This window comes from Mytilus edulis, chromosome 1 (assembly GCF_963676685.1).
Source record: "Mytilus edulis chromosome 1, xbMytEdul2.2, whole genome shotgun sequence".
Classification (NCBI taxonomy): Eukaryota; Metazoa; Mollusca; class Bivalvia; order Mytilida; family Mytilidae; genus Mytilus; species Mytilus edulis.
This window is the reverse complement of record NC_092344.1, coordinates 120,640,692-120,929,049: the sequence shown is the minus strand read 5'-3', so window position 1 is coordinate 120,929,049 and position 288,358 is coordinate 120,640,692. Positions and strand designations below refer to the sequence as shown.

General features: G+C 32.7%; 7 protein-coding genes across 58 annotated transcripts in view; 5 read left to right on the top strand and 2 right to left on the bottom strand.

Annotated features, from left to right (window-relative positions):
• The window catches only part of LOC139504099 (uncharacterized), a 10,827-nt gene extending 9,638 nt beyond the window's left edge, over nt 1-1,189 (top strand). For both annotated transcript variants that reach the window (XM_071294166.1, XM_071294161.1), the window contains one exon: nt 476-1,189. In XM_071294166.1, the coding sequence (XP_071150267.1) occupies nt 476-1,029 (554 nt within the window). In that variant the 3' untranslated portion in view covers nt 1,030-1,189. The remainder of the gene's footprint in view (nt 1-475) is intronic.
• A 17,202-nt stretch (nt 1,190-18,391) lies between these two features.
• Nucleotides 18,392-22,432, top strand: LOC139504088 (mucin-4-like). 2 transcript variants are annotated; one of them, XM_071294153.1, is made up of 2 exons: nt 18,392-18,569; nt 20,287-22,432. In XM_071294153.1, exon 2 carries the CDS (start codon nt 20,310-20,312, stop codon nt 22,107-22,109), a length of 1,800 nt encoding a protein of 599 aa, XP_071150254.1. In that variant the 5' UTR covers nt 18,392-18,569; nt 20,287-20,309; the 3' UTR covers nt 22,110-22,432. The 2 variants fall into 2 exon arrangements, with proteins under 2 accessions (XP_071150254.1, XP_071150250.1); XM_071294149.1 differs by having other exon boundaries at nt 18,395-18,569; nt 20,282-22,432.
• Nucleotides 22,433-73,295: 50,863 nt separating this feature from the next.
• LOC139504080 (S-phase kinase-associated protein 2-like) lies at nt 73,296-90,542 on the bottom strand. Its single transcript, XM_071294141.1, has 11 exons — nt 90,437-90,542; nt 88,611-88,800; nt 86,789-86,948; nt 86,352-86,460; nt 82,670-82,784; nt 82,193-82,242; nt 81,392-81,526; nt 79,614-79,712; nt 78,322-78,449; nt 77,630-77,792; nt 73,296-76,711 (listed from the first exon to the last, which is right to left on the bottom strand). Exons 1-11 carry the CDS (start codon nt 90,505-90,507, stop codon nt 76,519-76,521), a joined length of 1,413 nt encoding a protein of 470 aa, XP_071150242.1. The 5' UTR covers nt 90,508-90,542; the 3' UTR covers nt 73,296-76,518.
• A 3,662-nt stretch (nt 90,543-94,204) lies between these two features.
• Nucleotides 94,205-110,145, top strand: LOC139504065 (holocytochrome c-type synthase-like). 2 transcript variants are annotated; one of them, XM_071294126.1, is made up of 6 exons: nt 94,205-94,377; nt 97,132-97,328; nt 98,147-98,294; nt 98,744-98,864; nt 109,145-109,228; nt 109,794-110,145. In XM_071294126.1, the coding sequence occupies exons 2-6, from the start codon at nt 97,134-97,136 to the stop codon at nt 110,071-110,073; spliced, it is 828 nt and encodes a 275-aa protein (XP_071150227.1). In that variant the 5' UTR covers nt 94,205-94,377; nt 97,132-97,133; the 3' UTR covers nt 110,074-110,145. The 2 variants fall into 2 exon arrangements, with proteins under 2 accessions (XP_071150227.1, XP_071150235.1); XM_071294134.1 differs by lacking the exon at nt 94,205-94,377 and adding an exon at nt 96,045-96,407.
• A 4,670-nt stretch (nt 110,146-114,815) lies between these two features.
• Nucleotides 114,816-120,314, bottom strand: LOC139504054 (uncharacterized). The gene is made up of 3 exons (XM_071294116.1): nt 119,899-120,314; nt 117,015-117,240; nt 114,816-115,893 (listed from the first exon to the last, which is right to left on the bottom strand). Exons 1-3 carry the CDS (start codon nt 120,208-120,210, stop codon nt 115,397-115,399), a joined length of 1,035 nt encoding a protein of 344 aa, XP_071150217.1. The 5' UTR covers nt 120,211-120,314; the 3' UTR covers nt 114,816-115,396.
• Nucleotides 120,256-208,479, top strand: LOC139503822 (polypyrimidine tract-binding protein 1-like). 48 transcript variants are annotated; one of them, XM_071293800.1, is made up of 21 exons: nt 120,347-120,364; nt 134,794-134,818; nt 158,312-158,377; nt 176,715-176,816; nt 193,076-193,225; nt 194,535-194,681; nt 195,893-196,024; nt 196,617-196,668; nt 197,263-197,321; nt 198,008-198,173; nt 198,306-198,326; nt 199,531-199,635; nt 200,206-200,265; nt 201,778-201,977; nt 203,480-203,513; nt 203,806-203,898; nt 204,569-204,666; nt 205,106-205,224; nt 205,631-205,705; nt 206,196-206,259; nt 206,873-208,479. In XM_071293800.1, the coding sequence occupies exons 2-21, from the start codon at nt 134,804-134,806 to the stop codon at nt 206,939-206,941; spliced, it is 1,827 nt and encodes a 608-aa protein (XP_071149901.1). In that variant the 5' UTR covers nt 120,347-120,364; nt 134,794-134,803; the 3' UTR covers nt 206,942-208,479. The 48 variants fall into 48 exon arrangements, with proteins under 48 accessions (XP_071150025.1, XP_071150078.1, XP_071149958.1 ...); XM_071293790.1 differs by lacking the exon at nt 120,347-120,364 and adding an exon at nt 120,468-120,558; XM_071293808.1 differs by lacking the exon at nt 120,347-120,364 and adding an exon at nt 134,616-134,648.
• A 16,954-nt stretch (nt 208,480-225,433) lies between these two features.
• Nucleotides 225,434-285,782, top strand: LOC139503807 (dedicator of cytokinesis protein 7-like). Of its 2 annotated transcripts, XM_071293739.1 has the most exons (48): nt 225,434-225,530; nt 228,729-228,819; nt 231,478-231,656; nt 231,895-231,966; nt 233,364-233,478; nt 235,034-235,249; nt 235,574-235,659; nt 236,105-236,171; nt 236,680-236,829; nt 238,595-238,660; nt 239,877-240,057; nt 240,613-240,812; nt 242,890-242,983; nt 243,725-243,887; nt 244,226-244,343; nt 244,544-244,614; nt 246,230-246,374; nt 246,806-246,907; nt 247,884-247,970; nt 248,348-248,564; nt 249,799-249,957; nt 252,454-252,621; nt 252,854-252,936; nt 255,164-255,259; nt 255,598-255,738; nt 256,430-256,543; nt 257,235-257,545; nt 258,059-258,362; nt 258,658-258,834; nt 262,009-262,233; nt 264,246-264,393; nt 265,226-265,343; nt 265,625-265,724; nt 266,912-267,043; nt 271,255-271,407; nt 272,806-272,964; nt 274,226-274,402; nt 275,120-275,236; nt 276,443-276,586; nt 277,732-277,863; nt 278,147-278,281; nt 278,585-278,674; nt 279,209-279,299; nt 280,046-280,191; nt 280,420-280,557; nt 281,921-282,030; nt 283,642-283,800; nt 284,368-285,782. In XM_071293739.1, exons 1-48 carry the CDS (start codon nt 225,487-225,489, stop codon nt 284,408-284,410), a joined length of 6,534 nt encoding a protein of 2,177 aa, XP_071149840.1. In that variant the 5' UTR covers nt 225,434-225,486; the 3' UTR covers nt 284,411-285,782. The 2 variants fall into 2 exon arrangements, with proteins under 2 accessions (XP_071149840.1, XP_071149848.1); XM_071293747.1 differs by lacking the exon at nt 262,009-262,233.
• The last annotated feature ends 2,576 nt before the right edge of the window (nt 285,783-288,358 follow it).

Below are 288,358 nucleotides of genomic sequence, written 5' to 3'. Positions count from 1 at the left end.
TGAAATATACGAAGAGGCTATAAACTTTACTTAATATATAAATAAGGAGATGTAGTATGATTGACCATGAGACAGCTCTACACCAGAGACCAAATGCCGTGGTGAATATACTGAACTATTGATCACCGGACGATCTTCAGCAATGACTAAACTGCAATAAGGGGCCCATAACAAAATGTGAAACATTTAATCTGATGACAAATCCAACAGCCTGGTTTATGACAAAACAAGAAAAGAAAATCTCTTTCTGTTATTTTTTGAATCACTTTAAAGAAAACACACTTTTATAACAGCACGAGCTATTCATTCGAGCGGTGACCTTTTTAACTTAAATTGTGTGACATGATTCTTAATTCTAAGCGAACCTAAAAGTACAAAGAGTCCCGAAATGAAGAATTCATTTGTATGCCTTAGTTTTATTCTATACTATTCATATTTGAGTACTTTTTGTTAATACTTTATACTTTTGTTGTAGCAATAGCCAATAACATACTACAGTCTGTTACTAAAAGCAGACGAGTTATTTTGTTGTTAACGCCCAGATTTATAGAGAGCGAATGGACCAGGTTTGAATATCAAAAAGCTCAATATGAGATGATTCACGGAAGACAAACGATCATTCCTATAATACTGGAAGACATTTCATCCTTCAAAAAGACAATGGATATCAATTTACAACAAATCCTAAAATCAGTTACCTATTTAGAATGGCCAGGGGGAGATAACCCGTCGAAAGAAAAGAAGTTCTGGACAAGGTTAATGTTAGCGTTGCCAAAAAGAAAAGAAGTTGAAGAACGCCTTCAAACTTCTTCTAACCCTGCTAGTCAATATAGTGTTCAACATGATCTACCGGAATCAATTATTTATACAAAGGAAGAAAAAAACTTAAATCAAAACAACAAAACGATACAACCAGTGGTTACACTTAAAAAAGAAGAAAAGATTCTTAGTGATATAATTGCTGGGGAAACTCATAAAACCAAAAATGGTAAAATTTTACTGGACTCCTACTATTCAATTCACTTATAATTAATTGATTAGGACCTTGTCAATCTTTATAAAATTATAGTATAGAGGAGGGCTTTGATTTTGATATGTTTTAGCAATCGGATAATTGGAATTAATGTTCTTATTTTTTATTTGTAAAATGCTATTGATTTTGTAACAAAAAATGAATCCTTGTCGCGAATATGAACTTTTCACTGCCTATAAGGATATTATAAGGTGTTATGTGCTCTACTTATTTAGGATGGTACTGTAGCGATTTCTTAAGTAGTTAATGCAGACACTACAGACAGTTTATTCGTATATAGGTACAAGAAGATGTGGTATGAGTACTAGTGAGACAACTCTTCATCAATATTAAAATTAGTAAAAGTAAACCATTATAGGTCACAGACTTATGGTATGCAACACGAAGCCTTGGCTCACACCGAACAGCAAGCTATAAAGGGCCCCACACATGACTAGTGTAAAACCATTCAAACGGGTAAACCTACGGTCTAATCTATATGAAAAGCGAGAAACATTTAGAACCACATCAACAAATGACAACCTGCATACATGCACTATTCCATAATTTCGTTTGAGTTATCTCCGTTTGTTCGAAAAACCTCTTGAATGATTAAATGTCCCTTACACATAGATGTCAAGCGATTCGCGCGTTACCTTTACATTTGTCTATAATCGATTTTAGTCAACAGAATCCCATTTTTCATCAAGAATATAATGTACTAAGAATTGGGCTTGGATTTAATTTAAAAAAATTCTCTTGTGAAAATGTTTTAAATTGTCCCGCGTTTTTTAAAACTATTATATCGAAATACAAAAACAAACAAAGATATTTCGTCAACACCAAGCTCTTCCTGAAATATTGAAAATAAAGATTTAAAAAACACTCTCGAGCATTATAATAGGTGTGTTCTTCTTTTACATCTATACTTCAAAATTGAGCGATCTCGATTGTTTGGTCGCAATCACGTTCTACTACAATTTGGATAAGTAAGACCCCTTCATTTCCTATTCGAAAAAAAAGATAAAAAAAAAAACTGTTGAGAAGACAAATTGCGACAAAAAATATAAGTATATTTTATTAATTGGCTTCGTCAGCTCGAATATGAACTTGATCTAGCGACGTCGCTAAATATTCTTGTTAAAGAACTTCGTATCAAAACTTGTGACAAATTGCCACGTATTAAAATTGAAAATGCCTTTATTTCACATCTATTTATCTTAAATTAACGTTTTAATTTTTCTATTTCTTTAGTGATCTGTTTAATTAATTGCTGTTTTTAAATTTAAAAATAAGCAATTGCATTATTTCCTTGTTTGCTCGGTACAGTTTGAGGTTTACATATAAATTAGGAGATATGGGTAAACTCCACATATATGTTCCTAACAAGTCATGTGATTTATCTACATGTAACCTTGTGATGTGGTTTGAACAAAATACTTGTATTACCTGATTCAAACTCGTATTAATTGCTATATGCTTGTGTCATTATTTACTAAGTGAACATCTTGCATTCTCTACATTCAAAAAATGAACTATATGACTTGTTTTAATATTGCCCGATTTTCGATGACGAACCCTGACTGGCTCGTGTGGGTTTCATGGAATTCCTTCAAGTTCAGGGGGCCGCTCAAGTCATGCTTCAGTGATTCTCTATATAATCAACAAACATTTTCCCATAAAAGGGGGGCCCGAACCCCCACCCCCTGGATCCGCCTATGAGTTTTGCCTAATACGACCTTATACTTTGATTACTGAATTATAAATAAATTTAAGATCTCTTATTGACATCAGAAAATGCAAAAACATTGATTTACACTATTGTTCATATAAAAAAATCCTGATTCGATAGCTTTACTCCGAGTTCTTATAAAAAGTGTATGTATGTGTCCGTTATAGCCAAGAGGCTCAACATGTTTATTTTTTTAGCATAACATTTGATACGTATTTTTATATCGTTATCCTTGTTAAGTTTTTTAGGTGTTTTTTTTTTTTCATTGTTAATTTTACCAGTCCATCCTATACTTACAAGGATGTTTATGATAAAGCCTATTTCCTGGTAAATGATGAATTATAGCCGCGTGCTCTGTCAAAGGTGGTATTGTTGGGAGGTGAAAAAAAACATGTTTTCCTCCCCTATTTATCAGTTTACCAATTCAGACTGGAAACTGAAAAATAAGAATGATTGTAAATTATTCTAAATAAGGGTTTGCAAAATATTGTTTTTATATTCTTTATGAGCACTCTGTCTTGAAGCATAATGTTTCTCATTAAAATGTAATATTCGACTTTTTCTCACCTTTTACCTTCAATATCGTAATGCATTTTATAGAACCAAAACATAATAAAATGATATATGATAATATGACCCATGTATGAAAAAGTTATTGCATTTTACAACAGCATACGGGATATGCTAACTTATGGTTCTTGAAAGATTGAAAAATGGAGTTTCCAGTCGTGTCCGTGCATTTACGCATGAACTGTTCTACCAAAGCTTCCCAAATTTTAATATGTTGTTACTGATGACAAAATGGAGGTCAAGTTCAATAATGGCGATTTTGACTTTTACCGTTCATGAGTTATGGTTCTTGAAAGATTGAAAAATGGTGTTTCCAGTCGTGTCCGTGCATTTTCTCATGAACCATTCAACCAAAGCTTTTGAAATTTTTATATGTTGTTACTGATGACAAAATAGAGGTCAAATTAAATAATGACGATTTTGACTTTTACCGTTCAGGAGTTATGGTTCTTGAAAGATCGTAAAATGGCGTTTCCATTCACGTTGTTGCATTTACTCATGAACCATTCAATCTAAGCTTTTCAAATTTTAATATGTTGATACTGATGACAAAATGGAGGTCAAATTTGATATTGACGATTTTCACTTTCACCATTCATCAGTCAATGGTTCTTGTGATATTGCCAGGACACAAATAAATGTTAATAAATCCGGTTTGCTGTCGTTGTGACAGCCTCTTGTTATTTTAGTGTTTTACTGTCCATTGACGTTTTATATATTGCCGTCTCTTCAGTTACTGGAAAATATTCTCATACAAAAGATTGTCTCGTTTTCAATACAAGGTGAGTATGTAGACAAAAGCATCACAGATAAACAAAAAGATAATACAATCCTATATCTGTGATGATGATATTTATAGTAAATAATAATGACTGGGGGTAAGTGTATTCCTTGTATGGGCATGGAGGGGCAATCCATTCCATACTATAAGATTAAGTGTATCCCTTGTATGGGCATCATATGATGAAATCATAATCTTTCAATCAGTTTAATTGAAGTCTGGAGCTGGCATGTCAGTTAACTGCTAGTAGTCTGTTGTTATTTATGTATTATTGTCATTTTGTTTATTTTCTTTGGTTACATCTTCTGACATCAGACTCGGACTTCTCTTGAATTGAATTTTAAATGTGCGTATTGTTATGCATTTACTTTTCTACATTGGCTAGAGGTATAGGGGGAGGGTTGAGATCTCATAAACATGTTTAACCCCGCCGCATTTTTGCGCCTGTCCCAAGTCAGGAGCCTCTGGCCTTTGTTAGTCTTGTATTATTTTAATTTTAGTTTCTTGTGTACAATTCGGAAATTAGTATGGCGTTCATTATCACTGAACTAGTATATATTTGTTTAGGGGCCAGCTGAAGGACGCCTCCGGGTGCGGGAATGTCTCGCTACATTGAAGACCTGTTAGTGACCTTCTGCTGTTGTTTTTTCTATGGTCGGGTTGTGGTCTCTTGGACACATTCCCCATTTCCATTCTCAATTTTATGGAGGGGCAATCTATTCCATACTATAAGATCAAGTGTATTCCTTGTATAAGCATGGAGGGGCAGTATATTCCATACTATAAGATTAAGTGTATCCCTTGTATGGGCATGGAGGGGCAATCTATTCCATACTATAAGATCAAGTGTATTCCTTGTATGGGCATGGAGGGGCAGTATATTCCATACTATAAGATTAAGTGTATTCCTTGTATGGGCATGGAGGGGCATTCCATTCCATACTATAAGATTAAGTGTATTCCTTGTATGGGCATTGAGGGGCAATCTATTCCATACTATATAAAGATTAAGTGTATTCCTTGTATGGACATGGAGGGGCAATCCATTCCATACTATAAGATCAAGTGTATTCCTTGTATGGGCATGGAGGGGCAATCCATTCCATACTATAAGATTTAGTGTATTCCTTGTATGGGCATGGAGGGGCAATCCATTCCATACTATAAGATCAAGTGTATTCCTTGTATGGGCATGGAGGGCCAGTACATTCCATACTATAAGATTAAGTGTATTCCTTGTATGGGCATGGAGGGGCAGTACATTCCATACTATAAGATCAAGTGTATTCCTTGTATGGGCATGGAGGGGCAATCTATTCCATACTATAAGATTAAGCATATTCCTTGTATGGGCATGGACGGGCAGTATATTCCATACTATAAGATCAAGTGTATTTCTTGTATGGGCATGGAGGGGCAGTACATTCCATACTATAAGATTAAGTGTATTCCTTATATGGGCATGGAGGGGCAGTACATTCCATACTATAAGATTAAGTGTATACCTTGTATGGGCATGGAGGGGCAGTACATTCCATACTATAATTCAAGTGTATTCCTTGGATGGGCATGGAGGGGTCATACATTCCATACTATAAGATCAAGTGTATTCCTTGGACAGACATGAAGGGGCAATCCATTCCATACATTCCATAGTACAGGACAATGACAGATGTATAATAGGTTTTATTTAAATAAACCAATATAATAAAGTGATTGATAAACCTTTCTAATTAAATTTAATTTTATTGAAAAAACATCAAAGTAAAGAAAAAAAGACTGATTTATGGAAATGAAATTAAATATGACAGTTCTGTAATTGTCACAAATGATATATTAGTCGAGATAATGCACGAATTATTTGAAGTTCATTGTATCTTATGCATTTTATATCTATTTTAAAACACAAAAAAAAGAGAATCAGGTGGTATTCGTCTTTACTTGACTTGCTATTATTGCACCAAAACCACAGGATCACCGAATACAAACAAAAGCAAGCAGTCGCTTAATAAAATACAGATATTCTAAAAGTGGTTTCTCTGAAGGATAAAGAAGTATATTTGTCGCTAGCCTATAGCCATAATGTCACATTCCCTTAAAAAGATAATGCCGTTTATTTAATCGGGATGACTATAATTTTTCTATTGCAAACTTTTCATATTTGTGATGTAACATAAATGCAGTACATTCTCATGAAGTAAAGATCTCTCAGATGATTCTTTATTTTACAAGCTAACAATGTTATAAGCAAAACGACATATTCTACATGTAGAGCACCTCCTGACGAATTTGAGTTAAGATCTGTTGTTTTGTTTTTTCTTTCTAGCTTATTTTACTCAGAATAAAGCTATTTGTGTGGTGTTTTTTTATAGTTATTTTGGCTTTGAAATAGCTGCCAGTAACTGTGAGTACTCTCTAATCTGTAATTGGTGTTTTGTTTGTTGTTGGGATGAACAAGTACCCAGCCACGTTCACTCTGTGTTTTTGTTAAATGTATTTCTATTTGTATCCATATGACGAGTTTAGCCTTTTTCAATTGATTTTTAAAGTTCGTTCTTATGTTGTTCTGTTACACCACTGTTCCAGGTTAGATTTTCATTTATTTTTTTTGTACATAAATAAAGGCGTTAGTGATTTCGGGGCCTTTTATAGCAGACTATGTGGTATGGGGTTTGCTCAATGTTGGATGCAGTACAGTGACTTATAGTGGTTAATCTGTTTCATTTGGTCTCTTGTAAAGAGTTGTCTCATTAGCATTCATACTGCATTTTATTTTTATAGGGTTTTTCCGTCTTTTTATTTCTTTGGTAATACTCTTAGTGTTATTTCGTATTCGATTTGTTATTATCTTTTGTGTTTTGTACGAATGCCATCTTGTCACTTGAATACAGTATTTTTAATGATCAAGATTCCGATTTATAATTTGTATAGACTTTATTGTGTTTAGATATCAAAAGATATAAAACGAAGACTCTTAAATAAAGCCCATGTATTGACTAGCTTGATTTAGAAGGCACCCTAGACGCTCTATTCTATTCCATTTATTTTCGGGAAAACATATTACGGCGAGGTTAAACATGTTAGTGGGCACCCAGCCCTCTACTAACTTGGAACAGTGGTGTTTGTTGTGCAATATATATATATAGAACACCACAGGATCACAATATACTAAACAATAAACAAAAACAAATATGATAAATAGCAACAAAGGAAACCCACTCAATTATAGGTTTCTGACTTCGGGCATGCTCATACAAATGCGGCTTTTTTTTTTACAAAAATAAGATGTGGTATGATTGCCTATAAGACAATACTCTACCAGAGACCAAACGACATAGAAGTAAACAAATATAGGTCAACGTATGGCCTTCAACAATGAATAAAACCCATCACAGCATAGTAAGCTGTAAAAGTTCCTCAAATGACAAATCATGACGGTAAAACAATTCAAAGTAGAAAACAAACGGTCTAATAAATGTACAAAACAATAAACAAAAACAACAAATATGATATAAAGCAACACATTACAGCCCTTGAATTACAGGCTCCTGACTTTTGACAGGCACATACAAAATGAGGCAGGGTCAAACATGTTTGCTGGAGCCGAACCTTCCCTCACAATCTGGGACAGTGGTCTAACAGTACGACATAAGAACAAACTATAAAAACCCTAATAAAATAGAAAAGATACAAAGTACAGATCTAAAGCTACTCGCATTTACTAAAAGCTAGTTCGAAGCCTATAAAGACCAACAAATAATCATGTTTGTGGACACTTTACATATATGCGCGAATACTAGTAAGTCAGGAGCAGCTGAGCGGAACTGTCAAAACTAAACCAAGAAGGAAATACTTTCATTCGGTTCATACGTTTGTTGGCTACCAAAAGTAGAGGATGTTTTAAGACGTATTGTGTTGATTAAATACCTTTCTTTCTATTGTATCTGCCTAGCTTTAACATGTTATTAAGACGTATTGTGTTGATTGTAAAAATACCTTTCTTTCTATTGTATCTGCCTAGTGACAATAGCAATATTACACATATACAGCCATGTTCAGTTCTCCTTAAAGACATTTTGGTTTTTGATGACACAGTACAACACTGTCGCATTTCAAAATGTGAGACCAAAGGCTGCAAAACATGTGCTATTTTAATTACAGATGCTGAATTCACTAGCAATTTGACCAAGAAGTCATATTTTACCAGAAGTTACGATGATCTGAATTGTAAATCGATAAATGTCGTCTACGGATTAGAGTGCAACCTTTGCGGATTGGTATACGTCGGTGAAACGAAAGGAAGGCTAAAAAAACGTATATGCGGTCATAGATCAGACATTAACCTCAATGCTAACGACATTCTATACCAGCATTTCAATCAGCCCGATCATTCCATCGTTTCTATGACAGTTCGCATTATCGAAAAGATATACCATAGCTCTAACAATCCTAATCTTTCAACGACTCTCCGTAGACAAAAAGAAGACTTCTGGGTTAGACAATTGGGAACTGCAACACCGTATGGCTGCAATGACAAAATTGATGGTATAGGTATTCTATCTAGTCCTTCGTGTAACTCGGTGAATGTGATGAATATTTTCAACTCGACTCCTCGACGTAGACGCAGTCATGGTCATCGTCATTATACATCACCTTCTCTGCATGATGTCTCTATTAATGACTTGCTGTCATTCATACAAAAGCCGTTAGGTATTCATCACATTCGCACGAAACTTTATTCATTACCCCTTACAAAACTTCATTCTCTGTTCAATTTATGTTTGGAATCCACTGTTACAAACCCTCATTCAAACCAATACAAACTTCAAGCTATAATTTCGGATATTGCAAGTCACAGACTTTTCAAGCCAGTTCGCATTGGAAAAGATGAAAAAGAGAAAAGATCTTTTCTAAATCTTTCCTTTGCCAACAAAGGTCTCGATGGCGTCAACCTAGGCAATATCCTTCATCATAAATTAGTTCAATCGAAAATACCTCCTTATTTCAAAAACCAGTCTGTACCAATAATTTCTTATACCTATACCAAACCTATTGCAACTAAAATTTTCAATTACAAACGCGTTTTGCAGAATCTCGATATTGACGACTTCAAGTCTAAACCTCCTGATTGCACTTGTGCTAGTTCCCAATTCATATATAATCCTGCTGGCCACGTTATTACCGGTGACCTTAACATTGTTAATAACACTTCTCTACGAAATATGTTATCGAAAGGTCCGAAATATCGTGAGCCTAAATCCATCAATTGGTAATACAACTTTAAAATTTTGATGGACTCAGTCGAGGATTATGCCAGGCAATGGGCTAAACGTGAAAAGGAAGACGTAGACACTCTATCCGAATGGATTAAGGCAGTGAGGTCGTTAATACAAATCAGAATCAAGAAACTGAATGGGTCCATCAATGCCCATGCTACGTCAATCTTTAAAGACCCAAATGTTGCTAAACACTTATCCGACCTCCATGATAAATATGTTGTTGTCCCCGCAGACAAAGCCCCAAATAACATCGTTTTTGTCTGTAAAAGTCACTACATTAATTGCTTGATAAACGAATTAGGTATAGACAATTCACTTGGAAACTCAACATATACCCTCACGACACTTACCAAAGAGGAAATCCTGGATAATCATAGGTCTGTTCTTTGTTCCTTTGGTATTTCAACCAAAGATGAAGAACTGGATCTTCCATCACTGTATTGGATACCTAAACTACATAAGTGTCCTTACAAACAACGGTATATTGCTGGGTCTTCCAAGTGCTCCACGAAACCTCTTTCTAAATTATTAACTTCTATTTTATCAGCAATCAAAGACGGGCTTCAAAGTTATTGTGAAACTGCCTATTCTAGAGGTGGCGTGAATCAGATGTGGATACTTAAAAATTCCAAAAATCTTTTAGAGTACATACAATCTAACTCTCTTTCATCTTGTAACAGTATTAAAACATTTGACTTTTCTACTCTTTATACAAGTATTCCACATTCCAAACTAAAAGACAAATTGAAAGAGTTGGTATTACTTTGCTTCATAAAAAAGAATGGCCAACGTAGATACAAGTATCTTGTCTTAGGGAGGGATAAATCATACTTTGTAAAGAATCACTCTGATTCAAACAAAAAATTCTCTGAAACCGATATTATCAAGATGCTTGATTTCTTGATTGACAACATATTTGTAACGTTCGGAGGACGTGTTTTTCAACAGACTGTCGGCATCCCAATGGGAACAAACTGTGCCCCTCTACTTGCCGACTTGTTTCTTTATTATTATGAGGCTGACTTCATGCAGGAACTTCTTAGGAAGAAAGATAAGAAGTTAGCAATATCCTTTAACTCTACTTTCCGTTATATAGATGACGTTCTTTCACTAAACAATTCAAAATTTGGTGACTATGTGGAACTTATCTATCCCATCGAATTGGAGATAAAGGATACTACAGATACAGTTAAGTCGGCTTCATATCTTGACTTACATCTAGAAATTGACAATGAGGGTCGGTTGAAAACAAAACTTTACGACAAAAGAGATGATTTCAGCTTTCCAATTGTGAACTTTCCATTTCTAAGTAGCAACATTCCAGCAGCACCTGCATACGGGGTATATATCTCCCAATTGATTCGCTATTCCCGTGCTTGCGTTTCCTATCATGATTTTCTTGATAGAGGGTTACTGCTCACAAGGAAGCTATTAAACCAAGAGTTCCAAATGGTGAAGTTGAAATCATCCCTTCGTAAATTTTACGGACGCCATCACGAGTTGGTTGACCGTTATGGAATAACCGTTTCACAAATGATATCGGATATGTTCCTTACGTCGTAACTACAATCCCCTTCCCTTTCATGAATGTGACCTACCGAATTAAGACTATTTACCGACTTTGTAATCACATAAGCAACACGACGGGTGCCACATGTGGAGCAGGATCTGCTTACCCTTCCGGAGCACCTGAGATCACCCCTAGTTTTTGATGGGGTTCGTGTTGTTTATTCTTTAGTTTTCTATGTTGTGTCATGTGTACTATTGTTTTTCTGTTTGTCTTTTTCATTTTTAGCCATGGCGTTGTCAGTTTGTTTTAGATTGATGAGTTTGACTGTCCCTTTGGTATCTTTCGTCCCTCTTTTTTTAACCTTTCTTTCTATTGTATCTGCCTAGCTTTAACCTTTCTTTCTATTGTATCTGCCTAGCTTTAACATGTTAGCTTTGGATAGGTATGTTCTTTGTTGTTTTGTAATTTGCTGGCTGTGTCTAGTACTTTATTTGTAATTTGCTGGCTGTATCTAGTACTTTATTTGTAATTTGCTGGCTGTATCTAGTACTTTATTTGTAATTTGCTGGCTGTATCTAGTACTTTATTTGTAATTTGCTGGCTGTATCTAGTACTTTATTTGTAATTTGCTGGCTGAGTACTTTATTTGTAATTTGCTGGCTGAGTACTTTATTTGTAATTTGCTGGCTGAGTACTTTATTTGTAATTTGCTGGCTGTATCTAGTACTTTATTTGTAATTTGCTGGCTGTATCTAGTACTTTATTTGTAATTTGCTGGCTGAGTACTTTATTTGTAATTTGCTGGCTGTATCTAGTACTTTATTTGTAATTTGCTGGCTGTATCTAGTACTTTATTTGTAATTTGCTGGCTGTATTTAGTACTTTATTTGTAATTTGCTGGCTGTATCTAGTACTTTATTTGTAATTTGCTGGTTGTATCTAGTACTTTATTTGTAATTTGCTGGTTGTATCTACTACTTTATTTGTAATTTGCTGGCTGTATCTAGTACTTTATTTCTAATTTTTTGTATCTTTTCTAAACTCTTTAATACATTATTTACACAGTTATAGTACCAATCTGATACAGAATAGTGTGTTAATTGTTCTTACAGGTTTTAACCTTTCTAGAAGACTTCGCATAATTTACGTCAATGTCCATCGTGTCTTGCCTATTTAATATCATCTCCGGTTCGGGAAGTGTTCCCATTTTTTTTATCTTGTTCAAGCCAATCAAATTTCAGCAACAACATACGGCAACCAATTAAAACCGATATTTGTTGAGTATCAATTTCAAGATGGCATGAATAACGAATGAAACTTTAGCTTTGCATCGTGTACATATGCATTTCTAAATAATGAGACTAATCAATTAACATATTAAATCAATTTCAAATAGTTATTCCCCTAAAATCTGATACAAAACTGAAATACGAGTGAAAGTGTAAGGTCTTACCGAGAAAAATTCTCCAAAATTTATTTCCAGTTATTCCCTAAGACGCCAAGCTTTGGACACGTATGCCGCGAATTCTTTTGGTGTAGAGTTCTTGATCAGGTCACAGCTAGCAAAATAAACAAAGTCTGTTTATGTATAAAAAAGAAGATGTGGTATGATTGCCAAAGAGACAACTATCAACTCAAAACCAAAATGATACAGAAATTAACAACTATAGGTCGCCGTACGGCCTTCAACAAGGAGCAAAGCCCATACCGCATAGTCAGCTATAAAAGGCCCCGAAATGACAATGTAAAACAATTCAAACGAGAAAACTAACGGCCTTATCTATATAAAAAAAAAACGAAAAACAAATATGTAACCCATAAACAAACGACAACCACTGAATTACAGGCTCCTGACTTGGAACAGGCACATACTAGTACATACATAATGTGGGGAGGGGGGTAAACATGTTAGCGGGATCCCAACCCTCCCCTATCCTGGGACAGTGGTATAACAATACAACATAAGAACGAACTATAAAAATCAGTTAAAAAGGCTTAACTCTTCAGATGGACAAAAATACAAGTGGACGTGGCCGGGTTTCATACGTTTCTCTCGTTTCTCGTTTTTAAATAGATTAGACCGTTGGTTTTCCCGTTTGAATGGTTTAACACTTAACTGGTAATTTTTGGGGCCCTTTATAGCTTGTTGTTCGGTGTGAGCGAGGGCTCCATGTTGAAGGCCTTACCTTGACCTATAATGGTTTACTTTTATAAATTGTTATTTGGATGGAAAGTTGTCTCATTGGCACTCATACCACATCTTCCTATATCTATATTAAGAGTGTACACGCTTAACTGATTATGATTGAATTGTATGTTAAAAGTCTTAGAGAAGTTCTAGTAAGGTCTTACTACAGGAATCACATTGAAATATGGTAAAGTCAAATCTGGCAGGCGGACGTGAACACCATATATGTAGACAGGTACTTGAATCTGTTGTAACCAGTTACCTCGAAACCAAGTTCAAGGTTCGATCATTTCTGTTAGACGGACATGATAATCATTCTAATCACAAACTTAAACTTACCTTATGGTATTTAAAAAACAAAACTTAACGTGGACCGATGAACAATTAGTCTGTTCAAGTTAAAAAGAACAATGAAAGACGTCTATGTAAACTTACAATCATGCTATATATATAAAAAAAGAAGAAGATGTGGTATGATTGGCAATGATACAACTGTCCACAAGAGACCAAAATGACACAGAAATTAACAACTATAGGTCACCGTACGACCTCAAACAGTGAGCAAATCCCATACCGCATAGTCTGCTATAAAAGGCCCCGAAATGACAATGTAAACCGAGATAACTAACGGCCTTATTTATATAAAAAAATTGAACGAAAAAAAAAAATATGTAACACATAAACAAACGACAACCACTGAATTACAGACTCCTGACTTGGGACAAGCATATACATACATAATGTGGCGGGGTTAAACATATTAGCGGAATCCCATCCTCCCTCTAACCTGGGACAGTGGTATACCAGTACAACATAAGAACGAACTGTAAAAATCAGTTGAAACATTAACTATAGCTGGACTATTACTCAGCCAGACAGACATGTTACACGCCTACTATAATAGTTGACCGATTACTAGTTGTATCTAAAAAAAACTTTCTCGATCAATTAACAATAGGTAAATATAAATACAAAGGTAAGCAAAAAAGAAACAACACTGTAATAACCCTTTGGCTCCGAATCTCATCTCAAGACCTACCTGCACCAGAAATGTCAAAAGCTGAAAAGCTAAAAAAAAAAACAACGATGGCGAGATGCATAAACACCGAGTCACGTCAAAAGTCATAAAAACAAGAAACATATAAAAGCACGATGACTAAATAACGGGGTATCTGAAGTTTTCTATTGGTGGGGTTCGTGTTGTTTATTCTTTAGTTTTCTATGTTGTGTCATTTGTACTATTGTTTTTCTGTTTGTCTTTTTCATTTTTAGCCATGGCGTTGTCAGTTTGTTTTAGATTTATGAGTTTGACTGTCCCTTTGGTATCTTTCGTCCCTCTTTTCTAAAGTCTTAATACAATATTTCATACAGTACCAAAATGAAACGGAATAATGTGATGATTGTTCTTACAAGTTTAACCTTATAACAGACTTCGCACAATAAATATACGTCAACACGAAACGATACTTGTCCATCGTGTCTTGCATATTTCGTATCTTCTCCTGTCCGGGAAGTGTTCCCATTTTTTTTATCTTGTTTAAGCCAATCGAATACGGCAACCAATCAAAACCGATAATTGTTTAAGACAAATTTCAAGATGGCATGAATATCGAATAAAACTAAAGCTTCGCGTCGTGTGCATAATGTATAAACGTGTCTTCAAATTAACGAGACGACTGATGTCACTAAAGGTGGAAATCAATTAACATATACTTTATCAATTTTACATACTTACTCCCCTAAAATCTGATACAAAACTGAAATCTGAGTAAGAGTGTAAAGTCTTAGCGAGAGAAAATTCTCCAAAATTCATTTCCAGTGAATCTTTTAGACGCCGAGCTTTGGACACGTATGCACAGAATGTTCGTGTATAGTGCGCATGATCAGGTTATAATTGCTTGATCAGGTTCTATATTATATTTAACAGTATAAACAAGACTGTACACACTTAACTGATTATAATTGAATTGTATGTTAAAACTAAAAGTCTGAGAGAATTACAAGTAAGGTCTAAGGCAAGGAAAAGTCTAGATGAACCCTATCAGATGGTGAAAACCATGCATAGGTTCTTTACATCAGAAACAGTAATTTTAAATCTGTTGTAACAAGTGACCTCGAAACCATGAGATGAATTCAAGGTTCGATCGTTTCTGTCAGAGGGCAGGACAATTATTCTAATCACAAACTTAAATTTACCATATGGTATTTGAGAAACTTGGCTATCCATACATATATGTTGTGCCGCAACGCCAGAAACCTGAACAAAATTATCTTCTAATGTTAGTGTTCGGTCATCAGTGAACGGGGCAACATTTTATCTTGTTTTTCCTACGACGTTTCTTGAAGAAAAAAATCACTTAATATTTCCTTTTAGCTAAAAATAAATAAATAAAGTATAACAAAAGTTCCGAATTCCAAGGCATATTCAAAAGGGTAAGTCGATAGAATATTAAGCTGACAAAGTTAAACGCTATCAATCAACGTTTTAGTGCATGCAATTTCCGAAGAAACTGGTCGATTAAACCTGGTTTTATAGCTAGTTTCACCTCCCACTTGTCTAACAGTAGTTTTAAGTTCCGTTATATTTGACATAATAAGGTGTGCAACCCAAACAGACATACTATGTTACTGTGAAAATAGTTGGGATCCAGCAGCCAAGACTGGGAAAACATACATTACAGACATGTAACACAACTGATTAAACGACTCAAATAATCATACAGATAAATTTCACAAAGATAATTTTACGATGACGTCAACAAAAAAAGTTTTGTTGTTATTAGTACACACCGAATACAGTATACACTTTCTCGACCAATTAACAATGAGTAAATATAAATACAACTGTAAAGGGTAAACAAAAAGAAACAACACTGTAAAACCCTTTGTCTCCGAATCTCATCTCAAGACCCACCTGCACCACAAATGTGAAAAGCTGAAAAGCTCAAAATTAAATTTAAAAAAAAGATGGCGGGATGCATAAATACCGATTCACGTTAAAAAGTCATACGACATAAAAAAAAAAAAACCCAACATAATAGCACGCTGACTAAATAACGGGTTACCTGAAGTAAAATTAAAGTGTATTTAACTTCAGCACCTATAACCTATAACTCAAGACCATCTTGTATTATTTGTTGACACTGAATATTTAACTTCTATATCTTGCAACGTTTCGATTAACTTTTTGAAAAAAGGACGTGTGATCGAGACGTTTTCTGACAAAACCCTGGCTCATTATTTTTTTGTTGATCAGGCACCGATGATGCTTATTAAAGTCTGAGTAGTCATTGCTTGGTCACTGCATACTTGTCATACTAATATAAACGCGAGGGACATAGTGCCGTTTGCTGTGGCGGTATATATTGCTTAGTGTTATAAATCTATTTAAAAATTTATATGTTGCAGTTTTCAATTTATTATACTTCTACAAGATTTCCAGTTCTCACCAATGCGTTAAAACTCCTGTACAGCAATCATTTTTATATTAATTAAACACTTTTTTTTAATTTGCAAATATCTTTAACCACTAAGTTACCACTGCGTGGTTTATAATGCGTGTGATTTAACAGCTTTAAACCACATATCAGTTTAAATATTTAATGACACCTACGGACTAGAAAAAATATATGCACTAATATTGTGTCTGAAATCGATATAAATGGATAAAAGTGAATACATTTTGAAACATGAATTTAAATGTGATTATTTAAATATAGGTATATAACCATATGGTAATCTCGTGACAAAACAACTTCACAAACATTTATAATTTTGAAATATATATACTTTATTATTCAGCTGTTTTAGGAATTGACACCAATGTATTATGTAAATTGAAGTTGTATGTTTAATAGTGAGTAATAAATGCATTATTGAACAATAAATTAGATAGCTTTACAACTTCAAAACAAATATGATGTATTATTCACGATGTTTAATAAATCATATAAACTCCTACACTTTAATATTAATTTTTATTTTAAATAAATATACTGATTGTTTGATAAAAAATGTCATACACAAATTATTTGTAACTGCTACGCCTTTAATAGTATCTGTGTAGGTTAATTGGTATTACAAGTTATAACAGACAATATACAAGACTATTATAAGTAATTGATTACTGTCCTTGTTTTTATCCTCCCCTTGTTAATTTGGTGATTTGTTTTACTTCAATATGTTTGTTTCTTGTCAGCATATATTTTTTGAATAAATGTACAATAATTAATTCATCAATTTAGAAAAAGGTTAAGGTTTAACAAATACTGTAACACCTAACTTAAAAGAATCAACTGTCAGACACACTGCCAAAGAAAAATAAACAGCGTAAACAAATGACAATTTGTCAGCTTTAAATCTAACATGGTGCATAGTAGCAACAGTCCTTTGTTATTGGGAACATAATGTATGCAGAGAAAATAACAAGTAAAATTGAATATAGCGCAGAGTAATAGTGCATAAAAAAATTATATAAAATATGGAAGAAACCGATAGCGGCAAAAAGTACGGAAATATAAAAAGCCAAAGTTCAGTATTACTGAAAACAGAAACACAAGAAATGTCAGTAAACACAAATGATCCCAAAATAAACAAACCAAATGAAATCTTTCATATACGGTGTATGTTCATTCCACTAGCATTTTATGCGACTGTTATACAAGTGAGAGGTTTAGCTAGCTATAAAAACCAGGTTTCATCCACTATTTTCTACATAAGAAAATGCATGTACCAAGTCAGGAATATGACTGTTGTTGTCGCTTCGTTTGATGATTTTTTACATTTGATTAGGGACTCTCCGTTTTGAATTTGCCTCGGAGTTCAGTATTTTTGTAATTTTACTATTTACGAAATATCTCCGCTGTATGATATTAAGTTACGGTTGGATCTCTTAAAACTAGAAACATAACATAAATAAGTATAACTAGCCTCCATATAGTTATCAAAGGTATCAGGCTTATAATTTGTTTATAAAGATTTCGTCGGTATTAGTTTTAAGCCGAAACATCGAATGTGACAAATAAAAAAAATATTGGTAACACTCGGCTAATTAAAAAAGGAAATCACAACACTTGAACAAGATTTTGTCTAATTTAGTTATTCTTTTAACTTCGTGCCTGCAGCATAAAATCCCGAACATACTTAAACAAGCAGGTTCATTTTTTCTATTGTATTCAGTTATGTAACAGCAGTGGCGTAGACATAACATTTCCCATTGCGGCGCTGCAATACACTCACAACTGGGACAACATCCTGTCTCCAGAACGAGGCTAATCCGGATCTGTAAGCTAGCAGTTGCGACTTCATTGCCTGAATATTAACATACGCAACAAACGAAAAAGGAAATAACACGGATATTTGTTGAAGCGTAAATAAAAGTGAACATACCTGTAAACTTACCGGCGAATGAACGATGATCTTAGTATATTAATTTTATAAATGACCTCAATAACATTAAAACAGAATAATTAACGTGCTGAATTTATAATGATAAAGGGTAAGTCAAATATTTATTTTTATTTTGATATTTTCTTTATATTCATTAATTATCTTTTAATGCCTTCGTTCTTGTTGATATATTTAAGTCATTTTTTATTGTGTCTTTGACATAAATGTTGCTTTTATATTCAGTTTAATATATATGTATCTATATAATGCATTTAAGCTATTAAATGATTCATATAAAAGAAAACAAATTAAAAAAATATTACTTTAAAATTGAGAGAGAAAGGAAATATATAAATAGACGTGAAAATGTGAACATAATCTACATGTAAAAATGACAACATACATGTTTTGTGTGATATGTTTATAGGTACATTCTGCATGATATGACAAGCTAACGCAGTCAATCGGATGTACGTTATATTCACAAAATAAATCCAAGTTAGAAAAAAAATAGTCAATTTTAAAGCAATTTGATCGAGTGCTAATTAAGGCTGTAGTTCTACTATACTCATTCATATACACGTTCAGTCCGACAGTTTTAACAAATGATATTGTATTAACTTGTTAAACAATCACTAACGAATAAAGCAAGAAAAATGGCAGCGCCCTTTATATTCCTTAAATAGAAATGAAGGTCAACAGGTTATGTACATGACACTATTAATTATACCTTTACAGAAAATAATAGTAAGTCGGTCTCGACATATTTCTTTCATATCTGTCCTTTGTCCTCCTTTTCTTCTTCAGTTTGAAAGCGTTGTCTACGGTTTAGTTATTATAATGTTTATGCTTTTTGAAAAGTAAATTCTGAATTAAGTATTAAAATAAACCAAGGCTTCAGGTCACATCTCATCTGTCTACGCACAAAACAGATAGATATGATAGAGTGTAGATATTATCTATTTCAAATGAAATTATTGATGATATAATAATATTTTATAATGACAACAATAACAAAAAAGTGTTATTATAATTATTATTATTATTTTTCATTATTATTATTATTTATCATTATTATTGTTATCATTAATATTATTATTATTTAATTATTATTATTATTATTATTATTATTATTATTATTATTATTATTATTATTATTATTATTATTATCAATTACGGAAAATCTTACTTTCTTAATGATAAGCATTTTTCTCATTCCAGTGCTTGAAGGTTAATATTGATGTTACCCATGTCAATAATGACATATTTTATTTTCTACTTTATGTGTTTTCTTACATTCTGATATAGTCAGCCAACACCTACTAATTTTCATTGTAGATATTATGTCTAAAAATAGACATATTAAATTACCGCCTTTGTTTTTATCAAAAAAGCATTTCGTCCAAAACAAGCCCCCCCCCCCCCCCTGTGTTAACAAACAATATGCGTAACCGAGGATTTTTTTTAAATCATAAGAAGACAGAAAAATATTTCCTATTATTACTTTTTTTTATAACTTGAGATGAGAATGGACTTCCTTGACGAATACCTTTCATGTAAAGAAATTAATTTTATAATAAAAATTGTGAGTACTATGAAGTCAAGGTTATAATTTCATCACATATAGGATGTTTTCTTTCGTTTTCTTGATTGTTAATACAAATCTTTGTTTGATTAAATATTATTCAGTCTGTACAAGAAAAAAACCTTCTTCTGATTGACAAGTAGTAGACAAAATTCATGTAGATATGTCAAAATCTGAATATAATTATACCACGTGATACCAAATATTACCTTTTATATTGTTATGGTGTCTTTCAGAATAGAAGAACAGAATAGATAATTAAGAATGATAGACGTACGTGTAATTGTGATCCTTTTTCTCCTTACCTGTCCGCTAGTTATTATGTCACCCTTAAGAGGAGAAGGTGAAAATGGTGAACAGTGTCCGGGTAATTATTGCTCAATGTTTGAAGGAATTTGTAAAAATGGTGGCACTTGTATAAGTATTGGATGTAAAGGTGAATGTGAATGTACAAAAGACTTTACTGGACATAATTGTGAAGTTCCAATCACCGCTTTAACAACATTACCTCCAGAAAAGAAGACTGAAGCTCCTAAAAAGAAGGAAACAAAACCGACTACTGACAATACAAATGAGAAAATGAGTGTCATATTATCGTTATTCCGTATGATGTCTCATCCAAGACCAAAAGTTACAAATCATATCGTCAAGAAAGAAAATGTCATAAAAGTCAGCAACAAAAAAGATAGTGATAAGGATTCACAATCATATGATCGCACACGAGAAAATTTCCCATCCAGGTTTGAGCCCCTATCAGAGAAGAAGCAAGACGAGTCATCAAACGACAAAGAGTCTTCAGATCGTCCAAAGGAAAGTCAAAGGATTAAACAAATAAACAACGAGTCTTCTGATCGTTCAATGGAAAGCCCAAAAACAAAACAAATAAACAAAAGTAACACCCAGGATAATGGAGGTGAATCCAAAAGCAAATCGCTTATTACAGAAAAGGTCGACAAAAAAATAGTTTCTACAAGTGAATCTGTTGAAAAGAATGAGATTTCTACGGTAGCAAAGAAAACATCCGTAAAACATACAACAGAATTATCTTTAACGACGTCGGATACACTAAAAATTATAAACACGACTCCAACAACAACGACGCACGTAACTGTTGCTGCAATACAAGAAAAAACTGCCAGTCCGCTTTTATCAACAACAAATTCAGGCTCGATAACAACCATTCAAAGTACCCCTTCATCAATAAGTACAACTCCTGATAAGGTAGAAAAACGTTTTAATGAAGACGCACTGACATTTAGTGGAAAAACAAGAAAAGTTGTGCCAAAAGTGTTCCATGCACCGCAATGGCGATCTCTCCCTCAGGAAACAACAACAGTTAAAACAAATGTTCTAATAGATGGAAAAATAGATGAACAACAAAACCATTCGTCTTTAAATAATTCAGACATTCTGGCACACATGGCAAATGCTGGAGATAAAGTTTTGAGCTCGACAACCTTATCAAATATGTATCTTACTCATAAACTTCTGAGTAAATCACGAATTTTTGTTTCGACTGTTCCAAATAAGACAATAAGACCGGAAAGCACTAAGAAACCTCCAGTGACTTTAGACAATGCAAGTACACAAAGTCAAGTTCAAAATAATGGTGGGAAAAATAAACAATCAGCAGTAAAGGAGAGAAGTACTTCTATTGATCTGGCTAAAGAAGAAATTGCATTGGCTGCTAAAAGAATTGTAATTGCTAATAGTTTTGTGGTGACAACAACGTCATTACCAACAAAATCGATAAAAGCGGGAAATGTGGGAAATTTAGTCACTATAACACAACCCCCTTACGTCAAATTCACGTCACATATGTTAAAACAAGGCACACAAAATATGGCAACAAAAACCAGTACAATATTACCAATAACGAACAATTTATCGACATCGTCTTTAAAAAACCTTGAAACAACAACGACAAGTATTGGTATTTTAGGCAACTCGCCAACAACAGTCATGATGTCCACAACGAAATCTCCGTCAAAACCAAGATTAAGAAAATCTCTTCTTTCGCACAATTCTGGGGACATTCAAAATCATAAACGGACAAACTACTAGAAATATGTGATTTAATGGATCAAAGAAATCGATTTCCATATGAATGACTGGTTGAAGGAGACCAGAACAATAAAAGTTATTTGTAATCTGTGATATAATTAAATGACAAATGTGACGGAAATCATTTAGTATGCAGCTAACTTTATGCTCGTTTATCTCTTACATGTCTAGCGGGCCTAGACTTCGTAGATATATACATCTTTTTTCCATCACATTCCACATTTATGAATCCAAATATGTTTTGTGCAATCATATTAGTATTGTAATTGAGTTTTAAGACTTTTTTGCCAGGTATGTAATCATATTAAAACAGAAAACATTTATTATGCTTATGGTATTTGTTACACCACTTTTTTTTAATATAGTAGTAATCAGTAATCCAAAATGTGTCTTCTTTATTGTATATTAGGTTAAGTAAGTAGCGGTTCCTCTAACTGCGAATTAATTTTCATTATCTTTTTAACATGTTAGCTTATTCTTATTCAGGAATTGCAGATGTTACTCTAACAAGTTTTCTTAATCTACAAAAAGACACAAATGTAGCTTTGGACTAGATAATTAGGAGTGGTATTTGTTTTTACCGAATAACTGGAGTCTTTTCCTCGAATCATTTGATAAGATTAACTAATGACGAAAGCCTTAATTCTTTTGGTAATGTGTATTGTAGATTATTATGATAAACAACTGTCATACACGTTTTGCAAGCTATGAAACCAGGTTTTACCTTTTTAAAACCAAGCTGCACAATTATAGTTAAAATTGTACAAGTTTGTTAAATAGTAAAACATCTTTACCAATTTAGTAATATGACTGTAGTTTTCCTGTCGTTGTGTTAGTTGATAATGTCGAGCGTATGATTTTGTCGGGATAATGGACTCCCCCCTTTTTATTTACCTTGGACTTCGTATAGTTCGGTCTGTTTATTTCGTGAACACATTGTTGTCATTATAATGGAATTTTATGCGACTGGCATACAACTGAGAGGTTTGGCTATCGATAGAACCAGGTATAAGTCACCATTTTCTACAAAAGGAAATGCCTGTACCAAGTCAGGAGTATGACAGTTGATTTCCATTCGTAAGAGGAATTTGTCTTCCCGATTTAAATTTACCCTGAAGTTCTTTTTTACATTTAGGAGATTGTACATTTTGTGAATTAATTTTTTAAATGATTTCCAATTTAATTTTATAAAAGATCACTCAGTAGCATGTTGGCAGTGAATTACGATTCCTATATAAATATTCCCAACATACAGTATCCTTGTAAATTACAAGACTGCATTAGCATTTTGCTAACAAAAGATGTGTGATTATAAATGAGTGTAGCATTCATATATTTATATAAACATATATATTGTAAGACATACATACAGTGCTATTTAGACGTAAATGGGATTGTTACTATTTGTTCATTGTTGCTGGCAGCAATATAAATACATTTCATAAAATTTGTCATTATTTCTGATGTTAGTTATTTTTACTTGGTTATTTCAAAGTGTTGTAGTTTTTTCATGGTACATCCACTGATTGTTTATATGTAGATGATAGTTAAGATCAGTTTGGTGTATGTGACCTACCGAATTAGACTATTTACCGGATTTGTTTTAACATAAGCAACACGACGGGTGCTACATGTGGAGCAGGATCTGCTTACCCTTCCGGAGCACCTGAGGTCACCCCTAGTTTTTGTTTGGGTTCGTGTTGCTTATAGTTTAGTTTTCTATGTTGTGTCATGTGTTCTATTGTTTGCCTGTTTGTCTTCTTTCATTTTTAGCCAGGCGTTGTCAGTTTATTTTCGATTTATGAGTTTGACTGTCCCTCTGGTATCTTTCGTCCCTCCTGTGTAACTAAATGGGCCATGGAAACTATTATTAAGACCAACAAACATCATCAAAATAGACCTCATTACAAAACAAGAAAAATCACTAACACAAACATTTTTATTTTAACCATAAACAAATATCACCTCATATCAGAAGTGTATATCTCTACAGAAGGGTGAACACCCAGAAATGCTCTTCACGTGAAAATACTTCAGTTATGATCATGATTTAAAACTTAAAAATCATTATGTACCATGTCAATAATCCAGGGTTGACGTTGAATACTATAAAAAAAAATAGATATCATATTATAATATATAACGATAATGAAGTGCGTCTGAAGGACAACCTTGTCGCAGTCAGTCTTCTTTTAAAAATTGGTTGAGGCTAATCCAGGTAACATACCAAAAATGAGGAAAATGCACAATAAAAAAATAATTCAAAAACAATCTAAAGAATAAACAATTTAGTATGTAAAACATATAAATAAGAACCTGAACACAATATTCAATTTTACACGTAACCAGACGTCATGAAATTTGAGGACAATAGTTAGTAAGTTTCGGTCAATATACTTTTGAATCAAAAAAAGGCAACAATAGTAAACCCTCCGCTTTATGATAATGATAACAAATCGTTAAAACACTACATGACAGAAATACAGCATAAACACATGCAAGAACATTCATAACAGCGAAACGTACAAACAAATATTAAAATAGTCAACAATACCAAAACACCGAATGCCTGGTGTATAACAGTTGAACTAAATGATAGCACAAATGTATTGATGTTTATATCATGAGAGGTGAACATTAATTGGTATAATACCAATTCAGCTTCATAAAACAATAGTGTTTTACGCATAAACATACTAAAAGTTTGCAAAAATTTAAAGCTGGAAAACCAAGGGCATCTATAACAACTATATGAAATTATGCTCAAAAAGTACAAGTTAGATCAAAATTAATCAAAGTAAACAACAAGGTTCACAGTTTCTATAAATATTTGGCGATGATATGGACTCATTGATATTTTTGGAATTACTATATGATGACCACAAGATATAGACAATGATATTATACTCCACATCGCGTATATTCAGATACAGAATATCTATGAGAATAGCTCAATACTGACCGAGTCATATCTTTTACATAATCTGAAGATTGAAAAGAACAAAAGAAAAGACGTATGTTTTAGAAGTTGAAAAATCAAACTAAAAAACAAGAGTGGTCAACACAATTTCATTCAGCAGGCTCTCATTGAAACCAAACAGTATTTGATTTCATAACTTACAACCAACATGCTATTTACACAATAGTTTAATTACAATGATACATGTATGTCAAAGGTAATTTTTTTTTCATCTATCCCGTTTTAAACTATACAGTCGTTTGTGCCTGTTTTAGGGGAATTAATGATAACTTGGTTTACCTCGCACGATGTTTTGACAGTTAGGCCACGAACAAAGATGATTACCATTCTGAGATGCATTTGTCATTGCATGATTTAGCATTAAGCTGTCAATTGAAACTTGCATTGATCGACTACTAATCAGTTTTATCTTTGATCTTAGTTTATTAAATCTAAATTAACGAGAATGTGTTAATAAATAATTGATTTATATTACTGTATATGTTTATTAATATATTCTGTATATTTAAGGGAGAAAAAGCTGCATATGATATTATCGTTTTGTAATTTTCTTAAATGAAACACTGAAATTGATGAAATATATGATTGAATGCTTTTCCCATGAATAGATTTTTACATAAAATTACAAAAGCTTTGTTCAGTAACAAGTTATCCTGGTTGTTTTACTCGACTACGGCTAAATCAGAATAAGCGAAAGACTTTACTTTACTTTAGAATTACTTGAACAATTTCATTTTATATTCCGCAGGATTTCTTAAATATTTATTCAATTCTTTATTGTATGTTTTAAAACACCACAGTAAGCTAGGGTAACCTATTTTTAGAATGCAAATTTTCTTCAGTATAAGTGTGTACCCTAAAAGACCAGAACAATACAGACCCATGTGATTAAATATAATTTCTTTATATCGTGTTCTACAAGTTGATATTTTATATTACAACCATACAGTTTTTAACTACCTTTGCTGTTCGAAAAAGAGAGGCGGAAGATAAAGCATGGTGATTCAAACTCATACCATGAAAATAAACCGACAACGCCATGGAAAAGAAAAAAAGAAAACACAACAGTCTCAAACAATATAGAATACTTAATATGATCAACAAGAACCCTAACAAAAAAAGGGTGATCTCAGAATCTCCGGAAGAGTAATCAGATCCTGCTCTACATTTTACACCCGTCGTGTTGCTCATGTCAGTACAAAACTAGTTATAAGTTTAAATCGAGGGAAAATGGATAGGATGGTGGTTACGACAAATTGAACATTTCTGTAGTCATCTTTGCAACAGATATTCTATATCAGTCAACCAACTCGTGATGGTGTTCTTTGAAGTTAAAAATTATGTATCCCAAAACAAATTACATATTTAGGCGTAAGAAAAGAGATGAATGCAAAATATATATATATATATATATTGAAACAAAGTTATTTGAATTAGACGTCAAATTGACACTTAATCTTACTCCTTTGGTGGAAAAGGGGGATGGATTTCAAAATTCCTCAGATATTGGGATTTGAGTAGAATTTTTTAGATACATCATCAAATATTCTTAAATAACTACCAGAGTTCTTCAAGGATAAAGTTAAAAGATTGTATACTAGAATTTTGGAACGATGAACTCCGTAAGCCGTTACCAAAATTTTAAAAACTCCTTAAAAAATGGAGTCTGTTTTCAAGTTATCCGAAGGTATACGCGGTCTGTATTTGTACAGTTATCTTTGTACTTCAGTTGGACACCTGTCTACATAAGATTGTAAAGTATGTTTTATTTCCTCACGATACTAATCTATTATAGTATGTACATGAATATTAATAAAATATAGTGTAAGAAGGTGTTTTGTCTGTACTTTAAGATATTTGCCAGTATCTGCTCAAACTCTTTTATATGATAGCATATAACATTCTGTTCTTGTATCTGTGTTTTGTAGTATGTCTTATTGTTATAACTGACAGAAGTCGTTTATGCTAATTTTTCTCTTTTGTAAACAACAAATTGAGATAAAAAGGGGGGTAGTTGAATACATACAAAACTCGCCTATGTTAATGTATTGAGAATCTTTTTATTAGTTATTGTAGGTTTTGGGATGTTTCTTTTTACTTTTGGAAAACAGAGGTAGGTCCATACTAAGGCGGCAATTACAAATCATATATTGAAACACGCAGTCAAACAATGCCACGGCAAAAGGAACACGAAAAGAGACAAATAACAATCTATAAAACCCAACAAGGTATATTTAATATAGAGCATTGAACATCCAGCAAAAGTGGGGAATAAATTCCAGAGGTATAAAAAGGTTCTGATTCTTATTGACCCTCTGCGTGTAGTTCACATCTAAGAAAGTTTGTGGTGTAAAGTTGCATTAAGGAAATCTCGTTAACGAGGAAATAGTTAAATAAACAAAATACTGAACTCCGAGGAAAATGCAAAACGGAAAGTCCTTAATCAAATGCGAAAATCAAATGCTCAAACACATAAAACGAATGGATAACAAATGTAATCGCGAAAGGCGAATTCAACATTAAAAATTACAAGGATACAGTTTGTTGGGAATATTCATCTTGGGATCATAATTCACTGCCAACATTTTACTGAAAGATCTTTGATTTTTGTTTGTATCACATATAAAAGAAAAATTAATTAGCAAAATATACAATAATAAAAATACCAACCTCCAATGTAAATTTAAATCGGGAAGTCAAATTTACCAATCGAATCTGTCATATTCCTGACTTGGTATAGGCATTTTCCTATGTAGAAAATGGTGGATTAAACCTGGGTTTATAGCTAGCTAAACCTCCCACTTGTATCACGGTCGCATAAAATTCCATTATATTGAATGTGTGAACAAAACAAACAGATATAAAAAGTAAAAATGTCAAAAATAGGGGTATATTGTCAACATTGTGTTATAATCTTTATCACTATAGAAACGAACAAGAATGTTAACAAAGCAAAACAAAAAGACAAATCAAATAAGAAAAAAAATAAAATTAGCACAGTAACACAATGACGGGATCTATAGTACCGAGCCACGTCAAAGAGATATTTACAAAAATAGACTAGCAGAAAAAAGTCATTTTTTACAAAGACCAAGAAAAGAACATTATATATATATTCACCAGCTCAGTGGTCAGCACTTCTGTGTTGAACTGAGTTATCATTGATATGTTCATAATAATAAATAAATTGTTAACAAAACTTTGAAATTTTGAAATACTAAGGCTTTTCTACCTCAGGAATAGATTACCATAGCTGTATTTGGCAGTACTTTTACCAATTTTTGGTCCTCAATACTCTTCAACTTCGTACTTTATTTGGCCTTTTAAACATTTTTTTATTAGAGCGTCACTGATGAGTCTTTTGTAAACGAAACGCGCGTCTGTCGTATATATAAAATTTTAATCCTGGTATCTATAATGAGTTTATTTATAGCACGTTATTAAGATGAAACACAACCTAGAATTTATACTTCAATACCATCGTGTTTATTTTTGAGGTTTATACGAAATTTTTATTCACAAAGTCTTGGTATCTTCCGATGATCGTTTTAGAAAAATGACGAGACTTCCTTTGACATAACACGGCTGGTTCATCAACTATCTGCTCTGACACTGGTGACGTTTAACAAAGTCTGAGTAGCAGCTGCAATCTCTTGAATATCGAATTGGTTAGGAAACTTATTTCCCATATGCAGGTTAAATTGGTGTTTTGCTAATAAGGATGTTTGAAAATAAGTTCCAAATGACGAATACTTGTATAAATGACAGGCATTTTAAACAGGTTTAAATCATTTATGGATATCCATTAAAACGGTACGCTATTCGGTTCAAGGTCTTCTTTGGTCTATTTTTTATATGTAGCCAAATTTATGACTGGCATGCTTTTTTATGTTTTGATTTAAACAATTCATTAAATATGGTTTATCAATTTTAATGTGTATAGTCTTCATTAATCATATAATTATATTCAAGCGAACAATTGTCTTCATTTTCATGGAAACAGTCAAATTGATGAAAAAAGTGTCAAACAGTAAAACAGCAAAAATACTGAACTCCAAAGAAATTTCAAATCGGAAAGTCTTTTATCAATTAGCAAAATCAAAAGTCCAAACACATCAAACTATTCCTGATTTGTTACCGGCATTTCCTCGTGTAGTAAATGTTGGATTAAACCTAGTTTTATAGCTTGCTAAACCTCTCACTTGTATAACAGTCGCATATACTTCCATTATATTGACTACAATATCTCAAGTATTTTTTCCTCATTACGAGACAGAGATGAGTTTATCACATCGGGTGAGTCCAGATTTTATATTTATATCATGTTTTCCATTTCTTAAATGCCAAAACATGGCTTTGAATACGAAGTTAAACTTTTGATAGGATAACAGAATGAGATATCTGACTATAACAAATAGAAATGACTGAATCAACCAATTTTAAACAAGAAGCAGGTGTTCAAAATTGGAACCATATGAAATATTTGGGCCTAGTTTAAAATTAATCAATGGCACGCGAATAAAAAATTTGAAGGCCATATAATATACTAGTACTTATTGTAAGACCATTGCAACCCAAAATATCAGTGGGAGCGAATTTGATCCTTCTTCACTGAACTAGATACTAAAACTAGATGAGTGTCATTGCAAACAACGTTATTTTGATGGGTATACCAAGTACCCCTAAAAATATATTTCCAAACTATTAACAATAGTTTCATCAGCAATCAAGCAAGGCTACAGATAAATTCATCATAGATACCAGGATTTAATTTGTATTTACGCCAGACGCGCGTTTCGTCTACAAAAGACTCATCAGTGACGCTCGAATCAAAAAGTGTAAAAAGGCCAAACAAAGTACGAAGTTGAAGAGCATTGAGGACCAAAATTCCTAAATGTGTTGTCGAATACAGCTAAGGTAATCCAATTCCTGAGGTAGAGTTATCGTAAAATTACCTACTTTAAAGGCTTCTTAGTCCGAATTGGATACTAACAATTCATAAGGTCTTTGAAAGTACAAACAATCTTAGTCTCTTTTTCTCTGGCAATAGTATCAACATTTGGCTTATCTACCCTTTACACCTGAATAGCCCTTTTGTAAACTAAAAGACAGATTGAAAGGACTAGCCCCGTTTTGCTTCACAAAATAGAATACCAAAGGTAGATGGAAACATCTTGTTTTATAAATGGATTAAACATCTTGTGTAAGAGAAAACACTCTGATTCGAGAAAAACATTCTCTGAAACTGACATAATCAAGATGGTTACTAACAACAATTGTTAATGTTTGGAGGACGTGTTTTCAACCAAAATCATTATTGTCACTTTATGTATTATGTTAGTATGCTATAACAGTATGTATACTTCTTCAATTATAGTTTTCATTTATTGATTTAAAAAAAACAATCAACACTCCAATCGGAACCAATTGTGTTCTTCTTTATTTCGACTTCATTCACTTCAAGAAAATGTACAACGCTAGGAATGTGACAGTTGTTTTTCACCTGCTCTGTTTGATTTTGTCAGGTTTTTTTGGACTGTCCCTATTATAATTTGCCTTGGAGTATATTGTTTTCACATACTTCATACAGGAGAGTCTCATGAAGTATATTGTTTTCACATACTTCATACAGGAGAGTCTCATGAAGTATGTTTTCACATACTTCATACAGGAGAGTCTCATGAAGTATATTGTTTTCACATACTTCATACAGGAGAGTCTCATGAAGTATATTGTTTTCACATACTTCATACAGGAGAGTCTCATGAAGTATCTTGTTTTCACATACTTCATACAGGAGAGTCTCATGAAGTATATTGTTTTCACATACTTCATACAGGAGAGTCTCATGAAGTATTTTGTTTTCACATACTTCATACAGGAGAGTCTCATGAAGTATATTGTTTTCACATACTTCATACAGGAGAGTCTCATGAAGTATATTGTTTTATCATACTTCATACAGGAGAGTCTCATGAAGAATAATAAAAGCTAGCTCTAACTTCGCTTTCCGCAGTTTTTAAAAAGTTCTGAATAGTTCAAAGTTCGTTGACTATTTTGAATGCATCCATCCTTTAAACTTGAAATAAAGAATCTGTGTCACAGATAACCATGGACATATTCCAATTATCATAACCAAACCTTGTTCTCTTTTCCTCATTTGTGACATACCGAATGAGACGACTTATTATCAGATTTATACTTTCAACAACGTTTGCAAATTATAAATCGTTTATCAATGTCTCAAAACTCGGAAGGTCTCGATTTAATTTACTGCCACTTATTATTATCAGTAACTTACGATATGTATAATCAATATAAATCATTTAAAGCAAATTAAAAAAAAAAACGTTCAATGTCAACAGTTCATTTTTTGCGAAAAAAGTCAGATCACATTCAATAATGAAAAAAGTAAAATCACAAAAATACTGAACTCCTACGAAAAATCAAAACGGAAAGTCCCTAATGAAATAGCATAACCAAAAGCTCAAACACAGTAAACAAATGGAGATACACTCCTGTTCAGTATTTCCGCATTGCTGACCGACCAAGAATGAGTGTAAATGGCCTACTTTATATTTATCTTGAGGACACATTGTCATCTTTAACTTTAAAATGTTTACTTATAGTCACGTTCTAGTTATATAGTACATATGTTCAGAGTAAATGCAAATACACTTAATTCAAGATCGGTGCATGATCAAACACTTTAATGCAAAATTATAATTGCGAATTTGCGAATTTACGCGTTGTATTTTAAACATATAAACACAAATTGTGAAAAAAATGCAATGTTATATAATTACAATTGAAGCGCCATCTCTCAGTCGCCTGTGCGTGAGTCATCTGGGTTTCCGGATGATAACTATGTGTTTTTATATCCGATTGTAAACTAATTTAGAAATTATCCTTGTGAACTTATCGCTCCTTTAAATAAACTTATTCTAAAAGGTTACCAATTCAACACTGTAATAAGATCATTGAATATTGTTTTTATTGGTATAAATATTGATTTTGTTATTAGTAAATTAAAAGCAAACTAAATATTACTAGTTTGTTATATACATATACACATTCATGGATCTACAATCTGTCGATACCTGTAACTTGGCATTGCACAAGGTCATGTTTTTCTCTGACTGTTTATGACGTCTTTACACTAAATCCATTGGATGTTGGATGTGTACTTAGATGCATGATTTTTTTTTATTAGTTGTTAGTGGCTTTGAACTAGTGTCAGATAACTGCGAGTACTCTCAGATCTGTTCCTAGTGTCTTTTTGTTGTCGGGATGTACAAGTACTCGGCCACGTCCACTTGTATTTTTGTCCATCTGATGAGTTAAGCCTTTTCCAACTGAACTCTACATTTCGTTCTTAGTTTAAACATTTTTATTTATAGTGGATTGGGAAACAAGTTTTGCAACAAATAATAATCCCTTTCTTCTTTGCGGGTGCGAATGCTGCCTTGTAGCGGCATTAACTTGCTCTTTTTCGAAATCTACAAGGGTGTCTTTAACGTGCAAGAGATATGCCGCTCTCTTAACACGGTCTGCCATTTATCGTCCCCTTCCAACGGACTATCATCGTTTCCTCAAGACCATACTCGCAAAAGATATCAAGGGAGAGCCGAAAATTCAGAAATTTTCATTCCAGACGGGAATCGAACCAGGAACCTTTGTGTTAGTAGTCCGATGCACTAACCACTACACCACGGCTCTCTAGTTGTTATGGTGTACTGTTAAACCATTGTCCCAGGTTAGGGGAGGGTTTGGATCCCGCTAACATGTTTAACCCTGCCACATTATTTATGTCTGTGCCTGTCCCAAGTCAGGAACCTGTAATTCAGAGGTTGTCGTTTGTTTATGTGTTACATATTTATTTTTCGTTCATTTTTTATATAAAAAGGCCGTTAGTTTTCTCGTTTGAATTGTTTTACATTGTCATATCGGGGCCTTTTATAGCTGACTATACGGCATGGGCTTTGCTCATTGTTGAAGGCCGTACGGTGACCTATAGTTGTTAATGTCTGTGTCATTTTGGTCTCTTGTGGACAGTTGTCTCATTGGCAATCATACCACATCTTTTTTTAATGTTTACTCAAAACGAGGTCAAGATTATTGTAACTAAAATAAGCCAAAAAAATACAGGACATGACGTAATGGGTCCTAATTCTAGAACTAGGTACATCAAAACAAAATAAAATGAGTGGAACAACAATATATATCTCAAGATAACCGCACACGAGGTCAAGGTCATAGTTATCTATGTTGAACGCATCTACCCCATCGAACTTTAGATAAAGGATACAACAGATACATTTAAGTCTGCCTCATATCTTGACTAACACCTAGAAATTGACAACGACGTTTGGTTGAAAACAAAACTTTACGTCTTAAGAGACGATTTCAGCTTCCCAAGTGTGAACTTTCCATTTCTATGTAGCAACAATTGAGCAGCCCCTGCATACGGAGTATATATCTCCCATTGATACGATATACCCGGGCTAGTATTTCCTATCATAATTTCCTCGATAGAGGGTTGCTGCTTATAAGGAAGTTATTAAACCAAGAATTCCAAATGGTGAAATCGAAAGCGTTCCTTCCTAAATTTTACGGACGCCATATCGAGTTACGACGGGTGCCACATAAGGAGCAGGATCTTCTTACCCTTCTGAAGCATTTTATAGCCCACCAGGTTTTGGTGGGGTTCTTGTTGCTCAAAGACTTTCTATGTTGTGTTTTGTGTATAAATGTTTGTCTGTTTGTCTTGTTTTTTGGGTCTTTTTTAGCCATAGCGTTATCAGTCATTTCGACTTATGAGTTTGAATGTCCCTCTGTTATCTTTCGCCTCTCTCTGATTTGAAATAGACTTAAATAAGTGCAGAGCAAGGATCTTTTGATGATTTATCCCATTAAATTGCTGCCCAACGGAACATACACACGTCGATATGAGGAATGTAATCCCTTTTCAACTGTTTATCATTATTCCAGGTAAGGGAACGAATTATGCGCTTCAAAACATACATAACCCAACCGTGTTAATGAAGTGTATGTCCCAAGCTAAGAGCCTGTTATCCAGTTGATGTAGTAGGTTAATGTATACATTAACTTTTTTATTAATTGTTTCTATCATATGTTAGGCCGTTTGTTTTCTCTTTCGGTTCTTGTCTTATGTTGTTATCCCAGGGTCATTGTAACTGTTATATGGAAAGCTGAACTAAATTCTCGGATCATGTCGATGTTAAAGGCATTTTAAAATCCCTTCCAAGACGAGAAATAGTTATAGTCTACCTTCTGTATAGGGTTTGAACTTCTCAAATTTATATACGAATAATGTTTTCTTTTGCATTTACTAACATTCACTTATAAAAAAAATAGTGGTTTGATATAACTTATAATTAATTAATATAACATTTCAGGTACACAATATTAAAGACTGCTCCCTAATCCATAAATCTTTTCAGTGAGATAAACATATACTATAAAGTATACATGTACCTAATTTAAAAATTAAGTAAGCATGTTCTTTTGGTATTGAAACTTTATGTTCATTTTGAATATCAGTTATATCACATGACTCGATTAAAGTCTCTTTTGATTGTTTATGTGTATATTACGCAAATACAACAATCATTGGTATAAAAACCGTATGAACGTTTTGCAAATTTGCATTTACATACGTAGGCAAATTGTCAAATGTGCACATAAACATGCAAGTATACATTATCACCATATGAACGGGTCTTAAAATTTATTTGTTTTCATCTGAATCTTCAATTTTGTAAGTTTGATACTTTTATGTTGCTACAAAATATGTTTTTCTAGTTTAAGAAAACTGTATAGTAGTGAATACATATGACAACCTTGCAGTACACATCTTTTTTCCTTTTGTCATGGAGAGTTGATGCATTGACAATCGTTCTCTCATTTTTCTTAATTTTAGATAAGACCTTGTACTACTTTGTTAAGGTTTATGACCCACTCTGTTGCCTAGAGGGTGTACTTGAATTGATCCATATTTGTATTTGTTTTAACTTTAACCAATTTCTAAATTTCTAAATTTGTTTTAAGGAAACCATTGCTAGCCCTGCATGAATTATCCTCTATCTATCAAGCAATGCATTGCCAAATATAAGAATACAAGGGAAAAGGCTACATGGATTTTCTTTTAAATTCCATATTTATCAAGGTTTATGACTTCCAATACGAGAAATAGTTATAGTCTACCTTCTGTATAGAGTTTGAATTTCTCAAATTATACGAATAATGTTTTCTTTTGCATTTACTAACATTTCTTTTATAAAAAAAAAATTAGTGGTTTGATATGACTTATGATTACTAGTAATAGAAATAACATTTCAGGTACACAATATAAAGACTTCTCCCTAATTCATAAATCTTTTCTGTGAGATAAACATATAACTATAAAGTATACATGTACCTAATTTAAAAATTAAGTAAGCATGTTCTTTTGGTATTGAAACTTTCTGTACATTTTGAATATCAGATATCACATGACTCGATTAAAGTCTCTTTTGATGGCTTATGTGTATATTACGCAAATACAACAATCACTGGTATAAAAACCGTATGAACATTTTATAAATTTGCATTTACATACGTAGGCAAATTGTCAAATGTGCACATAAACATGCAAGTATACATTATCACCATATGAACGTGGCTTAAGAATTTATTTGTTTTCATCTGAATCTTCAATTTTGTAAGTTTGATACTTTTATGTTGCTACAAAATATGTTTTTTTTTTTCTAGTTTAAGAAAAATGTATAGTAGTGTATACATATGACAACCTTGCAGTACACATTTTTTTCCTTTTGTCTTGGATAGTTGATTCATCGACAATCGTACTCTCATTTTTCTTTATCTAAGATGAGACCTTGTATTACTTTATTAAGGATTATGACCCATTCTTTGGCCTAGAGGGTGTACTTGACATGGTCCATATTTGTATTTGTTTTAACTTTTATCCAATTTCTAAATTTAAAAACTTGTTTTAAGGAAACCATTGCTAGCCCTGCATGAATTATCCTCTATCTATCAAGCAATGCATTGCCAAATATAAGAGTATACAAGGGGAAAGGCTGTGAATTTTCTATAACATTTCCATATATTAAGCATTGGTTCAACACAAGGGTACATAATCCTTAATGTTCTTACTTCTTTGTAAAAGAAAAGTTTGTGTCAAAAGATAAGATGTATTATCTTTATGACGAGTAACGGTGTACGTGTGGGGGTTTTGATAACTTAAAAGATTGTGTTATCACTTGTACATATTCAATATACAAAGCATTGCGTGTAAGAATGTTTCAAAAAATGACAAATGACAAAATTATATTATTAAATAATAGCAAATGTCTATCAATTTAGTCATTTACCACAAAGAGATATTACAACAATCGCCCTGACTTATTCTGATTGACATTCGGTGACAGGCGATTATGTCTGAATTATCAAAACGAAAATCTTCTCACCGTTCAAAATAAGATTCACACATTAAATTATACTCCTACATATACATGTTTGTCTTATGGTTTATGGTAATGGTATTTTCTAGAACTTATTGCCGATAAATATGAATTTTTACAACTATTTTAAGTATGCAAAAAATATGCATACGTCTTTTGAATTTCAATACAAAAAATAAGGTTTTTGAATATTTTAGTTGGATGTTGAGACAGATCAATGTTCTATGGATGTTTTAGGAAGAGACACAACGTTTTGTGCTCGAAGAACTGCATTTTTCCATATATAAAGCATAATCGTTTCAAAATAATCTCACTTTACTGTGCGTTTTACTATGAGTTTATTTATTTTACATTGGCTAGAGGTATAATGGGATGATTGAGATCTCACAAACCATAATTGTCGCCGCCGCATGTTTGCGGCTGTTTCAAATCAGGAACCTCTGGCTTTTGTTAGTCTTGTATGTTTTGTATATTTGCTTCATCAATGTGTTTCGGAGTTTAGTATGACGTCTATTTTCTCTGACCTTATTCACATTTGTGTTTTGAGGCCACCTGAATCCGACTCTGGGTGCGGGATTTTCTCGCTGTGTTGAAGACCCATTGTTGGCCTTGAGTTGTTTCTGCTCTTTGGTCGGGTTGTTGCCTCTTTGACATATTCCTGGAATCCCCGTTTCTATTCTCAATATAACACTGCTTCACCACTGGTCCATGTTAGGGGCTGGTTTGGCAACAGCAAACATTTTTACTTTATTGTGCAAGTGCTCGCCTGAAACGAGTCAGGAGCGTGCAATTCATGGGTCCTGTACAGAACAATTAATATAGTTAGAATATATTCAGAAGGTGGAAAATTAAATGCTTATTTTTATGTACTTGAACATTTGAAAGGTTTGAATCTTAGTCTAATATCATTTTCGCAGTGTAGGGAAACTTATAAAAAGAAAAACATGTGTATCCTGCCCTACACAAATGCATTGCGGATTGGCTTGATTTTGGTCCGTTTTGGTTTTATCAGCACTTCAACGTTTGTATAAAGTGTTGGATTTTTAAACATTTTTGTCCTCGATCATCACTGAAGGGACATTAAATGTTGAAATACGAATACGTTACAGTTAAATTTCTACCGTTAATGGTATTGCATATAAATGACTTGATTTAAAAGGAATTTCTTAACGGTCAGTGGAAAATATTTCATCCACGTTCTAAACGATACAGATTATGAATAAGCACATCATTTTTAGATTATAAATAGGGGATAAAAGAGGGACGAAAGATACCAGATAAAGCGTATGCGGACTATTACAGATATCTTAAATAAAGCGTACATTTATCTAAATCATTTATTTATTATTTATCTATTCATTTGTTATTGACAAAATATAATCCATCAACATTTTTTTTTCCATCCTTCGTTTGACTATGGCCCAATAGAAACAGGGACACTAACCATGGATATGGTCGTCATACGTCATAATCTAGTTCTCTCGTTTTACTTGGAATTAATTGTTTTTTGATCAATTAAATTATTCTATTTCCGGTAATTGTATTTACAAGATAATTTGTTTATTTTAAATCGCCCAAAGACATGATTAATTGCAAAAAAATAATAAACTACCGCCCTCAAGCCGCAAATTGACACACGCCATCTATATAAGGGCATTTAGCGACTAGAGTGATTATATATAAATAACATTGTAACACAATTGTTGTAATTTGCGTAAATTTCTTGTAAAACGACAAGTGAATGATTATAAAGTCGTATTTTGTTCGAATACACAATACTATTTACGTCAATAGTAAACAAAGCTATTGTGCTTAACTTGTGAAAGGACTGGTTAATATAAACACTAGGATAAGTTTTATACTATCATACTATGGAATCTCTTGGAATCATATCGTGCTATTTTACTCTATGTTGTTTAATATGCTGTATTTATTGTGGACCTGTAATTCCAGAACAAACTCCAGAATCTACAATTTCAAGCAGTAGCCTTTCAAATACAGAAAAGTCTACTAAAGAACAAACTACACCGCTACACATTTCTACAACTGGGCAGACTACACCGCTTCCAATTACTTCAACAGAGCAGTTTAAATCATCCTCTCCGCATTCGACAAAACTTTTCTCAACTACGCTTGAGCCACAGAAATGTAACGTAGATGGTTGTAGGTTGTTGCCGTGTGCCAACGGTGGCATTTGTCATAAAACCTATGGTAACAATTGTCAGTGGTATTGTGAATGTACACGAGGCTGGACTGGTGTTCATTGTGATAGAGCCAATACACGAACATTAAGAAATTCAGTGGATCCCGTCAATGTCATAGAACAATCTAAGTCTCCGAACCGTCTTCTTAATATGTTGTTTGAAAAGTTTACTTAGTTTTCATCATATTATTTCTGTGAAACAACGAAATCCAGCATGAGTGTGCCAAAGGACAGAATGACAAAAAAAATGCCATTTAATATAAGTATATATTTTACTGTTGTTATTTTTGTATTTATTTATTGATAATTTATATTTTGTTATGATTTGTAAGTAAAAATTTTGAAAAGACAAAACTAAGAAATGGTCTGAAATAAAAGAATGAAAACATATATTTTCTTCTTTTTTTTCCATTTTTATTATGTATTACGAATTAAAAAACAAGAGTGCACACGCTGAAATGTCTCGCCTTCTATACTAATCATTGATATTATGTTGATAGTCCTAAGTATAAAGCTAAGCTTTAATACAACTGTCACATAAACTTAACATTAACCAAGATAACTAAACAAAGACCAATGAATCTTGAAAATGAGGTCACGGTCAGATGAACCATGCCAGGCAGACATGTACAGCTAACAATGCTTCTATACAACATATATAGTTGACCTATTACTTACAGTTTAAGAAAAATAGACCAAAACACAAAAACTTAACACTGTGCAATGAACCGTGAAAATGAGGTCACGGTCAAATAAAACCTGCGCGACTGACATAAAGATCATAAAATATTTCCATACACCAAATATAGATGACCTATGGCATATAGTTTTAGATAAAAAGACCAAAACTCAAAAACTTAACTTTGACCATTGAACCATGAAAATGAGGTCAAGGTCACATGACATCTGCCCGCTAGATAGGAACACCTTACAATCATTCCATACAACAAATATAGTAGACCTATTGCATATAGTATGAGAAAAACAGACCAAAACACAAAAATTTAACTATAACAACTGAACCATGAAAATGAGGTCAAGGTCAGATGACACCTGCCAGTTGGACATGTACACCTTACAGTCCTTCCATACACCGAATATACTAGCCCTATTGCTTGTAGTATCTGAGATATGGACTTGACCACCAAAACTTAACCTTGTTCACTGATCCATGAAATGAGGTCGAGGTCAAGTGAAAACTGTCTGACAGACATGAGGACCTTTCAAGGTACACACATATCAAATATAGTTATCCTATTACTTATAATAAGAGAATTCAACATTACAAAAAATCTGAACTTTTTTTTCAAGTGGTCACTGAACCATGAAAATGAGGTCAAGGACATTGGACATGTGACTGACGGAAACTTCGTAACATGAGGCATCTATATACAAAGTATGAAGCATCCAGGCCTTCCACCTTCTAAAATATAAAGCTTTTAAGAAGTTAGCTAACACCGCCGCCGTAGCCGCCGCCGCCGCCGCCGCCGGATCACTATCCCTATGTCGAGCTTTCTGCAACAAAAGTTGCAGGCTCGACAAAAAACCATCCATTTCGACATTATGGGAGAAAAAATATTTAACCTAAAATGAAAACGATATGTAGAGGGCAATGAACTCCGAGATAAGTTTTTATACGTTATCTTGAACTCTTAATAGATGGGTTACATTTGACAGACTGCAAATGAACTACTATGAACACCAATTGTTTAAAGAATAAAAAAAAACTATAAGCAGGAGAACTAACGCTGAATGTCGTGCATGCTTTACCTATCATGATTTAATTGATGTTGAAGGTCTTTTTTCACTGAACTAGTACACATTTTTATTTAGGGGCCAGCTGAGGTCCACCTCCGGGTGCGGTATTTTCTCGTTGCGTTGAAGACTAATTGGTTAGTGGCCTTCTGCTGTTATCTGCTCTTTGGTCGGGTTGTTGTCTCTTTGATATAATCCCCATTTTCATTCTCAATTTCATTTGTTATGAAGGTTTTGCTACAAGCAGCACATACAATTAGCCAATGAACTATAACAATGAGATGAAGGTCAGATATCACACGACAGCCAGACATATACGCCTAACAATTATTCCATACACCGAATAAACTAGAAGTTGACCTATATCTTTTAGTATTTGAGATCCGGAGTTGACCCCGAAAAAATAACCTAGATTAAAAATCTACGAAATAAGGTCGAGGGCAGCTTAAGTCCCATTGAATCTAGACTGGCACATAAACACCTTGCGGGGTAAAAGAAGATAATTTATACACGCGTTTTGTCTCTATCAACCAAATTACAAATGGTTCATAAAAGAAATTACAGAAAATATCAGCGCACAAAAGGCACACCCCATTTCAGATATTGGTACGCCATAACATACAACAAAAACACAAGCACTAGTACTATAGGTAACGGTGGGCCATAGCATACGACAAAATCACAATTTCTGGTACTACAGGCATAAGTGGGCCATACCCTACGACAAAAATACAAGTTCTGGTACTTTAAAGGTATGAGTAGACCATATCATACAACGAAAACACAAGTTCTGGTACTTTTAAGGTATGAATAGACCATACCATACGACAAAAACACAAGTTCTGGTACTTTTAAGGTATGAGTAGACCATACCATACGACAAAAACACAAGTTCTGGTACTGTTAAGGTATGAGTAGACCATACCATACGACAAAAACACAAGTTCTGGTACTTTTAAGGTATGAGTAGACCATACCATACGACAAAAACACAAGTTCTGGTACTTTTAAGGTTAAGTAGACCATACCATAAGACAATAACACAAGTTCTGGTACTTTTGAGGTATGAGTAGACCATACCATACGACAAAAACACAGATACTAGTACTATAGGTATTGGTTGGACATAACATACGAAAATAACAAATTACTAGTACAATGTGTATCGATAGGCTTTAGCATACGAAAAACCACACAGGCACTTATATTATAGAGGTCGATAGTCTCATGCATACGACAAAAACCTGGACACTAGTACAATAAGTCTTATATCAGCCATTGCAATACTGGGTATATTTTATCATCTACAACAAAACATAACTAGAGGCTCTAAAGAGCCTGTGTCGCTCACCTTGGTCTATGTGCATATTAAACAAAGGACACAGATGGATTCATGACAAAATTGTGTTTTACTGATAGTGATGTGTTTGTAGATCTTACTTTACTGAACATTCTTGGTACTTAGAATTTTCTCTATCTATAATAAACTTGGACCTTTAGATACAGTGAAAAATATTTTTGTAAAAATTTACAAAAATTTACCAAATTAGTAAAAATTGTTAAAAATTGAATAAAATGGGCAACAACTCCTTAAGGGGTCAACTGACGATTTTGGTCATGTTGACTGATTTCTAGATCTTATTTAGCTGAACATTATTGCTGTTTACAAGTTATCTCTATCTATAACAATATTCAAGATAATAACCAAAAACAGCAAAATTTCCTTAAAATTACTAATTCAGGGGCAGCAACCCAACAACAGGTTATCCGATTTATCTGAAAATTTCAAGGCAGATAGATCTTGACCTGTTACACAATTTTACCCCTTTCAGATTTGCTCTAAATGCTTTGGTTTTTGAGTTATAAGCCCAAAACTGCATTTTACCCCTATGTTCTATTTTTAGCCATGGCGGCCATCATGGATGGTTGGCCGGGTCACCGGACACATTTTTTAAACAAGATACCCCAATGATGATTTTGGCCAAGTTTGGTGTAATTTGGCCCAGTAGTTTCAGAGGAGAAGATGTAAAAGATTACTAAGATTTACGAAAAATGGTTAAAAATTGACTATTAAGGGCAATAACTCCTAAAGGGGTCAACTGACCATTTCGGTCATGTTGACTTATTTGTAAATCTTTTTTTGCTGAACATTATTGCTGTTTACAGTTTATCTCTATTTATAATAATATTCAAGATAATAACCAAAAACAGCAAAATTTCATTAAAATTACTTATTCTGGGGCAGCAACCCAAAACCGGGTTGTCCAATTCATCTGAAAATTTCAGGGCAGGTAGATCTTGACCTGATAAACAAATTAACCTCATGTCAGATTTACTCTAAATGCTTTGGTTTTTGAGTTATAAGCCAAAAACTGCATTTTACCCAAGGTTCTATTTTTAGCCATGGCGGCCATCTTGATTGGATGGCTAGGTCACTGGACACATTTTTCAAACTACATACCCCAAAGATGGTTGTGGCCAAGTTTGGATTGATTTGGCCAAGGAGTTTCAGAGGAGAAGATTTTTGTAAAAGATTAATAAGATTTACGAAAAATGGTTAAAAATTGACTATAAAGGGCAATAACTCCTAAAGGGGTCAACTGACCATTTCGGTCATGTTGACTTATTTGTAAATATTACTTTGCTGAACATTATTGCTGGTTACAGTTTATCTCTATCTATAATAATATTCAAGATAATAACCAAAAACAGCAAAATTTCCTTAAAATTACTAATTCAGGGGCAGCAACCCAACAACAGGTACTCCGATTTATCTGAAAATTTCAGGGCAGATAGATCTTGACCTGTTACACAAGTTTACCCCTTGTCAGATTTGCTCTAAATGCTTTGGTTTTTGAGTTATAAGCCAAAAACTGCATTTTACCCCTATGTTCTATTTTTAGCCATGGCGGCCATCTTGGATGGTTGACCGGGTCACCGGACACATTTTTTAAACTAGATACCCCAATGATGATTTTGGCCAAGTTTGGTGTAATTTGGCCCAGTAGTTTCAGAGGAGAAGATTTTTGTAAAAGTTAACGACGCTGGACGACGACGGACGACAGACGACGGACGACGGACGACGGACGCCAAGTGATGGGAAAAGCTCACTTGGCCCTTTGGGCCAGGTGAGCTAAAAAGGTCAATCGTAATGCCAAGAGTATAATTATTTACAGAATATATCAAGAAGATAGAAGAAGATATTTTTATTTCTAATTATGGGCCCCAAAGGGCATAAACATTACAACATCAATAATTTTCATAATACAATACAAACAATGATATAAAAAAAGATTAATGAGAACTATTTCAGTTCTTTTAAAAAGACTATTTAGATAAAGAATCCATAATATGTGGATTTTTTTTAAATACTAATATATTTTAATGCAAGTGTGGTTGATATAAATAATAAACAAGCAGCACAAAAAGAAAAATAGATATACATATATGTATAGTACACAATAAGTCTGATCAATTACACATATAATAACTATAAAATAGCCAAAAAGAAAGTAGAAGTTAAGCATGTCTATGACTCATCCTGTGTCAGCAGCAAATAGGACAGTATTATGGTTTCCTAAAGGCAGCTGACACCAGGGGCGATACCTTATGGACCATTATAAGCATGTAAAATGTTTGTAAATATATATAGAGTAAAAAGAATAAAAAGGATTAACTGAAAAAAACAAGAATGTACACTCTGAAATGTCTCGCCTGCTTTACTGACCATAGTTGATTTTATGTTAAAAGTATGATTTTTTACTACATGTATCACTCACATAGGTTTAGCATTGTTATCGATAAATGATAATGAGGTCAAAGTCAGATAAATCTTGCCAGACAGACATGTTCACCTTACAATTATCCATACACCAAATAGAGCTGACATATGTCTTATAGTATCTGAGAATGAAAACTTAACATTGACAAATGAACAGTGAAAATGAGACCAATGTCAGAAGATACATGCCAGGCAGACATGTACAATTTCCAATCATTCTGTGTATCAGATGTAGTTGACCAATTGCTTACAGTATCTACGAAAAAGATTTAACTAGGAAACTTAACTGTTACTAATAAACCATTAAAACGAGGTCAACATCAGATACTAAATGCCAGATAAAATGCCAATGACAGATGATATCTTCTAAACAGACACGTTCACCTGACAATCAATCAATATACCAAATTCAGTTGAACTACTGCTTTAAGTATTCAAGAAACAAACCATCACACGAAAACATTAACACTGATCAATTAACCATGAAAATGAGGTCAAGGTTAGATGATACATTCCAGACAGCCATATACATTTTACATTCATTTATGACTGACCTAGATTGTCGCACACACAAAAATGAAAAAATATATAGATAAATCTGACAGGGGCTTTTGTGATTTTTGATTGATTAGATCGCCAGTTAATCGAACTAGTACAAATATTTCAGTTGGCTAAAACAACTGAAAAAAGGAGCAATATTAAAAACAAAATCAACTGAACAATCATCAAACTTGTTTACGGTCCAGCGACAAGAATTTCATAAATATTTAGGACGAAAAAGAAAAAGAAAAAGCAAAAAATAAAAGAGTAAAAAAGCAAAATAATAGAAAAATAAACAAATACAGAACAATAATAAAATGCGTTTTTTAATGGACATTGCTATCATTTGACCAACACCTCAGTGTAAACGATTAAAACTCAGAAACATAGAAATACGTATTAGAAAGTTGTTGTTGTTTACTTTAAAAACCAATACAACGGCGTTAAGAATAAAAAATTAACAACAACAGATCAAGCTATTTACATCAGAGCAATATACGTAGGTTATGATGAATAAGATTTGCAATATTTTTACTTTTTAAAACCTAACGTTTGTTCTAAGTCTTCATTGTTTTATATAGTTTTCACTTTAAACGTTCGATTTATGTATATTGGTGTTGATTTGGACAAGCCGACAACATTCTTAAAGCAGTTGTGTTATTTTTTATGAGTATTAACTTCGTATTGTTCGCGATATTGATCATCCCCAGTCATTAGGAATGATGATAAACAAGTAGTAATATAATTGATGATTCTTTGGTGCAAGATTTCAATCATAATTACAAGTACAAAAAATATTAATGTTAATGTCAAATAATATCCAAAATACCAAAATACCACGAATATGAATAAGCACAACAATACAAAAACGCTAAACTACATAACACACATTGGGAAGGACGCACAAACAGCAGACGATGTTCAAAACAACCGGCAGTACATGCAAACAAACAAATATGAAACTAAACATTGATAATCTAATTCCATTGAGTTGTAAAACGTTTTTGAAGGTCAATATATATTCTGATTATAATACCGCGATATCGTGCTGCGTTCAATCTCAGTAAAAGGACAATCTCCTTGAAGTTACTAGTGAATGATACTTAAAAAATGTTTGAAATGATTTAGATTCTTGAACTACTACTAAAAACGTGTACATAGACTTTCTAATTTAAAAAAAAAAATGTGTGTGTTTTATCCAAATCGGCGTCAGAACTGTAAGTCGGAATCACGAACAAGTAGGCAAGCCAACATTCAATCTACTAACACACAAGCTAGTTTCGTATATTCTTATTCTTGAAAAGCCTGCATAGGCGGATCCAGGGGGCCCCAGCCTTTTGTGGAAAATTTGGTTAATTATATAGGGAATCACTGAAGCATGACTGGAGCCCCCCCCCCCCCCCCCCCCCCCCCTTTTTATGTCAGTCAGTGGGCCCTCTTATGAAAAGTTCTGGATCCACCACTGGTCTGTTACGTGGTGCTAGACGCTATTCAACTCCCATCGATAAAACATATAGGTATACCGTATCCTGGCAAATTCATGCGCGAAGTTTACATATAAGACATATAGATGTACAGAAAAATTGACAGACTGTAATGGCAGATCTAAATTTATACTTCGTGGTTTATACTTGTTTGAGTGACAATCAACAAATTTTCTTTTTTTCATATTTACACTGAAATATCTGGTAATTCAAAACGGACGACTAGTGCTGTTCCTCGTGAGATTAAAAATATCATGTATACTTTTTACATTATTTAAGATATATTAAGTGTGGTTTGACTTTTTGTTATTCTAAAGGAAATACTTTTCATTAAAAAAAAACCCAGTTGTGGTAACCTTTCAACACCGATATCCAAGTACTACACAGTACCTATTCAAATAATCCATATAAAGTATAGTTTAAATGTATACAAGTCTTTGGCATTATTCAAATACATACGTGACATTTTCTGTAACACGACGGTATGAATGTTTCAATTGTGCACTCTAACCAAATTAACCAGAAAAATGACAAACTTCGTTGATATCCTGACTTTCCGGTGCAAACAATCTGAATCACACGATGAACAACACACGAGAAACATGAAATTAATATAATATTGTTACACCGATTTTTGGTGCGAGTCGTGTCGCTCAGTCTTTTTTTTATTTTTGGTGAGAGTCGTGTCACTTAGTCTTTTTATTTTTGGTGCGAGTCGTGTCGCTCAGTCTTTTTATATTGTGTTTTGTATACTCTTGTTTGTCATACGATCTTTTCATATTTTTTTGCAATCGCGTCGTCGGTTTATTTTCTATTTATGAGTTTCGCCTGCTCCTTTGGTATATTTCACTCTCGTTTACCATGTTCTAGGCTTAAGAAGGTTAAAAGTATTCATTTACCGACCAACATGTACCTGACTTATGAAAAACAATAAAAACAAAAATATTGAATAGTTTGTGATTATTTATAACTGTCAATTAGCCATTCAATTCAGCAACGTTTACGTCTATGGTACAGTATATGAATACACATGCTACATTGCTTCAATTACCACCCTCTAATTATGTGTAAGGGAAACATGGGGTTAGTTTAATTCGCTTTAACTGTTCATTATCTTTATTAGGTAATTAAGTTCTAAAAAAATTAGTAATGTCACAAAGTAGTCATGTCTTTACATCTATTAATAAGTATATGTTTTAAATGAATTATAATATAGTAAGTAAGTAAGTAAGTAATTTGTTTATTATAGTGACTTGTGAACATAAATATAATACAATTACAAAGTTTATAGTCAAAGTTACACCCGGCCCATTGGACCTATAAGTCACCTTTTTAAAATATCAGTAAGGTTAAACATAATCACGTTATACATGTATATATACACAATTTCTCAAATCATTTGAAATTAAAGTTCAAAAAGTTAGAATAAATATACACAAAAATTAAATGTTCATAGATTATATAGCACCTGACGTCGGATATGAAATGCACGAACGATATATTTTGCTAATTTTCTTGTGTGAAGAGACATTAAAATGTTCAGTTTTTGTTCATGATTCAGATCTAAGAAGAGTTCTGTAGTTAAAAGTTCACCAAAAATGTTATTTCGACAATTCAAATAAAGCGGACAATTAAAGATAAAGTGTAGTTCAGTTTCGGCTTCTTGAAGATTACAAAAAATACAAAGTCTTTCTTCAGGTTTTTCACTTGAATATCTGCCTGTTTCAACTCTTAATGGTAAAATTCCACATCTTAACTGTGCCAAGTACGACCGTTCAATTTTACTTAAATTTAATTCAATATAGTGTTCAGTTTCGAAAATAGTTTTGAATGTCTTATAGGTACGTAATTTTGAGACGCTTTCGATAGAATTACTCCAAATGTCTGAATAAAAACGAGAAATGTTAAGTTCCACCAATGACATATCAACCTGTAATTTCAGTTCGTAATAATGTCCTAATTCAAGCTTGTAGAAAATATCCTTTAAATCGCTACACCAATTATTTTCACATCGTTCATAATCAAAGTCGAATGCTATTCTTGTAATGCGGTTTCTGTCAAATCGAATTAGTCTATTCCAATATCTAACCATATTTTTCCAGTGTCTATATTGACTCGGGATCCAACCAATATCTCCGTGTATAGCAAGATTTGGTGCGTACCTATGAACTCCCAAATAGTACCGAATAGCTCGATTCTGAATGTTGTCTATTGATTGATATTTCCGATACCCCCATACACCAGACGAGTAATCAAGTATAGGAACAATGCAAGAATTAAACAATTTCTCATACGATTTATATCCAAAGTCTTTGAATCCGTGTATTTTACCAATTATGTGTCCAAGTCCTCGGCCAGCACTTTTAGCAAGTATTTCCGCATTTAATAAAAAACTGCCATTATAGCTAAATGTTACACCTAAGTACTTATACTGATTCACTATTTCTAAAGAATTTCTACCAACACTAAAATTATATTCTGTTTGTTTGGATTTCCCATTTCGAAAGTGGATACATTTCGATTTGTCAGTATTAATCAAGACTCGCCATTGTTTACACCACCGATGAAGTTTATCCAACATACACTGCAGGTCCAATTCTGATTTAGCTATCAGTGCAATATCATCAGCGTACAATAAAACTGACAAGTTCTTATCAGCTAAATCGATTCCTACACCTAGATCGTTCAGTTCATTAACCAAATCATTAATAAATATAGAGAAAAGTGTTGGTGATAAATTGTCCCCTTGTTTTACACCGGATTTACAGTCAAACCAACTTGTAAGCTTGCCATTTAATCGGACGCAGGATTCGGAATTCTGATAAATGCTTTTGATAGAGTTATACAGTTTGCCATCAATGTTGTTTTTAAGTAGCTTATATAGCATCATATCCCTGTCTATGAAGTCAAAACATTTTCTGAGGTCAATAAACGCCACAAAGAGTGATTTATTGTTGCGGACGATAGAATTGAGTGTGTAAATGTGATCCTCACAAGATCGATCTTTCCTAAAGCCGTTCTGTTCGTCTGCCAGTATGTCCTCGTTTTCTAAGTAGAATGTTATCCTTTTATTCATAAAAGCACTATATAATTTGCTTATGCAAGACAACAGGCTTACACCTCTGTAGTTCATAGGCATTCGTGCATCCGATGAAGGATCTTTAAGTATCGGACATATCACAGATTTTCTCCAAATTGACGGTATAAGGCTAGTGTCCAAAATGAGTTGAAATAGTTTTAATATAGTCTCTATCACAATCGGAAACTTCAGTACAATGTACGGGATTTCGTCGAAACCACTGGCCGACTTTGATTTTGAGTGCATAACGATATCGTGGATTTCATCTAATGTAATGTTTCGGTTCAAGTATTCATTCTGTATAAATAAAGGATCCTCCATGTTAGTCTCTAGTAGATATTTGTGTGACATGACAGTTCTATAGTGTTCATAATCAAATTCGTCACTATTGCTTCCGGTGTACAAATTTTCAAAGTCAATCCGCCATTTATCCAACACTAATTGCTCATCTGTTTCTATATTCCCACTTTCGTCGACAATTTCTATTGGTATAGACTTGTGATTTCTCGGTCCGAGGTTGCGAATTTTTTCCCAAAAGTCGTTCGGTTTTTTCGTAGTCATAGCTTCAATATCTACCGCTTTCATTTTTCTATATGTTCTTTCGGTTCGTCGCAGTGTTTTATCGAAAATATCTCTGGCTTGTATATAACTGTTCCGTAATGACGCTCTTGTATTACGATTTCCTTTACAGTGGGTGAATTCCTTTTCCTTAATCGACATCTTGTTCCAAAGACTCATCAAATTGTCATTCCAATACGGTTTTCTGTGTTTGTAACGTTTCTTAGAGCTATTGTCCTCGAATTTTGGAATTTTATCGTTCATCTCTGAAAAAATTATTTCGCACAATTCATTGTAGATTTTATCAATATTATCCTGAGTTTCTCTACAACGCTCGATGTTTTCTATTAAAGTAAGTAAGGCAGACCGTTGAATATCACTAGTCATAAAATCTAACGGTATCTGATTAAGTTTATAACGAAGATTTGAGTTGCGTTTTTCTTTTGTTTGCGTTGCGATGCAGTGACGCATGATATTGAATTCCGCCACAATAGCTGAGTGATCAGGCAATTTAGACTTGGCACCTATAAGATCGTGTAATTGAAAGTCATCAACAATCGATTGAACCGTTAACACCTTGAAGTAACTTATATCTTGAAAAATATCCTGCGGGACACATATGAAATCAACTACCGCTTTTCCTTTCTTCGAAATTGAAGTAAAATTATCTCCGTCGGCAAATCTACCGTTCAGTACACAAAATTTTGATTCGTTTAGAAATTCCATAAATTCATGCCCGTGCTGGTTAATACACTTGTCTATTTGGATTCTTTTTGCAATTTCATCGGTCTCGAATAACAGTTCGGACAGGGATCCAATTCGTGAATTAAAGTCACCAAGAAGAAAAAAGTCATCGCTATCATTATTCATGTAAATTTGAGCAAGCAAATGTGCGAAAAATCCTTGGGCATCACGTCCTCTGTTTGAATTTTCAGGAGGCAAATAACATGCGAAAACTATAAAACTGAAATCTGTATTGCGGCTTTCGAATTTTAGTCCAAGTATTCCATCGACCGACTTGTCAATTACCGAAACATTGAAAATTTTAAATATCAGATCTTTCACAAAGATTCCAACTCCTCCCGAGGCTTTTGGTGCATTGATATGTATTTCTGTTCTATTAAATCCGAACCATCTATAACCCGCCATAAAAATATTGTCTTGCGCTTTTAAGTGAGTCTCGCACACCGAAATTATATCACATTCAATTGCATTGATGATGCCTCTTCTTAAATCACAATTTTCTCTAGTCCATCCCCCAACATTAATGTGTCCGAGTTTAATAGATGAAATGGGCCGGTTCTGGTCCTATGGATGTGGGTTCTCGTTTTCATTTTGCTGATTTTCAGTTGGCGGTGATTGGTTGTTCTTTGGTTTAATACGACCATTTGCGTCAACACGGAACGATTTACCCTGTGGCAGATTTCTAAGAACAGCACGAGCGTTCATCTCTATTATACGTTCCACACGCGACTTGCTGCTTTTAATGTATACATTTTTGTAAATTTCATAATATAAATATAGAATAGAATAGAATAGAATATTTAGAATAGAATAGAATAGAATATTTTTATTTAACAAATTAGGGCCCCAGGAGGGCATATGATACAGACAATATTATTATAAACAATAACATATGCAATACACACAGTAAAGATATGTAACAAGTGTTATAAAAAATATATGTTTTAAAGGAAGTGATAACACAAACGTATATTTTTTTGAAATGAATTGATATACAATGTGAAGTTTTGAAATCGGGAATTGGTCATTGTTACTTATTTAAGGTAGCACTACAGTCTAACAATGATTTTTGGAAGATATTTATTTTATCACATAATTTTGAAGTAAGTATTATTCTGCACAGTTTGTAAAAATCCCAAAGTCATTATCATATCACAACAGGGATAAATTGATAATGAACTTATGTAAATAAAAGCACAATTTTTACTACCATTTGACATGAATGTGTCATTTTCATCCAAGTTGGAAGACCACTTTTTTTGGCAATTAATGAGCTATATTTTGAGATTAATCAAAACAAAAATAAATTTATATATAGATTAAGAAAGCGTTATATTTCAGCTTTAAAATGAGTTAAAGATTTTAAAAATCCATTGAGTAGTTTTGGAGAAATTAATCTTTAAAGACTGTTGATTGGAGTCAGAAAATTCTGACTGTAGTGCTACCTTAACAAAGAGTTCAGTAAACAAAAAGTTCAGACAACACGTTTATAGAGTCACATGGCAAAAGGCTAGATGAATGACCCACAAGACAATCCAGTAATCAATTACCTTACTGTGGATGACCTTGTGAGATTCATGTCACCGATAGTATTTACACGTCTAGTTGACTATGTACAAAATTGAATAGCAAATATGTCCTTAAATAGACATCCACATTCTTAGTACTTAAGACGGATGCCAATTCCTTAATACATAGATTGATTGATTGTTGGTTGCTTTACGCCGCATTAGCACAAAAAGGCTATATCGCGGCGATTAATACATAGAAGTGCAATGGTTATACGGTTATATATAAGGACAGATCCCCTAAAGCAAGACAGACATTTGATAGTAAATGGGAATTAATTAAAAACTCATTTTACATGTGAGGAGAGATCTTTCTATGTTGTACTTACTTAAGGATTTATAATAATTCATGTAAAATTAATAATATGTTGATGCACATCACAACTGGACAGTGATTTGTGTGCATCTTAAAAGTACTATCTATGTTTATTGATATTGTTATATATATTGATATACTTGTTTTTGTTTGATTGTATTTGAATTATCTCCCCTTGACATTTATGGATTATGTGATTCTGTCCAGCATATCATGTCTGACCCTTATCTGTTAATGATCTTTGGTGGCCTCTCATGTTCAACATCATTGTATAGGCAGTGATGCATGTGGCTAGAGGAGAAGGCTTATGCCATCATTAACCTTATCACCATATTCATGCAGGTATTCTCCAGAGGCGGATTTAGGGGAGGGGGGGTAGGGGCCCGGGCCCCCCTTTTTCAGAAACATTTTGGTTGGTTATATAGGAAATCACTGAAGCGTGACGGAATCGGCCCCCTCTTATGAAAATTTCTAGATCTACCACTGTTTTGATCCAGAGCTATAAATGATGTGTATAATCGAGTAGAAAATTTATAACAATTAGTATAACTAACTTTTTAATTTTAGACTGTTATTGTAAAATTTAATATCAATACATGTATTATGAATTATCTATATATTTATGTATCACAATGATTGGTGTATTTTCAGATGAAATAAAAATAAATTACAAAAAAAAATATAAGGACAAAAGCTCCTTGGATTCGTTTGGGTGCCCATCAAAATAATGGATTTTAATATCTCACTGAAGCATTAATTCTGCCCCTCAAAATAAATGAACAATAGCTCTCTGAATCGTGTCGGTTGCCTGTAGACAAAACACATACTGGAGTTCATCATAGCATATAACTTAAGATCCTCTTGTCAGTCCATAACAAAAATGGACAAAAGTTGATAGCCATAGGCGGATTTGGGGGGGAAATCTTGGTTGATTATATAGGGAGTTACTGAAGCATAACAGGAGTGCCCCCCATCCCCCTTTTATGAAAAGTTCTGGATCCGCCACTGATAGCTCATTAGAAAGGACAACTCACTGGACGCATTAGGATGTCCATCATATCATCATATCAAAGGACATAACGACACAATCATCCTTTCTGTAGTTCATCAGTCTAGGCCAATATTGCCCTAATGAGTCGCAACCTTAGCTTCAGATACATTATATACATTTATGACCTAGAAAGTTGGACAAGTATCATTCAATCATAACAATGATAAGCACAGGTAACATTTCAGAATTATTTTAAGGCAACTGATAAAGCATAGGTAATAAAACACAGAAACATTTTAATACTGACCAACATAACATAGGACAACATTCTAGTTGTTCTTCATAGAAAAAGATTCAATTGAACATATGACAATTTATGTTACTCAACATTACAACCCACATTGTTTCACAGGGCTCTATTGACTGTCAACCTTAACAAGGGCAATAACAAACATGACAATTTATGTTACTCAACATTACAACCGACAACATCTCATAGGGCTCTATTGACTGTCAACCTTAACAAGGGCAATAACAAACATGACAATTTATGTTGATCATCATTACATCTGATAATATCTCATAGGGCTCTATTGACTGCCAACCTTGACAAGGGCAATAACAAACATGACAATTTATGTTACTCAACATTACAACCGACAACATCTCATAGGGCTCTATTGAGTGTCAACCTTAACAAGGGCAATAACAAACATGACAATTTATGTTACTCAACATTACAACCGACAACATCTCATAGGGCTCTATTGACTGTCAACCTTAACAAGGGCAATAACAAACATGATAATTTATGTTACTCAACATTACAACCGACAACATTTCACAGGGCTCTATTGACTGTCAACCTTGACAAGGGCAATAACAAACATGACAATTTATGTTACTCAACATTACAACCGACAACATTTCACAGGGCTCTTTCGACTGCCAAACTTAACAAGGGCAATAACAAACATGACAATTTATGTTACTCAACATTACAACCGACAACATGTCACAGGGCTCTATTGACTATCAACCTTAACAAGGGCAATAACAAACATGACAATTTATGTTACTCAACATTACAACCGACAACATTTCACAGGGCTCTATTGACTGCCAACCTTAACAAGGGCAATAACAAACATGACAATTTATGTTACTCATTATTACAATCGACAACATTTCACAGGGCTCTATTGACTGCCAACCTTAACAAGGGCAATAACAAACATGACAATTTATGTTACTCAACATTACAACCGACAACATTTCACAGGGCTCTATTGACTGCCAACCTTAACAAGGGCAATAACAAACATGACAATTTATGTTACTCAACATTACAACCGACAACATTTCACAGGGCTCTATTAACTGTCAACCTTAACAAGGACAATAACAAACATGACAATTTATGTTACTCAACATTACAACCGACAACATTTCACAGGGCTCTATCGACTGCCAACCTTAACAAGGGCAATAACAAACATGACAATTTATGTTACTCAACATTACAACCGACAACATGTCACAGGGCTCTATTGACTGTCAACCTTAACAAGGGCAATAACAAACATGACAATTTATGTTACTCAACATTACAACCGACAACATTTCACAGGGCTCTATTGACTGTCAACCTTAACAAGGGCAATAACAAACATGACAATTTATGTTACTCAACATTACAACCGACAACATTTCACAGGGCTCTATTGACTGTCAACCTTAACAAGGGCAATAACAAACATGACAATTTATGTTACTCAACATTACAACCGACAACATTTCACAGGGCTCTATTGACTGTCAACCTTAACAAGGGCAATAACAAACATGACAATTTATGTTACTCAACATTACAACCGACAACATTTCACAGGGCTCTATTGACTGCCAACCTTAACAAGGGCAATAACAAACATGACAATTTATGTTACTCAACATTACAACCGACAACATTTCACAGGGTTCTATTGACCGTCAACCTTAACAAGGGCAATAACAAACATGACAATTTATGTTACTCAACATTACAACCGACAACATTTCACAGGGCTCTATTGACCGTCAACCTTAACAAGGGCAATAACAAACATGACAATTTATGTTACTCAACATTACAACCGACAACATTTCACAGGGTTCTATTGACCGTCAACCTTAACAAGGGCAATAACAAACATGACAATTTATGTTACTCAACATTACAACCGACAACATTTCACAGGGCTCTATTGACTGTCAACCTTAACAAGGGCAATAACAAACATGACAATTTATGTTACTCAACATTACAACCGACAACATCTCATAGGGCTCTATTGACTGCCAACCTTAACAAGGGCAATAACAAACATGACACTTTATGTTGATCATCATTACAACCGACAACATTTCACAGGGCTCTATTGACTGTCAACCTTGACAAGGGCAATAACAAACATAACAATTTATGTTACTCAACATTACAACCGACAACATTTCATAGGGCTCTATTGACTGCCAACCTTAACAAGGGCAATAACAAACATGACAATTTATGTTACTCATTATTACAATCGACAACATGTCACAGGGCTCTATCGACTGCCAACCTTAACAAGGGCAATAACAAACATGACAATTTATGTTACTCATTATTACAATCGACAACATTTCACAGGGCTCTATTGACTGCCAACCTTAACAAGGGCAATAACAAACATGACAATTTATGTTACTCAACATTACAACCGACAACATGTCACAGGGCTCTATTGACTGCCAATCTTACCAAGGGCAATAACAAACATGACAATTTATGTTGATCATCATTACATCTGATAATATCTCACAGGGCTCTATTGACTGTTAACCTTAACAAGGGCAATAACAAACATGACAATTTATGTTGATCATCATTACATCTGATAATATCTCATAGGGCTCTATTGACTGTCAACCTTAACAAGGGCAATAACAAACATGACAATTTATGTTACTCAACATTACAACCGACAACATCTCATAGGGCTCTATTGACTGTCAACCTTAACAAGGGCAATAACAAACATGACAATTTATGTTGATCATCATTACATCTGATAATATCTCATAGGGCTCTATTGACTGCCAACCTTGACAAGGGCAATAACAAACATGACAATTTATGTTACTCAACATTACAACCGACAACATCTCATAGGGCTCTATTGACTGTCAACCTTAACAAGGGCAATAACTAACATGACAATTTATGTTACTCAACATTACAACCGACAACATCTTATAGGGCTCTATTGACTGTCAACCTTAACAAGGGCAATAACAAACATGATAATTTATGTTACTCAACATTACAACCGACAACATTTCACAGGGCTCTATTGACTGTCAACCTTGACAAGGGCAATAACAAACATGACAATTTATGTTACTCAACATTACAACCGACAACATTTCACAGGGCTCTATTGACTGTCAACCTTAACAAGGGCAATAACAAACATGACAATTTATGTTACTCAACATTACAACCGACAACATGTCACAGGGCTCTATCGACTGCCAACCTTAACAAGGGCAATAACAAACATGACAATTTATGTTACTCAACATTACAACCGACAACATGTCACGGGGCTCTATTGACTGCCAACCTTAACAAGGGCAATAACAAACATGACAATGTATGTTACTCAACATTACAACCGACAACATTTCACAGGGCTCTATCGACTGCCAACCTTAACAAGGGCAATAACAAACATGACAATTTATGTTACTCAACATTACAACAGACAACATTTCACAGGGCTCTATTGACTGTCAACCTTAACAAGGGCAATAACAAACATGACAATTTATGTTGATCATCATTACATCTGATAATATCTCATAGGGCTCTATTGACTGTCAACCTTAACAAGGGCAATAACAAACATGACAATTTATGTTGATCATCATTACATCTGATAATATCTCATAGGGCTCTATTGACTGTCAACCTTAACAAGGGCAATAACAAACATGACAATTTATGTTACTCAACATTACAACCGACAACATCTCATAGGGCTCTATTGACTGTCAACCTTAACAAGGGCAATAACAAACATGATAATTTATGTTACTCAACATTACAACCGACAACATTTCACAGGGCTCTATTGACTGTCAACCTTGACAAGGGCAATAACAAACATGACAATTTATGTTACTCAACATTACAACCGACAACATTTCACAGGGCTCTTTCGACTGCCAACCTTAACAAGGGCAATAACAAACATGACAATTTATGTTACTCAACATTACAACCGACAACATCTCATAGGGCTCTATTGACTGCCAACCTTAACAAGGGCAATAACAAACATGACAATTTATGTTACTCATTATTACAATCGACAACATGTCACAGGGCTCTATCGACTGCCAACCTTAACAAGGGCAATAACAAACATGACAATTTATGTTACTCATTATTACAATCGACAACATTTCATAGGGCTCTATTGACTGCCAACCTTAACAAGGGCAATAACAAACATGACAATTTATGTTACTCAACATTACAACCGACAACATGTCACAGGGCTCTATTGACTGCCAACCTTAACAAGGGCAATAACAAACATGACAATTTATGTTACTCAACATTACAACCGACAACATTTCACAGGGCTCTATCGACTGCCAACCTTAACAAGGGCAATAACAAACATGACAATTTATGTTACTCAACATTACAACCGACAACATGTCACAGGGCTCTATTGACTGTCAACCTTAACAAGGGCAATAACAAACATGACAATTTATGTTACTCAACATTACAACCGACAACATTTCACAGGGCTCTATTGACTGTCAACCTTAACAAGGGCAATAACAAACATGACAATTTATGCTGATCATCATTACATCTGATAATATCTCATAGGGCTCTATTGACTGTCAACCTTAACAAGGGCAATAACAAACATGACAATTTATGTTACTCAACATTACAACCGACAACATCTCATAGGGCTCTATTGACTGTCAACCTTAACAAGGGCAATAACAAACATGACAATTTATGTTACTCAACATTACAACCGACAACATGTCACAGGGCTCTATTGACTATCAACCTTAACAAGGGCAATAACAAACATGACAATTTATGCTACTCAACATTACAACCGACAACATTTCACAGGGCTCTATTGACTGCCAACCTTAACAAGGGCAATAACAAACATGACAATTTATGTTACTCAACATTACAACCGACAACATTTCACAGGGTTCTATTGACCGTCAACCTTAACAAGGGCAATAACAAACATGACAATTTATGTTACTCAACATTACAACCGACAACATTTCACAGGGCTCTATTGACTGTCAACCTTAACAAGGGCAATAACAAACATGACAATTTATGTTACTCAACATTACAACCGACAACATTTCACAGGGCTCTATTGACTGTCAACCTTAACAAGGGCAATAACAAACATGACAATTTATGCTGATCATCATTACATCTGATAATATCTCATAGGGCTCTATTGACTGTCAACCTTAACAAGGGCAATAACAAACATGACAATTTATGTTACTCAACATTACAACCGACAACATCTCATAGGGCTCTATTGACTGTCAACCTTAACAAGGGCAATAACAAACATGACAATTTATGTTACTCAACATTACAACCGACAACATGTCACAGGGCTCTATTGACTATCAACCTTAACAAGGGCAATAACAAACATGACAATTTATGCTACTCAACATTACAACCGACAACATTTCACAGGGCTCTATTGACTGCCAACCTTAACAAGGGCAATAACAAACATGACAATTTATGTTACTCAACATTACAACCGACAACATTTCACAGGGTTCTATTGACCGTCAACCTTAACAAGGGCAATAACAAACATGACAATTTATGTTACTCAACATTACAACCGACAACATTTCACAGGGCTCTATTGACTGTCAACCTTAACAAGGGCAATAACAAACATGACAATTTATGTTACTCAACATTACAACCGACAACATTTCATAGGGCTCTATTGACTGTCAACCTTAACAAGGGCAATAACAAACATGACACTTTATGTTGATCATCATTACAACCGACAACATTTCACAGGGCTCTATTGACTGTCAACCTTGACAAGGGCAATAACAAACATGACAATTTATGTTACTCAACATTACAACCGACAACATCTCATAGGGCTCTATTGACTGCCAACCTTAACAAGGGCAATAACAAACATGACAATTTATGTTGATCATCATTACAACCGACAACATTTCACAGGGCTCTATTGACTGTCAACCTTGACAAGGGCAATAACAAACATGACAATTTATGTTACTCAACATTACAACCGACAACATCTCATAGGGCTCTATTGACTGCCAACCTTAACAAGGGCAATAACAAACATGACACTTTATGTTGATCATCATTACAACCGACAACATTTCACAGGGCTCTATTGACTGTCAACCTTGACAAGGGCAATAACAAACATGACAATTTATGTTACTCAACATTACAACCGACAACATCTCATAGGGCTCTATTGACTGCCAACCTTAACAAGGGCAATAACAAACATGACACTTTATGTTGATCATCATTACATCTGATAATATCTCATAGGGCTCTATTGACTGTCAACCTTGACAAGGGCAATAACAAACATGACACTTTATGTTGATCATCATTACATCTGATAATATCTCATAGGGCTCTATTGACTGTCAACCTTAACAAGGGCAATAACAAACATGACAATTTATGTTACTCAACATTACAACCGACAATATCTCATAGGGCTCTATTGACTGCCAACCTTAACAAGGGCAATAACAAACATGACAATTTATGTTACTCAACATTACATCTGATAATATCTCATAGGGCTCTATTGACTGTCAACCTTAACAAGGGCAATAACAAACATGACAATTTATGTTACTCAACATTACAACCGACAACATTTCACATGGCTGTATTGACTGCCAACCTTAACAAGGGCAATAATGATAATTTATGTTACTCAACATTACAACCGACAACATTTCACAGGGTTCTATTGACCGTCAACCTTAACAAGGGCAATAACAAACATGACAATTTATGTTACTCAACATTACAACCGACAACATGTCACAGGGCTCTATTGACTATCAACCTTAACAAGGGCAATAACAAACATGACAATTTATGCTACTCAACATTACAACCGACAACATTTCACAGGGCTCTATTGACTGCCAACCTTAACAAGGGCAATAACAAACATGACAATTTATGTTACTCAACATTACAACCGACAACATTTCACAGGGTTCTATTGACCGTCAACCTTAACAAGGGCAATAACAAACATGACAATTTATGTTACTCAACATTACAACCGACAACATTTCACAGGGCTCTATTGACTGTCAACCTTAACAAGGGCAATAACAAACATGACAATTTATGTTACTCAACATTACAACCGACAACATCTCATAGGGCTCTATTGACTGCCAACCTTAACAAGGGCAATAACAAACATGACACTTTATGTTGATCATCATTACAACCGACAACATTTCACAGGGCTCTATTGACTGTCAACCTTGACAAGGGCAATAACAAACATGACAATTTATGTTACTCAACATTACAACCGACAACATCTCATAGGGCTCTATTGACTGCCAACCTTAACAAGGGCAATAACAAACATGACACTTTATGTTGATCATCATTACAACCGACAACATTTCACAGGGCTCTATTGACTGTCAACCTTGACAAGGGCAATAACAAACATGACAATTTATGTTACTCAACATTACAATCGACAACATCTCATAGGGCTCTATTGACTGCCAACCTTAACAAGGGCAATAACAAACATGACACTTTATGTTGATCATCATTACATCTGATAATATCTCATAGGGCTCTATTGACTGTCAACCTTAACAAGGGCAATAACAAACATGACAAATTATGTTACTCAGCATTACAACCGACAACATGTCACAGGGCTCTATTGACTGCCAACCTTAACAAGGGCAATAACAAACATGACAATTTATGTTACTCAACATTACAACCGACAACATCTCATAGGGCTCTATTGACTGCCAACCTTAACAAGGGCAATAACAAACATGACACTTTATGTTGATCATCATTACATCTGATAATATCTCATAGGGCTCTATTGACTGTCAACCTTAACAAGGGCAATAACAAACATGACAATTTATGTTACTCAGCATTACAACCGACAACATGTCACAGGGCTCTATTGACTGCCAACCTTAACAAGGGCAATAACAAACATGACAATTTATGTTACTCAACATTACAACCGACAACATCTCATAGGGCTCTATTGACTGTCAACCTTAACAAGGGCAATAACAAACATGATAATTTATGTTACTCAACATTACAACCGACAACATTTCACAGGGCTCTATTGACTGTCAACCTTGACAAGGGCAATAACAAACATGACAATTTATGTTACTCAACATTACAACCGACAACATCTCATAGGGCTCTATTGACTGCCAACCTTAACAAGGGCAATAACAAACATGACAATTTATGTTACTCATTATTACAATCGACAACATGTCACAGGGCTCTATCGACTGCCAACCTTAACAAGGGCAATAACAAACATGACAATTTATGTTACTCATTATTACAATCGACAACATTTCACAGGGCTCTATTGACTGCTAATCTTAACAAGGGCAATAACAAACATGACAATTTATGTTACTCAACATTACAACCGACAACATGTCACAGGGCTCTATTGACTGCCAACCTTACCAAGGGCAATAACAAACATGACAATTTATGTTGATCATCATTACATCTGATAATATCTCACAGGGCTCTATTGACTGTTAACCTTAACAAGGGCAATAACCAACATGACAATTTATGTTGATCATCATTACATCTGATAATATCTCATAGGGCTCTATTGACTGTCAACCTTAACAAGGGCAATAACAAACATGACAATTTATGTTACTCAACATTACAACCGACAACATCTCATAGGGCTCTATTGACTGTCAACCTTAACAAGGGCAATAACAAACATGACAATTTATGTTGATCATCATTACATCTGATAATATCTCATAGGGCTCTATTGACTGCCAACCTTGACAAGGGCAATAACAAACATGACAATTTATGTTACTCAACATTACAACCGACAACATCTCATAGGGCTCTATTGACTGTCAACCTTAACAAGGGCAATAACAAACATGACAATTTATGTTACTCAACATTACAACCGACAACATCTCATAGGGCTCTATTGACTGTCAACCTTAACAAGGGCAATAACAAACATGATAATTTATGTTACTCAACATTACAACCGACAACATTTCACAGGGCTCTATTGACTGCCAACCTTGACAAGGGCAATAACAAACATGACAATTTATGTTACTCAACATTACAACCGACAACATCTCATAGGGCTCTATTGACTGTCAACCTTAACAAGGGCAATAACAAACATGACAATTTATGTTACTCAACATTACAACCGACAACATCTCATAGGGCTCTATTGACTGTCAACCTTAACAAGGGCAATAACAAACATGACACTTTATGTTGATCATCATTACATCTGATAATATCTCATAGGGCTCTATTGACTGTCAACCTTAACAAGGGCAATAACAAACATGACAAATTATGTTACTCAGCATTACAACCGACAACATGTCACAGGGCTCTATTGACTGCCAACCTTAACAAGGGCAATAACAAACATGACAATTTATGTTACTCAACATTACAACCGACAACATCTCATAGGGCTCTATTGACTGCCAACCTTAACAAGGGCAATAACAAACATGACAATTTATGTTACTCATTATTACAATCGACAACATGTCACAGGGCTCTATCGACTGCCAACCTTAACAAGGGCAATAACAAACATGACAATTTATGTTACTCATTATTACAATCGACAACATTTCACAGGGCTCTATTGACTGCTAACCTTAACAAGGGCAATAACAAACATGACAATTTATGTTACTCAACATTACAACCGACAACATGTCACAGGGCTCTATTGACTGCCAACCTTACCAAGGGCAATAACAAACATGACAATTTATGTTGATCATCATTACATCTGATAATATCTCACAGGGCTCTATTGACTGTTAACCTTAACAAGGGCAATAACCAACATGACAATTTATGTTGATCATCATTACATCTGATAATATCTCATAGGGCTCTATTGACTGTCAACCTTAACAAGGGCAATAACAAACATGACAATTTATGTTACTCAACATTACAACCGACAACATCTCATAGGGCTCTATTGACTGTCAACCTTAACAAGGGCAATAACAAACATGACAATTTATGTTGATCATCATTACATCTGATAATATCTCATAGGGCTCTATTGACTGCCAACCTTGACAAGGGCAATAACAAACATGACAATTTATGTTACTCAACATTACAACCGACAACATCTCATAGGGCTCTATTGACTGTCAACCTTAACAAGGGCAATAACAAACATGACAATTTATGTTACTCAACATTACAACCGACAACATCTCATAGGGCTCTATTGACTGTCAACCTTAACAAGGGCAATAACAAACATGATAATTTATGTTACTCAACATTACAACCGACAACATTTCACAGGGCTCTATTGACTGCCAACCTTGACAAGGGCAATAACAAACATGACAATTTATGTTACTCAACATTACAACCGACAACATCTCATAGGGCTCTATTGACTGTCAACCTTAACAAGGGCAATAACAAACATGACAATTTATGTTACTCAACATTACAACCGACAACATCTCATAGGGCTCTATTGACTGTCAACCTTAACAAGGGCAATAACAAACATGATAATTTATGTTACTCAACATTACAACCGACAACATTTCACAGGGCTCTATTGACTGTCAACCTTGACAAGGGCAATAACAAACATGACAATTTATGTTACTCAACATTACAACCGACAACATTTCACAGGGCTCTTTCGACTGCCAACCTTAACAAGGGCAATAACAAACATGACAATTTATGTTACTCAACATTACAACCGACAACATGTCACAGGGCTCTATCGACTGCCAACCTTAACAAGGGCAATAACAAACATGACAATTTATGTTACTCAACATTACAACCGACAACATGTCACGGGGCTCTATGGACTGCCAACCTTAACAAGGGCAATAACAAACATGACAATTTATGTTACTCAACATTACAACCGACAACATTTCACAGGGCTCTATCGACTGCCAACCTTAACAAGGGCAATAACAAACATGACAATTTATGTTACTCAACATTACAACCGACAACATTTCACAGGGCTCTATTGACTGTCAACCTTAACAAGGGCAATAACAAACATGACAATTTATGTTGATCATCATTACATCTGATAATATCTCATAGGGCTCTATTGACTGTCAACCTTAACAAGGGCAATAACAAACATGACAATTTATGTTACTCAACATTACAACCGACAACATCTCATAGGGCTCTATTGACTGCCAACCTTAACAAGGGCAATAACAAACATGACACTTTATGTTGATCATCATTACAACCGACAACATTTCACAGGGCTCTATTGACTGTCAACCTTGACAAGGGCAATAACAAACATGACAATTTATGTTACTCAACATTACAACCGACAACATCTCATAGGGCTCTATTGACTGCCAACCTTAACAAGGGCAATAACAAACATGACACTTTATGTTGATCATCATTACATCTGATAATATCTCATAGGGCTCTATTGACTGTCAACCTTAACAAGGGCAATAACAAACATGACAATTTATGTTACTCAGCATTACAACCGACAACATGTCACAGGGCTCTATTGACTGCCAACCTTAACAAGGGCAATAACAAACATGACAATTTATGTTACTCAACATTACAACCGACAACATCTCATAGGGCTCTATTGACTGCCAACCTTAACAACGGCAATAACAAACATGACAATTTATGTTACTCATTATTACAATCGACAACATGTCACAGGGCTCTATCGACTGCCAACCTTAACAAGGGCAATAACAAACATGACAATTTATGTTACTCATTATAACAATCGACAACATTTCACAGGGCTCTATTGACTGCTAACCTTAACAAGGGCAATAACAAACATGACAATTTATGTTACTCAACATTACAACCGACAACATGTCACAGGGCTCTATTGACTGCCAACCTTACCAAGGGCAATAACAAACATGACAATTTATGTTGATCATCATTACATCTGATAATATCTCACAGGGCTCTATTGACTGTTAACCTTAACAAGGGCAATAACCAACATGACAATTTATGTTGATCATCATTACATCTGATAATATCTCATAGGGCTCTATTGACTGTCAACTTTAACAAGGGCAATAACAAACATGACAATTTATGTTACTCAACATTACAACCGACAACATCTCATAGGGCTCTATTGACTGTCAACCTAAACAAGGGCAATAACAAACATGACAATTTATGTTGATCATCATTACATCTGATAATATCTCATAGGGCTCTATTGACTGCCAACCTTGACAAGGGCAATAACAAACATGACAATTTATGTTACTCAACATTACAACCGACAACATCTCATAGGGCTCTATTGACTGTCAACCTTAACAAGGGCAATAACAAACATGACAATTTATGTTACTCAACATTACAACCGACAACATCTCATAGGGCTCTATTGACTGTCAACCTTAACAAGGGCAATAACAAACATGATAATTTATGTTACTCAACATTACAACCGACAACATTTCACAGGGCTCTATTGACTGTCAACCTTGACAAGGGCAATAACAAACATGACAATTTATGTTACTCAACATTACAACCGACAACATTTCACAGGGCTCTTTCGACTGCCAACCTTAACAAGGGCAATAACAAACATGACAATTTATGTTACTCAACATTACAACCGACAACATGTCACAGGGCTCTATCGACTGCCAACCTTAACAAGGGCAATAACAAACATGACAATTTATGTTACTCAACATTACAACCGACAACATGTCACGGGGCTCTATTGACTGCCAACCTTAACAAGGGCAATAACAAACATGACAATTTATGTTACTCAACATTACAACCGACAACATTTCACAGGGCTCTATCGACTGCCAACCTTAACAAGGGCAATAACAAACATGACAATTTATGTTACTCAACATTACAACCGACAACATTTCACAGGGCTCTATTGACTGTCAACCTTAACAAGGGCAATAACAAACATGACAATTTATGTTGATCATCATTACATCTGATAATATCTCATAGGGCTCTATTGACTGTCAACCTTAACAAGGGCAATAACAAACATGACAATTTATGTTACTCAACATTACAACCGACAACATCTCATAGGGCTCTATTGACTGTCAACCTTAACAAGGGCAATAACAAACATGATAATTTATGTTACTCAACATTACAACCGACAACATTTCACAGGGCTCTATTGACTGTCAACCTTGACAAGGGCAATAACAAACATGACAATTTATGTTACTCAACATTACAACCGACAACATTTCACAGGGCTCTTTCGACTGCCAACCTTAACAAGGGCAATAACAAACATGACAATTTATGTTACTCAACATTACAACCGACAACATGTCACAGGGCTCTATCGACTGCCAACCTTAACAAGGGCAATAACAAACATGACAATTTATGTTACTCAACATTACAACCGACAACATGTCACGGGGCTCTATGGACTGCCAACCTTAACAAGGGCAATAACAAACATGACAATTTATGTTACTCAACATTACAACCGACAACATTTCACAGGGCTCTATCGACTGCCAACCTTAACAAGGGCAATAACAAACATGACAATTTATGTTACTCAACATTACAACCGACAACATTTCACAGGGCTCTATTGACTGTCAACCTTAACAAGGGCAATAACAAACATGACAATTTATGTTGATCATCATTACATCTGATAATATCTCATAGGGCTCTATTGACTGTCAACCTTAACAAGGGCAATAACAAACATGACAATTTATGTTACTCAACATTACAACCGACAACATCTCATAGGGCTCTATTGACTGCCAACCTTAACAAGGGCAATAACAAACATGACACTTTATGTTGATCATCATTACAACCGACAACATTTCACAGGGCTCTATTGACTGTCAACCTTGACAAGGGCAATAACAAACATGACAATTTATGTTACTCAACATTACAACCGACAACATCTCATAGGGCTCTATTGACTGCCAACCTTAACAAGGGCAATAACAAACATGACACTTTATGTTGATCATCATTACATCTGATAATATCTCATAGGGCTCTATTGACTGTCAACCTTAACAAGGGCAATAACAAACATGACAATTTATGTTACTCAGCATTACAACCGACAACATGTCACAGGGCTCTATTGACTGCCAACCTTAACAAGGGCAATAACAAACATGACAATTTATGTTACTCAACATTACAACCGACAACATCTCATAGGGCTCTATTGACTGCCAACCTTAACAACGGCAATAACAAACATGACAATTTATGTTACTCATTATTACAATCGACAACATGTCACAGGGCTCTATCGACTGCCAACCTTAACAAGGGCAATAACAAACATGACAATTTATGTTACTCATTATAACAATCGACAACATTTCACAGGGCTCTATTGACTGCTAACCTTAACAAGGGCAATAACAAACATGACAATTTATGTTACTCAACATTACAACCGACAACATGTCACAGGGCTCTATTGACTGCCAACCTTACCAAGGGCAATAACAAACATGACAATTTATGTTGATCATCATTACATCTGATAATATCTCACAGGGCTCTATTGACTGTTAACCTTAACAAGGGCAATAACCAACATGACAATTTATGTTGATCATCATTACATCTGATAATATCTCATAGGGCTCTATTGACTGTCAACTTTAACAAGGGCAATAACAAACATGACAATTTATGTTACTCAACATTACAACCGACAACATCTCATAGGGCTCTATTGACTGTCAACCTAAACAAGGGCAATAACAAACATGACAATTTATGTTGATCATCATTACATCTGATAATATCTCATAGGGCTCTATTGACTGCCAACCTTGACAAGGGCAATAACAAACATGACAATTTATGTTACTCAACATTACAACCGACAACATCTCATAGGGCTCTATTGACTGTCAACCTTAACAAGGGCAATAACAAACATGACAATTTATGTTACTCAACATTACAACCGACAACATCTCATAGGGCTCTATTGACTGTCAACCTTAACAAGGGCAATAACAAACATGATAATTTATGTTACTCAACATTACAACCGACAACATTTCACAGGGCTCTATTGACTGTCAACCTTGACAAGGGCAATAACAAACATGACAATTTATGTTACTCAACATTACAACCGACAACATTTCACAGGGCTCTTTCGACTGCCAACCTTAACAAGGGCAATAACAAACATGACAATTTATGTTACTCAACATTACAACCGACAACATGTCACAGGGCTCTATCGACTGCCAACCTTAACAAGGGCAATAACAAACATGACAATTTATGTTACTCAACATTACAACCGACAACATGTCACGGGGCTCTATTGACTGCCAACCTTAACAAGGGCAATAACAAACATGACAATTTATGTTACTCAACATTACAACCGACAACATTTCACAGGGCTCTATCGACTGCCAACCTTAACAAGGGCAATAACAAACATGACAATTTATGTTACTCAACATTACAACCGACAACATTTCACAGGGCTCTATTGACTGTCAACCTTAACAAGGGCAATAACAAACATGACAATTTATGTTGATCATCATTACATCTGATAATATCTCATAGGGCTCTATTGACTGTCAACCTTAACAAGGGCAATAACAAACATGACAATTTATGTTACTCAACATTACAACCGACAACATCTCATAGGGCTCTATTGACTGTCAACCTTAACAAGGGCAATAACAAACATGACAATTTATGCTGATCATCATTACATCTGATAATATCTCATAGGGCTCTATTGACTGTCAACCTTAACAAGGGCAATAACAAACATGACAATTTATGTTACTCAACATTACAACCGACAACATGTCACAGGGCTCTATCGACTGCCAACCTTAACAAGGGCAATAACAAACATGACAATTTATGTTACTCAACATTACAACCGACAACATTTCACAGGGCTCTATTGACTATCAACCTTAACAAGGGCAATAACAAACATGAAAATTTATGTTACTCAACATTACAATCGACAACATTTCACAGGGCTCTATTGACTGCCAACCTTAACAAGGGCAAGAACAAACATGACAATTTATGTTACTCAACATTACAACCGACAACATGTCACAGGGCTCTGTTACTCAACATTACAACCGACAACATTTCACAGGGCTCTATTGACTGTCAACCTTGACAAGGGCAATAACAAACATGACAATTTATGTTACTCAACATTACAACCGACAACATTTCACAGGGCTCAATTGACTGTCAACCTTAACAAGGGCAATAACAAACATGACAATTTATGTTACTCAACATTACAACCGACAACATCTCATAGGGCTCTATTGACTGTCAACCTTAACAAGGGCAATAACAAACATGACACTTTATGTTGATCATCATTACATCTGATAATATCTCATAGGGCTCTATTGACTGTCAACCTTAACAAGGGCAATAACAAACATGACAATTTATGTTACTCAACATTACAACCGACAATATCTCATAGGGCTCTATTGACTGCCAACCTTAACAAGGGCAATAACAAACATGACAATTTATGTTACTCAACATTACATCTGATAATATCTCATAGGGCTCTATTGACTGTCAACCTTAACAAGGGCAATAACAAACATGACAATTTATGTTACTCAACATTACAACCGACAACATTTCACAGGGCTGTATTGACTGCCAACCTTAACAAGGGCAATAATGATAATTTATGTTACTCAACATTACAACCGACAACAGTTCACAGGGCTCTATTGACTGTCAACCTTAACAAGGGCAATAACAAACATGACAATTTATGTTACTCAACATTACAACCGACAACATCTCATAGGGCTCTATTGACTGTCAACCTTAACAAGGGCAATAACAAACATGACAATTTATGTTGATCATCATTACATCTGATAATATCTCATAGGGCTCTATTGACTGTCAACCTTAACAAGGGCAATAACAAACATGACAATTTATGTTACTCAACATTACAACCGACAACATCTCATAGGGCTCTATTGACTGTCAACCTTAACAAGGGCAATAACAAACATGATAATTTATGTTACTCAACATTACAATCGACAACATTTCACAGGGCACTATTGACTGCCAACCTTAACAAGGGCAATAACAAACATGACAATTTATGTTGATCATCATTACATCTGATAACATCTCATAGAGCCCTTTTGGATATTCCCCCTTTGCAAAACTTGAAGCAATTAGTCATAGTATCATTAAATATAACAAAAATAGATACAAAATTGTCTCTTTATAAGTGAGTTGGCTTTGAAATCAGCATGCTTACCTTCTATCACATTTTGTTTATGGTGGAGAGATGTTTCATTGGCAACCATACTTCATTTATTTAAGGAATGACTGTAATATTTTTTCTGTCTATGAAGAAATAACATAAAAAATTTGGTGCACACTGAATAACGTGCGTAGCGGGTTATTTAACAGTGTGCACCACATTTTTTTATGTTATTTCGAATAGACAGAAAAAATATTACAGTCATTTCTTATAATTTAATTCTAAATTCCATTTTAAACCGTAGAAAACCATGAAAAAAACGTTGATGACGTCACAGTCACATGACTAAATTATGTCTATGGGCTCATAACAAAATAACGTCAGCCAATCAGAAGACGCATTACATCCAACATTAAATTATTCCTACATATATGAATTGGGATAATGACTTTTTTGTAAATAATGATTTCCTTCATGGTGTTAATGACCTTATTTATTCTTATACTGTAATGCAAACAAAGAAAAGTGTTTCTGAATGATTGGGAAACCAAAAAACATATTTTGTCTTCCTAAAATATAGGTTTAAAACCTATTCTATATTAAGTTATCCTCAGGATCATGCATGAAATATTTGCCACTGGACATTATGAAACCACAAATCAATCAAGTCTGTTTTAAGAGTTGTATAATCAGAACTGCATCAAGTTCTAATTCTGCAATTAAAATCAATGATTGAACTGATGTCATGTGTAGTTTTTTGTTAAGCCTGAGAATTGTTGCAGAAAGCCCAAAATAGGGATTGTGATCCAGTGGTGGCACTAGCTTACTTCTGAACAGCTGTAAAATTTAGATAGTGGAAGACCTGGATGCCTCATACTTTGTATATATTTGCCTTATGTTATGAAGTTTCTGTTTGTAATATGTCCATTGTCCTTGACCTCTATTACATGGTTCAGTGACTACTTTAAAAAAAAAACAACGTAAATTTCTTTCTTATTATGAGTATTAGTAACAGGATAACTATATTTAGTTTGTGCGTACCTTGCAAGGTATTTGTGCCTTTCGTTTTTCATTTGACATAACCTCATTTCATGGATCAGTCCACATGGTTAAGTTTTCTTGGTCATATCCATATATCAAATACTTTAAGCAATAGGTTTACTTTATTTGGTGTTTGGAATGATTGTAAGGTGTACATGTACAACTGGCAGGTGTCCTTTTCATGGTAACTTAGTGGTCAAAGTTAAGTTTAGTGTTTTGGTATTTTTTTCTAATCCTAAATGCAATAGGCCAACTTTATCCAGTGTATGGAATTTTTTTTATGAAGCACATGTCATTCTTGTAGATTTTATTTGACTGTAACCTCATTTTTAAGGTCTTTTTTTTTAAAACTATAAGCAAATGGTAAACTATAATGGTTGTATTGAAGAATTGTAAGGTGAATATGTCTGTCTGGTATCTGACTTTGACCTCACTTTCATGGCTCATTTGTCAATGTTTAGTTTTCTTGATATAGTCAGTTTCTTAGAATCTATAAACAATAGGTCAACTATATTTGGTGTATTGAATGATTGTAAGGTGTATATGTATTTCTGGTTTGGTTAATGTGACCATGACCTCATTTTCCTGGATCATGTTTAGTTTATGTGATACTTGTAGTAAAGCTTTATATATCTACAACTTTCAAAGGCGACACATTTCAGCTTGATGTGCACTCTTAGCTAAAGATTTCCAGGAAGCCTTCTTTGACAAATAGGATCTCATCCCATGGTCAATAACAAAATGTTTATAGCTGTGTTTTGTATCTAATGTTTGTTCTTCCCATAATGTTTTTTTAATGACCCTAGATGACCTTTTATTTACTTATCCTATAGCATGGTAAGTTAACCCTACCGACCACAAATATCTGACCATGAGTAATTATACAGGACACAGCGCAGAATGAATCAAAACAAAACACTTCATATTGTAGATTCTATTGTAAAGAACATTATTATACCATAACAATTTATAACATGACTGGCCAGCTTGTAACTTGTTTTAACATTATATCTATATAAATTGTAAAATAAAAGTGATGTTCATTTTTTATGTGCAAGATTCGACCAATTTATCAAAATGTTTTTAAAACATGAAAATAACAATTTCTCAACCGATTTAATTTTCCTATTATATAATATATAATTAAATATCCACTGATGACGTTAATGTCATGTACTAGTTACATATTCTCCCAAATGTAGGGATATCAAGATTAAGATTAATTATCAAATTTGGAGGATTTTACACATAATAGTGCATCAATTTATAATACTTAAACACTTGTTAGGATACTGAATACTGTAATTCTATACGGGATATTTTATAAACCAATAGCAACTATACACTTTATATATTAACTTTCACTATTATACAATTTAGACTTTAAAATCATGAAGATACAAACTAGCCAGTACATTTGACAACACATTATAATTCTGAGTATATATTACATGTACTAACAAACATAACTATCCATAGTTAACAAGAATTTAAATGTTTGATTTAATGTTATACACAACATTCAAGGAAATCAAGTACAAATTATCTACTTGTACATTCATCTTCATTGATTATAGAATATCTCTCTTCAAGATATTCTCAATTCATGTATTTCAAGACGTAAGCAGAGCATAAATAATAAAACTAAGAGGTCTCCCCCTTTATACACGTAATACAGGTACGAAGCCAGTGATATAATATCTACGTAGATTTTTCTCAAGGAAATTTACCTGTAAACTGTCTGCTTTTCCTTACGTAGCATTAATGCATGAATGAAATAGCCTCTCTTTTAAACACGACTTTGGTTGTCAATACATCATTGCAAAAAATAAATCTACCATTTTTTCACTCACATGACATATGCACTAAACAAGTTCATACTAGTTTAACAAGCACTAATCAGAAATTATAAAAAAGATTCATAAAACAAATACTCAACTAAGCACAAATCAATTCTAAATACTTAACTAAGCACAAATCAATTTAAAACAAAATAAAAAAACACAAATTGTTTTAAAACCATACATAATCAATAAGAATAAAAACATGAGAGTTCACACTAAAATATATTGCTTAAATAAATGATAATCACTGAAATGGTTGACAGTCAGACTTGCTGTATGTATCATGAAAACTTGACATTAATCATTGAACAATTAAAATAGGTCAAGGTTAGATGAGCACTGATAGACATACAATTGTATCAATCAAATATGGCTTACCTTGCACTTATAGACATACAATTGTATTAATCAAATATGGCTTACCTTGCACTTATACTAATAGTAATGAAGAAAATAACCAAAGCAATGAAACTTTAAATTTGTCATGAAACATGAAAATGAGGGAAAAAACAGGAAACCTCTGTAAGACAGGAATGATAACTGAATTATTTTCTGAACAAAAATAGTGAATCAACCTCACATTATACTTGAGAAACTAACAAAAGTTATTCGAAATATTTGAACAACCAAATAGAGACAGTTACTGGGAGAAAAGTTAAAAAACACCTTAATGTGATAATTTAAATTCTATTGAGTCATAAAACCATACAATGCCATATACTAGACAGAAACTTCAACTACTTCTAAACTATATTGCATTATACAGTTGATTGATGCAGTTACTGTCTGACCTGGGTATAGCCATACCCATTTATCAACCAAGACAAATACCCTTTTTATACTATAAAAAAATGGAAAAACATAAAATACAGTCTCCACACAATGCTCATGTCTATGCTCTTCATATAAACATACATTTTATTACAATTATATGCATTACCACCTATCCAAAGTGTTTGCTATTCAAATTGATCACAACAAATAACTGGAAATGGAAATAAAAATTCCCATGAAATAAAATACCAATCTGCTCAATGATTATAAATATGTCACATGTCTAACACATGATTAATTCTCAACTATAAATAGAAACATAATAAAATTTAGCAGTGTGGCCTTGGAATGATTTGTTCTGTAAAAGTTACATATCATGCATATATCTTCTAAATCATCATTATGTCAGCCATTATTCTCAAATAAAACACAACAGGATATTTTTTGTATTCAATGATTATGAAGTGTCGTCTTCATGATCTTATTGCAGTTAATTAAAAGTTACATAACAAGTGTTTAAATAAATGAACTGATTGATGCACAGTAAGCAAAACTCGACATAATTATGATCTTTTGATTTGTCAATACAATGTACTTACACTTGTGCATACAGTACTGCAGTATACTGTTTTGAAGGATTTGAATTCAAATTATCATGAGGAATAATTATATCTATGGTTTTAAGGGCAATAGGCTTCATTAAGGATATAACATTTGATTGATTTAAAGTAGGAATACTACAACCAGTGGCTTATAATAAACAACTATTCATAATGTCAACCTGATATTAAAAGTTTGATCATCTATAATGATAAATACTGTGAAACTGTAATTAGAATGGCTCAAGTAAATGACCATCAGAATCAAAAAAATCATTATATTATCTCGAACTGGTTTCCTTTAAATAAAGCAATCAAAAGTTTACATAGGTCAACATTTCAAACATATCTAGACCTGTGTCTAGGCCGCTATGTGAAAATGTGACATAAAATTTAATATTACACTTAAAAATATCAGTATTCCACATATTACCTTATATGTTTGCTTCTTAATCATCTTACCCTCCATAAACATTGTATCTGATTGGTATTTTCTAAATATTAATATGTAGACTGGGTATAATAAAATATTATCCTGGACTGGTAACCCTGTAAACATTTCACTATGTAGACTTGCATTATAAAATAGTCCCTGATTGGCACCCCATGTATACTTTTACTTGCCTCTGATTATCTTCATTGATAAATTAACAAGTCCATTAGTTGGGATCAAGGGGAGACAACTCAAATTTACATAAGGTCAAAAAGTATTGCTTATCCTGTTGATCTGAACCTATGTTGTACAAGTAGACAAGGATCCAGTCAAACAAACTTATATCATTAGATATTTCCCCGTACAGGTATCCACCCTATTTTACTACATAGACATTGACTGTCTGATATATGCAATCTACTTTTTATTTTATAGACCTTTTAGCATAATATATTGTCTCCCACTGATTATATTCAATTAATAGGCAGACCTGCATCATAAAATATTGTCTCTGACTGGTACCCCCCATATACTGGTTCTCCTAACTCCTGTAGTAGGTCTGGCAATGCTGGAGAATGGATATTTGTTAACATCTACACTAATAGCCTGTCTCAGCTGTTGTAATGCTGTGTTCCTTAACATTCCAAACACATCCACCACATTTAATGATAAAATGTTCTGTAGTTCCCTGAAATGATGGTATTTTCTGTTCATAACTAGATCTCAAATATATAAAAGAGAAATTATCTTAATCATGAACACTAAACAAAGATCAATTAAGGTCAAGAATAGAGTCATATGTACATGTTCCTATCATGACTTATCTATTAGCCAGATATACATACCTACTTATTATGATAACAACTTTTATTAATGAACCATGAAAATGTAACACACAAATATAGTGCCTTGAATAACTGATTACAGTAAATTTAAGCGGAAAACAAGTATATTCTGATTTTTATTAATATGGTTGTTTGCTTGAAAAGTGTACTCAATTTTGTATCACAGAAAGTTGAAATTCAGTACAGGTGCTAGATAAATATTGTCTTTTTATGTGATGTTGAACAAAACATGGTTTATGTGCCTGTCCCAAGTCAGGAGCCTGTAATTCAGTGGTTGTCGTTTGTTTAAGTGTTACATATTTGTTTTTCGTTCATTTTTTTTACATAAATAAGGCTGTTAGTTTTCTCATTTGAATTGTTTTACATTGTCTTATCAGGGCCTTTTATAACTGACTATGCAGTATGAGCTTTGCTCATTGTTGAAGGCTGTACGGTGACCTATATTTGTTAATGTCTGTTTCATTTTGGTCTTTTGTGGATAGTTGTCTCATTGGCTATCATACCACATCTTCTTTTTTTATATTTAAGAGAAACAGCAAATTTTTTACATAAAACTTGTAGGTTTTGTACACTTGTGGATACTGCCTTGAACTGTGGTATTCCTTTCTACTACAATTTATTTATCACTTTTTATACAGTACAAAATAAAACTTTACATTCTGGTTTAAATTATGAGGTCTAAAGTTGAATGTCTTCTCCACGTTTGACGAATGATTTTTCATTGTACCTTTGAATCTGTCTAAAACAGTTAAAAAACTTACGGTATAGTAGTCGGAGCTATACGATAACACCTGCTTAATGCTATGTATTCTAATCTCTTCAAATACTGAGTTAGATAACGAATGCTGTTACAAGTAATAACTGTGGAATCACTTAAATCTAGTTCTCTTAATCTGTAACATCTTTTCACCAACTGTAAAATTTCTGAAAAACACAAATCAGAGAATGGCTTATAACATCTCAGTCAGGAAAAGTTAGGCTTTTCGAATTTAACTTACTTGGCCTAATATTTGCACTTCAAAAAAAAAGAATGAACACTGAACCTTATATTTAATTTTTTTGGGTGGTATTTTAGTGAAGTGTTCTTCTCCAATTTTCATGTTGTGTCTTTTTTTCTCTCCAAAAAAAAATCATAAAATGAAGTTAATATATACTACAAGAGCTGACCAATAATAATGTGCCTCTTAATGCAATACATTTATAAGAATACATATGGAGACAATGTTTCAAACTAATATGTATGTTTATAAAGATACAAATGAGATGTGAGTGCAAAGAAGAGCTTGCTACTTGAAAAAAAGCGCTCTGATGTAATAAAAAAATCAACTCTCATTAATAACTTTTATAAGGACAATGTCTCTTCACACAAAGGTTTGATATGCTTATCATTTTTTTCCCAAGGTATAAAATAGAAAAATAGGAAAACTTAGCTGTCAGAATAAAACATACAAACCTTCATCTGTAATGTTTTCCCTACAACCACTGATATTGAGCTTTTCTAACGACTGAGGTAAACAAAGAGAAAGATAAACTACACTGTGTCTGTGTATACCTGTCCACGCAATGTTTAAGGACTCTAATCTGAAATTATAAAGAGACAACTACTGAATGGTTAATGTAACGTTCAATGATTCTAATCTGAAATTATAGGATGACAACTAGTGAATGGCTAAATTAAACTACAATGTCTCTGTGACAACATTCAATGACTCTTATATGACATTATCTGACTTTAATTAGTTTGACCCTAACTTATCCTGTCATCTTCCTGTTTGCTGGTGAAACAAATAAAACACTTGTTTCTACAATGCAAAATATAAGCTGCTAGACTCAATATGAAGCCATTTTGAACTTGTTCCCTGCACCTACCCAACAAAAAGCTTCATATTGTGCCTCGCAGCTGATATTTTACAATATCAACATGCAGACAACCAGTTAAATACAGCGTGTCTGTGTTATAAAATAAGAAAAACAATTATGTAGAACTAATCAAATGTCAAGGCTGAAAATATGGAAAGACAATGTTTAATTAGTGAATGGCTGAGATAAACTATGGGCTGTTATTAGATACTTCTTTTAACAGTGAATTGCCACGATAGGCGGTTACACCATATGAAAGTTCCATCTGTGTTAACAATGAAGGTTTCGATAGAACAGTCATTATTTTAAACAAAGAGAGAAATTCATCTTGAACAATTATTATTTAAAGTGACATTTAGACTGTTTTTCTAAAGAGATGTTGTGGACAAAGGGAATTAACTCAATTTGTGTAGTCAATACAGATAGAGTATCCTGACAATTCAAAAACCAATTCAGAAGTTTTGTAGCATTGAAAACCAAAAATGTCCCAAATTGTGTATGCCTATTGTTTCCTTGGGGTGAAAAAGTTTAGTGAGGAAAATTATTAACATTTTATGCACATTATTTTCACAATAAATGACTGCATCAAAGATATTTCATGTCAGCACACCTGTGCTGATTGGTGGGTAAGTGATACCTCAGTGACCAAACATCTACTGGCAGTGCAGTTGACCCAATGGTTGTAAAAAAACCATCAAAAATACCAGAAATACTGCAAATTCTTTATAACCATGATCATGGTGTAGACACATAGAGATATCTCTCCTTGTAGTTATTATGTATAACAACAGTAACATATTATATTACATATGCTCTTGTTATGACACGGATTTCACCTCATACATGTATTACATGTAAAAACATGATCCAAGGGAGATAACCTACCTTGTACAGTTGTTACATATTGGCATCAATCCATTTACAGTAATTCCTTCACACATACTCATGTTGATAACTTCTAGGTTCTTGTTTTCCGCTATGTAACTGAAACAAACATAAAGATTGTGCTGTTTACACATCATAATAAATTGATAACTTATTGTCATTGAGGTTTGTTTTAGCATTACCGGTAACTGTTTATTATCATTCAAATATCTTTGTAGATAGAAATACATATTGAATTGTAATTTTTTACACTAAGCCAGGGTCTAATCAATAGACTAGAGAACAGTTATAACTTAGCTATATTTTCAAACACTCTTTCCAATTTGGATGCCAGACCAAACCCTTTTTACACTGAATAATACAGCCCTATTCAGAGGATGGTTTAACAAATATCAGTAAAATTTGGTTGCATGTCATCAGTTCATTCAATGAAGCAAATTCATTGCAGGGGTTAAAATTTTTTGTTACAGCTAACTAGCCCAGGACTTATTGGCAGCAGGACTTTACTAGCCCTGTTGGAAGAACTGCTAGTCCATCAGAACTGACCTGCTAGCCCTAGTATGCCTTAAAAATCAAGAGTTTGCTGCATAATACAAAGTGGGTGTCCTTTGTTTTGAAGGATAAAATTGAGAAAGGAAATGGTGAATATGTCAAAGCGACAACCACCCGACCATAGAGCAAACAAGAGACATTATACACAGTATTTGATAATTTTTGTTGATCTGTTATTTATTCTTTTGGTGCTTAACCTAACTTAGTTGTTCCCACATTCAAAGCAGACTTTTTATTGGCGTGTTTGGGGCAACTAACGGCAATATTCACAGAGCATTGTCTGTTTTTTTCATCAGCAACAGCCAACCTTGCCAGGGGAATCATTGTGTCCCAGTTCTGCCAACTTTTCAGGAAGTGAATGCTTGATTTTTTTGCTAAATTGTAAAGATCAAAGAGAAAAAACAATAGATCAAAGGAAAATGCCGCCAAATAAGCATGAACATGTGTGAGTCTCGCGCTAAAGACTCGACAGCCCTGCTGTCCTGGACACTATTATTTTTTTTCCCGCGGCTTTTCCTTTAGCATTTTTGGGGAATGAATTTTCAGCCTCGTTACTCCCTTCATCTACCGTTTTTCATTGAAACTGACGAAGTTCCTGGGGTTCCCGTACTAAAATATTAAGAAATATTTTGTTGCATGGTTTCGTGCTCAAGAGCTGTGCAACAAGACAGGTCAATACCAATCAATACATCATACCCCCAAATACCATTAATCGGAAATCTCGGCACGATAAGCAATGTATAATACCCCAAGCCATGGTATGAGAAATCGATATTTAAAGTACGATAATTGCAATCAACACATGATACCAGGCCACCCAGACATGCCAGAGTTATTTGTTCTATTTTTAAAATATGTACAACAGGACCTGTATAAACCAGTTCAAATTCTTGGAATCCCGGATGACTTAATTGAATCGAAATGTATAATATAGAATAGTGATAAAGGGATTTTCACTTTCCATTTTGGAAACGTCAAGAATTTTTTGTTATTAGTCCGTCGGGCTTATCGGATTACACATTTTAATTGCCCGAGGCGTAAATGATCTAGTCCCGGGCGTCGGGCTAGTGGATTTTTTAACCCCTGCATTGGTAACAGCTAGTTCTGCAAAATTAATATTTTTCCTGAGGTTAAAAAAAGTTCCTCCAATAGTATCAATTCTGGAACAGAAAGAAATCTGTGATAATCATTTTGCCCAACACAATTTTATATATACTTTTACTTACTGACAAATTTGATCATTGAGTGGACAATGTTCTAAACTGAGTTTTTTCAGATGGGTGCATACAGATAATAATTCTTGTAGAACTGGAGTTGTAATGGATGCCATACTTAAATCTAAGAATTGTACTCTGCTTAGCCTATAACGAAATCAAACAAATACTGTTACAGTAGTTGTTTACTGAATCAACAATGGTAACAATATGATATATTATGGCCTTCATATTCTTATTCAATGTTATCCACTTTGTGTCATGTTTATTTATAACATTTATGTAAGATATAGATTTTTTAGTGCTATGATTAGAAAATGTTAAGTACCTTTAGCATTTGTTTGCACCTGTCTGAAGTCAGGAACCTATTGTTCAGTGGTTGTTGTTTGTTGATGTGGTTCATAAATGTTTAATTTTATATATAGATTTTCCTGTTTAAATGGTTTTACACTAGTCAGTCATTTTTAGGCCCTTTATTGCTTGCTGTTCAATGTTAGCCCTGTGTTAAAGACCATATTGAATTGTTTTTCATTGTCATTTCAGGGCCTTTTATAGCTGACTATGCAGTATGGGCTTTGCTTATTGTTGTAGGCCGTACGGTGACCTATAGTTGTTAATTTGCGTCATTTTGGTCTCTTGTGGACAGTTGTCTCATTGGCAATCATACCATCTTTTTTTTATATTTGACCTATAATGGTTTACTTTAACAAATTGTGACTTGAATGGAGTTTTTTAATTGGCACCCATACCACAATTATTTTCTTAGTTTGAACGTTACATCAAATCTAATTAGATTTATCTTGAACAACTTACCTTGTAAAACTGAGAACCTTTGGAGAACAAATAAATACAGGACCTTCAATCTGTTAAAATCAGAGGATAAGAATCAGTTACTTACATCAAGTTTATCTACAATAAATTGTTCACATTTCCCTCTTTTACTTTTTTATAATATTATGCAGATGTCATGAAAATTCAATGTTATATAAATGTTTAACAGTTACAATAACCCCGATAATTATTTGGTTAACAGGAAGTTGCCAATTGTTGAAAGTGAAAATGCATCTCGATAAAGCATGTTCATATAAAGCTATCTTCGCTAGACAAGGCTTACAATCCAGTCTACGCCTCTCCACCCTAGGTCGATTAATCCAACATTTGTAATTATAATCCTGCGCCATCTACCTGAAGATAGAAGTCATGCTCATCATTACTGACCAAAAGGTGGCAGGAGTTTGGTCCAACAAGGGTTTTATGAATTATTAATTGAATCATGTACTAAGTATTTACCTCAGATTTAGCCAATCGTAGAATCTGTACTCCACGTCGCAAAACATTTCCTAGTACACCTGGTGCTAAGGTTCTATTTGACAGGTCAATTCTTTTCCACAGGTGATCATCAGCACTGAAACATATTCATAATGTCTATAATTATCTTAATTAGTAGGACCTACTTTAAACTTTGTAACTGTTGGAGGTTAAGACATTAGATTCTTCACTCACCAATAACTTTGAATTTTAATGTCTAGTATTGAAAACTTTGTATAGTATCTACCATTGATATCTATTTTTTGTGTGTGTGTTGAAAGGCTGCTGTCTCATTTGTGTATATCTGACACCTTATATTTCCAATAAATGCATATTCATCATAGTATAAAGAATATTTAAAGGAAGTTTTTCTTAGGGTAAATAACTTAATTGAACAATATGCCAATATGTTTCCAAACCTTAGTATGAAAATTAATAGCTATCAGTTCTCAAACAAAGATCTTCAATGATTACCAGGTGTCCAAGTTAAATACCACCTACAGATAAGGACAATAAACTTCAACGATTAACAGGTGTCCAAGTTAAATACCAGTTATAGTTAAAGGACAATAAACTTCAATGATTAACAGGTGTTTAAGTTAAATACCAGCTACAGATAAGGACAATAAACTTCAATGATTAACAGGTGTCTAAGTTAAATACCAGCTACAGATAAGGACAATAAACTTCAATGCTTAACAGGTGTCCAAGTAAAATACCAGCTATAGATAAGGACAATAAACTTCAATGAGTACCAGGTGTCCAAGTAAAATACCAGCTATAAATAAGGACAATAAACTTCAATACTTAACAGGTGTCCAAGTTAAATACCAGCTACAGATAAGGACAATCAACATCAATGATTAAGAGGTGTCCAACTTAAATACCAGCTACAGATAAGGACAATAAACGTCAATGATTAACAGGTGTCAAACTTAAATACTAGCTACAGATAAGGACAATAAATGTCAATGCTTACCAGGTGTCCAAGCTAAATACCAGCTACAGATAAGGACAATAAACTTCAATGCTTACCAGGTGTCCAAGTTAAATACCAGCTACATATAAGGACAATAAACTTCAATGCTTACCAGGTGTCCAAGTTAAATACCAGCTACAGATAAGGACAATAAACTTCAATGCTTACCAGGTGTCCAAGTTAAATACCAGCTACAGATAAGGACAATAAACTTCAATGCTTACCAGGTGTCCAAGTTAAATGCCAGCTACAGATAAGGACAATAAACTTCAATGATTACCAGGTGCCCAAGTTAAATACCAGCTACAGATAAGGACAATAAACTTCAATGAGTACCAGGTGTCCAAGTTAGATACCAGCTACAGATAAGGACAATAAACTTCAATGCTTAACAGGTGTCCAAGTTAAATACCAGCTACAGATAAGGACAATAAACTTCAATGCTTAACAGGTGTCAAAGTTAAATACCAGCTACAGATAAGGACAATAAACTTCATTGATTAACAGTTGTCAAAGTTAAATACCAGCTACAGATAAGGACAATAAACTTCAATGATTAACAGATGTCCAAGTTAAATACCAGCTACAGATAAGGACAATAAACTTCAATGCTTAACAGGTGTCCAAGTTAAATACAGATAAATACAATAAACTTCAATGATTACCAGGTGTCCAAATTAAATACCAGCTACAGATAAAGACAATAAACGTCAATGCTTAACAGGTGTCCAAGTTAAATACCAGCTACAGATAAGGACAATAAACTTCAATGATTAACAGGTGTCCAAGTAAAATACCAGCTATAGATAAGGACAATAAACTTCAATGAGTACCAGGTGTCCAAGTAAAATACCAGCTATAGATAAGGACAATAAACTTCAATACTTAACAGGTGTCCAAGTTAAATACCAGCTACAGATAAGGACAATCAACATCAATGATTAAGAGGTGTCCAACTTAAATACCAGCTACAGATAAGGACAATAAACGTCAATGATTAACAGGTGTCAAACTTAAATACTAGCTACAGATAAGGACAATAAATGTCAATGCTTACCAGGTGTCCAAGCTAAATACCAGCTACAGATAAGGACAATAAACTTCAATGCTTACCAGGTGTCCAAGTTAAATACCAGCTACATATAAGGACAATAAACTTCAATGCTTACCAGGTGTCCAAGTTAAATACCAGCTACAGATAAGGACAATAAACTTCAATGCTTACCAGGTGTCCAAGTTAAATACCAGCTACAGATAAGGACAATAAACTTCAATGCTTACCAGGTGTCCAAGTTAAATGCCAGCTACAGATAAGGACAATAAACTTCAATGCTTAACAGGTGTCCAAGTTAAATACCAGCTACAGATAAGGACAATAAACTTCATTGATTAACAGTTGTCAAAGTTAAATACCAGCTACAGATAAGGACAATAAACTTCAATGCTTAACAGGTGTCCAAGTTAAATACCAGCTACAGATAAGGACAATAAACTTCATTGATTAACAGTTGTCAAAGTTAAATACCAGCTACAGATAAGGACAATAAACTTCAATGCTTAACAGGTGTCCAAGTTAAATACCAGCTACAGATAAGGACAATAAACTTCAATGCTTAACAGATGTCACAGTTAAATACAGATAAATACAATAAACTTCAATGATTACCAGGTGTCCAAATTAAATACCAGCTACAGATAAAGACAATAAACTTCAATGCTTAACAGGTGTCCAAGTTAAATACCAGCTACAGATAAGGACAATAAACTTCAATGATTAACAGGTGTCCAAGTTAAATACCAGCTACAGATAAGGACAATAAACTTCAATGCTTAACAGGTGTCCAAGTAAAATACCAGCTACAGATAAGGACAATAAACTTCAATGATTACCAGGTGTCCAAGTTAAATACCAGCTACAGATAAGGACAATAAACTTCAATGATTACCAGGTGTCCAAGTTAAATACCAGCTACAGATAAGGACAATAAACTTCAATGCTTAACAGGTGTCCAAGTTAAATACCAGCTACAGATAAGGACAATAAACTTCAATGCTTAACAGGTGTCCAAGTAAAATACCAGCTACAGATAAGGACAATCAACATCAATGATTACCAGGTGTCCAAGTTAAATACCAGCTACAGATAAGGACAATAAACTTCAATGCTTACCAGGTGTCCAAGACAAACCTAATCTTGACCACAGTCTACATTGTTTGTTGTAGTTAACTCAAACAGTTCAAGTTACTTAAACGTTTATATTCTGTCATAAACATGTTACAATTATTAGATTTAATAGAAATTTATTTTAGTTTTTAACTTTAAGTATCAAAATAAGTCTTAAATACTTCGGCCATTATGACTGTTAAGGTAAAGACAAAAATTAGGAACGCTTATCAAATCCCTGCACAATAAATGCTGTATACAGAGCAGGAACTACTTTCTCTTTCAGATCACCTGAGTTCATTCTAAATTTTTGTAAAGGGTTTGTGTTACTTGATTCTTGTTTATTTGTTTGTTAAGAAAGTAATCAACAGTTGTTTGTCTTCTCATGTTTGTGTTTTGCCACGTCCTCTTTCTTTGACTTAGTTTTTGCTTGTATGCAACACTTGATTGTTGACTTTGACCAGAGTATAAAATACTTTTTTAAATGGTCTTATTAAATCCTTTTCTACACAGTAGCTTACACAAGTCTACTCCATCGATGACAAACCCGAGCACATTTTGCTAAAGTAAAACGTGGTAGCCATTTAAATACATTTAAGACCACTTCATCTGACAGTTCAGCAAAATAATCTGAAATGAAAAGAAATCCTTTTAAGGTAATGTATGTTTCCATTGTAATTTGTCCCAAACATCAAAATATTTCATATTTTTTCATTTTATACCAGATAATAAGGATATGACTAACGTTTGAGGCATTGAGGCCATGCAAACATGTCATAGCTAGTACATTTATAAAAGACAAAAAGCAAATGCTTTTAGAAGGGGAAAAAATCTAAGGATGCTTCAGGGTTATTGTAAGGATTTTTATACATATTGACACTATCTGATCACATGCTATTAGATTAAAAGTTGATATAAAAACCAGTTGACTGATGTAAGGAAACTAACAATCACATACCATACTGACTGTCTTCTTCAACATCATCGTCTTCGTCATGGCAAAAATGAAGAAACTTTTTGTTGTTTGGTGTTGACAAGGGAGATATAAGTTCTATATCATCAGATGTGTAACTTTGGTTAAGGTTTGGCTTCTGGCTTGGCAGTAGAACTCTTGGAGCCTATAATTAAATCAATAACACAAAATTTAAGTGTGATTATAATTGAACACTTTAATAAGAAAGAATACTGTTTTTACTAAGTTTATTGATAAATGTATTCAACCATTTAACTCACAAAAGTGTGTAAATGAAAGTCAAGTTGACATGTACATACAATCAGCACTGTAAACATAAACAAGATTACTTTTTATTAATTAACTACTCCGTTATTGGACTTAATATGATGATGAATACTGCCTATGGCTATGCAATATAAAAATTTCAACTCGGCCAATATCAATTTTTTTCTTTCTGTATTGGCCGAGTTCTGATCCGACCAATACAGGATTTCTGAACTTCTCTAATTTTTAGATCAAAAGTCATGATAAACACAAATTTAAAGTAATCCTTGTATTTGACAGTAAATAGAACTGACAGAATGTTTTGGTTAATAATTATGAGGATCAACACACATTTTTAGAGAGGTAATTTAAGAAAAAATTTTGTAAGGGTTCCACGGAACCCGGTGTCTCGCCTACTTTTGCTGTAAATCGCAGGCTCAACAAAAGTGAGGAAAAAAAATCAATAAAAATATTCCTCTTGATACTATCTTTTGATTGTAAGAAGCTTCTATCCAAGTTTGGTAAAAATCCAGGATAGTTTTTGAATCTAATAAATGTTTTAAAAACTTTAACTGCAGACTGTATGTAATGTTAACTGGTAGAAAATCTAAAATTTATAAGTAAAATACAGAAAAAGTGGATTTATTTTTTTACAAAATTTACTTCTGGATACTATCTTATGATCATAAACAAGCTTCTGTCCAAGTTTGGTACAAACCAAGGATAGTTTAAGAAAGTTATTAAGATTTTAAAAACTTTAACCACAGAGTGAATGTAATGTTTCCCCGCAGAAAAACCTAAGTCCATTTAAAAGTAAAATACGGAAAAAATGGATTTATTTTTTTACAAAATTTACTTCTGGATACTATCTTATGATCGTAAACAAGCTTCTTTCAAAGCTTGGTTAAATCCAGTATAGTTTAAGTCGAATAAATACTATTGTTTTTCTGTTTGTCTTTTTCATTTTTAGCCATGGCGTTGTCAGTTTGTTTTAGATTTATGAGTTTGACTGTCCCTTTGGTATCTTTCGTCCCTCTTTTAAGAAAGTTATTAAAATTTTAAAAACTTTAACCACAGAGTGAAAGTAATGTTTCCCCCCAGAAAAACTAAGTCCATTTATAAGTAAAATACGGAAAAAATGGAATTTTATTTTTACAAAATTTACTTCTGGATACTATCTTATGATCAGTAACAAGCTTCTTTCAAAGCTTGGTAGAAATCCAGTATAGTTCAAGAAAGTTATTAAAATTTCAAAAACTTTAACCACAGAGTGAATATTTGTGGACGCTGCCGCCGCCGACGGAATGTAGGATCGCTTAGTCTTGCTTTTTCGTCTAAAGTCGAAGGCTCGACAAAAAACATGGAAGACCTAGATTTTTTGATATTTTCACATGGCTTGGGCCTTTAAATATTTGTTTATTTTATCCTCCCTGTTTTCTTGATAAATTTGAATGTAATGACCAACAAATCTATGGGTTTTATGAATTATTTCTCAAGTTTAACCTTGTAAATTCATATTTTTTATAAAATTCTTCTCTAATAAATTTAGAATTTATCATACACATGGAGCGACTGGTTTATCTTTGTTAACTGTAACAGCTGGTGTTAACTCTAACGCATAACAACTATCAGAGCTCTCATCAGAAATATTCTCTACACCAAGTTCACTGTAAAGTCTCTCGGTTTGATCTTGGCTCACTGCCCATTTTATTTGTACACGTCCATCATTTTCATCTGTTAACTTCTTTTTTCTGTAAAAAATTTTATAACATCTTTTTATGTTTATAAATGAAAATAATGTTTTTCAACGGACTTGACCATTTACAAATCTTGTCCAAATGAACCGTTGTTGTAAGAACAGAAAGGGGAATATCTGACATGAAATTTACTTATTCCAAGCTAACAAGACCACTGTATCATGAAAAACCTATTTATCAAACACACCAGCGTCATAATTTCCGCTCCAGAAGTATAAACAAACCAGTGCATCCATTAAGGACTGGCAAATATCCACTTTTTGATATGGACGAGCTTTAATGTCCCACAGCCCAGCTTGTCTGGCAAAAAAGCTGTTGGATGTCAGAGTAATCTCTATTAGTATTAGCTAGCGTAAAGTACAGAAGGTCCCAAATTCGATTCTGACTCCGTGCACTGAAAATAATATAAAATGCAATAATCAGGATGATTTTCATCCTCCCACACATTTATGGATTGGTACCCAGATCCAGGGGATGGATGGGGCGGTTGATAAATTCAAGTTTCTGTCACTGAGCAGCTGAAGACGGTAAAGTCGGGAAGAGGACTGAACAGATATCGTCGTGTCATATGTTTTCGTATGTCATATGTTTTCGTATCAACCACATTTCGTCGGTTTCGACTGCATACGCGTACATTGTGGTATGTTTTTCTGTTTCTATATTTAGAACAACAACACCACTACAACTTGATATATTTAAAACATATTCAACGTCGCTTTTTAAAGACGTTAGAACAAATTAAATAAAACTGACCTATTTAGCCATTTTTATTTAATGTCAAAAATACGCATCACTAGAATAGTTGTGGAAAAAAATTCTGAAGGGTTAAAATAAAGTCCAGATATGTTTTTTGCAAGTCAGACACCGGATCTTCAAGACATATGACTGTCATGTGTTTTTTTGGCCGTTTTAATTACAAACCATCGAGTTAAAATTAGCAGGGTTCTTATATAAAATGGTTGTTCAAAGTCCAACTATTCAATATTTCATTGACAATTTTTTTTTATACATCCTTGATACATGAAGATGAAAACAGTCTTAACTTTTTATATTTAATCATAAATTTTGAAAACTGCATTTTATTTTAGAAAAAATAATGTATTTTGTACAAACCAGGTGCCAATCTGAAAATTAATCAAAATCTAAAAATTTCATCACACGAAACACCAACCTTACACTATTTACTAGTAATTTTTAGTACTGAAAAGTATTTAATAACTTTTTTTATGATTCAAGCGATCACCAGAACCACGACTTTAGAAAAAATTTATTTCCGGATTTGTAGTCATTTCCTGTCCGTGTACTGATCCAATTTTTATTTCATACGAAAACATATGACGCCGTTTTTTTGACATACAAAAATCGCAAAGTAATCGGAAACAGTAAAAAATCGTAGAAATCATTGACAAAAAAACTAGATACCTAAAATCAATCTACAGGACATGCTTTTTAAATCTGAGTAAACACCTAAATAAAAACTCAACAGTAAAAACCGTAAGCAGTGAAAATTGTTATTAGTACGAAAACACATTACACGATGATACAGGTCAAAAACAGGTTTAAAATATATTCCTTATAACTAAATTATATTGAAGTGAAACGCTTTTATGATTAAGCATCATGAATTAACCTTTGTTTGGTCTTTTTGTTTTCTTTAGAGTTTTCTTCAGAATATTTTTTAGGTTGTTTTGATTTCCCCATATTGAAGTTGCCGCCAACAAGTAACCGGAAGTGTGAATGTCAATGAGGATTTATAAAAAAGGTCCTATATCCCGTAAATTACTCCTTGATGTCTCGGCACATAACATACTCGGCCTATAACACATTTGGCATCCCAAATTCGGTCTGTAGTAAAAAATGGACTATCATAAACTCGTACTACTAGGAGATATAAGCATGGTAATGAATGTTAATTTTTTATTGGAAATTAATTAGCAGTACTTTATTTTAATTTTTTTAGAAGATTTATTTTGTATGTACATCTCTGAGGGGGGATAGGAGGGGTCCTGATCCCGAAATCCCGGACTAAAAAAAACTAAATCCTGAGGTCCCGAATTTAAATAAAGTAAATCCCCACGTCCCGAAATCCGAAAAATAGGATTCCCGGATCCCCGAAAGGGTCAATCCCGAAATCCCGAGCTTAAAAACACCCGATCCCGGAGTCCCGATAAAGGTCCTATCCCCCCTCATCTCTTAGGAGCCAACAATTTCTAGATCTACACATTTGTTCTTAACCTGATTTTTAGGTTTATATGACTGTAAACAAATAGTTGGTGAAGTAAAAATCACATGGTAGTGCACTTTCTTTTTTGCCACTTAAAAGTACCCAATTCTGATGATTTTCAAATTTTTCATCAATTTTCACCCCTTTTTTTATATATTTCTGTGACTATTATTCTAACGTTAGTATAATAGTCCCACACTATTATCTAAAAGAAAAATCAGAGTCTCACATTTATTTTTATTCTCATACTTTCAATAAAGATGAACTGATTGGACCAATACAAATTGTAACTTATAAAAAAAAGTATAGGTAAGGGTGAATATAAGAAAGTTTTCATGATAAAATTTTGTTGCTTTTTCGTGTCAAATTTACTATGCTGACAATTTTGTTAATTTTGAATTTTTCTCCTTTTTTTTTAGAACAAATAGTAAATCATTTCAGCTTCTCTGTTAAAATGATTGAAAATATACATATCTAAGAATTTTGAAAAGAAAAAATTGATATTGGATGTATAGGTTTCTGGTAAAATCCATTTTCTTAACATTTTAGCTAATGAGACCAACTTGATTGGAAACAAAATTTGATAATTTATTTTCTCAAAAACTACTTATTGTAAATACACATTTTTTTTTCACAGAGTATCAAAGTTTGATGATGTTATTTTTAAAAATTCATTGACATTTTCTCCTTTTGTCATATTTTTTGGAAATTATTTCTTGAATCATTGAAGCATGACTGGAGCGCCCCCCCCCCCCCCTTTAGGTCAGTCAACTATAGCTGATGCTTTCTCCTTGATATCCTTCAAGATGGAGCTTTCAACACTTTCTATTTAATCTGTGCAGTCCCCCATTTGCCAAGTAAGTCAAATGATGGACTGGAGCTGTGCCGGCAGGATTTCCCCCTGGTACCGCCACGGAAGCCGGATTGGTTCGGGTCAGATGAACCGCGAAAAGCAAATGGGACCCCCCCCCCCTTTTTTTTAAATACATTGCTTTATTATTATTTTATTTTTTCTGTCATACATTATAGTTGCTTGTATATTCTTTGGTTATCTTACAAAATTACTCTTTTTCTTGCGCCCACCGACCGGAAGCGTTGAGTATTGGTCAAGTTTGACAGATCAACGTAGAATGTAGATGCAGATGCAGATTAGGGACTTTCCGTTTTGAATTTTCATCGGAGTTCAGTATTTTTGTGATTTTACTTTTTTTGGTACAAATGATTACAATGATTTGAATACAATTAATTATATGATTACAATGAAGAGAAAAGAATAGACACACAATAAATCGGCGAAAATGAAAAACGCCGAATAATGTATATTAATAAGTTACGTTAACTTAGTTTAAACATATTTTATTTGCATAAGTAGCAAAAGGGATTGGACACAAGTTATAACAACATTAGAGACGTCCTCTCCCAACTAACTAGATATAAAAACAAAAGTCAAACAAATTTCAGTTGACAATGGAAAGTTGACTTATTTGACTTTCATTTTATTTTCTCTTATTTTTGTGTCCTTTTTGAATTATTTATCATTATTACCGAGTGTATTGGTGACACTGCGACCTTTCTAATTACCTTAATTTAAACTATCAACTGGCACGTACACTGTTAGCCCCTTTTTAATCACCCAAATGCGAGCATAATTTTACCTGTCATTAGGCTTAAATACGAAAAATCTATCAAATATGCCGAAAAACGTCACTTTTCAGATGGTTTTTGTCAAAAATGAAAGTGGCCGCATCCGTGTTCATCCTCAACCTTTACATATGTTTTGTATTATCATCAAATACAACTTACATTTCAATATTATGAATGAACACGAATTCGGCCACTTTCATTTTAGACGGAAACCGTCTAAAAATTAACCAAAATGCTAAAATTTTGAAGATTTCAGTAATTTAGCATGACTTAATGATGCTAGAACGCGATATTTGTGCATTGTTTTGTCAAAAAACAGCTCATATTTATGTAGCAGAAGCAGTTTACTTTCCAAAATATAGCTTACAGATTACATTTTCACAATTTTCCAAAACTGCTATATTTTGGGGCCAAAAAGGGGTCTTACTGAACCTACTCCTTTTTGGTACCAGACGACAGAGACATATATAAACGTATAAATATTTATCTGATAGTACACGTATAATCGAATAAGTAGCAAGTTTGGGAAACAGGGACACTTGTATTAAAACACTTATATATGATTTTGGTTTGATATAGAGTGGGGCGCTCATATTCGCCGTGGACACATTTCGCCGTTTTATGATTTTGAGGTGTAAAAACTTCAAAGGATGGTTGAAATGGAAGAAATATGCCGTTAAATTATATTTTTATAACAAATATGATTATTTTTGAAAATGAGACCAAATTTCGGCACTTACGGCAAAGGACCGAAAAATGGACAACGATTTTCAGGTAATTTCCTGAATGAAAAAAAAAAAAAAAACGATTTCAAAGAAGCATTCCTTAGTAATTCTTTGACTGATTGCCCTAAATTTCAGTTTTTTACACCTTTCAAATGTCTGCTATTCGTCTATAATGAAATTTATTTGATAAACATTGTTTAAAGCTGCAGTTATTTGGTTTTAAATAGATATGTAAAAACGGCGAATATGTGTCCCCCGTTGACAAAAAATAGGAAATTTCATACACCCTTTAATCCAACTTTTCAGATGATTTTACTAAAAACAAACACGTTTTCAAGCTAAGGATATTTTGCACTTGAAGTCATCTTCATATAGAAATATCTGTAAACTTCAAAAACATAAAGACCTAAACATAAACTGAAGAAAACATGGAAAGATATGGCGAAAATGATCACCCCACTCTAAAGATGTTATGTAAAATTCGTGTATAAAGATGCTATGTACAAAAAAAAAAAAAAAAAAAAAAAATCGAAAAAAAATGAAACAAAACAATCTTCACAGCATAGACCAAGTTTGTTTTAGTCCGAGTTTGTGATAGGCCGAGTTCGTTTCAGGCCGATTTAACCAGCGTAAATATTCAATGTTTTATATAAAAGTTTTGTATAGAATTAAGTGTTCACCGCACGGAAATTAATATTTAACTGTTAACTGATTGATAATGATTGATACATTGTTTTTTTTTTTTATCATAATAAATAATATTTGAAATTAAATATCTAAATATGTACGTCCAGGTTTTAGCATTGCACAGTTTGAAAAAGGGCCAGTAACTCTTCGTAAAAATAAGCATGTTTCGTAAGAATGATATTTTACCGTGAATATTCTGCTTATGTAAACGACAAACTCGCTTAAGAAGATTAGGTAGTCATCAGACAACCGGCTATAGAATAGAAGCCTTCATAGAACTATAAATTATTGGTGAGTTAAAGTATCTTTCAAAATTTCAAGGCATATTTCTGCAGTTTTTTTTTCAAGGACATAACACATGATGCCAAGTCGTCATATTTTGTAATAAAAGGCAGGTGTTACATGTGACACAGTACGTTATAGTATTATTTATATGTTCCCTTTGACGAAGAAATTAATTATAAGTAGTATGTGTTTGTTTCTCGCACAACCTTGTCAGGGTCAAAACTGATTGATATTTTGACTTTTGTCACTTTCTTCTCCTAGACCTAGGTAGTGTTAGGTAGGGAACCAATTCAAAGTTTGAATGTATGTGGTTCCCATTCAACTCAAAAATACCGATTTCAGGAGAAAAATATATGTAAAGAGCTTGTTTTGAACTATTTTGGGGTTATATAAATCAGGAACATATATATACTGTTCCCAGTCTAAATATAGGTACTAATACACTTTATCGCTATTTGTCCGCCATTGCTGGATATCACGCAGTTTCCCGTAAAATATTGACGTCATAAAACAAAACATCTGACGCCACAATGGAAAAGTGATTGTTGTATGCGTCAAAAGTTGAAGCGGCCGGGTCAGCCGGGATTAGCGATAAAGTGTATACATCTTATGGCTATTTGTCTGCCATTACAGTACAGTCCGGTGTATCCGCGCACCTCAGACTTATGACTTTACTTCATTCACCTGATAAAACCAATAAATGGATAATATTGTGTGAGCACATTCATAACATACTTTTATTTCATAAAATCTTCTGTTTGTATGGTTTAACCCTCAAGACTTTGTGTAATGTGTGTCCAAAATTAGGGAAACCCAAGTTCTGGGAGTTCCTCCAATGTCCGGTGATTTCGTGCATGCATTCCAAAAATAGCTTATTTGGAATAAAGGAAAGATTTTCTACTCCGAAATATAGCTGAATTGGAACCAATCACACTGCCAAAGATCAGAGCTAAAATTCTTTCAATCTGATAAAAATTTGACTTATAGTCGCCGTCAGCTGAAATTCGTAGCGGTTATCGGTAAAAATAATCTAAACTATCAATCGCGTTCACTCGAGATATAGTTTTTCACATTCCATTCATAAATCGCAAAAAGAAAAACCACTGCTGACCTACCTTTTAAGTGATCACACTGTAATAATCCTGACCTTCACATTTTCCAGAATATTTTCCATTGTAATTCCGCCATCTTCGTTTCTATGAGGATCATTTGTTTACATATGGCATTCGTCACTGTACGCAGTTTCCTGAAATGTTCCTTTCATTGATGTGATAAGGTTTCCCGCGCTTTATGCAAATTTTATGAAATTGAACTCCACAGAAACACTTCCGGTAAAAACAATGGCTGATTCCACCATTCAAAATCGTCTATGAAAAGTGAAGGTCAGGATTATTACAGTGCGATCACTTAAAAGGTAGGTCAGTAGTGGTTTTTCTTTTTGCGATTTATGAATGGAATGTGAAAAACTATATCTCGAGTGAACGCGATTGATAGTTTAGATTATTTTTACCGATAACCGCTACGAATTTCAGCTGACAGCGACTATAATTAAAACAGATTTTATCTGATGATGTAATTATTTTGATGGAAATTGACCAAATATTGTAAATCACAGGATTGCAGTTATTATTTAACTCTTGAACTTATCAATTTTATTCTTTTTAATCCCTTAGGTAGGCTAAAACAAAAACAAGAACGATTTTTTTTGTGTTACTTTGTTGATATGACGAAATCAGCTAATGCACAGTATCACCGGCCGCACATACACAGGGGACTCCACTGTAATGGACATCACAAAAGTTCTCTTAAAATTTTTGAAATCAGAAAAGAAAATATCTGTTACTACAATGAAAAAGTGATTGTTGTATGACATCAAAAGTCCAAGCGAACAGATTCTCTGGTCAAGAGGGAATAGAGATAATTTTAAAAAGTGTATTGATTATTCAAGCCAGTTGTGAATCTCTCAACATTTAGTTATTAATACAAAATTACTTGATTATTGCACATCACATTAAAATTAAAGAAGTATCGACACTGTAAGTATGCATTATTTGTGTTGTAACTTCAAGAGTTGGTCAAATTTTCAATAACTCCTAACAGTTTATAGCATAATTTACCTTGGCCACCAACTATGAAGGTATAAGATGTCTGGTGTTGATTTATATTTACGAAAGATGTCCTTGTACCAATGATAAAATTTATTAAATGTTTTGCAATCACTATAAAACAAACTACTGTGTCAACAAAGAAAAACAAAATGGCATGTAGACACTTTATAGACAAAGTACATATACCCGGTATTCAAAAATGAAAGAATTCAAAAATTGCCATGTACATTTTTAGCACACTAACATAATGCAACTGTATTTGCTCACAATACTGATGTTGGAAGATACATGTTGTTTTTTTTAAATTATGCCTCTGGTCAAGGTTTAAAACTTACTTAGTGTTACAAATATATCAGATCAAAGATCCATGCTTAGATATGTCACATCATCTGCATGTCATATAATGTTATTGATTATAAATTCTCAATATCGTATATGTGCATTTCCACAAGACATTTTTATCAGATGACAGTTTAAAGAATTATGAGTCTTTGAACTAAGGAATCCGATGAGATTTGGTTTGCCAAGATAAAAATGTGGAGCATGGCATAGGTGTGTGTGAGCATGCTCTCAAAATTTTTTTAATTGTCTTTTATCTGTTTTCACGTGTCAAGCATACATTTATAGCTTTTTTATTGTTTTTTTTTTTCAGTAATGGGAGCAGCTAATTGCAGTCCAATGGATCCAGGTAAAAACATGAATGCATACCCTAGCGAATGTCCTATGCACCAGGAGCAGAAACAGTCTTACCCTAGTGAATGTCCTATGCACCAGGAGGAGACAAAGTCTTACCCTAGCGAATGTCCTATGCACAAAGAATCACAAAATGATATTGATCCATTGAATATGGTAATAAAAACTATAGTTCTGATATGGAGAGACCAAATTCTTTTTTTTGTGTGTAAAGATACAGATTGATTTGTATTAAATAACTTTTTCAATATTTACCCAGTTATTAGGCCCTGGTGAAATCAGAAGGTCTGATATGGTTCGAGGGATGATTGTGGAAAAAATCCTGTATTGATCTGTTTTATTATTAACTTCTGATTTAATAACATTGATATTTATAAAAAGAAGATGTGGTATGATTGCCAATGAGACAACTGTCCATAAGAGACCAAAATGACACAGACATTAACAACTATAGTTCACCCTACGGCCTTCAACAATGAGCAAAGCCCATATCGCACAGTCAGCTATAAAAGGCCACGATATGACAATATAAAACAATTCAAACGAGAAAACTAACAGCCTTATTTATATAAAAAAAAATGAACGAAAAACAAATATGTAACACATAAACAAACGACAACCACTGAATTACATGCTCCTGACTTGGGATAGGCACATACATAAGTAATGTGGCATTTGTATTGTAACATGTACATTGTTAAATATGAATATAATATAGTATGTTAGCTGATCGTCAAAATCATGACTTTTTTGGACTGTTCCAATCATACTCCCAAGTCATACTCCTTTTATGATTGAGTGTCTCGAGGTCATTCTGTTTAAGTAATGTCATTGAACAATTGAACTGTCATGTCAAATATGCGCATTAAACAGAAAATTTTAGATTAAGGGAATGATTTTAAAAAAGAAGATAATGTCTGAAATGAAGTGTAAACGTTTGTCATGAACTAAGATCTGTCCTAAAATAATTGCAGATGCCACCACCAAACCAGAGACCATCACCAGATCAGCCATTTCCTTTAGCTACAAACAGAATAATATCAAATATACCAAAAGCGGGAACAGACGAGAATTGGGTTTATCCTTCACAGCAAATGTTCTGGAATGCCATGCTTAGGAAAGGTAAGAGATCTAAATAGATGAGAATTGGGTTTATCCTTCACAGCAAATGTTCTGGAATGCCATGCTTAGGAAAGGTAAGAGATCTAAATAGGTGAGAAATGGTTTTATCCTTCACAGCAAATGTTCTTAGAAAGGGTTAGGTACGAAATGTGATTAGATGAAATTGAGGTGTATCCGTCACAGCAAATGTTCTAGAATGCCTTTCTTAAAATGGAATGGTCACAGATGTGAACAGAGGAAAAGTTTGCATGTGATTCATTAATAGTGTAACAGATATTACAAAAACAAATTGAATAGTACAATCAGATCACATAACTGATGAACACTCAACTCCTGGCAATTCAAGTCAAACAACACATAGTCTAGTTAGTCTGAGTCGGTACAGGCACAAAATGTGTTTGGGTTAAATCTGTTGTACATGTTATCATTTTAAAGACTTAATATTGCAGGTTGGCGATGGAAGGAAGAAGATGTAGCAGCAGAAGACATGAATCACATTATACAAATACACAACGCCAACAATGAACAGGCGTGGCTGGAAGTGTTGAAATGGGAGGCATTACATGCAAGGTAACATATTACATTCTTTACACGTTTTTTATGAAAGCTGTTTATCCTAAAAGATGGTAAAGTATTATAAATAATCAATGAGCTATGTGGTCAACATCATTGAGACAGAAACAAGATGGTAAAGTATTATAAATAATCAATGAGCTATGTGGTCAACATCAGTGAGACAGAAACAAGATGGTAAAGTATTATAAATAATCAATGAGCTATGTGGTCAACATCAGTGAGACAGAAACAAGATGGTAAAGTATTATAAATAATCAATGAGCTATGTGGTCAACATCAGTGAGACAGAAACAAGATGGTAAAGTATTATAAATAATCAATGAGCTATGTGGTCAACATCAGTGAGACAGAAACAAGATGGTAAAGTATTATAAATAATCAATGAGCTGTGTGGTCAACATCAGTGAGACAGAAACAAGATGGTAAAGTATTATAAATAATCAATGAGCTATGTGGTCAACATCAGTGAGACAGAAACAAGATGGTAAAGTATTATAAATAATCAATGAGCTATGTGGTCAACATCAGTGAGACAGAAACAAGATGGTAAAGTATTATAAATAATCAATGAGCTATGTGGTCAACATCAGTGAGACAGAAACAAGATGGTAAAGTATTATAAATAATCAATGAGCTATGTGGTCAACATCAGTGAGACAGAAACAAGATGGTAAAGTATTATAAATAATCAATGAGCTATGTGGTCAACATCAGTGAGACAGAAACAAGATGGTAAAGTATTATAAATAATCAATGAGCTATGTGGTCAACATCAGTGAGACAGAAACAAGATGGTAAAGTATTATAAATAATCAATGAGCTATGTGGTCAACATCAGTGAGACAGAAACAAGATGGTAAAGTATTATAAATAATCAATGAGCTATGTGGTCAACATCAGTGAGACAGAAACAAGATGGTAAAGTATTATAAATAATCAATGAGCTATGTGGTCAACATCAGTGAGACAGAAACAAGATGGTAAAGTATTATAAATAATCAATGAGCTATGTGGTCAACATCAGTGAGACAGAAACAAGATGGTAAAGTATTATAAATAATCAATGAGCTATGTGGTCAACATCAGTGAGACAGAAACAAGATGGTAAAGTATTATAAATAATCAATGAGCTATGTGGTCAACATCAGTGAGACAGAAACAAGATGGTAAAGTATTATAAATAATCAATGAGCTATGTGGTCAACATCAGTGAGACAGAAACAAGATGGTAAAGTATTATAAATAATCAATGAGCTGTGTGGTCAACATCAGTGAGACAGAAACAAGATGGTAAAGTATTATAAATAATCAATGAGCTATGTGGTCAACATCAGTGAGACAGAAACAAGATGGTAAAGTATTATAAATAATCAATGAGCTATGTGGTCAACATCAGTGAGACAGAAACAAGATGGTAAAGTATTATAAATAATCAATGAGCTATGTGGTCAACATCAGTGAGACAGAAACAAGATGGTAAAGTATTATAAATAATCAATGAGCTATGTGGTCAACATCAGTGAGACAGAAACAAGATGGTAAAGTATTATAAATAATCAATGAGCTATGTGGTCAACATCAGTGAGACAGAAACAAGATGGTAAAGTATTATAAATAATCAATGAGCTATGTGGTCAACATCAGTGAGACAGAAACAAGATGGTAAAGTATTATAAATAATCAATGAGCTATGTGGTCAACATCAGTGAGACAGAAACAAGATGGTAAAGTATTATAAATAATCAATGAGCTGTGTGGTCAACATCAGTGAGACAGAAACAAGATGGTAAAGTATTATAAATAATCAATGAGCTATGTGGTCAACATCAGTGAGACAGAAACAAGATGGTAAAGTATTATAAATAATCAATGAGCTGTGTGGTCAACATCAGTGAGACAGAAACAAGATGGTAAAGTATTATAAATAATCAATGAGCTGTGTGGTCAACATCAGTGAGACAGAAACAAGATGGTAAAGTATTATAAATAATCAATGAGCTATGTGGTCAACATCAGTGAGACAGAAACAAGATGGTAAAGTATTATAAATAATCAATGAGCTATGTGGTCAACATCAGTGAGACAGAAACAAGATGGTAAAGTATTATAAATAATCAATGAGCTATGTGGTCAACATCAGTGAGACAGAAACAAGATGGTAAAGTATTATAAATAATCAATGAGCTATGTGGTCAACATCAGTGAGACAGAAACAAGATGGTAAAGTATTATAAATAATCAATGAGCTGTGTGGTCAACATCAGTGAGACAGAAACAAGATGGTAAAGTATTATAAATAATCAATGAGCTGTGTGGTCAACATCAGTGAGACAGAAACAAGATGGTAAAGTATTATAAATAATCAATGAGCTATGTGGTCAACATCAGTGAGACAGAAACAAGATGGTAAAGTATTATAAATAATCAATGAGCTATGTGGTCAACATCAGTGAGACAGAAACAAGATGGTAAAGTATTATAAATAATCAATGAGCTATGTGGTCAACATCAGTGAGACAGAAACAAGATGGTAAAGTATTATAAATAATCAATGAGCTATGTGGTCAACATCAGTGAGACAGAAACAAGATGGTAAAGTATTATAAATAATCAATGAGCTATGTGGTCAACATCAGTGAGACAGAAACAAGATGGTAAAGTATTATAAATAATCAATGAGCTGTGTGGTCAACATCAGTGAGACAGAAACAAGATGGTAAAGTATTATAAATAATCAATGAGCTGTGTGGTCAACATCAGTGAGACAGAAACAAGATGGTAAAGTATTATAAATAATCAATGAGCTATGTGGTCAACATCAGTGAGACAGAAACAAGATGGTAAAGTATTATAAATAATCAATGAGCTATGTGGTCAACATCAGTGAGACAGAAACAAGATGGTAAAGTATTATAAATAATCAATGAGCTATGTGGTCAACATCAGTGAGACAGAAACAAGATGGTAAAGTATTATAAATAATCAATGAGCTGTGTGGTCAACATCAGTGAGACAGAAACAAGATGGTAAAGTATTATAAATAATCAATGAGCTATGTGGTCAACATCAGTGAGACAGAAACAAGATGGTAAAGTATTATAAATAATCAATGAGCTATGTGGTCAACATCAGTGAGACAGAAACAAGATGGTAAAGTATTATAAATAATCAATGAGCTATGTGGTCAACATCAGTGAGACAGAAACAAGATGGTAAAGTATTATAAATAATCAATGAGCTATGTGGTCAACATCAGTGAGACAGAAACAAGATGGTAAAGTATTATAAATAATCAATGAGCTATGTGGTCAACATCAGTGAGACAGAAACAAGATGGTAAAGTATTATAAATAATCAATGAGCTATGTGGTCAACATCAGTGAGACAGAAACAAGATGGTAAAGTATTATAAATAATCAATGAGCTATGTGGTCAACATCAGTGAGACAGAAACAAGATGGTAAAGTATTATAAATAATCAATGAGCTGTGTGGTCAACATCAGTGAGACAGAAACAAGATGGTAAAGTATTATAAATAATCAATGAGCTATGTGGTCAACATCAGTGAGACAGAAACAAGATGGTAAAGTATTATAAATAATCAATGAGCTATGTGGTCAACATCAGTGAGACAGAAACAAGATGGTAAAGTATTATAAATAATCAATGAGCTGTGTGGTCAACATCAGTGAGACAGAAACAAGATGGTAAAGTATTATAAATAATCAATGAGCTGTGTGGTCAACATCAGTGAGACAGAAACAAGATGGTAAAGTATTATAAATAATCAATGAGCTATGTGGTCAACATCAGTGAGACAGAAACAAGATGGTAAAGTATTATAAATAATCAATGAGCTATGTGGTCAACATCAGTGAGACAGAAACAAGATGGTAAAGTATTATAAATAATCAATGAGCTATGTGGTCAACATCAGTGAGACAGAAACAAGATGGTAAAGTATTATAAATAATCAATGAGCTGTGTGGTCAACATCAGTGAGACAGAAACAAGATGGTAAAGTATTATAAATAATCAATGAGCTATGTGGTCAACATCAGTGAGACAGAAACAAGATGGTAAAGTATTATAAATAATCAATGAGCTATGTGGTCAACATCAGTGAGACAGAAACAAGATGGTAAAGTATTATAAATAATCAATGAGCTATGTGGTCAACATCAGTGAGACAGAAACAAGATGGTAAAGTATTATAAATAATCAATGAGCTATGTGGTCAACATCAGTGAGACAGAAACAAGATGGTAAAGTATTATAAATAATCAATGAGCTATGTGGTCAACATCAGTGAGACAGAAACAAGATGGTAAAGTATTATAAATAATCAATGAGCTGTGTGGTCAACATCAGTGAGACAGAAACAAGATGGTAAAGTATTATAAATAATCAATGAGCTATGTGGTCAACATCAGTGAGACAGAAACAAGATGGTAAAGTATTATAAATAATCAATGAGCTATGTGGTCAACATCAGTGAGACAGAAACAAGATGGTAAAGTATTATAAATAATCAATGAGCTATGTGGTCAACATCAGTGAGACAGAAACAAGATGGTAAAGTATTATAAATAATCAATGAGCTATGTGGTCAACATCAGTGAGACAGAAACAAGATGGTAAAGTATTATAAATAATCAATGAGCTATGTGGTCAACATCAGTGAGACAGAAACAAGATGGTAAAGTATTATAAATAATCAATGAGCTGTGTGGTCAACATCAGTGAGACAGAAACAAGATGGTAAAGTATTATAAATAATCAATGAGCTGTGTGGTCAACATCAGTGAGACAGAAACAAGATGGTAAAGTATTATAAATAATCAATGAGCTGTGTGGTCAACATCAGTGAGACAGAAACAAGATGGTAAAGTATTATAAATAATCAATGAGCTATGTGGTCAACATCAGTGAGACAGAAACAAGATGGTAAAGTATTATAAATAATCAATGAGCTATGTGGTCAACATCAGTGAGACAGAAACAAGATGGTAAAGTATTATAAATAATCAATGAGCTATGTGGTCAACATCAGTGAGACAGAAACAAGATGGTAAAGTATTATAAATAATCAATGAGCTGTGTGGTCAACATCAGTGAGACAGAAACAAGATGGTAAAGTATTATAAATAATCAATGAGCTGTGTGGTCAACATCAGTGAGACAGAAACAAGATGGTAAAGTATTATAAATAATCAATGAGCTATGTGGTCAACATCAGTGAGACAGAAACAAGATGGTAAAGTATTATAAATAATCAATGAGCTATGTGGTCAACATCAGTGAGACAGAAACAAGATGGTAAAGTATTATAAATAATCAATGAGCTATGTGGTCAACATCAGTGAGACAGAAACAAGATGGTAAAGTATTATAAATAATCAATGAGCTGTGTGGTCAACATCAGTGAGACAGAAACAAGATGGTAAAGTATTATAAATAATCAATGAGCTGTGTGGTCAACATCAGTGAGACAGAAACAAGATGGTAAAGTATTATAAATAATCAATGAGCTATGTGGTCAACATCAGTGAGACAGAAACAAGATGGTAAAGTATTATAAATAATCAATGAGCTATGTGGTCAACATCAGTGAGACAGAAACAAGATGGTAAAGTATTATAAATAATCAATGAGCTATGTGGTCAACATCAGTGAGACAGAAACAAGATGGTAAAGTATTATAAATAATCAATGAGCTGTGTGGTCAACATCAGTGAGACAGAAACAAGATGGTAAAGTATTATAAATAATCAATGAGCTATGTGGTCAACATCAGTGAGACAGAAACAAGATGGTAAAGTATTATAAATAATCAATGAGCTATGTGGTCAACATCAGTGAGACAGAAACAAGATGGTAAAGTATTATAAATAATCAATGAGCTATGTGGTCAACATCAGTGAGACAGAAACAAGATGGTAAAGTATTATAAATAATCAATGAGCTATGTGGTCAACATCAGTGAGACAGAAACAAGATGGTAAAGTATTATAAATAATCAATGAGCTATGTGGTCAACATCAGTGAGACAGAAACAAGATGGTAAAGTATTATAAATAATCAATGAGCTGTGTGGTCAACATCAGTGAGACAGAAACAAGATGGTAAAGTATTATAAATAATCAATGAGCTGTGTGGTCAACATCAGTGAGACAGAAACAAGATGGTAAAGTATTATAAATAATCAATGAGCTATGTGGTCAACATCAGTGAGACAGAAACAAGATGGTAAAGTATTATAAATAATCAATGAGCTGTGTGGTCAACATCAGTGAGACAGAAACAAGATGGTAAAGTATTATAAATAATCAATGAGCTATGTGGTCAACATCAGTGAGACAGAAACAAGATGGTAAAGTATTATAAATAATCAATGAGCTATGTGGTCAACATCAGTGAGACAGAAACAAGATGGTAAAGTATTATAAATAATCAATGAGCTGTGTGGTCAACATCAGTGAGACAGAAACAAGATGGTAAAGTATTATAAATAATCAATGAGCTATGTGGTCAACATCAGTGAGACAGAAACAAGATGGTAAAGTATTATAAATAATCAATGAGCTATGTGGTCAACATCAGTGAGACAGAAACAAGATGGTAAAGTATTATAAACCAGGTGCTCCGCAGGGCGCAGCTTTATACGACCGCAGAGGTCGAACCCTGAACAGTTGGGGCAAGTATGGACAAAACATTCAAGCGTGATACAGCTCTGAATTTGGATTGTGATCAAATTTTTGACATTACATGGGTTTTTTTTACACAAAACAAATGTCAAGATTTTACAAATCAATTAAAGATTTCTTCTTCAAACTTTTTAAATCTAAAATTAAATAGTTGACACAGCATAGGTTTCTGACACAGAATGAATGTGGTCTAATGAACTTAAAAGATTTTTTTTGCCTTTGAGCAATTCACTATGCTGTTGAATATTAATCCTCTCAAAAAAATGTTTGAAGAAATTTTCTTTTTATTTATGAAATCTGAAATGAGAAAAATTTAAACCCCCCCCCCCCTTTTTTCACATCCCCGTTTCCCTTTTTCCAAAACTGATATCAATTCAAATTTCTAATGGAGTTTGCAACAATAACTACTCTTTTAAATACATCATAAAATATTAAAATGTAAAATAAAGTGCTTGTTATCACTGAATGGTAAAGATTGGTTGGTGGTAAAACTGAATATACATTGTTTATTGTATTAAACAATAAAAAAAAACTTCATCAGCAACATTTTATATTGGCAAATTTCCAATGAAGTTATTTACATAAAGTTATTGGCAAATAAAAATAGAAAATGACATCATAGTCATGTCTGGCAAATGTCCAACATACATTATCTAAAAACATTTTAGATAAGATAAGGAAAAAAAGCTTCATCAGCAACATTTTATATTGGCAAATTTCCAATGAAGTTATTTACATAAAGTTATTGGCAAATAAAAATAGAAAATGACATCATAGTCATGTCTGGCAAATTTCCAACATATATTATCAACTGCTATTCTATACAAAGAAAGATAACTCCAATTGAGAATTAATTGCTATTGCACAATATTGTGCAATTAGATATTTCTTGCTATTGTGCAATACTGTGCAATTGAAAATTTCTTGCTATTGCACAATACTTGATATGGAATCCTGATTTGGACCAACTTGAAAACTGGGCCCATAATCAAAAATCAAAGTACATATTTAGATAAAGCATATCAAATAAGCCCAAGAATTTAATTTTTGTTAAAATCAAACTTAGTTTAATTTTGGACCCTTTGGACTTAATGTAGACCAATTTGAAAACTGGACCAAAAATTAAGAATCTACATACACAGTTAGATTTGGCATATCAAAGAACCCATTTATTCAATTTTTGATGAAATCAAACAAAGTTTAATTTTGGACCCCCATTTGGACCAACTTGAAAACTAGGCCAATAATTAAAAATCTAAGTACATTTTTAAATTCAGCATATCAAAGAACCCCAAGGATTCAATTTTTGTTAAAATCAAACTAAGTTTTTGGACCCTTTGGACCTTAATGTAGACCAATTTGAAAACCGGACCAAAAATTAAGAATCTACATACATAGTTAGATTCGGCATATCAAAAAAGCCCAATTATTCAATTTTTGATGAAATCACACAAAGTTCAATTTTGGACCCTTTGGGCCCCTTATTCCTAAACTGTTAGGACCAAAACTCCCAAAATCAAACCCAACCTTCCTTTTATGGTCATAAACCTTGTGTTTAAATTTCATAGATTTCTATTTACTTATACTAAAATTATGGTGCAAAAACCAAGAATAATGCTTATTTGGGCCCTTTTTTGGCCCTTAATTCCTAAACTGTTGGAACCAAAACTCCCAAAATCAATCCCAACCTTCCTTTTGTGGTCATAAACCTTGTGTTAAAATTTCATTGATTTCTATTTACTTATACTAAAGTTATTGTGCGAAAACCAAGAATAATGCTTATTTGGGCCCTTTTTTGGCCCTTAATTCCTAAACTGTTGGAACCAAAACTCCCAAAATCAATCCCAACCTTCCTTTTGTGGTCATAAACCTTGTATCAAAATTTCATAGATTTCTATTCACTTAAACTAAAGTTATTGTGCGAAAACCAAGAAAATGCTTATTTGGGCCCTTTTTGGCCCCTAATTCCTAAAATGTTGGGACCAAAACTCCCAAAATTAATACCAACCTTCCTTTTGTGGTCATAAACCTTGTGTTAAAATTTCATATATTTCCATTCACTTTTACTAAAGTTAGAGTTCGAAAACTAAAAGTATTCGGACGACGACGGCGCCAACTTGATAGCAATATACGAAGAAAATTTTTTCAAATTTTGCGGTCGTATAATAATCAATGAGCTATGTGGTCAACATCAGTGAAACAGAAACCAAACAGTACAACTTAACAAAAATAGCCATCTAAAGAATACTATCACATCGACAATAATAAACAAACAACCCTCCTGTATGATAAGCTCTAATAGTTCATTTATAAATAAGCAACTTTTAATTCCAGAGAATATAATTTTTCCTCCTCCTATATGGTAAGATTTTCTGGTACCAGGTCAAGTAAGAGTAATTCTAATGCAACAACGTTTGTAACGTTCATTTTGATTGGATAACGTCACTTATTTACATGGCATCAATTGACAATTGATGCTATGGGACGTACGCGCAAGCGCAGACGGCATATGACAGATTTTAAAACATGTTTTAACGTTGTTTTCTGTCAGTTTCATTAGAATGAAGATAACAATATTGTATTTTAAGCTCCGACGGCATCAATTGGGATTTGATGGTCGCAAATACCCGTTTACTGTCTTCGCTTACGCGTCGCCAGTAAACTTAATTTGCGACCATCAAATCCCCAATTGATGCCGTCGGAGCTTAAAATACAATACAGTTATCTCCTAAGTGAAAGAAGTAAATCAAGCTTTAAATCAGTGCTATTTGGAAAAAAAACAAAGTACCGGGGGTAACTGTGTTCTGATGATTGTTTTGTATATAAAAAAAAACACGATTTATAAGGTTTGAACTTGAAAAGAATACATGCATCAAAGAGGTAGATTATAACATTTATTGCCAGTTTTAAAAGATGTGTGTCATTAAAATCAGCTGAGGTATAATATTATGAATAAGAAGCTGGGTAACATCTAACAGTGAAACAGCAACAAAACAGTACAAATTATAATAATAGCCATCTTATATTATAGAAATTACTTTAAAAAGACAAACAGCCACACATGATAAACTTATATCTGTCTCAAGTTTAAGATAATAGTTGTATACCATAAACAGGCTTATATTATAAAGGTATAAGAACTGTAGGCTACTTTTGTTATCTAGAACTCTGCTGACTGGAAATTTAGCATCTGTCAAAACTAGCTGAATTCTTGATGTTGAAACAGTTATTTATATTAATTTACTTCAGTCGAATTTCTATGAGTCAAAATTTTGCTTGACTAATTCTACACTACTGTCCAAAGTTATAACAAACAATTTATTTTTTTTCTTTCAAAAAATTTCAAACCTGCAGCTTGGACTCAATGTCTTCAAAGATACAAAGATATCTTTAAGACTTCCAATTCAAATAATATCATCAAACCTAAGCTTATTCATGTTTATATAACTCTTAACTTCCAATCTTATATCCATTGTCTAAAACTTTTACCTAATAATGGTATCATACAATGTGATCATCCAGGGAATAAATGAAATTAAAACGTTTATTTCTGATCTTTATTTCAGTCAATGTTCGGAACCAAAATTAAAAAAGTTTGGTGGAAAAGCGACAGAGTATTCACCTAGAGCTAGAATTAGGAACTGGCTAGGGTAAGATTATATATATGATTTACAATGAAAACCGTACTATGTTTACAAATAGTCTTTCAATTCATTAGTCCTTATTTCAGAGCAATTTCAACAATTGTAAGTTACTGAAAATTACTCTATAACTCTAATATTAAGAGGCTTATTACAGACATAAGGCACTGGACATTTACTAAATATTAGCAATTTGTTCTAGTTTAAAAGCTTCTGGACCAATCTCATCATTTGAGAGTTATTGAAAATCAACACTTGCTCTAGAAAGGAGGTTTACTTGAGAAAATGAGATTTCAATACCTTGTATTTATAAAGCAGCTCATAAAAAAGATTTTTAAAAATGCAAGAAAAAATGTTAGTGTTTCATTTGAGTTATAATTGAAATTATTAGTTGGGATGGTAAACCTTACAAAATCAGAAGTCAGAAATATTACTGCCTCTGCTATGAAAAATATACTTAACGGTTTAAGTTCAATTTGGGACCATATATAACTTATACTTCACACATTCTACTTGCTAGGAGTAGAAAGTTCACTAAATGCAATTGTTGAATGGAATAAATTTATAATTATAGATACGATCTGCCATTTGACCGCCATGATTGGATAGTAGATAGATGTGGTAAAGATGTGAGATATATAATTGATTATTACGATGGTGGAAAAGTACAAGAAAACTATCAGTTTACATTACTCGATGTTCGTCCTGCCTTGGATTCATTTGGAGCGTTCTATGACAGAATGAAAGTAGCAGGTATTCGCTGGAGAATGGATCTTAAATACAAACTTTTTGGTGGTGATTCAGAGACCAGTATTAATCAGGAAGCTACCAGTCAAACAAAGGAGTCGACATAATGATAATTTAAACTGTGATATTTATGTTTCAGTGTGGTTGTTCATATTGTAAATAAATTGTACATAATATTGTATCTTATTTTGCATTTTACGTCTTTATCTTCAAAGTAGATCTTTAACACAGTTTTGAACTTCCTAAAATTCTGTATCAGGTTTCATTACTCATCAACAACCTGTTTACAAATCACATGTACTTTATATTCTTACACATAATAACCTGTAGAAATTGTTTGTCCCATGAACATTCACCAATAAACCATACAAATCAGGTCAAGGTCAGATGAACCATGCCAGACAATCCAAGTATAACAGAAGGACATAACAATGATATTTTACATTTACCAATGAACAATGAAAATGATCAAGGCCGTCGGAAGGGGAGGTGCGTCGGGTGCGGTCGCACCCCCTCTTTCAAAAAAAAAAAAAAAATATTAGAAGAATTTTCAGGCACGGATGAGCATTTGTCCTCCACGCTGACGGGTTACCGTGGTTTTTCTGTCACAGAATAGGACACCTCTGATACAGTTTGAGAGATCATCATTAGTATGACTTTCATTATTACTGACTGACTAGCATATATATTTCGTGATTTGTTTAGGGACCAGCTGAAGGACGCTTCGGGTTGCAGGAATTTCTCGCTGTATTGAAGACCTATGGTTGGCCTTCTACTGTAGTCTGTTGAACTCTGTTCTATGGTCGGGTTGTTGTTTCTTTGACACATTCCCCATTTCCATTCTCAATTTCATTATCTATAAAATTGGCAAATTACATTAGATCTACCAACTCATATTTGCAATCTATGAAAAGAAGTACGTATGGTAGTCTTGTAGTAAAGATTCTCCTAATCTCAAAATTGTTTATTGGGGTCAAGGAATTGTATATTGAAAAGGAATGGAAACGCGGCTCGAGATCAATCGGGATATTCACAGAGCACCCATAGAGCTATAATCCATGTCTGACTCGTTATATAAAGAATCATGACGGAGGTCCATTTCCTGTCATATAGATCGATCTTTTAAATTCACGGGGTCATCTTGCTTGAGAAGATATAAAGGAGAGAGAAGCCCAAAACGGCAAGGACTTAGGACTCATTTTAATGCCTCATCGAACATATGTTTGTAATATTCATCATGCAAATTCTTATCAGTATAGACCTCGGTCTTGAACCTTGATTGAGTTCCATCCGGATTGCAAAACAAAAAATACAGTGTTATGATTTTTTTTCTTAAAACTACGAAGTTCAAACCAAAATAGTTGATATCATTATGAAGCTGAAACCTTATACTAGCATTAAGCACTTTTTTTTCTAGTTTCTGGTAACATTTCTGAATTTTCTACGATTTTTCGATATTTCAGTTTTTAATTTCAACATTCCGTCAAAACATGTCTTTCAATTTGGGAGTGTAAAACGATTTATTTTGTATATTGGAAAGCAGATAGAACAAAGTGAGAAAATGATATATTATTTTAAAGAAGGAATATTTTCCTACAGTTTGGTCTAAATTACGATTGCTAAATGTTATTGGTACAATGTAAATGATATTTTTTTTTCATTCAACATGTTGGAACATGTTAAAACATATGTTGGAAATTTTAAGTAATGCGTCAATAAATACATCAACACGCCGTATTCTGGTAAGGGTTAAATATATAATAGATGTGACATTGGCATACAATTTAATAGCTTAATCTTTTTTCTATCACATAGCAAGTGTTGGTTTTATGAAAAAAGACCCAATATGACACGAAGACAGTCACAATCCCCTACCTACTAAATGTAACACAAAAAAGTAAGTTAGAACTGGCAACGTAAACTACTTCTCAAAAGAGTAGGAACTATTACTTACAGCTCTGTATGTCAAATAAAACAATAACTGTAAAACCCAAAAGGGCAATCCTTAACCTTAAAGCACAGCATAATTTCCTAAATTCTTATTAAAAAAACTTCTTGTATCGTTGGTATTCCTCTTCCAAAGCTTATAAAAATTAAATGCCAATGACCAAAATACTCCTGGCTTGGCATGGGACAGGCGCATGTAAATGCAACCGATGATGGTGTTTAAACGAGATTTGTAGGATTAGAATCGCCTCTAGCCAAGCTTATCATGTATCCGTCAAAGGATAAAATCTTAAATTGAGAAATTTTCAGAGAGAATCAACTATGTTTTTTTAAAGGATTTTAATAGATGCTTATTAAGCTGCTTGTTTTTTTATAATCCATCATATTGTAATAAGACAAACGTACGTCATTCATGGAATTCGTCTTATTACGTTTACTTTTATTATGAACACATTATGTGTTCATAATAAAAGTAAACTTGAAAGACATGAAGCCATGTTGTCTTTAAAATCTCTAAATAGATCATGATAAAATGCCAGTAGGTTTATGTTTATATAAGAATGATTTATTTTATCCGAAATAATTACGGAACAAAAGTGATGTGTGCAATCCATTGTTTTTATCATATATAGGAAATTGTAATGTTAACTTTGAAAGGTACCACTGTTATATTGATTTAATATGTTGAAATAAAAAGTACCTTCAGTACTAGTGCGATCAATGGTTTATACGCTTTCTTCAATTAAATATCTCCCTATTAACCGTTTAAGCTTATTGGAAGAGTATGGATAATCATGTATTTAACGTTCTGAGAACACATTAAACCCTGAAATTGGCTTACCCATTTTCAAAAAAAATCTAAGCTGTAGGAGGGGAGTGCCCCTCCCACACCCCCTCTTGACAAAACCTTCCTACGGCCCTGATGATATCAATGTCAGATGAACCCTGCCAAACAAACCTGTACACTTACAATCATTTAATACAACAAATATAGTGTGAACCCTGCCAAACAAACCTGTACACTTACAATAATTCAATACAACAAATATAGTGTGAACCCTGCCAAACAAACCTGTACACTTACAATCATTCAATACAACAAATATAGTGACCTTATGATATAAAAAACAATAGACCAAACCACAAAAACTTAACATTGCAATTAGCCATGAAAAAAGGTCATGGTCAGATGAAACCTGTTTGACAGATGTTAACCTTACAGTCCTTCCATATACCAAATAAAGTTGACATATTGCTTACTGTATCTGAGATACAGACTTTTGTTTTACATTTATCATTTCAGGGCTTTTTATAGCTGACTATGCCATATGGGCTTTGCTCATTGTTGAAGGCTGTACAGTGACCTATAGTTGTTAACTTCTGTGTCATTTCAATTTTGGTCTCTTGTGGAGAGTTGTCTCATTGGCAATCATACCACATCTTTTTTATATTGACCACAAAACTTCACCCTTGATCACTGATCTATGAAATGAGGTCAAGGTCAGGTGAACCTTCTAGACCTTGCAATGATACCATATCTGTCATCAAATATACATATCCTCGAACAACATTGGGATATTGATTTTGTAATACCTTAATTTACTAGCTTCTCCTTTATAAATGAATAGTTTTTTAAATAGACACTCCAGCAATATATTGAAAATATGCAGCACACAAGTGGAAAACGCTTAAGCTTTTTTATAGACAAAGAATTCAAATTTTTTTTTTTTTATTAAAATTAGAAATATATATACTATGCAATAACACATGTCTTATGCCTTTTAGGAGCAAAGATTTTTACAAAAATAAAAAAATTAACTAATAACAATTTGCATATAAAGAAAATCATGTTGGCATTATGAACATACAAATATACAAAATCACACAAAATATACAGATATACAAACACAAAAAAAATTGGACGGACTATGAATATTCTCTGACATTTCATTATGCAGTATCTAATTAGTCGTATAAAAATACATTGGTTTAGATTCTATCTTAAAAAGTTCAATATTAATCAAAAATACCAGTCTTTGTATAAAATACTAGTAAATAAATGCACAGCTAATAACCAACTATGACAAAGGCCATTTATATAAAAATATAAAGATATGTGAAAGAAATTTTGATTAGTTTTCAGAATTTCCATATACTTAACTCCAAGATACCTTACTTTAAAAATAGGTGAACATAAATTTTATGGACATCTTCAATTCATAATGAAACATTCATTACCAAAGTCAGATTTTTGTCTGGAATTATCTCCCTTTAATTGATAGTGGATTTTTTTATAACCATGAAGGTTACAATGGCATAGATGATGTCATTAAATTTTTTTTTGTTTGAACAGCGTCATTAAGATTTCTGATTGTACTTTTGAATGATAAATACATATATTTCACATTTAACATAACTTTCTGTAATTATGCCTCAGACTATAGTGTCTGTCTGGTTCACAAATCTTTTTAAAAAGTTAACAGAACACTATAAAAGATATATTGTCATGGTAATAAGCCAAAATTTAAGGGGACATTGTCTTTAACATGAATTCTCAGTAAATAATATTCTGCAAGTATTTCATATCATGTTTAAATTACTTGCATAAACAAATGTCATTGTTTTACTTTTCTGATGATTTGACACATTTTACAATTAATTCTAACAAAGGAGTAGTTGATTCCATATAATCTTTACATTTCATATGTTCAACAAAGCTTTTGAAAACTGACCAAGTGTCACTTTCTGGACAATCAGTACAAAATATTTAGATGTGTACACAAAGTTAGTTGCACATCATTAAGTACAAAATAGTTACCAGTAGATGTTGTACACAAAGTTAGTTGCACATTATTATAAATGCATATATGCAAATCAAACTTTGAAAAAATCTACTGCTTAATTTTTTTAAAATTTATCTGAGTAGTTGATTTAATACACAAAATAGGTATACTCCATCTTGAATGTTGTAGAAATTAGTAATGTTTTACCATCTATTAAAATTCTCAAAATTATGAACATAAAGTGAATTTCTCGGGTGAAGGCTTTGGGTTATAAATCAATTATATGAAACAGATATTCTCTTTTTCTTGGCCAACATTCATTCTTCTACAAGCTTAATAAGAAAGTCTATTGTAGAGTATAATGATGGGAGTTTTAATCGACCTTGACTGGCTATTATGACCGATCGCATGGTTGGTAATCGCAGTGAACAAAAGAAAGTTACGAAAAAAATTCCTCATAAATAAAAGTTATGGCATGAACATTCCTCAGTTACTCTCAAAAACCATAACTCAATAACTGCACTTGAACTGTTAGTTTTTATTCCAAACATTTAAGTGTAACTGTCTCCAAGGTTATAGTATTATTAATTTTAATAATGGCTCATCATAACATTACACTTTCAAAAATTATTTTATGTGATCACCACATCTGTATTAACACTACAATGTTCGTGACAAAAAAGGTAAGCATCATGCAGAGTTACAACTCATCTTTAATACTGGTATGTTGAGTTGCAGTTTTTTCAATATCTGGTACCTTAACCTTTTCTTCCTTCTTTGGAGCTTTTGGCTGTTTTCTACCAGGCTGTTTTTTACCTTTTACCATAATTTCAAATCGTTTTTGTTCAATTTCCACAACATCTTGCATGTTCATGATAGTAAGATTATTAGATTTATTATCCCCTTGTAACTGATGTCTAAACTGATGATTAACCATAAACAAAAACTGTAAAATATTGGGATAATTCATTGTTCCCATTATTTGTGGTCTATATTCTATAGCATTAAAATTTATTTTCTCTGTGGGGCCTGCATCTGGAGTTACTAAAATATACAATGAAGGCATGTCAATAATCTCTTCTTGCAGTCCAATGGCTCTCATGTCTTCAACAGTTGGCAAAACAAATCTAGCAAAGTTGAAATATTTCTGAAATCGCACATAAATTGCTCTGATAAAAGATGGTGATTCTTCTTCATCTGAAAATAGATAATATCGGTTTGTTATCTCTGTGTAACTAGACTGAATACAGATCACACAGAATGGGCCTAAATAATAATATTGAATTATTGGTTTGTTTTAACTTGTAGATTTCTTTACATGATGTGTTTGTGGTAAATACTACAGGATATGAAAATTTAGTTGACATTGGGAAGGGGAGATAATTTGGAGTTACTTCAAACCAAAGGTTATAAAATAAAAATTCAGAAAAAAGTATCCCCATCCATATGACTGTTTCTCAGGTTTTTCAACTTGTAGAGAGATTGAAAGTCTTGTTACAAGTAACTTTATACAATAATTAAGGATATTTTAAAATGTGTATACATGTCAGTGTTCTCCCCAGAAATTTTTGAAGGCGCTAAATTCAAGGGCGTGTAACTCTTTTCTTTTAGGATGAACTATTGTGACATGAAAGCTATCAGGCATAAATCATGACATGCAATATGAATTATAAAGCTTAGAGACATGCGTTTAATAATGCAAAGTATTAAAAAAAAAATTAAAATTAAAAGACCAGATATTAAGGGACAGCCGCCAATTAAGGCACTGCGGGAATTACGAAAATATTTTGAAGGCGCTGCGATCCGTCATATCGGCCAGGGGATAACACTGCATGTATGTGCTCACAGGGACAAAGTACTGTGATACATGTATGATGTCTACTGGTATAATATATAAACTACATGTAGGTTAAATAATCTAAATACTTTTCAAAAGACACAGATGATTGGGTATATGGAACATGTATGTATTTTAACTATCCATATGTGTATTACATACATGTAGTATATCCTGGAGAAATAATGAAAAATTAGATTAATGCCTTACTACCCACAATCAACTGCCAAATGTGTTGGTCAGGGGTTCAAATTATGGTTCAAATTATAATATATTATTCCTTAAAGCTATCTAATAAAATTTAAAAAAAAACAACCTACCACTGTGACAATAAAGGTTCTGTAGTAGTTTATGTACATGTAAAATATGTTTGACAAAAGCAAGATATTCTTAGGTGACTATACAACCTGTTCATTCACTACTGTCTAAACCAGGCATTGACAATTTTGAATATTAGTAGAATTACAATGTATATGCTTACTTGTGAAAAATACTGCTGGAAATCTTGAGGGGTTTGTTGCAAAACTCTCAAATAGGAAATCTTGGACGTCCCGACCCTTGATCTTTAATGAAGTATCTGGTATACACTCAATTACAGCTAATCTAGCTTGTTCTGCATTTTTCACATACTTCCAACTGGTTTTTTTCTTTGCTGGTAAACCATATGGATAAACACGAGCTAGATTATCTGTACTATTTTCGTATTTCTGAAATGAATAAAATATTATCAATAAAAACTTTTATAAACCAAAAATGAAATAATTTTTGTATTGCATCCTAGAGAGTCTAAGGTCCAGACTGAACTGTACTTACGGTATGAAATCTTTCCTTTATTCCAATTAAGATATATTTTTAGAAGTCATGCACAAAATCATAGAAAATTTGAAAAGTCAAAAGTGAGATTTTCTTATTTTGGACAAACATGTCTCAAAGAACAAAAGTATTACATTACACCTAATTAACACTTCATGACATTTCAGCATGTCCTGTATTTTTAAAATAATTATATCATTCAAGATATCATCTGTTATTGATTGTGTGAGTTTACCTGTCCTTACTAAAATATAGCCAAAAGTCTTAGGTGTGCCTATACATCAGACTGCACTATATAGTATTAAAATGAAGTTATCAATTTAGAATGCTGCTTTTTTTGTTTTTATGAGAGTTTACCATGAGCACATACAATTACAAATACCTAAATTATAAGATCATTAAATTCTTTAATAGCAGTGGCTGATCCAAAAATGTTCATAAAGGGGGAGGGTCGACTGACTGCCTTAAGAGTGGGCCCACTGCAGTGATGCTTCAGTGATTCCCTATATAATCAACAATTTTTTTTCCGACAAAAAAAGGGGGGGCAGGGCACCCTTGATTCTCCATCTTGAACATGTGACAGCTAGACACAATAGTGTGTTGCATTTTGTATTGCAAAAATAATAAAGAATCAAACACCACAACCGAGCTTATTAATAACATTAAATTTTATTTAATATACATGTACAATGATTCTTTTTAATACAACAATTGTGAAAAATAAATATTTGAAATTCAAACCATTCTGACAATTTAAAGCCAATAATAAATATATATACGAGGGTGGTAAAGGGGGGTGCTTGCACGAAAAAAAAACGTGAAATAAGACATAATAATTTACATTGAACGTGAAATAATTTCTGTAATGAACGTTGCACAAAAAATAAATACTTTTATTTGAACCTTTTGTGACTGAGTCACTGTCTTTTTGTATATATTAACTTTTTGTTTTACTTGATATTCCCGATTTAGTATACACATTTATGATATAATTGGTTTACGGCTTTTAAAAAAGTCTTTCTTGACGATGCCTGCCAAGTGTTTGAATTTTATTTGAAAAATACTGAGCACGCAAAATAAGACTTTGAAAATCACGATGCACGTAAAATTAAATAAGCAGAACACGTTGAACGAGGCACGCTTCTTGCATGACTGAGCTTCAAATAAAAAAGTAAAAACATGTTGAACATGAAATAAAAAACGGCGATTACGTTGCACGAAAATAACCCTTTACCACCCTCATATACATGTAGTAAAACATGGTAAAAAGCAGACAAGGGGGTTACCAATTAATATTAACTTCAATAATGTCAATTTTGCATGTTAGGCAACTTTTAAATGACGAAACAATAAATGGGATCCTGGACCCCTCCCCATGAGAACCTCTAATAATAGGGTATCAGGTCCGTTTGCACCCAATACACTTTTGCACCCTACATGTTCCCACCTCCCACCCTACAATTTTGCCCCCAATTTTAAAGCAAATTCTATTTGAATATTAATTTGAAAATCAAGATTGTTGTTTTAAATTGCTTTGATGTAAATACTGCATGAATTAAGCTTGGTGTGAGTAAAAAAATGAAGATTTTAAATGAAAAACACAGAAGATAATTGTTTTTAACAGCTTTTTTCGAATAAAATGAAGTGAAATGTATTCAACGCAAAAAAAAAGTTGTCAGAATGTTGTGTTTATATCTTTTTAATACTGGTTAATGAAATCATAACAGTGTGTACTTAGTGGTCATAATTGGTATCAGGGGCGGATCCAGCCATTTTAAAAAGGGGGGGTTCAAACAATATGTTCCCATTCAAATGCATTTATCCTCCAAAATAAAAAGAGGGGGGGGGATCCAACCACCGTAACCCACCCCTGGAGTCGCCACTGGGTATGATACCATTTTGACACACCTACATAGCTTTAATCCATATATTCATGACTTGAGAGATAAGATTAGCATGTGTAGCCATAAACTTGAGTTGTAGTGTAAATGTATACATTGTAGATGTAGTTTTGAGAATAGAAAATAATTACAACAATATAGTTATTAATTTTCATTATCCGAGCAAGTAAAAACACGAATCTATCAAGAATCTCACTTTATTTTGAAACAATGAAATAAAGTTATAGCAATACACTAACCAAAACATGATTAAGATTAATTCAACACAACAACAAAAAAACGTTGACAGAATCTCACTTTAATTAGTAATAGATACTGATTATTTTATTTTTTTAACAATACACTTTCCAAAACATGATTAAGATTTATTCAACACAAAAATAAACGTTGTCTCATTTTATTTTGAGACAATTACAACAAATTATATATATATATACTTATAGCAATACACTTGCCAAAACTTGATTACAAAGTCATTAAACACAAAACCAATAAAAAATTGGGCGTGAATGTGTAGTGCATGTAGAGTGCAATTGAACTATGGGTGCGAACGTGTAGGGTGCGAAAGTGAAAGGGTGCTAACATGATTTGGGGGCGAATGGACCCAGATTCTAATAATAGTCTCAACTTTAACTCTTTCAGTGAACATACTATTTTCTTTACAAGCTTGTCTTCAGAATTGATGTCAACCATTCCAAACCAAGCTGATCCTCTCAAAGATGCTGCCATTGTCTTCCATGCTCTTGGAATTGACCCTTCGTGGAAAATCACTACCCAAGGATCCTTATTTTTCATGACACTCTCTGTAAAGTTATCCAGTGTTAGTGGGAAGATGTCCAAAAACTTCTCACTTGGAGGCAAAGGAGTTTCTTGTGATGGAATGTCAAAATGCTTCGTTTTAACAATTGTTTCCATGCCATTAGCACACGAACAGATAACCAAGCTTAACAAAAGTACAGACATTTCAAGATGAATTAAGGTTGACGTGTGATAGCTTGGTTGGAAACTGAAAACGGAAGTAAAATAGATAAAGACTGGTTCCAATAACTCTGACTCTCTTCCTTTGTCCTGTCTAATAGTTTGAAACCAGGTTATTGTGCATTATATTGTTTTTAAGGTAAATCCAATAATAAATTCAATTAAGTAATTATGCCATTAATTTCCCTAATTATTTTCATTTTTCCTATTGTTTGTAATGAATAACTGCTATCATTTATCTTGAAATGCGAAAATAATGTAAAAACTTTTACCGCCATTTTGAACCTGAATGAAATAAAGAAAGCGTGAAAATCTAAAATTTAACATGGATGGGTAGGTTCATGTGTCATTGATTAAGACTTTCGTACAGAAATTGCAAAGATATCTCCCCCCAACCAAAACAAAGCAGATGTCTATTGCATTGTAGTTGTCATAAAGAAGTACGATAAGTGTTACAAAATGTAAACAGTCCCATCATTTTAGGCACATGGTTTTGCTTCCTGTTTCATTTTACTAAAAAAAGAAACAAAAGAAAACGGTGGTTGTTTTACTGTTTATTTGAGTTGACCTGATCATAATGGCATTCAAATATTTGTCAAATGTCATCTATATTCTTATATAGGAAATGGGTTCTGTGAATCCCCTATCAGTATCACACTCGCATTCACAGATCAAATCACATTTTTGGAAAATGACGCTATCAGCGGCATGTTTTCGATACCATTGACCACAACCAGAAGTCGATTATATTTCCACCCACTGCACTTGGTTTCATATTTACTATTTTACATACTAACTGGAATCTGCTTGTATTACGCTACATTCGAACAAAGTGTTGTATTCGGACGAAAACCAGTTTACATACAGGGACCACTCCGTGCGTCGCAATGATGCAATTTGCGATTTTTTATTTCATCTTGCGATAAAATATGGCTGCTGGCGATATTTGTGGCGCCAACATTTTCCTATGTGAAATTTTCATTTCTTGACAAAATTGATCTTCATTTTAATTGGTAAAACAAATTGTACAAAATTTTACCTGGCGACAAGTTTATGGCTTTGTTTACGACCCCAAACTAATCAACGGTTACAACAGGTGTCATAATCTGTTGTTACAGGTAATTCATTTATCGGATGGGTCATTAATGATCATCAACATTAATTATTTCAAATAGAATTGGTTGATCGGCATTTTGTCTATTTCATCGGAAGAAATGTTCATACAACAACACAATTTGTAATGTTTACCGTAGTTGTATGAAGAAAGCGTAACTGACAGGAAGTCGAAAACCATAATCAACTTGTTAAAAAATGTCATTTACTTGTTTTCCATTAAAAAATAGCACAGACGAAATTTGTCTTTGCCCCCAGTAAGGATACAAAAATAACAAAACTGGCCGCCATTTTGTTGAGCATATTTCATACCTGTCAACTGACCCGGATTCTGCGGGTGTGACCCGAGATTTTCACAATTCTGAGGGATCACCCGGATCACCCGCCGGGTCATTGAAATAACCCGGAAATTCCGAAAATGACCCGATTTCACCCGTATTTCTTAGCCTTGAGATTGATTTTCATAAGTAATATTCCTTTGAAATACCAGCAAATTCGTAATTTTTCCATGAACAGGCAGTTCATCTAGCTATGTAAACTGTCAAATTAAGTGACCCATTAAGTGCATGGCTTCAATTGACAGCTTTGGTGTCAAACACATATTGAAAAATAAATTTTCATTATTTTTATACCTTTATACAATTTTTAAAAAAAAGTTGAAAATTATTTTTTACATTTATACTTCCTTTAACTGTATTACTATATTTTATCATAGTCTAATTTCCTTTTAATTGAGAGATGAATGTTTTTACATGTAAAACCTCTACATGGTATGTTTAAAGGCTAGTAATCTCATTTTAAAATCACATGTGAAAAACAAATTTTAGATGATGACAAAAAGTAAAGGACACAAGTTTATAAAAATCTTTAAAAGTGTAAAGAAATAATAATAAATAAGATTTAAAATGACTTAACCAAGTGAACATGCATTGATGTTTTGGTATCTTTGATATACATTATAAGAAAATGTACCATAAATACTGAAATTCAGCTCGAAAAAGTTCGTACGCGTTATGACCTGAGATTTGATTCTTCAATGCAGGTCATGACCTGCATTTTCATCGTCACAGGTTGACAGGTATGATATTTACTTCTTTTAAGTACTGTGTATAATTCTCCAAAGGATGAGCACACCCAAATAAAGAAAGATAAGTTAACTCAATTTTACTTTTTCATTTCATTGAGATACATAATGACTTAACCATTTCACCGATTGCTGTCCAGACAAGCTACTCTGAGACGATTGCTTCCCTGGCTACTATTACTCAAGTGGGAGATCTTCATAATAAATGTCATTAAAAACTTGTTTGTAGTTATTTGTGTATTTATTTTATTCACTAACGCCATGTTCACAGTTATATGTTCATGTTTTGATAATTTTTTCTTCATTAGATATATTCAAATTTTCAGCATTATCTAGGTGAAATTCTCAAAATTCTGCTCTTTGACCCCAAATCGTAATTTTTTAACCCAAAACGGCAAAATTTAAAAAAAATTTATGAGGCTGAACAAATTCCTCACACCGAACGATGTCCATTCCAAGTGTTTTGTACATAAAACGACTTTTTATGTCAAAAAAGTATACTAGTTTGGCTCCAATTTTTTCATATTCTTTCAAAAAAATGTTCCCTCATTTCAAATTCTTGTAAATTCGTAAATTTCCTCTGATTTTGACACGGTTTTCAACAAACTAAAGCGCCATGTTTACACTTTCATCCGGGTATTCAACAAAGAAAGATAACTCATGTTTGCACTGTTTTGAGCGGGAAATATAAAAGAGGTATTCTGATCCCGGTAAAACGGGACTCATCGTCAGCTGTCTGAAGCGTGAATCCTGGTAAACCGCGACTCATCGGCGGAAGGGTTTAGACATGTCTACATAATTCTTGCTTTAGAATTTATATGTTTATGTCTTTTGAGTTATGAGAAGGGTTAAAGAGGGTCTTAGTAGCAATATGGGTACAATGTAGGATGCCTTTTGTCATCTTTTTCTGTATTCTCTATTTTTAATACAAATTTTCACTATTCTGTAAATTAATTTAAAGCATATACATGTACAGACCATAAGCTAATTTATATTCTTCTATATATGAAATACTGACAAAAGAAAATAAAGTACACATCATTGTTTAATTGTATGTATATATAAACAATAACTTACTAAATATTACATGTTAAATGATGTACAGTGCAGACTGAGTGCATAAGATATTTAATAAGTCCAATCTACCCAGAATCACATGAGCAATAATTAATTAAATTCTAATGCAATTTGTATGTAACTATTTTTTTCATTGTCTAAAAGTTGCCGTCAAATCCACAGTTGACCAGGCGTAACTAAGGAGGGACGACCATTTTGAAATGATTGAATCAACAAATGTTCGATTACTACTATACAATCGAAAATAAAACAACACCTACCTCGAATTCGCCGTTTAAATGTTATTTTATCCGAATTTAGTAACGTAATAACCTCCAGTTTGTAAGTTTTCATTTGTATGACGTCACATTTACCCATTTACCCATGACGTCTTGGCGCCAAAATCATTTATAAAGTTCCACGGATTTTTTTTTATTTGTCAAATTTAGACATTTTCCCAATTTTTATCGTATTATTTCTTTTTGAAATGCATTAGAATCGGAATAACAGTACTGTAGTTGAAGAGTTGCCACCGTCAATTTTTATTTGACGGTCGCAAATCTCCGTTTTACTGTCCGCTACGCGTCGCCAGTAAAACTGCATTTGCGACCGTCAAATCTACAATTGACGGTGGCAACTCTTCAACTACAGTACTGTTATTCCTTAAATTGAACATTGTTTAAATTTTGGTAGAAGAAATAAAGATTCTAGCTGGTACTAAAGTTTGCTCCAAGGTTTCAAGGCCCCTGCCATACTTTATTTTATTTCCAAAAAAAAAATCTTCAAAATTTGACCTTCCAGTAGGGGGTGCGGACTATAGAGTACAATAAGCAAGAAATAAGAGAACCAGTTCAATTTCGCGGCGAGGTGGTTTGTTTACTTTCCGCCATCTTTGTTATTGATATTGAATCACTTAATTTGTAAATTAGGATTGAAAAACAATCACTATCTTAAATATGTACCCTTTTATTTATGTAAAATATTAGATTTCATCTCATCTACATGAACCTTATTTGTTTACTTGTAACCAGATGTTTTTAATGTAGATATTTGTAGTACGCATGCGTGAATTTGGTATCGGGACAATTCGCCCTGTTTACATGTTCGCCCTTTGTCTGTTCGTCCTGAGTTATTTTGCCCGTATAGTACGTTCACCCTGTGTTCATTCTCTTTACTCTTATCAAGGACGTTTTATAATACATCCTTGCAATTATTAAAAAATATTAATATTAAGGGTATCGTTAAACAAACCTCTAAAACACAATTTAGTGAAAATCATCTGTTCGTTATTTTGTTCCCATGGTAAGGCAATCCTGTTCAGCCAATCAAATTCTGTGTTTCTCATGCCCAAATTAATAAGCCAATCAAAAACGTTTTCTCTGAAGATTATTCTAACATGCTAGATTTTGAACTTGTGTTGTTTTCATCTAGTTGTAAAATCATGAACATGGCATGTGAATTTTAATCTGCAAGGAGGTTCTTACATAGCTTAGGGATAAAAGCATGACTGATTGACAAAATTCAATGATGCAGTACTACCATAAAGATAATAAATAGTATTTTTTTTCACTAATTTATTGACATAATACTTGTTGTAACATATGTTATTTTTGTATTCAATTAAATCATTTAAAGCACAATGTACTATTCTTTTTTCTCAAAGACCAACAAACAGGTTGGGACCCCCCCCCTCCTCCATTATGAGTGGTGTCCCTTAAATGAGGGACTGTCCCTAAAACATGGGGTCATTTTAATTTACTGTTGAAAAAAAAAGAAAGAAAATTTTTAATATTTCATTATATTTGGAACAACTTTTCTAAATGAGGGGTCAAATTAATAAAAAAAAAGATATAAGTTTAGAAACATCACAAATTTCTTTTGACATGTTTTGACCATTTAATACTTGATAGATGCATAGTTCTTGGGGAAACGTTTCATAAAATAATATGAATATAAAGGTGCTCATTTTTTACAGTGGGTTGTAATGTTCTTCCAATGAGGGTTACCCCTCATTTAGAGTGTTGTTCCCAACCTGTTAAAGGTCCATCTTTGTGCATAATTCAAAATTGGAAATTTCAACAAGCATCTAATATTCTTACACAAGAAAATAAACCTGGGTCTGCTAGCTACATGTTCATCTTTTCTACTGATTAAATAACTAAAATCATGCAAACAGACTTAAGAAAAAGGCATGTAAGCTCTTATGACCCATTTTTGGGCATTATGTTTTCTGGTCTGTCCTTCTGTCCTGCTTCAGGTTAAAGTTTATGGTCGAGGTAGTTTTTAATGAAGTTGAAATCCAATCAACTTGAAACTTAGTACACATGTGTTCCTTATGATGCGATCTGTCTAATTTTACTGCCAAATACAAGATTTTACCTAATTTTCACGGTCCACTGAACATAGAAAATGATTGTATGGATGGGAAATCTATGCAGTCGGAAACCAGGTTGAAATAGAACAAAAGAATCGAAGCTCTCTATTAGAGAAGGCGATAAATGTTTACTGTATTGTTTACTATAGTGACAAATTTTTAAAAAGTTAATAGAAACAAACAAAACTGCAATTTTCTTCTCAATTAAGAGGTGTTTTATTTTAAAAACACCATTTGCATAAGTTTTCAATTTATCTAGTACATAGTTAAGCAGAACAATTAGATATCAAGTCGACGACATGGGTATCTTTCAAGTTGGATGACAAAAATGCATAACCTCCGATTTTTTTGAAAAAATTACCACGAACGGAAAAGATATCAATCTATTAGTTCAGTAATTTTCGTGTCTGCCCTTCCATTATGTGACTGAAGAAAAAATTCCAAAAAATAGGTAACAATTGTATCGAAAAGAGAAAATCGAGTGCACCTTTTTATGTTAGGGCGTGTTTGAGTTGAGTATTTTGTCTTGATATCGTTCAAAGGAAGAATATTTCATACATCGTCTCGCTTCAGATTCTATCATTTTTATATATTAAAGCTACAGGTTGACTTTATAACACAAAAAAATAACAGTACTAAAAGATGAAATATATTGGTCAAGTGAAATACCTATCTAATGAGTCACAAAAACAGGGAAGGTGTGTTCGAATAGCTATTTTTTTACTGAAAGTACTTGACGACAGTCTTACAAGTTGGATGATGAAAATGCATATCTTCGAAAAATTCTAATTTTTTGTGTGTGATAACTAGGGTTTATAGTCTTCAACCACTAAAAAAATCTAGTCTGCCCTTCCACGAAATATTTAATTAGATTTTTTTTAAATGTTTATGATTTTTCGAAAATTCCACCTAACAACCGATCAGACAATAGTTTTTAAGTTGAATCAATGCAGACAATATCATTAACTGATGCTCATTAGCTAGTTGATACATTTGTCTTTTAAAATATAACTGACATATAAGGATCGTATTGGTGCAATGTGGATAAATTTATCGGTTTCCAAGAGCAAAATTGGTAGCGCGTCATCGCTACAATGGCTTCCATTTTTACGATTGTGAAAATGAACTGGCGTAATGGGGAGATAATTTTGACGAAGTAGGATCCTGACTGTATGTACTTATGACACATTCTTGTTTGAAGAAAAGAAATATGTCATAACGATAATGAAACAAAGCAGGCTGGGTAAGTGGGACTGCTTTTATGGTAATTCAAGTTACCTTTTATTCACCTTCTTCCACCTCAGAGCTATCAGCTCTTTGATTCAAACTCATAATGTTAACTCATCCATATTAATAAGCTATTTCTATTCTGAGTATTCAATATCAAATTAATACTGATAAATATATAAACCAAACCCATTACAAATTTCTTGTTTCTTTTCAATGCATTGGTTGAAATAAACTGGTAATAGTATCTGTTTGATTGAAACAATACAAACATAGTAAAAGGGACAACCGTAAACCAGCTTAGAATTTGTAAACTACAAAACGTAATCGGTAATTGATCATTCCGTTTTGGTGTTTCATACTGACTAATATGGTTTGTATTAGCTTAAGACCCTTCAAACATTAATGTGATAGGTAAATTAAAGACTGTTTTACAAAAAGATGGAACTGTTTTTCTTTCAAAGTCGTATTATAGTGATATCTGTCATGTATGGATTTCGACTCTCACCGGTTAATTTCTTCTTTTACACATTGTTTTTTAAGTGAATTTAACTTATTTTAACAATCATGAAGAGCTCTAGAATCATTTACAAGCAGTTTCAGCTTCTATTTGATAATGGGAAAACAGGTTTTGAAATTACAGGAGTTTCATTAGACCTTTTCTAACAGTAACAAATTTTTTTTTACCTGAAATGTGGGGAGAAGGGGGTTCGGACTATGTACCAGTGTGAACTATACAAGCCTTTCTACGGTATTTATGTTTACAAAAAAAAACAGCCAGTAGTCAATGGATAGTGTAGATCATTCAGGTAGTCTTGACCTATTCATTTGTACAAAAAAAAAACAGGATAACGGGTCTGTTCGCCCTAATAACATGTTCTCCCTGGGTTCATTCGCCCACTTAAAAAATATTAATATTCAGGGCATTGAAGTTGAATGAACTTATTCAGATTTTTCTATGGTATATATTCTTGAAATTTGTGGAAACGTGGAAATATCTAAAAGTTTATGGCTTCTTTAGGATCATTAATTGTTCAATGACAAAATAATTCGGATCACTGATTATTGTGATACTTGTCTTTTGATGGATTAATAATTAAAAAAAAAAGATTGTAATAATTTATTAACCACTTTTGAAACTTATAATTTAATTCACACACAGGGATAAACCTATCTGGGATAGTTGTACCTTTTAGGGTATTTGTTAACAACCAATAGTGCAATAAACTGAATAATTATTAAAAAAAAAAAAAAAAAAAAAAAAAAAAAAAAATGTTTTGTTTTTATAAAATTCAGCTTGAAATTAATAAAAACATTGATGTACGAACTGTAAATTAGGAAACGGATTTACAAGTTCATTTATTATTATACTCTGAGACTAGTCTCAGTTAAAAATGTATACAGTACTGCATACATTTGTGATTGACCGAATACAATTATTTTGTTAACAAATATCAATAAAGATAATTACATTGTATTCCAGTATTCTACTCTGCAATATCAAAGGGAAAATGATAAATCGATCACGGCAATATCAATATTCTGTCAATTTTTCAACAAACTTTAAAATATTTTAAATTCCGCGAGGTGAACCAACGCCTGTGAAATCGTTTTGGTAGAGTCCCTGAAGTGGATACCTTGGTATGCCGGGTTGTCAAATCATGCAAATGAATGCAATCCTTAAATAATAATTAAAATTGACAACAACACTTCAAAAGATCTGCAATTTTATTATCTATGTCTACATGTTTCGCCTGCAAGGCAGGCTTCATCAGGACCCTTTTTTTGTACAAATACTTAAAGTTATGCTACTAGACAACAATTTGAAAAAAATAATAATCAGGGCGAATGGACCCTGGGCTAACAGGTATCAGGGCAAACAGGAACTAGGGCCAACGTGAATCATTTGTACCTACATGTAGTTTTAAAAGGTCTAAAAATACCCTTGGGGTATAACAGAAAATGATTTGTTAAATCAGGCAGAGTTCCAGATAAGCTGCGTAAATGTATGACCACGCAATTAACGTGTAGTGAAAAAAAACAGGAAACACTAAGAATTTTCCAAATACATTCACGATAAGAGTAAATAGGGCGCAAGTTCCATATCGGGAAAGTCGCCTCCCATATAATAAAAAAAAAGATCATGCAATATAAATAATTGAAAACCCAATGAAAGTGCCAATTGCAGCGTTCTAAAACCCAATTCATGCAAAGGAAAACCCAATAATTGGTCAAAACCATGAGTTCCTAACGCTTTTGGTCACTATGGTTTGCGTTATTTACCCTTATCTTTTCATAGTCGTCGCTTAAAATCCATTTTTGTAATACTGAAAAATTCTATTCTATTCTTAAAATAGAGCGTTGAAAGGATTTTTAGTTGCTTCAAGGTACATGTGGTGATGAAAACATTTCGATCTTCTCTGTCTTGATCCAATAAGCGTTAGTCATGTCGTCATAATTCTTTTCGTATTGCTGGGGATTTAGCATTACACTTAGCAACAAATTAAAACAAAAGTAAATTTCGGGTAAAAAAAGATATATATAGAAGCATGTTTTTAGCTTTGTTTTTTAAGAGCTGAGGAATTATGATGATAACAAGACTCAGCTAAAATTACCAGGAAGCGTCCCTTGAACACAAGGGGTTGTGCAATGGCGTGTCCAGGGCGTGTTTGCATGCCTTAACTTGACGAGAAAATAGTTAGAACTCGTCAGACCTAAATCAGTTGGAACATGAAATTATGATAGGCCCAAACCTCCTTCTTTCTCCGACCTCCTTTTTTAGCTCACCTGGCCCGAAGGGCCAAGTGAGCTATTCCCATCACTTTGCGTCCGGCGTCCGTCGTCGTCGTCGTCGTCGTCCGTCGTCCGTCGTCGTCCGTCGTCGTTAACTTTTACAAAAATCTTCTCCTCTGAAACTACTGGGCCAAATCAAACCAAACTTGGCCACAATCATCATTGGGGTATCTAGTTTAAAAAATGTGTGGCGTGACCCGGTCAACCAACCAAGATGGCCGCCACGGCTAAAAATAGAACATAGGGGTAAAATGCAGTTTTTGGCTTATAACTCAAAAACCAAAGCATTTAGAGCAAATCTGACATGGGGTAAAAATGTTTATCAGGTCAAGATCTAACTGCCCTGAAATTTTCAGATGAATCGGTCAATCGGTTGTTGGGTTGCTGCCCCTGAATTGGTAATTTTGAGGAAATTTTGCTGTTTTTGGTTATTATCTTGAATATTATTATAGATAGAGGTAAACTGTAAACAGCAATAATGTTCAACAAAGTAAGATCTACAAATAAGTCAACATGACCAAAATGGTCAGTTGACCCGTTTAGGAGTTATTGCCCTTTATAGTCAATTTTTAACCATTTTTCGTAAATTAAAGTAATCTTTTACAAAAATCTTCTCCTCTGAAACTACTGGGCCAAATTAATCCAAACTTGGCCACAATCATCTTTGGGGTATCTAGTTTAAAAAAATGTGTGGCATGAATTGGTCAACCAACCAAGATGGCCGCCACGGCTAAAAATAGAACAAAGGGGTAAAATGCAGTTTTTGGCTTATAACTCAAAAACCAAAGCATTTTGAGGAAATCTGACAGGGATAAAAATGTTTATCAGGTCAAGATCTATCTGCCCTGAAATTTTCAGATGAATCGGTCAATCGGTTGTTGGGTTGCTGCCCCTGAATTGGTAATTTTGAGGAAATTTTGCTGTTTTTGGTTATTATCTTGAATATTATTATAGATAGAGATAAACTGTAAACAGCAATAATGTTCAGCAAAGTAAGATCTACAAATAAGTCAACATGACCAAAATGGTCAGTTGACCCGTTTAGGAGTTATTGCCCTTTATAGTCAATTTTTAACCATTTTTCGTAAATTAAAGTAATCTTTTACAAAAATCTTCTCCTCTGAAACTACTGGGCCAAATTAATCCAAACTTGGCCACAATCATCTTTGGGGTATCTAGTTTAAATAATGTGTGGCATGACCTGGTCAACCAACCAAGATGGCCGCCACCGCTAAAAATAGAACATAGGGGTAAAATGCAGTTTTTGGCTTATAACTCAAAAACCAAAGCATTTTGAGGAAATCTGACATGGAATAAAAATGTTTATCAGGTCAAGATCTATCTGCCCTGAAATTTTCAGATGAATCGGTCAATCGGTTGTTGGGTTGCTGCCCCTGAGTTGGTAATTTTGAGGAAATTTTGCTGTTTTTGGTTATTATCTTGAATATTATTATAGATAGAGATAAATTGTAAACAGCAATAATGTTCAGCAAAGTAAGATCTACAAATAAGTCAACATGACCAAAATGGTCAGTTGACCCCTTAAGGAGTTATTGCCCTTTATAGTCAATTTTTAACAATTTTCATTAATTTGGTAAATTTTTACCAAATATAGTTCTCTGTTACTAATGGGCAAAGTTCATTATAGATATAATTGTAAGAAGCAAAATCGTTCAGTAAAGAAAGAACTTCAAACACATCACCATCACCAAAATACAATTTTGTCATGAATCCATTTGTGTCCTTTGTTTAATATGCACATAGACCAAGGTGAGCGACACAGGCTCTTTAGAGCCTCTAGTTTTAGCTGTCAGCCCTCCCTTATATAAGAAGTCAGCATCGGAAACCAAAAGTTCTAATAAGGGACAAGGAACCCAGATTGATGAAAATAAAATTCAACAAAAAAATACTGTTTATTTTTAGTTCAAGAGAATATATATAATACATGTATATATTTCATTTTAGTTGACTGAGTGATCTGAGTTTTGATGAAAATGTAGCTTGCTACTTTCTTTGTTTTTGGCCTCTTGTTCTGTATGCCTAAGATGCATATAGTTGTCTTATTGACAAGTGCAGTACAAAATAATATTGTCATTTATTTATTTGATGTTGTTGGATTATTTGCAAATTGAATTTGGTCTCCGTCATTAAACCACCCTTTAAACCTGGTCAATGTTTTGAGGTATATATCTTAAACCTGGGAGCTCCTTTTTTCTTTAAAGTAGGTTTGGCAAACAGGTGATAGGGACTGGCAACACTTTCTTACAACACTTAGTGTTCACAAATATTACATAAAAATCTAAAACATTTAAGCCACACCTACCCCCAAATAAACTGACCATGTGGTCATATATGCTCTAGAAAAGTAATTCGGTACTGTCCTATTAGTGCCACCATCCAGTAAATAAAAGATGTGGAAAATACAAAACTTTTTATTGAAATCTGATACAAATAAACGTATAATGGGTCGTCAGTGTATAAACTAAATAAAACAGCTATCATATATAAAAGAAACATATTAAAGATGGATGAACATCTCTGTTTGATAAAATAGGATTACATGTATAACATTACTAAATTCAATACATGTATCGTGTTGGTGAAAAAAAACAATAGTTTTAGGAGCTTGGTGGTGAAAAACACAATTTGATATTTTCTTGAGGGCTGAATTGGAATTAATAATGCAATTGAAAAACTATTTCACTCAATTAAATTAAAAAAATGTTGGGTAAAAACCCCAATTTGTGAATTCTTATCTGGAGCTCTGATCAGGACAGACCTATAAGAAATCTACAAATATGTTAAATTTAGTTTATATAATACTATTTGAATTTTAAGTCACAATTTGCAAATGTAAGAAATTTCATATAATATACCATGTCAAATTCAATTATTTGCGGACATGTACATGTATAAGGTAAGCAATACTGAATTTGATGTCATTTTAAATGTACATTACATGCATATAATTTTTAGACATTACATGTATATGTTTTTTTTTTTATCAAAATCACTTATTTTAGCCCACATAGTGTATGATCTTTTTGACCTTTGTTAACCAGATTTTTGTGACAAACATATCGGTTATTGATTTGGGGATGTACATCAGGCGGCCAGGTGGGTGGCAGCCAAATGTTGTCCGTACATTTACTCATGAACCGTTCAACCAAAGCTTTTAAAATTTTAATATGTTGTTACTGACAATAAAATGGAGGTCAAGTTGAATAATTAGGATTTTGACTTTTACGGTTCTGGAGTTATGAATCTTGAAAGATTGAAAAAATGGTGTTTCCAGTCCTGTCCATGCATTAACTCATGAACTGTTTAACCAAAGCTTTTAAAATTTTAATATGTTGTTACTGACAACAAAACAGAGGTCAAGTCCAATAATGATGATTTTGACTTTTAAATTTAATTAAGCAATAATGCTATCATTGATTTGTATTTTGCTCATTTATCAACTGAAAAAGTGCTTGCAATTGTCAGTTTAAATAGTGTTAGATTTATGTTTTCTTCTGTCCAAACCACACAATACCTAAATATGATTTGAAATTATTCAAACTACTCTTCCAATCTTTCCATGATTTATTTGCATCACTTTGATTTTACGATGCACTTTCATTAAATACTTTCTTTCAACATGCACATTAAAGGTGAATCATGTGCTATTGGCAGAGCTGAGGAGACATAGAAATACCAGCCATTCTTCCGGCTGTCATTTAAGTCTTCTCTAACTTTAGTTTGTCTCAACCAATGTTGAAACATACACAATGCTTATTACGTACCACAAAACAGAGATCAAGTTTGAATTATAGCGGTCACTTTTACCATTCAACGATTATGACCCTTTACCACTTTTAACAAATGAGAAAATTTCTGATTTTTTTTTCTATTCTCTTACTAAATTTTGCCTCAATCAAATAAAACTTATCCACAAATTCACAATGCTCATAATACATAGATAATGCATCTGAGTTATTCCCCATAACAAATGGAAAAACATGTTGAATTGTTTCATTTCCGTTCTCTAACTTAAGTTTGTCTCAACTATAAGTTATGAAACTGAGTCACAATGCTGATTACCACAAATCTCAGATCAAGTACAAATTAGGGTAGCATCACTTGTACCATTCTTGAGTTATGTTCCTTTATAACTTAATATCGTGGTGGCCAAGTGGTCTAAGAAGTTTCTACAGTAATCACTAGCCAGTCAACACTGAGGTTGTGAGTTTGAACCCCACACATGTGGATGAGCTCGACTCAATTCTTCACTGACTAGGGTTGTCAGTTTCTCTATCGAAGGACAGTGGTTTTCTCTGGGCACCCTGGCTTCCTCCATCAATAAAACTGGCTTGCCACGAAATAGCCCAAAAGTGGCCTAAAAACACCCAAAAAAATCAATCAATCAATATTAATACCTAATGACTCAGATCAAGTATAAATTTGGGTAGCATCACTTTCACCAGTCTTGAGTTATGTCCCTTTATAACTTTATATGTAAGCAGGGCTTTATCTATGTCCCATGGACACATTCCCCATTTATTTACTAAATTTATGGTTTTAAATATATATTCTTGAAACATTTAATGAAGTATTACTTAAACAGAATACACAAACATACACTAACCAAATGAATGCATCCTATCGTATTTCATGTTAGATATCATTTTGCTTCTTCAACTAATTTCTACAATTACCAGTTAACTTGTTAAAGGACTTAAGATTGATTAGTTATCAATCCTCAACTAGGAAGAATGGAGTGTAGAAATGGCTCCTGTAATTGAATTTGATCAGTTCTAATTTGTTAATTATTCTTTATTTGTGGTGAGATAAGTGATTGATTTTATGTGATTAGTTCGTTCTTAACTATATTTTCCTACTTCAAAAATGTGAATGATGACATATTTTTTTGTCTTTTCAGCGACTACCTGATGCCAGGGATAAAGGTATGTATTACTGTAACCTCATGTTTTTATTTTTTTATTTAACCATAGTTACCTTGTTAGATATTACACAGATCAATTTCTTGAATGTTGTCAGTTGTGTAAATATTTATCTAACTATAAAAGGTATCTTAATTAAATAATTGACATATTATTTCTTGAGGTATTGTGTTCTTTTTGAAATTGCTTCTGTATAATACATAATATGGATAATAGGATCACCAGAAATATTGTACAGTACAACAGATCACCAAAACATTTATGAATCTCTGAAAACTTTTTATTGAACAAAATTTCATATCTTTAAATGTTGCACTGCTATTGTCTCCTAGACCCCCCAACTTGCCCCAAGGCCAGTGGATTTCAAATAAGAATTGCATGTCTGTTTATTTCTCAATCCTTTCCTGTTCCTTATAACCCATCTATAAATGTAAATTCTCAACAGAACATAATCTTGTGAATATGCTGTATACATTTGGTTTGTTGTATTTTACAGTTTGAAAATCACTTTCATTTAGACTGAAAATTTTAATGAATACATTATGGCCCCATTGTCGGTGCCATATAGTTTTATCCTTGTCCATCATTCCATAATTTCCTAGTTCCGTCATTCCTTCATACAGCAACAAACTGTTATAAAGAGTTTTTTTCTAAACGCCTTTAGATATTGGGCTGACTTTTGGTATGTAAGTTAACTATGATTAGTTACAGATCAAGTTAAAGTTTCGTTCCACTCAACTAATTTTTGCAGAAATTATGGGCTTTGGACTATGATAAATTGTTGAAAATCACAGTTATACAGACTTTTTTTCTAAACTCTTTCAGATATTGGGCTGATTTTTGGTATGTGAGTTAACCATGATAAGTTACAGATCAAGTTTAAGTTTCGCTCGCTAATTTCTGCCGAAATTATGGGCTTTGGACTTGGATAAATTGTTGAAAATCACAGTTATACAGTCTTTTTTATAAATTTCTTTCAGATATTAGGCTGATTTTTGGTATGTGACTTACTCATGATGAGTTACAGATCCAGTTTAAGTTTCGTTCTACTCCGCTAATTTTTGCCAAAATTAAGGGTTTACAACTTTGAAAATTGTTGAAAATTACAGTTACATGTATACAGACTTTTTTTCTATACGCCTCCAGATTTTGAGCTGATTTTTGTCGAGCCTGCAACTTTTGTTGCAGAAAGCTCGACATAGGGATAGTGATCCGGCGGCGGCGGCGGTGTTAGCTCACTTTTTAAAAGCTATATATTTTAGAAGGTGGAAGACCTGGATGCTTCATATTTTGTATATAGATGCCTCATGTTACGAAGTTTCCTTTAGTCACATGTCCATTGTCCTTGACCTCATTTTCATGGTTCAGTGACCACTTGAAAAAAAAGTTCAGATTTTTTGTAATGTTAAATTCTCTCTTACTGTAAGTAATAGGATAACTATATTTAGTATGTGCGTACCTTGCAAGGTCCTCATGACCGTCAGACAGTTTTCACTTGACCTCGACCTTATTTCATGGATCGGTGAACAAGGTTAAGTTTTGGTGGTCAAGTCCATATCTCAGATACAATAAGCAATAGGTCTAGTATATTCGGTGTATGGAAGGACTGTAAGGTGTACATGTCCAACTGGCAGGTGTCATCTGACCTTGACCTCATTTTCATGGTTCAGTGGTTATAGTTAAGTTTTTGTGTTTTGGTCTGTTTTTCTCATACTTTATGCAATAGGTTTACTATATTTGTTGTATGGAATGATTGTAAGGTGTACATATCTAGCGGGCAGATGTCATCTGACCTTGACCTCATTTTCATGGTTCAGTGGTTATAGTTAAGTTTTTGTGTTTTGGTCTGTTTTTCTCATACTTTATGCAATAGGTTTACTATATTTGTTGTATGGAATAATTGTAAGGTGTACATGTCTAGCGGGCAGATGTCATCTGACCATGACCTCATTTTCATGGTTCAGTGATTATAGTTAAGTTTTTGTGTTTTGGTCTGTTTTTCTCATACTTTATGCAATAGGTTTACTATATTTGTTGTATGGAATGATTGTAAGGTGTACATGTCTAGCAGGCAGATGTCATCTGACCTTGACCTCATTTTCATGGTTCAGTGGTCAAAGTTAAGTTTTTGAGTTTTGGTCTTTTTATCTAATACTATATGTCATAGGTCAACTATATTTGGTGTATGGAAATATTTTATGATCTATATGTCAGTTGTGCAGGTTTTATTTGACCTTGACCTGGTTTTCATGGTTCATTGCTCAGTGTTAAGTTTTTGTGTTTTGGTCAATTTTCTTAAACTATAAGCAATAGGTCAACTATATTTGTTGTATGGGAGCATTGTTAGCTGTACATGTCTGTCTGGCATATGGTTCAACTGACCTTGACCTCATTTTCATGGTTCATGTTAAGTTTATTTGACAGTCGTAATAAAGCTTTATATTTAGGAGTATCAACATAATATCAATGATTAGTAAAGAAGGCGAGACATTTCAGTGTGTGCACTCTTGTTGATATATGAGACAAACATCATGTTTGTGTCCACATGTGTTATTGAAATTGCAGATTTTACAAATTTTTGAGACAGGGCCATTCTTGTCGCTTTGACACATCTAGTTTTTGTCGAGCCTGCAACTTTTGTTGCAGAAAGCTCGACATAGGGATAGTGATCCGGCGGCGGCTACGGCGGCTACGGCGGCGGTGTTAGCTAACTTCTTAAAAGCTTTATATTTTAGAAGGTGGAAGACCTGGATGCTTCATACTTTGTATATAGATGCTTCATGTTACGAAGTTTCCGTCAGTCACATGTCCAATGTCCTTGACCTCATTTTCATGGTTCAGTGACCACTTGAATAAAAAGTTCAGATTTTTTGTAATGATGAATTCTCTCTTATTATAAGTAATAGGATAACTATATTTGATATGTGCGTACCTTGCAAGGTCCTCATGTCTGTCAGACAGTTTTCACTTGACCTCGACCTCATTTCATGGATCAGTGAACAAGGTTAAGTTTTGGTGGTCAAGTCCATATCTCAGATACTATAAGCAATAGGGCTTGTATATTCGGTGTATGGAAGGACTGTAAGGTGTACATGTCCAACTGGCAGGTGTCATCTGACCTTGACCTCATTTTCATGGTTCAGTGGTTATAGTTAAATTTTTGTGTTTTGGTCTGTTTTTTTCATACTATATGCAATAGGTCTACTGTATTTGTTGTATGGAATGATTGTAAAGTGTACATGTCTAGTGGGCAGATGTCATGTGACCTTGACCTCATTTTCATGGTTCAGTGGTTATAGTTAAATTTTTGTGTTTTGGTCTGTTTTTTTCATACTATATGCAATAGGTCTACTATATTTGTTGTATGGAATGATTGTAAGGTGTACATGTCTAGCGGGCAGATGTCATGTGACCTTGACCTCATTTTCATGGTTCAGTGGTCAAAGTTAAGTTTTTAAGTTTTGGTCTATTTATCTAATACTATATGCCATAGGTCAACTATATTTGGTGTATGGAAATATTTTATGATCTTTATGTCAGTAGCGCAGGTTTCTTTTGACCATGACCTCATTTTCACGGTTCATTGCACAGTGTTATTTTTTTGTGTTTTGGTCTATTTTTCTTAAACTATAAGTAATAGGTCAACTATATATGTTGTATAGAAGCATTGTTAGCTGTACATGTCTGCCTGGCATGGTTTATCTGACCTTGACCTCATTTTCATGGTTCATTGGTCTTTGTTTAGTTATCTTGGTTAATGTTAAGTTTATGAGACAGTTGTAATAAAGCTTTATACTTAAGACTATCAACATAATATCAATGATTAGTATAGAAGGCGAGACATTTCAGCGTGTGCACTCTTGTTAATGTAAACAATATAAATTTGTTTGACAATCATTAGTGGTATCATTGTAGCTTGTTTACAACTGAGTTATGTGGTATGACCGAAGACTAACACTGGACTTGGTTTTACTGTCAGTGTGTGTGCAATATTTATAAGTGAAACTGCCACAGACACTGTTTGTAAGGTTAGGCCAGAATTTTTTAATTTGATGGTTTACGGATCCGCCGACCCGATTTTGTCGATTTCCAGAATAAAAATAAAATTGACTTTTCATGCTTTTTTATTCCCGCCGACCCTAACAAATGCATTATCCCTGAAAAATAATTAAAATATTCATTTTTTTTTATGAAATGATTGCATTAATCACTTATAAAATTGATAACACTTTCTGTACAGTGAAAAAATAAAACTTCCAGTTGTCGTTTCTAAAAAAAGAGAAATCAATTTTAACTGACCTTGAAATGTCAATTGCGCAAATAATTTTGCAAAACGAAACCTGTGTTTAAAACCAATTACACAATAAGTTCGTTTCCCGTATTTGTAATCAGTCCGTAAGATGCATCATCTGATAGAAATAGACTTGTCCAAATGTGGACAGGTGGAAGACATCAAGTTAAAGTACTGAATATTAAATAATCATTTGGAATTTTCTTATTTCATAGATAATAAAAAAATATTGTCCATTTGGATAAAAAACGGGAATGCATGACAACAGATTAAGCCGATATTCTCGTTTTTCAAGTGGACGACTCTATTACGTTTTTGACACGTGTGTTGAAACTTATTTTCGTACGACGTTTTTACATTTTTTTTCTTTATCAGTTTTCCTGCTGGAAGATCATTATTCACCAAGTTTTTTGAATTAATTAAGAGCTACGCAAATCTGTTTTTTTTCTTTTTGTTATGAAATGACGATTTAATTTCGTCTTTGTCCGTGTACAGATACAGATACAGATACAGATATATTTATTTTGCATATAACTTTTTCTGTCTTGAATATTTTTTTTTCTTTTTTTTTTCGACCGACCGACCCGACTTTTTCATGGAGAAAATCCGTAAACCAACAAATTAAAAAACCCTGGCCTTATATCCAGTTAACTAAGAATTGCCACCAATTAGTTAAATAATAGGGGGGTGTATGGTGTACAGATTCAGATTAAATATTTTATTATACATAGAGGGGACAAAATAAGAGGTTGCCTGTTGGTCAACGGTAAGTTTTATGCATATTTTATACATGACAAGTTTAACTGAAGTTAGACTCCAACAAATTTGCAGATTTAACATTGTTGTGCTGATATTTAGTTATTATTGAAAAATAATAAGCATTTAAAAGAGAATGTGAAAACTTCATGGATTACTTCCCTTTGATCGATAATTGATCCAGTACAGCCTTAAATCATGTACATTTTGATTTGAACAGGCTATTATTTGAACTTGGAATTATTTTCAATTATGGAATATGCATTATTTCTTGTGTTAGAAATTTTTAATGAATTCTATGTTTATTCTGTATTATAATGTTCTGTGCCACCCACAACACTTTCTATTACAAAGAAGATACCACATTTTCAATATAATATATTGTGCTGCTCACAAAACCATCTATACAAAATACACTGTGTGGAAAGTGTTATGCTCAGCTCAAAAAATAATAATACAAAATAAACGGAATTTATATAAAAAAAAAATTCCAACAAGAAATTATGTAAATTCCATAAAATAATTCCAAGTTCAAATAATAGCCTTTTTTTGGTTGTTTTTTTTAAATATTAGAAAGCAAAAAGTTTCCTTGATTATTAAGACTAGCCACTTATTAGTGCTTGATTAATTGAAATAAGCCTGCACAAGTTCTGTTTTTTAAAGCTTTTGTTTAAAGATTATAAAGATACAGCCAAAGTATGTTTTTATGAGTTGTAACAAAGACTAACTTGGCATAATAGACAGATCAGGTTTTAATTTTTGAGATGTGACTTTTATTGTTCTGAGTTATGCCCCTTTACAAATGGAAAAAAAACTACTGCATTTTTCAAGTCTGTTCTCTAACTTCAGTAAGCCTCAACCAAATGTTCTGAAACTTATTCACAATGCTTTTTACCACCAAAAAAAAAAAACCAGATCAAGTTTGATTTTGTTGTGTCATTTTACATGTAACTATTCTAGAGTTATGCCCCTTTAGAAATGGAAAAAATGCTGAATTTTCTGTTTCCGTTCTCTAATTTTAGTTTGTCTCAACCAAATTTTACAAAGCTTAACGTATATACAATGCTTATTACCACAAAACTCAGATCAAGTTCTAATTTGGGTAGCATCAATCTTACTGTTGATCAGTTATGTCCCTTTATAACTTTATATGGTATGCAAGTGGGGGCATAATCAGTGTCATGGGACACATTCCCTATTTGTTTTAAACAAGACATTGCAATGCCCTGTGGGAAGAGGAAACTTTTTTTGAGAGGTTCAAAGGCCAAGGTCACAAAAGCTATTAAAATTTTGTGAAAAAAGCATGGTTTTTGGTATTCTTGAATTATATGTTCAAGTATAACGTTATTTACCAAACTTGTTATGAGAAGGGTCAATGAGATGAGGAAAACACCTTTCAATACTGAATCAGAAGTCAAGCTCACAGCAGCTATAGGAAAACTAAAATCTTTTGCAGAATTTTTGTTTGTGTATGTTCTTTTGAACCATTTGTTCAACTATTACCAAATTTAGGAATGCCTCAGTATATGAAAAACCTCAGTTTGAACTTGAGGTCACCAAGTCAGAGGTAAAATGTTTCAGGAACAAATCCGTTATGTTTGCAGCACAGTTAATGCACCATAACTACATGTATATATAGAAAAAAAATATGTTATGGATATGAGTTTGCAAGCTTTTATTAGCTCACCTGGCCTAAAAGGCCATGTGAGCTTTTCTCATCACTTGGCGTCCGTCGTCGTCGTCGTCGACGTCGTCGTCGTCGACGTCGTCGTCGTCGTCGTTAACAATTTTTCAAACATCTTCTCCTCTGAAACTACTGAATGGATTTGAATGAAACTTAACATGATTGTTCCTTAGTATATCCTGCACAAAATGTGCGCTTCGATTTTTGATCCGTCAAAAAACATGGCCGCCGTTACTTAAAATAGAACATAGGGGTCAAATGCAGTTTTTGGCTTATATCTCAAAAACGAAAGCATTTAGAGCAAATCTGACATGGGGTGAAAATGTTCATTAGGTCAAGATCTATCAGCCCTGAAATTTTCAGATGAATCAAACAAACCATTGTTGGGTTGCTGCCACTTAATTGGTAATTTTAAGGAAATTTTGCAGTTTTTGGTCATTATCTTGAATATTATTATAGATAAAGATAAACTGTAAACAGCAAAAAAGATCAGCAAAGTAAGATCTACAAATAAGTTAATATGACCAAAATTGTCAATTGACCCCTTAAGGGGTTATTGTCCTTTAATGACAATTTTTCACAATTTGTTCATCATATTTGCTAACTTTAAAAAATCTTCTCCTCTGAAACTACTGAATGGATTTGGTTAAAACTTAGCATGGTTGTTCCTTAGATTATCCTGCACAAAGTGTGTGCTTTGATTTTTGATCCGTCAAAAAACATGGCCGCCGTTACTTAAAATAGAACATAGGGGTCAAATGCAGTTTTTGGCTTATATCTCAAAAACGAAAGCATTAAGAGCAAATCTGACATGGAGTAAAAATGTTCATTAGGTCAATATCTATCAGCCCTGAAATTTTCAGATGAATCAAACATCCAATTGTTGGGTTGCTGCCACTTAATTGGTAATTTTAAGGAAATTTTGCAGTTTTTGGTCATTATCTTGAATATTATTATAGATAAAGATAAACTGTAAACAGCAAAAAAGATCAGCAAAGTAAGATCTACAAATAAGTTAATATGACCAAAATTGTCAATTGACCCCTTAAGGGGTTATTGTCCTTTAATGACAATGTTTCACAATTTGTTCATCATATTTGCTAACTTTAAAAAATCTTCTCCTCTGAAACTACTGAATGGATTTGGTTAAAACTTAGCATGGTTGTTCCTTAGATTATCCTGCACAAAGTGTGTGCTTTGATTTTTGATCCGTCAAAAAACATGGCCGCCGTTACTTAAAATAGAACATAGGGGTCAAATGCAGTTTTTGGCTTATATCTCAAAAACGAAAGCATTAAGAGCAAATCTGACATGGAGTAAAAATGTTCATTAGGTCAATATCTATCAGCCCTGAAATTTTGAGATGAATCAAACATCCAATTGTTGGGTTGCTGCCACTTAATTGGTAATTTTAAGGAAATTTTGCAGTTTTTGGTCATTATCTTGAATATTATTATAGATAAAGATAAACTGTAAACAGCAAATATGATCAGCATAGTAAGATCTACAAATAAGTCAATTTGACCAAAATTGTCAATTGACCTCTTTAGGAGTTATTGCCCTTTAAAGACTTTTTTCACAATTTGTTCATCATGTTGACTTACTTTAAAAAATCTTCTCTTATGAAACTGCTGTATCAATTTCAGCCAAACTTAGGCTAAATGAGTTTCAGAGTTTCAGAGTATCTAGTATAAATTTTATATTTCATTTCCTTGTATGTCAAGAAACATAGCTCCTATGGCTAAAATAGAACATAGGAGAAAATGATTTTTTTTTGCTTTTGAAGAAAATAGGACGATTCAAAGAACATTTAAATAAATTGAAAAGCCAAAATAATCATTGATGAGAGATTAAACCAAAAAAATTCAGGTGAGCGATTCAGGCTCTTGAGAGCCTCTTGTTCTTAACTATTTTCTCAACAAGTACTTCAAAAGGTAGGAACTCATAATTGCTGTGTCAATCAGAATTGGGAATGTAAAGTTTATTTTTGTTTGAAAAGCCGCCTGATTTTCTGCACTTGATTATTCAGGTATAAAGTATAGGCCTCCTTTGACACTATCTTCTCCTAGAGATAATTATGGGAGATTACAGTGCCTTTCTGGTATTATTGCTTTGGAATTATACTATGAAGACATGTAAAGGAATAAGAAATTAAGGTTATAGGCAATGATACTTTCTGTGTAATGATATTCGGAAAGTAATTAAAATCTGCCTGAGGCTGAATTATGACAATCTTTTAGGATCGTGTTTTGATGGTTGGGAGTATCAAATTAATGAATTGCTTTTCAACAATAGATTGGTATAAAATTCAATATTTCTACGATTAATTATTTACAATACTCTATGGATTTTGTGTTAGGTAGTAAATGGCATCAAATGGGTTTTCATAAATAATAGAACACTCGTAATGGATATTGAATTTTATTTTCGTTGATATTTAACTGTCTGACAAGCCATTTTTCCTGTCCTATGATCGATTCCGTGAAAACTCATACAAATTTTCAGGTGTAGATGTATTTTGTTTTTAACATGCTCATTCAATTATTTTCCCAAAGTGTTGTCCTAAAACCTTAAGCAAACATCATGTTGAAATTGGAAGTAGAGTGAAATGTTTGTCATAATTAAACAAAGTGTGTGGTTTTATGAAATATTGATCGGGTTGATATTTTCATTTGTACTTAGATATAAGCCACTTATGTTCCCGTTCATCTATACTTAATTAGTAAAAAGTACTTACACGGGTCTACACATTGCTTGTCTCAACCCATCTTATTGACTGACACTTCAACGTGAAATACTTTAAAATTGAGTTTGTGTTTTACTTTATTTATAGATTTTTAATATACATGAGTAGAGTTATTTACTTTTTATGTTTTATTGATGTTTCAAATGATTCATCTAAAAACTTAATGTGCATAAAGAAGTAAAACAGTTGGAGATAGATGTGCACCATGCAATAAATTTTTGTTGTGATAGGAAACTCAGTCAATATTATAATCAATGATTCAGAAAAAGTGTCACAGACAGTTGTTAACACAATTCTTCCTCATTATAAACCATCTCTTTGCATGCAGACTTTCAATTAAAACAAAATAAGTTCACAAAAAAATTCTATAATGTTATTTTTTATTGTTTCCTACAACTATTTCCATATTTTATTCTCCTAAAAAGATGACAGTTGTAGAAATTAAGTAGGTGAAGTAAACTGATAGAATGATTGTTTGGAAGAAAATATAAATATAACAATTATTGATTTTATTTCCAGGGGACAGTCCTTTCACTTATATATAAATAACGTTTAGTACTGATGTCTATAAACTGTATTGTCTGTCCCTCACTCGTTCTGGAAAGATATTTTGCATGAGTATTTTTGTAATAATAATAATACAGGCAATTGTACTATGGTTTTCATTTTATAATTATCTTTAATATTTGAAAGCAAAACTTAACAGTTTTTTGTGGAATCAGATGAGACCAGACAAGTGGATATGGCACAACTTACAATTTAGAACTTCTTTCCTGAGTTCATTCGCTCTTCTCTCATTCTCAAGTGACAAGTTGATGGTTTGTGTAGATTCCATCTCTCATTGGATGATCCTCAGTTCATTCACTCTTCTCTCATTCTCAAGTGACAAGTTGATGGTTTGTGTAGATTCCATCTCTCATTGGATGATCCTCAGTTCATTCACTCTTCTCTCATTCTCAAGTGACAAGTTGATGGTTTGTGTAGATTCCATCTCTCATTGGATGATCCTCAGTTCATTCACTCTTCTCTCATTCTCAAGTGACAAGTTGATGGTTTGTGTAGATTCCATCTCTCATTGGATGGTCCTCAGTTCATTCGCTCTTCTCTCATTCTCATGTGACAAGTTGATGGTTTGTGTAGATTTCATCTCTCACTGGATGGGTTTGTGTAGATTTCATCTCTCACTGGATGGCTTTGTGTAGATTCCATCTCTCATTGGATGGGTTTGTGTAGATTCCATCTCTCATTGGATGGCTTTGCATAGATTCCATCTCTCATTGGATGGCTTTGTGTAGATTCCATCTCTCATTGGATGGCTTTGCGTAGATTCCATCTCTCTTGGATGGCTTTGCGTAGATTCCATCTCTCATTGGATGACTTTGCGTAGATTCCATCTCTCATTGGATGGCTTTGCGTAGATTCCATCTCTCATTGGATGGCTTTGTGTAGATTCCATCTCTCTTGGATGGGTTTGTGTAGATTCCATCTCTCATTGGATGGGTTTGTGTAGATTCCATCTCTCATTGGATGGGTTTGTGTAGATTCCATCTCTCATTGGATGGGTTTTTGTAGATTCCATCTCTCATTGAATGGCTTTGTGTAGATTCCATCTCTCATTGGATGGGTTTGTGTAGATTCCATCTCTCATTGGAAGGGTTTGTGTAGATTCCATCTCTCATTGGATGGGTTTGTGTAGATTCCATCTGTCATTGGAGGGGTTTTTGTAGATTCCATCTCTCATTGGATGGCTTTGCGTAGATTCCATCTCTCATTGGATGGCTTTGCGTAGATTCCATCTCATATTGGATGGGTTTGCGTAGATTCCATCTCTCATTGGATGGCTTTGTGTAGATTCCATCTCATATTGGATGGCTTTGCGTAGATTCCATCTCTCATTGGATGGCTTTGCGTAGATTCCATCTCTCAATCGATGGGTTTGTGTAGATTCCATCTCTCATTGGATGGCTTTGCGTAGATTCCATCTCTCATTGGATGGCTTTGCGTAGATTCCATCTCTCATTGGATGGGTTTTTGTAGTTTCCATCTCTCATTGGATGGGTTTGTGTAGATTCCATCTCTCATTGGATGACTTTGCGTAGATTCCATCTCTCATTGGATGACTTTGCGTAGATTCCATCTCTCATTGGATGGCTTTGCGTAGATTCCATCTCTCATTGGATGGGTTTTTGTAGATTCCATCTCTCATTGGATGGCTTTGTGTATATTCCATCTCTCATTGGATAGGTTTGTGTAGATTCCATCTCTCATTGGATGGGTTTGTGTAGATTCCATCTCTCATTGGATGGCTTTGTGTAGATTCCATCTCTCATTGGAAGGGTTTGTGTAGATTCCATCTCTCATTGGATGGGTTTGTGTAGATTCCATCTCTCATTGGATGGGTTTTTGTAGATTCCATCTCTCATTGGATGGGTTTGTGTAGATTCCATCTCTCATTGGATGGGTTTGTGTAGATTCCATCTCTCATTGGATGGGTTTGTGTAGATTCCATCTCTCATTGGAAGGGTTTGTGTAGATTCCATCTCTCATTGGATTGGTTTGTGTAGATTCCATCTCTCATTGGAGGGGTTTGTGTAGATTCCATCTCTCATTGGAGGGTTTTTTGTAGATTCCATCTCTCATTGGATGGCTTTGTGTAGATTCCATCTCTCATTGGATGAATTTGCGTAGATTCCATCTCTCATTGGATGGCTTTGTGTAGATTCCATCTCTCATTGGATGGGTTTGTGTAGATTCCATCTCTCATTGGATGGGTTTTTGTAGATTCCATCTCTCATTGGATGGCTTTGTGTAGATTCCATCTCTCATTGGATGGGTTTTTGTAGATTCCATCTCTCATTGGATGGGTTTTTGTAGATTCCATCTCTCATTGGATGGGTTTGTGTAGATTCCATCTCTCATTGGATGGGTTTTTGTAGATTCCATCTCTCATTGGAAGGGTTTGTGTAGATTCCATCTCTCATTGGATGGGTTTGTCTTTACATCTAATAGTGTTGACATTCTGAGTCCCTCTTTAAAAGTATAGGTTTAACATGCAAAATTGTGAATGATATTTGGATAGTTGGACAGTTTTAAGTTTAATATGTAGGTCACAGCTGCCTATATTATATTTGAGACAAGGTCACTAGTTTTATTATGATTGTCTGACTATGATGCAATATACCTGATACCTGAAGTGCCAGTAGTTATAAAAAATAGTATGATTTCTACTGAATAAACAACATTGTTGTCATTGATAAATCATTCCTCTTTATATTATACTTCAGAGATGGCATCATTTGTAATTTATATTTTCTAAATCTGTTGCATCTCTCATTTATTCATTTAAAACAATTCATTTGTGTAAAACTCAGAATTACATTAGAAAGACATGTGTCTTTTCATGCGAAAAACAAATTGAAAATAGTTGATGAGAGTTGGAACCCAATCAAGATCAAAGACTGGAAGTAATGATTTTATTTGATGAGGATATATTTGTTAAATTTTCCCCTTAATAGTGTTGACATTCTGATTCCCTCGGGATTCATTGATCACATTCTGATATGTACTTCTCATCAATGGATTGATCTTTATCTTGGATTGTGATTGAGTTCCCTCCCTTGTGGACCAGGATAGGCAACATTCATTTACCTTTGACCAAACAAGTTGAATATGAAACGCTAGCTCATACATGATGTGCAACAGATTGTGTGATGGAAGACTACATTGTTTGGTATCGTGTAATTAACATCGTAGTTAAGTATTGATGAAGTTTTGTTTCAGGAAACCCAGCTGTTTCCTCAGGATACTATCAATTTTCCTGTAAAACATCGTTATCATGTTCCGATCAATATGCCATGGTACTTATTTACTCAAAAATAAAATCACTTGACAAGGACATGATTATAAATTTATATTTTATAAAGCTTTTTTCACTTCCTAGTATTGTTTTTTTCCCTTCTATTTAAAGTGTTCCCATTGTGGTTGGAGTGATTTCTGAAGTAATATTTAGACATTGTAATCCATTGAAATAAATATTGATGTAGAATTATACCCCACGCTGTGTGGGTATTTGACTTAAGTGTTTTAAAATTAGCAACCTATGGTTCTTTTTATATTGAATTAGTCCTGTACCTTTTGATTTTGTTGTTTAGATTTCTTGATGTTAAAATCATCAGCATTTAGAAACTCACTTGTTATATTTTCTCTAACTGCTTCAGTGTTAAAATTTAAATAATTTTACCAATAACTTTAGCTTCAGTGTTGAATTCTTATTTAATTCACTTCAGTGTGAAAAATCTAATTAAGTTCATCAATTATCTTAGTATATATATGGTGGTGTTTAACGACCTTGACTGGCTATACAGCCCTCGCACGGTCGGTATTATCTTAGCCTTAGTGATGAAGTCTTATATAGTTTTTGGTCAACTATATAAGACTTCAACAATTATCTTAGCCTTAGTGATGAAGTCTTATATAGTTGACCAAAAATCTGTGGTTCAGTGTAAAAGTCTCACTTAGTTAACCAATGATCTTAGTTTCAGTGTGAAAACCTTTATTGAGTTCACCAGTAATCTTAGTTTCAGTGTGAAAACCTTTATTATACCCCATGCAACGAAGTTGCGGAGGGTATAATGTTTTTGACCCGTCCGTCTGTCCGTCCGTCAGTCCGTCCGTCAGTCCGTCTGTCAGTCCGTCAGTCCTGTTTCTTGTCATCGCAACTCCTCTCAAACCACAGAACAGAATTTCACGAAACCTTTTCAGATAATAAGAACATACTATGTAGTTGTGCATATCGACGGGAAATTGCGATTCAATTTTTTTTCTAGGAGTTACGCCCCTTTGAACTTATTTACTTTAATGTACTACTGCAACAGTTTGTCATCGCAACTCCTCTCAAACCACACAACAGAATTTCACGAAACCTTTTCAGATAATAAGGACATACTATGTAGTTGTGCATATCGACGGGAAATTGTGATTCAATTTTTTTTCTAGGAGTTACGCCCCTTTGAACTTATTTACTTTAATGTACTACTGCAACAGTTTGTCATCACAACTCCTCTCAAACCACACAACAGAATTTCACGAAACTTTTTCAGATAATAAGGACATACTATGTAGTTGTGCATATCGACGGGAAATTGCGATTCAATTTTTTTTCTAGGAGTTACGCCCCTTTGAACTTATTTACTTTAATGTACTACTGCAACAGTTTGTCATCGCAACTCCTCTCAAACCACACAACAGAATTTCACGAAACCTTTTCAGATAATAAGGACATACTATGTAGTTGTGCATATCGACGGGAAATTGTGATTCAATTCTTTTTCTAGGAGTTACGCCCCTTTGAACTTATTTACTTTAATGTACTACTGCAACAGTTTGTCATCGCAACTCCTCTCAAACCACACAACAGAATTTCACGAAACCTTTTCAGATAATAAGGACATACTATGTAGATGTGCATATCGACAGGAAATTACAGTTCAATTTTTTTCTAGGAGTTATGCCCCTTTGAACTTATTTGCTTCAATGTACTTCTGCAACAGTTTGTCATCTCAACTCCTCTGAAAACACACAACAGAATTTCATGAAATTTTGTAGATAATAAGGACATATACTATGTAAATTGACAGGAAATTATTATTCAATATTTTTTCTTATACAATTTTTTTTTCTTATACTTATTTAATTTCTCCAATGACAATGTGGGGACATGGGGTATGTGAGCGTGCTCACTAAGGTTCTTTAATTGAGTTCACCAGAAATCTTAGTTTCAGTGTGAAAACCTTTATTGAGTTCACCAGTAATCTTAGTTTCAGTGTGAAAACCTTTATTGAGTTCACCAGTAATCTTAGTTTCAGTGTGAAAACCTTTATTGAGTTCACCAGAAATCTTAGTTTCAGTGTGAAAACCTTTATTGAGTTCACCAGTAATCTTAGTTTCAGTGTTAGTCTCATTTAGTTCACTTATGATCTGAATTTCAGTGTAAAAATAAAATGTCACCAATCTGTACAGGAGGGGCATTATATTTACTGGTTTGTGTTGTTTGTCCATCTGTCTGGTATCAGGTTATAATTGTATGCAAACTTTGGATTTTGTCCCTGATTTCATGATTCAATGAACATAGAAATATGATCTTTTGAGCAAGGCATGGTGTACTATGGACACATCATTTTTTTCTGTATATTAATTTGGAATAGAAATATGATTGGACTTCTCCCTCGTACCTAGAATCAATATCGTCAGTGGTCAATATTTGCTCAATTGAAACAGGATATCTGTAGACCCTTTTGATGAAGAGACTATATCTTCTCTACAAAACCTTGATTGTTTTGTATTGTTAGGTTGATTTAAGATTGATATTGTGGAATCACATGTACCACATTTGTATTACACCTTATTAGATAATGGTAGTTCTATAAATGTAAAGTCTAGATGTGGGAGTTTAGTACTACATAATAACTTAACACACTACTGAGAGTAAATGGCATTATTATGGTATTCATTGTAACATTGGAAACCAAAATACACAGAAAGCTGACACATTTAATTGTAACATACTTCTTTTCAATTTCTCTTCTTTTTAAAAAAGTATTAAATCTATTTAAATGTAAAAACTTTGGAATTAAAAATGAATTGGTCAAGTGTTTTAAAGAGAAGACATATATATTTGATGAATAGATTGGGTTAGACATAGCCATGAAATAACTTATTAAATGTAACATGAAACCATGACAAGTATCCGCTAAGGTCGGGAGACATAGTTTACACGTAATTACCTAAATTTTCCTTTATAGATACATGATTTGGTAATAAGATTTTTTGGATAGTCTCATTCATGTTAAGTCATGATTAAAACCTGAAGAGAAAAAAATTATACAATTGTTTGAATATGTTTTAACACCTCACAGCATAAAATGAAAACTTGCAAATACCCAACAGAAATGATGTACCACTTTTAATGCTGTATATTTGACGATATTTTTTATGTGAAAACTTGGGTGATTTGAGGCCAAAAGTTTATGTGGTTACAGATAATAGTTAAATTTTAGCTGGCCTGCCATCACAAAAGTTGCAAAGGGTGATACATATGAATATACCAGTTGTATGGCAGCAGCGTAAACTAGTTATGATAAGTTTCTTTCTGTAATGAATTACTGACTTGCTATATTCGACTTTCAAGTTTTCATGATTCAAGTTGTGTATATATGTTTTACAAGTGTGGTGTGTCACTCACCAAAGAGCACATTTTATAATTAGTAGATATAAGAAGATGTGGTATGAGTGCCAATGAGACAACTCTCCATCCAAGTCACAATTTGTAAAAGTAAACCATTATTGGTCAAAGTACTTCAACACAGTGCCTTGGCTCAAACCAAACAGCAAGCTACAAAAGGGCTCCAAAAATGACTAGTGTAAAACCATTCAAACAGGAAAACCAATGGTCTAATTATACCCCACAGAGGGTATTATGTTTTTGACCCATCTGTCTGTCTGTCTGTATGTCCGTCAGTCCTGTTTCTTGTCATCGCAACTCCTCTCAAACCACACAACAGAATTTCATGAAACTTTTTTAGATAATAAGGACATACTATGTAGATGTGCATATTGACAGGAATATACGATTCAAATTTGTTTCTAGGAGTTCCACCCCTTTGAACTTGTTTGCTTCAATATACTACTGCAACAGTTTGTCATCGCAACTCCTCTTAAACCACACAACAGAATGTCATGAAACCTTTTAAGATAATAAGTACATACTATGCAGATGTGCATATCGACAGGAAATTACGATTCAATTTTTTTTCTAGGAGTTACGCCCCTTTGAACTTATTTGCTTGATGCATATTACAAGGGAGGCAATACAAGCTCTAGTTACAGTCTTCTATAATGATCACAGTGATTTGTGGAGGATTATAATAAGACTAGTGCTGGATATCTATACTATTGAACGAGAAGACCTCATTTTGTGTGTCACTTCTCTTCCTTCCAGTTCCACAATAAATTAATCATCATGCCTCTGTGTTCTATAGGTACTATGCATAGTTACATTTGTCATCTATTCTTACGATTATTCAGTTTGGGTTATTTGGGGAGAAAAACAAAAATAAGGGCGTCCGGATATTGTTTCCTTCATCAGACCAACGTTTAAGTCATACATCTTCCAGTTTTAAACTTGGGCCAAATAAAAATATATGTGTGGTTCCAGTAACCCTACCGTCCCTACTTTTTCGGCTTAAAAATAGCCTTTCCTAAAGATTTTATTGTCATTTTTCATTAAGCACTGTTAGTCAGAATGTTGGTTCCATAGACTCAATGTAAAAAAAAAACATAAAATAAAAAAAAATCCCTACCTACCCTAACTTTTTTCAGATGTAACTGGAACCACACATACTTTTTTAATTGGCCTTGCACATAATTTTCATAAAAGTACTCGAGGGACATGACAATAATTTTTGCGTTGGATCGCCATGGATAAGAACCTGGGAAGTGATAGTTAATAGAAAATACACTTTATTTATAATATACATATGTTCATAGTATACAGAAATGCGAAAATAATGGACTTTAACAGAAAAAGAGGGAAAAAAGGGAGAGGACTAAAAAGAATTGTCCTGTCTCAAAGTACCTATGAATTTTGATACCTTTTCTGAAATAGTTCAGACAATAAATCTTTTACAAAAATTCTCCCTACAACAGTTTACATACTTTTTACCAAGCTCTAAATGCCCACAATTCTGAGGGTGTGTTCTAGTCTTTCATGAAGTAAAGTCTTGTTTGTAATATGGTTTTCCAGTCAAAAGTCAAATAAAGACTTAAACCTCAGATAATTAGAACTCTAAAACGTTACAGACTAAAATGTCTAAATAATAAGTCTGTTATCTTTCTAGATGTTAATGTTATCATTTTGTAGTTAATGGCCAATCAAAGAAAAAAACATACCAAAATCAATTATCGGGAATAATTGGATGTGTATAATTGATTTGCAATTGATCATATTTCATTTTGATATATTTTGAAATGCAATATTATAAAATGAACTAATCGCTTTGATCTAGATTTTTTTTCTAACATACTATTGTTTAGGATCAACTTTTACAGAAGTGGGGGGAAAAAATGTGAACGAAGTTAAAATTAGTTCAGATTATTGAATTTTGACTACATGAATTTTTAAATATTTAAATTACTAAATTAAAATTAAAAATGGAAATGGGTTATGTGTCAAAAAGACAACAAACAAAACAACCTGACCAAAAAGCAAAATACAGCTCAAGGCCAATGGGTTCATACAGCAGGTCTGTATAAGGGTTTAATTAGCTGTTTAGGTTGACATTTTTGTGCTTTGTACAGAATACTACCATAAAAGATTGGATGTAAATAATGGATTGCCTAAATGAATTTGATGTTTGCATGTTCATTTACATTTTCAAATAATATCCTTGTACTGATGATAAAATTTAGTCAGTGTTTTGACTAGTTTGAGATATTGAAAATCCTGGTGTAATATTTTTCAGTAATATAGAGATTTCTTTCATTAAAATCAATTATTTTGTTACATGTAAGAGCAATTGAACAAGTTGATATTTATAAAAACCATCAGATGGTGACAAGGGAACTTCACCGTCTAAAATTGTATAAGTAACAATATTTAAATGAAAAATCATTTCTTTGAATTTTGGTGGCGTGACTTTTATTGTTCTAGAGTTATGCCCCTGTACAAATGGAAAATTGCTTGATTTTTCTGTTCTGTTTTCTAACTTAAAGTTGTCTCTACCAAATGTTATGAAATGTATACACAATGCTTATTTAAGTTATTTAATACCTTAAAACTCAGAGCAAGTACAAATTTGGTTAGTGTCACTTTTACAGTTCATGAATTATGTCCCTTTTTAATATTATATGCAAGCGGGGCTATCATCTGTGTCCCCAATTTAATTTTTTCAGTCCCTTGTGGATTGACATGGTTGACAATGTTGGCCTATAGTCTATGTTTATGTCACGTTTAATTGGGTATTGTGGAGAAACATGTCACAGTATCTACTATGACTTGTTTATGAATAACTTCCCTCAATTCAGGATGCATTGCTGTACAGGAAAATCTCTTTTTAGTTTTGACTATATTTTTATTGACTTACGTGATTTTGTTTTATAGATGATTTTGACAGAGAATGGTTAATCTTGCATGATTTTTATAGACATTTAAAAAAAAATTAGTCTGTCATAAAATTTATATATAGTAAATTGAAATTATATGTGGCTAAATGTTTCTTTCAGGTATTAATCCGTATTGATCTGTCTCTTTGTTCTTGGTTGACAGGAGTCTTTATACATCTCATCATATTGATAATAAATGATATCAAAGTGATCAGTGATATAAAATGGTCATTTGATATTGTCATCAAAACTCATTAAGTCCAGGTACTAAATAGGCATCCTTCAAAATTCCAACTGTGTTGTGTTTAGAAAGGTTTAGTAGTGAGATTTGAATCTGAACTTTTGAAAATTTGTTGATGGCATTGTGGGAAAAGGCATATCCTTTTTAATCAAAACAAAGCCACCAAATGATGTTTATTGTGAAAAAATAGTGCAGCATGTTTTCTATTTATCAATATTGCAACAAATCAATAAAAGAAAGACATTGTTATAAATATTTATATTTTCTTACAAAGGAGAAATTAAAAATAAAATGTCATTTTCAAAGATGAAAACTGAAACTGGTTGTCTAGAGATGCCTGAAATGCCAGACATTCTATTTGTAACTTAACCTGTCTGTGTTTTCAGGCTAAAGTTGATATACTAATCTTTTCTGATATCAGAATTCAGCCTACACATACCTCATAGTGACTTATTTCAGAGGCTTCTTCAGACACAAAACACTAAAATTGGGACCCAACAAAAATAAATAAAGTCTTAAAGCCATTAAAGCCAATCGAGAAGAGAAACACTTATGAACCACAACCACTGAACATCAGGTTCCTGACTTAGGACTGATGCAAACAAATGCAACAGGTTTTAAATGTTTTAATAGAGGCCAACCTTCACCCTAACTTGAACCAACAGTTTAACATCATAGAAAGACACCATGTATACATAATATATATGTTGTGTACAAGATGTAAGTTATTTATAATTTGTACAGGGTTTTTGTACAAGTTATAAGTTTTTTTACACCTACCTTCTTGCAACAGGTTATACACGTTTATCTTCTGAAATGTTTCAGTTTAAATGTCTTAAATTCAAATATATATACTTCGACTTAACATTTAGTGCCATTTTCATTGTCTTAAAACTGAAAATATGGTTACCTGAATGGTTTAAATTCTAGTTTTATTTTTCTCCATATATCAAAATCAAATCCACCAAAAGTCTTTTTGTGTTCTAATAATTTTTTTTGTATCAATGCTCAGTTTTAGACTGAATCATGTAGTTGTGGAAATATGACATAAGTATGCGAAACAAAAGACTGCTTGCATCATTCATTTGTGTAAAGCGGTTCACAAAACTCCTGATAACTTGTACAAAAAATCTGTACAAATTATAACATTACAACTTGTACACAACATATACATCATATATATGTAAACATTTAGTCATTTTAAGAGGATAAAAAAATCTTTTTGCAATAAGAAATAAAAGTGAGAATGGAAATGGTTAATTTGTCAAAGAGACAAGAACCTTGTGAATATGATTAAGTTTTGTATATTTCCCAGCTCTGTTTAGATCATTCAAATGTTTAAAAACAAAAGCTTTTAATAAGGGAATTGTTAAATTCAATGACAATACAATCATATTGTTAAATAAACACCCTAAGGGGACAATTTCACACAAAATTGTAAAGATGAAAAGGCTAATTATTGTAATATAGACAAATCTGTTATATAATCTCAATAATTACATCTACTTTTTAATTAGTGGTAAATATGTTAGTATTCTCAAATAAATTAAATTGTATCTGAAAATATTAGTTATGTATTTAAAAAAAAGACTTTGGTTTCATGTTATAGCTTTTTAATCATTTTAGACAGAATGACAATTTATATAAATATTTCAGGATGATTATTAATTATTCAACATATATGCGTTTGAGAAAAAAATCACATTATTCTATGTGTGAAATTGAAAATGAATATGGGGAATGTGTCAAAGAGACAACAACCTGACCAAAAGCACAAAATAGCTGAAGTCCACCAATGGGTCTACAATGCAGCAAGAAAATCCAGCACCCAAGAGGTTTGCTTCAGCTGGCCCCTAAATAAAAATGTAAACTAGTTAAATGATAATGGATGTCAAACTTGACTACGAAATAGATTAAAGAAACTAACATTATAAATCATACAAAACTAATAACGGCCAGAGACTCCCAACTTTGCACAGGCCCCAAAAATGTGTTCATGCATTTCTAAGTGTTTTTGGATAAAAAATAATCTGAGACTTATTAGGAAATGACAATGTCTTCTTTGTCACTGGAACCTCTGTGTTTAAAGTCCATGCTCTTATCGATTGAGACAAAAAGTACTTTCCTATATCAGCCACTAATCACTATCTACAAGCAATCCTGTAACAAATATCTTTTTGAATATTGCATTTGTAGTTTATGTAGTTTTTATATGACCGCAAAAAATTTTTTGGTCGTATATTGGTATCAGGTCATCGTCGTCCGAAGACGGATGGTTTCCGGATAATAACTTTAGTATAAGTAAATAGAAATCAGTACAATTTTAACACAATGTTCATAACCACAAAAGAAAGCTTGGGATTGATTTTTGGGGTTATGATCCCTAAGGTTTAGGAATTTGGGCCCAAAGAAGCCCAAAACAAGCATTTATCTTGTGTCAGTACAAAAAGTTGTGTATTAGTATTTCAATTGTTCTGAAATTGTACCACAATGTTTAATACCATAAGTAGAAGGTTGGGATATATTTGCAGGTTATGGGGGCAAACAGTCTAGGAATAAATGGCCAAAAAGGGGCCAAAAACAAGCATTTTTGTAGTTCCAAGACAACTTTTCAACAATATTCACTTTACTACCAACTGATAAATTAAAGCAGTCTTTACCATTCAGTGATTACAAGCACTTTGATTACCATTCTAGGGTTATGCCCCTTTACAAATGGAAAAATTGAAGAATTTTTAGTTTCTGTTCTCTTAACTTAAGTTTGTCTCAACTGAATTTAACGAAATGTGTGTATAATGCTTATTACCTCTAAACTCAGTTTAAGTTCAATTTTTGGCAGCTTCACTTTTACAGTTCTTGAGTTATGTCCCTTTATAAGGTTACATGCTAGCAGCGGCATCATCAGTGTCCCTTTGGACACATTCCCCATTTATTTTTTTAGAAGTTACTATTGATTAATATTAATTTTAACCATGACTGTGTGACATTTTATATTTTAATATTTTATGATGTATTTAAATGAGTAGTTAATGTTGCAAACTCCATTAGAAATTTGAATTGAGATCATTTTTGGAATAAGGGAAAGGGAGAGGGAGGTGAAAAAAAATTTGGTTCAATTTTTCTAATTTCAGATTTCAGAAAATAAAAAGAAATTTTTTTTCAAAATTTTTTTTTTTAGAGGATTAATATTAATTTAGCATAGTGAATTGCTCAAAAGCAAATTTTTTTTTAAGTTCATTAGACCACATTCATTCTGTGTCAGAAACCTATGCTGTGTCAACTATTTAATCACAATCCAAATTCAGAGCTGTATCCAGCATGAATGTTGTGTCCATACTAGCCCCAACCGTTCAGGGTTTGACCACTGCAGTCGTATAAAGCTGTGCCATGCTCCCACTGGTTCACTTATAAAATGCTTTAAAAAAAAATCAGACCCATATTACATATTACCTAGTAATGCCCTGTACCTGTATAAATTAGTTAAAAAAAACACTTAATTCTGGGTTTTCTCAGTTTTTCCATTTAGGCTAGGCAATACTCTTTAAACCCTTGGTTTTTGCCAAACCTGTATGATCTTTATCTCCTTTTCTTGTAACTGAACATTTGGATATATTTTTCAGACTCGAGCCTATCCTGATATGCAAAACAATGGTGATGATGATTACAATTACAGGTCCTTCAGAAAGGTAAGTTGACCATTACTGGTCTAACAGAAAGGTTAGCTGACCGTTACAGGTCCTTCAGAAAGGTAAGTTGACCATTACTGGTCTTACAGAAAGGTTAGCTGACCGTTACAGGTCCTTCAGAAAGGTAAGTTGACCATTACTGGTCTACAGAAAGGTTAGCTGACCGTTACAGGTCCTTCAGAAAGGTAAGTTGACCATTACTGGTCTTACAGAAAGGTTAGCTGACCGTTACAGGTCCTTCAGAAAGGTAAGTTGACCATTACTGGTCTTGCAGAAAGGTTAGCTGACCGTTACAGGTCCTTCAGAAAGGTAAGTTGATCATTACTGGTCTTACAGAAAGGTTAGCTGACCGTTACAGGTCCTTCAGAAAGGTAAGTTGACCATTACTGGTCTTACAGAAAGGTTAGCTGACCGTTACAGGTCCTTCAGAAAGGTAAGTTGACCATTACTGGTCTTACAGAAAGGTTAGCTGACCATTACTGGTCTTACAGAAAGGTAAGTTGACCATTACTGGTCTTACAGAAAGGTAAGTTGACCATTACTGGTCTTACAGAAAGGTAAGTTGACCATTACTGGTCTTACAGAAAGGTAAGATGACCATTACTGGTCTTACAGAAAGGTAAGTTGACCATTACTGATCTTACAGAAAGGTAAGTTGACAGTTACTGATCTTATTGAAAAACAGGCTGACAGTAAATTATCCTCCAAAAAAGAAAATCTTCAAGCTACTGGTCATACAGAAAGATATGCTGACCTTAAAAAATAAAAAATCCCTATTTATTTTGAGATCATTAGGTCAAAGGTCATAGTCACAGTATGAAAAAAGTAAGATGTAGTATGATTGCCAATTTGCTCACAGTACCACCTTCAACAATGAGCAAACCCATACAGCAATGTATGCTTTAAAGATAACAATAGCAATTAATAGACCAACCTTTTGGTTAATTTTTAGTTTTTCACCAGCAGTCTTTATCAGACAAAATATCATTTATCTTCTACAACAAAGCCATAAAGATCACAACTTAGCTTTTGCACCCATGGTTCTTCTGTAAAATTTAAAGAGACAAATTGTTGACAGAAAATAAACCATGTAACTTATTTCATATTCAATTAGTCCATACCTTATATTGTTCCAAGTAAGATAGATGTTCTACTATCAGAACTATCTTTTTTAAGGAGTACAAAGATTCAAAGATCATTCATTCATTCAAACTTTTTCTTTTTACTACTGAGCTGCAGAAAATTTTAGATGATCACTGACTTTTTGACGAAAACTAGCAAGCAATTTGTTAATCACAAAGTAATCATATAACACACTGCTTGATTTTTATACGACCCCAAAAAATTTTTGGGATCGTATAATGTTATGATGACGTTGTCTGCATCGTCTGTGTCGTTGTCTGAAGACACCTTGGTTTTCGGATAATAACTCGAGTTTAAATTGGGGGCCCGAAAGGGGCCCAAAACTTGCATTTTTCTAGTTTCAGGATAATAACTTGTGTAGAAGTATTTCAATGGCTCTAAAATCATGCTGCAATGTTTAAAACCACAAGTAATAGGTTTGGATTCATTTTAGGGGTTATTGGGCCAAAGTTTAGGAATTAAGGGCCAAAAAGGGGTCAAAACAAGCATTTTTCTAGTTTCAAGACAATAACTAATGTGTAATTGTATGGATCTCTCTGAAATTGTACCACAATGTACCATATAACAAAGGGGAGGCTGGGATTAAGTTTTGGGTTAATTGCCCAAAATATGTAGGAATTAGGACCAAAAAAGGGCCAAAAAGAAGCATGTTTCTAGTTTTGTAACAATCATGACAATAACTTGTGTTTAAGTGTATGAATCTCTCTGAAATTGTACTACAAGGTTCAATACTGCAATGGAGAGCATGGGATTGAGTTTAAGGGTTATTGCTCTAAGGGGGTTTCAAAAAGTGTGGGGGGGGATTTTTTGTTCACCATTTTTTGAAGGGCTTCCTTTTTTTTTTTAAATTTTTCGAATTTCGAATTTTGAAAAGTTTCAAGAAGAAATCTTCAATTGCACAGTATTGTGCAATAGATTTGTTAGATCTTTGACCACATTAATTTTGTGACAAAAACCTATATTATGTCAAAAAAATCCAAATTCAGACAGAATCAAACTTGAATATTGTGACCAAATTTGCCCCAACTGTTCAGGGTTCAACCACTGGGGTCGTATAAAGCTGCGCCCTGCGGAGCACCTGGTTCAAGTTAGCAAAATAATTTACATTTAATAGTGTTTTGATTTTCTTCTATGTTGGATGGTTATTTTTATCATTGCGCAATGAAAATAAAATAAGATACCAACTTTCTAAAGGCAGTAGTTTTTTTCTTGCCTTGAAAAAGTCGCAAAGGTGAACCTTTGACATGCTGTTTGCAGACGCTGCATCAACAATTATAAGTTTGTGATTAGGTCAGTTTAAGAAGAACCACTAGTAGTAGATCATGGATATTTGGTGTGCAGGTGTATCATCAGTTCCATTTCTATGGAGATGAATAAGTGAACCCCTCAGTTATGGTCTATTTGTTTTGAAACTTTTTTTTAGCTGATCTGTATTACCAGTAGTTATAGGTTCATAAGTTGAAACTGTTGGAAGGTTAATGATATTTGGTATGCAGTCTTAGGGGTTTTGGAATAATTTACATGTTGATTCTTAAACCGCAACATTGACCTCTTTTGTGTTACTAGGGATTCATTTATTTTGGTTGGTACCAATTTTCGTGGACAAACGAAAACTTGTATGTTCGAGGATATTTTATTTCGTGGTTTTGCCAAGGTCTGCATATATACAAGCCTATAGAAAATTTGTAATTCGTTAAACATTTAATTTCGTGGTTTACCTGTACCCATGAAATTCATGAACATTGGTATCCAACGAATAATAATGAATTCACTTTATTGTGCATTGCTGAATAAATTGAGAATAACAGATGGAATAGACATGTTAACTATAAATTGCAATATCAGATATATATTATTCTTATAGATAGTATGTGTACATCAATAATAGTTATGAAAAAAATATTGTTATATTCTTTATTTATCTTTCTTGTATTTGTTTGTGTCTTGGTCAGTTTGATTCATCAGTTTACTGGTACTTTATGGGTTCCTTCTCTGCTCAATATTTGTATAAATATCTTTAGTTTTACTTTATAAGCTCCTCTGTTCATGGACAATATTTGATAACTTGTACAGTATAGTTTAGTAGGTACCAGTCTTGTATTACAACTCCAGTTTATGTCTCCGGTGCATGTCAAAACATGGAAGGAAACAAAATACATGTAGTCCATTTTTTTGATGTACTCGATTTTTTCTGTTTGATTATAGGTTTATGCTTAATTGAAACATATATATATATATATATATAGATTTTTAAAAAAATCTTGCATCTTTTTGGGGATAACAATCCAGTAAAGTGGAAGGATATCATGTTTAGGCAGCAACCATTTGATTTTCTGGGGGGGGGGCTATGGTTTTTTTTTCTGTGCAAACTTTTTTTTTTCGCCTGCGGCGAAAAACAATCTATTTTTTTCGCGACTAGTCGAAAACAATTTTTTTCTTTCAATTTTAGCATTACATATAGTGGCAACTGAGGGTGAAACAAACAATTTTTTTTTCTCAGAATCAAAAACAAATTATTTTTTTCTCCAAAAACTGGAAACAAACTTTTTTTTCCAAAAAAAACCATAGACCCCCCCCCCCCCCCCCCCCCCCCCCCCAGAAAATCAAATGGTTGCTGCCTTACTGGAAGTGGTACATGATATGAACATGAAAAAAAATTCTATGTAGCATTTTTTATTTTTTATTTTCAAATATCAGCTTGTTTTGCATGTAAGCCTGTGGAGCAGTCAATTACAAGACTGCAACCAGTAGTACTTTGATTAAGAACAATGTTGAAATTAAATTATTTAGTTAATTTTATGAGCTGATCTGTTCATCGATAAAATTGGGTTAAATATTTAGCTTACGTTATGAGCTACTCTGCTCATGGACAATGATATGATAGATTTATGTAGTTTACTTTGTCAGCTCTTGTGAGTACCTGTGCTCATGGCTAATATTGAGATGAATTTCATGAGATTATTTATCAGCTTCTCAGTTAATGGAAAATATTGCTATTATTTCCCTCAAGTTTACTTTAGGAGCTCATCTGTGCATGGACAATATGTTGAAAATTTCATCAGTTTAATTTAAGAGCTTTTGATAAAAAAAAAAATCTGTTTACTTTATAAGCTTGATTGCTCTGGGACAGTATTGGGAGAAATTGCTTCTGTTTACTAAATGAGGTCCATTGTCCTTGGACAAAATTCTGATACATGATTCAGTTGACATCATGAGCTCAATATTGGGGATCTTTAGTTGACTTCATGAGCTCAATATTGGGGATTGTTAGTTGACTTTGTGAGCTCTGTTGCTCATTGACAAGATTAAAACGAATTTTCTCCATTTATTTTATGAGCTCCTCTGCCATGTCTGCTTATAGACAAGATTAAGATAAATTTCGATAGTTAACTTTATGAGTTCCTTTGCTCAAAGATAATATATCCAGATAGATTGTTATTTTATTGGTGCTTGTTTTTGTTGGAATATCCCCTATCCCCTTGGCAGATAAATGATGGAGTTGACTCCATGAGCTCAATATTTGGGATCTTTAGTTTACGTTATGAGCTCTATTGCTCATTGACAAGATTGAGATAAATTTTCTCCATTTATTTTATGAGCTCCTCTGCCATGTCTGTTTATTGACAAGATTAAATAAATTTCGATAGTTTACTTTATGAGTTCCTTTGCTCAAAGATAATATATCCAGATAGATTGTTATTTTATTGGTGCAATAATTGACTGAATATGTATCAAATGTTTGGTATTTAAACCAAAATCTTGGACCTTAATATATTGAATTGAATTTTTACTTTTACACTGAAATGCTTGTTTTTGTTGGAATATTCCCTATCCCCCTTGGCAGAATAAATCAACAAGATCAAAAATGTGCAATTTTCCCGTGAATTTAAAAATAGAAGGATTAGAAATTAAAATAAGGAAGCAAAAATAAAATGTTGTTTTAGTTATAAAAAAGTTGTAATTATTTTACACTAAATTACAATGGCTACAATTATAAAAGTTCATTGACAAAACCTTTCTTGTGATATCAATGACATATAAGATAGAGTATTTATTTGTTTATAAAGAAGTTTCACACTTACAATCTGAAGTCACAATTGCCATTAATTGGTTTATTTTAAGTGTTTATACAGTTGTGTTCCTGAAGAATAATTCCATAGCTAATGACTTAATTACATCTGAAGCTCCAACAAATGTCTAAATTGAGTCATTTATTTTCTACTTTACCATTAAAAGTGTTAGTAGTTCTATGTGACTGTGAAAAAATGTCATTAAAGATGGATAGTATTGTGTCAAAGAATCTGACTCTAATCAGAGGATTGATTACTAAGATAGTGACAGTATTTCCAATACACAATAAGTTAGAAGTTTGATAAAAATCTGAGCACTCTGGGGCAAAGTAAAAATTTACCTGTCAATGCAGGTACTATTGATTGAGAAAAGTTTGTCTCTATTGTTTGATAAAAGTACTGACTATTTTATTTCCTTTCTAGATAACTGTTTATTGAACACCTTAAATCATTGGGTTTATTATACTGTTGTAAAATTGGAAGGTGAATATAAAAATTGCATGAAATTATTGTAGTTTGATTTTGTGAGGAAATGAGGGATTTATTAAGTGGTCACATGATCATTTGATTGTGTTTGTCATGCTATGAGTTCTATATGTCAATATTTGTTCAAATTGAAAGCTTTTAATGTGTAGCTGAGGTATGCAGTTGTTGATTGGCTAATGGGAGTATAGACAATAAATAGAACAGCCTATGGGCTATTAGACTTGTGACATACAACTTGTAGAAGAGTTTAGAGTCAGTTTAAAACTGTGAAGACAGGGACAAGCCAAGCTTGACCGTGCTAAATATGATTTAAATTGTCACACTATGTACCTTTGTTACTACAACTATCCCGGATCATTAACGCCAGCAGCAGTAGCACAGCCACCCCAAACGCTAGCTCCACCTAGCCTTAGTGAGCCTCTTCTTGTGCCAGTTTCGCAGTCGTTACCTCAGTCGCTACCTCAGCATCAGTCACCATATTTACCCATCACTATCTGTAGAAAGGTACGTACCAGGTGTTTTACTTTTACTATCATTTCTTTAACGAGGAAACTGAAAGTAGGAGAAACTTTGATATGCTGTGATTTTTGTTTGTTTTGGAAAATAGATAAATGTTATTGAATTTTGCATAATTTATCATTTTTTATCATTTTGATTAAGTTTTATTGATATATTTTCAACAGCTAAATTACAATAATGAAATTCATGTAATAGTTATTAAAAATGCAATTGTATTTTAAAAGCTTGTACCTTCTTATGGTTTCTTTATGTTTAAGAGGGGGAGGGGGGCATTATTTTTTTGTAAATGTAAATTGACAGGGATTTTTTTTCATGACCTGTGACTAAATTAGGAGACATTAAATCAGTCATTGATACGTATCCTGTTGAAATAACATTCATAAATTATACAAAATGAATCTTTAACTTTAATAGGGATAGTTTAAATTGAAACTAAACAAACACGTTTTTACTACAAAATTGTAAGTGTAAACCTTCCGCTTATGGAGTAACCAAAGTATGTTGTTTTACACACGTACATGTATTATTTAACTTTTCATATTTAACTGTGTAAGAAATGTGATATACTCAATGAAACAGGTTCAATATTAAATAAAAATTGTCATCTCATTGTGTGTACAACAGGATTTAGAGACTTGCTTTATATCCGTTACACAAAAGCTTCAACATTTGGTTATATTTTAGTGAAGAGAATATTTATTAAAGTACTTTCGTAGTTCATAAACATTTAAGGTGTTACAAATTTGTAATATTGGTGTTTTTTTCAAATTACAATAGAAACTTGATTTATTTTGGGGGTTTTAGTAATAAAAAAAAAGTGTCACAGAAAAATGCTTAAGGATATAATTTGTTATTTTAATTGAAATAAAGTTGCAGGTCATATCCACATGCTTATTTAATGTGATTGCGCAATCACAATTGTAAAAACATGTGCATTTTGTTTATATCTGACAAAAATCTTGTATTATTTGTAGCTTGCATGTTTAAGACTGGCCAAAGGGGAATAAGATCAAGGTGATAATTCTTTATTCTTCAGGGCAATATTTGTTTGTATTGCCCCATTAGCTTTTTCACAGTTTTTATAATGAAATATTTGTCAACTCTTTCAGTTGTATAACTACTCTTTAATTAGCCAGTTATGTCAACTTTTATATTAATTTCCATGGTGACAGATAGACAGTCTTTGTTCAAAATCTTAATATAAGGTCAAAATATTTACTTTTTCTGAGGCTGTTTTTAGATTAACCAACTCCATAATAACCAATTTTCTTTTTATTTGTATTGGAATTAGTGGTCCTGAATTGGGACCTCGTTCTTTGAGTGGTCACTGTAAAAATAAAACACCTAATCCCTTTTAGTGTCACAATGAAATTGTTTTTACTGGGGATTAAGATTATTTTCCATAAATTGATTGTTTTTCCAGTTTCATTTTAAAACTTAATTACTAATTTAACTGGAGTACATTTATTTGACACATAAAAGACTGCCTCTATTGATATTTTTAAGTATATAATTTTCTCTGTGTGCAGACACTTTTGAACAAGAGAAGTGTTTACATTTCTAACAATACACTGAAATAAGTTTGTCATGTTTCATAAAGGTATCAATAAAAATAGGAAATTTTCATAAATGTCCATAACTGTTGTTAAAAATAAAAAAAATCTTAGTGTATAATAAAAAAAGTTGTTAGATTAATCTGATCAAAGATAAGCCCAATAATCCAGTCAGGATGTAATTTTAAAAATTTATCTGTGACAATGATCAAGTGTCAGATTTTACTTAGTAACTTTACAATGTATTATATCTTAACAATATTCAAGGTTCAACTCCCATTTCCTTTTCTTTTCACTAAGGAAATTATAAGGATTATATCTCAAGGTATTTTTTACATATAAATAGGCCTCCTCAAAATAATTACATTAGCCTTCATTATGAAATAGTCACAGGGTGGGTCGTACATATCTGACTTGTATGATGAGAAATATCATTAGCTCTAAGTTCATGACTTATAAGGGTGTGAAAACAACACTAGATCTATTACGGAAATGTCTACAGATAAAACTGTCCTTCGCCATTTTACCTATATTTCTATTTGGAAGCATGTTCTGTTCTTTCATTGCTTATTTTATTTCTGCACATGTAATAGACAACTACATTAGACGTAACACAAATCTTAATTGAACTTAGGTCATTGAATAATATCATAAATGGTCATTTTGAATCTGTGTAAATTGCAGATAAAAGTCTTTATCATGAAAATTGAAAATAATCGAACAGGTTGAGATAAGAAGTGTCTTGTGGAAGGTTCGTGGGAGATTTATAACATCAATAATTTACTAAGTAAACTTGTAATATCCCTGGTTATAAATCCAGCATACCCTGATTGTTAAGAAGAACCAATAGAGAATCATATGTTATAGATATCAGACATAAGATCACCTGTCGTCTGCTGTTGGGTCCTGTCATTGGAAAATCTCTGATGTTTCATTTGAAAAATAAATGACTAATCCAGGATTAAGATTCTTTGAAAAAAAAATGATTGTCCTGAAATGTTATTGTTAAAGTAGAATCGATGTTTAGGAAGAATTACTCATTAATGGTAACGGAATTCATTTCCAGCAAAAATTCTAAGTTGAAATCATTCCATCTTTCACTCAGAAGTTTCTAACATCTTAAAAGGTACACCAGAATGCGCTGTACACCAAGACAACTGACAAAATCACCTTTAACTGTCAAACTTTGGTGGTAACTTGATCAAAGATGAACAGCATGTCGTTACCAGTTTTCTTGGCGCTCAGCAGAAAATCCTGTTATTATGACCTCTAATACGACCTTTGTTTTTCTTCTGGCATCTGAATGTTTATAGTATAGTCTATTGAAGATGGTTGTCTGTATTCCAGAATACTACATAAGATAACATATTATAAACAATGAAAAGAAACTTGTAAACAAATCACTTGGAAACTCTTTGTTGTGTTATGGATTAGAAAAACTATTCTCAATAATGTCTATTTACAGATATACCCTGTTAAGTCTACTATATAACTGTAGAAGGGGGAATTACCTTTTACCCTGTCCTTAACATTACCCCCCTTTTGATTGAATGTAAATCATTGATCCCTTTGTCAATTTAGCTTTCTAGACCTTCAATGTACAATGTTACCCATCAGTTTAGCATGTATCAGTGTATTTCTAAGTATCAAAACTCTCTTTACATGTAAATGATTAAAATTTAGATGTCCTTATGCCTCCTTTGCATTTAAATAGTTGATTATTATTCCCTTACCGTCGAGGTCGAAGGCGACTTTAGGTTTGTTTTACTCCAGTCTTTGTACTTAGTGTTTCATCTACATTTTATTCGTTGTTCATAAGAAAACCGAACAGAAACTGTTAAAGTTTTAAAAGATTTCCCTTCTTTGTACACTGGTGTTATTTGGTTCATACTCTTCATTCTGAGTAATAATTCTTCTGTCATCTAAGTCAAAAAGTCAGCGATAGCTGTTGGCTTTACTCAGGGATCAATGCTATAACTTTTGATTCAAAAACTTATCACATTTTCATCTCTCAGTATCTATATTTGACAAGAATTATTGTTAAAAAGTTCTTCATTTAGTTTTTGTTACGGGGAAAAACATGGCTGCTACATGTAAATCATGATTGTGATTGTTCAATATTGTCTACCAAAGATCAGACCTTTAAATATGAACCCCTGCCAGATCTGACCGAGACATTTTCTCAGCTTTATTGGCAAAGGCATTTGAATATTATTCTACAGATTATTAACTGTATGTATTTAAGCTGTCATGAGAAAATTTGATAACTTCTCTGTCAGGAACTGTAAGGGTTTTTCTTGTCAAGTTTGAACAACTAGGATCAAAAGTTTGTCTCTGTCTATATTAGGACTATAAAGAAATATCAAATCTGACTTTACACAGTCCCAATAAATTAGTGCCTAATAAAAATGTCAGGGACTCGCTGTTATAAAACTGGTATATGGAGGTACATTTAAGATATGGGACCAAAATTTTACCGATGACCAAACATTTAATTTCAATGGGACCCAAACTTTAGAGATGATCACACATTTATTTTGAATGGGAGAACAGTTTCACATGTTTGAAGAACTTCTATAAGCTTACATTCTTTATATTGTAGTATGTAATAGGGTTGAAAAAGGCTTTGAGAGAAAAGTTTATTTATTTAACAAGAAAATTGTGATGAAATGAAAGTTAAAGATGTACATAATATAAACAGAACAGATATATCTGTTAAAATGAAAGATGTATGTTTCATACATCATGGAAGGTGGTCAACCTGCACTATCATCAAATCTTAAAAGCTAAAAACTTCATCAATTGATAAATATGAGCTTGAATTGGAGCAACACTTTTATCATATTTTTCTGTTTTTGGTAAATGAAACTTTGCAAGAGTTATGACATCATTTTTAAATGACAAAGACTTCTGTCCATGAGGTAATGGTCAAATTGAACCCCCTGGTCCATATCAGGACAACATTTTTATTAGGGGATAATGGTCACATTGATCTCTATCATATAACTATGTATACTCTGAATTAGACATAAGGAATGAGAACAAGTATAAAACGTATAAGATGTGTACTGTAGATAATATGTCTCCCATCAGATACAATAGGATATGACCTTGTTATGACCTTGCCATATTCCGTGTACCACTTGACAGGGTTTACAGATAAGCACACTTCCTCCCGGAATAAGTCTGTTTTCCTGCTTTACCAGATAAACAGGAAAAGCCTTGTCATTGTTCTTTATGACACATTGTTTCCCACCATTGCGATCTTCCTTTTCTGTAATTACGCATCATACTAATTTACATACACAATAAGAGAGCAGGATAACCCTACTTAACTTACAATAACATCAAATACAGATTAATTACAAATTATTTGTTTCCCTGGCAAAATATATTTGCAAACAATGTAATATTCCTAGAATTGAAAAAAAAACCTACTCTAAAAACTTTTCACATGGGAAGTAAATTTCAAAGTTCACTTAGTGTCAATACTTCTGAAAATATTTGAATATGAAATTTTGCAGTCTTGATGGTCATCCTTACCTGATGCAACAAGCTGTAAAATATCCCAAATCTTGTTATATTGCTATACAATACATTTAGAGGTTAGCTCATTGATATTGATTTGATAACCCCTCAAACTAAGACTAACTATTGTTATGGTCATCAGGTTTAAGGTGCAGTTTTAGCTGAAATTCAAATTTTAGAAATTTAAAGTAGAGAAATATGGCAATCCAAGAGGGTGGGTTTCCCTCTTGTGTCAGGCCCATGAAGTACAGAAGCCTTCAATTTCCCAAAACAGTGTAAACCAGCAAGATATACCTTAGACACACTTTAGAAAAATATACTAACAGATATAGTTCCAAGTGAAGCCAAATACTGAGAAAGTTCAAATCTTTTGGTTCAAATGGACTTCTTAACTGTCAAGTCCAGAATACTTTATTCTAGACCTAAGCACTTTTAAATTTCATGTTTTCTCTAGGAACTGCTGTATACATGCTACATTAAACAGCAATTATTATCATTTCTTGTTCATAGAGTCTAAATCTAAAAAATAGAAATTCTTGCACCATATGGCCAACTTTGGGGCTGTATCCAGTCAACTTAACCCACCCCTCTATCCATCAACATTGCTCCAAGATCACCTCTATTAGCTTAATTGTCATCAATGTTCATCAGCAGCAAGGTGTTTCTAGTCCGTATATAATTGGTTTGCAATTAAAGGTAAACTAGAAATAATTTTTTTTCTGACAATTCAGCTTGTTTCATTTAGTAGAATTACTATGAAAGTAAAAAGGGGTAAACTTTTCACCTCTGCCTATGCCGTTTCCAAAATAAACTGCTGTGTGACAGAATCTCAAAATCTCTGAATGTTTTTAGTCATCCCTTATCCTCTGCATTTTATTGGTGCTTAAAAATCTATTTTGTAATCAGGTTTGACATAGCATGTTTTTAAAATTGGAAATTTCAGTCTTTAAAATCTGATTTAGAGCAACACCAGGCTTACAAAGGATTTTTTTGGTCTTCACAAAAAATATAAAGCATGCAGTGAAGGCCACATTTTGTGCTGGTCTTCATTGGTCCAAAAGTTAGATAAAGTCACAGATGATCAGCTTAAAAAAAGGTAGAACCATATAAATAATGTATCAAGTGTTTAATTGTTCACTTTAGAATCACAGAAATTAAATGATGTTCTATAACACATGACCTGTGGTGGGTTATTATATAAATGATGTTCTGTAACACATGACCTGTGGTGGGTTATTATAGAGTTGACAAGTAAATATGATAGAAAGTGATACTTATAAACTGTTACATGCTGTGTTTTCATTAACTGAAACCTTATAATGGTCACACTTTTCTATGTTGCAATGAAAACTTAAATGAAAATGATTCTCTATACCATAATACAAATATAAAGAAATCAATTTGTAATAAACACCTTTCTACTGGTCTATTGCTATCAAGTTTGACATGGGACAATCCAAACCCAATGTAGCTAAGTAACAATATAAACTTAATTCTAATAAGAGAGCAAGTTAATTTTTTTTGGAGATTAATGAACAAGCTAGCCCACTCAACAAGTGAGAGAGTGGGACAGTTTAAAATTTTATATATTTCAATCAAGAGGCTCCAAAGAGCAGTACAATTACAGATTAAATTAAAGTGTACAAATAATTGTGGTGATCTTTTTTTTCATACAAAGTTTTATGAATTTGTAGTTATCAGTGAAGTGTTGTAAAAGGTCAAGCTTTCACTTTCGCCAACTGGGCTAACAGGAGACTGGACTGTTCTAAATATCAGTCTAGTGTTGCAACAGCTCAAGCTTTCACGCTGGTCTATTGGGCTTCAACTTGAAATTTTAATGCCAATATGTAAACGGTCATACCTTCAAGTATCATCTGGATACTGAAATAGGACTTTAATTGGAGATAATATTTACTCACTAGGGGTACTCTACTATGGCTGATTTATAAAATATGGACACCATCAATAAAGTGACAGTGCCAATGTGTACTCTACACTCTTACTTTGTTTGATAGGTAATGTATACCTTTGAGTGGTGTACAGCTAGATCTTTACAAAAATAACCTGAGTTTTGGATTTAAAAATCTTTTAATTTGTCTGACCTTGCCAAAATAGTCATTCAGTTAAAAAATGTCATAATTGACATGTATAAAAAGAAACAAGACAATTTGATATTTTGAATAGAATAATTGCTATTCACCCGGCAGACTGTATTTGTTGGGATAGCTCCCATGGTTTTAATTAGAAATTACAACATGATTTCTCTAGGGCATGATCACACTTATTGACATTTTAGACTTTTTACAAAATCCATTTAATAATGTACCATTATTCAAATATATGGATTGGGTCTGTATTGTTTCCTAACTTTCTGTTATGCAATACGATATGGTATTACTTATATATTATTATTGAGCAAATTGTCCACAGACTTTATATATCTGTAATAGAAAAAATGGTTTTGGTTACAAAATTTTTCATTTACTTATGTTGACTTATATTCAGAATTCAAGGGTTATTTCCCTTACATAACAAATTGCATTTTATCTTTTGTAGAATGTTTATCACTGAATTTTATCAGCATTTTACTGATAGAAAAGTGTAGGAGGATTTTGAGTTATTTATTTATTATTTTTGGCACATTTTATATACTGCTGTTTTAGATTTTTATCATAACATTATAAATGATGGCTTCCCCCCTTAAGTTCTAGATTTTGAACTATTCAGCCCCACCCTTTTTCAACAATGCAAGACATTGATTTATTTGTCGGTTATCAGTGACTAGATCATATGTAATATAATAAACATAATTTTTAATATGGGATATTGTCATGTCATAAATACCTGGATCAAGATAAAAACAAACATTGATAGAAAAGTTTCGTGTCTGATATTAACAGTCTTTACTCATATCATCTTCAAAAAGTATTAATTCCACACGTTCTATAACATTGATAAAATAATGAAGTAAATATGAATATGGGAAAGCCGTGTGTTAGTTCAAACATTGACAATACTTAAACAAATGGCTGTTGTCATAGTGAAATGGTTTAGATTTTAAATGTTAAATATTGATTTTGAATTTTTATCCGTTTTATGTCTGTAATGATCAATCATTTAAATGGTTATAATTATCTCCCAAAAAGACAAGTACTTGCTGGTAAATGTTAGTATATACTGGTTTTTACACATCACCAACTTTACCCCAATTTATGCAATTTATTAAAAAGTCATATATACCTGAATAGCAATAAAATTGTTGTTTTTATAATAAAAGTTGTAGCGTATCTAATTGGTTTGTCTATGATAAATGCTTTCATCATTTCTAAAGTTTTTTTTTTACCTGTACAGGTGATATATTGTTCATTAGACTCTAAAAGAAAAGTTAGAAATATCAAAGTATTTATCTGAAAGAAATATGAATACCTATTAATTAAAAGAGTTTATAAACTAGGTCCTTGTCAGAAAAAAAGGAATTTCCATGAACCTTCACAATTATATTTTTTCCCGCAATTTTGTGCAGCTATGCTAGTTTGACTATTATTTTCTGTGATTGCCAAGTTTGAAGTTTCATATTTGTAGTATTAATATTATAAAAGAGAAATACTTAAAAACTTTAATTCTAGATATGATTGTTTTAGTTCCCTTTGCAAAAAAAACTTGGATGGAGAGTTGTCTCCTTGGCACTCATACTACATCTTCTTATATCTATGGAAAAGGTAAAAAAAAAAAATGTGCAGCAAAAAAGTGCATAACAATAAGTGTTTCAGACAAAAAAACAAAATTAAGAATGATATTGCACTTTTAAAAATAAATGCAAATTACCGGTAGTGTCATAGTACTAAATAGTAAAGCACCTGCCATAGACATAATATGTCTATAATACGGGCTCATATTAATGTTCTCCTGGGGCTGTTATATTATCTTTCACCTGTTACTGAAGTCCAGATGGTGTCTGTGGACCACAAACAATTGTTCAGCTAGTTGATGTAGCTAAATAGGATGACAAAGACAATGTACCATAAATAGTCAGTTTTAAATTTTAACTACTGGAAGGGGAGATAAATCTGTCAACCTTGTCCCTTGTCAAATCTACACTATATTTTCTGTTATATTTTCCCCAAGACAAATCTGCACTTCTCTATTTTCTATTATATTTAAATGAGGATCAAATTAACCCTGAGGAAAAAAAAACGTAATGCTCATTAGATTAAAAGAAAAACATGTCAGAACTTTTGTTAAAAAAATATTGCATTAAATTTTTGATGAAACTGGAAATTTCCCATTTCTCACCAATGTCTATCATGTTCCTAGCATTACATATATATTCCTAGTAAGACCACTATTTTGTTATTAGATAAACAATAGCATGCTTACTGTTATATTGCTCTATGCACTTGCTTACACACAATATTGTGCTTTTCATGTCTTTCATCTCAACCATTTATTTAAAAATAGAAATATTTTAAGATTTCATTTGGTATAAGGTCAAAATAAATGCTTACATATTTGAAATAGGAATTTTAAAATAAATTATTGTGCAAAAATCAGCATGTGTGCTAAAATTTGCATAAAACCAGAAAAAAATAACTATCAACTTAAAGAACGGTGACAAAAATATTTAAAATTTATTTATTATTTCTCTTTAATCTTTGTGATAGCAGTGCTGAAAAAATAATTTCTGTACAATAATATCATTTTACATCAATTAAACCCCCCCCCCTAAAAATGCAAAATGAAAAGAATTGGCGTAAATCAGAAACAAATGTATTTTCCCCCCATGTAGGATTTGAACTTCTAATTACACAAACTGCATTAGGATGGTATGACTAAGTTATTTGAGTATTTCTGAAATAAACAAACTACAGATGTGAAATGTATGAGCTCTTGTAAAAGACTTGCTGACATAGCTGTAGATTAATATTCCACAGATAATAACGTGCCAAAAAACTCTCCAAGGGATCAATTATACCTGTGTTTTCCATCCAGGTGAGGAAAACATTGCTTTATCAATTGATACTATGATCTGTTAATTAGGAAGACCAATATCACAATACATTCAGCTTCCAGGGCGGGAAATCAATCATGAGGGGGTGGCTAATGTAACGTGTTATAATGTCATTGGTAACACACAATACATAGACCGTAGTATTTAATATTAGCTTTCTGTTTTCTTCAATGTGTTGAATGCATGAATGATTTGCTATTGAGTAAAGTATATATACTATCAGATCCTCGGGATATGTTGTAAAGGGTTGATCAGCTATCAAGACAATTAGGATACCTCTCTCTCAGCATCTTTTTCTTTATTTCTGGGATCTATTCCATTCTTTTATTTCTCTGTGAGTATTATTTAATAATTGTTAAGTGTATGTAATTAATGTCATTTGTTTGTCTTGAGTGACATGGTCATGTATTGTAACATTCCTTGTATTAATTATCAGATTAACATACTATACACAAGTCTGGTGACAAAATAAGAATATATATAGATCAACAGGTTATACAAAATTATAAAAAAAATAAATGGTAATTGATTTTTATAGCAAATGTAAAACATATTGACTGAAAATTGGTGAAGTTCATTTGAAATGTGCATCTAATATGCATAAGTATATTGACCAAGAAAAAGGAATGGCAGCATCCATATTATTTATCCAAAGAAATATGCTAAAATTCTATCTATGAAAGTGCTGATGTGATATCAGATAATTTTCCATAAATATCATGTAATGAAGTAATATATCTGTTACCATGCCAACACAGAAACTGTGAAAATGACACACATTATTCTGCTTAGGAATGTTGTATGATCGAGATAATTGATTATATACAAGTGGGGTGGATGCAGGCTAATATGTTAGAACTTCAATCGTTTGGATGAGGAGGAATCTTTAGTTTTAATGATGGGATGTGCTAACTGAGAGTAAGCTTTCATTCCATATTTTATATCCGATTTATAATCTGTTAATATGTTAGCTAATGTCTTTGTCCTATTAAATCTTAATGCCCAAGTATTAGATGTATGCACTGAAAATTCATAGTAGAATTGGCAGGGTTTTATTTCATTTACATGAATGGCAAATATTCAATACACTTTTTCACACCTCTAATAAATAGACCCATTTGATCATAAAAGCATGACCGTTAAATGTAGAAATTGAATGTTCAAAATTTGATATCTTACAAAGTGGAAAGTTATTAGGTTTATTAAAGAACATGGTCAACTTTAATATTATTAACATTTTTTGAAATTTATTGAATTTATTATACATGACATTTGAAATTACTCGCTGTTTATAGACATTATCAAGTTGATAGTCAGTAAATGTTCGATCACAAATGTCCTATTACTCATGGCTATACATATTGTAATGTAATTTGTTGCACTGTGTGATGCGTAAAGGCCCCGATTTTCAATAAAACATGAATTTTTAATGCCGCTTACAATATCCTAGTGTCATGTTATCTATTTTAATATAGGATATTATATCTGACTTTTTACAAGAGCCTCTAATTATGCAAATTACCATTGGTAGTTAAGTAAATTAGATTTCATCTAGCTGATTAAAGCATATTTTACTGGCTGCCTATATATAAAGCAGAATAAATAATTGCTCTATTGCTATCCAATTGATGAACTATATAGGGTCTTCAAATTTTTCTGGATTTATTTCAAAACCTTTAAACACTGGTAAAAATCTGTTCAGTTTATTGCAGTAGAGAAGTGATTATGGAATCCTTGGAATTTGATGTATTATTTAATGATGTTTTTGGCACTTGTTGCAACTTTTAGCTACAGGTCATTTTGATTCAGTCTATAAACCTTCTGACCAATGATACAAGGGAGACATGTGTTACTAGGAATATGAATCATAAAGTACCACGATCACTTTCATAATTTGATTTTTTTGTATCATAACACCATATTGCAGTGAAGTTTTATCATTCAATTTATCAGTTGTTGAAATGCTTGATGATTATATCTGTTTGTAATAGCCATTGGAGTGTGACTGTAATATTTCTATCTTCTTTCAGAGACCTTCTGACGATCTGATGTCTAATTCTCCTGTAGTGACCAACGGCACTGGACTTAGTCCACAACATATGTCTAATGCTGGCGATAATGAGGCAAAAAAGGTAATGTACAATTTTATAAAATAATAACACATATACAATGTATAAAAGTTTGATTTAAACAGCATGCACTTAAAAAAAATGTGGTAGGAAGACTTCCAACATATGTGTAATGCTGGCGACAATGAGGCAAAAAAGGTAATGTGCAATTTTAAATGATTAAGCACATATACAATGTAGAAAAGTTTGATTTAAATAGCATGCACTTAAAAAAATGTTGTGGTAGGAAGACGAATCCAACATGTGCCAATTCAAACTGTTCTTACAGTAATCACTCAAGGTGCAAATTGCTTTTCTCAGTTTATTTTGTAGAATTGTTCAGTATATTTTTAATCATATTTAACTGTTATGTAATGAGAATGAGCTGGTAAATAGACTGGCTTACTGGGATCAAAATATGCAAATTTTATTTTACTTTTTTATGAGAAAGCCAATGGACATTTATTTAAAACATTTCTTCTGAGCCTGTTTATGTATTATAACTAATACTGCTGGTTAAGGTTAAAAAAAGAATTAACAAAGAATATGTTTGGTCAACTTGTATGAAATTTTGATAATCAACAAAACAAATATTGTGTTTATGACTGTGTACCTCTTTTGATCTTGGTCCTGGGAAATTCTTTATAAATTGTTAAGACCTTAATTTTCGTTTTAAAAAGTTCAAAAGACCTTATTTTAATCAGCTTTAAAAGTATTAAAAGTTAAAGCTTAATTGTTAATTGGATTTTAAAGTTTGGTATCAGTAAGAAGTTTACTTAGTTACTCTATAGACACTAAAAACCTCATTTAAGTTTGCAAGTTGTTAAAAATAATTTGCATTTAAATTTAATTGAAGGTGATATACATTGCTTACTAGTTACAGCCCGTAACAGAGAAGTGATCGAATTGATGTTTCTTTACCGTCAAAATTAGCCACGTTATCGACAAACTTAATTGAGTAGTGACCGAACTATTGGTACTTTAACGTTAAAGAGATTGACAATGCTGACAAACTTTCATGTGTCGATAATCAAATTTAATACCGAAAATATTGAAAATAAGTCAGACCAGAAAAGAAAAAGATTCATGGAAAGACGTCTTGATAGTATTATTTCCTTTACAATTTTACCCAAAACTATAAGAAATATACTGATAAACAATTAAAAAGGTCACGGTTTGATAGGAATATAGTCCTTTATTTTTTTCGGACTATAATGTGCACCGTATGTGTGATGGATTTGAATTCAATCAATAACTTTGAAATGTTTTCTCATATGTATACACAAAAGGGAGGACTGGTATTTGTACTTCTGTTAGAATATGTCTTCGTCCGTTTCACATGTCAAACTTTTTTCTAGTAATAGACGGGAAAATTTTGTTGATATTTTTTTTTCATATTTACTTAATATTAAATAGTTAAAAATTATTACTGGAAGCAAATTCAGGATTTCTGTCTTGTGTATGATTATATAATTTTTCACATGCCTGAACTCATTGACGATAATGTAAGGTGCTCTATTAGAAAAAAAGGATTTCTAGTTCGGGTGTAAAAAAGAAATTTCGCCTTTTCTTGAGCCTGTTTTGTACATTCAGTTTAACATGTTAAACAGATATGATCCAAAGGAAATTTTCACATGGAACATTCGGTCAATAGAAAATGAAAAGATATGCGATAATTTACAGAGAGACCACACTCCATCCATGAGGAAAACGGAGGGAATTTAAAAATCTAGAGGTATCCACAAGACTTTAAACAAGGATCGAATCTCACTCCTTCTGAAAAGCTCTAAATCGCCCCAATGTGTACCTACGTTTGGTCATCAAGAGATTCTGGTTTCTCTTTGTGTGTGTCAGAAACGTTCAATTCGGATTTGAATTCAATTTACCGAAAGATTTCTGTACATTAAATCTTAGGACGGTCAGAACATTTTAAGGACGCCACAGATCGAAGTACAATTTTAAGTAGTACATAGATGTGCAATAATTCAGCTTCCTGTTCATGTTCGTGAAAATCTAAATTTTGAATGTTGATTTAAAAAAAAAAAAACACCATTGTTTACAATAAAAAATCTCAAAATGTCCGTTAGCAAAGAAAAAGTTTGACCCTGAAAAATTACATATCTAAGAAATAGAGTCGTTTAATTGATTATAAGAAAGTTTCAGTATATCATGTCAAATTTCTTTAATTTTAGAGTTTTCCTTTAGTTACAAATGTAGCCTCATGTCCGATGGTGAAATAAAAATGAATGTCTCAGAAAGTGGTGAATTAGTTTCCATAAATGACAGATTAATCGGGCCAAGCTTAGTAACTTACAGTAAACTGACTACTGTAACATTGACGCACTCGTCGAACTGTTTAAAAAATATGTGTTTATGACCAAAAATGTATATACAACTTCATTTATAAATTAATCTGAATTTCATAGCGCGTCGTCACAATAATGAAAGTTATAAAAACAATCTATAACCAGCAGATCTATACTTCTATAAAGAAAGTATTCTTGTACAAATAGGTATTTATTATAAAATTTGCAAGGGTTACGTGGAACCCAGTGTCTCGCCTACTTTTGCTGTTTATCACACACTCAACAAAAATCATGAAAAAAATCAATAAAAATATTCTTCTCGATACTACAGAGAAGTGATCGAATTCGCGTTTCTTTACCGTCAAAATAAATTACGTTATCGACAAACTTATTTCAGAAGTGACATAATTCAATTTTCTTCATCGACAAAATATTTCATGTCCAACGTGTAAGTTTTCATTGTTTAAGTCGAAGTTTTTTTAACACAGTAACATTTTTTGTAATCAACCTCTGTCATTGGCATTTTCATTTTAACGGTAAGGCAGCAACCATTTGATTTTCTGGGGGGGCTATGGTTTTTTTTTCGCCTTCGGCGAAGAACAATCTATTTTTTTAGCGACAAACCGAAAACAATTTTTTTCTTTCAATTTTAGCATAACATATAGTGGGAGCTGAGGGTGAAACAAACAATTTTTTTTTCTCAGGGTCCAAAACAAATTATATTTTTCACCAAAACCTGGAAACAAACTTTTTTTTCCAAAAAAAACCATAGCCCCCCCCCCCAGAAAATCAAATGGTTGCTGCCTAAAGGAGCAAATACATGATCTATCATTTGTTACGAGGAAAGCATTATTCAATCGAACATATGGTTTTTTTCATGAAATATATTATGAAATACAAAGGAGTTGATTTGATCAAATACTTTCGAACTGACGGAAACAAAAATACATAATCTAGAATGTGTGTTCTGTCATAAACAATGGCTTCGTCGTGCGAATCGACGAGATCATGTTACATGTAACTGATCTTAGCTGTAGAAATAGTTAGTGCGACCTCAATAAAATCTTTACCCAACAACGCGTGAAGAATGAGTACAGAATCGTCCCATACAGGACTATGTTATCCTAGTATATTATCCGAAAGTTAAGAATAGAATCTGGTCAAATTTTGAAATTAAACATGTGGGATTTTTTTTACTTTAGCCACGTACCATTTAATTTTCATGGAGGAACGAGCCTGGTAGTTTTTAGAAAACAATATTCTGACCCTGATTTTGACTTAAAAAATCTGCTGCCTCAATATTTTGTCATATGAAAAAAAAATTGTCAACAAAATTTTCCGGTATAAACTTTAATATAAAATGTGTCTATGAGACACAGATGCCCCCGCCAAACAGGAATTAGACAAATGACAGACCTGAAAAGGGGAGAAACGGTACTTTTCACCTTGATAAAGCTTCAGACCAAATATCAAACCAATCCGACATACACAAGCCGATATATATTTGACAAAAAGTGCATAGACCGGACGTACAGACGTACAGACAAGGGTAAATCTTAATGCCACATCGCCTATGAAAGATGTGGGCATGAAAATCTGACCAGCGAAGCGGTTATTAAAATATCCTGAGATATATAACTATATATCCCCCTTTTCCTCTCCTGAAAATCAAATGTTTCGTGCCTTAGCAGATGTTTGTTAGCACTAAGTTGTTCAATTAACGCGGACAAGAGGAAATGTATACATTGTATGTGTATTTCGACAAAAATTGGTAAATTAACACCAGAGATTCCTTCGTTTGATCGAGAGTTTTCTTGCTTCAAGCTGAATAATTCACACCGTTCTACATGGAAAAGAAAGATTTAAACCAAAGTTCCGGCGGGCTTTTTCACGTCCTAAATTTCGAGACCTGACAATCCGGGACATCAAAACTCCACTTTACCAACAAAAAGATAATCCCAGCTTTATTTCTTGATAAAGGGTCTCTGGTAATAATGATACGAAGTCAGAATTAACTCGGGTTTTAAGAAAAGCATACGTAAGCTTTCTCGTTTGAATTGTTTACAATGTCTTATCGGGGCCTTTTATAGCCGACTATGCGGTATGGGCTTTGCTCATTGATGAAGGCCGTACGGTTACCTGTAGTTGTTAATGTTTGTGTCATTTTGGTCTTTTGTGGATAGTTGTCTCATTGGCAATAATACCACATCTTACTTTTTATATGTGTACATTCTGGATTTCAAAAGTAAGAATTTTTGACAACATATTTGGCCTTGAATAGTGCCTTTTTCCAGAAAAGAAGGTCAGATGTTAAACTAAGATGCATAATGGCAATCGTCTTGGTTGAGGATCGAAGTCGCTGGATTCAACGTTTGAAGGAGACTAATCAAGTGTAATTTCAGCAGATATGTCGAGATTTGGCAAGTGGCAATTTTATTTCAGCGTGGCGACCAAACATTTTCAAGAACTGGCTGGAAACGATCAAGATTCTTTCAAAATTTGGTTCCTATTTAATCAGTTGTTTCATTTACACAAGCATGGTGGGCCGTGGAAGTATAAATGCTACCAAATGTTCACACTTCTTTGTCAGCTATAGAAATACCGCGTCTAAAATGAATTAATAGTACTCGGTATACAATGCAATGAATTATTCCAAACATTTAATAAGTATTCATATCTTCAAAATGTCTGTGCATGAAAATACCAAACTGTATACTATTATTGAGAGGACTGCACTTGTTTAATAAAATACATGTTTTGTTTGTAGCCAAAACTTCCTAGATCAAAGACATGGGAGTGCGATCCCCTGACACCTGTTTCTAAGCAATGAAAATGTTTCGTTCTAACGATATAGCTTTGATTTTACGAATGTAAATTTTGGTCTACCCCACATGTACAGCTTTCCCCAGCCAATCCCAATTTTCGTTCTTGTTCCTATTCTTGCCAATGAAAATCAGATGTCAATTTGCAATGCTAAATATAAGTCATAAAAGAGCAAGACCTAAATTTAGTATGCAAGACTCGCGTTTCTTCTATTTAAGACTCGTCAGTGACGCTCGAATCAAGATAATTGAAAAGGTTTTCCTACTGGATAATGTTTTTAGGTGTATTTGGTGTATTTACTTTTGTGATATATAATTGCGTGCAGTCTAACCATCCATGTATAAACGAATATTCAGTTAGAAATGACAAATATCTGTTAACCCATATTTCTTTACCAAAAAGCAGATTGGGTGAATTTCTGTGTGATTTTTGTAATTCGTCTGTTACTGCTTTTGTTTTTATTGATTTTTCCTTTGACAACTTGTTGGGGAGGGTTGGCATACCACTGAACTAGTTTAACTCCTGTGCCTGACCCAAGTCAGGAATTGTGATCATAGGTTTGTCTTCGTTGTTTTGAGTTGAATGTTTTGTTACATGTACAGCAGGTAAGAGCAGGTAAATTTTAGGCATACACGTTTATTTATTTGACACGATTTAGAGCTTTTCACAAGGATTGGAAATCCAACCTTGTTTCTCGCTAACATGTTTAACCCAGCCACATTATTTATGTATGTGCCTGTCCCAAGTCAGGAGCCTGTAATTCATTGGTTGTCGTTTGTTTATGTGTTACATATTTGTTTTTCGTTCATTTTTTTTACATAAATAAGGCCGTTATTTTTCTTGTTTGAATTGTTTTACATTGTCTTATCGGGGCCTTTTATAGCCGACTATATGCGGTATGGGCTTTGCTCATTGTTGAAGACCGTACGGTGACCTATAATTGTTAATGTTTGTGTCATTTGGTCTTTTGTGGATAGTTGTCTCATTGGCAATCATACCTCATCTTCTTTTTTTATATTGTTGAAGGTCTTGTGGAGACTTTAAGACTTGTTTTTTTTTTCTCTCGTGGTCAAGGTGTTATATCTGACATTTACCCCATATTTTTTTTTTTTCATGTTCAAGAAGAAATAAACAGACATTTAACAATATATTCTTACTAAACAAAAGTGATCAATTTTCAAAAAAAATAAAATCACATATTAATTTTCAAATTATTCTTTAAACTCTTGCAGAATATGTCACCGGTCACTCCCCGGTGAATTAATACACATCAAAAAATCAAAAAATCAAAAAATCAAAAAATCAAATAAAAATTCCTTCGACGATCATTATTTTCCCACGGCACGTTAGGTAATTCACAGATGATAATAAACCTTTTCTTCAGGCCAACAATTGTTCTGATTTCCACAACTTCTTTCTTCAAAGTTTGAATTGGGCACTGTCGAATTTTGAGAACCCTGAGACTGGTAGCCATACATGTATGTAAAGTTTGTGTCATTTGGGGTATGTGGTGGGTTATAAAAACCAGTAGGAGGGTTACAATTTTCAGGTGTTCTTCCATTACTTGGATCAGAACTTTCCGGATTGGGAAAAGTGTGAGATGTAGGCGCCTGTCGTGTATTAGCTGAATTGTAACATTCGTCACCAAACTTCGGAAACTTTACATTAAACGTTGGATTTTCCTGAAGTCTTTTCCTAACTGGGTCATTTTGTCGAACGTCTTTTTTTCCTAGTCTCTTGAACTTATTAAAGTATTCTTCGATGATTTGGGGGAAATTCTTTCGCTCCCTTTCCAGATCCAACGGAATTTTCCCTTTGTAATGTTGCTCAAGGATGTAGCTGTGACAATTTATCTTTTGAGACTTCAAGAGTCTTCCGTTTTCTCTATTACTTCTGAAAGTGTAATCATCAGGGTTGGAATTCACTAAATGTGGTGTGATGACACTTGTGAAAGATGACGACACTTGCTTCTCTAGCAGCTGTTTAGCTTTTAAATCGGTCTGAAATTTGCTGAGATCCTTTTCTAACTGTCTTTTACTTTCGGCAGCGTCGTTTACTTGTTTCTTCTCTTGTGGATGCTTATCTATGTCATTGCACTGCATTGCCGATACACACGGCCCCTGAGGACAATTTCTTTTAGTATGTCCACTACGCATGTGACACAATCCGCATTGCTGTCGGCTCCTGTCCCCATTAATAAGAGGGTTACTAAATTTTGTAGTAAGTGATTCCAGAAATTCAGTGGCACTCTCTAATTCAACTTGTTTAACACGAGTTTCGTCTTCTAAAGTAGCCATTTCTTCCTGAAGTGGGGTTTTGTAAACGAAAGTGTTTTCGTCTTCACATTTGGTATCCATGGCATATTGACCAAGGCCATGTAGGCTGTTATCATTCACTGGCGCGAATAATGCCTTCTTTGTCTTCACTGTCTCTCGGTCTTTGAAAATGTCACAGTCTAGTCCGAGGTGAGAGTTTGGAGTTCTCTGCTTTGCTGCCATATTTAGTAGATTTCTCTTGTGTGCCTCGGGAACAGTTGACGCAAATTCATTAATATCCTTTTCTTGAAAAAACTTCATGTAGTATGAAGTTGTGAATCCAAGCCTCCTTAAATCTGGAACATACTGAAGGAGATCAGTATTTACGGATGACAAAAAATCCTCAATGGACAAGCGTTTTGGCGTTCTCACGGTATCCATCGTGTCGTAACTTTGAGTGAACAGATGTTAAGTTAGCGGTGTCTAGCCCCTTTGAAGTCAGTAGAACAGTCCATTATATAGACGTGGGGGTGTTTATTTAAATGAATTGAATTGATAGAGAAAAAAAATCAAATATGGATATCTTTTTGGCGATGAAAGATACAATTAGATTTTCTGTTGACTGTTTAGAATTTTGATCAGACGCTCCCCGGACTGAAATCAATTTTCTTATACTCAGGGTATAACTGTTCAAAAAAAGTCCAGGAGGTTTATGGTAGCAGTATTGTACAGGTCACATTAAAATAGTGGTAACCAATCCCATCCCCTCCAAGGGAAAAAAACCTGTTACATAAAGTTTTTTTTGTCAATTTGTGTCCAGAATAAGAAAAAAACATGGGATTTAAAAGGTAAAGGGAGGTCCTTCTTGTAGGCCTCTGTTGACTATACTTTGAGACTTCATCCATTTCTTTTTAATCCATTTCAAGATAGGAGAAAATATACCCGGCCCTTGTGAGAAAGTCAAATGGTTGTCATCGTCCTTCGGTTATGTTCAATTCTTAACATTTAATTGAAAAGGGTTAAGCGGGGAGGGGCTTGATTTTTTGTCGAAAGAGAATATTTTTTTGAGAGTAGCGCGCGAATATTTTTGTACTGTTTTAACTGCGCGGCAAATAATTTTGTTTCTTCAAAATATAACATTAGTTTTTTTGGGTTACATGGTGGAAATCTTGCTTCATATATTTTTTAGGAAAATACCAAGCCCCCCCCCTAAGGTTATTAGTAATTTCCCATAGGGTCCTATATATGAATCACAGTTCGGACATCGCGGCCATCCTTATTGGTGGGCGGGATCACCGGATACAAAATCAGAGTTACCCATCCTATAGTCATTCCACAAAAGTTTGGTTTCAATAAAGAAAATAAATCTAGACAATAAAAAAATTTAACGGATTTTCAAAAGGTACCTACATGTATATTAAGCTAGGATTCGACAGTAGTGGCCGTCCAGTTGGGTGTGCAAGGCCGTCGAATACAATTCTTATTAGCACCTATCAAATGATCATTACACCTGCATGAGATTAGTTCTCATTTATTAAAAATTTCCAGATAAACAGATTTTTATAATGAATAACCCACATGGTCCTATGTTAAACAAAGTTCGGACGTTGCGACTATCTTGGTTGGCAGAAAGTTTTTATTTGAATTTGATGTCGAAGGACTTTTAAGAAAATCACAACAACAGCACAGGCGGCCACTGTAGAGTCTTTAATAAATTTGGGAATTTATGATTTTTTTTTATTGTCTTATGTTAATTTTTTTTTATTTAATGTATCCGAGTACAAAATTAGCAAATCACAAACATTAAAACTACACTATTCGATGCGATTTCTTTAATAAATCTTCAAATGAGTAGATTCGGTAAGGCCACATTTTGGTCCCATATTTTTGTGGTATTTTCAAAGTGCCTCAAAATCGCCATACGAGAGTCAAATCAAAGAAAATATAATACTCAACAGAAAAATAGTCTTTGCTGGTCAAGACATTGTTTCTTTGTTGTGTTTTGAATTCTGCGAATTTATAAAACTCATGGAAAATATGTAAATTTGACAGCTCCATTTTAGCGAACTTAGCAAATTTTATCAACAAACTTATATTGATCTTTATTAAAGCAACATTTGAGTATTGAATCAGCACAGTTTCGGTTTTCTCTTAATCAGTTCAAGTTTGGGGCCGACACCAATTCTTTTCAAATCATGTCCTTTCCTGGAAAATGTACATGTATTTTAATCATCAAATTTGCAGTCCAGATCGACGTGATTTGATTTCATCTTATCCAATTATTAATTAAAATAAGAATTACAAATATTGCTTACAAAACATGCAGACACACATTGATTCAGAATGTGCATCGCCAAACAAAGTTGAGTTTAAAGCAATGCCGCCGGATAAGGTCCTACATATGAAAATCTTTTAAGTTTTTTGTTTGCAAAAAATCCTGATGCTCTAAGACAACTTTCATGCATTAGACGATTGCTATTACTATATTTTGGTTAAGCTTTGTCCGGTCGTTTTATGCCTTTTAATTTCTTTTAAGTATTGTTTTCTCCCCTAAACGAAATAAATGGTTCATTCTGGACACAGATTTTTTAGCGCCTTATTGATTTGGTCATTAATTCTTTATTTGATAGTTTACTTTTGACATTTGCGCCTTGCAATGGAGAGACAAAACAAATACGGAAGGAGATTTAAAAAGGGGTTCAAATTATCAGATGACTTTCGAACACTGACTATTGACAAATGTTTAGAATATGGTGGTAATTCGGATAACCAAACAATACCAAGGGGTACATTTTCAAAAGTGTCGGAGGAATTAAAGGTGACTGACTTTTTCGTGAGAAAAATGTGGAAACAGTTCTGTATAGATAAAGAAATGAAGTGTAAACCTCACAAAGGACTGCAACCGAAATTATCAAATCCTGATAAAGAATACATTCTTGCAAAGAAGATGGAAAAACCAACTATTAGTTTGTCTGAATTGAGAGAAAAACTCCTTCACAACTCTGTTGTGCCCAATAATAATGTTTCCCGAATGACAATCTGCAGAGTCATTAAAAAAGATCTGAATATGACGTTCAAAAAGGTGTCTCGGCCTAAGGCAGAGAGATTTACTGCTGCAAATCTACGTTACACACAAGCTTTCATTGATCATATACAAACTTTAGATGCAAATAAGATTCTTTTTATGGATGAATCGGGTTATGTGGTCACAGTTGCTAATCGAACTAGAGGCCATTCGGAAGTTGGAACAAGATGTGTGGAGGTGGAAAGATACCATCCGAATCCTAATGTCACCTTGAATTTGATCGTCGGACTAAATGGGAGAATGTATCATAACTTTGTAGACGGAACATCCGATACAAACACATACTTACAATTTATGGGAGAAGCATCGCATGCCAATACGGAAAATGGAATCTCCGTTATTTCTCCTGGGGATACGATAATCGTTGATAATTCACCTCTACACAGGAACCGGGCAGAGGTAACTCTTGCAAATTTCTTCGCGCCGATGGGTGTAACACTGATTTTTATGCCTGTTTATTCGCCTGATCTCAGCGCGGCAGAGCCAGTTTTCATGAAGTCGAAAACAGTTTTGAAACAAGAACGATTTCAAACTATCATTAAGGAAAATCTGAAATTTGCTGTTTCTCTAAGTTTGGGGGAAGTAACCACATCAGACACGAGAGGGTTCTTCAATGGGACAGGAATGTTCAATGTTTGATTTATTGGTTATTGTCACAGTGAATAAAAAGAAAATAAAAGCGTTCATATATTCTTTATATCGTCTGTAATCTCTATACTTTCGTTTCCATGAAAAGGCAAATATAGCTTACGTTTACATACAACATAAGAACGAATTGCACTGTACATGCTGTAGTTTATAGATAGTTTCTTTGAAAGTTGTTATAAAGAATTATTTGCATCACTGTATCCAGGTTCATTTAATTTTAGAAATCACCGGTTTTTAGCAGTGCGATTCGAATTTATGTTTACTACCACAGAAACAATGACTGCGACTCAGATAAATTCATTATGAATACTGAATAGCATAAATACTCATTGATTGAATAACATTGATCATGACTTTATCGGGGTCGCATCCATCGTTTCTACAATAAACATGACCTCATCGATTTGCTCAATGTAGATATTATATACTGCTTGCACTGTGAATATTTATTGGATTCAACACTTATAGTTTTTCTTTCGTCTGATACATAATACCCCATATCTTTTCTTTTTCATACCTATCTGTTTATTATGTCCCCGGGATTATGTCAATCATACATTGTTGCAATACCGACATTCTTGTACTTTGTCACAGAAAAATCTGAAATAAATTTCCTTCAAATCGAAGTAAAAATACAAATGTACCCTTTAACATTTGAAATGTTGAAGACAAAATTGCTCTATATCTTAAGTTATTAATTGACGAATATTTGAAATTTAAACCTCTATAAGATGTGATGTACGGCATTTCATTTTATCATTGGTAATGATCAATATCCGACAGAGAAGAAATATTCATAGTGCTCAGAAAGTTTTCGTAAATATTGTTAGATACCACTAATTGTTCCAACAATCAAGAAAACAGAGACAAACAGGGGGAAAAATATGAAAATGAAAAGATATGACTCAAGTGTTAGCAAGTTCAGGGGGACGGCACTCAATTTACAAAAAGATAATTGATGTTTTAAGGAACTGTAGAGGTCTCCACATGTTTTCAACAAGGGTAGAATACAAAACCTTGAATATAAAAGCCTCGAAATCCATGATACTTTCTCTGTGCGGTAGTTATCTCTACAAAATCCAATCATGTACACGACATATAATACATGTATATTCATACATGTTTATTTAGAAACTGGGAATTTATTTTTGTTTCCAGACAGAATTATAAGTTTATGTATAAGTGCCTCCATTCACTGCACAATTGTAAATTGTCTTCCCAAAGACCAGCAAAAATAAATGGCACGAGTTCACGTAGTCATAAAAAAAGTCGTATAATTTACGTTATCGAACAAAAAATCAGAAATATATACGGAATATTATATGTGAATGGTTAGGAAATCCGTTTCCCTTACATGTTTTAAAAGTCAAAGAAAAATGTTTTCCCTGATACAAACGTTTATTAAAGAACCAGCTTTGTGTAACATATAGACAAATACTATCAAGACGTCCGTCTATAAATCTTTTTTTTTCTGTTCTGACTTTGAAGAAACGACTACTTTTCGCCCAATCGAAATGGTGCATGGACATATTTTGTTTAATATTATTACAATTATTTTCAATATTATCGGTATAAAACATGAATATCGACACATGAAAGTTTGTCAGCATTGTCAATCTTTTTAACGTTAGTGTACCAATAGTTTGGTCACTACCTCATTAAGTTTATCGATAACGTAGCTAATTTTGACGGTAAAGAAACATCAATTCGATCACTTCTCTGTTACGGGCTGTATGGCATGTTGGGCAGATGTTTAAAAACTTTTAAGATTTGTAGATTTTAAAATAAAAAATATGTCTGTCAAGGTAGAATATGATACATTCGTTATAATGTGTTTTCTGTCAACGATGTAATTAACGGCATTCCATACATAAAGTACAGGAAAGATATTAATATATTAATAAAAACTAGTTTAATTAATGCTTGCACTTCAAACCTTTAAAGGGGGGTCTTGTCTTTGGTTTCTGATGATTTTGTTGTGTATAAAAAACATAAACAGATATATAAAGTTCCTTAACCAAGTACCAGACAATTCTCCAAAACAGTTGACAGAGACAAACACCTTTTATACACTTTGAGACAAGTTTACCCCCAATAATATTGAACTAGTACAGTAATATTACGGGGGTATTGAGGGATGAGAACAATGACTGGAATCACAACATGTGTTCTGGGACAGAGAACATTTGAATATGTACCATGTGTTCTCACTGTTCTGGGACAGACCATATGAATGTGTACTTTGTGTTCTGGGACAGGGAACATATGAATATGTACCATGTGTTCTGGGACAGAGAACATTTGAATATGTACCATGTGTTCTCACTGTTCTGGGACAGAGAACATAAGAATATGTTCCAATTTCTGTATCTTTAATGCAGATCTGCAATAAAAACATATACTGTTAGAAAAGAATAATGCACCAAATATTTTGTTTTCATAGGGAAATAAGATGAAAAAAAACATGTTAAAGATAAAATCAGATCCTAATAACATACTCTGAAATATGTTCTCAATGCTCTCTGTAATATATGACTAGTGTTATCAAACTTTATCCTGTAAAATAAGTAATCATGTGCATGTGTACATGATATACTTTTCAAAATGCAAAATTGATCATGTATTAAACAATCTGTCTGTAACAAATAGATATTGTATACTGTATGGCAGCCTTGAATTGATTGACAAATTCTCTAAGATGTTCTAGTTAACCCTAGATTAGTCTTCATTAAATGCATTGAGGATAAGTAAGGTTAGTTGTCACAGAATAACTAGCATGACCACTTCAGGAAATGTTTGTATATTAACATTGTACCCGTTACATGTACGTATTCGAGCACCGGTTACATGTACATATTTGTCACAGTTATTCAAGCACCCGTTTGATGGATTGGAATGTCAGGAATTAGAAATCAATATGCTGTTTTAAAAGTCGTAGGGTATCATGATATGATACATATTGTCAACGCTGCGATAGTATTGATCTATTCTACCTATCATTGTTATTACCAAGGTGATACTACTGAAACCCACTTCATAATTGATAGAAATTTTGTCCCAGAGGAAAATTGTCATTAATCTTAATGGCACCTAAAGCTTTTGTGTCTCCATTGTCATGCAGATGATTGGTTGTTTTGTGGTTGTCATAGTGATTTGGTTGACACATCCTACAGATGTCCTGGTTCTTGTTTTAGTAATCCATTAGCAAAAACATAAACTGAAGCTTAATCTATCTATTGGAGGAAATAACAATTCTTTATTTACTGTATTAATAATCAGGCTACACAAATGTGGAATTAATCTCGTATTGTTAGATAGGAAGTTTTTCTGAAAAGATTTATTGAACTAGCTTTGTAATATATATGTAGGGTATTGTCCAAGTACAAAATCATAATAAGTTGTTATATTAGAAATACATTTATGGATAGTTAGATGCAATAAAGTATGTTTTAATGTGATTATGCTAAAATGATCAGAGCACAAGAGTAAGAAATAAGCCAAAACATTGGTGGCTCTTTAATGTTGCCCTAGGGTCAAGTTGACATGTCTTCCATGAATAAATTCTCAAACATACTCACTGATAGGTTCAAATATAAACATGACAAAGCATCAGTTTTATTTCTCAAATTTTGACTTTTGTTTTCAATCATTGAACGAAGTAAACAATCTTGTCCTGTTTCAAGTTGTTTATGTATTAAACTGTTTTATCTCAAGCTTTTTATTTACGAAATTTCGAAGAACAAATCTTTGGTTTTTTTTAAACTTTTTTTTGTATAAGTTTGATTTGAAGCCGGCAATTTAAATTTTATATTGAACAAGTGGAAGTAATAAACTACATATAAGATAAGTGTTATTTGGTATTAAAATGGAAAGATTATGTCCTTATAATTAAGTATTTCATTGTAATCCTTCCTGCTTAAATACACACACTTAATACACATGTATTTAAAATATACAACATGTTAGTTTTGCTACAATGGGCAAATGATATAAAATATCATATAAAAAATACAATGTATTAAAAAAAGTCATGACATGAGATATGCGTTTGGAGGGTAACAACAATATAACATGTAACATTTGTGTCTGACAATGGACAACATGTACCATCTTTATTATGTTGTGGTGTTTTTTAATGGCTAGGTTTTGTATTGGGATGAATTGTGAAACCTCAAAAGAATTGTATCATCTGCATGGTCTTAGAATTGGTTGGCAATTGATTGAAATGGAACAATACACCAGATGCTACATGTATCTATTGATAATCTGTCTCCCTCATGTAACAGTTGGGTACTAGTTTATCCTCGGGTTATTATCCAAACAACTGTATTGTCAGTTTTATGATGAAAAAATTATGTACAATCAACTGCAGTGGTAACATAATGATTATCTAACGAACAAAAAAACAAATCAGAAAACAAATAGCTTTTCCAAAACCATATCAACTGTCAATGTATTCACCAGCTGTAAGGCTTCCCTTTTATACACTGAGTTGGTATTCATAATAAGGTAACTTGTCCATGAACTACATTTCCAGTGCTTTTAACATACAAATTTTAAGTATTCAATTAAATAGATTGCAAAGTTCAATAATTTGTAGATTTCACAATACTGTTGTATATACAGCCTACACGTATGGGGTACTTTCTATCCATTAATGTTAAGTGTTGACATAAAGATAACGTAAAGCACCTGAGATTGTCATCCTCCATCGCCCACCCTTATCCCACACAGGTGAATGATTCTTACTCGTATATCATAATTTACTTAATAGAAGTAATATTACACGTGGCTATTCATAACTCACCTAAATTGGTCTAATATCTTATGCTTATATTACTATATACAACATTCAGTGACAGCTTCCAATTCTTTGGCAAGGACATACTTTCTTTATTTTTGTCATAGGTAGATTACATCAAGCTTTTAAGTGTATTACATTAAGGTTTTATTGCATTTTGTAAAGAAACTATTGCAATGATTGGTTGAAATTACAGAATTTGTATTTCCTTCTTCTCCCGATGAGATGTCTGTCGTAAATGAGACAAATATTACTATGTACCAGATGCTAACTGATCTAAGAAAAAGTATCCTCTTTGTTTTCTTGGTTAATCAAATAGTCAAATTTCATTTTAGATTAATGAAAATTTTATTGATATTTTGCAGGTAAAATTAGATGCCAACAACATGAATGGGCCATCACGAGTAGTCCATCTGAGAAGTCTACCACCAGATGTCACTGATGCTGAGGTGGTCCAGCTCGGAATACCATTCGGCAGAATGACCAATGTATTGTTACTCAAGCAGAAAGGCCAGGTATGATATTCCACTGCTTGTTAAAGCTATTTTCCTAATGCTTGTAGAGTAAGAACTTGCTTTATTTGTATAAACGTTAGCTCAAGCTTTGTAATTAAGACTGACAACTGCAAACAATATAGGTAGGCAAAGTTAATTTTGTATATATAGTTTTTAATTTTGATTGAATGTTATCCCAATTACAGTTGTACAATATACAAACAAAGCAAACAAGCAAACCAAAATCTTACTCTACATGCCATTAAAAGTTTGATGAACTTGTTTTGTTTATGTATGTGATTTTCTTGTCATCAATGCATGTAGGTGTAAGCAATGAATTATATGTACATTTCTGCATATCGTTAAAAAGTTGTTTTTTTTTAAATTAAAAATTAAATTCTGAAAACACACCTGTTGCAGTAATAATATAAAACTTTAACTGTTATTTTAATTAAAGTTTTAGCAATTTAAAACTTCGTAATTTTTCAATATGTATGCCAAAACTAATTTGCAAATGCTCAATTTTTACTGGAATATATCTGTAAAAAGTTTGAATAAGCTTAATGTGTTTAATTTTACTGTATAGAAAATTTTGTTTTTCTTGTGTCAATTATTTGCACATTATGCATTTTAAATATGCATGCATCAAACTGAAGAGATTTTAAATAGATAGTGAAGTCTTGATAATTGAACATTACAAATTAAGTCGATTGATATCAAACTCAAAACTTTTAAATATATTAAAAACATTTTAAAGGTAAATTTCTCAAAGATTTATTAAATTTTAAGTTTAGATAATGTACACAAAAAACATTTTTACAAGAGATCCTCCAAGAAAATGATTGTGAATGTTTGAAGTTGAGTATCTAGAATGAAGTGGGTGTATTAGTCTGAAGTGGTAATTTTTTATATGGGGTAATCATTTTTTCTGGTTTACCAATACAAAATTAAATAAATTAAGTACAAGATTAATTCTAAAAGTCATGAATCATGAATATGCAAATAATATTTGCCAATGTTCATTAAAAAATAAATCAATTTCTTAAAATAGCTTTTGTCAAAATATATAAAATGTAAAGATAATGACATATGAGTGAATCACTGTTCTTACAAGACTGACATGGGGTTTTAGAAGTTATATATCTCAAGTGACTTGTATCACTGGTCAGTTGTTGCCAAAACTTTGCTGATAATAATGTAATCTGGAGATTTAAAGTCTGCCAGACACCTAACCACTTCAGGCCATCAGTAATAAACAGACTTATTTAACAGATAAAGATGACCACAATTTACACCTAATGTTTACTTAATAATGTAACTCTTGTTTCAGGCTTTTCTGGAGTTTGAGGATGAACAAGCTGCTAACAATTTTGTCACATTACATCAGGAACATGCACCTCAGATCCGGGGCCGAACAGTGTTTGTACAGTTCTCTAACCATAAAGAATTAAAAACAGACCAAGCTCACTCATTTCAGGTTAGTCAAATGTAAAGTCATTGATAGGGAAGTAATTTGACCAGTACAGTTGACATTTTCTCCAGTTATTTCTGTTTGACAATATATTTTAATGATGTCAGTTTGAACATAATGACCACTGGAAAATTGACCAATTTTAGTGATATAAGGTCAGTGAAGATCTGGGGATGAAATCAAATTTGTTTGATCTTGCATAGTGTGTCTGTGGTCTTTAAATTTGAGCAAATTTCTACTCTTGCTCAAAATATAAATCTTTGTCCAAAATATGTATAGTGTCTGTGGTCTTGCCTTCAATATATATCTTTGTCCTAAATTTGTATACTATCTGTGGTTCTCATAGCTTAAGCCAATCTCTGTTCTCTTGCTCTTGATATAAATGTTTACTCTAAAATCAATTAATGTTAACTAGAAGTTAATTTGTGCTGGATTCCTTAGTATTGAATGATTTATAAAGCCTGTTATCATTCAAGCACAACACACAGTTTATTGTTTTCAGAAAGCAACATATTCTGTTGCCTATTTTCTGCTTAATACATGGTTTACAATGAAATCAAAGGCAATGTTTATTTGATGTCGGGAACAACTATGATATGTATTGATTATCATTAGTTTTGTTTTAATTGATTAACGTGTTTAGTTTTGTGATATGACATTGTTCCTTGTAAAATCTCGTAATTGTTGGAAACGTAAACATTTGGATGTGTATTTTGTTGTAATTAAGTTAGCTGTATTGGGTGAGATAACGGAACTGAAGCCATTTTATATGTACTGAGTCTGGAGGTTACAAAGTCTGTGTAAACAGTTAAGTTATTGGTTTTCTGCTGTATGACATAATGCAATAATAAAGATTGATCAAAAGAAAATGACTTATAACTCATCCGTTTATCTCTAACAACTTGGATTCAATTATTAACATTGTTCATTCAAATATTTTCAGCTGTTGCAAATTCTGTTTTGAGATCTTTAACCTTTATAAATTGTCAAAATATGGAAGAAATTTTCCAAATTAAATTTTTCAATAAAAGACGTTATTTTAAGGAGCCTTTACTTAATTTTATTTGAGTGAATGTCAATAAGTTTACGTATAAATATTACACTTTAAATTAGTTTGAACTGAATGCACTGTATAAATGTATTGATTAATGGTATGCTTGGAATGTTACGATGGTTCTTGAAATATAATTAAATTGATAAATTGTTTATGTTTTTAGAATGCTACAGCAAAAGCAGCGCTCCAAGCAGCTCAGCAAGTGACAATGGGTGGAACAGACTGTGAAAAGAAAGTACTCAGGGTTATAGTGGAGAATCTGGTTTATCCGGTCACTATTGATGTTTTACACACGGTAAGAGATAATGTTGTTGGCAAACGTTTTGATGAGATGATGGAGCAAACAAGTTCTTCAAAAACAGCAGCTGCACAAAAGTACAAATATTAAGATTTAAATCAATTTAATAACAAACAACTCCCACTAAAAGGTTCACTCTGATTTCCAGCATCCATCAATACATACATGCCATCCATCTTTTATCAGAATTATTATTGACTTGTTATTAAAATTTCCCAGAGCATCCATCCTATTAGAGTAATGTTTTAACCTACAGTAAATAGTAGAATATTGAGTTTATCTGGTCTCCAATAATGTTTTACCTAGAATGAATATCAGAAAATCTGGTTAATCAAATCCCCTTGTTGATTGGGTAAATAGCAGAAAATTATTTTTATTTGGTCACCATAGGAACACTTTTTTGAGGTGACCTATATGATACAAAAACTTTCTAATGATTTTAAATGTTTGAATTTATTAAAACTTGTCTCGTCACATTGACTGACAAGTACTGGATTTGATGTAAAAGAAATACAATTTACCAATATCCACATAATTTCATTGTGTTTTCATGCTTTTATATTAAACAACGTTATTTCTTTATTTACAGATATTTTGCAAATTCGGAAAAGTACAGAAAATGATCATATTTACCAAAAATAGTAAGTTTTTTTAAATTTTTATGCCCCACCTACAATAGTAGAGGGGCATTATGTTTTCTGGTCTGTAGGTCCGTTTGTTCGTTCATTCATCCCGCTTCAGGTTAAAGTTTTTGGTCAAGGTAGTTTTTAATGAAGTTGAAGTCCAATCAACTTGAAACTTAGTACACATCTTCCTTATGATATGATCTTTCTAATTTTAATGCCAAATTAGACTTTTTACCCCAATTTCACGGTCCAGGGAACATAGAAAATGATAGTGCAAGTGGGGCATCCTTATACTGGGGACACATTCTTGTTTAGTCTCATTTTAACGACTCAATACATACATATTATATACCATACTATTGATATAATGTTTAAGTTTTCTTTGAATGTATTCACAGTTCTATTTGTCTTCATATCTAGATTAGATAATCATAAATATGTTGTACCTCAGTTATGGTCAAATTTAAATTGAGAATAGAAATGGAGAATGTGTCAAAGAGACAACAACCAAACATTTTTGCTTATTGGCCATGATACCAGCATAAAATATGATGACATATGAATCTGATGAAATGAAATGTATAAGTCTATGTTATTATTATTTTTCAGACACATTCCAGGCATTGATACAGTATTGTGACAGTATCTCTGCAAGCTCATCAAAATTAGTAAGTGTTGATAAAAAACATGTCTTCAGATATATCAGGACTTTCAATGTATTTAAAAACATCAAAATTAGTAAGTGTTGATAAAAAAACAGATATATCAGAACTTTCAATGTATTTGAAAACATCAAAATTAGTTAGTGTTGATAAAACAAGATATATCAGAACTTTCAATGCATTTAAAAACAGACTTTGCACTTAATCAGGATGCTGATCACAAACATATTATATAACCAGAAGATTTGTAGAAACATATGTCAGAGTCAATAAGGTTGATAAATGTTAATGTTTTTACATAAATGATGTATTTTAACTATCATTATAAACTAAAGGTCAAAATTGAAAGAACTGAATAGTCATCAGCTTGGAAAAGTAATAAGAAAGATAAGAATATGAAGATTTTTTTCTCAGTAAAAAGGATAAGGATGTTAAACTTGTAAAAATAGGTGCTGTTATGAGTATTAGTTATAACATGTAATCAATACAACAGAAAATTTGAATTATCTCTAATGGACAAAGGTAGATAACTCATTCCCAATTCTCTTCTCAAATCACTTTTTTCTTCTTTTCAAATTTTGTAATACACTAATTGTTTTTTTCTATCATGTTTATTTTCTGTTTTTTAAAGTCCTTGGATAATCAGAACATCTGATTGTTTTTTCTATTGTATATTTATTTTTTGTTTTTAGTCGTTGGATAATCAGAACATCTACAATGGCTGCTGTACGCTGAGAATAGACTACTCCAAACTGAACACATTGAATGTGAAGTATAACAATGATAAAAGTCGAGATTTCACTAATCCTAATCTTCCATCAGGTGAAAGTGGTGGCATGGATCCAAACATGTATGGAGGTAATTGTCAGATTTTGTGGGTTTATTAGATAAGGGCTAGATTTGCTAGAAATATTTCTATCTTTCTCATTATTTGATGCATACAGTTTTGAATAACTCTGGATTTTGTATTTTCTTTCTTTCCATGTATAGAAGACTACCCAAGAGAGAGAAGTATGTCATCGTTTGTTGTGTTAAGATTTTAGTTATTCCATGTATTAAATGCATCTGAATCCATGAAGCTTATTTAGTTTTGGAGCACGTCCCACATTTATCAGTTGCATGTTAAAAAGTCAAAATCACAAGCTATCATTCACGAACACTCAAATATATTGGCTTCAATTGTATATGTACATGGAATACTTGTTTATGTTTGGAGGAATGAAAATAACGCTGGTATTAGGATGTAAGGATTGCTAAATGGACTAACTGGTGCTTAAAGTTATCGCCCCTTGTAAGGCTTGTCCCCTGCAACATGACTAAAGCAGAGAAAACATAATACTGCCTCAAGACTTATATTTTAGTTACCTCCCTAAATTGGGGATTAAGAAATTTATCTGTTATCTATATTTCTTTTTTCCTGTCAATTTAATGACTTGTTTAACATAATAATTGTAACTAGTTATTGCCATTTCTTATGGAGTCTGAAATGATCATATTTGGTATGGTAAGAGAGATTAAGTATGAGGAATCTAAAAGTGGTTTTGCCGGAACACCTTAAATGAAAGATAAAAATAGTTTCGAGCTATTTGTAGCTAACATCGGACATTTATAAATATTTTATTATACCAATAGTAAAGACACTTCAGTGATAATATATTTGATAATTGAATATTTGTAAAAGAAATAAAAAAGGGGAAAATTCAAAATTAATTTACAAAATTTTAGTTTTGTTAGCTATCATTTTGAACTAGGACCTTTAGAAACAAAAGTTTACGGTCAATTTTCCAGATAATTTCAGTTACTTTTATTGTGTATAATATAAGACTTTGTCTTAACAATGTAATGTTGGAAGTAAAGTTAAATTAGTTTTTGTTTTAACGTTGGACTTGTGCTTCATGTGAGATTTGCTTAACAAGTGCTTTTTGCTTCAACTGTTGGCCTTTATGATCAATTAATCCCTATAATGTATGTACAATGTAACTTATGACAACAGGACATAACAAGATAAATGTCAGCCAACATTGAAGACTACAGATAAAATTCAAGATGGCTGCTTTGTAATCAATATATCAACCTTACCAACCACTTTCCTGCTTAATTAGGCACATCACAACATTGCTTTTATATTTAGCTTTTTGGTTTTGAGTTTATTTTCTAGTTAATATGAATTATTTGTAGTTTTTAATAATCGCATGATAATATGTAATTACTAAAGGTGCCCCGAGTATAGTGACGTCAGCGTATATCCCTGGTGTTGGACCAGCTCCACTAACGGCCTATGGTGCCGCTGCAGCTGCGGCAGGAGGCTCACCGGTTTATGGTACAGCAATTTCACGATTTTTCTCTGTCTCTATTTCTATCTTGACAGCATGCGTCATTTTAGATGTTTTGTAACATATAGCAGCTTTTGATAGAATGCAGACTTACTAACACATATCTCCCTCTTTTCCTGTCATCCTTGCAATGTTATGCTGCCAAATGGTGATGTTCATAATCAAACTTAATCACAGTTCAATATTTCAGTCACTTGTTTAAAGTTCACAGCTAACATTTGTCAAATGTTTTTCAATAAAGTGAATTTTCACATATCTATTGACTTCAAAAATACTGTAGACAGTGATAGTTATTAGAAAGTTTTTGTTATTCTCAGAAAAAAAGCCCATTATCTTAGATTCATCTGTACGACCTAAAAATTTACATTTTAAAATTCCAATTAAAAAAGAAAATTTGTCAAAATAACGTAAGACTTTTCTGGGTAGATATTGTTGTACAAGAGTAAAGTAAGGATGACAACATATGCTTCCCTTGTAGTGCAGCATATCTTAGCATGTATTTGACACGATAAGCTTTTCATGTCATTTGACTGTGATCTTACTTTCTTCTCCTACAGCTCAGAACTATGGAGGGGGCATGTCGGGTGGTCCAAACTTTGGAGGGGGCATGTCAGGTGGTAAGTCTATCTTTCTTCTATTTCTCTGATGACAGTTTCTTTTAAGCACAGTGAACTATAGCAAGGTTTGCTTTATTGATTGATAAATCATCTCTTCAATCTGCATGATATAGTGAAACCTGTCTATAACCAACCATTTTCAGATTGACCAGGTGTCCACATTATACAGGTTATATTGCTGAAGAATATACCTGTTATATACTGATAGCAGGGTAGTCTTAAACAGGTTTCATGTAGTATCATAAAATGATGTGGATGTGATATGTGACAGAAAAATGGCCACTTTTAGTTCAGATTTTACGTATTATTATAGCCAGTAGAAGAAAGATTAAGTCCAATAAGAATTACTTAGTCGTTGAAAATTGCTTCCTTAAAGAAAGAGTTTGATGTTGCTGGCTTTAGTCTTATTACATAAAATCAATAATTCCTATTTCTTAAGTTACAATCAGATGTTTTAGAAGAAAATTTCTACAGGTGAAGATAAGACTTATTTTTACCTGAAGAAAAGGATTTCTTTGAATTATTAAAAAGAGTGAAGTATTGACTTGTTCACTGTGCTTATATTGTAACTGTCTTATCTTATGTGTCTTATTATATATATAGTTTGATCTATCGTTAATGATATGTTATTTGTCTAGCCATTTATTTTTAAAAGCCCCTTGTGTATACGAGAAGAAACTGCTTTATACTTTACATCAAATCTGTTATATTCATCATTGTTAAAAAAAAAAGAAGACTTGGGGGAGTTGTTTAATGTACAAAATATGAAAATATATACTGTAAATATAGTATCAATACAAATAAAAAATAGAGGCTGTATTTATTGTATGTAATCTAAAATAATAAAAGATATTCTAGACAAATTACATGCTTATTTTCTGATTGATTTATGTCATCTGATTAATGTAATTGTATCATACAAATATTGGTAGTTATTCTTTATCATTATTATTGATTTACCATATAAAAAAAAAATCTGTAAGAGCCTAAAAGTCCTAATTAATTATATTGACAGCTATCATGATTGCATCAGCAGGACATCTCTCAAAACCTATTTATACAGGTGTTTGGCTTGTTTCTATATACCGGGGATTTATGTTTTTTCATATATTGATATAAAAAAAAAATTAAGTAATTAAGCCTACTATAAATTTGTCTGTCTTTGAACACGTAAATTAGTACTCACCAAAATCATAAAATCCACAAAAATAAGAACCCTATTATACTATGGATCTGCAAAGTATTTACAAGAATATCAAAAGAAAATGAAACATTTGGTGAAGCAAGTTAAACAATTGACAAGATCTAATGAGATTCCTAGATTTTCAATGACATAATCATAAAACTACATTCATAAAAAGTAAGCAGTGCTATCAATGACTTTATTAGATCATTTTAGAGACAGGTAACCATCAAATCTTATTGAAAATGTTTAGATGTTTGGTTTTACTGATGAATTTATTTAAGTATGTTTGTTAATATAACTGATGTAGTAACTTGTTTATTTTGTAGCTCAGATACCAGGCCTAGGAATGGCTCAGATGGCTGGACCCCGTGGTATGGGCGGTATGGCTGGGATGGGCGGTATGGGAGGTATGGGGATGAACGTGCCCATGGGTATGAACGTAGGCATGCCAATGATGGGACAGATGGCACAGATGGCAGGACAGGCAGGCAATGCTGTACTCCTCGTTTCAAACCTTGATGAACAGGTTTGTAGACATATATAGATATAACCTCTCTATGCTAAACATTTCTCATGTGTGCAGTATTACTAGTTGTCTATAGGGTGAAATGGTATAGGGCAATATCCAGGACAAACAAATACACATGTTTTTACTAGTCCAGAAAAGTTGTCTAGCGTTTAATTCAGATAAGTAGTTGAAAACTAATCAAAATATACGATATTGGGTAGTTAATATCAAAAGCATAGAACTTCTTAATTTAATAATTAAACACATTAACCAATAAAAAGGATTCCTTTTTTGCTTTATTTTACATTAAGGGGAAAGATAAAACATGTGTATTTGTTACAGTTCAGGTTATATATGTAAAAGCACAATCAATGTTCTATTTCATTATATGGTTTATATCAGATTAATATTTACAATCTTTGCTTGAAAGGGTTATAGTTTAAAACTTGCTGTATAAATAGAGCAGGTCACTATGTAGGCCTCTAGAGCGGTCACTTTTTAAGTGTCAGATTTCGTGTAGAAATACTATTGATAGAATTCTTACCACTGCATCTTTATAGTAATTTCTTTGTTATTGTGAAACTCCTGTTAACTATGTTTTCACCATCTTTGCTTAAAGGATAATTCCTTCATTCAAAGTTAACTGCTTTAGTTTTTGTTAATCCACTAGCTTATTAATTCCTCAAATCATCATGGAGGTGTCACAGTTGATCTTCATTTCTTGAATTCTTTCTGTTTTTTTTCTGTAAATTTACCCCAATAAAATACCTGGTCATAATAAAACAAATTTAAAGTTAACAGGAGTTTTAAATAATAGATGCAATTACTCTGTGTTCTAATAAAGTAATGTGACTTTGGCATGTTAGACCAGGCATGCTAACCAAGCTTTATTATTACACAGATGCTAGGACATTTAAAGATAAATATGTTAATGCTGTCAGGTTCTAAGTTACAATGGAAAATACCCTTTATACTCATTTAGAAGAAATGAATTTATATTGAAAGTTAAAAAAAAGTTTGTTTTATGAATTTACAATATTAGTAAATAAATGTGTTATAATTGTGTTATAGTTCATCTGTGACTTAGAACCTACTTCTGTATTGATGTTCAAACCCAGATTATGTTAAAAATGCTTTTATTATGTAATATTTTCCTTTCTGTGCTAAATAATATCTTTACTTTGATATTGAACTGTGTTGTTATTCCTGAAATTCTCTTTGGCCTTTTGGAAAATAGTATTAAAAGCTAGTGGTGGTTTATATACTGGGTTTATGTGTAATTAGCATGTAACATCTGCATGATTTATTTTGTGATTTTAATGATGATGTATTTTAACTAATCATACACTGTAATGTTTATTGTTAATCACCAGATCGTTTCAGGTTTAATACAAGATTAATTTTTTCCCGTTTTTTTCTTTTTTTTCCTGTTCCCACTTATGCTGATCCATGTGGATTCTTCTCTTCGACACTGAATCTTCATCTGTCGCTATACGTCTGCTTCCCTTTCAACACTATAGATGGTCACGCCCGATGCTCTCTTTACCCTTTTTGGTACGTTTATAAGCACTTCTTATTTTTTCATTATTTCTCAGTAGATTAATTATAGACTTAGCAATAAACTTTATCCTTTTCGATATTATATCAGAAATTATATTCATGCATATGCAGATATCAATATATATACTAAACAGTTATTTTGTTCAGCTTAATGATAATTGGATCTTTTTACTTTTAACTTTTATTGCTTGTTTTTTTCATCTGCCAGTATAATTTAAATTCTCTGCCATCTTGCTTTATTTTGAACTTCTGTTGAATGACGACATGTTTTACTGCTTTCCAATAGGTGTATACGGGGATGTACATCGTGTGAAGATTTTGTTCAACAAAAAAGATAATGCACTAGTCCAAATGGCCGAGCCACATCAGGCACAGCTTGGTAAGTTATATATATAAACATTTGTTATCAATTAAATATTATAAAATTTATTGTCATATTCTTATTTAAGTTATATAAGTGAACGTTTGTTATCCATTGAAATACTATAAAATTTACTGTCGTATCCTTATTAATGCAAAAAAATTATTTTCCATAACAACATTCTAAAAGTTTCATATTTTACACCTAATCTTGTTTTTCAACAAAAAACCACAAATACAAAATTGATGATTGATATCTGTTCCACTAAATGTCCAGTGGCAAATATGTACTTCTTACAAATTCAAGACTTGAACAAATTAACAACATGGAAAATAAAAATTAACATACTGATACAAATTATGACACCTATAAGAGCCTACAGTCAAGTAAAATACACAATATGGCAGGGTTAATGGGTTTATTTTAAAGTTCATATTATAAAGTTTTATGTTTGTCTTATCTTGACATAGCATGGTGCTAATGAGGAGGTTTATAAACTACATTTATTGTAACTTAAGAACACATTGTTAACATCTAAAGGCAAAACTCAAGTTTGTACAGATAATACCTTTCTCTTCTTGTATTCATTTTCTACTACTATGTTTGTCAATTTTATTAAAATGTACTATTTTGAGTAAAATAATTGGATGTATTACAATTGTTATCAAAACTGTGTTTTTGTTTTCAGCAATTGCTCATTTAGATAAAGTAAAAGTTTGGGGAAAACCAATCAGAGTAACTCAGTCAAAACATGCAGTGGTACAGATGCCCAAAGAAGGACAACCCGTAAGTTTAGCAAAATTTATCTTTTATAAAAAAAAAATGATTCTTGACTTTTTGTTAAAAATTTGAATCTTCTTTTTAATCATGTTCAAGGTTATTAAATGATAAAATTGAGGTAAAGATAAAACTGTTTTTATAATGTTATGCATTGTGGGGGTCATAAAAATACCAGGCATCCATCTGTCTGTCCAATCTAGTAAGTGCTCTCACTGGAAAAATTCATGCCAGATTTTTTTAATTATCCTTGGAAATAAGATATATGGAAAATAAAGTTGTAAGCAATCATAAATATATATCTTCTGATATATTTATTAAAAGAGTGAAAAGAATATATAGTAATTGCCATTGGGCAGATCAAGTATATTGCAACTTTTTGAACATTTGAAAGCTGTTCTTTTGTTAAAAGAAATATATTACAATTAATAAGATTTCTTTGTTTCAGGATGCTGGTTTAACAAAAGATTTCACAAATTCACAACTTCACAGATTCAAACGTCCAGGTTCTAAGAACTGTCAGAACATCTTCCCTCCATCAGGGGTGCTTCATTTATCAAACATTCCGTAAGTACATGCTTATACAGAGTAGATTGATTTGTGAGGGGTTATGAATATCTGTTAGATGTATGATTATAACCCTGTGAGTGTGATCATTTGTTGTTGGAACTCATCAGTTTATTGAAAACATAAAGTTTATTTTCCTCTTTTCCTCTTTACTATTCAACAGATCATATTTTCAGTGACGATACTGTTAAAAAGAGTGCAAGGTTCTTATGTGTGAAATTAAGTCACAGCAAATGGAACGAAAAATCTATAGCAATAATTAGCAAGGAATTCTTTTTCATAACAATGGTTTTCAACATTGAAAGGAATAAATATGATAATGTGTTTTTTTTGCTGCATTTTTTATTTACTTTGTATTAAAATAAATATACCTGTAAAATTAATGTTAAATTCTTCTTCATTTCAGAGCAAATGTTACAGAGGAGGAATTAAAGGAAGCTTTCCAACAACATGGCAATGTGGTAGCATTCAAATTTTTCCCGTAAGTAATGCTAATCAAGAAGATTTGTTTGCAGTTAAACTGATGCAGCAAATATTACATGTATTATCAAGATTCACATTTTAATGGTGTAAGAATTCACCTTGCTATCTCACAAAATAACAGTCCACATTACTCAAACCACACACACTGACCCCAGGAGACCAGCCTTTGTTCTTATTCAAAACAATGTGCTTTTTCAAGAAGCATTTTAAATCCTTAATTTGAGTTTTAAAGATTTAAGCCACATCCTTGGTTATAATAATGAGCTAGATTAAAGTTACTGCCAACAATTTTTTTCAGAATCGTGCATGTTCTTAGAATATTTGAGAAATGTGAAACTTCAGACAGAAATTTTGTGATAACTCAGTTATAGTTCCAGATGCAAACTGTATGCTGACCTCTTCAGATATTTGTGTCTAAGTTCCTGTCTTAAATAGATTAATATGACATTTTGTGTACAATTCTTATATTGTCTTCTCTTTATTAACAGCAAAGACAGAAAAATGGCCCTGATACAAATGGACTCACCTGATGAATCAGTCACAGCTCTAATCGTAAGTTTTTAACATCGTGGAAATTTTCATGCGACCATGGTTATTCAGTTTTACTCTAGTAACATCCATGAATAATTTTCAGTTCTCCAACATTAGCTTGCCTCAACCAAATGTTATGAAACTTGTACACAATGTTATTACCACCTAACAAATATCAACTACAAACTTGGACAGTTATAGAGTTATGTTCCTTTGTGAAATATTCCTAAATTTGCCATTGCTACTTAAGTTTGCCTCAGTCAAAGATTATGAAACTATTACAAAATGCTTGTTACTTACAAACACAGATCTAGTTTGAAATTGGGTGGCATCACTTTCACTGTTCTCAAGTTATGCCCCCTTGTAAATTGAGAAAAAATTCTGAATTTGCTGCATCCGTGTCCCATGGACACATTCTTCATTTTAATGTTAAGCAGTACAACTGAAATATGATTATATGAACAGCTTTTGTGTATGTTCATCATGCCTTTTATGTAAAAATTTTAAAGATATAAGTATTCACCACTGATATCACTTAGAAATGAAGTTAGTAATTTGTCATTTTAGAATGTTTTCATAGGAATTTTGAAATTTTAAGTGAGAGAAAAATAACTATATTTGTTGTATTTTGCAGGCTATGCACAACTATCCTCTGAGTGAATCAAATCACTTACGGGTGTCATTTACAAAGTCAACAATCTAAAGAGCATCAACACTGTTTAGAGTTTTCCCACTCACAAGTACCAAGATGGAGAAGTGCCTTTTGTGACATTTGTTATTGAACTGTTGCCATGGAAATGGCTAGAAAATGTGCAATGATCTCATAATGGGATTGTAGTTACATTGGCAGCAATGCAGTATATACAAAGTGCTCTGACCATATGTTTTGTTGCCAAGGATATTTTTGTTGTCATAATTTTTATAGTTATTTTCCATCGCCATTTGTTTCCCTGTTGAGAAGTTTATTGTTTAGTTGTATTAAGTACGTTTTTTTTATGTTGTTATTGTCCCAGGAACTACATATGATTTATCCTCAGAAGAAATCCATGCAATTTATTTTCATTGATATAATTTTCAACAGGGAAATAAAACCTATTTGTTTTGGTACTATCATACCTTATATTGGTGATAACTCTGAACAGTGAAATCTGTTTCTCCAAAAACTTAAAGGAAATATTGTAGTATTAGATTGGACCAAGACTGTTTGTGTTTTTGGTGAGACAGATTTAAACAGTTATAGAAACTAGTGTTAGCTCATGAAACCTCATTTTACTGTTATTTTTGCATCAGATTCATTGTTAAAGAATTATAAAGGTTTGGATATATTACATATATTTTTGCATTTTTACAAATATATTCAGTGGGGACATGAACCAGGGTGGGACATATTTTGTTATTTTGTTAATGTCCTTGTGTGAGCACAGGTCAAGGTCATGCAATATGAAGCAGTCATTTTGACCTTCAATTTAGATGCACTCTGAAATTATAATGACTGAAATCTTGCAATTTTGTAATAATTGTGTGACCTTGACCTGTAAATTGATATCAACATGAGGTGCTTGCTTCATGTCATTCCAATATGGTTCATGTTTATGTCGTGAGATTACATGTTTTTTTATGTTTTCAAGTCAATCAAGTTCTGAATTTATGTAATACAATCAATTATGTTAATTTTATTGTTTATTTTTTTGTTAGCAGTAATGTGACATGACAGTTATCTCCCCTTTTCTTTTCCAACCAAAGATTTGAAGCAGTAAAAAAATATACAAAAATGACCAAATACCTCTTGGGTTTTATTTTACTTTTTGTAGAAGTTTTTTGTTACAATTACTGGGGTCTTTACATAACAAACATTTTTACTAGTTGATAAATATTTGGCAAATTAAGTTTATTCCATATTCAGGTATATTTCTTACAAAATCTGAATAGTAGAGTTCCCATGACAATTTAAGACTTTAGAAAAGAGTAATTTATTTGTTTTTAGAAATTAGAAATATCAAAATGCAAAAGATCTGTTTTCCGATCCATTTAAAAGTAATTCATGTGCCTATCAAATATGGGATCATGTTTTTGTAACTTTTTTATGAAAACTGAAGAAATGTTTGTTTTTATTTATTAAACTGCATCTTCCATTTTTTGAAGTGCAGGAATGTTATGGCTTTGTTACCAACTAAGTCATTTATTTTTTAAGATCTTGTATAATGTATGAAAAAACATTTTGTAATAAAACATCTAAATGACCCTTTTGTTTTGTGATTTGGTGTAAATAACTTTTTGTCTGTCATCTATTTGTAACTATATGTTTGTCTTTTCTCTATTGCCTTTGTCTGCCTATCTTTTGATGTATATTTTCTGTTTTATTCTTGATTTCCTGATACTAATGATATTTCTGCTAAATTCAAAATTTTCTGTACTAATTTTATCTTTTGGACGATTTCTATAGTTCTAACATTTTTTTCTAAATTCAAACTTTGTCTTTAAATATTTTGTAATTTTAAAGATAAACTGACTGTTCTGATGCCTATTTTTCAACTAATTGCCTTCAGGAACGTACAGTGCATCTATTATTAAGATAAAAATGGCTGACAGTGGTAATTGGAAATGCTATTAACACTTTACCACTCTGTATTGTAGGATAGCTTATATCATTAAACTTCTTAGATGTGGGAATCTCTTTTCATCTTATTCTTTTCTTTTTACCTATAAAATCAGAAGGTCTTATAATCTTGTGGATGAACAAGTCAGTGAACCATTTGGATTCAAACTTCACTTTTGAATTATGAATATATTTAATTTAACAGAAAATTATTCATGTGAAATTGTACAAATATGAAAAACTAGATTATAAGACCTCTGATTATTGCACTTGCTTTATCCAACTGCATTCATTGATCTGATTACCAATTCTTATGCACTCAAGCTACATAGTGGTTTGGGTATCTATTCATTCTTTTATATGAACAATATGTGTTATCTCAAGTTTCCTTCCTGTAATTAACCCTAGCCAAGGATCTGTGAGACAGATTGAGATGCATGAGTTGTCTCCACTTGAGTATATATGTAGGACTCTAAAGTGCGATGGTACTCTAAACTTTGATGGTCACGCTAAAGTGCGATGGTCTGCGCTAAAGTATGATGGTTGTTTGTTTGCCAAAGTGCGATGAAACAAAAGAGAAAGGTTCAAGGGCACTAATGTTAAAAACAAGTCTTTTTGAAAAATTTAGTTTGCTATGATACTAGTATAACATATAATGAAATAGGCTATTACTTTACCGGTAGTCTTATGTCACTGTTTCTAAAAATTTAGAAGACTGACCTAGTAATAATTGCTAAAAAGGTTATTTAGGTGTCACTAAATACTATATTTCCTTCAAATGAATTTTAAACAATGCAGGCGTATTGGATTGATTGTTGGTTGCTTAACGTCCAGTGACAAATATTTCATGCACGACAAGGGGAGTATTGGATAATTGATGTAGCTTGCCGTTTACACAGCCTATTAATGTAAACACATACCCTTGTCAGTTGTAATTACAAAATTCGGTCATTGTCGGAATAAATAAATAAAAATATACAAGCTTTAATTTAAATACGAGAGAAAGGGGTTGTTATTCGAGCTTTCCCCTTTTTCGTAGCCAGTATTAATACATGTTATATTTTACTACAATGTACACACTGATGTTTTAATAGATAATTTATGATTTACGCATGAAAAAGTGTACCTTTATTTTACCGACGTTTATACTCTTCAATAAAATCGACAATATTTTAACGTAAACATAAACATTAAATATGCATCTGTTTGCTTCCATTATTTATATCATCTTCCGGCATGTTCATATTTGGTTTGTATTTAACGACTGTTAACGTCATAATCCAAGTGCGTTTCGTACGTCGCACTTTAGCGTAGACCATCGTACTTTAGCGTCCCCATCACACTTTAGAGTCCTACATATATTTCCTCTGGTATTCCCAACTTATACAATTGTCATGTTGTTTTGAGAAGTTACAAAGGACTTTTATTTGGCAAAATTTCCGGATTTTCTGTTATTTAGACTACATAAACTGCATAAAGAAACAGCATCATAAAAACATTGTAATACAATGGCGGACTAACACATTGTATTGTATGATAAAGAAGATGAGGTATAAATGCCAATGAGACAACTCCTCACAAGAGACCAACTGACACAGATTAACAACTATAGATCACCGTACAGCCTTTAACGATGAGCAAATCCCATACCACATAGTCATCTATAAAAGGCCCTGAATTGACACATGGAAAACAATTCAAACAAGAAAACTAATGGCCTATTTTTTGTACAGAATAGTCAATGAAAAGCAATAAATATAAGGAAAACAAATTAAGGTGGGTTTTGTGGAGGTCTTAATAAAAAACCCATAGATGTTTTAAATAATAAATCAAAATGTAGTTTTTATCATGCTTTTAGATTTTGTAAAGAATATGCATGGAAAATCTTTTAAAAAAATATAAAAAGAAAACTGAACCACAGAATTTTAAGATAAAATGTGAAAAGATAGCTTCTATAACATGCTTTCAGGTAAGAAAAGGAAAAAAATAGGTCACCAGTCTTATTTTCTAGTTATCAATTATTATACGTAAATTCCCAACACTATTATAAAAATGACTTAAGGTGGTACCCAACACTTTGACCAAAATTAATTTGGCTTGTTTAATTTTCGTAATTTTTTTTACAAAATATTTACTTTGACCCTATAACAAAAACATTATTTTTTTTTTTTAAATTGAACCAACCATTTCTTCAGAAAAATTTCATTGGATTGATATCAGTTTGATGAACACTAATTTCGATCATTGGGAAGCTTGATATTTCCTTTACAATACAACATGATTAAAACATTTAGCTGATTTTACAGATTTATATTCCTTTAGTGTTAGGTACCACCTTAATTTGAGTTTTTCCTCTACTATCTGAAACAAAAATAGTGTCTTTTAAAAAAAACCAGCCGTAAATATGATAACACATAATTTTCTAAATCAACATGGTCTTGCACACGAATTACATACTACTCTTAAAATGTGCACATGATCTAAGATGGAGGAAGCAAGACACCCCCCCCAGCCACCTAACTCGTACAACTGATCATACCTTTCGCTGACTATTAACTTCTATAAACTTAAATTAGTCAACAATGATGTGTTAAAAAAAATAAATGTGTTAGTATGATGGAACACTCCTGCCAGGTAAGAGGCAACTAGTTTACATATGCTAAAATTTAGAAGCATTCCCACTTTAATGAAGGGCTTACAAATGTTTGGGCATGCATGCTCATAATATATCAAATAATACCATATTCTAAAAAGGGGGTCTCATACTATGTAGTTAGGATAAGAAAACTAAAAGTCCAAATTTGTTTAGTTGGTAGTTGTCCATCTATAACAATTTCAAGAGAAAGATCTTAGCACCAAGTATAGTTAATGGTTTCATTAGTGTTTCCTAATATGAAGATGGCTCCATCATGGTCTAAGTGTACCTGTGATCCTCGTTTTATCCATAAAGTGCTGTCAAACTCTTTTCCACTATCTTCTACTTTTCTTTTCATAACTTTATTGCACATAGTTGAAAAGTCCTTGTTTATATACCACTACAGTAGCAAAGGGGGCATTAAGTTTTGCCCTTGTCGGTCCTGATTGGTTTCAGTTTTCTTGTGAATCTTGTACATAATGCTTGATACCACAAAATTCAGATTAAGTATGAATTAGGGTAGCATCACTTTTGTCATTCTTGACTTATGTCCCTTTATAATGATACAATGTATATGCAAGCAGGGGGGTGGGGGCATCATCTGTGTCCCATGGACAAGTTCCACATTTATATTTGCATAGTTATTTTAAGAAAAAATGTGTAAATTTTAGATGTAGAAAAATCTAATGAGAACCATTTCCCACCAAATATATTATTTGCTTATATCTCAAAACACACACCCTATCATTTTTTCTGCATTATTTATTTACTATTAATTTCAGAAATTCATACATATTTATGCGAGCTAGAGTCAACTAAAACTTTATACACATTTGTCTCTACATAGAGTCAACCATAAGTTTATACACAGTTGTGCCAGCTAGAGTCAACCAGAACTTTCTACACATTTGTTCCAACTAGAGTCTACCAGATCTGTATGCACAGTTGTGCCAGCTAGAGTCAACCAGAACTTTCTACACATTTGTTCTTGCTAGAGACAACCAGAACTTTATACTGTATACACATTTGTTCCAATTAGAGTCTACCAGATCTATATGCACATTTGTGCCAGATAGAGTCAACCAGAAATATATACACAGTTGTGCCAGCTAGAGTCAACCAGAACTTTCTACACATTTGTTCTTGCTAGAGACAACCAGAACTATAACTGTATACACATTTGTTCCAACTAGAGTCTACCAGATCTGTATGTACAGTTGTGCCAGCTAGAGTCAACCAGAACTTTCTACACATTTGTTCTTGTTAGAGACAACCAGAACTTTATACTGTATACACATTTGTTCCAACTAGAGTCTACCAGATCTGTATGCACAGTTGTGCCAGCTAGAGTCAACCAGAACTTTCTACACATTTGTTCTTGCTAGAGACAACCAGAACTTTATATACATTTGTTATAGCTAGAGTCAACCAGAACTTAATACACATTTTTATCTAGCTAAAGTCAACCAGAACTTTATACACATTTGTTCCAGCTAGAGACAACCAGACGTGTATACATATATGTGTTATGACTAGAGTCAACCAGAACCTTTACACATTTGTGCTAGCTAGAGTCAACCAGAACCTTTACACATTGGTGCTAGCTAGAGACAACCAGACGTGTATACATATATGTGTTCCGACTAGAGTCAACCAGAACCTTTACACATTTGTTCTAGCTATAGTCAACCAGAACCTTTACACATTTGTGCTAGCTAGAGACAACCAGACGTGTATACATATATGTGTTCTGACTAGAGTCAACCAGAACCTTTACACATGTGTGCCAGATAGAGTCAACCAGAAATATATACACATTTGTGCCAGATAGAGTCAACCAGAAATATATACACAGTTGTGCCAGCTAGAGTCAACCAGAACTTTCTACACATTTGTTCTTGCTAGAGACAACCAGAACTATAACTGTATACACATTTGTTCCAACTAGAGTCTACCAGATCTGTATGTACAGTTGTGCCAGCTAGAGTCAACCAGAACTTTCTACACATTTGTTCTTGTTAGAGACAACCAGAACTTTATACTGTATACACATTTGTTCCAACTAGAGTCTACCAGATCTGTATGCACAGTTGTGCCAGCTAGAGTCAACCAGAACTTTCTACACATTTGTTCTTGCTAGAGACAACCAGAACTTTATATACATTTGTTATAGCTAGAGTCAACCAGAACTTAATACACATTTTTATCTAGCTAAAGTCAACCAGAACTTTATACACATTTGTTCCAGCTAGAGACAACCAGACGTGTATACATATATGTGTTATGACTAGAGTCAACCAGAACCTTTACACATTTGTGCTAGCTAGAGTCAACCAGAACCTTTACACATTGGTGCTAGCTAGAGACAACCAGACGTGTATACATATATGTGTTCCGACTAGAGTCAACCAGAACCTTTACACATTTGTTCTAGCTATAGTCAACCAGAACCTTTACACATTTGTGCTAGCTAGAGACAACCAGACGTGTATACATATATGTGTTCTGACTAGAGTCAACCAGAACCTTTACACATGTGTTCCAGCTAGAGACAACCAGACGTATATACATATATGTGTTCTGACTAGAGTCAACCAGAACCTTTACACATTTGTTCTAGGTAGAGTCAACCAGAACCTTTACACATTTGTTCTAGCTAGAGTCAACCAAAACCTTTACACATTTGTGCTAGCTAGGGTCAGCCAGAACTTTATACACATTTGTTCTAGCTAGAGTCAACCAAAACTTTATGCACATTTGTTCTTGCTATATTTTAAATAGATGTAAGAAGATGTGGTATGAGTGCCAATGATCCAACTCTCTCATCCAATTCACTATTTATAAAAGTTAACAAGTATAGGTCAAAGTACGGTCTAAAACACCAAGGAATTGTATATTTAAATATAAAATTCCTTTAAAACACGGAGCCCTCAATGATGTATTGTGTCAACAACATTTTGTGGTGTATAAAAAGGATTCACAGAAAATCTTGACTGGATATTATAATGAACCACATCACCTACCTACCTTTACCTATCCTGTATTTGCCACCTCTTTCAGATGAACCAATGGCACCGTTGTCTTTTGTCAGTGTGAATTAAACTCGTTAAAATCCTATGGATTGTCACTATATACATACAAATTAAGTTATATAGAAACCGTTCAAACAGAGACATAATACAAATTACAAATGTATTATATGTCTATGGTTCAAATAAATAAAATACCGGGCGTTGCCCTATAGAAATGTAATTTAACCCTAATGTATTTAAAAGGGAAGACATCTTACATAATAATATATTATACTATATAACTAAAATCGCTACAAAAGGAAGGGATTGACGGCTTGAAGCCGTCTTTCCCCCAAAAAACTATGTTCCTGTCAACAGGATGACCACCAACCAGACTAAAAGAAAAAAAAAACACACAATTTTGGTAACAGGTTTACTGATGTATATGCGGTAATTATTGGATAGGTGGAATATCATGACCTCATTTTCCACTACTCAATTAGGGACTCGGGTTCCATGTTTTGGGGTAGGAGGAGTATCATAACCTCATTTTACACAACACAATTTGGGAATCCGGTTCAATGTACCGGTATATGTGGTAGTTGTTCGGTAGGAGGAGTATCATGACCTCATTTAACACTTAAGTGGTAAGTCTCAGGGACGGATCAAGCCATTTTAAAAAGGGGGTTCCCAACCCAGGACAAGGGGGTTTCCAACTATATGTCCCCATTCAAATGCATTGAGCGTCCAAAAAAAGAGGGTGGTTCCAACCCCCGGACCCCCCCCCTTGGATCCACCAATGATTCTAGCCTTTTGTTTTACTGTGTAAATATATGATAGACCAAAAGAAATATACATTGTTAGGATTTTGTCTATATTAGTGACTATGATAACTTTGACCCCGGTCATGCTGCTGGTCTCAGTGTCAACTGATCTTAGAATTAGAGTTGTTGCTCAGCATATGTACACGACAACCTAAGCGTATTCCAACATAATATGTGGGCTGTTTGGCTATTCCGTTTAGGTCACTTTGTTCATAAAACTCTTCAAGTATCCCAAATATGTAAACATCCTTTGCTTTCAATTTTATGGGGAATTTCCAGATAAAAATAAGAGAATGAAATCTACAAGTTTGATTTGGAATTTTTGCATTTAGTTAACTAAAGCATTTTGTGAGAGCTGGTCAGTGGCATTGAACTTTAAAATATATATGAAAATATTGATTGTGAAAATGAGAGGAAATCTTACTGTGATTCTATTCTGGAAGGGGAACAACCTCAACAGGTTTGCAAACTCTGTGAAATGCCAAAGATCTGGATGTAAAACAAAGTTTTCACTGTCTTTGGAAAATTTGGTAGAAAAATCAGTTGGTTTTCATCAAGTTCTGAAATAGTGAAAACAATCCTAAAACGATTCCATAATACCAAGTGCATAGCTTTAAAACATATGCAATCGTGACGTTTAAGTACTGTAGAATTAGTTGATCTTGCACACTAAACTGTAACCATCGTTCGTGCATGTTGTTGAAAAATAACTAAATTCCCACCTCTAGATGATGCAAACATATATTTCTCTAATATTTCCATAGCAGCAGAACTACAACCGTAACAAGTGTGCAATCTTTCTTAGCAGTTTCAATTATCTGGGTTAAAAAGTTTTAAACTGTAGTAGTAGTGTAGCAGGAAAAATGGGACACCAAAACTTTCGCCAACCTGGGTCACTAATACTTTGGGCGTGTTATATATAGTGGGCCATTTTCTGCATTGATAGAGTCGTCCAGTTTAAATACTTTATTATTATAATCTGCAATTATACAAATTGTAAACCAAGTGATAGTACTATATTTTTACAAGTTTACAATTATGTTCCAATAAATATGAACAATATATTTGACTGAAATATTTGCATGCAACAGAGCTTTATTCTGACATACCAAAATGTGTCATTCAAGCAATACTGAATTCTATATACATGTATTTGAAATACTAAAGTAACTACTTTAATTGAATCATTTTAAACATGGCTAAAAGAACAAATAAAGTTACAAGTACCTGCAGCGGCGACTCTCGTCTTCTGCCCTCCTGAATGTTATATTGACCAGTGACTAACTCGAAAAGTGCTTATATTAGTATAATATACATGTATATGGTTAATATATCCGCGCTTTGAGTTCATGCAAAACTCATGCTATTTGAATATAAATATATATCCAGTGGCAGATCCAAAAGGGGGGGGGGGGGTTCAGGGGGTTGGAACCCCCCTTTTTTTTTGGCCGATCAATGCATTTGAATGGGAGCATAAAGTTGGAACCCCCCCCCCCCCCCCACCATTACTCTGTGTTGGGAACCCCCCTTTTTAAAATGGCTGGATCCGCCACTGATATCATTTAAATAATAATAAATAATCACTTTAACTTTCTATTGTACTAATTTAAATATTCAGTACGTAGATCAAAACATAGCGTACAAAGCTAAGTTTATTTCAAAATACGCAGCCCAAAACTATTGTCTTTTCGAACGTCAAGAGCCCCCCCTTTCGATGGAAAAAGTAAGTAAGTAAAGTAAGTAAGTAAGTAAGTAAGTAAGTGAGTAAGTGAGTGAGTGAGTGAGTGAGTGAGTGAGTGACTGACTGAGTGAGTGAGTGACTGACTGACTGACTGACTGACTGACTGACTGACTGACTGACTGACTGACTGACTGACTGACTGACTGACTGACTGACTGACTGACTGACTGACTGACTGACTGACTGACTGACTGACTGACTGACTGACTGACTGACTGACTGACTGACTGACTGACTGACTGACTGACTGACTGACTGACTGACTGACTGACTGACTGACTGACTGACTGACTGACTGACTGACTGACTGACTGACTGACTGACTGACTGACTGACTGACTGACTGACTGACTGACTGACTGACTGACTGACTGACTGACTGACTGACTGACTGACTGACTGACTGACTGACTGACTGACTGACTGACTGACTGACTGACTGACTGACTGACTGACTGACTGACTGACTGACTGACTGACTGACTGACTGACTGACTGACTGACTGACTGACTGACTGACTGACTGACTGACTGACTGACTGACTGACTGACTGACTGACTGACTGACTGACTGACTGACTGACTGACTGACTGACTGACTGACTGACTGACTGACTGACTGACTGACTGACTGACTGACTGACTTACTTACTTACTTACTTACTTACTTACTTACTTACTTACTTACTTACTTACTTACTTACTTACTTACTTACTTACTTACTTACTTACTTACTTACTTACTTACTTACTTACTTACTTACTTACTTACTTACTTACTTACTTACTTACTTACTTACTTACTTACTTACTTACTTACTTACTTACTTACTTACTTACTTACTTACTTACTTACTTACTTACTTACTTACTTACTTACTTACTTACTTACTTACTTACTTACTTACTTACTTACTTACTTACTTACTTACTTACTTACTTACTTACTTACTTACTTACTTACTTACTTACTTACTTACTTACTTACTTAAAGTCACTTTTGCAATGATATAGTCAAAATAATGTATTTGAAAAAGACCGCGTGAAAACTTTTTATATACTGGTTTCCGATGTTAATTATACCTAAGTAGGGTCTCACTAATTAGCGACATCAAGCGTCAAAAAGCGACATCAAGCGTCAACATGCGACAACAAGCGACAACATTTTTTTTAAATTATTTTTAGTCATTATATAGTTATATGTACATTCCTATCTTACATAATATTTATACATTTTGTACATGGTGGTCCCATTTTGATAAGCCGTAGATTTTTACCACTAAGGTTCACTGTATTTTTGCCCTTTTTGAAGTCGTAGTTTTAGCATTTTTAATACGCTTCCGTTGGCAAGGTTTACGTGCACATGCACTTGTTTTGGGGATTGTCAGCCTACCATCTGTTGAAGTGCACAATGTGAGTTCAGATGTTGGAAAGCTGTCTTTGATAACTTTTACTAAAGCCTTTTCCTCATCTGAACCAATCACAAGATTTACTAAGTCAGAACAAGTAAAATTTTCAATTCCACCAGTCACAATAAATGGTCTATGTCTCAAACTTGACATTAATAAATCCACCGGATCTGATAACATAGGACAAAAAATTTTAAAATTGAGTTCTCCTTTCATAACGTCATCTTTAACTTACATTTTTAACAGAATAATAGATACAAGTACATTACCCAGTGTTCTAAAGAATATAAATGTATTGTAAATCATTTGAAAGTATTTTTAAGCTTTTTAACCGTTAATTAAAATTGGACAGAAAAATATCAGTTGCACTTTTATTTATGAAGATATTTGTCAATGATATGGAGCATTTTTTATGGTCCTGCAACGAAGTTGTTGGTGCCATATAGTTTTACCCTTGTCCGTCATTCTGTCATTCCGCAACAAACAATTATACGGAGTGTTTTTCTAAACGCCTTCAAATATTGGCCTGATTTTTGGTATGTCTGTTAACCATGATGAGTTACAGATCAAGTTTAAGTTTTGTTCCGCTCGGCTAATTTTTGCCGAAATTACGGGCTATGGACTTTGATAAATTGTTGAAAATCACAGTTGTACGGACATTTTTTCTAAACACTTTCAGATATTCGGCTGATTTTTGGAATGTGAGTTACTCATGATGAGTTACAGAATAAGTTTAAGTTTCGTTCTGCTCAGCTAATTTTCGCTCTAATTTCGGGCTTTGGAAGAGAATATAAATGGTCAGTGGGCCCCCCCTTATGAAAATATCTGGATCCGCCATTGGTGCATGTATTGTGTAAAGCTGCTTAAAAGTAATGGACTAGCGTAAAAAGTTCCATCGGCGATTATAGGGCTTGGCTGAGGTGTCGAAGGTTGTCTGAACGGCACGGGACGTTTGCGCTTTTTCATAGGACATTTGCGCTTTTTTTTGTGGACACTTGCGCTTCAAAACATAGGACATTTGCGCTTTTTAAAAATGGACATTTGCGCTTTTTACATAGGACATTTGCGCTTTTTTTTATATATATATCTATAACTTCCCAGCCTCCTCTTTTATCCGGGCTTGGGACCGGTAGGTTTGACCTGGCAGAGTTAAAGTCATTCTTTATGGTTAAAAGTTTAAAATTCATAGCACCTTCATATGTCATAGCACATTGTTGATATATGTTTAAAGTGTATGTACAGAAATAAAATCAAGTACTGTCATCACAATTACAGGTCAGTTTTAGCTTGATATTTGAAGCCCAATGAGTGAACAAATTTTGCTCTTGTTAACTGTCCTGATTGGTACTTAGCCCACATTTCAAATAAATGATCGAGTTTCTCCTTTTCAACGGTACATCTCCTTGAAAGGTCTCCAATTTTTAGGGTTTGGTCGAAACGATATAAAAATCCATCAAGACATATTCATTTTTTTTCTTTACTAGTAACTATAACTTTAAAATCCATGTTCACTGTGTAAATGTGAACTAACTAATGACAAATATAAGTTAAATTTATTTACGTAATGATTTACTTCTCATTAAGATTACAGGTAGTCGACTATAGGTAAAAAGCGCAAATGTCTGGTGAATTTATTACAGGTGAATCAAAATTAAAAGCGCAAATGTCCATAGTATTTGAAGCGCAAATGTCCTATCGTTTTACAGGTAAAAAAGCGCAAACGTCCTGTGCCCTGTCTGAAGTACCAACAACCAGGATTTTGGCGGGCTGTATAGGTAGTTCAGTATTGTGCAATAATGAAATTTTGGATTGAATGGCTATATATACTACAACATGAGCTTAACTTTGAAATGTAGCACATACAATTTTAAAAAGTAATAAAGACAGTCATATTTACTTTCATAAAATTTTAATATAAAAATATTACTGATTTGTGGTTTTCTTCTGTATAAATGATGAAACATTTTATTTATTATTTAAAATATACTAAATTATATTTAAAAATAAAATGTAACAAGTTTACTTATCGCCTATTTTATATATATATTTTAAATAATATAAAAACATACAGGAACAAATTAACTGTCAAATTTTAGAAAGACACCTTTTTATTACTAAACAAACAACCCAATAATTAACAAAAATAAAAAGTTGGCTAAATGAGAATACCTTATTTTTAAAAGTTGGATAAATGGGAAGACACCATTCAATCAAATCCTGATTAATTAAAAGTTACGTTATCAACAAGGTCTTTGTAGTTTGATCTTTTGTTTGGTGTTTGGTGTTTATATAATAATAATTAATTGTATTTTTTTTTCAGGTAACATCAGAGGCTTCTATAACACATGTTACACTTGTTTTTCTTTTGTAATATCGAATATAGTCAATTTATTTTTCTTAAAATTGACAATACTTTGAATATAGTTGTGTGTAGATAAAAAAAACAAGTAATATGAGTATCCATTATTCTTTATTGCAAGAAAATAACAAACCAATGACACTAAATGCACATGTTGGTCCCATAACACACATGTGATATTAAAAACAAACGCATTCTGTCTTCTCTTTTATAGAAAGGACTAGGCAAATCAAACAGCATTTCTCAATTTGAGAATTTTAAGAACTTAAAAGAAAAACAAAATTTGTATGTATCAGCTTGGGGATCGGCCTGTACCGTTGTGTATGTAGCTATTTGTTATAATTGGATCACAGTCGGCGTTTTACGTTTCCGCAAAAAAAAAAGTCTACGTTTCCGCAAAAAAAAAGTCTACGTTTCCGGAAATAAATACCTTACTTTTCCGCGAAAATAGTAACCATTCCGGAAAAAAATATATTAAAGATAATTAATCTGAGTACCTTGAACTGTGTCCTAAATGAAACCTGCAACAACCGTTGATTGTAGTAGCATGAATTTTTTGTTTGAATAGCAGTATGCATTATAGCGCATTTAAAGTCAATTTATCTACCTCGGGCTGGAGATTTAGTCTTCGGGTTGTGCACAAATCAATAAGCAGATCCCACATTTTGATAAAAAGTGGAAGTAACACAAACACAAGAGGATTGAATGAAGTTGCCATTTTACACCCATGTATCGAATAGTTCACCGTGCCATCCATGCAAATATCAGTTATTTCATTACATAGACAATCATAGACATTTCAAGTTGGAGAAACACAAAAATATAACGATTCCGACATCATCATCTTTCACCAGAGACATATAATACAATTGTATTATATGTCTTTGCTTTCACTAAGGTGAAACTTTCATATTTTTTTTACTTCTAGTATATTGTAGATAGAAGATCAGAACCCTTTTTGTATGATAATAGGAAATGAATAATTTATCTAACATATATATATATACATACAGGTTGATGTCTGAATTCTTTTATATACGTTTTAATATAATTATACCAAGGATCTTACTATACAAATCCTTGGTTGTACTAAACATTATTATCATACTTGACTTTTTATACTAATGTATGCAATGTATATGTTTGCATTTTGTTTGATTTCTCGTGATGAGGGCCTCAGGGAGGATTAGTTATATAGCTAACTGTGTAACCCTCTTAAAATAAAGTATTGTTGTTGTTGTTGTTGTTGTTGTTGTTGATTGCTATAACTAATCAACTTTTGGACATATTTTGAGTCACGTGGCTGATGTTCAGATTCAAAGTTATCAGTGAAAATTTGTTTAACCGAGTTGCGTTTTAGATTCTAGCAATTTAACAGAGCACGTACTTTTGCGAGAATAATACTGAAATGCTGACAATTTACTTTATTCTTAACATAAAAGTTGAATGGCTTCAGTCAGCTTGGTAGAACAAAGGAAATGCACACGCTATAAAATTGAAACAAAAACAAAAAAAGGTCAACTTTCCTTTGAAGGATTTATTGAAACAAAAACATGAAATATTATTTCCATTCATGACAATCATTGTAAATAGTGAACACCTGTTGAAAACCTGTTGAAAACTCAAGATTGTCATTAATTTCCTTTCATCTTCAATCAATATGCATAAACATGATAAATATAGCCGTTTAATGAGGCAATAAACATATAAAAAGATGAAAACATTCACATTTCAATTTTCTTTTCCTCCTGTTTGATTTCAGTTTTTTGTATTTCACAATTTGTGTCAATATTTTCAGGACAATGATGCACAAATAATTAATTTTGCGAGCTTAATATATATTGCACGAAAAGAGTTTTAAAAAACAAATTATAAGATAAATAATATGTTCTAAAGCACAAGGAAAAGTAATCTCATAATACAATAATAAACGTAATACTGGCTGTTTATATTCATAAAAAGTAAAATCACAAAAATACTGAACTCAGAGGAAAATCAATTCGGAAAGTCCATAATCACATGGCAAAATCAAATAACAAAACGCATCAAAAACGAATGGACAAGAACTGTCATATTCCTGACTTGGTACAGGCATTTTCAAATGTAGAAAATGGTGGATTGAACCTGGTTTTATAGCTAGCTAAACCTCTCACTTGTATGACAGTCGCATCAAATTCCATTATATAGTCACCGATGCGTGAACAAAACAAACAGACATAGGGCAGAATCAATTTGCGCCAATTGCAGTTTTGAAAAGGTATTAATTGCGCCACTCTCTTTTATTTTGATGGTAATAATTGCGCCAATAAATGAAATGAAATTGCGCCACATTTACCTGTTAATATTTTTTACCTATATTATACCTGTACATGTTTTACCTATATCAAGACAAGACAAGACAAATACTTTATTAAAGTCTCGCCACTTGTTACATATAAAATATACAGCTTTTTAAAACACAAGTTAACAACAAGAGCCACTCTATAAAGAGTTTTGAGAGACTATAAAACATTTTTTTCTTAAAATCATAATGCAAATACAAGTCAACTATCACGAGTATAAAATACATTTTCGCTTTATTAAAATTTCATAGCAGATTTTGGCAGTATAAAATATCATATTTTCATTTGTAAAAAGAAATATATTTTTTTCATTATCAGTGTCCAGAAATTAGAACGTCAAATTTTGAGAACTGCGTGTAAAAGAAAAGCAACCAATGTGTTGTCAGAGCGACCTTCAAAAATAATAAATTCAGATCTAGAGATCTTCAAAATTGAAGAAGAACATTTAGAAAAGAAAGATTTAAAATATGTGTGTCAGTCTATGTATAGAGAGAGAAGAAAACTGCGTCCGTCTTAATCTAAAAATCGAGCAAAATTTCACAGAATATTGGATGATATTGGTGTTGTTACAAACAAAGATGATGACTTTGTATTGTGTAACGATCCAGAAAGCGGTATAATTTTACTAGGATGCGAGGCTAATTTGAAATTTCAGTGTACAATGTCAGAGGAATTTTTGCTGTTGGTACCTAGTCAATCATTTAGTTGTTATATAAATAAAAATATATAAAATTGGCGCAATTAGATGATTATTTTATTGGCGCAAATAATACCTATAGTTTTGAAAACTAGGTGGCGCAAAAGAGGTATTGGCGCAATTAAGTTGTGGCGCAAATGAGTTACTTTTTGGCGCAAAAAGATATCGCCCCAGACATAATAGGTAAAAATGTCAAAAATAGGGGTACAGCAGTCAACATTGTGTTATCATCTTAATCACTATAAAAACAACAAATGTAACGAAGAAGCACAAAAAGGCATACATCAAATTAACATCCTCATTTTGATTATATTATACGATTATATTTGTCTATGTAAAATGCACCCATCAAGGAAGGAGGGTATGGGTACTGGTGTAAAATTGCGCGTTTGAAATTCGCACAGGTAGACATGAAATAATTTTGTCGTTCAAAGTATGACGGGATGCATAAATACAGTCACGCAAAATAGATATAACAAACACTGACTTAGCAGTTAAAGTAATAATAATAAATATAAAATAATAGTGTGGTTCAAAGTATGACGTGATACATAAGTACAGAGTCACGTAAAATGTATATCACAAAAAAGTTTGTTAACAGTAAAAGTAATATTAATGAATAAAATAATTTTGTCATTCAAAGTATGACAAGATACATAGGTACAGATTCACATCATAAAATAATTTTGTCATTCAAAGTATGACAAGATACATAGGTACAGAGTCACATCATAAAATAATTTTGTCGTTCAAAGTATGATGGGATGCATAAGCACAGAGTTACGTCAAAAGGATATCTCAAAAAAACAGACAACAGTAAAAGTAATATTAATAAAGACAAAAAGAAAAAAAAAAAAGAAAAAAAAAAGGGGGAATAATATAACACGTAATTAAGATGATAAACAAAACGTCAGTACGCAAAATCTATATTTCAAGACCATCGTGTATTATTTGTGAAGTTGATACGGAATATTTATCAACAAGTTCTGGGTACCTTCCGATGAACTTTTTTAGAAAAAGGACGAGACGTTCTTTGACATACCCCTGGTTCATCAACTTTCTGCTCAGACACTGGTGACGTTTTACAAAGTCTGAGTAGGAGCTGCAAGCTCTTGAATACCGAATAAGTTGGGGAATGTATATTCCATATGCAGGTGAAGTTGGTATGTTGCTACTAAGGTGGGGGAAATTGATAATTTCAAAATCAAAATCGTCTCGTTTGTCATAGATTCTGGTACTAAGATGACTGTGTATGTCAAATTCGAGGTATAAGTCTAAAAATGAGGCGGATGAAGCCGTGTCTGTTGTCTCTTTAATTTCTAGTTCTGGTGGATATATTAATGGAACCCAATCAGAAAAGTTATGTAAATAATGTTTCATTTTTTTCTATCAATTTTAACTTTCTTGTCGCTAAAATTATTTTCTTTTGCATATTGTTTTAATATTTATTGCAATAATTAATTTTAATTAAAAAAAAATGTTTTCTTGTCGCTAAATAGTTTTTTGTCGCTTATTGTCGCTAAAATAATTCTTGTTGTCGCTTTTTGTCGCTTGTTGACGCTTGTTGTCGTTAATTAGTGAGACCGCAGCTAAGTATCCCAAAATTGATGACGTATTTCACAGTGTGATGAATAATGGCCTCGACGGGACAGCGAGCATTCGCTCAAAAATTAAATAAGTAAGTTAAATAGATATGCCCCTTCCGAAAATGGTTTCTGAACATTTTTGTTTTAATTGAAGTTAACAGAAAAATGCTCACCGTGTTATTGTTAACTCGATGATGATCCACAACAATGTTTGACGAACTGAAGGATGCTGAAGTGAACTTGGAGTGTCAGTGTATCACGACACAAAAGTGACAGACAGAAGAGAAAAAAAACTGCATTTCTGTTTGTGTCGAATAAATATTGTAGAATTTGTTTGCATAGATAATGAACTCAGCTATTTCCTAATTACTTACTTTCCAACTAACTAAAAATATGCACTAGCCACTACCACTATGACTAAGTCTATGTAAAAATATTTAATCATTTATTATCAATTTTGTTTATAAAATTGTTTAATTTTCACTGTATATATACGTCTCCACAAAGCAATGCGCAGTATAAGAGATATATAAACTTCAAAATGTTGAAGGCGGTCACTACAAATTAGGAGTTAGAAGAAGAAGTAAATGTAGCTTACTAACTAGAAATTAGTACTATTTTACAAAAAAGAACAGTCAATTCAGATATGGTCATTGCAATTTCCAACCTTGTTTGACTGGGGGGATTCTGTATTCTGTAGGTATACGTGTGGCTGTAATCTATGACAAATTGCCCCACTGGCATATTCATGATATTGCCCCACACTTAATCGCCCCAATTTTTCCCCAACTAGCCCCACTTTATGAAAAATTGCCCATCTTTTGTTTACCAACTCACCCCTCTTAAAAAAAGGGTAAAATCCCATTGAAAAAACATGCAGGTTGGATACAGTATGAACATTATAAAGGGCAAATGTTCCTCTGAAATAAGGTATTTGTGAAAAATAGATAAATCCTGATGAATTTAGTAATGACAACTGGCCCCACTTAATGCTAAAGATGCAATCCCGTTGTATATCTATGTTCCTGTCCCACTCATAAATAAGATTAATACCTATGAAAACCTTAGATAAACATGTTATTCCCGTTTGAATGGTTTTACTTTAGTCATTTGTGGGGCCCTTTATAGCTTACTTGGTATGAGCCAAGGATCTGTGTTGAAGACCATACTTTGACCTATAATGGTTTTTCTTTTACAAAGTGTGACTTGGATAGAGAGTTCTCTCATTGGCTCTCATACCACATCTTCTTATATCTATTTTGTAGTTCTTTTCTTTTTGTTGAAATAAAGCATAAAGAAGTGATTATCAGTATTTCTGTGACGTGAATGCCAACTAGCCCCACTTGTGAAAAATAGACTAATCCTGATGAATTCAGTCTTTCAAACTCGCCCCACTTATGAAAAATAGGAAAGTCCTTATGAATGAAGTCATGCCACCTCAAACATGTCAAAGTCAATAAATTTTTTTTTTAAAGTATGAGTTGGTGAAAAAGTGAGGCGATTTGCCAGTGGGGCGATTTGTCCTGCTTCCTTGTGGCTGTTGACACTGGAATGACTGGACTGTCTATCTTGTAATAATTAAAGTCTTGCGTGTATAATTAAAGTCTCGTGTGTACAATTTTTCGAAGTTAAATAGATATTGGAAGATGTGGTGTGAGTGCCAATGAGACAAGTCTCCATCCAAATAACAATTTAAAAAAAGTAAACCATTATAGGTCAATGTACGGCCTTCAACACGGAGCCTTGGCTCCCACCGAACAACTAGGGAGGCACTTCCTATGTACAAGGTGATAAGACGTGCCGCTGGTATAGGTCACCTTTTCAAGCTTGAAAATATATGATAATGAATAGGTCAGATAAACTATCCAAAATATATGATTATCATTAGGCCAATAAACTGATAAAGGTCCCATTACTTATTTGTTTTTCATCTTTCTTGATGTCCCTAGGAACATATATATATTGATGGGACTTGAAACTACCTTATTGTGGTTGATTTTATAGTCGAGTAATAGGTAATAAAGATATGATACGGAAAGGGACATGTGTAAAATATGAACTCGCTATTATCCTTATAATTTCTGATAAAATCCGATGTCATTCAAATTAGTTTTATAGTGATGCTAACTGTATCTGTATTCTGTCACTTCAAATTTGTTAAAAGTCGAAAGTAATAGAAAGCAAGGCAGGAATAATGATACTTGTCATTTATTGTCGAGCCTTCGACTTTAGTCGAAAAAGCGAGACTAAGCGATCCTACTTTCCGTCGGCGTCGTCGGCGGCGTCAACAAATATTCACTCTGTGGTTAAAGTTTTTTAAATTTTAATAACTTTCTTGAACTATACTGGATTTCTACCAAACTTTGACAGAAGCTTGTTTATGATCATAAGATAGTATCCAGAAGTAAATTTTGTAAAAATAAAATTCCATTTTTTCCGTATTTTACTATAAATGGACTTAAGTTTTTTCTGCGGGGAAACAAAACATTCACTCTGTGGTTAAAGTTTTTAGAATTTTAATAACTTTCTCCAACTATCCTGGGTTTGTACCAAACTTGGACAGAAGCTTGTTTATGATCATAAGATAATATCCAGAAGTAAATTTTGTAAAAGTAAAATTCCATTTTTTCTGTATTTTACTTATAAATTGACTTAGATTTTTCTGCAGGGAAACATTAAATTCACTCTGTGGTTAAATTTTTTAGAATTTTAATAACTTTCTTAAACTATCCTGGGTTTGTACCAAACTTGGACAGAAGCTTGTTTATGATCATAAGATAGTATCCAGAAGTAAATTTTGTAAATAATTAAATCCATTTTTTCCATATTTTACTTTTAAATGGACTTAGTATTTCTGCGGGGAACCATTACATTCACTCTGTGGTTAAAGTTTTTACAATTTTAATAACTTTCTTAAACTATCCTGGGTTTGTACCAAACTTGGAGAGAAGCTTATTTATGATCATAAGATTGTATCCAGAAGTAAAGTTTGTAAAAAGATTACTCCGTTTTTTCTGTAATTTAGTTTTAAATGGACTTAGATTTTCTTACAATCATAAAATAGTAACAAGAGGAATTTTTTTTTATTGATTTTTTTCCTCATTGTTGTTGAGCCTGAGATTTACAGCAAAAATAGGCGAGACACTGGGTTCCGCGGAACCCTTACAAATTTTTATTTATAAAACTATTATTATTCAAAATGATCTTTTCTAACCTACCGAATTACTTGCCTTACACATGAAGATATATTCCATACAGAGAAGATAATGAATCTTTAATTATTGTTTCAGGCAAGGTGCTGCCGAGGTTAGAAAGGCAGTATCATCAACAGTATATGCTCCATCAGATCTTGCTAGAAGTGTCAGCGGGTTAAATCTTACTGTGAGTAAAACTAAATCATAACACTGTGTTTTTGATACAGAAGGATAACTTTTGCAGTTATTTAATTCAGAGGAAACCTATTAAAACTATTACATTGAAAATGATTTTCACAGCATTTGACATGAACTTCATTTATTTTATTATTTTATAAGGCCTTTTAAATTAAAAAGCTTCAAATAATGGTTTACATGAAAAAATAATGAACATGATGAAATTGATATATTCAGTAAATTGTGTATGACTAGCCTGTCTAAAAGTTTTTGGGATACGATTGCTTTCAAGCAATCTGTAGACTTATACCGGTGGCTCAGAGCATTGCCCTGACGTCAATCGTTTTATTCTAAACATTAAGGAACATCTCAGATTCTAATGATTGTCTTGCTTTAAAAGGTAAAAACAAACAAAAGGGTTGAACTTAAACAACTTTCCTATAATGTTCTTTTCATAATCTTCATGTTTGATCATTCCCTTGACTTATATTCGTGTTTTAAACAACACGGAAAATCAGAATTAAGCAGTATTTATATTAAGTATTTTTATAAATTTAGAAACACGTCAGAGGGAATTCCCAGTTTTGATAAAATGCGAGAGTTCTCTGAATTCCGATAAATCTATTTCTGTCATTTAAGAACTGAAGTGGAGTTTTTCTTATATGTTACCGTTATGAAACTGATATTTGAGATTGTACTTCCATAAAGAAATAGAGAACCATCTAGGTCGTTTAATAAACATTTAAAATACGTTCTTGCTCCAGGGTTTGTTTTGGAAATTATGCGCATGCGTATAGCATTCTTGACTTCAAGGGGTTTTAGATTGAATGATTGCTCTGGATTCTCCACTCAATTAATTAATTCATAACTCATGGGATCTTTTCTATGTATGTCTACTATTGAAGGTTATTGTTGTTGCATAATTTTAAATCATATGCATCATTTAAATTAAAATAAATATAGTCCTCATCGTAGAACACCCCTTCAGGCGAAATGGAGTCTTCCATATTATCGTTTCGAGTTGTCTCCCTTCTGAAAATAACTTCCGTGAATTCTGAATCAAACAACACGTCGAGTATTAGCTCGTTCTGTCAATAAACGTCGTATTATCTTAAAATTGTTTGAGTTCGTGGTCTAGTGGTTAAGACCGATGGCTACAGTGCTGAAGGTCCCGAGTTCGATTCTCACTCGGGGTGCTAAAAATATCAGTACAGCAGAAGGCTAATTTTCACACTCTCACACAGGACATCTCTGGTACCCATGCAGACCGGAGTTTAAACTAGAATGGGTACGTAGAGGGCCTCTGTTGGTCAAAGTTGTCCCCTACTTTGACCTGGAGATCAATCTTCTGATATCTCTCTGGTTTGTCTGTTTCCACCGAGTGGCCCGGTGGTTCTTTCCGAGTACTTCGGCTTCCTCCACCATAATAACAGACTTCCCAGTGTCCTAGCATTCCCTTTGTGTTGGGTGGGGATTGATTGTCGTTGTAAAAATAATTGTCGTATAAATATACGTTAGTGACACATCCCGTTAGGGAGTGTACATGGATGCCACTGTACCCTCGCAGCTTTCGATGGGTTCTTCGGATATCGGAGGCATTTACCAGAACATACATACATACATTAAAAACGATCGCATTTTAAACCGATAAATGTATACGGAAAGGAGTCATGATCACTGACCCAAAGGATATTAAATATTTAAAGAGTTAGGAATGGGGTTGCTCCTAGAATTAACGTAGAAAATAGGTGATAAGATACGAAGTGAAATACCTTCTCTCACTCTGAGTCTCAGTGACTGCTGTGGAAAGTAAACTTGGAATTTATTGATAGTACAAAAATAAAACTTAGGCCTGATTACATTGTTCATACACTTTTATCCGTGATTGGCTATTTTATAACTGTTTTAAATGTGCAGTTGAATTAGTTTTGAAAATAATATTATCCAGCTACATGTATACATGTGTCAATGAAACAACGGCAATCGTATCTCTCAGAGCAATCTGCTCTTTGATTTCCCTGTGTTACTATGATGCCTCATTGATATTTACCAAATTAATCTTTTGTTTCTTCTAAAAAGTCATTTAGACAAATTTAAATGCCTTTGGAACATTATGTTAAATAAAGAAACAGGAATTATATTCATATATATATATACAACTGGTCTAAACACCAGCCCAACAAAATTAGATCTGTAAAATTTGATTTCGCAAATTTTTGTTCTTACCTCGCTGGGATTCGAACTCATGCTACTGAGATATCATGACACCAAAATGCCTGCACTGTATCTGACGCGCTAGACCACTCAACCACAATGGCTTCATAATAAAGCTTTCGGTTGCCCGGTGTTATCCTTTCTCGTCAGTTTTAATCTAGCATCGTACTTCAGTACATGATATATGGCATGAAGATGGTATTGTTACAGATCAGCTGAATTATCTATTGTAAAGGATCCTACAAATTAATGTAAGATACAGTCACAGAAATGATTATACAATGTATTTATAAGTACGTCTGAAGCAGTGACAACTCTACAACAGATTCATCCATCAGATCACCAGCAGTGATGATGATACATGGATGTGTACATTCTTTATAAACAGCTCGTCTAAACATCAGCCCAACAATGTTAGATCTGTAAAATTTGTTTTCACAAATTTTTGTTACAGGTGCCCCTCAATGATGTGGTAGACCCACCAGAATATGAAGAATTTGTCCTACAGAACCAATGTACAGTAGAAAGAGATCCACATAGAGATCTTATATTATACCCTGATAATGATGATGTGGATGTCCATTTCTTGCCAAAAAGATGCAGGACTGTCAGTCATATTGTTCCAGAAATTGGGTAGGATTTTTGTTTTATTATTACAAATATGGTTCCTGTTCAATAAGTAGCTTTTAAAAAAATGAATTTAATGTTTTCAATCTTAAATCTACTTCACATCATGAGTAAAATATATTTTTTTACTGAAATCCCTTAAAAACAGCTATACACTGACTGCATACTACCTGATTTTTTAGGAGGGGACATGATGTAATAGTAAATGTTAACAAACTTATTGTATTTTTATCTTTTTGCATAGGGCTGAGACCGATACACATGTATTTGACTTTGTGAGGAGATACACTGCTGATTATACTGTAGTATCTAGAAGGTAAGAAGTTAGTACATAAATCTACACAGAGAAAGCTATATGACAGTATTGTAAACCAATCTTTGTCAGAACATTTATTACAGCGATATAAAAATATTTAAACAATCTTACTCTCTGTGAATTCTTTTAGAATGGTAAATGTCATACGAGTTTCTAGGTATGTGTTTATGAGGCAGTAAAACAAAAAAGTCATCTAGTTTTAAATCTATAGATAGCAGAGTTACCAATATTTCAAAGATATAAATTTATTATAAATTTCTCTATAGATGCCAGACTTGCAAGAATTGAAATGATTTTAATCTCTATTGATACCGAAGGTACATAGAAATAAGATGTGGTATGAGCGCCAATGAAACAACTCTCCAACCAAGATACAAATTGTAAACCATTATAGGTCAAACTATATGTCTCCTTATCATGGGTAACTGTATAGACAAATAAGAAAGAAATATGCTATACATGTATATTTGCAACATGATAAATTAATAACAAAAATAACAAACACTAACAATAGTATTGCATGGTTTTTAAGCATTATGAAAGTCATATTTCTAGAAAACTTAAAAGACTCAAACAGTGTAAGATGTTTTGCTATCTTTAGCTAAATCTTTACTAGGAATTAACCTAACTAGAATTTTATTCAGTCTTAAGTAAAATGTACATATTGTGTATTCAAATCACAACATTGGAAGAGAGACTTTTCATATAAACTTCAATTTAATCATTGAAAAGAAGTCTAGATTGCTAAAATAATTTATAAATTTATAATTTTTCATTTGTCGCAACACATTTAAATTCATTTAATTACCATCCTTTTATGATAATTTGATTAAAATATTATTCTTTATAGTCTTTTTACAATTTACATTTTTAAAAGCAAAATAACTTAAAACAGGATAAATCAAAGGGAAGTAACCAAATACACAAAGTTTTTATGCAACGGCAGTTAGCCAGAGTTAAACATCGTTGATTACCAGTATGTTTGACACCCAAGCCATATAATTATACTTCTTCTTTGATTAATTACACCTGTACGGTAGTAAGAAATTATCAAATATGGCGGCTGAAAATTTTCATTCATGAAATATTTCATACACGGGAGTTTTTTCTCCTAAACGGGAGGACGGGAGGAGACCCCTGAAAACGGGATTATTGTACTCCCGTCGGGAGGTTCACATGTATGTCAAAGTATGGCCTTAAACATAGAGCATTGGCTCACACCAAACAGCAAGCTATAAAGGGCCTCAAAATAACTAGTATAAAACAATTCAAACAGGTAAACAAACAGTCTAATCTTTATTTATAAAACAGAGAAACATTTATGAACCACATCAACAAACAAAAAAAAACAAAAAAATTCTACAGAATTGAAATGATTTATTTATATCTCTGTGTAGATACCAGAGATACAGTTCTAGTGTATGTAGTAAGGAGAAGTTAACAGATAGAGATGGACTGGATCAACAGCAATATGAAGTTGATGTGGAAGATTCTATGCCACAACCAGAAAAAGTAGGACATAGATTAACTTAAAGTATTTAAAAGTTAAATTACTAAGATTATTTGTGGCTCTCTTTTTGCTTGATTTCTACTGGAAATAGTGGAAATCTTATTGCAACTGTAATTGTTTTAGACAGAAACAGAATGTATTTCATCATGTCTTTTGGCAAAATGTCTGTTATACACACCACTGATTGGATAAATACAAAAAGCTGTAATTTTACATTTGGATCTACTTTACTGCCAATTGAAAATTTTCTTCACTACTAAGTAAAAGAAATCTTGTATTTGGAATCAATAACTTATATTCAACAGAAAATATTTCATTCTCTGAACTATGGCTAATAATTTCATGTTTTGGTGCCAAGGTTAACTAACCAGTCTTGACCTTTATAAACAAAAAACACAGAATTAAGGAGCATGTTAAATTTTTGTAAGATTATAGAGCTGTTTACTTCTTATTTATGTGGGGTTTTTGTTTTTCCATGCGTTCCAGTTTGTTAATAAAACTTCAAAAAAACAGCTTTTAAATTATATGGTGTATTCAAATTTTTCTTTCAGTGTCGATTAATCCAATCTTGTTTGCATGTATGTTAACTTTTTCTTTTATCACAGTTTCTTCCTTGCACTTGTGCTGTGCTGTTACTGAATTTTTATGCCCCACCTACGATAGTAGAGGGGCATTATGTTTTCTGGTCTGTGCGTCCGTTCGTCCGTCCGTTCGTTCGTTCGTCCGTCCGTCTGTCCCGCTTCAGGTTAAAGTTTTTGGTCAAGGTAGTTTTTGATGAAGCTGAAGTCCAATCAACTTGAAACTTAGTACATATGTTCCTTATGATATGATCTTTCTAATTTTAAAGACAAATTAAACTTTTGACCCCTATTTCACGGTCCACTGAACATAGAAAATGAAAGTGCGAGTTTCAGGTTAAAGTTTTTGGTCAAGGTAGTTTTTGATGAAGTTGAAGTCCAATCAACTTGAAACTTAGTACAAATGTTCTCTATGATATGATCTTTTTAATTTTAATGCCTAATTATATTTTTTACCCATTTTCACGGTCCATTGAACATGGAAAATGATAGTGCGAGTGGGGAATCCGTGTACTTTGGACACATTCTTGTTAACAAGAGTTATCATGGTTTAGGTCACTAGTGAATTGGAGTAGGCAATAATTCAATAGTAGTGTATTTCTTAACATTTGGATATAATTAAGGATTTTCGTTTAAATGGAAGTCTTTGCACACATGTTCAAGTATTAAAACATATTGAACATGTTTTGTTAAATTTAAAGGATCATAAAGCTAACTTAGATCTTTGCCTGTTCTGTTCATATAAATTATTATAAACCTTTAACAGCAGAAATGATCAGCGATACAAGATCTACAAAATGGACAAAACGCTTTCCTAAAAGAGGTTATTGGCCTTAAATGTATATTATCTCGAAAACGAGGTAGAAACTTTATACTTCAAAATTTTACAAGGTGAGCAAGGAGCCTCCTTTTTTGCTCTACGGAGCCTCTTTTTTTGTAGAGTTATTTTTTTTAACTAAAAAGAATTTATATATTTTAGGATGTGAGTTCCAAAAGACAATCAATTCACATGAATGACACACCACGTGGAAGTTGGGCCAGTAGTATATTTGATCTAAAACAATCCCAAGCTGATGTATTACTACCTAACTTGTTTGAACAGATGTCGTATGAACAAGTAGACAAACAGAACGAGGATCAACGACAACAACACAGATTGGATTCCTTGTTCAGCATGTATGAAATACCAGACGAGGTAAAACACTCAATCATCAAATGAAATTCTTTTATTTCGGTTGTTCTGGGTCACAAAATCGTGGAGAAAAAAGAATTTTAATACAATAGATTGATGATAATTTGTTGATGTTTTTTTGTGTAGGTTCTATTTCTTATCTTTTTTCACTATCCACATGTTGCAAAAGGATTATGAAATCTAGTGCACATGTTTTACCTGAAAATTAGAACTGGAAAATGTTATTTTAAAAATGTTGAGAACTTCCCTGAATAACCTGAATAAGTGTAATTTATTTTTAGTTGCCCTAAATTAGTTAAATAACCTATAGAAACATTCTAATTTCAGGAGGAAAAGATAGAAAGAAGACCCCCAGCTGTGGTGCCACAAGAACATTTTGGTCACAGAATATTAGTCAAATGTCTCAATCTGAGGTATTTTGTCCAGAAATTGTGTCATTTCTCATAAAATTCTACTTACATCCTTGAGAATGGTTTTCAGATTAAACAAACTTACATTTCACTCATTAAAAGTATTTTTAATCAGAAAATAATATATTAAGAGCTCTTCAAGAAATAAGTATTGTTCAGTATTGTTTGTAGTACATGTATTATTTAGTATTGTTTTGTAGTACATGTATTATTAATGCAAATTTTGAACAGTGGACAAACATGTGAAATTAAATTTTAAATTACAGGAAATTCTGCATAGAAATGATGCTATCAAAATTAAGTTCAAATTTTATTTTTTTGCAAAATTTGATCAATCACAAAAATCTTTGAATTTCAAAGACAGGATTTTCATATTTACACACCGTACGTCTCAAAGAATTTTTATCTAAAACTTTTAGTTCTTCAGAAATTTGTTTCTTTGTTTCAGATTAGAGTTAGAATTTGAACCAATATTTGCCTGTATGGCTTTATATGATTCTAAAGAAAAAAAGAAGGTTAGTTCTGTACAAAATAAAACATACCTATATAAAACAATATATTTATATTTGCACAAATCTTCAAATATTTTACTGTAATTTCAATTCTATTGTAATTTGTAAAAACACTTGTAAAAAAATTAATAACACTGTTAAACCACACTGTTGATTTCATGCATAATTATAGAGCATCATTCTTTAATTTGATGCCTTGTATGAATTTGTGTGCATAGCCAATCAAATTGAGGGTAAAAAAAACATATTATGTCTAATATATTTTCTTTGGTTAACATGATTTTATCCTGATAAGCATGTTATATTTGCCACTAGACATTTCACTATGATCATGTTTTGTTTAAAAAAAAAACCCTGCAAGAATGGAAATTTTTCTGTTGCAAAAATGATTTTACTGGAAATTGTCATCTGGTATAGTTGGAAAAATTTAGTTAAAAAAAGGGACAATAACTTCTTTTTTTTGCATTTATTTTGAATGCTACATAATTATTTGATAAATATGTTATTTTAGATTTCAGAAAACTTTTACTTTGACATGAACTCTGACAATCTAAAGAATATGATATCAAATCATGTTCCAAAGCAGGACGTGTCTACCCTGAGTAGAAGCTGTGTATTAAGTCTTACATATCCTTCACCAGATGTTTTCCTTGTCATAAGAGTAAGTTTTAGTATTTCATGCAAACAATATCAAACACATAACCTAAACAAAATGGTGATCCATTGAAGCCATAAAACGAGATTTGGGTTACAAGCCATAAATATTTGTGCTAATCAATACATATTATACGACTGCAAAAATATTTTTGGGTTTGTATAATGCTATGATGTTGTTTTCATCTGTCACTCAGAGTTAATAATTGAATATGAATGCTAAACCCATGGTTAAATGAAAACAAATCGAAGGCTGCCATGAATTATTTCTTAAATTTGATCAAAATCTGATTTCAGACAGTATGTATATTAAGGTTGACTTGGGTCCAAATTTGCACCAATTGTTCAGGGTCTGGACCTCTGCAATTGTATCAGGCTGTGCTCAGCGAAGCATTTTATTGTTTAATTTTTAAATGACCGCAATAATAAATTTGGGATCATATAATGGTATGATGTTGTCGTCTGATTGTCTGTGTCATCGTCTGAAGACACATTTGGTTTATGGACATTAACTTTAGTTTAAAAGAATGGATCTCTTTGAAATTTAATAAGAAGGTTCAATACCACAAAAGGAAGCTTGGGATTGATTTTGGGGATGATGGTCCGCACCATTTAGGAATAAGGGGTCCAAAAGAAATGAAACACTTTTCTACTTTCAGGATAATAACTTGTGTATAACTATTTCAATTGCTCTGAAATTGTACCACAACAAGAAGAAGGTTTGGATTCATTTTGGGAGTTATGGTGCTAATAGTTTAGGAATTAAGGGCCAAAGAGGGGCCAAAAACAAGCATTTTAGTAGTTTCTGGACAATAACTTGTGTTTAAGTGTATGGATCTCTCTAAAATTGTACCAAAAAGTTCCATGTCACAAAAGGGAGGCTGGGTTTGATTTGGGGTGTATTGCCCCATTCATGCAGGAATAAGGGGCCAAAAAAGTGACAATAACAAGCATTTTTCTAGTTTCCAGACAATGACTTGTGTTTAAGTGTATGGATCTCTCTGAAATTATACTACAAGGTTCCATACTACAAAGGAAAGGCTGGGATCGAGTATGTGTGTGTGTGTGTGGGGGGGGGGGGGGGGGTAAAAAAGAGTGATTCTAAAGTTTAGGGGGTTCCAATTTTTTAAGGGGTTAAATTTTTTTTCAATTTTTCAAATTTCAGATTTATGAAAAGTTGAGAAGAAATCTTTAATTGCAAAGTATTGCACAATAGATTTGTAAGATCTTGACATTTGTTTTATGTCAGAAACCTATATAATGTCAAAAACTTGATCACAATCCAAATTCAGACAGTATAAAGCTTGAATATTGAGTCAAAATTTGCCCCAACTGTTCAGGGTTCAACTTCTGCAGTCGTATCAGGCTGCACTCAGCAAAGCATTTTATTTACTGTAAATTCAGAAATTATTGCGAGGTTTTTATTATTGCGAATAATACGACTGAGTTGTAAACGCAATAATTAAAACTCGCATTTTGTAATATTTTAACTGAATTAAGCATGACTTTTCTCAAAATCGTAAAAATTAGAATCGCATTCAAGTGTAAAATGAGAAAATCGCAATAATAAATGCACGCAATAATTTCTGAATTTACAGTATACTATGATTATAACTCCTAATAAGGAATCAATATAAGTAAGAGGAAGGTTATGCAGTATTAAATGTACAGTTTTCTCCAAAGTTTCTGAATTATTTTGAACTCACATTATGTAAAAAAAGAAAATATTTCAATGCTATACATATTTGATAAGATTTTCTCTGATATTTCAGCTTGAGAAAGTGTTACAGCAAGGAGACATTGGGGAATGTGCTGATCCCTATCTAAAGGAAGATAAGGTTTGATTTATTTTGGTATATTTCAAAAACAATTATGTAGATATGAGCAGATATTGTATAATTTCCATAAGCAACTATGGGTCACAGTACGAGATTCAACTATGAGCAAAAGCCATATGTTATAGTCGCCTATAATTAGCCCAGGCATGACAAAATTCTAAAACCTTCATACAAGAAAACTTCTTATGGTGAATCATTAAAAAAAATATATTTCATGCAACCAAATCCAATAAACATGTTTATTAAAAAATACTGTACCAAAGGGGCAATCAAAAGAGGACAGACAGTACCATATCCAGAAATCAACGCCACTTTGCTTATTTGAATATTATACTAAAGAAATCGGATACGGGTCACGGAAATTACATTAAAATGATAGGGAATTTTGAAAAAATGTCTGTTTTAATTTTAATTTAAGTGATAGACAGGTTGCCGGGGCAGAAAATAAATATACACAACAATATACACCATTTAAACGAAACATAATGACTGTTGTTGCAAAAATACAGGTTCCTGAGCTATTTTAAAAATCGAAGCGAGAGGCTTTTAACATTGCAGTGTAAAATACAGGCTAAAATGGCTGAAACGTCAAATTTGCAAACTTCGTGTTGAAAATTGGCTACTAAGGTCATTACAAAAACAGGTTGCCAGGGTGAAATTTGAAACTTGAACTTCCAAAGAATAAGCAAGTCCAAACCTTGTATGTGTAGTTGTTGAACTCTAGGTTCCCACGTAAAGTTAAAATGTCATTATTTCTATTTCAAGAAGAATAAACTCACGAAAGCATGAACAATTCACTAAATTAGCGTTCATTGTTTTGATTTTGACCGCCTGACAACTTTACGGAAATATCAAAGTGATTGTAAATAAGGACTCTGTGACGGGCAACTTATAATATCCGTGTTTTAAAGATTTTACTGATTTTAATGATATCAAGCCAGTCCAGTTCAAACTACTATCACGTGGTACAATTCTCATTTACATATTATGAATATTAATTAGCAAAACCACTATCAATTTCTGGCTATGCTGGGGTTGAAAGAAAAAAAGGAATAAGACAACAGTCTGCAAGACACTACACAGAAAACTATGTCCATACTTTGCACAAAAGTTTTTTGGTGATAGAATTTACATTGCATTATATATTTTTAATATGGTAATAATTGCTTACAAGTTGTTAGTTTACAGAAATTATTTTACAAATTTCTGTGTTTAGACAAAAGAAGAGAAACACAGAGGGAATGCTGCCCAGTTTTGTGATAGACTTGGTAGATACAGGATGCCATTTGCCTGGACAGCTATATATCTGATGAACATTGTAACTGGAGCTAGCAGTATGGAGAGAGAGGCATCAGTGGATAAATTTGATCAAGATCTTTCCAGAACATCTAGTCTGGGTAATTATTAGAAAGATTCCCCTTAACCTCATACATCTCTAAGACATGTCAGCCCCGTGGAAGACCATAGTTTTTTATTTGTTAATATTTTATATTACACATGTTGATTTTTTGTTAAGAATAACCTATTAACACATGTTATTAATTTAATGAAAAGAAACTATTTACACTTGTTTTTTTTTATCCACAGCTTTATAAGGATTCAGATCTTGTTCACAGACAGAAGTTTACATAATCTTTTTTTATGGACATTGTAATGAGGATTTTTATATACTGTAAATTCAGATAATATTGCAATGTTTTTATTATTGCAAAAAATGCGACAGGGTTATAATCACAATAATTTAAACTCCCATTTTGAAATTTTTTATATGAATTAAACAGGATTTTTTACAATGTCTCAAAATTTTAATTGCATTTTAGTCCAAAATTACAAAATTGCACTAATAAATTCATGCAATAATTCCTGAATTTACAGTACCCTTGTAGATTTTTATTTTACATAAATTGTATGTTATGCATTGTGTAGTAAGAATTTCTGTTTACCTTTTTCAGACAGAAGAAGTAGTTCCAGTTTACCAGGCCAATATGACAGTTTCAGGAAACGTAACCGTGAAGACAGTATTTCAAGGAGAGGGTCATTTGATAGAGGTCGTACTGGATATGAGAGGAGAGGTGGCTCACCAGATGATTATGGATCAAGTTTAGATAATTTCAAACCAGTAACATTAACTGTCTCTAGTTTCTTTAAACAGGTATGGGTATTATTGGTTTTTTAATCATAATGATTTATTTCTATAAGTTACAATGTAATGATTTATTTACAATTATTACAATGTAATGAATTATTTACAGTGTAATGATTTATTTACATGAGTTACAATGTAATATGAAGATACACATCAGTTACGATGTAATATGAAGATACACATCAGTTACAATGTAATATGAAGATACACATCAGTTACAATGTAATATGAAGATACACATCAGTTACAATGTAATATGAAGATACACATCAGTTACAATTGACATTATGAAGATACACATCAGTTACAATGTAATATGAAGATACACATCAGTTACAATGTAATATGAAGATACACATCAGTTACAATGTAATATGAAGATACACATCAGTTACAATTGACATTATGAAGAACACTTTGTATCATTGTTAGTTTGTTGATGACAGGTAGATATTGAATTGTTTTGACCATTCCTACTTAATAAGTTAACATCAGATGATTTGATACATCAATAAATTAAACCTTATGCTCATTGATAAAAAACTTTAAACTAATATTGGAAAGCATTTCTTGTTTAAAAGACTTGTATGCATATTCAGAAAAATATCTGTGTACTTTCTTATATTATTTTGAAGTTGTGCTGATGGAGTTCACTTAACTGATTTGTTCTTAAAAAGATCAATAGCCAATAAATCGTGTTATGTATAATGAAAAATTAATTGTATCAAATCACATAGAATCTGCCCAAACTAACCATATACCATTATCCTGGTGACGTATTATGGCCAATAATGACGGATTCTTACTTTTTGCAGACTAGATAGTGTTAAATTTAAAGATAAAAGTTATCCGCCCTCTTGTTTCTGTTTAGAAATTCCTTCACTTGGGCCTAAAAAAAATAATGTGTTTCCGATCACCCCTTGAAATTTTGAAGGGACGGTAGGTAGGGATTTTTTTTTTTTTTTTTATAATATTATGAAATAAGCTAAGTTATATAAAACTCAATTTCCAGTTACCAGACAAAAGTTTGGGATTTAATAGAAAGAGATTGATTACCCACTTTAAAAATCTCCCTGAGATAACTTTTAGTTTACCCCTTTTAAAATCCCCCTGAAATAACTTTTAGTTTACCCCCTTTTAAAATACCCCTGAAAAAAAAACTAAGTCCAAACCTAAAAAAAAATAGGAAATTAGCTTTTTAAACCCAATTCCCCTATTTCAGGACCAAAAGTTTGGGATTGTCAGAGAAAGAAATTGAAAAGATGTGGGGCAGATTCATTTATAGGAACATGAACCAAACATCATCCCAAACCTACAGATAGACAAATATATTATATACACTGTTCCCTGGCAGGACACTTTTTTTTGGCAAAGCATCTGTGACTTTTCATCAGAATGTCTAAAGCGTTGATTGGCTGACCAGTTTCAGATGGATTAATATCAGGTTCATTTTGAAGAAGGGTCTGGCATGAAAATTTATTAAATTTAATTCCAAAAGATTGCATTGTTCCAACAGTTTTTTGCCGGTGGCCGAGCACAAAATTTGTGTTGTGTATTTTTTTTCATCGATGTTAGACATTGGATGAATTTCATTGCTAATGTCAAAAAAGATGTTACTTTCTGTAAAATTTAGAAATATTTTTTTCTCTGCGAAATGGTCACACTTTCCGCGTTGAACATTGAATAGGACGCGTTGTGTTGCCATGTTCAAACACTGACAAACGAAAATAACTACTGCGCATGCTCCCGCATATATAATTAGCCAAGAAGATTCCACTTTCCAGTACATTCTAAAAATAAGCCTCGAGTTTAAAATTAGTGTTGTTTTCTTTTGGGGCGATAAAAAGATCGAGGGACTTAGAATTTTTTATTTTCTTTCAGAAAAAACGGTCGGTAGGTATACAAATTATTTTTTTTCCCACATCAGCTTTAAAAACTTTTGAGTCGGGGTCTGAAGGACGGTCGGTCGGGTGACTGGAAACACAACATTTTTTTTTTTAGGCCTTGGAGTTGGTGTAAAGACAATTTCTTCTGTCCATACTGTGTTAATTAGATTGAATGATAGTTAATTATATGATTTCAGGAAGGGGACAAATTGAGTGATGAAGATCTGTACAAGTTTTTGGCTGATCTCAAACGGCCATCAAGTGTGCTGAAACGAGTCAAATGTCTACCTGGTAATGCCTACTTAACATTTTCTAAATACTAAACTGGATATTTTGTGTTTTAAGTTGGAAGACTAAATCATTTTGTATAAAATTATTGATGATACTAATGATGATTTTGGCCTGAACCAGTGATTTTTTTGGTGATTTTTCTCACAATATATCCCAAAGGTACTGTATTTACTTAGAGTCTCCCCTGAAATGATTTGAACTTTCAAATTGTAATAGATTTTTTGTTATATACACTGTTTGATAGACTTTTTTCACTTATAAAAAAGTCTAACTTCAAATTCTCATTCAGTAATTAACCATAGACTAAAAAGAAGATGTGGTGTGATTGCCAATGAGACAACTGTTCACAAGAGACCAAACTGACACAGACATTAACAACTATAGGTCTCCGTACGGCCTTCAACAATGAGGAAAGCCCATACCATATAGTCAGCTATAAAAGGCCCCAATTTCATGTTAGCATTATCCCAACCCTCCTCCTAACCTGGGACAGTGGTATAACAGTACAACATAAGAACGAACTATAAAAATCAGTTGAAAAAGGCTTAACTCATCAGATGGACAAAAATACAAGTGGACATGGCCGGGTACTTGTACATCCCGACAACAAAAAGACACTAGGAACAGATTTTAGAGTACTTGTAGTTTTCTGACAGCTAGTTGAAAGCCACAAACAACCAATAAAAAAAATCATGCATCTAAGACTTATTTTTACATGGACCATTGTTTTAATTATGACAGGTACTTTGAAGTTGGACATCTCTCCCTGTCCAGAGGAACCAAGATATTCCCTAACCCCTGAACTATGGAAGGTTGAGCCTTACCCTGACGACAAGAGTCGACCAATCAAAGAAATCCTAGAGTTCCCATCACATGAAGTTTATGCCCCATTCACTATTTACAGGTACAGCATTATATATTGAATTGTTGATAACTTTAAATATGATTTGCAAAGATATGAGCATATGGTAGAATAAGAACATTAATTGATGTTTTAATATTTTATTTTTATTTTTAAAATATAAGAAAAAGTTGTAATGTTTTTATTCTATATTAAAAATAAATAGTATTTTATTTGGCCTTTTTAACTTTTTTTGATTCGAGCCTCACTGATGAGATTTTTGTAGACGAAACGCGCGTTTGGCATATATACAAAATTTAGTCCTGGTATCTATGATGAGTTTATTCAAAGAGGAAATACACTGTTCAGTTATACATTTAGGTGATTTTTTTCTATTCAAGGAATATGTTGTATGTCTATCCAAAAAGTCTCAATTTTGCAAATCGTCAAGGCTCTGCCAGAAATTTAGCAGTAAAAGTGCAGTTTATGGCAGGTGAAGAAGAAAATTGTGCCTTACCTGTGAGTATATATGTATTTATATAGTTAAGGATTGTTTATTGAGAATCATTGTCTGAAACTAATTTTAGGAAGTCATTGATAAAGAAAAAGGTAAAATTAAAAAAGTGTTATGTCTAAAAAAAGATGGTATTAGAAATTTTTTTAGAAGATTAAATGGTCTGTTATTTAAATATTTTAGTTATACATTTGATTGATTGTAGGTAATCTTTGGTAAATCAGGAGGACCAGAATTTGTAAGAGAAGCGTATACACCGGTCACGTATCATAATAAGTAAGTATTTCATAGCATTTTGGTCTTCACATTTTTATCATAGCATGTTCATTTTGGTCTTCACATTTTTATCATGGTATGCTTTTTGGTCACTTTTTGATTAGTGTTGATAATAACATTATTTAAAGAGTAAGTTTTAAAAAGGAAGTCAGTGTTGAGCAAATATAACTTAAGTGCTTACTGAATAATGCTGAATACATTGATTTGTTGAGGGTTATTGAGTTTTGTGTTCACAATTTATTAGGTTATTTAAATAAAATTGAGAAAGGAAATGGTGAATATGTCAAAGCGACAACCACCCGACCATAGAGCAAACAACAGCCGAAGGCAACCAATGGGTCTTCAATGTAGCGAGAATTCCCGCACCCGTAGGTGTCCTTCAGCTGGCCCCTAAAATATGCATAATAGTACAGTGATAATGGACGTCATACTAAACTCCGAATTATACACAAGAAACTAAAATTTAAAATCATACAAGACTAACAAAGGCCAGAGGCTCCTGACTTGGGACAGGCGCAAAATTGCGGCGGGGTTAAACATGTTTATGAGATCTCAACCCTCCCCCTATACCTCTAGCCAATGTAGAAAAGTAAAAGAATAACAATACGCACATTAAAATTCAGTTCAAGAGAAGTCCGAGTCTGATGTCAAAAGATGTAACAAAAGAAAATAAATAAAATGACAATAATACATAAATAACAACAGACTACTAGCAGTTAACTGACATGCCAGCTCCAGACCTCAATTAAACTGATTGAAAGATTATGTCTTCATCATATGAATATCAGGTACAATCCCTCCCGTTAGGGGTTTAGTATCATACTATCATAAAATATATGAGAAGAACATAACCCGTGTCATGCCAACAACTGTTTTTTTAGAAGTAAATGTGTTTAGTTCCGATGCAAAGACCCTATCAGTGAATCAATGTTAAAGCCAAAATATGCAATCTTTAATGACCTGACAACAGTATCGTAACTATATCCCCTTTTAATAAGTCTATTTAAAGGTTTTGTTAGTTTCTGAGGAGAATACTGACATTTTTGTGCTTTATAAAGAATATTTCCATAAAATTTTGGATGTGAAATACCTGAACGTATAAGATGTCTGCATGTTGAGTTATATTTACGAATTATTTCCTTATACCGGTGATAAAATTTAGTAAATGTTTTGACCAGTTTGTGATATCGAAAACCCTGGTGTAATAATTTTTCAGTAATACATAAATTTCTCTCGCTAAAATCTAATACATTGTTACATACACGAGCGAATCGTACAAGTTGAGATATATAAACACCATAAGATGGTGACAAGGGAACGTCACCATCTAAAAATGGATAATTAACAATAGGAAATGAAAAATCATCTCTTTTATCATAAATTTTTGTATTAAGCTTCCCGTTTATGATATAGATATCAAGATCGAGGAAAGGGCAGTGGTCATTGTTATCATTAGCTTTATTTAAAGTAAGTTCTACAGGATAAATTTCTTTAGTATACATACTGAAGTCGTCATTATTTAGAGCCAATATATCATCCAAATATCTAAAAGTATTGTTAAATTTTTGTATCAAATGTTGTTAAAATCTGTTTAGTTCTTTTATATAAATTGCAGGACTCCATGTTTCTATGATGAAGTCAAGATCAAACTCCCAGCCAAGCTGACAGAAGCCCACCATTTATTATTCACATTTTATCATATCAGTTGTCAGAGTAAGAAAGGTGAAGTGGGACCAGTAGAACTTCCTGTTGGTTATACAGTAAGTAAATAGTCATATTATATTATATCAGTGAAAATAGGTAAATAAGGACCAAAAGATCGAAATTATTCAATTTATTAGAATAATAAAAAATAACTTTGGGCAATAGATCTTATGATAGGGATATAGACTGTTTCATTTGACATAAATAGGGAATATCTTTCTTAAATTTCAAGATTTATAGTCTAAATAATCAATGCCCATATTTACTTGCTAGAGTTTGATATTTAAACATTTATCAAGGAACAAAGGCAATTTTTTGACATTGTTATGGTACATGTCAAAAAGACCTTGATCTAAATGTTCTGCTTTTGGTATTCTGGACATCTTTGATTTCAGTGGTTGGTTAACATATATTTGCTGGAAATAACTGATACTTAATCATGTATACAACAAATCTATAATCCTAATCAGTTATTTTGTCTTTACAGTGGTTGCCATTGTGTAGAAATAGCAAACTTTTGACAGGAGAGTTCAATCTTCACGTGTCTATTGACAGACTACCAGCTCATTACCACAACTTGTACCCAGATGTAAGTTTATATACACGTTTTCTATTAATTAAAAATGACTGTTTTTAAAACAACATAAAGAGCTTAATATTGTGTATGCTTGTTTATTAGTTTTGAAGCACAGCACTTCATTGATACACATATCGTAAAATTGAGAATGAAAATGTATCAAAGAGACAACAATCTGACCATATAGCAAAAATAGCCAAAGGCCACCAATGGGGCTTTAATACAGCAAGAAAATCCTCCATCTGGAGGCTGGCTTCAACTGACCCCTTAAAATAAATGTGTACTTGTTCAGTGAAAATGAATGTCACCATGTAAATTAACCAAAATTTAAAAAAAAACCATACAAGACGAACAAAGGTTAGAGGCTCCTGTGGTATTAAATGTGGCAGGGTTAAACATGTTTTCTGAGATCGCAAACCTCACCCTATACCTCCAGCCAATGTAGAGTAAACAAACACACAGTTAAACTAAGTTCAAAAGAAGTCTGAGTTTGATGTCAGAATAGGTAACAGAAAAAACTAAAGTAAGTGACAATGATACATAAATTAAGATTCTGATGATGTACCCTACAAGCTTTACAAGTATTGGATGTTTTATGACGATGATAATCCTTGATAAGGACCTTATGTAACTAATTGAACTATGAAGATGTGGTATGATTTATCTACCAGAGACTAAATAACAAAAAAATTAGCAATTATTAGTCACTGTATGACCTTCATCAATGTACAAAATTCATACTGCATAGCAAGCTATGAAAGGTCATAAAATTGAAAATGTTTTTTATGTACAAAACAAACAAAAATATGATAAACAACAATCACACTATTACAAGCTCCTGACTTGGGATAGGCATATACAGAATATGGTGGGATGAAACATTAATTGGTTTTCATTTCATGTTTTGCCTTTTAAATGTTTGTTACAAAACATTTATCAAAAAACTTAATTGAATGATCTTATATAAATTGATCAATTGTTTTTACAGCCACATTTGCCCTCTATGAAGTGGGTTGATAATCACAAAGGAGTATTTAACATTGCTATCCAGGCTGTATCATCCATTCATACACAGGTACTTATATAAAGATCATTTTTTGACAGCAGGATCCTTATTTATCATCTTGGTCAACATTAGAATGTAGGATTCTTGTTAAATTTATGAGTTTATGGACAATATTGTGTACATACATCATATTTTATCATATTTTTGTCTCCTGCATAGAGTATACTTTTCTAGCTGTGTATTTTTACATTTTTTTGGTGATCGTTCTAAGCTTAGTCACAAAATTCTTTTTATTATTGACCATAAGGATTTTAATGATTTGTAAATTTTACTACATTTGTAATATTTTAGGATGATAATCTGGTTTATTTTTCATTTCACAAAGTACCTTTTATTATTTATGTACAATGAATATTTGAATCATATAAAGTAAATGAATATTGTAGGATGACAATTTGGAGAAGTTTCTCAATTTGTCCAGACATGCACAAGAACAGAAACTACCCATGATGAAAACTGAACTACAATTTGAAAATGATCTGAAAATGAGCCTTATAGACCTACAGAGAGTCAGAGGAGAAAATCTTATACAATTTCTACCATTGGTATTGGATAAATTGATTCTATTAAATGTTCGTCCACCTGTCTTAGGTGGCCAGTCAGGTAAATACTGAAACATGAAATTATTGATTAACTTGACTCTGGTAACTGTCTGTTTACCTGTCATAGAATAACTAGATACCAATGTCATAGTAGTACTCTTAATAATTGTCTACTTGTCAAATAGCAAGAGAGGCAGGGGAGATAATTTGATGGGTTTAGCTTATGCTGCTAGATACTGCTATAGATTTATGATAAAACTATTCTGCTGAGTGACCAAGATTATATTAAAAAGATACTAAAATCACTGGAAATCAAAGCTCAAGTGGATAAATATAGATTCCACAACTGCAACAAGTGTATTACAATATTTCTCCACTCCAGACAGTTAAATTTTAATATTTAAAGCGTGAGGCTTGCCAAGCTTTTTAAATAATTAATATTTAACTGTTGAGAGTGGAGAAATATCGTAATACACGAGTAGCAGTGATGGAGTCTGTTTCTCTAATGATTTTTATTCTTCCTTTTCAAAGATTTGAGGAAATTTATGTACTTTTAATGTGACGTCATCAGGCATGGTCGCCTTGCCCCTTTTTCATGATGTCACATTAAGAAAATTCAGAAGAAAACAAGAAAATTTGACGTCACAATTAAATTTCAACCAATCATTTGCTGAGAACAAATTTTTCACTAGAGATTAGAAATATTTTTCTCACACCAGTCAGGAAATGTGAAAATAGCATGAAAATTAGAGAATACAGAATATAGAATATTCATTGTTCCTATGAAAAGCCCTTGATCAGCAGCATGACAAGCAAAAAAAAACAGACCTTACAAGAGTAACACTAAGAAATACAAGACCAAGAAAAAACACATATGTCATACATAATTAGTCATGGAGAATCATAACAAGATTTAGTGGAATGAACTTTAAAATATTTGAATGATATCAAATTCAATCAAAACACAAAATATCTTTTGTAATTTCTGATAGAAGGAAAAAAAACCTGAATGAAATCCATGCACATTATACATGTTTATTCTGTATAGTAAATAAAACGACTTTGAATATTTGATGCTTTTGACCCTGTTAACCCTGTTGTAGAAGCTGTTTCATAATTTATTAGTTACATTAGGACATCTTTGTGAGTGTTGTTAAGAATTAACATAAGTTGTACATGTTCAAATACATTATTATCTTTATTGTTTTTAAAGGAAAAAACCAGAACATGCCTTTTGATATAGGGCCTTTGTTTTAAAGAAAGTCGTTAATCATAAAGATGATTTTATTTTACAGTAAACATAGGCCAGCCAGCCTTTGAATCCATGGCCAATGTTGTAAAGAAAGTACATGAGCTTCTGGAGGATAGGAATGATCACAATGGAAGGAATGCTCTGTTAGCTTCTTATATCCATTATACATGTTCTCTTCCTCACCCAGGGCTTGTTCATCAATGTAAGTCTTAACAAAACTGGTTTAACATCAGGTTAAATAAAAAAAAATCTTTATTAAAACATTAAAGTATTGAAATTTAATTGAAAAAAAAGGTGAAAATACATTAACTTGGTTTGATTTTAGGTGGAAAGTTTAACCATATGTTAACATGAAGTTGTTGGTATCCAATGACACATCAAGTGAGCGTCTAACTGAAGAAAAACTTTATGTATTTCATAAAAGTAAAATAATTGATCTCAGCATATAATATCCCCTTTTTGTGTTTAAAAATATGCCCTTTATCAGAAGGTCATATTTTATTTTTGGTTATTTTATTTTAGAGGTTTAGTATGCATTTGTAAATAAAATTACCATGTTTTCAGGTAATCTAAATAATATTGTTGTCAATCTTTACAATAATGTAAATTTTTGTGTGATGGCTTGTCTGTCATTTTTAAGAAAACAAAAATTAAGTACAGAAAGAGAAATCAATATTTTTGTTTGTTAATTTATGGTAGAATTTAAGATTTTTATGTAGACTGCTTTATTTGTTGACAGCTATGCAAAGTAAGTTGACCCTAGTTGAAACCTCTATGTATACCCACACATGTGCATGTAAGACAGGGTGGATTTCTTTCTGAATATGTAAATATTATTATAGCTGAAAAAAACAAGATGAAAATATTTGTTTCTTTAACATAATAGTTTCTTTTTAATATCAATTTTTAAACCTGTTAAAAATGACCAGAAGAGCAATTTAAATGTAATCAGATGAAAACATGATAAATACATTTTGTGGGTTTCATATCGACCTCGTAGGAATTATTTTCTTTTTGTTATTAGAATACCTAAGTCATATACATTTCACATGGACTTTTTCTGAGATAAACAATTCACAGCCATGTTAGGGGTCATCCATAATTGTCAACCATTTTCCAAAGTGTACAAAACATACACTTTTTCAAACCTCCCACCCTCCCTCATAAAGTGTAAATCAACAATTTTCAGATTTCAAGACAAGAATCAATCATTCTTAATAAAAAGAAAATCCTGTCCATTATAGTTTAGTTTTATATAGAAATATGCAATGAAAGTAAACTGAAACATATCTGACTGTTTTATTTTTATTTTTGAAAAAAGCGTACAGTAAAAATGTTGATTCCCTCCCTCCCCCACATTTTGTATACTTTGGAAAATGGTTGACAATTATCAATAACCCCTTACCTCAATAGCAAAAGGAAATAATACATTTAGATTAGCTGGTTAGATGTCCGCCATACAAAATTATATAAAATAATGAATATGCATGAAATGTTTATGTCTAAATTGGCAAGGTATTGGCTTCTGAACTGCTAGCTTTATGTGGTACATGTACCAGTTATTAAGTGTATGCAGGTATTATCAGGTAGTGCAGCTAAGATTAAGCAATACAAAAAATTACAATATAGAGTACTGCAAATAAACATTGGAAAATCTTCTTACGAAAAGAGTGCAAAGGTCATGTGGCCACACTTTATAGCACCCAAGTCTAGAATGATTGTGAGTTAATTAAAGTCATGACATCATTAATAAAAACAAAACAAAAAATATTGAAACTGTCCCATTAGTGAAAGATACCTGTCTTGGGACAGTTTACTAGAATATTTGAAACTGATATTTGAATCCATTTTGTTTTCCTAGATTATTTATTTTTCAAAAAGCCAATAGGCCTCTGGCCTCATGGGAAATCATTAATTTAAACACATTTATCTATGAAATAGAAAGGTGATATTAATTTCCCTCTTAATGATACCATACACTACCTTAAACTTGATTCTAGCTTCACAAAATGCTATTTAGAGAGTATCCTTTTAACAGTACATGCTAGATTATTTTGGCACACTAAAAAGCAAATTATCAATTCAAGGAGATATCTTAAAATTAATTCATTTCAAGATAATTTTAATAAGTTTCAGTGAATTGTAAAGAGAGGATATATGCATAGATGTTATATTATATACAAGAACTGCTTATTTTTTATGCATTTTGAACATGTCGATAGATGACAAATTAGAATAAATTGACAGACACCCTCCTGAAAATGTGCCTTTACCTGTATTATTTATTCCTCTGCATTTAAATCTATCAAACTGTCATTTTATCACATATTTATCTACATGTTCTGATGGTTGATATAAATAACTTGATTTGACACTCTCTTGAACGATCATTTGTTTTCAAAAATGTTTCTTTACTCATCTCATTTCTGCATATTAAACAAAGCAAACCTTGTTATAATTGTTTTATTTTATTAATCAAGCTTGATCTTTATACTTTGTGTTTCTTCTCTATAAGTGAAAGCTTGATCTTAATACTTTTTGTTAAAATGTACATGTTAGTTATGTTTGGTCAGTATTGGGTTTTTAATATGATAAAACCAGCTGTTTTCATTGTTTGATAAGTCAGACTTATGGAATTTATTTCTAATGGAATTTATTTCTAGTGGAAACTATACAGAAATATATTTATTTATTTCAGCTTCATCTATAAATTTTGCCAGTCTAGCCAATGCTTCTGGTTATAATACCCTGGGGAGACCTTCATCTTTACCTCTTAGTCGACAGAATTACCAGAGGTCTACCAGTAACCCTGACCTAGCAGGCAGTACTCCAACGTCACCTGATGCTGAAGTGGGCAATTTCTTGGGTAAGTATAAATAACCAAAAATCTACAGTAACACCTTTACATAGCAGGCAGTTCTGCTACATCTCCTGATGCTAAAGTAGGCAAGCTTCAGTATTTAAAATTATGCCTGATAGACAAATATTTACAGATACTTAAATGACGATGTTTTCTTAACCTATCAGATGGAAATGTCTCACCATCATGCAGGAGTCTGTAATACAGAATTTTCATTTACAATATATATATTATTTAGGTCGTTATATGGACAGAGGAGGAAGTATGCGTGGAGAAGAATTAGCTCAGCAAATGTTTGGAGCCAGAACTGCTGCCAAAAAGGTAGGAAATGCATAAGTTATGAGAATAATGATTTTGTCATTTAGTTGAATTAATTCTACAGTATTTTAAAGCCCCTGCATCAGTGGAATGGGCATTAGGTATTACTGTTGTCCATCTGTTCCTACATAAGTATGTCCCAAAATTAGTTTTCGTTCTGTAACTTCTGTTTACCTTATCCAAATATAATAAAAAACTTATATACAATGCTTATCACTACAAAACTCCAGATCAAGCTTGAATTTGGGTGGTTTCTCTTTTACTGTTCTTTAGTTATGTTCTTTGATAATGCTGTATGCAAGCTTGGAACATCATCTGCGTTCATGGGACACATTCTCTATTTATTGTATCCTTCATTAAAACAATATTAAATTTAAAATAGTCATAAAATTTTACTCCATACCTTATCTATAATGAGTATTGCAATGTCAAGAGACAAGCTACTGCAATAGTAATGTTTACTGGGTAAAAGAACAAAACTTAGTCCACTTACTGAAGTTGCCAGCAACTACTATTGTCACCAGGTTCATCATAGTATAGACATGTCTTAAAAGTACCTTTTGTGTCAGCTGTATTTCAGTTATATCCTTATTGAATATTTAAGTGATTGGTAAAAAATTTTATTCTTATTTAACCCAACCCTGAAGTTTTCATTTGCAGTATTTTAATTCAAAATCAAACTACTTTTTGGTCTTATGTTGATTATACCCATGCTCTAAAAAAGGTGGGGGTATACTGTTTTACTTGTCTGTCCATCAGTCCAACCATCTGTCAAACTGTCCATACATCCATCCGTCACATGAATATTTATTGTTGCATCTTTCTTAGGAACATTACAAGGTTTTCTGAAATTAGGTTTCATGGTTTTTGTCGAGTCTGCAACTTTTGTTGCAGAAAGCTCGACATAGGGATAGTGATCCGGCGGCAGCGTTAGCTCACTTCTTAAAAGCTTTATATTTTAGAAGGTTGAAGACCTGGATGCTTCATACTTTGTATATAGATGCTTCATGTTACGAAGTTTCGGTCAGTCACATGTCCAATGTCCTTGACCTCATTTTCATGGTTCAGTGACCACTTGAAAAAAAAGTTCAAATTTTTTTGTAATGTTGAATTCTCTCTTATTATAAGTAATAGGATAACTATGTTTAATATGTGCGTACCTTTCAAAGTCCTCATGTCTGTCAGACAGTTTTCACTTGACCTCGACCTCATTTCACGGATCAGTGAACAAGGTTAAGTTTTGGTGGTCAAATCCATATCTCAGATATTATAAGCAATAGGGCTAGTATATTCGGTGTATGGAAGGACTGTAAGGTGTACATGTCCAACTGGCAGGTGTCATCTGACCTTAACCTCATTTTCATGGTTCAGTGGTTATAGTTAAATTTTTGTGTTTTGGTCTGTTTTTCTCATACTATATGCAATAGGTCTACTTTATTTGTTGTATGGAATGATTGTAAGGTGTACATGTCTAGTGGGCAGATGTCATGTGACCTTGACTTCATTTTCATGGTTCAGTGGTCAAAGTTAAGTTTTTGAGTTTGGTCTTTTTATCTAATACTATATGCCATAGGTCAACTATATTTGGTGTATGGAAATATTTTATGATCTTTATGTCAGTCGCGCAGGTTTTATTTGACTGTGACCTCATTTTCACGGTTCATTGCACAGTGTTAAGTTTTTGTGTTTTGGACTATTTTTCTTAAACTATAAGTAATGGGTCAACTATATATGTTGTATAGAAGCATTGTTAGCTGTACATGTCTGCCTGGTGTGGTTCATCTGACCTTGACCTCATTTTCAAGGTTCATTGGTCTTTGTTTAGTTATCTTGGTTAATGTTAAGTTTATGTGACAGTTGTAATAAAGCTTAAGACTATCAACATAATATCAATGATTAGTAAAGAAGGCGAGACATTTCAGCGTGTGCACTCTTGTTATAAGTCAGCTATACCATGTGATGCATTTTCAGATTCATGACTCTACCACTTCCTGTTTACAGAACACTTGCATCATTTTACACATGACATCCAAGTTGAAAATTTTCATCACATCTTTCTCAGGAAATACATTTCAAGGATTTCTGAAATTTGGTTTCAGGGTTTATATGAGTCAGTTATACAGTGTTTACTGAAATATTTGGGTGGGGGTATCATCAGTGAGCATTAGCTCCCACTTTCACTTGTTACTTAATGACTATTTTAATTTCACATAGTGATATATATTTTCAGTTTGTACATGAAGAATTAGCCCTCCAGTGGTCAGTTTTGAGTGGACCAATCAGAGAGACTGCTATGACATATTCCTGGTTCTTCTTTGAGCTGATGGTAGGAGTTATTTGTTAATAAAAAAAAAGTCAAGTCTTACAGAATTGTCAGTTTATCGTATAAATACAATTTTTCACTAATACTGACTTTCTAGTTTTACAAAATTGTGAGATAAGGACTTTTATACATAATTCGATAAAATATTCCAATCCTATATACAGAAATTTTTACTCTTCACATCTTTGATTTATGAGAAACAGCAATTTATGTACATTTATATATACATTGTACTATACTCTCTTACTGTTTTAGAACATTAACTTTTAAAATAAATTGATTTTATTCTACTCCAAAATTAAAGAGTACTGTACTTTTTTTAATTTTTTTATACTTGACAGATAAAGAGTATGGCTGAACATCTAGCTAAGTGTGACAAACTAGCAGCACCCAGACAAATGAGATTTCCTGAATACTTTGAGGATGATCTGAAAAATCTTGTCAGAATGTTTGTCAGGGATATAGTCGATAAATATGATAAGGTAGGATAAATAATTAAGTACAATTAAGATTAGGGATATAGTGGACAAATATGATAAGGTAGGATTAATATTGATATGCATGTACAGTTAATGTAGATAGATGAACACATTATAATTGACATTTGTTATTATGCCTCACCTACGATAGTAGAGGGGCATTATGTTTTCTGGTCTGTGCCTCCGTTCGTCCGTCCGGTTAAAGTTTTTGGTCGAGGTAGTTTTTGATGAAGCTGAAGTCCAATCAACTTGAAACTTAATACACATGTTCCCCATGATATGATCTTTCTAATTTGAATGCCAAATTATAGTTTTGACCCCAATTTCATGGTCCACTGAACATAGAAAATGATAGTGCAAAGTTTAGGTTAAAGTTTTTGGTCAAGGTAGTTTTTGATGAAGTTAAAGTTACATCAACTTGAAACTTAGTACACATGTTCCTTATGATATGATCTTTCTAATTTTAATTCCAAATTAAAGTTTTTACACCAATTTCACGGTCCACTGAACATAGAAAATGATAGTGGGAGTGGGGCATCCGTGTACTATGGACACATTCTTGTTTTATTTTGTTATTTCAATGTTTTAAACTTCAGTTGGAAAGAAATAAAAATGTAGGTAAAATTGTTAGCATGCTGATATTTTATTCACAAACATTTTGTCTTGTTTATAGTCTTTATTTATCTATTTTCAGGATCCACTATTAGTTAAGAGTTTAAACACAAGTCTGGCATTCTTCCTACATGACCTTTTGACCTATATGGACAGATTCTTTGTCTTCCAGCAGATACACTTCTATTGCAGAACAGTAGGTTTTATATAAATAGATACTCTTCCATTTTACACAGAAATAATGTATTGTAAAATAGTAGGTAATTTATCAGCAGATTCACTTCTGATGTAAAAAAAAAAAAAATAGTATTTCAAACAGATACTCCTATATTTATAGGATATCGTTGGTTATCTTAACGAGATTGATTTTCGCGCTTCAGTCGGTCACAGCGAAAGCGAGAAAAGCAGTCAAGTTGAGATGACCAATGATAATCTGTTTATCGCTATTTTACCTATGAAAATGTTGTCAATGTCATGTCAATTTCATCAGCAACGCCACATGGCTCCTTTGTTTCTAGCGATAATTTTCCATCTCAGGCAAGTAGCATGATATGAAAAATTATCACAAAAAAAGATCAAATGAAAAATGCACAAAATAGTGATAATACAACATTATTTCATATATTACACATACTTCTATTGTAATAAAGAATGCATTATATTTAACAGATTCTTCCATATTACAAAAGGACATCATATGATACACATTTATGCTTCTGTATGGAGAGTTGTCTCATTGGCACTCATACCACATCTTCTATCTATAATATTGTAAAACAGAATGTATAAAACAAAAGATTGAATGGAATTGAATGAAATGGTATGTTAACAACTGAAGGTTACAATGATCTGCATAACAACTAACATTATATCTTTATATTTTATAGCTTGGTGACAAAATGAGGAACCTAGCTGAATCAACATCACTGATTCTACTGAAGTTAGATTTCATGAGAGTTGTGTGTAGTCATGAACATTACTTTCCTTTAAATTTACCATTTGGAACCCCTCTGACTCCATCAGCCAATTCGTCAAGTCCTACTCCTAGTATTTCCAGTATAACGTCGTCCTCGTCCTACGCCTCCACCAGTACATTGACAGACAAGGGAAGGTTCTATGAACTAACTATAGAGTTTAGACAGCAACATTTCCTGCTTGGTATTGTGTTATCAGACTTGTCTGTTAATCTAGATATACAGTGAGTATTTGTCATTTGACTTATTAATTTAAACTAATATACATTTCTTTTGCTATTTTGAAATCAGTATAAACATTTACATTAGAATTAGAATTTGAAAATGTTTAATATTATTTAAGATGACTTATAGGGCTATTGGGCCAGTTGTATTCATATCTCTATATTATTGTAAACCAACTTATTTTCGCAGATACTTTATTTTGTATTTAGCTCTTCTTGATCACTACGCAGCGATTTAATTTCTATTTTTCTAATTTACTTGATGCAGTTAAATAAGGAAAGATAAGTTTAAGTATAAGTTTTACATGATCCTGACAATTTATATTGGTGTTAGTTTTCTACTCGCAATATTTGCCAAAATGAATAGCTAGCAAAATTTAATTGGTTTACAATATATTTTGATGATTTGTAAATGTTTACACATGTCACTGTAATAAATAATGTACTTACTGAAGTATTATTGATGAATCCTCTAGCAAATTCAGATTTTTTTACTATTTTCTTTTTAAACAGTAATCCTGCCATACATCCAAAGTCCATCAACGTGTTAAGGAATCTGTTGTTAAACCATGATTTAGATGTCAGATATACAGACCCAGAGATGAAGGCCAGACTAGCTGCCCTGTACATGCCAGTCATAGGAATCGTCATAGATTCATTACCACAGCTATGGGACCCTAATGTTGAAGGTCGTCTCAAAAGTTTTAACTTTGAATCTGATGCAGATAAGATTAATCAGCACATCGCTATGGAGATAGCTGGTTCTAGTGTGTTTGCAGGTCGAGTGCAGGAAAATCCTTCCTATGATGGGTCAAAGGTTAGTTTTATATGTAATGTACAAAGAAAAGGTGAATATTATAATTGTATTGAAATGAAATCTAAATATAAATTGTTGTGAACAGGTTTTGATCTATTTGGGGAAAAAAACAGTAATACTTTAAATGTTCAAATTCATAATTTGAGTTACAGTTTCTTTTATAGGACTAAGGCATGACAGATTATCTTTGGTGGATTATATATCATTTAAAGACAAAATGTCTGGGTTTTTTTCATCTTGCATGTACCAGAGTCATTATATTACTGCTGTGTCAACAGTTTATTTGTATTTACAGCCAAGGAAGTGTAATCTGAATGCAGAATCTACAAGAAATCTTCTGATCTGTTTTATGTGGGTGATTAAGAACGTTGACCAGTCAGTACTACGTCAATGGTGGTCAGATATGGACGTGGGTGTACTACAACAAATACTGGACGTTATATACTATGTTGTATCAAACTTTGAGTATCGGGTAAGTCATATGCATCAAAATGTGTGGAAGTTGCACATTTACAATGTGTTAGATGGCTAACATCAACAGACAAACTAATCTATTTGTTGCATGAGTATTGGTATAGTTTATTGTAAGTTTTAACTTGTAATTGACATCAGAGTGAAAATTGTTTGTGTACACCAGTATACAAGAACAAAACATGTAAGTGTAGAAAGCATGTTTAATATCCAGACTTAACAAATCGATCAGATCGGTAATCGAACACTAATCGATCAGTAATCAGTCTTAAATCGATCACTAATCGATCAAACTCCTGAGAGAGTTTGATCGATTACTGATCGATGACTTCAACTCATCAATCGAGTACTGATCAAATATGATCGATTAGTGTTCGATTACCGATCTGATCGATTAGTTAAGTCTGGTAATATAGATAGTAAGAATTGCGATCTAGTTTAGTAATTAATTTCAAATAAAGAGAAAAGTAAGGTTTGAAAATGAATAAGCTTTAATTAAATACTCATTTCCAGAATTATTTTTGGAAAGTGCCTGCTTGTTAACAGTAATATAGAATAGAAATAACAGCATGATTAGTTGTAATTCCAGAAATATTGGTTATTTTATCCAATACTTAAGTATTTCAAAAATGTTAGAATTTGTTTGGGATAGAACAAATATTAATATTAACTGCTTAATCTTGGTTAAAATTCACAGGTTGTTGTAAGTTGTCAGAATAAGCAAAATAAAAATTAAGTTCAATTTTAGTAGACTTTAAATAATTATTTGAAAAAGTATTTGATAACACAATAATGTATGTATTTATAGATCCTCTTTTACTTCAAAGTTATTAGAATTAGTGCTTACAAAATTAATTTGAATTTCTCATTAAACAATTATTGTGATTGTGAATTTGAATTGATGTTTTGAAGTTGTTTTGTGTATGTAGACGAACTACAGTAAACAGGATGCCATACCATATTGACTTTTCTTACTTTGGATTTTCGGAAATCAATTCTGAAATTATACAGCTTGGTCAACATCTTGCAGGCCAAATGCAAATTTGCATCAATTACATTTCAAAAATTTAAATGACACATATACTAATTTTAGTGACAAATCAACTCTTCGTTATATTTTAACATCTTGAGATGTATGTTTGGGATATTATAACTTATTTTTGTCATCTAAAAATCCAAATTAAGATGGTGTTCTTTTTATAATTAAAATTAGATTAGCTGATTAATTAATTAGAACCCTGCTATAATAGACTAGACTGCATTTTAACTTTTGATGTATTTTTTGTCACAAAAAAGCTGAGTTGCTGTACTGTAGAATATTCATACAATCATTCATATACTAATGTGTCAAAATTATCTGTATATAGATTTCTTATTCTTAGCAGAGTAAAATATATGCTACATTATTTTTCATAGTTCTTAAATGTTCATAGGTACAAAAGTTAATCTATGCTTTACCATATTTTGCTTATTTTTGAAAATATAAATTTTAATGTAATATATAAGTTCTATTTTAGTCAATAGAAAGATGATTTCTGTAAAAAAAAAAATTATACGTTTCATAATAACATTGAAAAACTGAATAAATTCTGTGGAGAGTAACTATTCAATGTTCATGATGTTACAATCTACGTCTCTCGAACCATATATAAGAAATCTTAACAATTCATTGTTCATTACATCAAAAGAATAACCATCATTTCATAGATATTGTTTACATAATTGGGACATTTTAATTAATTATCATTTGTCATAAGTGTTTTAATTAATTAATTTGTGGTTGTGGTATTTATACATTAACAGGATTGTGGAAACTTGCATTTATTTGGACACCAGTGGAACACCATGTACCATCAACCAACCATCTTAGCATGTCTCTCCAATGATAACTTTGACCTTTAGAATCCAGATTTCCACTTAACCTTTAACCTTATAAATCAAATATAGGTCATACATCATCACATTTTAGTTTGTCACTAGTTTGGCATGATTTGTTGTGTGTCCTCACCTTTGCATGCTGTCGAGTGCTTCAAAAGCAACAACCAACATGGATGCACGTTTTAACCAGAAGTTATTTTATGGGGAACATGGCATGATAGATAAATAACATAGTTGGAAAAATGTTGTAAATACTCAGAGACTTAAATAAAGATAATAAAAAATCAGTTACAGGTAAAGATATAATTTGTTTTATAAAAAATACTGATAAATGACCATTAAAAGTTTTACCATAAAGTTTTTTTTATATTAAGATCTGTTTCAGTGAATTCATGGTAGACTAAATGCAATTTAACTAATATAACTATTAACCTATGTAATCATTTAAAATTCACCTATTTATATTAACTCAAACATATTCTAAGACTTATGTCATAGTAGCATTAGTTTGAAAGTGATTTTGGAAGAACATGTATATATCAATTCAATAATTTATTCAAAGAACAATCCTGCATTAGCATTGCAAAAAACTATTTTAATCAAAACATCAGAGAGCATTAAGTATTCAATGATAAGGTATCCAAATTAAACTTTTATAGATATACATTTTATAATACCACAAAATAGAATGGCCTTTTGTCATGTTTCTAGAATTAGAAAAACAACAAACGAAAGTCAACATTGAAAGATCATCGATTTTGATTGCTCTTACTTCTGAATGAAATGTATTATGAAATTAACACATTCATTAGTAACTCATAAACATTAAGATACAATAATATAAAATCATCCGGCCAAGTTGGAAATTTTCCCACATATTATCAAATAATAGCAGAAATAACATGTATACAGAGATCAACTTTGTCCTTTTTACTCATATTTGAAACTTAGTGGTATCAACAGCAAAATACTGAAACTTGAAATATTAAATCTTCAAATTATTATTCTTGTTGAAATTCATTAAAGATTTGAAAAATAAAATAAAGACACAACCTGAAAAGGTATAAACAATAAATAATTTTCCATTATAGCACTAAATGATTTATATGTCCCTAAAATTGAATCATCTAAGAACTAGCTAGTCATTTATGATACCTAAAAGTAATAATAATCAGCTTACATGTATACACATTCCTAATGCTTTCATGCTATAATGATAGCGTGACCTTCTAGATGTCTCTAAGTATTTAGGATTGACCTCTGTTGACCCATAAATATTGTACTATTGGATTCTCAGGCAAAATGGGCTCGACTTCAAAATCTGTGCTTAAATAAAACTGGTTCAACTGATACCTTGGAGGAATGGAATGATGGCACAGAGAGTTCTCGTCCAAAAAGTGCAAGTTTACCAAAATCCTATGAGCAGTTATGGGAAGGGATTCAACGCAAATCTGTGGATTTTCTTCGTGGCTCTGGATCTTTACTTAATAGGAGTTTAAGTAAAGATGATTCTATTACACAGGTATACAACCCTTTCAATCTTTCACTAATTGTTTCTTATAATACAATTTAAGTTGTTTCTTTTTATTGATTTTATCGCAAACACATTCTATATATTTTAAAAAGAAGGTGGCTAACCATGTTACACTCATTATATTTTTAGAGTTTTAATATTTTTCTGTCAACAGATAGGATCAAGATTATGTTTTTGCTTTACCTTATTCATGTATAACATTATGCCAAAAATAATGAATTGCCTTTGCTTTTAAAAAGAAATATCTTTTGCTGTTTAGTAAAACTCAAGAAATAACATATTGGGAACAATAACTATGACCCCATTAATTAGATTTCAGTAACCCCTTGATACAGGAGATTAAGTTTGAAGAAAATAAATATTATGAGAATTTTTATTTTGAGGTAAATTTTCTTCTGGTAGCTGTAATTGTAAACTGAACACTGTGTTTTAAAATTATAATAATCATGGAATTAGTAGCACCGTGTTTAATTTGATTATGGTATTAGTAGCACTGAATGATAATTTTCAGTACAACCCTATGTGCATCATGATCAAATTAATAGAATTGCACATTAGAACATTCCACATTTTTGCATCTTGTACACCTGTTGTATCAATCAGTCATCCATACTCTCTAGTTCATTTTAATATCCATTGACGGATTATAGATACTATATAACATTGCCCAGTGACCAGTGATAGATATGTTTGTGTATTAAATGGAATTGTTGTCTATGAGATATTTAATGTTGTGACCTAATTGAAACTGTTCATTGCGTCATTTTTTTATATACTAATGTTAACATAAGTTTATTTGTGCTACTCTTAACCCTTACCATGTGGGTGTTGTAGTATTACAGCCTTATCCAAAATATTGTTATTTGGCGCCAATGACTCTTCATACTTTTGAGGTCATCTTTCTGACATTTATTTCGAAGTAAATACATGTAACCTCATTATGTATTGTCATGTTTCTTAGTTTTAATGTTCATTTTGAGCTAAAAAAAAAGAACTTTGAAAATTGAAATCAGATAAAACTTGTTTTTTGAGGGGTGGGCTTCTCTTTCATGTATGACACACATAGTTCAAAGGCCTAAACTCTCCACAATTAGAGTAAACCTACAGGCATATATCTAATTATTGCGTTCATTATTGAAATATGCGTAGGAAAAGACTACCGGTATTCCAGGTTGCATGTATATTTGAAGTAAGAAATTGTCAAAAATTGGGAAATATTGGTCAAAATGACCTACCTTAGACTGCTTTACCCAAATCAGTTTTACTCCAACATTAGAACTGTTTAAGTGTGCTCTCTGGTCCACTCGCCATGCATCCCTTGGTCTTCCAGGTCAAGCAATATGACAAAAAATCTTCAAATTGAAGCTTTGTGCCAAGATGACCACTTAGGGTAAATTTTCATCATGCTCATGCTTATTGGAGTTTGGTTCGGTTTTACCTTTTTGTTCAAACTATACCATATAAGAAAGTGTGGTTTAAATGACTGAAGATCTCAGACAATTTTCACATTAACATTATTTAGTGTCTAATGGGTTTAATCTTTGCTCCATCTTTCAAGAGAAAGAACACTACTGGAAGGAGGAAGAGGAGAAACATGTCATCTTATATTGTCATGCTATTAGAAATGACCAAGTATATAAACAAATCTTCCTTCTTAATTTCAAAACCACTCATTAAATATTCTCCAGACTTAACTATATAATTACATCAGAAATTTTGTTTACGTCTGAATACTTTTTGGCAACTCTTTTCATTGCACTGTAAATAGACAAGATATATTTGTGAAAATAATCAGTAAAATTTATTCGCATTCCTTGTCCTCATGCTGTAGCTTTTTATATCCCTGTTAAAAATTCTTTAAATAGAATTGAGGTTGGGTTCGTATTTTGTAGTTGATTTCCTCTAATCAAATTTGTTCTTTCATTCAGAGAGTAAAAACTTTTGATACTCTGTGTATTTTATAAGATCACAAGATAATTTTATAAGTTATATTTGATCAGGGAAAGAAAAGCTTAGCTCAGTATTCTCAGCAAACATTAAAGAAAAGTGTGGATATGAAGTCTCGGTTAGAGGAAGCTATACTTGGTAGCTCTAATGCTCGTATGGAGATGATGAGACGAAGGCAAAATTCTTCAGCATCATTAGCAGGTAATCAAGGGGAGCTAACTTTAATTAGGAACAATGGGTGGAGTTTTAATGAATTATTCTGGAAGGTGATTGAAGAATATCTGTCTTATCAAGCATCCTAGGAATTACTGAAACCTTTGATATTACTGAAATGTTTTATTCCAGACATATGAGTCTTTTACAGAACTTGTATCTAAGAAACCCCAAAAAGAGTTTTCAGTGCTCTACACTTGCTCGAAGACTACTCCCTCATCAATATGAAATATTCAAGAGAAGGACGAATTGTATACTATGAACTATTTTGGAGATTTGCAGAAATATCATGATTTATATTTCAGGGCCAGCAGAGAGAACACCATCTCTAGCTAATGTTTTAGGCTGGGGAGAGGCTGGAGGTAGACTTAGATGGAGGAAAATTAATTATCATGATTTATATTTTAGGGCCAGCAGAGAGAGCACCATCTCTAGCTAATGTTTTAGGGGGAGGCGAGGCTGGAGGTAGACTTAGATGGAGGAAAATTAATTATCATGATTTATATTTTAGGGTCAGCAGAGAGAGCACCATCTCTAGCTAATGTTTTAGGGGGAGGTGAGGCTGGAGGTAGACTTAGATGGAGGAAAATTAATTATCATGATTTATATTTTAGGGCCAGGAGAGAGAACACCATCTCTAGCTAATGTTTTAGGCGGAGGAGAGGCTGGAGGTAGACTTGGATGGAGGAAAATTAATTATCATGATTTATATTTCAGGGCCAGCAGAGAGAACACCATCTCTAGCTAATGTTTTAGGCGGGGGAGAGGCTGGAGGTAGACTTAGATGGAGGAAAATTAATTATCATGATTTATATTTCAGGGCCAGCAGAGAGAGCACCATCTCTAGCTAATGTTTTAGGAGGAGGAGAGGCTGGAGGAAGACTTAGATGGAGGAAGGACCAACTTGCATATAAACCCACCGTAGAACAACCAGATATGTATGTGTCATATGGTCTAGCTTGGTTAAATATGACAACACTCTTGTATCATTTAAAAAAAAAAGTTTCCTGAAGATGTAAAATTGAGAATGGAAATGGGGAATGCGTTAAAGAGACAACAACTTGTCAAAACAGCCGAAGGCCACAAATGGGTTTTCAATGCAGCAAGAAACTTCCGCACCCTGAGTCGTGCTTCACCTGGCCGGTAAACAAAAATGTATAACAGTTCAGTGATAATGGACGTTATACAAGAGTTTATATTATATTATATTGTATTTCAGGTCAAAGCCAAGAGATGTTGAAGCTGATGCTCATATTGAGGGAAATCTAGCTGCAGAAATCAGTATGACCTGTCTAGATACAATAGAACTCATTACACAGGTAAGTTTCTGTAGGGGATATACTCAGAAACCGTATGACCTGTCTAGATACAATAGAACTCATTACACAGGTAAGTTTCTATAGGGAATATACTCAGAAACTGTATGACCTGTCTAGTTACAATAGTTCTCATTACACAGGTAAGTTTCTGTAGAGGATATACTTAGAAACCGTATGACCTGTCTAGATACAATAGAACTCATTACACAGGTAAGTTTCTATAGAGAATATACTCAGAAACCGTATGACCTGTCTAGTTAAAATAGAACTCATTACACAGGTAAGTTTCTATAGAGAATATACTCAGAAACCGTATGACCTGTCTAGATACAATAGAACTCATTACACAGGTAAGTTCCTGTAGGGGATATACTCAGAAACCATATGACCTGTCTAGATACAATAGAACTCATTACACAGGTAAGTTTCTGTAGGGGATGTACTCTGAAACCGTATGACCTGTCTAGTTACAATAGAACTCATTACACAGGTAAGTTTCTGTAGAGGATATACTCAGAAACCGTATGACCTGTCTAGTTACAATAGTTCTCAATACACTGGTAAGTTCCTGTTGGGCATATACTCTGAAAATGTTCTAATTGATATAGGAAGATGTAGTATGAGTGCCAATGAGACAACTCTCCATCCAAATAACAATTTATAAAAGTAAACCATTATAGGTCAAGGTACAGCCTTCAACACGGAGCCTTGGCTCACACCTAACAACAAGCTATAAAGGGTCCCAAAATTACTAGTGTAAAACCATTCAAACGTGAAAACCAAAGTATGGTTTGATAATTTTTTAAAGGCAATTTCTGTTTCTCTTAACACTGAACTCATGAGGGAGTGAGGGCATTTTTATTTTTTTTGTATTTGCAACTATGTTATAAAGTTAACAAGTTTAAAGCTGAGGTTTTCAAATGTTAACAATATAATTGTTATAATTTCTTTTGGTAGTAAATTCAAGTCAGCAGTGATATCTAAGAGCCAAGAGTCAGAAATTAATGTGGCATAATGGTGGAATCGTTATTGATGATCTTAAATAAGTATATTTCAAGAATCTGATTTAATTCCTATATAAACCTTGAAAAAAAATGATTCATTTTAAAAAGAATATGGAAAAGGGTATCTGATAAGGATTCTGTTTTCCACTTCACATTACTTAACCTCAGACCCATATTTTTCAGATTGCCAGAGCAAATGGTCACATCCAGATATTGAGCAGTGCATTGAGAGTGTTGTTACATAGTTTTGGTCTAAATCAGAGTACTTTAGTCTTACAGAATATGTTTGCTTCACAGAGGGCCCTAGTCACAAGGGTGAGTGTTTACTAAGAGTATAAAAGAAAAAAATATTCTTTATTTACTGACTGAATATAGTCTGTATATATTTCAAGGCTCATTTTGCAGGGTGAATTAAATGTTAGCTTCATTAGGTCATAGAGGTCCAAAAGTAGGACAAAAATGTTCAGATATTTTTTTCCATTGGATTGATCGAAGCCTTCATGGATTGATCCTATTTACCTTAAAGGGAAAATTCGCGATTTTTTACTTATGGTTTAAATATGTTCCTTATGACAAAATATATATATTCACAAAGTTTTATCGCTATATGTCCAGTAATAAAGGAGAAATTCAACAATTAATGAAAAATTATTAAGTACTTCCTGTAGGTCGTGACGTTTTCTCCTGGTTTTTGCATGCCGGGATTTAAAATACAATCAGTAAAAGTCTTGGTTTTTAATGATATTTAAACGTAATCGTAAGCGCGCCGATGACTTATGGTTTATCTAATAAACAGCCGATAATAAGAAGATAAGACGCACAGACGTGCAATTGTACACATTCATGAGATAAATTTTCTATGTTAAACGTATTTATTCGAATTATTTTTGTAGACAACCAAAAAAGTTATAAATTTATCAATTAATGCATTTTCGGACTGATATATGAGGTGAACAAATTAAAGTACAATAATCTGTAAAGACAATATGTTGGTGTACTCTTATTGACCTTTTACTATCTCTGCTATGACTAGATTTATACGATGTGTGTATTCACGGTTCTGTGGCAAATTGAATACTCGTAGATGGCTTGTTGAAAGGTATTGTTGAATTGTTATTTGCACTTCGGTATTTAACCACGCCTCTAGGGCACACCTTGCCAGGTGTGACTGTCTATTCGGATCAGTGGATTATAAAACAAGGGAGCATTCAATATACACATCTATTATACTAATTCAAGTTTGTGACAAATAAAAATAGATCGCCGTAGAATTATTTAATTATATTTGCTGTAAAATTTATTTCAATTCAAATAAATTAATTTACTAAGTAATAAACAATTTTCGGTTAAAGACGGGAAACTTAATTCATGTGTCAGAATGAAATGATATACACCTCTTGTCCTTGATTTAAGTCTCATTAAAAAGGGGAAATTAGAAATAGCTTTACCAAAGCATTTTGATTTTCTTTATTAGGCAAAAAATGTGCGAGAACACTTACATTTAGACTTTTGAAAGCCATGTATTAATTGATATCTGAAACTATCTGAAGATAAGTAGATAACTCTACCGAAGCGGAGTATAATATGTACGAACAAAGAAAAAATACTTTTGTTTTTAAATCTTTGCACATTTATGATTAATTATTGTTATCTATTACTCATTCAATTACTTAATTGGTACCTAAAATATGTCTACCGCTTGGCATTAAAACTCGGTGTAGTAGGAAGGGGTTATGTCATATACTAGATTATATTATTTGGATGAGGATTTGAGCTATCCTATAAAACACATTTATTAGTTAACTACATTCGAGACCAAAGGATATTAACTTAAATGATTCAATTAACTTTACTCACATATTACTTATATGTCTATCTTATGATTTTTGCGTGCTTGTTTTTATAGAACAGTTTATATATGGTCCAAAAATTTATCATAAAATCATAACTAAAAATGTCTTGTTCGGAGAATGATAGTACTATAACAGTGGTTCCAGTCAGTCAAAAGAGTCAGATTTTGACGAGTATGGTCATTTTGGGTACGCACTAGAGCCAGAGTATACCGAAAAAGAGCTCCATGAAGTGGAAGCTGCAGAAAGTTCCCGAAATCAAGATATCCTTAGCAACCATCGCTAGTTTTTAAAACACAGATTGGTGTTCGTGTACTAAATGCATTCTTATGCCGTTATTAACAGAATGTCTTTGTTGCCACGAATTTACTCTCTTTGATGGTAATATTGAATTGGGTGAATGCATTAGTAACAGCATCGATTTCAGAACAGTTTGTCTGAACCCAGTTGTTCTTGAAACTAACTATATAAGTTTTTTTAAGTACAATCGTATTCATATTATACATGTTAAATGAATGACAAATATTAAACCTATCTGTTTATTGTTTTCCGCCCATGTCTGCTCATCGCCCGGCAGAAATAAAGTTTGTCGCACGAAAAAATGGTGTTAATTCCAGAGTCAAAATTTAAAGAACTTATTTTCCATGTTTTCTGGTATTGTTCGAAAGAGAATTGACCTAACAGAAGAATTACTATCTTAGGCTGTCAGTAACACATGTAGAGCAGTGGGTCGTTGTTGGACATGTAAATCTTATAAAGTGTATCATCTGTTAAATTTGCAGGTCACTGAAAGGGGAAGTTCCATACGGAAGTAGGTTTTGAGATTGATTTTTTTTATATCCAGTGACCCATTTTACATGCGTATTCTTGAACGTTTGATACATCAATTACTCTCAAATTGCAAAAAAACGAAAACTTCCACTTGTATTTATAGTATTTGTTGAAATAGTCCTCGTCTCACAACGTATAATATTATACTCTATCTATTTGACCAACGATGTTCAAAAACAAAAGACAACGAATTGTATGTCATCTTTCCCTATTTTTGAATGTAACTTATAAGGCTGTTCAACTGGCAAGAATACCGCTAAAGCGGATAAGCAGTTTATTCTTTAAATTGCTATCATATCACGGCAAGAAAGAAAATAAATCCCGAAATTGATTTGAAACTTTAATACTCAATAGTTTTCCTAGAAAATACTCACACCCCTTTGGGATTATTAGTGTACGTCCAGTTGCATATATTTTACATGAATGTCGGAACAATTGTGATGATGACGAATTTCTTCCTTTATTCGAGAACAATCTAATTGATATATAAAACTGGGATTTTACTATGTTCATAACTTCGATGAACCAAAGCAAGATATATATCGACCTGTATTTAAATCAAACTGGTTCTCTTCTTCTTCTTCTTCTTCTTTTGGTATACAATATAGTCTGATACATGTATATATTTTGAATTGCACTATAGTTCCGTAACTTTCTATCCAGGCGTATAAGCCAACATCGACAAGTGCGTACATTTTTAAATCAATATTTTTGGTATGTTCCAGTCTGTCTTTTACTATTGACAAATTACATTTTCCCAAATTAACCCTCGGAAAAAATATGTATATAGATTTTTATTTCTTCAAATCTTTTTTTTTTTTGTGGTATTTTTTATATTTTCATAAATAATATTCTTTACACCAGAAATGTTATTGATAAACAAGCGTACGAGTTAAGTTATTGGCATCATATCACTTTCGGACACACAAGACAGAGATGTGTATTATACACCTGATAGTTCAAAATGGAAAGTTATTAGTCTGCCGTGTACACTGATCAATACCTACAGAAGTGAAACGATGCATGAACTTGCAAGCCCGACAGGAAATCGCTTGAATACCTGGACGTGTCACCTGAGTCCTCACACCCCTCACATAACCTTTGGGAGTAATACCTTTAGCTATGCTGGTGATCAGATGAGAAAAGATCCGAATTTATTTGAATAAAGTTTATTACTTTAAAGAATTATGAAAACAATTTTCACGGAACACTTATTTATTATTTGAACTTTGACTTTTTAACTCATTTCAATATTAACAGTTTAAAAATAACAGATATATAATAATGGTCATTTTCCCTCAGCATTTTCCGTATCAAGTTTATAGTTAGTCAGATAAAACAATCGTACGATTGACAAGATATCGACACGCAATTACGACTACATCGGTTACTGTAGTTTTGGTTCTTTGTGTTTTATAGACATATCGTGATTATAATCGTAGAAGATGACAAAATGGCGGAGCGTAGAAAATTGATACTCAAAATTTAAAATCGATGTTGATCTCTTATCTAGCGGAATAAAACTTTAATATCTATAAATTTTAGCCTTTTTATACATAATGGACATAATATCAATTTTTGATTTTTTTGCGAAGTTTCCCTTTAACCCAAGTTCAATTATATGTTTATTATGCCTTGCCATAGAAGAAGTTCAATTATATGTTTATTATGCCTTGCCATAGAAGAAGTTCACTTATATGTTTATTATGCCTTGCCATAGAAGTATTACCCTTATATGTTTATTATGCCTTGCCATAGGAGTATTACCCTTCTCAGTTCTTCAGTCCACCTCTCAGTTTAATCATTGTAAGAATTATAGATTTATTAATTTTTTTATATTTGCAGTACTTGGATCCATTGTTTGAAGAGGAAACAGAGCAGTGTGCTGATTTATGTCTTCGTCTATTGAAACATTGTAGCTCCTGTATTGGTAGTATTAGATCTCAAGCTAGTGCATCACTGTATATGTTGATGAGGCAGAACTTTGAATTGGGAAATGTAAGAATTTGTTCTCAATTGCCTTATCGTGCTTATACTTTATAGGATTTTATTTTAAAAATTTTTAATGCACTATTATGTGAGAAATTATATGAAAAACATGTGGATTTTACTTCTTCAATGTACACCTTGTGCTCTATTCCACATACTTCATAAGACATTGAAAATATCCTTTTAAAAAAATAAAATTAGGTATGTTTTCTCTAGAACAGAGATCAAACTTTAAAGGGATTTTTGTTGGTACAAGTATATTAATTAGGGCCCCGCCTTTAGGCGGGTCGCCTTATAGTGATCAGTCTGTCCGTCCGTCCGTCTGTCCGTCCGTAACACTTTAACTTTGTGTCCGCTCCATATCTAGAGAACCATTATGATTTCATACTGTATACTTTACATGTTTATTAACCACCACCAGAGGGCGTGTCATGATGTATGTACAACTTCCTAGGTCAAAGGTCAAGGTAAAAAAACTTTGGTTTCAGTTGACAACCCTGTGTCCTGTGGTGAAGATCGTGTCTGCTTTATATCTTGAGAACCATTATGATTTCAAAGTTTATACTTGACATGTATATGAACCAACACCAGAGGGTGTGTCATAATTTATGAACGACTTCCTAGGGCAAAGTTCAAGGTCAAAAACTTTGGTTTCAGTTGACAATCCCATGTCCTATGGTAAAGATTGTGTCTGCTCTATATCTTGAGCACCATTATCATTTTAAAGTTCATACCTGAAATGTATATAAACCAATATCAGAGGGTATGTCATAATTTATGTACAACTTCCTAGGTCAAAGGTCAAGGTCAAAAACTTTGGTTTCAGTTGACAACCCCATGTCCTATGGTAAAGATCGTGTCCGCTCTATATCTTGAGAACCGCTATCATTTCAAAGTTTATACTTGACATGTATATAAACCAACACCAAAGGGTGTGTCATAATTTATGTGCAACTTCCTAGGTCAAAGGTCAAGGTCAAAAACTTTGGTTTCAGTTGACAATCCCATGTCCTATGGTAAAGATCGTGTCCGCTCTATATCTTGAGAATCGTTATCATTTCAAAGTTTATACTTGACATGTTTATAAACCAACACCAAAGGGTGTTTCATAATTTATGTACAACTTCCTAGGTCAAAGGTCAAGGTCAAAAACTTTGGTTTCAGTTGACAAACCCATGTCCTATGATAAAGATACAATTTTTTAATGCACATTATTCACAGCGGGGCCCACAGAGATGGCTCCCATCTCAATGATATCTAGTTTTCATTGTTTTTGAAATGAACTCCTTGGAATGTGTATGTATGCATGTTATACCCAATCCAAATACTTGTTAGTTGACAGATAGATATTGAACCAATTTAATTTTAAAAAGTTTATTGTAATAATTTATTTGTGTTCTAATTTAGAATTTTGCCCGAGTAAAGATGCAGGTGACTATGTCTCTGAGTTCATTAGTCGGACAGAACCAAAACTTTGATGAAGAATATCTACGCAAATCATTGAAAACAATTCTCACTTATGCTGAATCAGATTATGATCTACAGGATACAACCTTCCCTGAACAGGTTAGTGATTGACAACTTTTGATCAATAAATTAGTACGCTTGAGACCTCTTTGACTAAATAAATATGTATAATTTAAAAACAACCTTTCCTGAACAATTAAAAAATGATTACCACGACTTTCAATGAACAAGTTAGTTACCAGAATAGGTTAATAGGATTTACACCAACCGTCAGAAACTCACTAAACAAGTTTGCATTAGTTTCACAATCTAATCTAAAAAGTAAGTATTGTAATACTCAACCTACCTCCTGAAGAGTTAAATGTGATTGACACAACCTATTTTTAAGAATCATATACAGTTTATGGTTGTATGTTGATATAATCTTTCATTTATTGTTACCAAAATAAGAATTTAGGAAAGGTTTTATTGCATAATATGAAAAGGAAAGTAATGGTTTTGTTGTTATTTGATGAAATGGATTACTTTTCTGATTAAACATTAACTTAAGTTATAAATTATACCTCTGCTTTAAAAAAGTGGGTGTATACTGTTTTACCTTTGTCCTTCTGTCCATTGAATATTTTTTGTCGCATCTTTCTCAGGAACTACTTAACAAGGATTTCTGAATTTTGGATTTAGGTTTTATATGAGTCAGCTATACCGTGTGATGTCTTTTCAGATTTATCACTCAATAACTTCTCGTTTACCTGGTATTTTTAGCAGGCGGTATTATTACTGAACAGTAGCTCACAGATTCACTTGTTAAAACTACTAAAATAATCCACGAGATTTAATATGAAATAACCCATTAATAATGGAATATCTCAGAACTTTGTTTAAGGTGGCTCAGGTCTATTCAAATTTTCTATCAGAAGTGCCGTATTTTTTGTTATTTTATCCTTATAGAAAGTGAATCAAATTGGTCGAAAAAAAATAGGGGGTCACAGACCATTTAAGCTCAAAATTTTACTTTTAAATAGGTATGTAAAAGGGACCATTTTTCAATGAAATGATAGGGAAAATAGAGGTGTTGACATATTTTTATCGGAATATCAAAAAAACGTTCTATGACACTTGGTCCAAAACTGTAATATAAAAAGCTGAAATATAGCTTCAAAGAATGAGCAAATAAAAAACATAGGTCACCGATAAGGAAAACAAATTATTTTGCATTAAATCCCAAATTTTGGCGGAAAAATGTTGAAAATGCGTGAAATGTCGTTTTAGCATTTCTAATCAATCAAAATATTAAAAAAATAACGAATTTACGACAGATACTTTTCCTGTGCATTGTAATTCATGCTTGCTTTTGTTATAGGTTAAAGACTTGGTGTTTAATCTCCATATGATCTTATCTGACACAGTAAAGATGAAGGAGTTCCAGGAAGATCCAGAAATGTTACTGGATCTGATGTATCGTATAGCTAAAGGGTACCAGAACTCTCCTGATCTCAGACTCACATGGCTGCAGAACATGGCAAGCAAACATAGTGAGGTATGCATTATTGACAAATCTGGTTAATACATGCAGGTCAACAGAATCATGTGCATAGATTTACTTGCACATGAAATGAAACAACAAAGTCATGTGACATTTTGTTGGCCAAGTGAAAGAATGAAGCAAAAAAATGGGAATTGAAAGGAAAACATTTTTGTTTGTGTTACAGGACATCAGTATGAGAATAAAAGTTACATAGTTGTAGAGTAAAATGATTAAGGAATAGAATAATGTTATAAAAAAGGATACATATAAAAAAAAAAGAAGATGTGGTATGATTGCCAATGATACAATTCTCTACAAGAGACCAAAATGACACAGCAATTAACAACTACAGGTCACCGTACGGCCTTCAACAATGAGCAAAGCCCATACCGCATATTCAACTATAACAGGCTCCGAAATGACAATGTAAAACAATTCAAACGAGAAAACTAATGGCCTTATTTATGTACAAAAAATGAACGAAAAACAAATATGTAACACATAAACAAACGACAACGACAGAATTACAGGCTCCTGACTTGGGACAGGCAATTTATGGAAAGTAACTTGCTGCCCAAAGTTTAGGTCACCAATCTCCATGTTTAAGTACTGTGTTCTGTTATCTCATGATCCCAGCCAGTCCAAAGAAAAGCAGTCAGACATCAAAGCAAACTTTTGACTTCTGGTAATTTGACACATTAAAACAATTTCTTTTTATTTTTATTTCAGAGAAGTAATCATGCTGAAGCAGCTCATTGTTGTTGTCACGCTGCAGCTTTAATAGCAGAATACCTGAATATGATAGAGGATAAACCTTACCTACCTGTAGGCTGTGTGGATTATCAGGTAAGGGGGAGATTACCATCAAACATATTACATGAATTACTTGGAAATGGTACCGTATTAAATGGCTAGTGGTTTTATTGGAAAAAAAGATTGCATTTCAGCTATCTACGACCTATACAACCCCTTCAAAACTTCATGATGAATGTTCTTTCATAATCTTTGAGCAGGAGTTTTCATTGCACAGATAAAGTTATTCAGATTTCTGATAAGGGAAAAGGATGAACATTTCTAGATTGTCAATGGGAAAACTAATGATTTAGAATTTCCCCCATACTCAAAGGTTACATCATGTTCTACTTTTTTATGCCCCACCTACGATAGTCTGTGTGTCCGTCCGTCTGTTCGTTCGTTCGTCCGTCTGTCCCGCTTCAGGTTAAAGTTTTTGGTCAAGGTAGTTTTTGATGAAGTTGAAGTCCAATCAACTTGAAACTTAGTATACATGTGCCCTATGATATGATCTTTCTAATTTAAATGCCAAATTATAGTTTTCACCCCAATTTTACGGTTCACTGAACATAGAAAATGATAGTGCAAATTTCAGGTTAAAGTTTTTGGTCGAGGTAGTTTTTGATGAAGTTGAAGTCCAATCAACTTGAAACTTAGTATACATGTGCCCTATGATATTATCTTTCTAATTTAAATGCCAAATTATAGTTTTCACCCCAATTTTACGGTTCACTGAACATAGAAAATGATAGTGCAAATTTCAGGTTAAAGTTTTTGGTCAAGGTAGTTTTTGATAAAGTAGAAGTCCAATCAACTTGAAACTTAGTATACATGTTCCCTTTGATAAGATCATTCTAATTTTTGACCCCAATTTTACGGTTCACTGAACATAGAAAATGATAGTGCAAATTTCAGGTTAAAGTTTTTGGTCAAGGTAGTTTTTGATAAAGTAGAAGTCCAATCAACTTGAAACTAAGTATACATGTTCCCTTTGATAAGATCATTCTTATTTTAATGCCAAATTAGAGAATTTATTCCAATTTCACGGTCAACTAAACATAGAAAATGATAGTGCGAGTGGGGCATCCGTGTACTGTGGACACATTCTTGTTTCTAGATGAAAAGAAATACAGTAATGTAAATATAATTCAGGGTCTCTCTTTCCTTAAATTGTTTGACAAAATTGATCAAAATAACATTGCAATATATACCCATAACTGGAAAAGTTTTATTTATGTTATGTTACATGTTATGTTTCAGAAAATAACATTAAATGTATTAGAGGAAAGTGCTGTCTCAGATGATGTTGTCTCACCTGATGAGGAAGGAATCTGTACGGGAAAATACTTCACAGAGAGTGGACTTGTTGGTCTTATGGAACAGGCTGCTAGTTCATTCACAATGGTAAGTTGTCTCCCCTGATGCGGAGGGAATCTGTACGGGAAAGTACTTCACAGAGAGTGGACTTGTTGGTCTCATGGAACAGGCTGCTAGTTCATTCACAATGGTAAGTTGTCTCCCCTGATGCGGAGGGAATCTGTACGGGAAAGTACTTCACAGAGAGTGGACTTGTTGGTCTCATGGAACAGGCTGCTAGTTCATTCACAATGGTAAGTTGTCTCCCCTGATGAGGAAGGAATCTGTACGGGAAAGTACTTCACAGAGAGTGGACTTGTTGGTCTTATGGAACAGACTGCTAGTTCATTCACAATGGTAAGTTGTCTCCCCTGATGCGGAGGGAATCTGTACGGGAAAGTACTTCACAGAGAGTGGACTTGTTGGTCTCATGGAACAGTCTGCTAGTTCATTCACAATGGTAAGTTGTCTCCCCTGATGAGGAAGGAATCTGTACGGGAAAGTACTTCACAGAGAGTGGACTTGTTGGTCTTATGGAACAGACTGCTAGTTCATTCACAATGATAAAGTCTATCATACAAAGTTTTATTGCAACATGCTTTAGTAAATTCCACTACTTTGCAAAAATTTTGTGTACATTTTTATGAAAGAAGCTTGAAAAAAGAATATGTCAAAAAATGAGATCAGAAATATTTGCTAATGTTCAATAACCATATAAATAAAATAAAACAAGGATACATATATTTGTAACTGTATGTTCTTGAGATGTAAGTGGGTGGTAATGTCCTGTACCGTCAAGCGTCAAACGTTCATTTTCAGCTACCATTAGCGTCAAATTGGTTAAAATTTTACCGTGATTCGTCAAAATATCCTTATTGTGATTCGTCAGATGTCTCAAATAATTATCGTTACTGTTATTTTTGGGAAAAAAATAGCGTGATTCATCAAATTCAGCTGATTTTTTTATCTTTTAAAAGAAAGTGTACATTTTATCGTCATGCACTAAAAATTACCGTTAACCTTATTTGGTAATAATTTTAATCATTATACGTCATGAAGGTATTCCCATTACTACCCTCATGTAAGAATATGTCATTGATTTGTGAGCTAGGATGTCAAATAATTTGTAGATACGTGAAAAGAAATCATAAGTTGTAGACATTTGAAAAAATAAGTATTATTCTGATTTGTAGGCTGGTATGTATGAAGCAGTCAACTTGGTATATAAAATACTGATTCCTATTCATGAAGCTCATAATGAATGTAAGAAGCTGGCACAGATCCACCAAAAGTTACATGATGCTTTCCAGAATGTTACTCTTCAGGTAAAACTACACACAATAGAAATACTAATAGTTAATTTACTTGTCACCATTAATATTACAAAACATAACGCAATATACAAATACATAAGACAATATCAAAAACCAATGCCATTCTAAAAAGAATTAAAAATATAATGAATAAAAAATTAATGATAATAAATATCAATGTACAGCTAAATTTGAAATTATGAAATAAAAGAATTACATGGTTCATCAAAGAATACAAAAAATAAAATATGAAATTGTCTTAATTTTAAAAATTTGATATTTAATTTATTTTCAGGAAGGGAAGAGAATATTTGGTACTTATTTTAGAGTTGGATTTTATGGTCACAAGTTTGGAGATCTTGATGGTGAAGAATTCATTTACAAAGAACCAGCTATTACCAAATTACCTGAGATATCACACAGACTTGAGGTATGTTGTAGAAGCTTTTTCAATAGAAGTATAAGAAACCAGTAAGGTTAATCACTTGATTTGTGACTCATTCAACTTACATTAATATGGATAAATTTGCACACATTTGAAGTTGATTTTACATACTTTGTTTAAAAACATGTTTTATGTATTATTTTATTATATTAAAAACAAAAATCTTTCTTGACATGTTTTGCCACTTATAATTTCAGAATGTTCATACTCCAGTTTTGGCAATTTTCGAAGATGAAACCATACTTTTTTCATGTGAAGCTAAATACAACATTATCAATTATTTTCTAGAGTTTCTATGGTGACAGATTTGGGGAGGAATTTATACACATAGTAAAAGACTCCAACACAGTAGAGCGAGATAAATTAGATCAAAACAAGGTACTGTTCATTCATAGGTGGGAATGAAAATAATCTTTTGATAAAACAAGAATTAGAACAAAAATCTATGTAACAAATACATAATGCTTTCATCTTACCCTTGTATAATCTGGATCGTAACTATATTGTTTAAGTTTATCTATGATACACACACATCACTCCATAATTGATTATTATTAATAGTAATTATAAAAAAGAAGATGTGGTATGATTGCCAAAGAGACAACTCTTCAAAAGAGACCAAATGACACAGAAATTACCAACTTTAGGTCATGGTATGGCCTTCAACGATGTGCTCATACCGCATAGTCAGCTTTAATGTTCATTGTACAAAAACATCCTGGCCTATATTTTCACTAATATGTAGTAGTTTATCATTTACTTGTAAAATCACACAGCTTTTTATAATTTTTCTTCCATGTTTCTCACCATCTTTACATATTTCAAATATACCTAATTTCCACAAATGCGTTCTATTTTACCGTACTGTATGATTTGAGTTTTAGTTTTCACAATTTCCGTTTTTGTGTTCAGGCTTACATACAGATCACCTATGTGGAACCATACTTTGACTTGTATGAGAAGAGAAATAAAACAACATACTTTGAACAAAACTACAACATCAGTAAGTAATGATTTATTGTAGATTAAGAAATGTGTATCATAGTTAAATATATGTCACTAAAAATACTATGTATGGTGTCAATACATATGCAATATTACAGTACTGTGTTTTTCAGCAACAAACTACTTTGTACACAACAGAAAAAGGTCCATCTAACGTTATGAATAAAACATATGAATTCTATTTAATGTCTTTTTTCTTTATCTCTTATATCCAAGAAAATTGATACAAATGAATAGAAGGTATTCACAGCATCTTAAATATTATTGTTGAGAAGACTGCAGGACAGATATCATCTCAAAATTACCTTTGAATCCGTCGAAATCACATTAGTGACCATACCTAAGCTTGTGTTATAGTGACAAGTAAAAATCAAATTGTAAAGCTGCTGTTTGTTTTTTGAGTCGGATAAAGATAATAAGAAATCATCCTCAGATTTATGATCCTGGTCACGGCACCATAAATGTTGGGAAGATTTCTTATTATCTGACTCTTAATAACAAACAACAGCTATTCAGTTTGACATTTACTTGTTACTATAACTAATGCTCTGGTGACATTGCCAATGTGATGTGGACCTTGGATACACAGGTAACTCAATAGCAGTCTTCTCAACAATTATAATAACCTTTAAAGTATACCATGTTAAAACTAGAAAAAAACAATTTGTTTTTAAAAATCAACTTGTGCATTTTAAACCTGCTATTTAGTGTACTATCTTTTCAAATTACATTGTTTTGTTCCAGAGAGATTTATGTATGCCACACCTTTTACTCTGGATGGTAGAGCTCATGGAGAACTGGTAGAACAGTACAAGAGGAAAACCATACTGACAACTCTCCAGACCTTCCCATACATTAAAACAAGATTATCTGTTATAAGCAGGGAACAGGTACACTATTTATTTTAAATCATTGTTATGTATAAACTGTACACGGAGAATACTTCTAATGAAACAGCATCACAACAAAAATGTCTGCAGTAAAAGTAAAATGTAGCATATTTTGTAAGCATATGAATAGCTGAATGCAAACTGAAAAATGGTTGCATTACATAAAGCCTACAATTATATCCTCTGATGCCAATTAAATTGATAAGATATTGTATCATAATATTACAGGTTATACTATTACCAATTGAAGCTGCTATTGAAGACATACAGAAAAAGACCAAAGAATTGGATGTTGCTACAAAGGGACACGACACAAAAATACTTCAAATGGTGTTACAAGGCTGTATTGGGACCACTGTTAATCAGGTAGAACAATGTCTTTAGAACAAGTATTTCTGTTCACTTACAATGTTTATCTTTAGGGTTTCTTTGAAGAACTTACCAAACAAAATAGGATTAAAAAACAAAACTTTGTACTTGGGAAATCTTTTATTAATTAATTCAATCTCGGAAACTTCCACCAATACTTTTTACCTGTTTGTATGCATAATTTATCGTTCATAATTTTATCACCTCTGATTGTTTGATATAAAAAATCTGTTCACTTCTGAAAATTTTACATTCCCTTGTCATTCAAATTAGTTTACGGTTACTTCAATAAGTTTTATTCAAGTACAACATACTTAGCTTCCATGTTATCAACTAACATGTACAAACCTGTAAAACAAAAAGGATATTTAAAAACCTTGGTATTGCAAAAACAGATTACTTGACAGTGCTGCATGAGAAGCAGAATATTCATACCTGTCTATAGCACCAGAAATAACTTCTTACTTCTCCTTTAGAGTTTAAATATTCCAATTTTTAGTTTTGATAATGTCAACTATTTAATTTATGTGATTAACTTGTACTTATATATGGTTTTGAACTAACAATGCTTAGATTTACTGGTAATGTGATGACATCAGCACTCTTTGCACTCCACAAAAAATTAATGTACAGACCTTAATCTTCTTCCTACTAACAACCAATGTGTGCAACACTTCCATTTATACCAATAAAATTGAGAATGGAAATGGGGAATGTGTCAAAGAGACAACAACCCGACCATAGAGAAGACAACAGCAGAAGGTCACCAACAGGTCTTCAATGCAGCTAGATATTCCCGCACCTGGAGGCGTCCTTCAGCTGGCCCCTAAACAAATATATATACTAGTTCAGTGAAAATGAACGCCATACTAAACTCCAAATTGTACACAAGAAACTAAAATTAAAAATATTAAATACAAGACTATATGTAACACTTCCCTAATAGGTAAGGTCAAAGAATGTTGTAAATAGTTATGTGTTGAAAAGATTGGAAAATCATGTTTTTATGCCCCATTTATTATTATGCCTCATTTATGGGAATTATGTTTTCTGGTCTGTGTGTCCGTCCATTCTTCTATTCGTCCGTCTGTCCCACTTCAGGTTAACGTTTTTGGTTGAGGTAGTTTTTGCCCCATTTGCACGGTCCATTGAACATAGAAAATGATTTGTGCATCCATGTACTATGGACACATTCTTGTTTTGTTCTATTTCTTTGCATAAATAGAAAAGGTGAAACATGATGATAAAAAGATGTTGAGTGTATACTATTCAACTAGTTTAACAAAATGAATGCATTCAAAGAATCTTGATATGTAATTAAATGTTAAATTTTAAAAATTTCAAACTTTTGTCTTTACAGGGACCAGTGGAAGTTGCTATTGTTTTCCTAAAAGAAGTGATTCAGAAACCTGACCAAATCACTAAACACCATAATAAACTCAGACTTTGTTTCAAAGATTTTCTTAAAAAGTAAGAATATTATTTCAATGATTGTGCATTAAGTGAATTCTCACTTCTGATTCTCAAAAACATACTCTTTTCTCATACTTCATGTAGAACGTAGAACAGTGTCTCAATATTATTTGATAGGAAATTTATTGAGAGAACAGGGCTCACGCTACCAGGCGACTAGGGCGACGAAGTCAATTTCCCGACCCTCACTTTGCTTTCCCCGACTCCCAAAAGTGGAAACAAGTCGACCTGTTGTTTACGATACTCACTTTCAGTCGCTTTCATCATCGGACATTTTCAATTTTTACGAAGTTCATGAAACATCCAATTTTTTTTGGGGATAATTAAAGAAATTCAGACATAAACGATTCATTTTCTTAAGAAAAGAGGTTGAAGCATTGTCTTTACAGTGTGTAACAGGTTATTTAAATAAAAAGACAACTTTTTATCACTTCATGCACTTCCGGTGTTTGTTACTCGAAAACGTACATCAACCTAACAGCAAAATAAGTTTGTTACTTCATTCAAACGTGATAAAAGTTGCCTCCAGTAAATGTTTAATCCATTTATTGCATTAAAAACGTAATGTATATTAGCTTGTCAACATCGTTTATTTTTGTAAATTTTCTTGCATTCGTTCGCCATTGACCGTTTTCTAATTACGTATTGTATTCAATCCATCTATGACCGAAATCCTTATTTTTACAATAATAACTATGGATGCATGGATGGAACAGCTGACACAAGAATATTGATCCCAAAAGGAAAAATTACGCATTCCATACACATTAACAGACTTTTGGTTACATATAATTGATTGGTGTATATAATTCCATATAATTTATATGGATTGTTTCAAAATATTGATTAAAGTTGCTTAACTCTGAGACTATTACAAAAAATAATGTATACTAATATCAATATATTGTGGCCCAGCTTAACTTTGTATATCTTTTGATGAGAAACACTGAATTTCATACACAAGATAGTTTTTAATTAAATTGTAATTGATATATTATAATTTCTATACCTTTTTGACTTAAAAAAAAAGTACCTTAACTTAAACAACTTTGAATTTGAGCTGTTACTTTAATTGTATACTCAGATATAAATTGAACAATAGAAAAAGAATATTATTTACATATGACCTATTATACTATAGTAAAATGCAAACATTGTAGCGCAGCGCGCGAAGAAGCACTTCTCTTTCAAATCTCACCACTTCTCCCTATCAGTTTTAAAAAGAGAAGTCACTTCTCCCTATGATTCTGAAGTAGTGTGAGCCCTGAAGAATGAAAAATAAATGGAAACAAAATTAAGTGTAGAAGGAGAAATCCACGTGGAGAAATCAAATTACAGCAAATAAATCATACAAAATAAATTCATGGATAGATTGTTGCGGTTCAAGAATATTAGTTTTAAAGTTTTCTACATTAAATGAATGGACTCTGATGATTGATAAAATCCAAAAATAAATTCTCACTGCATTTTTAGAAAATGATTTTTAGTGAAAAAACAGTGTCTGAAGATTAAAATATTATATCAGAAATTTATTCATACAATAACAAATTAGTGTTGGAAAAATATCAGGTCAGACAAATATAATGAAAAATCTGAATTTCTTCACAGGGGTTATGATGCTCTTCATAAGAATAAAAACTTGATCAAACATGACCAGAAAGAATATCAGAGAGAACTGGAGAGAAATTATCATGAAATCAAAGAAAAACTCAATCCACTTATATCATCTAAGGCTACTACAATGAAACGATCAAAGCATCATAGAAGGTAGCTATTATTGTATTTTATCTATATGAACAAATTCCTTTTGACAGTTCCTTTTGACTGAGAGTTTAGTGTTGATTGCTTTACATCTATTGTTTGATATAACAGGCATTGTCTTGTTGATCTTAATCTAACTTCTTTTGGTCATAATCATTGGACTAACAGAAAGTAAATAACAAAAGATATAAATATTCAGTACAGGAAAAGCACTAAAATAACAATATATTAATAAAAACAAACAAGTACAAAAAATTACTATATAAAAGAATGCTCTAAGTAAAACAGCTGACTATGCAGTATGAGACTAAAAATAGGTAAGGTGACCTATAGTTGTTAATTTCTATGGCATTTGGTCTCTGGAGAGTTGTCTCATTGGCAATCATACCATATCTTTTTATTTTCATATACACAAAATATGCAGCACTTAAATGACAAATACACAAGTACAAAAAATATAATTTCAAAGAAAGCTGAAAGTAACTTAAAGTATGCTGAAAACTGATAGTTTTAGTTCCTGTGTATGTAAAAATGATTAAAAACTGTAAATCACAATATGTGTTTCTTTTCCAGAACAAACAGAGAATCTCCAACAAAACAGAAGTCAATAGTATGAACAGTTTTAATAAGATGGGCCAGTGCAAAACATATGGACATTATATATTGACTAGTCAGACCAGTCCTAGTTAGTTATTCATTAATTTAGTATATTGATCTTTGTTATTCATTTATTAAGTAAATTCATCTTTGGAGTATCAGATCTGACATTTGAAAATATATGTAATGTTACATTATTAAAATGAAATAACATATTAACATATAAAATTATATCTTGAATTGTTGTATAAAGCTTTTGTTAAAGCATTTATCCTGCTGGTTAATCTCTGAACTGTCTCTAAAAATATGTTTTTCTTCATTCCCTTGCTCAAATAATCAGTGAAAATATTCCCTTTCATTTCATAGTATACACACTTTTTCTATCATATCAATCCCACTGACTGTTTTATAATTTGATAATTGGTATTAAGATTTACATTTATTCATTATAGAGCATTTTACTTTTGTCTTTATATGAAGCATTCTTCCATCAGTTTAAAAAAAAAATACAGTTTTTTACACTTTTTTATGCAAAGAAAATATCATACAAAAAGAAATTCTTGTAATAATTTTATTCAGAATGATTGCCAAGTGGTTTAATCAAATTTTTAACTTTAAAAAACTTGAGGCTTGAAAAAATTAACATCCATTTGATAAACAATTTTCTGTTTTGATTGGCATTTTTTTTTAATTGAATCTTTATTACTGGGGTTATTACTGTCAGATCTAAAAACTCTGTGTTTTCATCTTTTGCAGAATATTGATTTTTCTAATTTTGTTTTATAGTTTAGTATCATATGTTAGTGACATTTGATAGTTATATACACAAATCATAGTGCAAATTTGATTTAACTACCAGTACCAGGTATTGTTATTTACAATGGACAGGAAAATAGAACTTCAGTTTTAAAAAAAAAAACGAAACACAAGGTTAAACCTTTGATACTAGTAGCTACAAAAATAAAACGAATTTACTTATGAACTTCTCTCTACAAATTCAGTTTTATAACTCTGCTTATAAACCCGATTAGGAGGAGGGTTTTATGAAGGTACATGTATGGTTGATGCATAGTAACTTTTAAATAAGTCCCACTCCTTACATTGTCTTGTTGATGACCCTTTTCTTTTTAAATCCTGGATCTGCATCTTAGAACTATGATATTTTTCATTATATTTCCATATTTAAAGCTTGCTCTTCATCCCTCTATAGTACAAGATAATTCTGACTTCATCAGCCATAAACATTTAGTATGAAGAATTTACATGTCAGTCATGTTATGCTGTCATGATGTATTATTTTTAACTAGTGATCAAAACTAATTATTTGTTATATTTGTTGATATTTTGTTATTTACTGTGATTTTAGAAAAGTGCAATAAACTTTGTAGATAGATCTGTTTTATACTGCTTGTAGAATGAACTTGCCATGCTTTAATAAAAATTATTAAAAAACTTGTATGTTTTAATCAGAAATACCTGAAATATCTTTTTATCTTCTTTCCAAGAAAGAATTGGTTCAACGTTCAAACAAGCAGAACAACACGAGATATAATCACTAGATTCATATCATTTATCAAAATGACATGTGACAGTCAATCTCTGGAGCAATAAGAGTAAATCTTGAAAAGTTTGTCTCATTGAAACCATACCACATCTCCTTATCTTTAGATAGTAACCATTTTTTGGTAGCTCTTTCACAAAACAATTTGGAACTTCTTAATCATTGCAGAAATCATAAAATAGTAAACAATTCAAACAGAAAGTTCTTCAAACTCTTTCTAATTTCCGAACAATTATTCTCAAATAATTGACAACTGCAAAAAAAATATGCTGTAATTAATGATGTAAATGCCCATATAAAAATCTACAAGCCATGCATAGTCCGTCAAGTCACAATATATACATTACAATGTGGCATTGAAAAGTCAGTCAAGTCACAACATATATTTACAATGTGGCATAAAATAATCAGTCAAGTCAACATATTCATTACAATGTGGCATAAAATAGTAAGTCAAGTCACAACATATCCATTACAATTAAGCCTTAAATAGTCAGTCAAGTCACAACATATTTATTACAATGTGGCATAAAATAGTCAGTCAAGTCCAAAACACATCCATTACAATGTGGCATAAAATAGTCAAATCACAACATATCCATTACAATGTCGCATAAAATAATCAAGTCACAACACATCCATTACATGTGGCATAAACTAGTCATGTCACAACACATCCATTACAATGTGGCATAACTAGTTGTCAAGTCTCAACATCCATTACATTGTGGGATAAAATAGTCAAGTCACAACATATATATTACCATGTGGCCTAAAATAGTCAGTCAAGTAACAACATATCCATTACAATGTGGCATAAAATAGTAAGTCAAGTCACAACATTTCCATTACAATGTGGCCTTAAATAGTCAGTCAAGTCACAACATATTTATTTCAATGTGGCATAAAATTGTCAATCATGTCCACAACACATCCATTACAATGTGACAAAAAATAGTCATGTCACAACACATCCATTACAATGTGGCATGAACTAGTTGTCAAGTCATATCCATTACATTGTGGCATAAAATAGTCAAGTCACAACACATCCATTACAATGTGACATAAATTAGTCAGTCAAGTCACAACACATCCATTACATTGTGGCATAAAATAGTCAGTCAAGCAACAACACATCCATTACAATGTGGCATAAAATAATAAGTCATGTCAAAATACATCGGTTACAATGTGGCGTAAATTAGTCAGTCAAGTCACAACACATCCATTACAATATGGCATAAAGTAGTCAAGTCGAAACCCATCAATTACAATGTTGCATAAAATAATAAGTCATGTCACAACACATCCATTACAATATGGCATAAAGTAGTCAGTCAAGCAACAACACGTCCATTACAATGTGGCATAATATATAGTCAGTCAAGTCACAACACATCCATTACAATATGGCATAAATTAGTCAAGTCGAAACCCATCAATTACAATGTTGCATAAATAATAAGTCATGTCACAACACATCCATTACAATATGGCATAAAGTAGTCAGTCAAGCAACAACACGTCCATTACAATGTGGCATAATATATAGTCCGTCAAGTCCAAAACACATCCATTACAATGTGGTATAAAATAGTCAAATCACAACATATCCAGTACAATGTTGCATAAAATAATAAGTCATGTCACAACACATCCATTACAATATGGCATAAAGTAGTCAGTCAAGCAACAACACGTCCATTACAATGTGGCATAATATATAGTCGGTCAAGTCCAAACACATCCATTACAATGTGGCATAAAATAGTCAAATCACAACATATCCATTACAATGTTGCATAAAATAATCAAGTCACAACACATCCATTACATGTGGCATAAACTAGTCATGTCACAACACATCCATTACAATGTGGCATAAACTATGTGTCAAGTCTCAACATCCATTACATTGTGGTATAAAATAGTCAAGTCACAACATATATATTACCATGTGGCCTAAAATAGTCAATAAAGTCACAACATATCCATTACAATGTGGCATAAAATAGTAAGTCAAGTCACAACATATCCATTACAATTTGGCCTTAAATAGTCAGTCAAGTCACAACATATTTATTACAATGTGGCATAAAATTGTCAATCATGTTCACAACACATCCATTACAATGTGACAAAAAATAGTCATGTCACAACACATCCATTACAATGTGGCATGAACTAGTTGTCAAGTCATATCCATTACATTGTGGCATAAAATAGTCAAGTCACAACACATCCATTACAATGTGACATAAATTAGTCAGTCAAGTCACAACACATCCATTACATTGTGGCATAAAATAATCAGTCAAGCAACAACACATCCATTACAATGTGGCATAAAATAATAAGTCATGTCAAAATACATCGGTTACAAAGTGGCGTAAATTAGTCTGT

Coding starts and splice junctions, on each gene's coding strand:
- LOC139504088 (XM_071294153.1), top strand. CDS start 20,310: ATGATAGACGTACGTGTAATTGTGATCCTTTTTCTCCTTACCTGTCCG.
- LOC139504080 (XM_071294141.1), bottom strand. CDS start 90,507: ATGGGGAAATCAAAACAACCTAAAAAATATTCTGAAGAAAACTCTAAA. Junction 86,461..86,788: donor TGAAGAAGACAGTCAGTATG/GTATGTGATTGT, acceptor TTTTCATTTCAG/ATTATTTTGCTGAACTGTCA. Junction 82,243..82,669: donor TACGATTGGCTAAATCTGAG/GTAAATACTTAG, acceptor TGATTTTAACAG/ATTGAAGGTCCTGTATTTAT.
- LOC139504065 (XM_071294126.1), top strand. CDS start 97,134: ATGGGAGCAGCTAATTGCAGTCCAATGGATCCAGGTAAAAACATGAAT. Junction 98,295..98,743: donor GAATGCCATGCTTAGGAAAG/GTAAGAGATCTA, acceptor TTAATATTGCAG/GTTGGCGATGGAAGGAAGAA. Junction 98,865..109,144: donor TGGGAGGCATTACATGCAAG/GTAACATATTAC, acceptor TCTTTATTTCAG/TCAATGTTCGGAACCAAAAT.
- LOC139504054 (XM_071294116.1), bottom strand. CDS start 120,210: ATGTCTGTACTTTTGTTAAGCTTGGTTATCTGTTCGTGTGCTAATGGC. Junction 117,241..119,898: donor ACAAGCTTGTAAAGAAAATA/GTATGTTCACTG, acceptor TATTCATTTCAG/AAATACGAAAATAGTACAGA. Junction 115,894..117,014: donor TCCAGCAGTATTTTTCACAA/GTAAGCATATAC, acceptor ATCTATTTTCAG/ATGAAGAAGAATCACCATCT.
- LOC139503822 (XM_071293757.1), top strand. CDS start 164,401: ATGTACCTTTGTTACTACAACTATCCCGGATCATTAACGCCAGCAGCA. Junction 196,025..196,616: donor CTATTGATGTTTTACACACG/GTAAGAGATAAT, acceptor CTTTATTTACAG/ATATTTTGCAAATTCGGAAA. Junction 206,260..206,872: donor AATCAGTCACAGCTCTAATC/GTAAGTTTTTAA, acceptor TGTATTTTGCAG/GCTATGCACAACTATCCTCT.
- LOC139503807 (XM_071293739.1), top strand. CDS start 225,487: ATGGCCTCGACGGGACAGCGAGCATTCGCTCAAAAATTAAATAA. Junction 231,657..231,894: donor CATATTGTTCCAGAAATTGG/GTAGGATTTTTG, acceptor CTTTTTGCATAG/GGCTGAGACCGATACACATG. Junction 235,660..236,104: donor GTCAAATGTCTCAATCTGAG/GTATTTTGTCCA, acceptor TCTTTGTTTCAG/ATTAGAGTTAGAATTTGAAC.